At 38.8% G+C, this 282,896-nt stretch overlaps 5 protein-coding genes and 1 pseudogene across 7 annotated transcripts; 3 read left to right on the top strand and 3 right to left on the bottom strand.

Annotated features, from left to right (window-relative positions):
* The first annotated feature begins 61,585 nt into the window (after positions 1-61,585).
* RARRES1 (retinoic acid receptor responder 1) lies at positions 61,586-119,110 on the top strand. Its single transcript, XM_030328437.1, has 6 exons — positions 61,586-61,864; positions 79,548-79,610; positions 82,334-82,517; positions 86,771-86,907; positions 117,718-117,780; positions 118,344-119,110. The coding sequence occupies exons 1-6, from the start codon at positions 61,586-61,588 to the stop codon at positions 118,491-118,493; spliced, it is 876 nt and encodes a 291-aa protein (XP_030184297.1). The 3' UTR covers positions 118,494-119,110.
* Positions 119,111-131,894: 12,784 nt separating this feature from the next.
* Positions 131,895-178,311, bottom strand: GFM1 (G elongation factor mitochondrial 1). The gene is made up of 18 exons (XM_030329220.1): positions 178,101-178,311; positions 176,715-176,867; positions 175,027-175,159; positions 174,385-174,589; positions 171,848-171,964; positions 168,221-168,371; positions 164,067-164,224; positions 163,401-163,485; positions 160,168-160,305; positions 158,022-158,123; positions 156,344-156,400; positions 153,301-153,438; positions 152,338-152,420; positions 141,238-141,400; positions 139,455-139,599; positions 134,121-134,281; positions 133,086-133,139; positions 131,895-132,930 (listed from the first exon to the last, which is right to left on the bottom strand). The coding sequence occupies exons 1-18, from the start codon at positions 178,188-178,190 to the stop codon at positions 132,799-132,801; spliced, it is 2,265 nt and encodes a 754-aa protein (XP_030185080.1). The 5' UTR covers positions 178,191-178,311; the 3' UTR covers positions 131,895-132,798.
* Positions 146,286-152,314, top strand: LXN (latexin). The gene is made up of 6 exons (XM_030329221.1): positions 146,286-146,548; positions 147,922-147,984; positions 149,051-149,228; positions 149,522-149,658; positions 151,659-151,721; positions 151,983-152,314. The coding sequence occupies exons 1-6, from the start codon at positions 146,420-146,422 to the stop codon at positions 152,079-152,081; spliced, it is 669 nt and encodes a 222-aa protein (XP_030185081.1). The 5' UTR covers positions 146,286-146,419; the 3' UTR covers positions 152,082-152,314.
* A 6,762-nt stretch (positions 178,312-185,073) lies between the features above and the next one.
* On the bottom strand, positions 185,074-222,874 carry MLF1 (myeloid leukemia factor 1). Of its 3 annotated transcripts, XM_030330225.1 has the most exons (8): positions 222,713-222,874; positions 201,330-201,477; positions 197,142-197,183; positions 193,508-193,591; positions 192,064-192,192; positions 190,204-190,363; positions 188,277-188,415; positions 185,074-186,298 (listed from the first exon to the last, which is right to left on the bottom strand). In XM_030330225.1, exons 1-8 carry the CDS (start codon positions 222,757-222,759, stop codon positions 186,193-186,195), a joined length of 855 nt encoding a protein of 284 aa, XP_030186085.1. In that variant the 5' UTR covers positions 222,760-222,874; the 3' UTR covers positions 185,074-186,192. The 3 variants fall into 3 exon arrangements, with proteins under 3 accessions (XP_030186085.1, XP_030186086.1, XP_035920186.1); XM_030330226.1 differs by lacking the exon at positions 197,142-197,183; XM_036064293.1 differs by lacking the exon at positions 197,142-197,183 and having other exon boundaries at positions 186,210-186,294.
* Positions 222,875-246,637: 23,763 nt separating this feature from the next.
* On the bottom strand, positions 246,638-255,743 carry LOC115522834 (serine/Arginine-related protein 53-like; the record flags this gene model as incomplete). The annotated part of the gene is made up of 3 exons (XM_030328436.1): positions 246,638-246,975; positions 247,653-247,805; positions 255,510-255,743. Coding segments are annotated over 3 exons (480 nt in total), but the record flags the coding sequence as incomplete, so codon positions are not given.
* A 20,604-nt stretch (positions 255,744-276,347) lies between these two features.
* LOC115522833 lies at positions 276,348-276,781 on the top strand (annotated as a pseudogene).
* Positions 276,782-282,896: the final 6,115 nt, after the last annotated feature.

Genomic DNA, 282,896 nt, shown 5'->3' with positions numbered 1-282,896 from the left:
GTCTGTTTTATAGACTAATTGCAAAAGTTAACTCACCATATTTTTCCTCATAACAGGTGAAAGGACTCATGAAAGAATATGTAATATTAAATTTTATCATGGGAAAAACTCAAAAGAACTGGGGAAAATATACATGCATACATACTAAGCAACAAAAACTTTGCACATAATTATGAATTACATATTGGAGAAGAGAAAGACAAAGAATGAGAAAATATTTTAAAAATTAAACTATTGGAGGAATAGCCATAGGAAATGTATAAGGACCTTCCTTACACAGGTTGTGGATTTACTGTCTTCACCTAGTCTGTGATAATTTAAAGGTTTCCATTGCAGAGGTGCCTGGGTGGCTAAGTTGGTTAAGCATCTGACTTTGGCTCAGGTCATGATCTTGCATCGTGTTGGGTTCGAGCCACGCGTCAGGCTCTGTGCTGACAGCTCAGAGCCTGGAGCCTGCTTCGGATTCTGTGTCTCCCTCTCTCTCTGCCCCTCCCCCACTTACAATATGTGTCTCTCTCTCTCTCAAGAATAAATAAACATTAAAAAAAAGTTTTTTTTTTAAAGAAAAATGTTTCCATTTCAACTCGCACAATGTGAAGTTTTGCCGGTAGATGGCGCAGGAGAGACATCTCAAGCTGGAAGGATTTAGCCAGCAGTCGGCATGTGCTTGTTTCAGGGCTTGGTGTGTGCATAGCCTCTCCAGCACCTGGCTCCTGCAGCGCAGGTAAAAATATCCAGGAACCTACAGCTTAATAGAACAAATCTATAAAATTATTACTGTAACAAAAGTATACAACAAAGATACCTCTGAAATTTAAAGAGGAAAAAGAAAAAAAGGATGAGTAAAAATTAACCAGCCTGTTAGAAGAACAATAAGGACATATGAGCATACCAGTACAGAAGCAGGGAAGACTTTATAATTTGGGAGGTAATAAGGTCTTCTCTACTCTAGGGTTGAAATTTAAATCAACACACACCTATGTCAAAGAGATCATTATAAAATCTAGAATGAACAAACTTACTAGACACTGGGCCATCTGCTGTCATCTATTCAAGTGTGATTTGTCTGTGAATACTGCAACATTGGCAGAGTCCATGTGTGGTTCAATTCACACATCTAAGCCTAAACACACTTTTATTATCTGTTTCAGATCCCTATGTATGTGTGTATGTGTGTGTATGTATGTATCTCTTTTTTGAGAGAAGCGATCTCCATCAAAAAGAATGAAATCGTCCCATTTGCAGTGACATGGATGGAGCTACAGTGTATTATGCTAAGCAAAATAAGTCAGTCAGAGAAAGACAAATACCTTATCATTCCTCTCATGTGGAATTTAAGAAACAAAACAGATGAACAAATGGGAAGGAAAAAAGGGAAGAAAACCATAAGAGACTCAACTATAGAGAACACAAATTGAGGGTTGATGGGAGGGGATGGGCTAAATGAGCAATGGATATTAAGGAGGGCACTTGTGATAATGAACAGTAGGTGTTATGCATAAGTGATGAATCACTAAATTCTACTCCTGAAACCAATATTATACTGTACATTAACTAACTAGAACTTAAATAAAAATATGGGGGGAAATCACAATAAGAGAGAGAGAGAGAAAGAGAGAGCAAGAAAGTGACCTGCCACATATAGAGTACATTAGTGAATATGTCAGGAGGGCTGGCCCATGGAAGGCAAAGACAGTTCTACCTGTCTTAAAATGCCTTCCTCATCCATCTCTACCATTCCTGATTCACCACAAATTTCTACTACTAAAAATTTAAATTATACCTGGGTTCGGTCAAAAAACAGCATTGATACTGACGTCAATTGGTAAAAGTTGTTCCTGTCTAACCACATGTCCTGAAAAGTCCTCCATATCAGTTCTTATAAGATCTTACTTATTCTTTTTTTATAGCTGCATAACACTGTATTGTATATACGTACTGTAGTTTATTCAACCACTATTCTGTATTTGTTATTTATTAAGCTTTCCATGTTTTGCAATTACAAATCATGTTACAATGAATAATCTTGTGCGTATGTGTTTTCATATTGTTGGAAGTGTGTGTGGGAAGTCTGTGTTCAGGCTAACATGCAATTGTTGATCAAAGGATAAGTGTATATATAGTTTTGTTATATTCCAAATTTCCCTTTAGAGGGGTTGTAACATTTTGTGTTGTAAATATGTGTTTTCCCACAGCCTAACCAAGGGAGTATACTGTCAAGCTTTTGAATTTTTGCCTATCTGGTTCAGTGTGTGCAACATAAGACTTATAAAAATAACATGAATAAATGTATACAGTAGTAGATATAAATTCTTAAAGGCAGAAATCATTTGCTTTTGGATTGGCATATTCAGCTATTTAGAGCATCTGTCTCCCAATGTTCTTTCTTTGTTGCTCATCAGAGGTAAGCTGTCTCTCACAGCCACTAATGCTGTTTGGCCAGTGGGGGTCACTGTAGTGCTATTTTAAAGGATAGATTCTGGTACAGCCCTCTCAGTTCAGGTATCTTAGGACAGTAACTCTAAAACTCCACTGCATGTATTCACTACATAAACTAGGCAAGAGTTTCCAAGAGATAAGTCTTTTTTAAAAAAACCCAAGACTAATATGCTTAGCAGGAAAAAGCTTTCTGAAGAGCTAAAGAAAAATAATTTAGCATGTTCTGATTAAACTGTGTGGTAAGTTTTGATCTAATAACTAAAATTAGCTAAATTAAAAACAAAATTCATGGTCAATGAGAACTAAACCATGATCATGTGGCTCATTAATACATATAAATATTAACAGATTTGAGGGTTTTGTCCTTGATGAAATGGCCTCTACAGGTCCAGAAAAACTAGAGGGGGCCTTACCTTCACTCAGCAGACTCCTCTCCAGCCGAACACAACGGGTTTTTCACTTAGAACAGTCTCCAAACATGAAATGCAAATTTCTTAGCTCTTGCACTCCCTCTGCTAACACTGCCTTCATAAAATTGATCTTGTCAATTCCTAAAGCATTTATGCATTAAGAAAATTGGCAAGGATGATCTTAAGGACCGGAGAACCCTTGCATTACTTGGTGGACTAAGAGAAGAGAGAAATCTTAGCAAATCTAGAATGTTAAACTATAGATTTTGAATATTCATTACTTCAAAAAGCAGTTAATTTTCAAACCAAAAAGAAAAGATATAAGTTCACAGATTAGAGCTGCTTTCAGGCATATTTGTTATCAAAATTAATCACATGTCATATAGATTGTATTTTTAAATAGATACTTTATCAGCAGAGTCCCACCAGAAAAATGAGAGCATAGGACTAGAGGATATATCAAAAAAAGGTTCTAAGAGTCTTAATAAAGATCGCCAAAGATGAGTTGAGAATAGCCAAACTCCCCATCCTAAAATAAGCACAATATTCAGTAAACAGAACCATGATCAATAAAACTGGCAACATGATACACACTGAGTTCTAATACCAACAGTTAAATCTCTTATAACCTTCAGCCAAGCATGCCTAAGAAATCATCTCCATTCCGAATTTCTCTGCACTGTGGAAGTTCTGCCAAACGCTGTCACCTGCTGGCTTAGTACCATTTGGGTGTTACAGCCTGTGTTCCAGTTGCCACACAGTCCTGAGTTCCTGCTTATGCTCTTATTCCAAGGTCACCTGAAGTGCAGTTTTCGAAAAGGAATTCCCAGGAGTGTCCTCTTCCTTCCACTGTGCTTGCTGAATGTCTGTTGCTCATCATACGTGACCACAGGAGTGGCTCATCTCCTTGTCTGTGTGTGGCCCTGTGGCCTCTGTGTGTGTCTAATTTGAGAATTCTAAGTTTTCTGGCCATGGCCTCTATGTTCTCCCCACAAGCAGTTATAGAAGGAGGAGTTTCTGCTCTGTAAATGTTAAGCTATTTTTTTAAAGGGAAGATTAAATTGTATAGGTGGTAGAAGATGACAGTGAGCTTAGAAGAGTTACCATTTTATTACCTTCCATTTCTTGAACAAGAATTTCACTAAGTCTACCTAGCAACCTTGAATTTAGGAGTTGAACTGCTAAATCATTCACAACTGTTTGAGAGGAATAGTATTTTACATAGAACTCTTGAAATTTTTCAGAAGCTGAAATTGAAAATCAGCTGAGTTCCTGAAGAATCTATTGCCTTTCTAGTCTGCGAATGCATTTCAATGAGCAGGTTGAAGCAATCTAGGCATTCCAGTTTTTCTAATAAATACGCATATGCCAACTATTTATACATACATAATAATATTAGGTGCTTACTGTGTTCCAGGAAGTTTTAAGCACTTTACTGGTATTATCTGACATAATCCTCACAACAACCCTATGAGATAGGTACTTTTAATATCTTCATATTATAAATGATGAATTTCTAGTAATCATAAGGAAAATGCAAATTAAACTCATCATGAGATAACATTTTACACCTGTCAGAATGACTAAAACCAAAACCCCAAGAAATAACAAATGTTGCTGAAGATGTGGGGGGGCAGAAAGGAAGCCTCATGCACTGTTGGTGGGGATGCAAACTGGTGTAGCCACTGTGGAAAACAGTATGGAATTTCCTCAAAAAATTAAAAATAGAATTACCAGGGGAGCCTGGGTGGCTCAGTTGGTCAAAAGTCTGATTCTGGATTTCAGCTCAGGTCATGATCTCATGGTTCATGAGATTGAACCCCATATCGGGCTCTGCACTGAGAGTACAGAGCCTGCTTGGGATTCTCTCCTGCCCTCTCTCACTCACTCTACTCTTCCCACTCGTGCTTGTGGTCTCGCTAAATTAAACAAACTTTTTAAAAAATTAAAAATAAATAAAAATAGAATTATCATATGATCCATTAATTCCTCTATTTACCCAAAGAAAATGAAAACACTAATTTGAAAAGATATATGCACCCCTATGTTTATTGCAGCATTATTTACAATAGCCAGAATAGGAAAGCAACCCAAGTGTCCATCCACAGATAGACGGATGAAGAAGTAGTACATATATTATATACTACTATATATAATACTATATATAGTATATGCTACTATATATACTACTATATATAATATATATACACAAGGAATATTATTCATCCATCAAAAAGAATGAAATCTTGCCATTTGCAACAACGTGGTTGGACCAAGAGAGTATAATGCTAAATGAAATAAGTCAGAGAAAGACAAATACCATATGATTTCATTCAATTTAAGAAACAAAACAAATGAACAAAGTTTTCAAAAGAGGCCAAAAAAAAAAAAAAAACAGACTCTTAAATGCAGAGAAGCTGGTGGTTGCCAGAGGGGAGGTGAGTGGAGGGATGGATGAAATAGATAAAGGGGTACACTTTAAATAGATTAAGAATGCACTTATCTTGATGAGCCCTGAGCAATATATTGAATTGTTGAATCATTATATTGTACACCTGAAACTAATATAACATTGTGTTAATTATACTCAAAAAAAGAATTTAAATAAATGATGTATTTCTGGCTATGTAAGTAATAAAAGGTAGAATGAGGAAACTAAGTAATCCAGAGGTTCTGGGAAATGTAGGGACTCTACCAAGAGCAGGCAAGATGGATCAGCCCAGTGGACCTACACAATACCCAGATAAAAGAGTATCCCTGAGTATGTGGCCTAATGGTGGAGCCTATGTTCTGAGGATAGAAAGCCAGAGGTTCATGCTAGGTGCCCCTTCTATGGGAGAAGAAGCCTCCTATTGACCCTACTAATTAGCCTGGGCTAGTAAAGAGGTAAAACAAAAGAAACAGGAAACCCTAGCAGGACTTCCTATGACCAGGACTTGAAAGCAGAGAGGGGAGAATAGAGACCTTATTTCTGTCTTCTATGGATAAGGCAAACTCTCCCTTATGTTCTCACTATACTGGGCCAGATTGCAGCTTCTAAAGGACTCTCCTGGGAGGCAAAGCCTCCCTCATGGGAATAAGGTACAAGAAACTCATCCTAGGGAAAGCAATGGGCCACATGTCAAATAACTGGGCAGTAGTCTTACATTCATCTTTGATTTCATGACTTTTAGGGGCTGTGGGAGAAGTGTCCCATCATATTCTCCACAAGAGTATACAGTTTCCATACATGCAAATCCAACCTCCAGCTGCAGCTCTTTGCTTCAGGGCTGGTTATGGACACCAGAGCCCACTGGGCCTATGCAAAGGGTGGACTGGAAATTCCAGACAATTAATACCAGTTCTTTAGTTGGGTGATAAATATCACATCCTTCTTGCCACTTGAGTGGATAACTCTGAAGTACATCTTCTACACTTGTTCCAAAATTCCCCAGAAGAATTTTGCTCTGATTGCCCATTCTAGTAATATATGATAATATATCCTTTTAAGGGCCATCATTTCTTCCCTTCTTAGTGTCTTCTGGGATCACCTCCTGTGTTGAGGGTCTCCAAGACCACCCTTCTCAGGTTCAGTAATTCTCTAGGAGGATTCACACAGCTCAGTATATGGTCGTACTTATGGTTACGATTTAACGCAGCTAAAGGACAAAAAGCAAAAAGAAAAGGTGCATGAAATAAAGCCCAGAGGAAACAAGCTTCCAAAATGTCTCCTCCAGTAAATCACACAGGATGTGCTTTATTCCCACAGCAACAAATTGTGACAGTGTGTTTGAAAAGCTGTCTACCAGGGAAGCTCATTAGAGACTCCATGCCCAAAGTCTTTAACAGAAGTTGATCATATAGACACCCTCTGCTTGCTATGTGCCCAAATCCCAGACTCCCAGAAGGAAAGGTGTTTAGCACAAATCACATTGTTTGCATGCAACTTAGGCACAGTGAGCCACTTACCAGGGGTTTGGGAACCGTCTCAAAATCCAAGTTCCCTGATGCCAGCCAAGGGCCAACTTTGCAAGCAGAATAGCAGTCTTAGGCCTGGTGTGTTAATGCTTTTATCCACATAAAGTGAACCCTGATACAAAGATCTGAGGACAAGAGATATCCCAAGTAAATTTCTTGTCTTCAGATCTTTGTGTCAGGGTTCACTTAATCCATACTAATCCTGGAGTATGCTCCTCCTCTGAGATTACTGGGCAGTAATCATGTCATAAACTCAATATATTTGATTTTTGAAAGTTACTAATGTGTCACTCTTTTTAAAAATTCTTTGGATTCATATATAATAATAATATACAAACCAAAAAGAACTGAAAATGTAGTATAATGGATAGATCTCTATTCTGGGAGTAGGGATCTTGACTTTAGTCCTTTCATACCTCACATAAGGATTGGCTAACATCAATGGATTTCAGTTTGTTGCCACCAAAGACCCCTTGTTAATTCCTGTTTTTATTAATTTGGGCTGCTATAACAAAATGCCGTAGATGAAGTAGCTAAAAATTATGTAAATTTATTTCTTACAATTCTGGAAGCTGGCAAATCCAAGATCAAGGTGCCAGCAGATTTGGTGTTGGGTTAGAGTCCACCTCATGGTTCTTTTCACTGCGGCCTTACATGGCAGAAGGGGCAAGCGAGCCCTCATGGTTATCTTTTGTAAAGATACTACTCCCATTCGTGGGGGTTCTGCCTTCCTGATTTGAGCACCTCCCAAAGGCTCTCCCTCCTGATATCGTCACATTAGGGACTAGATTTCAACATAAGAATTTTAGAGGGAAAGCAAACAATCTACAGAAATCCTCTCCCACAATAAACCTCATATTTCTTTGATTTTTTTCTAAAAAATTGTAATTACCTTTATTGAGGTATAATTTACGTTCGATAAAATTTATCCCTTGTCAATGTGCAAATCAATGATTCATGATAAATTTATACAATTATGTGATCACCATCCCAGTCAAGACAAAATAGACATCTCCCCAAAAAGTTTCTTCATGATCCTTTACAGTCAATCTTTTCCTCTACCCGCAGCCCAAATACTAGACATTGACTGATCTGGTTTCCTTCTTTATAGTTTACCTCTTCTAAATTTTCATGTAAATGGTATCATAAAATATGTAGTCTTTTTTGTCTATCTTCTTTCACTTGGCATAAGTCATTTAAGATTCACCCATATTGTTGTGAGCACCAGTTGTTTATTCCTTTTTATTGCCGAGCAGTATTCCACTGAATGAATATAGAATGGTCTGTTTATCCATTCACCTGTTGATGAACACTTGAGTTCATTCCACTTTGGGCTGTTGTGAATAAAATTGCTAAGAACATTCTTGGAAAAAACTTAGTAAAAACATATGTTTTTATTTTTCTTGAGTAAATCCCATGAGTAGGATTGCTGAGTTGTGTGGTAAGTATATATGTAATTTTTTAAGAAGTGCAGGACTACTATGCAAAATAGCTGTGTCTTTTGCATTTCCAACAGAAATGTATGAGAAATCCACATCCTCTTGGACACTGTATATTGTCAGGTGTTTTTCTTTTAGTTTCAGCCATTCTAATAGATGTGTAGTAATAGCTCATGGTGATTTTACTATATATTTTCTTGATGATCATTGATATTAATTAAACAACTTTTCATGTGTTTATTTGACATGCATGTAACTTCTTTGGTGAAGTATCTGTTCAAATCTTTTCCCCATTTTTAAAAATTGAGTTGTTAGTGTTCCCAATATTTAGTTGTAAGAGTTCTTTACTTATTTAGGATATAAGTCCTTTAATCAGATTATATTTTGTAAATGTTTCCCAGTCTGTAGCTTGCATTTTCATTTTCTTAATGAAGTCCTTTAAAATAGCTTTATTAAAATATAACTCACATATCCTACAATTTACTATTTAAAGTATATAAATCAGTGGATTTTAGTGTATTCACAAAGTTGTGCAACCATCAGCACAATCCAATTTTAGAATATTTCAACACTCCAAAAAAATACCTAGTACTCATTAGCATTCACTCTCCCATTTCCCCTTACTGATCCCACATTACCCCCACCCCAGGTCTCTGTAATCCCTAGTCTATTTTCTGTATCTCTGGATTTGCCCATTTGGAACATTGCATACAAGTGGAATCATGTAATATGTAATATGTTGTGATTAGCTCCTTTCATTTTGTAAAATGTTTTCAAGTTTCATCCATGTTGTAGCATGTATCAGTACTTCATTCCTTAGAATTGCCAATAATAATCCATTGCGTGAACATATTACATTTTCTTTATCCACTCATCAGTTTATGGACATTGGGTTGTTTCCGCTTTTGGACTATTATGAATAAGCCTGCTATGAGCATTCTTATACAAGTTTTTGTGGACATATGTTTTCACTTATCACTAGTAATATATAAGGGTTCTAATTTCTCCACATCCTTGCCAATACTTGTTATTATCTTGTCTTTTTTATTTTAAGTCATCTTAGTGGGCATGAAGTCATACTACTTTGCTTTACATTTCCTAATGGCAAATGAAATTGAGCACCTTTTCATGTGCTAATTAGACCTCATACATCTTCTTTGGAGAAATGTCTTTTCAGAGCCTTTTCCCATTTTTAATTGGTTTATCTTTTTATTATGGAGCTGTAAAATTTCTTTATATATTCTGGATATAAAACCCTTATCAGATATATGCTCTGCAAATATTTCCTCTCATTCTGTAGGTTTTACTCATACTTTTTGCAGAACAAAAGTTTTAAATTTTGATGAAATTCAATTTATAAACTTTTTCTCTTTTCTCTTAAAGTTTTGGTGTCATATCTAAGAAACCATTACCTAACACAAGGTGACAGAGATTTGCTTTCTTCTATGAGTTATAATTTTACTCCTTACATTTATGTGTTTGATCTATTTTGAATTAATTTTTGTGTGTGATACAAGGAAGGATCATAACTTAATTTTTTTTTGCATTTTTATATGTAGCTTATCTAGCACCATTTGTTGAAGATCATTTTCCCCCCATTGAATTGTCAAAAATCAATTGATCATAAATGTAAGGGTTTATTTTTGGACTATAAATTCTATTTCAATGATATGCATTTCTATCTTTCTGCCAATACTATACTCTTTGTAGTAAATTTTGAAATCAGGAAGTGTGACTCCTCTAGTTTGGTTCTTTTTCAACATTGTATTAGCTGTTCTGGGTCTATTGTATCTCTGTATGAATTTTAGTATCAACTTGTCAGTGTCTGTAAAGCAAACAAACAAACCAAAAAAGCCATCTGGGATTTTTAGTAGTGGTTGCACTGAATCTGTAGATCAATTTGAGGAATACTGCCATCTTAACAATATTGTCTTCTGATCCATGATTATGGGATATCTTTCTATTTATTTTGATTGTATTTAATTTTTTCCACGTTTTATACTTTTGAGTGTACAAATCTTGTACTCTTGTTAAATGTATTTCTTACTATTATTTTTGATGATATTAGAATTGTTTTCTTCATTTCATTTTCAGATTGTTTCTGATGTATATAAGTATAATTGATTTTTATATATAGAACCGATATTTTATCCTGCAGCCTTGCTGAACTCATTTGCTAGTTCTAGTGTGTATTACTGGATTACTTAAGATTTACTATACACAAGATCATGTCATCTGCAAATAGAGATCATTTTACTTCTTCCTTCCTGATCTGAATGCCTGTTATTTTTCATGCCTAATTGTCCTGGCTATAACCTCCAGTAAAATGTTGAATAGAAGTGGGAAGAGCAGACATCCTTGTCTTGTTTTACCATTAAGTATAATGTTGGCTGTAGGATTTTTTTGGTAGATGTCCTTTATCATGTGAAGAAATTTACTTCTTTTCCTGGTTGTTGTGTTTTTATCATGTTTTATCATGTTTTGTCATGAAAGGATACTAATTTTGTCAAATTTTTCTGTGTCTATTGAGAGAATCATGTGATTTTTACCCTTCATCCAATTGATAGAGTATATTACATTAATCAAATTTCATAAATTAAACTAACCTTGAATTCTTAGAATAAATCCCATATGTACATGATTTATAATTATTTCTATATGTTCGTGGATTCAGGTTACTAGTGTTTTTTTGAAGATTTTTGCCTCTGTATTCACAAAAGATATAGGTCTATAGTTATCTAGTGATGTCTTTGTCTGTTTTTGGTATCAGGGTAATCTTGACCTCATAGAATGAATTGGAAAATATTCCATCCTTTTTTATTTGAAAGTTTGTGAAGGATAGTTATTAACTCTTTAAATGTTTGGTAGAATTCACCATTGAAGCCATTTGGGCCTAGGCTTTCCTTTGTGAAAAGTTTATTTATTTACTCAATGTTTATTTATTTTGAGAGAGGGAGAGAGACAGAGTGTGAGCAGGAGAGAGGCAGAGAGAGAGGGAGACACAGAATCCAAAGCAGGCTCCAGGCCCTGAGCTGTCAGTACAGAACCCGATGCAAGTCTTGAACTCACAAGCCATGAGATCATGACCTGAGCCAAAATGGGACACTTAACTGACTGAGCCACCAAGGCACCCCTGTGGAAAGTTTTAAAATTACTAAGCTTTGGGGCGCCTGGGTGGCTCAGTCAGTTAAGTGTCTGACTTCTGCTCAGGTCATGATCTCACCGTTCATGGGTTTGAGCCCCGCGTCGGGCTCTGTGCTGACAGCTCAGAGCCTGGAGCCTGCTTTGGATTCTGTGCCTCCCTTTCTCTCTGCCCCTCCCCTGCTTGTGCTCTGTCTCTCTCTCTCTCTCTCTCTTTCTCTCAAAAATAAATAAACAGGGGCGCCTGGGTGGCGCAGTCGGTTAAGCGTCCGACTTCAGCCAGGTCACGATCTCGCGGTCCGGGAGTTCGAGCCCCGCGTCGGGCTCTGTGCAGACGGCTCAGAGCCTGGAGACTGTTTCCGATTCTGTGTCTCCCTCTCTCTCTGCCCCTCCCCCGTTCATGCTGTCTCTCTCTGTCCCAAAAATAAATAAACGTTGAAAAAAAAATTTCAAAAATAAATAAACATTAAAAATTTTTTTTAATTACTAAGCTTTTATTTATTGTTAGTCTATTCAGATTTTCTCTGTTGAGTTAGTTTCAGTAGTTTGGGTCTTTCTAGGAATTTTTCCATTTTATCTCTCTAATTTGTTGGCATGCAGTTTTTTAAGGTATCCTCTTATATTTCTTCCTATTTCTTCTGCATGTAGCTGTCCACTTTTCCCAACACCATTTGTTGAAGAGGCTGTCTTTTTACTATTGGATATTCTTTCCTACTTAGTTAAAGATTAATTGCCCATATAATAATTTATTTCTGGGCTCTCTATTCTGCTGTGTTGATGTTATGCCAGTACCATACTGTTTTGATTACTATAGCTTTGAGTTTTTTTAATGCTTGGAAAGTTGTAATAGTTTAATCTATCAGCAAATGCCATCATTCCCAAAAACAAAAACCAGACTCTTTAATTATTAATGTTAAAGCAGTTCATATTTAAAATCACATATTTACAGAATTCAGTCTTTTGTGACTGATCATTGTGTCATGTAGATGAGGTATGCCCTTGATAATTTGCTACAGTACATAATGAAATACATTTTTCTATTAAAAAGATATCATTTCAATCTTTTTGGTTCACATTGCCTTTTTAAATCAAGATATAGTTATTATTGATAAAACAATGTTAACTTATTAACAAAAAAGTATTTTCATTGATTGAGTGAAGAAAACTATATGCACCATGATAGTCTGAAAACCTGGAGGGTCTACTTAAAGCACTCAAAGCCTATGAAGCTGAAGAACTTATATTGAAAAAAAAAAAAAGTCACACTTGGGATTTGTGTTTCTTTGGACAGCAAGTAGTTGAGTCTTCTTTTTTTGTTGTTGTTCCATTTAAATATATACCAATATATTTTAGTATGTAATTTACATATGAACACAATGTAATAACTATTTTGTTAATGGCGATGATCACTGCAGCTTTGTAATATAACTTGAAGTCTGGAATTATGATACCACCAGTTTTGTTTTTCTTTTTCAAGATTTCTTTGGCTGTTCGGGATCTTTTGTGGTTACATACAAATTTTAGGATTGTTTATTCTACTTCTGTGAAAAATTCCGTTGGTATTTTGATAGATTGTATTATATGTGTAGATTGCTTTGGGTAATGGAGACATTTTAACAACATTTGTTCTTCCAACCCATGGGCATGAAATGTCTTTCCATTTCTTTGTGTCCTCTTGAATTTCTTTCATCAGTGATTTATAGTTTTCAGAGTACAAGTCTTTCACCTCTGGTTAGGTTTATTCCCAGGTATTTTATTATTTTTGGTACAATTGTAAATGGGATTATTTTCTTAATTTCACTTTCTGCTGCTTCATTATCAATGTGTAGGAATGCAACAGATTTCTGTACATTGATTTTTGTATCCTGCAGCTGAATTCATTTATTAGTTCTAGCAGATTTTTGGTGGAGTCTTTAGGATTTTCTGTATATAGTACCATGTCATCTGCAAATAATGAAAGTTTTGGGGCGCCTGGGTGGCGCAGTCGGTTAAGCGTCCGACTTCAGCCAGGTCACGATCTCGCGGTCTGTGAGTTCGAGCCCCGCGTCAGGCTCTGGGCTGATGGCTCGGAGCCTGGAGCCTGTTTCCGATTCTGTGTCTCCCTCTCTCTCTGCCCCTCCCCCGTTCATGCTCTGTCTCTCTCTGTCCCAAAAATAAATAAACGTTGAAAAAAAATTTAAAAAAAAAATAATGAAAGTTTTACTTCTTCCTTACTGATTTAGATGCCTTTTATTTCTTTTTGTTGTCTAATTGTTGTGGCCAGGACATACAGTACTACATTGAGTAAAAGTGGTGAGAATGGACATCCATGTGTTGTTCCTGACCTTAGAGGAAAAACTCTCAGTTTTCCCCCACTGAGTATGATATTAACTGTGGGCTTTTCATATAAGGACTTTATTATGTTGAGGTCCATTCCCTCTAAACCTACTTTTTTGGGGAGTTTTATCATGAATGGATGTTGTACTTTGTCAAATGCTTTTTCTGCATTTACTGAAATAATCATATGTTTTAATCCTTTCTCTTATTGACGTGTTGTATCACATTGACTGATTTCATATAAGCTTTTACATATTGTATTATGTTTTTTATTTATTTCAAAGGACTTTCTAATTTCCCTTGTGATTTCTTCTTTGACCTGTTAGTTATTTAGGAATATGTTGTTTAACTTACACATATTTGTGAATTTCCCAACTCTCCTTCTGTTATTGATTTCTAATTTTATTCCATTGTGCTTAGAAAACATGCTAGGTATGACCTAAATCTTTTTAAATTTACTGACACTTTCTTCGTGGCCTACTATATAATATATCTTGGGGAATGCACCATATGCACTTGAGAAGAAAGTGTATTCTGCTGTTGTTGGGGGGAGTGTTCTAGAGATACCGAGATCTAGTTGATTTACATTATTGTTCAAGTCTTTTATGTCATTCTTGATTTTCTGCCTAATTCTTCTATCCATTATTGAAAGAAGGGTATTAAAGTCTCCAACTATAATTATTGAATTGTTTATTTCTCCCCTCCTCACATGGCCTTTCCAGAAGTCTCATCGTCTATATTCTATGATTATATATATTTTTAATTTTGATGAATCCCAGTTAATCTATTTTTTTTCTTTTATGCTTTCTGCTTTTCTGTATCTTATCTAAGACATCTTGCCCTTACTCAGGATCACAAAACTTTTCTCCTCTTATTTCTTTTCATAAGTTTTACCATCTTAGCCTCTATATTTAGATCTATCTGGGTTATTTCTAGTTAACTTTTATATGTGGAGTGAGGTAAGGGCCAAGGTTCTTTTTTTTTTCCTTTTTATACATCCAATTGTTCCAGTATTATTTATTGGAAATATAATCCTTTCCCCATTGGATTACCCTAGTACATTTGTAAACAATTAATTGGACATATATACATGGGTCTACATCTGGACTATCTATTGTATTCCATTTATCTGTAAGTCTATCCTTATTCTAAAACCATTCCATCTTGACTAATGAAGCTTTTTTGTACATCCTAGAATTAGGAGCATAAATTCTACAGATTTATTCTCCTTTTTCAAAATGTTTTGGCTATTCTGTATCCTTTGATATTCCACATATATTTTAGAATCAGCTCATTAAATTATACAAAGGATGCCTATGTTATAAGAATACCATAAAATTCAAACTAAAATTACAGGAAGGAGGGATATAAAATCATTTACCTGGAATCAGTCCTTCACCCTTTTTGTAAGAGTCTGTGTAAAGACTGACTAATACTGCAGAATCATAGAAGTATTGTAGTGTAGTGGTGGGGTGGAATCTGAAGCCCTTGTTTGGGACTCAGTTCTGCTACATTCATCATCTAAAATCCCTGAATCTTGGGGCACCTAGATGGCTCAGTCAGTTAAGTGTCCGACTCTTGATTTCGGCTAACATCATGATCTCACGGTTGTGAGATAGAGCCCCACATCAGGCTCCATGCTGGGCATGGAACTTGCTTAAGATTCTCTCTCTCCCTCCCTGTCTGTGCCTCCCCAGCTTGTACACACACTCTGTGAAAGAAAGAAACAAAGAAAAAGAAAAAGAAAAAAAATTTTTTTAACAAAATCTCTGAGTCTTGATTTCTCCTGGACAGAATCAATAATTTTATCCATTCTTTTTTTTTTTCTTTATGAAAGAGAGAGGAAGAAAGAGAATCCCAAGCAGACTCCATGCTGTCAGTGCAGAACCCAACACTGGGCTCCTTCCCACAAACCATGAGATCATGATCTGAGCTGAAATCAAGAGCAGGATGCCCAACCAACTGCCACCCAGGCACCCTCCATTCTTTTCTGATTATGCAAACTATACCAAAATCCAGTAGTTTAAGCAATAACCAATTTATACTATAGAGAGAAATACTTTGTAACTGGGGAAGACTTGTGAAAACATAAGAGATTATTACTACTGATATTTTTTTTAATCCAGGGCACCTGGGTGGCTTAATCAGTTAAGCATCCAACTTCAGCTCAGGTCATGATCTCATGGTTCGTGGGCTTGAGCCCTGCATCAGGCTCTGTGCTGACAGCTCAGAGCCTGGAGCCTGCTCCAAATATGTATCTCCCTCTCTCTCTGCCTACCCGCCCCCCCCCCCCGCTTGCACTCTGTCTCTCTCTCTCTGTCAAAAATAAATAAAACATTAAAAAGAATTTTAATCCAGACGAATTTAATTTTTTCTAACTCTAGCCTATTAACTTGGAAAGGAGTAAAATAACATCTAACACAATGCAGTATGAAACGTTCTGAGCTAACATATTCCTGACCATTGTCTAACCAGCAATATCCCATGTACACTCACCAGAGAAAAAAGGGGGCATAAATCCCCCTGTCCCCTCTCTCCAGAAAAGACAAACTGTGACAGATCAGTACCCCTGGGAGGAAGAATATAAAAAAAGAAGATGTCAACTCAAGATGACACAAGAAAATAGAGATAAGGAGAAATGTAGCTCATTCATTCTTTTCCCCAAAAGAACTGTGGCTGTCATGCTTCCCACACCTTGTCAAATACTCCTGTGTGGCTCAAGGATGATCCAGGTTCTAGCCTGTCCCTACAACTAACTTCTACATCACCTTGGACAAGTCAACTTCACCTCTTTAGGCTTCAATTTCCTTATTTTTTTCCAAGCTTAATTATGGTTTGGCTAACTATATATATTTAGGTATACAATGTGATGTTTTGAATTTGGTGTATATTGTGAACGTATTAATACAATTGATCTAATTAACATATCTGTCACTTCACGTAGTTTTCATTTTGTGTGTGTGTGGTGAGAACATTTGAAATCTACTCTTTTAGCAAATGTCAAGTATACAGTACATTATTGTTAACTATAGTCACCATGCTGTACGTTAGGTCTTCAGAACTTACTCATCTTAGAACTGAAAGTTTGTACCCTTTAGTCAATATCTCCCATTTTCTCCCACCCCCACCCCAGCCTCTAATAACCACACTTCTACTCTGTTATTGTAAGTTCCACTTTTTTTTTAATTCCACATATAAGTGAGATCACGCTTATCTAGCTTATTTAGCTTAGCATAATGTCATCCAGGCTTATCCATCTAGTTGCAAATGACAGGATTTTCTTCTTTTGTAAGGCTGAATGGTATTTCATAGGTACTATGGTATCTCATAGTAATAAACAAACACATAAGAAAAAGTCTAAAGGATGAGTGGCTCAGTCAGTTAAGCGTCTGAGTCTTGGTTTCAGCTCGGGTCATGATCTCACAGCTTTGGGTGTTCAAGCCCTGCATCAGGCTCTGCACCAGCAGAGGGATTCTCTCTCTCCCTCTCTCTCTGCCCCTCCCCCCTCATGCTGTGTCTCTTTCAAAATAAATAATAAAAAAAGAAAATTTTAAAGGATGAGATTTTAAAATGAAAACAATATTTTAAATGTCTGATTAGCTGGATACCTCCTGTATCATTATCAGTATCTCAAGTCACAGTGTAGACTTTGTCAATAAGGATAGTAAATGTCAATCCATTTTTCAGATAGTATTCTTAATCTAAAAGTTTTGTGTGTCGGTTTTTGTTGCCGGGTTTTCTTTTTTCTCTCACTGGGAGAAAGAGGCATGTCTGCCTAGCCATTTCCATGTTCATTTGTCCCTGCTATGCAGTTTAGCTGAGAGTCAACAGATAACCTTTGTCTCTTACCCCCTGTGTTCTAAGATACAGCAGTTAGACATATGGAGATCAGAATGATAAGTAGTATGTACAGAAAAGAGTTAACATGGCAGGCCTAAGCTACTATCCTTGAAAAACTCCAACTTGCAAGGTTGCTCCTTCTCTGGCATCTAGAACTTAGATTTCAGGAGGGTTCCCACCCATTAACTGATAAATGTGCCTCACTGAACCCAACTGTGCAAATAATGTAGCTTATGCTGAACATCTGCTTTCCTTCTGGTAGTCTGGAATTTGAATATATGCTAGGTAAAGAATACTGTGTGACCAGCCCTCAAGAAAAGCTCCAAGCATTGACTTCTAATGGACTTCCCTCATTGGCAACATTATATATGTATTGTCACAACCTGATGCTGAGAGCATTCAGAGTGTCCTGTGTGACTATACTGGAAGAGGACTTTTAGAAGCTTGTGCCTGGTTTCCTCCAGACTTCACCCAATGCACCTTTTCCCTTTGCTAATTGTGCTGTCTATCCTTTCTCTGTGATAAATCAAACCCATGTCTCTGACTTATGCTGAGTCCTATGGGTCGTCCTAGAGAATAACTGAACGTGGTTGGTCTTGGGGACCTCATGGCATGGCCTGCTAACAATTCTTGACATAAGCTTACCTCAAATTGCAGCCTTCCCTTTGTTGGGTTATTTGAAAAGAAAGAGCCAAAGAGCTCACCAAACTCCACACCCGAAAAACAAATAACCCAGTGAAGAAATGGGCAGAAAACATGAATAGACACTTCTCTAAAGAAGACATCCAGATGGCCAACAGGCACATGAAAAGATGTTCAGCATCGCTCCTTATCAGGGAAATACAAATCAAAACCACACTCAGGTATCACCTCACGCCAGTCAGAGTGGCCAAAATGAACAAATCAGGAGACTATAGATGCTGGAGAGGATGTGGAGAAACGGGAACCCTCTTGCACTGTTGGTGGGAATGCAAATTGGTGCAGCCGCTCTGGAAAGCAGTGTGGAGGTTCCTCAGAAAATTAAAAATAGACCTACCCTATGACCCAGCAATAGCACTGCTAGGAATTTACCCAAGGGATACAGGAGTACTGATGCATAGGGGCACTTGTACCCCAATGTTCATAGCAGCACTCTCAACAATAGCCAAATTATGGAAAGAGCCTAAATGTCCATCAACTGATGAATGGATAAAGAAATTGTGGTATATATACACAATGGAATACTATGTGGCAATGAGAAAAAATGAAATATGGCCTTTTGTAGCAACGTGGATGGAACTGGAGAGTGTAATGCTAAGTGAAATAAGCCATACAGAGAAAGACAGATACCATATGGTTTCACTCTTATGTGGATCCTGAGAAACTTAACAGGAACCCATGGGGGAGGGCAAGGAAAAAAAAAAAAAAAAAAGATGTTAGAGTGGGAGAGAGCCAAAGCATAAGAGACTGTTAAAAACTGAGAACAAACTGAGGATTGATGGGGGGTGGGAGGGAGGGGAGGGTGGGTGATGGGTATTGAGGAGGGCACCTTTTGGGATGAGCACTGGGTGTTGTATGGAAACCAATTTGTCAATAAATTTCATATATATATATAAAAAAAAAAAAGAAAAGAAAGAGCCTTTGTCAAACTTTCAATTTGTGTGTGAAAACAAAAATAACCCTCCCCCCCAAAATAAAATAAACCCACATACTGTATCTTAAGAACAATATTCAAAGAAGGCAATACAGGGCACCTGGGTGGCTCAGTTGGTTAAGCACCTGACTCTTTATTTTGGCTCAGGTCAAAGTTTGAGCCCCACATCAGGCTCTGCGCTGACAGTGCAGAGCGTGCTTGAGATTCTCTTTCCTTCTCTCTCTGCCCCTCCCTCACTTGCTTGGTCTCTCTCTCTCTCTCTCTCTCTCTCTCTCTCAGAATAAATAAATAAACTTAAAAAAATAGAAGGCAATACAAATCTGTGCAAGTTTTGTTTTTCCATGACTGTTGGGCTTACTCTGTATACACAGGATGAACTCAATAAATGCTTACAAACTGAATAACATACATTCTGCAAATGTAAAGTGAAAATGGAATCGTTTCATAAATTTTTCCAAATGTGTAACTAAAGCAGCTCTTAAATTCACATTAGGGAAATTGTGTGTTTTTTAATTATGCTGCCAACTGTCCTTTAGATGAACCAGTTGCACTTTGTCCAGACCTGCTCTGACACTGCCTAAAAGTAAACATCTCTCACTCTTTAATGTGGACTCAACTATAATGTTCCCTGTTATGAAGTTACTTTGAATTTAGACTCTTCTACTTTGGTATATATTGAAATAGTTCTTAAATTAATTGAATTATGCCACCCTAGTTGTAACCATGATGCTGAAATAAGAATGAGACAGTCCACATAAAATTGAACAGAACTCACAGGAATTGTGTTGAATTAAAAAAGAAAAAGCCAGTATCAAAAGGTTACAGACTGTATAATTCCATTTATACAGCATTCTTGAAATAACAAAATTACAGAGATGAAGAAAAGATTAGTGGTTGCCAGAGCTGGGGTATGGGGGAAGGAGGTGGGTATAAAAAAATAAAATAAACAGAATATGATTATTAATCAGGAATGTAGAAAGATGAAATCCTATATGTCACTTATTTTTAAAATATTTATCATTACCCATTTGATCTTTTTCATTTCCAACCATATATAGTTTTCACCTTGGTGATGACCTTGCTGGGTGGAAAACATAATATCTTTAATACATGAGTTAAATCTAAGATGATGTTCAAATGGACTGCAGGTAACTGTTTATGTCAATAATAAATACAGTAGATTACTTTTAAAACCCATACTTTGGACTTTTTATTACAGATGCAATTGCTGGCTTACCATAAATCAATGTGCTTAAAGTGCCATATGATATCAAATGTTTAGCTTAACAGCATAAAATTGAGCCGAAACTGTAAAACATGTTTTATAGGTGCTATAAAATCTTGAGGCTGGAGGTCCCGATTTTTGCATTACTCTGATCCATCAAGTCCACTGAAAATTCCAGATAGCCAATATACTTGGGAATTGCAAATTGGCTTTCAGAGTTTTGCTCACTTTGGTTATTATGACCTCCAGAGACAGTATCTTCTGTTTCCTAACATGAAGAGAGGAGCACAGGCTAGCATAGGACCCACAGATTTAAAACCTTGAATGCTTTACAATGCTCTTCTGTTACTCCATCTTGCTGAATCTGGCCTCTCCCCCACCCCCACACCCCTCAGCCCCAGTCCCTTGTGGGCGCCTCTTTAGCATCTGAAAAAAGGCCAATTGATATAGCTAGAAGGTATTCATTGTTTATCTTAAAATGTTTGTTTTCTGCCAGTAGTGGACGTGGACAGTGGACGCTCCTTCATTTAGCAAATGGAGTTACCGCTCCACTTCACGGCATTCTGTGGTTAAGCAACAGAGAAGAGGTGGGGTCAGTGAGGAAGTGAAGATGGAGAGATGTGAGTAACTGTGAGGAACCTTTAAGATACAGAAGGAATCAGAGTTGGTGGTGAAAATGGGTGAGTAAGAGAGAGAAGTCAGATATGATGCCCGGGTTCTTGGTGGATGGTGGTGCTGTTGCCTGAGAGAAGAGGAGAGAGAGAGGGAGCTGGGGCAGTGAGTAAGGGAGGATACGTTGCATTGGAGATGCTCATAGGTAATCTGGTGGCAATTTCCAATAGCAATTGGTAGTATGGATCAAGACCAAAATACAAATTAAAGGAATCAACTGTAGTAAGCACCATTGATAGTGTTTTCTGTTGTTGCAAATGCAGTCCCCTCCATTATAAAACCGTGTATCTCACGGATCCCTTCAAAGAATTACCAGATTCAGCCCTCCATCTTTATTTATCCATCCAGCCATTAATTTCTAAGCTTAAACCATCTACTGCTCACCTTTTAGAACTGGGAAAGTCTGCTACTTTTCCTCTTTAATCTGTGGAATCCAGAACATGGATTCTAACTAATGCCTTAATATGTTGTCAGACATCAGCACTGACGAAATGAAAATAGTCAGTAAAGAGGACTATCACAAGTTAGTAAAGGGGCAAAATGGAATAATAAAAAAACGTACTAATCCAAAAAAATGAAAGGAAAAAAATGTAATACAAAGCGGGTGGGTTAATTAGAAAACAATATAAGTCACTATAAACTCAACTAAGTCAATAATTAATATAAATTCTCTAAATCCAAGTAAAAAGCTAAAACTGCAACACTGGATACAAAAAGCAATAGACACTCTTTTTATTGAAGTAGAGTCGACACACAATGTTACATTAGTTTCAGTTGTACAACATAGTGATTGGACACCTCTATATGTTATGCTACGCTCACCACAAGTATAGCTACTATCTGTCACCATAAAACATTATTACAGCACCACTGACTATATTCCCTATGCTGGCCTTTCATCCCCATGACTTACTCATTCTGTAACTGGAAGCTTGTACCTCCCACTACCCTTCACCCATTTTGCCCACCCTTCTAAGGCCCTCCCTATGGCAGGCACCAGTTTGCTTTCTGTATTCATCGATCTGTTTCTGCTTTGTTTGTTCATTTGTCTTGTTTTCTGGATTCCACATATAACTGAAATTATATGGTATTTGTCTTTCTCTGTTTGACTTATTTCACTTAGTGTGACACCCTCTAGGTCCATTTATGTTTTCACAAATGACAAGATCTCATTCTTTTTAATGGCTATCAGTGGACACTTAGGTTGCTTCCATATCTTAGCTATTGTAGATAATGCTGCAATGAACAGAGGGAGGCATATATCTTCTCCAATTAATGTTCTCTTTTTCTTTAGGTAAATATCCAGTAGTGGACTTACTGGATCTTATGATATTTCTATTTTTAATTTTGAGAAGGAACCTCCATACTGTTCTCCAGGTTACACTGCCACCAACAATGCACCGGAGTTCCTTTTTTTTCCACATCCTTACCAACACTTGTTATAGCTTCTCTTTTGGATTCTAACCATTCTGACAGGTGTAAGGTGATATCTCACAGTGGTTTTGATTTGCATTTCCTGATGATGAGTGATGTTGACCATCTTTTAATGTGCCTGTTTGCCATCTGTGTATGTCTTCTTTGGAAAAATGTCTATTCAGGTGTTCTGCCCATTTTTAATTGGATTATTTGGGTTTGTTTGCTTCTTTGTTTTTTTGATGTTGAGTTGTATAAGTTCTTTATATATTTTGATATTAACCCCTTATTGGATATCTCATTTACAAATATCTTCTCCCAATCAGTAGGTTGCCTTTTGCTTTGTTGATGGCTTTATTCTCTGGGCAAAAGCTTTTCAGTTTGATTTAGTCCCATTTGTTTATTTTAGCTTTTGTTTCCCCTGCCTGAGGAGATAAGCCAGGGTCAAAGAGATTACTATGTTTTCTTCTAGAAGTTGTATGGTTTCTGGCCTCATATGTAGGCCCTTAAACCATTTTATTTGCATTTTTTTATGTTTATTTATTTTGAGAGAGAGAGACAGATTGTAAGTGGGAGAGGGGCAGAGAGAGGGAGACACAGAATCTGAAGCAGGTTCCAGGCTGTGAGCTGTCAGCACAGAGCCCGACAAGGGCCGGAACCCACATACTGCAAGATCATGACCTGAGCCTAAGTGGACGCTCAACCGACTGAGCCACCCAGGCACCTCTGTTTGCATTTATTTTTAGATATGGTGTAAGAAAGTGGTCCAGCTTCATTCTTTTGCATGTAGCTGTCCAGTTTTCTCAACACCATTTATTGAAGAGATTGTCTTTCCCCCGTTGTGTATTCTTGTCTCCTTTGTCGTAGATTAATTGACCGTGTAAGCGTGAGTTTATGACTGGACTATACATCATGTTCCACTGATCTGCTTGTCTCTTTTTATGGCAGTACCATACAGTTTTGATAACTAAAACTTTGTAGTATATCTTCAAATCTGGGATTATAATACCTCCAGTTTTGTTCTTCTTTCTCAAGATTGCTTCAGCTCTTTGAGGTCTTCTGTGGTTCCATACAAATTTTAGGATTGTTTTTTCTAGTTCTGTGAAAAATGCTGTTTGGTATTTTGATAGGGATTGCATCAAATGTGTAGATTTCTTTGGGTCTACTTGCTCTTTTAAACCATGGCTTTTTTTTTTTTTTTCCTGTGCCCCAGAGCAACCCGGGCTAGTATAGACTGTGGATCTAGGGGCTGCTGAGGTGACAGACTGACTTTGGCACCTGGACCCTGTTCCCATCTGTACTGTTAAGGTGGAGAAGGAACACAAACTGGTGTTTGCCAGCCCCTCTGAGCCTGAAGAGAGTTCCAGCACCTCCCCTGCCATTTGGCAAGGTTCTAGGGCTGGTTCTTTTATACTGTAGTTACTCTTTTAAACTGCTCTTTTTTCCTGTACTATAGGGCAGATGAATCTACTCAAGGTTCCTAGGTACTGTCCCTCACCCCTGCAGTTCATAGCATCAGGGGTGGGGGTTCCCTTCATTACTGTGTCTCCATCTCTCTTGCCATTGTCTATGTGGTCTCTCTACCTTTTGTTGTGCACAATCTATTCAGTCAGACCTCAGTTCTTTTTCAGGAGGAATTGCTTTAGAAATAGGAGTTGCTTTAGAATAGCAATAGAATTGCTTTAGAATTGATGTGTCAGTGAGAGGTGAGTTCAGGGTCTTTATACATCCCTGTGTTGGACCCTCTCATTCAACTATACACACATTTTTAAGTTTATTTATTTATTTATTTGTTTGTTTATTTTGAGAGCAACTAAAAGAGAGAATGGGCAGGGGAGGGGCGGAGAGAGAAGGGGACAGAGGATCCAAAGCCAGCTCTGTGCTGACAGCAGATAGCCCAATGCGGGGCTTGAACTCACAAACTGCAAGATCATGACCTGAGCCAAAATTGGATGCTTAACCAACTGAGCCACCCCTAGACACATTTTAAATATAATAACACAGAAATATTGAAACTGAGATATTGGAAAAAGAGTCATCATGCAGACATTCACCCTAAGGAGCTAGTATAGCTATCCTAATATCAGACAAAGTAAACTGTGAGGCAAGAAGCCACACCCCAAAGAAAGAGGGACACTTTATAATGATCAGGGAGTGAATCCAGTAGAATATAACACAATCCCAAATCCTTGAACATCCAATAACTTAGCTTCAAAATACAAAAAGTGAAAAATTGAAAAATTGACAGATCTGAAATCCACTGAGGGAAATCACTGATTAAGTTCAAAACTGATCTGAGTGAATTACTACTAATTCTGAACTCTTTATCACAAAACACATGACTTGCCTAAGCACCAGTCGGCCATGAAGTTGCCTCAGGGACAGTTGGATAGGGGCAGCAGCTGGACAGTGAGCTGTATCCATCCTGCTAGATCTCTTGCTTAGTGAGATCTCTAGAAAACATCTCCAGCACTTCAGTTGAAACACTGTGCAGCATTTTGTAGCAACGTGGATGGAACTGGAGAGTGTGATGCTAAGTGAAATAAGCCATACAGGGGCGCCTGGGTGGCGCAGTCGGTTAAGCGTCCGACTTCAGCCAGGTCACGATCTCGCGGTCCGTGAGTTCGAGCCCCGCGTCGGGCTCTGGGCTGATGGCTCAGAGCCTGGAGCCTGTTTCCGATTCTGTGTCTCCCTCTCTCTCTGCCCCTCCCCCGTTCATGCTCTGTCTCTCTCTGTCCCAAAAATAAATAAACGTTGAAAAAAAAATTTAAAAAAAAAGAAATAAGCCATACAGAGAAAGACAGATACCATATTTTTTCACTCTTATGTGGATCCTGAGAAACTTAACAGAAACCCATGGGGGAGGGGAAGAAAAAAAAAAAAAGAGGTTAGAGTGGGAGAGAGCCAAAGCATAAGAGACTCTTAAAAACTGAGAACAGGGTGCCTGGGTGGCGCAGTCGGTTAAGCGTCCGACTTCAGCCAGGTCACGATCTCGCGGTCCGTGAGTTCGAGCCCCGCGTCAGGCTCTGGGCTGATGGCTCGGAGCCTGGAGCCTGTTTCCGATTCTGTGTCTCCCTCTCTCTCTGCCCCTCCCCCGTTCATGCTCTGTCTCTCTCTGTCAAAAAAAAAAAAAAATTAAAAAAATTAAAAAAAAAAAAACTGAGAACAAACTGAGGGTTGATGGGGGGTGGGAGGAAGGGGAGGGTGGGTGATGGGTATTGAGGAGGGCACCTTTTGGGATGAGCACTGGGTGTTGTATGGAAACCAACTTGACAATAAATTTCATATATTGAAAAAAAATAAATAAATAATAAAAATAAAAAACATATACAGAGAGAAAAAAAATAAAAAATAAAATAAAAACATCAAAAAATAAATAAATAAATAATTTACATTCCTCAAAAAAATGAAATTTGAACACAAAATTTGTTCAAAGAGATCCTCTGAAATTTAACAAATGAAAGATTAAGTTATTTGAAGATGAAGGAAGAAAAAAAATAAAACAATAAAACACTATGCAAATATTACATCCTTACCAAGACTGTTACATTCCATCTGCAATTTTCTAAGTGAATTCTATTCAATGTCAGCAGATCACCAGGCCAGGTCCCAGCCTTAGGATTCTCCAGTCTTGGTCTTATTGTCAAAAGATAAACATAATGTGCAGTTGCATCTTGGTACCTGGCCCGTCAGGAGTCCTCATCAGAGACTCATAACAGTGAAGAGCTCCAGGATTATGGTCCAAAGGATCATAAATATGTAGAGGATTTTAAAATGTGGGTCTCTTCCCCAGTAAGGAGCACATTACTCAGTTCCCTGTGTCATCACTAATTTCTGCCCCAAGAGCTGTTTTTCATGAGGATCCCTTGACTTCTCGATCCTGTCTGTTGTCACCCCACACATATGACCCTAATATACATTGCCCACTTGGGCAAACTCTCAAGTGATTGGTCATAATCTCTGCATCAAAACTTTTTTCCCCAGGAGGAGTAAATTACTCTGCTACATTTGCCTAACTTTAATCTTCAAAGATGGGGACCATTCTTTTGGGGTATCCCTTCTCCCACTGCCTCTCTGAGATGGGGCTTTGATCCTGGAGTTCACCTACTTCCTTTCACCCAAGGAAAAAAAGCCTCCTCCCCTTACTTTTCTTTAGTCCCTGGGACCTCCCTTGGGTTCTAGCCACTCCCCTATCCCCAGAATTCTTTGTATTTCTGCCATCTCTGTAGGATCCTGCATAATCTGCCTCTAGTGGTTCAGGGAGTAAGCTCAGCTTCTCTTGCTGAGGGTAGGTCTGGGGGGTGGGTGCAACAGTGGGCAGGCTGTTATTAACAAACATGGCTAGATATTATCTTGAGATATTCATCTGTGGAGTTTTTTCCCCATTTCCTTGTACAGTGAGCAAGTGACCCCATGGAAGAGTAAAGTTCATAGAGAGGAACTGAGAAGAGCTGAGAATGGTTAATGCTGAGCTTTGTGACTCTGAAATAGCTTTTGAGAATCAAAAGGTGGGGCTTGGGTCATGAAGCACATAAAGAAACATGGAACAAGGAGAGAGGCTAGAGGAATTGTCAGACAACCACATCCCGGTGTCTCTAGGGGCACTAGTGTAGGTCTCCTGGATGGGTAAGGGGAGGGACAGGGAGGAGCACACAGGAAGGAGTAGGTCAGCACTGAAAACCTGGGGAGCATCTTGGAGCATTTCCCATTACCACCCCTTCCCCCAGGAGGCCCTCAGCTGGCTGCATATCCCTGGAGAAGTTTGCTCTCATACTCCCCTGAATGGTCACCCTTTCCACTTAAGTGTTTTGAGATTCTCATGAGCCCCATGTACACTAAAACCTTGGATTGCAAGTAACTTGTTCTGTGAGTGTTCCGCAAGATGAACAAGCATTTCTAATAAATTTTAACTTGTTAAATGAGTGATGTCTTGCAATATGAGTAATACTTGATGCTGAATGTCACATGATCACAACTAAGCCAATGTTTCTTGAAATTCACTTTGATATACAAGTGTTTTGAATTACAAGCATGTTTCTGAAATGAATTACACTCACAAACCAAGGTTTTACTCTATATGTTAGGAATACTCTCAGCTCTAAGCAACAAAAAAAATGTGATCAACAGTACCTTAAACATCAGAGGTTTGTTTTTTCATGTAACAGAAAGGCTAGAGGTGGGCAGTTGCTTCATAAAAATTCAGATTCCCCAAGAACCAGTCCCTGAGAACAGGATTCAGTTAGTTCTGGAATGATCTCCAGGGATTTGTAATTCTAGAATCTTCCCAAGCAATCCTAATTTGCAACCAAATGTGGAAGCCACTGTTCCATAGTTTACTGCACCTGCTATACTCTCCCCTATTCTGAGTGTTCAGAGCCCTTTAGCTTCCCCAGGAGCTGGCAGCACCATCAGTGATAACCTGATATTATTCATTCAAATGAATTCATTCAAAGTAATTGCTCACCTTTTAAATGGCAGACACCAGCTCTATGAGGGTTGTGAACTGGGCACTAGAAACATGAAGGTTTAATAACATTCTCAAAGTGGGTAGAATTTCCATAGAATCTATTTTAAGTACTTTTTTTTTCCATTGAGGAAGGATGGGGTAACCATCCAAGTAAACATGGTGCATTAAACACACTTTTTTGCCTCTATTTCCTCTCAAAACCTCATTACAATATAAAGATTTTGTTAAAGGCAACAAGAATGGAAAGAGAGATGTGAACACAGTGTTGGCAACTGGAAAACAGATAGCCAATGATGAATGACTCAGAGACTGGGCATGGGGTGCAGAGAGGAGGCAGAAAGCTAACAGATCAGCCTCATAGAGCCCCTGAAAGGCATAGGATCAGAGGCACCAGGAACTGCTCAGGAAGTGGGGTCCTGGTTCAAAGCCTGTACTAAATGCAAGGAGATCCCTAGATCACTTCTTCACCCCACCAACCAGGCATCTCCCTCATCCAACAGAAAACATACTGGAGAAGGAGACTGAGGGCAAGGTGGCATGCTGAATGAATGGTGACAATCACTAGTAACTCTTCCCCATTGCTTCTGAGAGTCTTGGTGGCCCAGCTTGGACACCTGAGGCAGCAGCCTCAAAGTTTCCTTCTTAGGGAAACTGAGTTCCTCAAAGAAAAAACTTACAGACAATGATTACTGGGAATCCTAATCAAATATAGAAATTCAGAGGAAACCAAGACAGCACAAAGAGCAGAATAAACTGTCAGGAAAATCACAGTATCTTCAGAAAGGTAATAAAAGATAATTGTATCAACAAAAAAAGAATAGACAGGCTTGTAGAAAAAATGTTTCTTGGTTTTAAAAAAATAAAAAAACAAGAAAAATTTTTTCAATAGAATCCAAGCATGCTTTAAAAGAAACTACCTGAGAATGTACTCCACCAAAATGAGGGAATAAACCAGGAAAAAAGAAGACACAGGATTCAAGAATAAGAGATCCAACACAGGGAAGTTGGATGATACATCAGAACAGGCCAGTGGGCTCCAGAGGGATTATGATAAAAATTTAAAAATAACCAGATTATTTGACATATTTGAACTATTACGAGATTAATGGTTTTGACAAAGAGTTGGAAGAGCATTAGGGACAGGTATTAACCAAGACATAAGATAATTTTAAAATCCAGGGATTTCCTTTGTATAATAATGTTTTGTTATTAGTTGCTGCATGCCGTAACTGGGGAAGATACTTAAAGTAATCACAACAGTGTTAACTGAAGAGTGATTTAACCAAATATTATGATATATTTATATTGGAAGAAGGAGGAGAACAAGGGTGCTAAATCCTCATCTTTCATAGGAGGAAGTCAAGAGTTTATATCTAAATCTTAAAAATCAATAGGGAAGCATATTATTTAGACACATGGAAGAAAGATCCAGAAGAAACAGCTTAGCTAGTTGAAAGTGACACTTCCGTGTCTCTGATGAGAAGGGCCATGTGGGAAATGGTAGTCTGTCAGACCACAGGGGATTTTTCTGGTCAAAAAATCCCAGACTTTAGTGATTCTTTCTCTCTAGTTCACTGAGTTCAGCCAAAGTACTCCCTTGAGATTTGCCAAGTAGAAGCCCTAAGGAACACACAAACACACACAATGAACTTCATCTGAACTTTGTTCATCCTTTTTTTCTAAGCCAAAAGTGTCATAACAAATAGGGAAAGAGCCAGAGCCCACACAGAGAGTTGGGGTGTTAGCACAGCAGGTCTATTCCCTGAGCCTCTCACATCTGTGTTTCCCATCAACATGAAGAACTACGAGTGGCTTCAATAGCCACCCACCATAGCGGGCACTCAGTACATGTTTGAATGAATAAAAGAAAGAATGAATGAACAAGAAAACTCATTATTTTTCATGCATTGTGAATGACTAACAAACTAGGACCAACACTATTTTGCCTCTGTGCTTCTTTCTGATTCACTCAGAGTTAATGGCCTGTTGTGTGCTTTGTTATATATGAAGTGGGCACCCCTAATGTGCAAAGAACACTCCTGCTTTCAAAGATATTACAATCTGTTTGGGAAGGCAAAATGTACATAGATGAGTTTAAATAATTAGCCACAGACAGTGGGTGCAAGAGGAGATGTTACTATGGGATTTGAACTCATAACCTGAATGAGGGTCTGATGCAAGGAGGCATGAATTTCCCAATACTAGCTGAAAAGAGTCATTTCCAAGTATTTTGCTCACACTGAAGATGGGAAATGGGAAGATGGGAAGAGAGTGTCACAAAAGTCAACAAAGTTGACAAAAGTCAACAAAGCACATTGGGGCGCCTGGGAGGCTCAGTCAGTTAAGTGAAGTGTCGACTCTTGATTTCAGCTCAGGTCATGATCTCAGGGATCCTGAGTTTGAGCCTGCATAGGGCTCTGCACTGATGGTGCTGAGCCTGCTTTGGATTCTCTCTCTCTCTCTCTCTCTCTCTCTCTCTCTCTCTCTCACCTTTCAGTGCTCTCTCTTTCTCAAAATAAATACCAAAAAAAAGTCAACAAAGCACAGATTTGGCTGGCGCCCTACAATCATTCTCATATTTGCCTTAGTGCTTTCTCTTTAAAGCAGGAAAATAACAGTTCCTCTGGTGATGAAATCTCACCAGTCTTGCTGCCAGGAGGGCAATGACAGAGGTGTTGCTGTTTTCCAGCTCTGCTTACTCCATGGCTGCAGATGCCAATTGATTTCCCCCTTTGGGGTATTTCTTCCCTAAGAAACATTGGAACAATGATCAAACCATTATACATGAGTAACTAAGAGAACTTTCACTGCTTTGAGCTCATTTTGGTCTTTTCTAAATTCTGGAACTATGCCTCAACTCCTGTGTCCTCCCATGGCACCACATCCACTGCCAGCCCTACCAGGTCCCACGAGAGTGCCCCTTCCATGTCCTAGGAGGAATAACCTAATAAAGGAGAATTCTTTGTCTCACTCTGCACTTCAGCTTTAGAGGCTTAGAACTTGAGGTTCAGACCTCAAAACATAAAGTCTTCATTTCCTTAGCTCTGGCTACTTTACTATTATTTACTTTTGCAGAAATATCCAGAGATGCAGTACTCTTTAAGTTTTATAAATATTTCATTTTAACAAAATGCATACCCTTGGCATTTAAATGTCCCTGCCTTTGGGAAATAAGATCATTACAAGAGGAGCTGAACCTTTAAAAGGCCTTTGAACTCTATAGGATGGTTATTGATGGTTATTTCTGAGGATCTGGTTGCTTTTGTGTGTGTAGAGTGCTCATTTCTGTGTGCATCCACAACAGAGCCTGGCATAAAAAAGTCCCTGGATAAGTATTTTTAGATGAATGAGAAATAAAAACCTTTCACCTGATTGCCATAAGCTTATCCTACCACAATATGAAAACATTGGAGAGTTCTATTTTGTGTTCTCTTCAAATATACTTGGCCGTCCTGCAAGCTTACATAGACTCTACCTATTTTGTTTGAGGCTACCTTGGGAACCAGCTTACGCTGATTAATCTAGTGCCTGTATGTCTCAAGTGTAAGGAAAAAACCCTGTCTCCTGCCTCTTCCAAATAATCTCCTCTGTGAGGCCAGCTCCAGGAGGATGGGGCTCCAGCTACCATTTTCTGTGAACTGCACAGGCTCGTTAGCATGGTTTGTGGTGTAGGAAAATCTCTGTGTGGGAGAAAGCAGCTGGATTTCTCCCCTTAGATTTCATTGGAAGAAGGTCTGCCACCACCACGCTCCATTTAAGGATTCTGCTCTGGGGGCTGAGCACCTACTATGTGTCAGTGAGAAACAAGACAGACACAATCTCTGCTTTTAAGGAACTTGTAGTCTCGTGGAAGAGGCTAGAAGTTAGAGTCCTATGGGGCACCCAGAGGGACACTTGGCCCAGACAAGCATGGACAGTGTCCTCTAAGAACTAAAACCTGGCCAAAGCAGGTGGGCCAGGAGAGAGCTCCAGCAGGGGAACAGCATGTGTTAAGGCTCATAGGTAAGAGATGCTGTCACGTATTGGGGTTAAGTCTGGAACAGAGAAAGCAAAAGGAGGAAGAAGAGATGAGAGAGGGTGAGAGACACATCACAGAGGGGGCACATCACAGAGGAAGCATGTTAGGAGGTTTGGGCTTCATGTTGAGAGAAATGGGAAGTCACTGAAGTATTTTAAGCAGGTTAGGAACATAATTACATTTGCATTTTAGAAATATCAAACCAACAGAGCAGCTGTGGCGATGAAGAAAAACAGCAGAATTTAAGTCTTTTAGGAGACAGAATATATAGATGTGAGGAGAATGGATATGGTGGATGAGAGGTCGGGGGATTCATGATGAAGCTACAGGCTCCTAGAATTAACAGCTGGATAAACAGACATGCCATTCCCTGAGCTAGAGCTCACAGAGGAAAAGCAGATTTGAAGAAGGTAGGAAGATGATAGATTCAGTTTGAACCTGTTGAATTTGAGTTACCTGTAGAACAGCCAAGAAGAGACAAATAAATGTCCGTTAGATGGCTGTGTGTTTAGGTGTAGAGTTCATCAGAGAATCTGGGCTGAAGACATGGACTTGGACAGCATCAGCACAAAGAAGGTAACAAAAACCATGGAAGTAGATGTAAAAGGAGAAGAGAATTCAAGGACAAACCCCCGAGGAGCACCAATATTTAAAAGCAAGATGAAAGGGGCGCCTGGGTGGCGCAGTCGGTTAAGCGTCCGACTTCAGCCAGGTCACGATCTCGCGGTCCGGGAGTTCGAGCCCCGTGTCAGGCTCTGGGCTGATGGCTCAGAGCCTGGAGCCTGTTTCCAATTCTGTGTCTCCCTCTCTCTCTGCCCCTCCCCCGTTCATGCTCTGTCTCTCTCTGTCCCAAAAATAAATAAACGTTGAAAAAAAATTAAAATAAAAATAAAAAAATAAAAGCAAGATTAAAAAAGAGATGGGGAGAGCAGAGGAGGCTCAGTCAGTTAAGCATCTGACTCTTGATTTCGGCTCAGGTCATGATCTCATGGTTCATTGGATGGAGCCCATTCAGGCTCTGTGCTGACAGCATGGAGCCTACTTGGGATTCTCTCTCCCTCTGCGCCTCCCCTGCTCACATTTTCTCTCTCTCTCAAAATAAATAAATAAGCAGAGAGAGAGAGAGTGAGAGAGAGAGGAATCTATAGCATAGATTAAGAGGAAACAGCCAGAGAGGTGGGGGAAAAAAACCAGGAGTCACAGAAACAAGGGAGCTAGACTTGTAGGTGTGGGTGGACAACATTGTCTAGTGATGCTGAGAGATTAAGCAACATAAGGGTGGAAAAGTATATGTTGGACTTAGCACCAAAGCAGTTGTTTTGAGTTGAATTGTGTCCCCAAAATTCATATGTTGAAGTCTTAATCCCTAGTACCTCAGAATGTGACTGTATTTGGAAATAGGATCTTTGAAGAGTTAATTAAGTTAAAATGAGGTCATATGGATGCACTTTATCTGATATGACTGCTGTCATTATAAAAAGAAGATATTAGGACATAGATAAACAGAGAAGGATGACCATGTGAAGACACAAGAAGGCAGCTATCTGCAAGCCAAAGAAAGAGGTCTCAGAAGAAACTGGCCCCACCAACACCTTGATCTCAGACTTCCAACCTCCAGAACAATGAGAAACTAAATTTCTGTTGTGTAAGCCACACAGTCTATGGTACTTTGTGGTGGCAGCTCTTGAAAATGAACACAGCAGTTGTGGTGACTTTGATGAGAGGAGCTGCTTTGAGAGGAGCGTCATGGGAGGTCAGGTGGCAGGGACTGAGGAGTGAGCAAGAATGAGGAAATGTCCAACAGTTATAGAAAATGATTTTAAAATTCTGGGGCACACAGGGTGGCTCAGTTGGTTGAGCATCCAACTCTTGATTTTTGGCTCAGGTCGTGATCCCAGAGTCATGGGATTGAGCCCCATGTGGGGCTCCATGCTGAGCATGGAGCCTGCCTGAGATTCTCTCTCTCCCTCTGCCCCTCTCCCCCATTCACACACACTGTCTCTCTTAAATAAAAAAAATAAATAAAATAAATTTAAAAATTTTTTAATGATTTTAAAATTCTGTCTGTGAAGGGAAAGAGAAAACATGATGATACCTGGAGGAAGCTGTGGGTTAATGAAAGGGTGTTGTTGACTAGTTAGTTGCTAGACTAGTTAGTTGATTTAAAAGTAATACAGGGTGCCTGGGTGGCTCAGTCAGTTGGGTGTCCGACTCTTGATTTTGGCTTAGGTCATGATCCCAGGGTCATGGGATCAAGTCCTGTGTCAGGCTCCATGCTGAGCATGGAGCTTGCTTGAGATTCTCACTCTGTCTCCCTCTGCCCCTCTCCCCAGCTTGCATGCATGCATGCACTCACTCTCTAAAATAAAAAATAATAAATAAAAAATTTGTAAGTGATACAACTAGTCATTAATAGCTCTCCGACTGAAGAATCAGAGCATATTTCAAGAAGGTCAGTTTAACATTCCAAGGATAGAGTTTAACCAAGCTAACACATCCATTCTGGTCAGGCCCCTAGAGCAGCACTCTCCAGTAAAGTAGGCACTGGCTGCATGTACTTATTAAAATATAAATTAATTATAGTTGAGTAAAATTTAAAATTCAGTTCCTCACTCACGCTTGCCTGTTTTCAGGTGCTCAATGGCCACAAATGGCTAGTGGCTACCATATTAGGCAGGACAGATTATAGAATATTTCCATCATCACAGGAAGGTCAATTGGACAATCCTGCCCCAGAGTTATTTAAGTTGTTGTCAAGTGAAGAGCTGCTACAAACCCCACAGTGTCACACGGTACAGTTTCAATGAATAGGGGAAGGTCAGCAAGAGAATGCATGTCATTCCCAAGTCACATGTCATTTGAGAAAGATGCTTTAGGCCAGACACAGCTGGACACAGCCTGGTTTATGCTCCAGAGAGAGAACCCCATGGCCCTCCCTTTTGCCATGGACTTTGAGATTGAGAGCAGGTGGTAGAACCTGACTAAAGGTGTAACTGGAGGTTTTTATGGCCAGGAAGCCTAGTAGTGGAGATAAATTCCTACCAGCTGACTAGGGGTCCCTGTCCTGGGGGCCAGGAAGGAAGCTGAGTCATGAAAGTCCTGGGAGAGACTCCTGCACCCTGTGGCTTGTTGCCAGGAACCGAAAGGGACCCAAAAGGGTCATCCAAAGGACAATCCTACTTATGTCTCTTCAGTAAGTCTCCTTAAGTTAGACAAGGACTAGCCTCTCTGGAATTTCCACACACTAGAAAGGATGAAATGGTTTACTTTTCTTTAACCATTGTATTGGAAGCTTTTGTTATTGTCGTTAAAATTGATTTATTTGTTCCTTTTCATTTTTTAAGACATAGTCATGTCTGACTGTATTTTTTTCTTTTGTTATTGTATTGAAATATACATAACATAAACTTTACCATCTCAGTCATTTTTAAATTTTTTTAAGGCTTATTTTATTTTTGAGAGCGAGACAGACAGACAGAGCATGAGTGGGGGGAGGGACAGAGAGAGAGGGAGACACAGAATCTGAAGCAGGCTCCAGGCTCTGAGCTGTCGGCACAGAGCCCGATGCAGGGCACGAACCCACAGACTGTGACATCATGACCTGAGCCGAAGTCGGACATTTAACCGACTGAACCACCCAGGCACCCCTACTATCTCAACCATTTTTAAGTGCACACACAGTTCAGTGGTATTAAATACCTTCACATTGTGCAGCTGTCATCACCATCCATCCCCATAGCTATTGTCATCTTGTGAAACTGAAACTCTATACTCATTAATCAATAACTACCCATCTCTCCTTTCCCCAGCCCCTGCCAACCATCATTATACTTTCTGTCTTAATAATTTTGACACTCTACATACCTCATGGAAGTGAATCATACAATATTTGTCTTTTTGTGAATGGCTTGTTTCACTTAGCATATCATCGAGGTTCATCCATGTTGTAGCATGTTACAGAATTTCCTTCCATTTTGAGACGGAATAATATTCCGCTGCATGTATATACCAAATTTTGCTTATCCAGTCATTTATTGGTGGGCACTTGGTTTGCTTCCATGTTTTAGCTATTGTGAATAATACTTCTATAAACATGGGTGTATAAATATCCCTTTGATACTCTGCTTTCAATTATTTTAAGTATATACCCAAAATGGAATTGCTAGGCCATATGGTAATTTTATTTTTAACTTCTTGAGGAACATCTATATTGTTTTCCACAGCAGCTTATCATTTTACATTCCCACCAACAGGGGTTCCAATTTCTCCACATCCGTGCCATCTTTTCTTTTGTGTTTGTTTGTTTGTTTGTTTTTGTTTAGAGCAGCCATCCTAGTGAGTGTGGGGTGGCCTTACTGGCAGTTTTTTGAATACTCTAGTTGAAATATGTCCATCCAAAACTGCCCACAGAGCTGACCAAACCAAGGTCTGTAACCTCAGCTCACACTATCAGCATGGTTTGCTGCAGCCCATCATGCTAAAGGGGCCTATTACAAACAAACAACATGCACAAACACACACAAACTTTAAAGAAGTTTTCATTTTTAAAAATGTGATTGTGGTTAAAAAGTTCTAACAGTATAGAAGTATGTAAAATGAAAAGTAAAATCTCTTCCCACTGCTCCTGACCTCCAGCTTTCTGCCTCCCAGCGAGAACCACAGTCGACAACTTCCTGTGTATCCTTATGGAAATTTTCTATTCATTCCCACACACACCTTGTTTTATACAAACTGGCATAACTGATCAGGATGACACTGCTGATCTCATAAGTTTTGTCTTTTGCAAATATATCCTTGTGTAGGGGTGTCTGAGTGACTCAGTTGGTTAAGCGTCCAGCTTGATTTTGGCTCAGGTCATGATCTCACAGTTGTCAGATTGGGCCGGGCATTGAGCTCTGAGTGGGGCTCTGTGCTGGGTGTGGAGGCTGCTTTAGATTCTCTTTCTCTCTCTCTCTCTCTCTTTCTCTCTCTCTCTCTCTCTCCCTCTCCCCCCCTCCTCAAAAAAATATATCTGTGTGTATGTATACCTACACACAATCCACTCCCATGTCATGGTATCCCCCCCATATCACTCAAGGGCTCTCACCTAAGAAGAACTAATGCAGTCACCTGTGGGTCATGTCTATATGAACCCACGTATGTATTTCACACAAATGAAATCTTACCTCTATATACTTTCTGTAACTTACTTTTTTCTTTAACCTTAAAAATATCAGAGTGTGATAATTTATGTGCCAATTTGACTGAGCCATGGGGTACCCAGATATTTGGTCAGACATCATTCCTGGGTGTGTCTGTGAAGGTGTTTCTGGGTGAGATTAACATGTGAATCAGTAGACTGAGTGAAGCATATTACCTTTCTCAGTACAAGTGGGCCTCATCCCATCCTTTGGACGTCTCTATAGAACAAAGGGTGAAGTAAGGGAGAATTTGCTCGCTCCCTCTGGCTGTTTTCCAGCTGGAACATCGGTCCACTCGGGCACTTGAACTAGAACTACACTACCAGCTCGCCTGGATCTCCAGTTTGTGGATGGCAGCTCTTTTAATGATTCTCCATAGAATTCATGACCTACTCTCGCTGTCCTGACTTCAAGTTGCTCAACATTTTCATCTGATTAGCTTTTTCTCCGAGAATGGGTCTCACCTCTACCAGTATCATCGCATTAGAAAGGACTCTCCTGGGCCCCCATAAAAGGCCCCTTGGGGACAGCAGAGCAGCCTATCAGTGACCCACTGGGGAAATGGAGCAGATGGCAAGTGGAAGGACATTCCAGACAGACTGCCTTCGTGACATAAACGGCAGGTCAGAAGGAAAGACCCTAAAGTGTCTCCTTCACCTTAAAGCTCCATATTCTATTGTTTGTCCTTCCCAACACATCAGAATTTGATCTTTTGTTTTTTCAAGAGGAAAATGCACAGTTTTATTTACTTTTCAATAAGCTTAAATCCTTCAGGGGTACAACATGGCAAGGAATCTATGTGCAATGGCCTTAGCAGGAAGGCTGCTTTACAGTTTGGCAAAAACCATGCCACTGTTTCCACGGCATGAGTTGTCTTTCGCCAGATTCCTCCTGGTTTCCTGCCAAGAGTCACTGAGTTGTACTTTATGCTCATACACACATTTCTTGCCCAAATAGAATTCAGCTTCATGTCAGGCATAAACAAACAACTTCAGTTTTAAAAAGAGTTGTGTATTCTATCTGGTTCTGGAGACATTGCCAGCAAAAATAGCCCTGGACCACAGCCTCCCTGACATAGTTACTGCTTTAGAAGTCCTATTCCCGGCAACCTTCCACGGGTTCCAAGATGATGGACAGAGTAAATTTGATCTCTTTTGATAAGATAAGAATCTCTCTAATTGGAGAGGAACAAAGTACTTTTTCAATACCATTTGTCCCAAAATAAACTATGTTGATTGCTGAATAGAAGGTTGGTACAATATTATCTTGTTGTTACTATTTATTATTTTGTGATGAGAAATTAGCACTACAAAGAAAGTAATAGCTCCACTAATAATTACACCAGAGAAAAATAACTTCACTTCTCCCTGTTATGGTTTAAAAGAGCATATCAGTTTACATGGACATTGCCTCCAAATTCATAATTAATCCCCAAATGATGTAAGTAAAAGTTCTGTGGGTCAGTAAAGAGGAAAAGAGAAATTAATTTCATGAAGTATTAAGATTGCTTAAGGTAGGGCCCATAGCCATGCCCCCTCGGGCTTTGTAGGATCATTTTCTCAAGCAAAGTGGAGTTAGGGTTGGAGAGAATTCAAACAGGACAAAAAGCACATGGGGTAGAGCAGGACATGGTAGTTATTATTTAGGAGGCTTCATGCCCCTTGAGTCAGTAATAACAATATTTAGCACTCCTGGGGTGCTGTTGAAACCTTGGACGCCCCTCAAAGCCCTACCATAAGCCCAGGGCACCGAGTTGCTGAGAAAGGTTATTGCTACAAGTATCATGTAACCCGATGTTCTTCTCGCTGATGAATAAATTGGGGAGAGGAAGAAACCAATCCTGAGTGCCACATGTTGTAGTAACACCCTCCTCACTGAGCTCCTGGGTGCCTTTTCCTATATGTTCCTAGCAGGGCAGCAAGACTGACTCTCTCCAGACACATTCTGATTGTGTCACACCTTTGCTAAACACTCAGGCCTCCTGTCAATCTTAGAACAAAGACCAAATCCTAAGAGGGTGTTCAGGACTTGGTATAGACTCCTGCCCACTTCACCATCATCTTCTACTTTTCCTCCTGCACACTGGTCTTCTGTAAACTCCTCAGGCATCCCCTGAGGGCACTTCCTGTCACAGAGCTCTGTACGGGCTGTTCCCAACCTTCCAGCCCCACCCACCCTTTGCCTTGGCTCATGGCTCACGCTAGTACTTGAGATCAAAACTGAAAGGTCTGTTCCTTAATGAACTTCCTGCCCCAGATTAGTTTACCTCTCCCAGAACCAAGTATCTTTTCCTCAAGAATTTATCACATATGCAATTATGCAGTCATGTGCGTGATTATTTGATTAACATCTTCCTCTTCCATTCAAATGTGATCTCCATGAGGGCAAGGCTCACGTATGTTTTGCTTACCATGTTTTTTCCTAATGCCTGGCACAGGTTCATCACAGACTCAATAACTGCTTGATGCCTTAATAAATGGTAGAGTGCTGTTCCATCCCTTATAAATGTAATATTTGGGTTCACTACCCACCATTGCAGCACAAGCTATAATCAACATACAGATTTTTGTCTGTATTTTTATACTGTAAAGGTTGACTTATATACCTTGTTCTCTGGAATTTAATAGTATATTGATTACTTCAATTCATGCATCTCCATCCTTCAAAAAGAAAGAAAATGATCATAGGCTCATGGTACTAAAAGGGACTCAGTTATTTTCACTGGACATTTTTTTCCATTTTATTTATTTATTTATATATTTTTAAATTTTTATTTTTATTTAAATCCAAGTTAGTTAACATATAGTGGAATAATGATTTCAGCAGTAAAATTTAGTGATTCATCACTTACATATAACACCCCAGTACCCATTCCAACAAGTCCCCTCCTTAATACCCACCACCCATTTAGCCCATCCCCCCACCCAATACCTCTCCAGCAACCGTCAGTTTGTTTTCTGTATTGAAGAGTCTCTTTAGGGCCCTTGGGTGGCTCAGTCAGTTGAGCATCTGATTTCAGCTCAGGTCATGGTCTTGTGGTTCGTGGGTTCGAGTCCTGTGTTGGGCTCTGTGCTGACAGCTCGGAGCTTGGAGCCTGTTTCAATTTCTGTGTGTGTGTGTGTGTGTGTCTGTGTGTGTGTGTGTGTCTACGCCCTACCCCACTGGTGCTCTGTCTCTCTCTCTCTCTCTCTCTCTAGAAAATAAATAACACATTAAAAAAAATTTCAAGAGTCTCTTATGGTTTGCCTCCCTTTCTGTTTTTATCATATGTTTCCTTCCTTTCCCCTCTGTTCATCTGTTTTGTTTCTTAAATTCTACATATGAGTGAAATCATATGATATTCATCTTTCTCTGACTTACTTATTTCACTTAGCATAATACCCTTTAGCTCCATCCACATTGTTGCAAATGGCAAGATTTCATTCTTTTTGATCACTGAGTAGTAGTATTCCATTGTATATGTATACCATATCTCTATCCATTCACCAGTCGGTGGACATTTGGGCTTTTTCCATAATTTGTCTATTGTTGATAGCACTGCTATAAACATCAAGGTATATGTGCCCCTTCGAATCAGCATTTTTGTATTCTTTGGATAAATACCTAGTAGCACAATTGCTGGGTGTTAAGGTAGTTCTATTTTTAATTTTTTGAAAAACCTCCATACTGTTTTCCAGAGTAGCTGCACCAGTTTGTGTTCCCACCAACAGTGCAAGAGGGTTCCCCTTTTTCCACATCCTCACCAACATCTGTTGTTTCCTGGGTTGTTAATTTTAGCCATTCTGACAGGTGTGCCTGGACATTTTAAACATCAAGCAAATGTTGAGCAGTCTAGTCAACATAACTGAGCTTCCTATTTTTTTCTACCATTAGAGACCCTCTCACTGCCCCAGAAGTCTAGTGAAATGACACTTGAATCTGTATTCAGTCTATTAGACAAAGAAATTTCTCCTTGCTTTTCATGTACTATCCCTTTGACTGATCGGGAAATGAAAATCAACCAGTGTACCTGATCATTCTTCAGAGCTCTCTGTGCAGCCGATGGGTTCCAGACCTCTTTCCTCTGAAATAAGCCACTCCAATTTCCAGCTTAATTCCTTTATCTAAAGTGGTTTTTCTTCTCAACTTCTGTGGAGCTGTCAAAGACAATGTTGTCTGAAAAGAATAGCAGGGATAAGCCAGCTCTGCCAAGTATTAGATACATTATAAGGCTGTGATACTGTTGTGACTGGTCCCAAGACTTCTGTTTCAGTAGCCAAGATCCGCTGGGCACCAGAGAACTAACAATAATTGGAGACTCATGATGTAAATCCTGCACACTGCCTGGTCAAGGCAGTGATCCACTGTGGCTCCTAGGAAGTAGTTCTTCACTTGACCCACTTGAGGCTGCCTCTAGGCCAAGGCCCCTATTTAAGAAGCACAGTTGCCTGGTTTCCCATAACTTCTGAACCTCTCTCATCTTCTGGCCATTATCCCTTTTATCCTCTGAGCCAAAGGCTTCGTCTCTTCTCTTCCCTCACAATATCTGTGGTTGGCCTATTGTTGGGAAGACTACTTATTGCCCAGTCAGATTAGTGAGGAACCCCAGTTGTTAATGACTGACCTCACCACTTCAGCTCTCAAGGGCAGATGGTGCTCATTCTTCATCAAACCCAACAGTCTAATCTTCACTCCAAAGAGAGAAGAGAATGTTGCCTCTCAGCCCTGGGGAAAGTTATCTTCACATCCAGAATGGACTGAATAACTCTTTACCATCCGGAAAGAAAAAGACAATAAAATTTGAGTATTTGTTTAAAGAGAAAATTTATATCCTGCTTTTCAGACCATGATCCATTTAATACCCATAAATATCTCTAACACACCCACAAAAAAGGTGATCACATTCATTATTTTTAAGAATTCCCCACAGAAAGACACTCATTTTTTGTATTTCGTTTAATGCTCAATTTATTAAAACCTACAAGCTTAATAATCAAAACTTTGAAAATCAAATTTTCCTTTACATTCAAGCATTGGTTATTTACTTAAATTACCTGAAGTTATTTAAGCTACAATGACATTTTAGCATAACTAATTTCTGAACAGTTCAAACATAAACATGATGACCACAAAACCCTTAAAACTATTCTAAAATATAACCCAACTTATTTCCTAAGAATTGTTTAGAGAGAGAGAGAGAGAGAGAGAGAGAGAGCGAGCATGTGAAAGCAGGGGAGGGGCAGAGAGAGAGGGACAAAGAGAATTCCAAGCAGGTTCCACCCTCCCAGCACAGAGCCAATGCGGGGCTCCATCTCATGAACCATGAGATCATGACCTGAGCCCAAATCAACAGTTGGATTCTTAACTGACTGAGTCGTCCAAGCACCCCATCTCTTAAGTACTTTTTATACTTCTTATGCCTTCTCAGGTTTGTACAAAATGCAGTGTTACTTATTTAAATACGTTCCAAGGACCATTCAATATCCCAGGTCGAAAGAAAGGGTTGGCGTATCACTCAGTGTCCAGTTGGGAAAACCAAACCCACTTCGGGTATGTCAGACATAGGAAGTTTAACACAGACATTGGCAGTAGCAGGACACCATCACCCTCCAGCTACCAGAAGAGCAAAAAGAAAGTGGTGTTACCAGGGTGCACAACCACTGAGTGTCCAGGGCTCCGGAGCACCCCTGCTGCCACCACCGCCTTGCAGGAAACCCGAAGCCCCCCCTCCCACCAACACACAGAGCCCACCCCGTCAGTACCAGAGCTGAACTCAATGGTGCCCTTCACTTTCTCTCTTCACAGTCAGTAACAAGCACACATCCATACTCAGTGTTGGTAAGGAAATGTAGCCAAGTGAAGAAATAAAAGCCTGCATGTATTACTGTTCTCCTACTCATTACTATCAACACAAAATTAAACATGCATGATTGCATTCACTCTTTTACTATAACTTCCTTTTGTTCACTTTATATTAACCTTTTAAATATCTTTTTTAATACCTTTACCAAGATAGCTGAGGCTAGGAGAGCTTATGTAATGTGTCCAGGATGACATCAGTAAGCAGCAGATTTCAAACCTGATCTATTTCTAAAGCTCATATTCTCTCCATTACACAGCACTTTGTGAAACAGAAGCTCTGGTTCTGGTCATTTATTAATTTACTCTATGAACCAGTCCTCCCTTACAGCTTAGGACTTGTCTTTCCTTCTTTATCCTCTGTCATGTGGTTATATGGTGACTTAAGTATGTTCTGTCTGTTCTGGACATGCTGCTAAATGATCAAGGGAAGAAAAATTCCTGTAATTGCATCAAAGTGGGAAGTAATTATTTTAAACATTATTTTTATACCTTCAAGAACCATTCTCTCAAGGCATCAAGTTACCTTACATTTCAAGGTCAAGGTCAGCATAAAGAGTAGAGTACAACAAGAGAAATTATCTGAACAATGCAAGCCAGCACAGCTACAGTAAATGAGGATTCAAATCTTGCCAAGCTGTAAATTTCAGAATAAAGGATCTGCTCTTTCTTCACAGAATTGGCATGAGGATCAAATAAGAGCCCATTTAGAGTATCTGTCATAGAGCAAATACTCAAAAATGTTGGGGATCATTAGTAGTATTACTTCTGTCTGAACCAGCCATTTCTATGGATCACCTATAATGTGTACAGTATTTTGATGCAAACTGGGGGTTAGTGTAAATCAACAATCCTGTTTTTCAAATAATAAAAATAATTATTTCGAAGATAAACTTTATTGATAAAAATGTTGATTAAAGTCACAAGGTGCTGTTTTGAGTTAGAGGAAGAAGATGGGCTGGCAGAGGGTGGGGTGAGTCAGCTCAGAGAGACAGGGTACATGTGATGTGCTTCAGTGGAGAGATTCCACCCCCACACAACAGCCTGAGAAAACCAAATGAGTCAAATAGTCACTGAGTTCAGAACTATGACAGGGTAAAGTAAATTAAATGTACACCCTTATTAAGTAGTAAGTCAAATGGTCTAAAGCATTTAAAATGAACTTGTCCTCATCAAGAGCCCAAAGGGCCATCTTGTTTTTACCACACGAAGACTTTACCTCACCCCAATCCTACGTCTTCCAAATATAGCACACTTTAATTACTGTGGTTTCTTCATTCAGAGGGATTATATTCCCAAACTGAGGTCTGCTGAAGTCTTCAATGGCCTCCCATCTGTGGGGATGGCAGATCCAATAAATTGCAATCAGCCCAGTAGGATGTAGTAATGCCATAGTAAAGAAAATTGGACAGTCCCTGTTCCACATATTAAAAAACCTTTAAAAAAAAAAACAGGAGGAAAATTCTCAAGCTGCTGGTACACAGCCAATCTGTCTTAGTCAAAGCTGATCTCAGTTTCTGTAGACAGTGGCACAAATTGACAATAAATAATTCCTTTCGGTTCCTAATTCCTCAAGTAGAGAATAAATTAGCTAGGATAGCTCAGTGTGACCTAACTGGTAACTGCAGCCAATTGGATAGAACTTTTTAAAGATAATTTTAAAATATTATATATAATTGAAGTCTTTCTATGAAGCTTAAAAGCAGTGTTGCAAATAGGTGTTAGGTTAAATGCTAAAGTGAAAACCTAAATATATTGTGTTATAAGTATTACACCTACTATATAATTATATGTATTATATAACTGGCACATCTATATCATCCAAGTGTTTATTGAGAGATTAGGCTCTCAGATTTATTAAATAAGTCTTTCTTCCTGCATTCTTTTTTAAAATGTTTATTTATTTATTTTGAGAGAGAGAGCAGGGGAGGGGCAGAGAGAGAGAGAGAGAGAGGGAGAGAGAGAATCCCAAGCAGACTCCCCACTGTCAGCACAGAGTCTGACTCAGGGCTTGAGCTCGGGAACTGTGAGTTCATGACCTGAGCCAAAATCAAGAGTCAGAAGCTTAATGGACTGAGCCACTCCAGAGCTCCAGAGGAGCATGAGACTCTTGATCTCACGGTTGTAAGTTCAAGCCCTACATTGGGTGTAGAGATTACTTAAAATTTTTCTTTTAAATCTTAAAAAAGAGAGAGAGAAACAGTTTTCTAAATATTTCATGAATTAAAGAATAAATCGCTTAAAAATGATAAAATATTTAGAAGTGGATGCCCCCAAATTCTATATCCCATATGGAATGAAACTAATGCAAAACTTAGAAGAAATTAGATATATTAGAAAAGAATAAACATTTAAAACTTTAATTTTTTAATGTTTATTTATTGTAGAGAGAGAGAGTTAGAGAGAGACAGAGCATGAGTGGGCAGGGGTAGAGAGAGAGGGAGACACAATTCAAAACAGGCTCCATGCTCTGAGTTGTCAGCACAGATCCCGATGCAGGGCTTGGCCTCACGAACTATGAGATCATGACCTGAGCCAAGGTCAGACGCTTAACTGAACTACCCCTAAAAACTTTAAAATGTAAGCATTCAGTTCAAGAAACTATTGAAATAATAATAAAATAAAATACAACAGAACTAATAAATATAAGAGCACAAATGAATGAAATTAAAAAACAAAGATAACTAAGGGCACCTGGGTGACTCAGCTGGTTAAGCCTCTGACTCTTGATTTCAGCTCAGGTCATGATCTCACAGTTAATTGTGAGATTGAGCCCCGAGCTGGGCTCTGTCCTGGATGTGGAGCCTGCTAAAGACTCTCTCTCTCCCTCTCTCTCTGCCTCTCTCTCTCTCTCTCTCAAAAAATAAAAAAAAAAAAAATTTCAGTTAGAAATTCAAAAAAAAGATAGCTAAATAGGTTTAATAAAATCAAAAGCTGACTCTACAATGTCTTGTAAAATGGATAAACTCACAAAACTGGTCAATTACAATGAGAAAAGGCATAGATCAACATACAATATGGAAAGTAAATATAAATACTGGCATAGGAACCTTTTTAATGTCATGAAAGAATACTATGAACAATATGACAATAATAATTAGATATACTAGATAATTTTCTAGAAAAATATAAAAAATCAAGGAGAATAAAAAACCTGAAAATATCTGTAAAAACAAATTGAATCATGGGGTGCCTGGGTAGCACAGTCAGTTAAGTATCTGACTTCAGCTCAGGTCGTGATCTCACAGTTCATGGGTTTAAGCCCCATATTGGCTCTGTGCTAAGAGCTCAGAGCCTGGAGCCTGCTTCAGATTCTGTGTCTCTCTCTCTCTCTGCTCACCACCCCCCTCCCTGCCATGCTTATGCTCTCTCTCTCTCTCTCAAAAAATAAATAAACATTCAAAAATTTTTAATAAATCAAAATAAAAATAAGTTGAATCAGTAATTTAAAAAAAAGTCAACCCCTGAAAAAAGCAACAATCCTTCAAATGGTACAGCTACTTTGGATGATAGTCTGGAGGTTTCTTACAAAACTATAAACATAATCTTATCATATGATCCAGCATTCATGCTTCTTGGTATTTACCCAAAGGAGCTGAAAACTTAGCCACACAAAAATGTGTACATAAGTGTTTATAGCAACTTTATTTATTTATTATTACCCAAACTTGGAAGCAATTACCAAAACTTGGTAGGCAAATGAATAAACAAACTGGTGCATCTAGACAATGGAATATTATTCAGTGTTATCAAGCCATCAGCTATATAAAGCCATGAAAAGACATGGAAAAAAGTTAAATGCATATTACTAATGAAAGAAGCCAATCACGGGGCGCCTGGGTGGCGCAGTCGGTTAAGCGTCCGACTTCAGCCAGGTCACCATCTCGCGGTCCGTGAGTTCAAGCCCCGCGTCGGGCTCTGGGCTGATGGCTCAGAGCCTGGAGCCTGTTTCCGATTCTGTGTCTCCCTCTCTCTCTGCCCCTCCCCGGTTCATGCTCTGTCTCTCTCTGTCCCAAAATAAATAAACGTTGAAAAAAAAATTAAAAAAAAAAAAAAAGAAGCCAATCTGAAAAGGCTGCATACTGTACGATTCCAACTATCTGACATTTGGAAAAGGCAAAACTAAGGAGACAGTAAAAATATCAGCGATTACCAGGGGCTAGGGATTGGAAGGGATGAACAGGCAGATCACAGAGGATTTTTAGAGCAATGAAAGTATTCTGTATAATATGATAATGGTGCATACATGTCATCATACATTTATCAAAACCCATAGAGAATGTATGACACCAAGAATGAATCCTAATATAAATTATGGACTTTGGGTGATAATGATGTGTCAGTGTAGGTTTATCACTTTATAATAAACTTACCACTCTGGGTTGTGGGATGTTGATAGTTGGGGAGGCTGGAGCTTTGATGGGAAAGAAAGGGAGTAGAAAGAACTGTCTGTTCTTTCTGCTCAATTTTGCCATGAACCTAACACTGCTGTTTAAAAACAAGGAAAGTCTACTTAGAAGAAAGCAACAATCTTTGATGGTTTCACAATTGTTTTACCAAACATTTGAAGAAAGATAACAAAAATTTTAATAAAATATTAGCAAACTTGGGTGTCTGGGTGGCTCAGTCAGTTAAGCATCTGACTCTTGATTTTGGCTCAGGTCATGATCTCACGGTACATGAGCTCAAACCCCGTGTTGTAACCTGAGCCGAAATCAAGAGTTGGATGCTTAACTGACTGAGCCACTCAAGTGCCCTTGAAAACCCACTTATGACAGAGGTGGTATTACAATTTAGACTAAAAAAATGTTCTGGGGCAACTGACTGTGGATTTGGGAAGAAAATCACTTTCACACACATATTCAAAATTATGTATGATAAAGACTCACGTGTGGAAAACAACATCTTAATATCTTTAGAAGAAAATAAGAGGTTATTTTTATGACATCGAAGTGGGAAAGAAATTTCCTAAATAAGATATAAAAGCAAAAACCATGAAAGAAAAATTTGATTACATTAAAATGTAAAACATATGTAGAACAAAAGTCAATACACATAAAATGAAAAAAAAAAACAATGCATAGACTGAGAGAAGATATTTTCAAGGCATGTAACTGACTACATCAAGAGCCCCATCCCACCCCCACTTTCTTGCTTCCATAGGGTTTATCAATGAAGAGCCCAATAGACTGGAGGCAGGCAGATGTTATAAAGTCAGAGCATCTATTCTCTCAGTATCCATGGGTGTTCCCATAACTGGCTATGACTTTCAACCAAAGTCCACAGCTCCTGAAGGAGCCCTCTCCACATAGCCTCACTGTCCCCAGGTTCCTTCTGTGTCCTATCAGCCTAGGGGTACAATGGCACCCATATTAGGAGTTTGGTTTCCCTAAGCCCTGCCCACACCTTTTTTACACTTGCTCCTAACTGCTCAATTTGTTTGCCATCTGCTCTCTTCTGGGACACTGACTGGTGTACGTGGTACAAATTCTGCTTTTAACCTATTAGGCATGTTACTTAACCTGTCTGACCCCAATTACTTCATCTATAAATGGTGCCACCATGGGAATTAATTTAAATGATCTACATAAGCTCCTCAGTGCAGTATTCAGCATGATGACCAGTCAGTAAATTGTTACTATTATTATTGTGGTGGTGGTGGCTATATTGTTGTTTCTAATATTTCTTCATTGCTACTCAGTGATCTAAATGTCACCTAACCATAGCTGGGCAAAAACACCAAAGCTGAACCTAAACAGGATAGCTAAAACATAATTTGCTATCAGGCTTAAAGAACTTCTCAGGGTTTTCCTAAGCTCACTGTCATACTAATCAATGTGAAACCTTCTTCATCATGTGGAATTACATAATGTTGTTGTCTTCTGTCTACCTATGATGAATGGGCCAGTCCGGTTCATCTCCTGCAACAAAAGAAGCCTTCATTATTTGCAAGATGAGGCCGCACCAATCATTCACATTCCACAGACACCTGCAGGTATGTCAGCCACAGCAGTCAATGATGCTCTTACACATGCAGGTCTCCATAAATAGCAGCCAACACAAACCAGGGGTGGAGGCTGGCCAGCACCCACCCCTACACCTGTGTGCAACTCTCCCAGTTGTAGACCTCATGGGTCAGTTCTGCCAGTCAGTCACCATGATGTGGGTCCTTACATACCTAATGACATTCATGATCAGGAAGATTGTCTCCATTTCAATTCAATTTTATATACATATTTGAAAAATACTACATGTTACAACATGAAATAAATGCTTTAATTGGTATGACATACTGAACTATTTAAGGAAAATTACGCAATGTGGTAAAACAACATAGTAAACACCTGTGTCATGAAAGGGGGTGGCAAATTTTAAACTGTATGTATTTATAAATCACATATATCTGTCTCATTTTATTTTTAGGGGATATTTATTCTCCTCCCGTTACAGTTGCATAGTGTCTAAGATCTGTTAGAGTGTTAGACCATAGAATTTGTGAGGAATGGGGAAGGGGACCATTCTAGGGTGATAGACATGATCTGTATTCTGATCAGAATGCTGGCTACATGGATCTATGCATTTTTCAAAACTCATAGAACTGCGCACTTACTATCTGGGCATTTCCCTATAGGTATTAACTCAATTTTAATTGAGTTTACAGGAACATGTAGAGGAATAAAAAAGTTAAAAAACAAATTCTAAAAGGTTACACTGGAAGGTATATCCCATTGTACCAGTCTCTTTATCATGGAATACAATCTTGAAACACTAAGAAAATCAATCTCATCCCCCCAGAAGTTTGGTAAATAATGGAAGGTAAGAGGAGGTGAGTCAGAGACCTCAGAGTAGCAGTGGGAGTCAACTGAAGATTAGGCCTCTGCTGGGAGTGTACCGCCTACATAATTACAGGGTCAACGCCTCAATTATCTGTGCTCATTCAGAGTGGGGTTGACCCAATGACACCCTAGGCTTTCTGGAAAAGGCTTTGGCCCCTAAGGGATCCCAATTTTTTTTATGAGCATGTGCGCAAAAGCCTCTAGGGTTACCCCTGAGGGCCCAAACACAATTAGATCTATTCCGAGGTGGCTGAATGGGAAAACTATAAGTTATTGACTGACAGACCCTCAAGGTTCTTAAACATTTTAATCAACAATTTGGATGAGGGCATAGAAGATTCATTTACCAAATGTTCAGAAGCCACACACAGGGGTGAGACCACCGGTAAGAGGGGCCAGAGGCTCATAATTCACATCCCCTAAACAGGAACAATGACGGGGCCCAAGCCAAAAACTTAAACTAGAATAAATTAAAAACAAACTACCATCAGGTGCAAAAGCCAATTGCCAAATCCAGGGTGGGAGTGGGGACACCTGACTTGGCAGAAAAGAAACCCAATGGTTTTCACTGATCACACATGCAGTTGTGCATCAATGGTGTAGTACAGTTGGTTAAAAACTGAACACATTGACAGACAGGTCTGCTAAACTCAACACTGATGCTCTCCTTTTGTCACAGGTGCTACATCTTAAGAGTGACATTGACAAAGTGGAGTGTCTGCCAGAGAGGGGGATCAGGTGGAAGTAGATATCTGCTCTCCCAGAAACATTTTAGGAAATTCATTATTTAAGCTGAAAAAGAGTAAAGAGGTACAGGTTAGGTGACCGACCATCTTGGTTTGCCTGGGACTGAGGGGAGTTTCCAGACATAGAACTTCCAGGTTTAAAACCTGTGCGGTCTCTCTCCCTGGCTTGCAGGTGGTCACCTTCTCACCGTGTCCTCACATGGTGGAGAGAAGGAGCATGCTCTGGTCTGTCTTTTGCTAATAAGGACACTATCCCTTCATGGAGAATAGTGTTGCCCTCATAACCTCATCTAAACCCGATTATCTCTCAAAGGTTCCACCTCCAAATTTGTAACAGTGGGGGCTAGGGCTTCAACATATGAATTTGGAGGGTGAGGAACACAAACATTCAGTCCATAACAGAGAGATACCAAGCTATGGGTGCCAGAGCCATGAACCTCAATACCCACCTCCAGACACTGAAGGCAGAAGCCTAGGAACCAGAGTTAGAGGGGTCAAGAGTCATGATGAAGGGTGGAGTGGTCAGACAGACTCAGGCCAGAATCCCACCTTCACCACTTCCTGGCTGTGTGATTTGGGCTTATTATTAAATTAAATACCCTCTGAGCCTTAGGTTTGTCATGTATAAAATGACCAATCTAAGACATGGCATTGTACCCGACCTAGAGTAAGTCCTCAGGAAAAGGTGGTTAACAATTGTCATCACCATCGTCGTCAGTATCAGGGAGCATGCTCACATACATCCCAAAGACTTCTCTTCTTTCCCGTACTTCATGCTCCTTGAGGCAGGCAGAGCCCTCACAAGTACCAAAAACCTGACGGAAAGAGGCCCTGTCCAGTCAGGGGTTAGTTTTCTCACATAAGAGAGTCTGGAATCCTGCAGCTGCTTGCGGATACCACTAGAGAGGCAAGGTCTTTCTCTCTCCTGCTCCACCTCCCTCGGTGCATAGCTTCTGTGGTGGCAGAGTGGCTGCTGTATCTCCAAGCCTACCATCTGCATTCCAGGAAGGAAAAAAGAAAGGGGTGAAGGGCAAAGGTCCATAACAACACCCCAGCTAAGCCAAACCTCTTTATTTAAAAAAATTTTTTTGATGTTTATTCACTTTTGAGACAGAGAGAGAGAGAGAGCACGAGTGGGGGAGGAGTAGAGAGAGAGGGAGACACAGAATCCAAAGCAAGCTCCAGGCTCTGAGCTGTCAACACAGAGCCCAATGCGGAGCTTGAACCCATAGACCGAGAGATCATGACCTGAGTCAAAGTCGGACACTTAACCTACTGAGCCACCCAGGTGCCCCTAAGCCAAACCCCTTTTAAAAGCCATCCTGGAAGCATTGTGTGGAAACCCCTTGGATGTCATTGGACAGGATCAGGTCACACAGCTATCCCAGCTGCAAGGGCCCTGGTGCAGTATTCAATGGACACATAGCAATCCTGAACAATGCTGGGGTTGTTACTAGTTACAATGCTAGTAAGGAAGAAAAGGAGAATGGATATTGGGTAGGCAGAGAGCAGTGTCCCCCCCCCCCCAGCTACCTCTTCTGCACTATACATTCGTCACCTCCCCACCTCACTTCTCAGGGAACAAAAAAAACCACTAGTCCTAATGGCACAGCCTGAGGATGCAGCCCTAAACAGGAGGGCACACGGACATCAAGAAGAGGATGAGTGCAGGCTGTAGTGCTGTGTCTTGGCAAGGAGCTCTGTGACTCCCAAAGCAGAGGTGGTCACAGTTAACATTGAGCCCAGGAGATTTTCCTTTAAGAAAAGCAGCACAGTTGGACATGGAAAAAGGATTGGGTAAGTCTTTTTTTTTCTCAAGACTTTGGTGGAATTGGCATAACTATTAAAAAGAATGTTCTTTAGCGCAGGATCCTGTGTTCTAAAAACAAAAACAAAATGATTGAAGAGTGGGCTAAGAGGAAGCAGCCTTGTGCAGAGTGGGTAATATATGGCTTATGTCGCGATGAAGAAATACAAAACAGCTAGTCCTGGTTAGATGATTGACAGTTCTGACTGTCTTGCTCAGCCCATGTCAGCCCATGCCTGGAAGGTGCCAACGAGTGTACCTACACTAACCAGGTTGCCTCCGGGCATCCCCCACACAGGCACTCAGAGATGAGATGTATACGAAGGTACTTCTCCACCATGTCAACTGCAACTTCCTGAACCAGTGGTGTTTGAAGTCTGATCCCTGGGGTGGTACCAGCAGCATCAGCATCCCCTGGGAACTGGTCAGAAGTGCAAAGCCTCAGGCCCATCCTGGACCTACTGGGATTCTGATGCACATACAGGTTTGAGAACCACTAGCCTAAGTCATTGTCCAATAGCAGGGATGTATTCAATAAGAGCAATAGTTCTATGGCTTTCTAACACATTTCACAAGAGACCCATTAAAGCCAATAAAAAGAAGGGGCGCCTGGGTGGCTCAGTCGGTTAAGCATCTGGCTTCAGCTCAGGTCATGATTTCACAGTTTGTGGGTTCCAGCCCTGCTGACAGCTCAGAGCCTGGAGCCTGTTTCAGGTTCTATGACTCCCTCTCTCTCTCTGCCCCTCCCCTGCTCATGCTTAGTCTCTTTCTCTCTCAAAAATAAATAAACATTAAAAAAATTTTTTTTAAGCCAGTAAAAAGTTAAATCAGGACTCTGAACTATGTAATAAATTCAGAGAGTTTAGGGTAGGAGATGAATCAGGGAAACCCTCCACAGACCTGTAATTAAATTTGTAGTTCTTAATGTTATTTTTTTTATTATTCTAATCACAACATGTCTTTTTATCTGTCTTGAAAGTTATAGCAAAAAATGATTTATTTACAAAAATTGATCTCATTAGAGTTTTGGCCCCAAGTATAGGGGTAAAATGCACTGAAAAGTTTTGCATATTCCCATCATTGTTATAGCCTTACTTAGTGAGACAGGCCCCAGTTTTAATATCATATCTATTCTGGGCTGAATTGTGTCCCCACCAAATTCATGTTGAAGTCCTAACCCCGAGTACTTCAGACTATATTTGGAGATAGGACCTTTAAATAGGTAATTCAGGTAAAATGAAGTCATTAGGGCAGGCCTTAATCCACTATGACTGGTGTCCCTATAAAAAGAGGAGATTAAGACAGACACACACAGTGGGAAGACCACGTGAAGAGACAGCAAAAGTGGCTATCTGCAAACCAAGGAGAGAGGCCTCACATGAAACCAACTCTGCCAGGACCTTAATTTCAGACTTCTAGCCCGAGAGTTGTGAGAAAATTAATTTCTGCTGTTCAGTCCACCCAGTCTGTGGTGCTTTGTTATGGCAGCCCTAGCAGACTAAGATGACATACAAAAAGACTTATGAGTAAGTAGGGCCTTGCCTAATAATTACTGTTGTGGCAGACCTTTGTGCTGTTCCAAATATTTCCAGCTTGCCACTTCCTGGGAAACGTAATGATATTGTACCTTCCCACCCCCTGAAGAACTTAGGCATGGCCACATGACATGCTTTGGCCAGTAAAATGTGACAGGAATTTTAAGAGCCTGAGCACGATTCCCCCTGCTCCTTTTCCCCTCCACCACAGCAAGGAGCAATGCTCCCAAAGAGGCTGTACCTTCACCTGCTCCCTGGAACAAGTGATCCAGGCCAGCCCCCAGCCAACCTGTGATGGAGTGGTAGTGAGAGCAACACAATACACCTTTGCTGTTTTAAGTCCTGAGACTGACGCATTGTTCACTATTGCAGCATACCCTGGCCTATCCTGACTGCCACATTGCTTTACTCACAATCTAAAACATGAGCCATCTCATTTATCAAATTTCAAACATTTGATTGTCTCATTTAATTCAGAAAATAGGCATAAAAATTAAACTATCAGTCTTTTTTTGTTTGGATTTTTTAAAACCCCAAAAAAGCTGAAAAATAAATAAAATGTAGAGTAAATAAAAAGGAACTACTGAAGTATAAAATAATAATAAAATAAAATAGGTAATAAGTCCGTGTATGATACCTGCATGCTGGGGAGAGAGCACAGGGCTTCTTGTAGAGGGTGGGAAGATGTCACTGAGATTAGTCCAAAGGAAGGACAATCCAGCAAGCCTCTCCGCAATGGGGAGGCACAGCTAAAGGAGAGTATAATCACAGTGTTCCATACTGGTTCTTCCTTCTGATTATCATCTAATTTACCCCCAAATCAGCATCTTATACAGAAGAGGCTGAGGCCAGTTAGGGTGGCTGAGCTGGGCTAGAAGTCTTTCCTCCTGCCTCTCAGACCAGAACCCTCTGCACGCTTCTGTACTTTAAGTCCTTTAAGAATCAAAAGGTAGAGGGGTGCCTGGGTGGCTCTGTTGGTGGAGCATCCCTTGATTTCAGCTCAGGTCATGATCTCCTGGTTCATGAGATAGAGCCCCACATCAGGCTCTGCACTGACAGCATGGAGCCTGTTTGGGATTCTCTCTCTCTCTCTCTCTCTCTCTCTCTCTGCCCCTCCCCTGCTCATGCTCTCTCTCTCTCTCTCAAAATAATAGTCTATAGTCCATAATAGTGTCTGCTTATCCTAAAGTCTGATCATTTCTGTTATTTACCAGTGAAAACCATTTTTGAACTAGTTCTTTATTTCCAAAAAAATAATGTTCATATAATCTAACTCACTTTGTGCACTGTGAATTCTTTTATTTGTAATTTTTAAAAATTTTCTTTTAATGTTTATTTATTTTGAGAGAGAGAGAGAGAGAGAGAGAGAGAGAGAGAGAGAAAGCTTGTGAGGGAGAGACTGTGGGAGAGCGGGGGAGGGGCATAGAGAGAGAACCCCGAGCAGGCTCCACACTGCCAGCACAGAGCCCTACTCAGGGCTCAACTCACAAATACGAGATCATGACCTGAGCAGAAATCAAGAGTTGGACCCTTAACTGACTGAGCCACCCAGGCACCCCTGTGTACTGTGCATTCTTCTCAGCCTAGGCATGTGGAAACTTCTGGGGGAACCTCTAAGAACAAAATGCCCTCTTTCTGGGCTTCAGGGTCTTCTGCCTTTTTCCTTTACCTCAGGTAGCTGCTGGCACCATCCCAGTCAGCGTCACTGCTGTCCTGAGCTTGGGCTTCCCTACAATTCATTCAGGCCACCCCTTCTGCCTGGAACAGTCCCCCAACTTGATGTTCTCACAGCTTGCTGACTCTTCTAAACCCACTACAAATGCAACTTTTCTGGAAGAACTTCCCAACTTGAAGCTACCCCTACTGCGTCATTACATTGCAAGGAACTTGCCTGACGTCTGCTTATAAGCAGCTTATAAGCAACTGCTTATAAGTTGTCTAGGCGATTGTGTCATCTATTTATCAGTCAGGTGATTTACTGTATCAGTATTCTGTTCTTACTATTAGACACATGCCCTGTCATGTACTCTGTGGAAAGAATGGTGAGAAGGGAAAAAAATACAATGTGGGTTTTCTAACACATTGTCCTGTTATCTAGGCTGCCATATGTGGGCAGATGCAGTCCTCTGCGGTATGCAGAATTGGTTTTAGTTGGCCCTGATAACATACTCTATGAAGTTTAGTGGTGAGCACTAGCATCATAAACAGAGTTTCAAAAATCGATCACTCCAGAGAGTTCATGGTATACAAATATGAACAATTACTAGGGATTTTTCTTTGAAAAACATAAAATCCTAAGTAGTACCGCCAGGGGAAAAAAAAAAAAACTTTAAAATTCTTTATTTCACTCTGTAATGAATACAGCATCTTCTCAAGAAAGAATAAACTTTACAATTTCAAGCTTTACTTAAATATCTTTTGCTTGGAAAAGTAAAACAGTCCCAACTTGTCATTTATTTTACATCACAGTTTATAAATCAAGTAGAATGTTAATTCATTCTTGGAACGGCAAATATCCTGTCCTAAGTGATTGATGGAAGGACAAAATGCCAAGCAAAATTCATTAGAAAATGTATAATTGATGGGGTGCCTGGGTGGCTCAGTCAGTTAAGCGGCTGACTTCGGCTCAGGTCATGATCTCGCGTTCCGTGAGTTCGAGCCCCGCGTTGGGCTCTGTGCTGACAGCTCAAAGCTTGGAACCTGTTTCAGATTCTGTGTCTCCCTCTCTCTGACCCTCCCCTGTTCATGCTCTGTCTCTCTCTGTCTCAAAAATAAATAAACGTTAAAAAAAAATTTTTTTTAAAAGAAAATGTATAATTGATCTATAAAGATGTTGCATTCCTAACTAGCATTACATGCAAAAATGAGGACTTATTTGGAAAATTGCAAAATCCAATACCTTGGGTACTGACCACGTTTGTGTCATTACATTTTTAAAAACATCTGTTGGCAATTTTGTGTCAAAATGGGCTTGTCAAATCTTTTCAAAAGAAGAAATTTTTCTCAAAGCCACACCATCTAAATTACTTTCAGTTTTAACTGTGAACACATGGTGGATTTTAAAAGAATTGTTTCATACTCACGGTAAGTGGAACAGAGAACGGCCTAACAGTTCTATTAATCTGCTCAAATGCTGCAGTGATGCCGAATCAAGAGTGGTCAGGCAAATAGGTTGTCCCCACTCACTATGTACCTTAGCTAACAACCAGTGTTGCAATCACCAAATAATTTGAATATAGGAAGCTTGATGCTTTTTATTTTCCTTAGATGCCACCAGTTTCTGGCCATCCCAAATGCTCCTCATACAACATCCTAAGGCCCAAGCTGTTGAGTTCCTCCTGGGGGCCTGAAGTCTAGCCAGGCTCATTGAGATATAAGAGAAATGCCCACACATCACAACCAAGAAAAACCAGAATAAAAGGAAGCTTTCACTAGTGGTAACAGAGACAACCCACTACTCCCCTTTAAAAAAATGATCTTTGAATTTCACACTGAAGATTGAGTGGCTCCTTCAGTATTCTTCTCTCAAAACAAAATAATCCCAACTCCTCTGACCACAAAGTCACATTTTCCCATCATTCTTTAGGCTTTTTGTTTTGTTTATGTAATCCAAACCCCTCCACCTTGAGTCTCTGGTTGTGGAATGTACAAAATAGTGCTTGGAGAAACAATGGGCCACACCTGAGTGTGGACCCCTTTCCTAACCCTTGCTGGTAATGAGACCTTGGGCAAATCGTGTAACCTCTCTCTGGCTTCTGGTTTATTCCTCTAAACTGTGGAGATTGAAGGAGGTAATTCTGTTACAGAAAGCATGTAGCATCATATCTGAAACACAACTCCCCAAAATATTATTTTCCCTCTTTCCCCAAATCAACCCTGTAGTGAAGTCAGTTGTCTATAACTGTGCTGTCTAGTACGGTAATCAGCCACAAGGGGCTATATATATTTAAATCAATTAAAATTACATAAAATTAAAAATTCATTCTTCAGTTGCACTAACCACATTTCAAACACGTGGTAACTACACGTAACTAATGGCTCCCATATTAGACAATGCAAATAGAGGAACCTTTTCACTCTAAAGTTATTTTGGATGGTGCTGGTTACCTTACCCACTTGGATTTGGAGGCTTCCAGACATATCAATTTCAGTCTTTAACTAAACTATGTCATGTGAAATCTTTCCTTGGTGACAGTAATAAATGCAACTACTCTATTTTATATCACATCTCTTTTATTTTTTTTTTAGTTTTTAAAGTTTATTTATTTATTTTGAGAGAGAGAGAGAGCAAGCAAGGGAGGGGCAAATAGAGAGGGAGGGAGAGAATCCCAAGCAGGTTCCACACCTGTCAGTGCAGAGCCCAGTGCAGGGCTTGAACTCACAAACTGTGAGATCAGGACCTGAGCTAAAATCAAGAGTCAGACACTCAACCAACTAAGCCACACAGGCACCACCTTTTTATTTATTTTATTTTATTTTTTCTCCAGCTAAGACAGCAGAAGAGTGGATTTTATTGTACGTGGGTCACATTCAACCACAAATGAAAACAGAATTGGTCCCAAAGGTCACAGGTCCAAAGCAAAGGATCAAAAGGGACTGTTTTGGTATGAGCAAGGCAAGTCTCTCAAAGGTGGTGGTTGCAATTAGATGGCAATGGGTGTTCTAGATCCACCGAATCAAGTTCTAGAAAGTAGGCGTGTAGTCCAACAATTGGTACCAGCGTCCCTGGCCTCTGGCTTTCCTTATTTCTGCTCCTGTGGCTCCATGGGTGTACAAGCTAGCGGTTTACTCAGAATTCTACCTCATCTTTCTTCTTTTACACTTCAGCCTGCGCATTTACTTCTTCCTCCACTTGGCTCTCATGGTGCAGAGGTTTCCAAGAAGATGGCGCTAAGGCTGAGAAAGCGCCAGAGGCCCCTCACATCTTTTATAGAAAGAACCTTATCTCCAGTTCTGCATCTCAAAGAATTCATTCTTACTAGTTCAAGCTAGAAAGGCTCTCTCCTTAATCTCAGATTCAGACACCTATCACAGCCATCCCAACCCAGACCTGCATTCTAGAGCCCTTGGCACTGCGGGTGCCCTCTGCCTGGCTACCGAGGATCTGGTGGGGTGTAGGTGTGATGCTTCAAGCCCTGGGTCTTGTTCCCATCTCTGGAAACTTGCTGCAGCCGGTGTGAGCATCAGGTAGCTTATGGGCCCATGCTGAGGACAATGAATTTCTCCCTGAGTCCTAGGTATCTTCAAGGGACAGATCAGAAAGCCAAATGTTGTATGCAAACAGCTCACTGTCGAGCAGGGCTTCTTTTCTTTCCTTGACCAGCAAAGTGCTTTCCTCCAGGGGTTTTAGGACAATTATTACATTACAGGCCTGGGGACATAGCATGGGAAATGTAAAGATCTATAGGGCTTAACTGAAACAAAAACTAACGTCACCTTGGAGCATGCAAGATGCAGACCCAGGGAACCAGGTGACCCACACTTTCTTCACAAGTGTCCCTGGTTCCAAGGCTCAGAGAAAAGGATCATCTCAGTCACACCTGAGCTTTGGTTAAACAGCTTTCAGTAGTCAAGGATTGATTATCCATATACTCCTCCCAATCCCACCTCCCTTCACTTTCACCTGCTGAAGAGAACAGAAAAGGGATATAGAATCACATTTTCTGGCTTGCTAATATCTCTAATAATAGGTTAACAAGGCTAAAGAGTACAATCACGCACATAGCCATAACTGTGTGCCTAGCACCGTTGGAAGCGCTTTATGTATGTACAGATATTAGCAGATGCAAACCATTAGGAGGCACCGCAAAAGTGCAGAGCAGTTGAGTCACGCCTCAGCTCACACTAGTGAAGCTGGGGGTCTGGCTCCAAGTCCAAGCTCCCCACTGTTGCGCTACCAGCAAGAGATGATGGCAAAGAACCAAAGACTTGCAGTTAGAGTAAACCCCTCCCACCCCCAGCTCCCTCTTGCAGAGGCAACCACTGTTAGCAGTTTCCAATTGTCCTTCTAGACGTTCTGCGCAAATGTCCAGAAAGGAGTTGTGGTGTTACATTCTGTGGCCTCACTCATGTATGAATAGGAAATGTTTTCATCATTTTCCTAATAATTGATATCATCTGTGCTTTCTAATCATTGATTTCATCTGTGTGGGGATGCTTGCAACTGGTGATATCAGGGGTGAGGGACGGGGAGGAAACTAAGTTGTCAATAAAGAGTACTGAGGCCTTTACAAAACAGTCCATCCATCCCAGTGCTTCTGGATGGGACTTTTCGCCATGGTCCAGGTTCAAGTCTCTAGCGGATTCCTTCTCCTCCTGCAGGGTCTTTTCCCCCTCCCACTCCTCCTGATCTGCTCTTCTTAGAGAAGAGCCTGAGAGACTGGAGCTGACCGTTTTCCAGCCTGGGAGCTGTCACTCCTTAAGGACCAGCCTTGCCTTAACCAGTTTAACCTTCACCAGCTGGCTCAGCCCAAAGTTGGTGGGATCTGCCAATAGGGTCTTCTCAAGGTAAGGAGTAGCTGAGGTAGTCCCAGACTGTCCTCCAGTGCTGGCACAAGCAGACCCCTTACACACACACTTTGGTTCCTGCTAGTAGTATCTGCCTTAGCAGAAAAATTAGGAATTCTTCAACTGTTATAACAAAATCATGCTCAAGTTGGCTTAAACAATACATTTGGTTTATTGGTTCTTAAAACTCTAAAGTCTAGAGCTAGGACAGGCTTCAGGTGGGTCTTGAGTCAGCAGGACTTCATTTCACCTTGAAATAATCTCCAAGGACTTGATTTCTTTCCATGTCTCATCCCTGCCTTCCACCCCCCCCCCCCCCCGTTGTCTTCACCCTGATGCCTACTTTCCTGAGGGTGGCAAGATGGCACCAGCACCTTCTGGGGCTACAGGCTTCCTCTCAAAGGCGCAGCAAGGGGAGGCTCGCTCTCTAGAGGAGCAGCTTCCCTCCAAGACCTCACCAACAATTCATGACTCACTCACCCAAATAGGGGCCTGAGTCTACACCTGAACCACCCCCACCTCCGCAATGACCAGGGGGTGAAGGTCCTGCTGACCACTTACAGCCTCCTCTCCAGCCCCAGCTTTCTGAAGACCTATCCCAGTTCCAACGTCACTGTGCCACATGGACCCCCCATCAATGCTGGCTGCATCTCTCCCACTTCTCTCCACGGTCCCCAATTTCACTGTGTGCGAAACCGAAGTTCCAAGCCTTGGAGAACTGAAGCAGGTTCTCTCTAAAACCCGAAGGGTTTCGAAATCGCAGCAACTGCAGAGGAGAGAAGCCGGCTCACGGACTGGGCTGGGGGCGCGGCGCAGGATGGCGGCGGGCAAGTCGTGCTCCCTCGGGGAAGGAGTCTCCATTGCCCCCCTCGTCCCCTGCCAGCGCAGCCAGGGCTGGACATCCCCGGCCCCGCGCCGCGGAGGCGCCGCCGCGTCCCGGCATCTAGCCGGAAAGCTGGGGCCCGGGCGGAGTGGGAGTGGGGCGGGGCGGAGGGGCCCAGGGGCTGGAAGCAGCGCCGAGAGGGCGCGGCCGGGCACGGACCCGGGCTCCGGGCAGCGGGCCGCCCCGAGGGCGGAGGGGAGTGGCCCGCCGCGGCCTTATTTCCTCGAGCGCCGGCGCAGCTCACTTGGAGCCTGTCCGTCGAACGCCGCGCCCGCCCGCGTCCATGCCGCCCCGCCTGCAACCGCCGCCCGCCTCTGGGACCCGGCGCCCGCGCGCCGCGGTTCTGCCGCTCGCGCTGCTGCTGTCGCTCGCCCTGCAAGGGGTGGCGGCGGCACCCGCGGGGGCCGGGGAGCCCGAGGACTCCCTTCGGCGCCGGGACCCGGAGCTCCCGCGCGGACTCCTGGAGCAGGCGGCGCGCGCGGCGCTGCACTTCGTCAACTTCCGCGCGGGCTCGCCCAGCACCCTGCGCGTGCTGGCCGACGTGCTGGAGGGCCGCGCCAGGGTGAGTGCTGGCGCCACGCGGCGGCGCACCGTGGGGGCAGTGACACTTCTGTGCGCGCCTGCCCGCCCAGCGGCGGATCCGAGAGTGGGTCTGTGAGGAGTACGGCGTTGGGGGAGATCGGCGGCCGCGAAGCGTTCAGGCCGTGGAGCGGTCCGTGGTTGTGCGCATTTCGCAGAAAGCTGGGTGGCCCTTTCGGCATGTATGAGACCATAGATTTTTTTTTACAGGGCAGCTCCCATTCCTGGGAAAGAGGTGCATGGGGAAACTGAAGAACAGGCCCCAAAGGCAAGGCTGGATCTTGTCTGGGAGTACCCAGAGGTGGTTGTGAAGGGGGTGGGGTGGTCGCTGCGCGGCCCACCACGGCCCTAGCAGAAGTCCTGGGCGGGATTTCCAAAAACTATGCCAGTTCCCCTGCGGACCGTGGACGGAGTGCCTTTTAATTGCAGACGACCCTGCAAGGGCTTCAGGATAATGTGGTTGGAATTTACGCGTTGGCCTGGGCAGAAACCTTGGTAATACTGGCGTCTGCTTTAAGGGGAGTGAATGCACCAGAGCTGTTTTCCCTGTGAATGCAATGAATGAGAATTTGGCAGCTAATTATTTGGTTGCTAATTTCCAGGCTCTGGCTGTAGGAACCATGAGATCATGATGTGAGCTGAAACCAAGAGCATGACCCTTAACGACTTAACCGACTGAGCCACCCGGGAGTTCCTATAAATTAGTTCTAAAGAGTGGCAGTAGGATTTTTGTTCTAGATTGCTCTAGACTTGGTGTCAGATACAGAGGTGGAGAGGACATTTTGGAAACTCAGCCTTGGTTCGTCAAAGACTTAATCTTGTACCTGAGGTTGTTAAATTTATTGACCGCTGAAATAAAATTTTTCCTAGAAAAAGGCAACCTACTCTCCTCACCTGTTTTGACAATCCTTACTGGCTCAGGGAGAAAGTTGTTCAGTTTTACTAGTCCAACAGAGAAGTGCAGAAACAGAGCTTGAGAACTTTCTATCCAAGTAGCCACCTCCCAGAGCCCAAAAAGACTGTCCCTGAAGATTTGCTCCCTGGTTTTCATTGAGGAGGGTTCCTTACAGAAAACCAAGCTCGGTTTTCAAATTCAGGAATTATTTTCTTCCTTCCAAAACCATAAAAGCTAAATAATAACACTTTGCTTTTTTATGCATTTAGTCATCCCCTTGAAGGAAAGATTAAATACTTGGCATCTTTCACAAAATAAACTAAGCTCTCAAAACACAAGTGAGTTAAGTAAAAATTCCTCTTCTCTTCCACAAAGAACTCAGTGTTTTTCATCAGTAATAGTATAACGTTCCTGAATTTTAAGGAGATTCTCCTTTTGACGAAAACAAACAAACAAAAAACCGGTGGGGGAGTAAATCACATTAGAGGCAGATATACATGAGATGGGGGAGGAAGAGTTAATAAGTAGGGGAATCCAGGGCATTGACCCTAAGAAAGGATAACTTCCTATTGTCATTTGGTTTACCTTTACATTTCTTCTGAAAATGGTTATACATGTTTAAAAAAATTTTTTTTAATCTTTATTTTTGAGAGAGAGAAAGAGTGCAAGTGGGAGAGGAACAGAGAGAGAGGGAGACACAGAATCAACCCAAAGGAGGCTCCAGGCTCTGAGTTGTCAGCACAGAGCCTAATGCAGGGCTCGAACTCACGAACCACCAGTTCATGACCTGAGCCTATCTGATGCTTAACCGACTGAGCCACCCAGGAGCCCCACAAGTGTTTTTAGATCAAGGAGCCAGGAAAGCGAGCTCAGTGACTTTCAGGGCCAAGAATTTCCAGAGGCTAAAGTGTTTTCAGTTTTTCCCAGCAATTTGGTGAAATTTTCCCTCCATTCCTCTGCCACCTCGAAACATCACCACTAAGTGAAGACAGGACCCCGCCCCCCTTCAAGGGTGATCAAGGCAGCCAGGGGCAAAGTGTGTCTTAATTTGTGGCAGTGGCCTGCCAGAATCCTGCGGGGTAGCAGAAGCAGAGCAGGGGGCGGCTTGAGTGTGTGTGCTGTTTCTACTGGGGAGCTGCCATGGATTGCCTTTCCAGAATGTGGGTGACCAGTTGGTGTGGTGTTGTAGGGAACCCGTATTCTAGCCCCTGTTTTACCTCCAGTGAGCCACACAACCTAGAGAAGAAAGATCATGTCTTCTCTGGTTATACCCTCATTTGGAGTGGAAATAATCCATGTTCTGCCGACCATGCTAGGCAATTTTTAAGAGTTCTTTCTATAAGATGATACAAGTACCAGTGGTAAAGTATAAAAATGTGAGTTGCCATTATACTGTCTGAGGGTTATCCATTTATCTATGAGTTATTTGTTGAGCACTTACTGTGCGCCAGACACTGGGCTACACATTATGGCCCCAATTCAGATTGGGCTGGGATCATCGGGGAAACCCTCTTTGAGATTCACTCAGTTTTGAAGCAGTGTCTCAGCTACCTGAATGAGGAGCACAGACACCAACCACCTGCATGGAACTTTCAGCATAGTGGCTTAAGGAATTTCTGCTTTAATTACAAGAACAGTCATAGTATGGACAAGAAGTAAAAAATAGTAGATCCCCAAAACGGGTCTGCATTCTTGATTCAATCAGTGCATTTCCAGAGTGAGTGCTCACTTGCTACACAATGTCCCTCATCCATGACTGAGCCCAGGGTGAGCAGGTGGCTGGGTATGTGTGAGAAGTGTAGCCAGTAGGGAGCCCTCTCCATCCATGAGGTCCCTGCACCCCTTTGTAAGTTGAGAAGCAGGGACCAAGTCAGGAGTTTTCAAAATAATGGCCCCCATAGTGGGTTAAGAAATCAGTTTAGGGGCGCCTGGGTGGCGCAGTCGGTTAAGTGTCCGACTTCAGCCAGGTCACGATCTCGCGGTCCGTGAGTTCGAGCCCCGCGTCAGGCTCTGGGCTGATGGCTCAGAGCCTGGAGCCTGTTTCCGATTCTGTGTCTCCCTCTCTCTCTGCCCCTCCCCCGTTCATGCTCTGTCTCTCTCTGTCCCAAAAATAAATAAACGTTGAAAAAGAAATCAGTTTAGTAGGTTGTAGATGTTTTGACAAAATTGTTTAGAATACAGACTACCGGAGTGTGTTGTGAAAGTAAGAGTAAATAGTATCTAAAATGTGTTTCAAATATACATGTATGAACTAGGTCATTATGGAGAATGAAATTCTTGATTTTGGTTTCAGCTAAGAAGATTTTGAAAGCCAGTAAACCATATGATTTTTAAGATCTCTTCTAGCCTGGAAATTTCCTGGATTCTAAGTGATTTCTTAGTTCTGCAAAAATCCCTCATTTTAGAAACACTGTTGCCCTCTCGTGGTGAAATGCAGTGATAGCTGTGGTAGGAAATGTAGCCAAGTTTTGAAAAGAAATCAATGCTAGCTGCTGAAAGAGGCATTCTGGTTTGTTTACGAATTGTAGGGAGAGATCACACACCACAGCTTGTGTTCCTTCACTGCCCTACCTGGTGGCATCTCTTTTCTGGCTTTACACTACCCTCCACCACCAAAGGAACTTCTGTTTTTCTGATACCATGTAGCACAGCCTCATTACCCACAGTGCAGAGTGGTGGGAGAGTTTGGGGTTGATAACCAGGATATCCTGGATCAGCCCCACTCCTGACTCCTCCCTCCCCTTAAGAGGCTGCCCCTTACACTGAGACAAGTCTCAGCAAGTACTGAGACCACTTCCCCTAGCAGTTGATGAGAGGCCAGCCAGCCCTTCCCTGACATTTAAAGATCTTTGTGTGCGCATACTTCATGAGAAAGGCACCCATTCAGGAATCAGCCATTGTTTGAGGATCGGTCACTTAGGGTGAATGCCCTCTTACATTTCTTGGTTCATTTGTTTGGGGGAGGGAGGTTAGGCCCATACCCCAAATGTTTCTATTTAAATTAAAATCAATAAATATAAATGAATCACCTATTTTTTGGTACAGGGCAAGGGCCTTTTAACTGTCACCCCTTGCAGTTTCTGTAGCAAGAAAACTCAGCCATTATGGATCACCCATGTCTTTCATTTTGGTTTACTTACAGTGCAGGGGAGCACTTGCAAAGGATACAGCGCATAATCCTCTCCTTTTACCCTTTTTTCTTCTTTCTTGCTCAGTCTTGACTCACCCACACCCAATTCAACAGCAAGAGTTTTAGAGACTTCATCAATTCCTTCTACAAATTTACCTTGGATTTTGTGGACATGACACTTCTATTTCACACCCACGCTTCACCAGTTTACCTGACACTTAATTTTCAATTAGGTAATAGCCACACCTGGCAGGAGCAAGTTTGGGAGCAAAACAATGGACTTTTGGTAAGTCTCGGGCCACCAGTGGGACAGACAGACTGGGCTACTGTGGGTACCCACCCACAGAGCCTGTCTGCTGAGCCACAGGCATTTAGGAGAGCACTTGCTCTACTAAGAAAAGCCTTCCTTTATTACTTTCCAATCTATACTTTCACTTAAGGAAGTCTCCTAACTGCTTTTACAGCCATCAGGAAAGAACCCGGGTGGGATTTGCAAGATGAGCATAGTGTTCCTCACTGCCCTCACCCTGCTCTGGGAAATGAAACATAATGATCCTGAGACCACAAAACAGAGATACACTCTCTCCTTCTTTCCCAGGCATCCCTTGTGCTGAAAAGGCACAGGTGCACCCAAGGTCTCTACCCAACCTCTCACTACAGCACCCATCTGGTCTGCAGGCTCTGACTGCAGAGTCTGGGTTTAGCATGGGATGGGAAAGGCCATCTGGCCTAGATGATAAACTTAGGCCTTGGCCTCTTTGGCACTTAGCCCCACTCACCCAAGCCAACTGCACCCTGATGAGCTAGTAAGTAGGAATGCTTTTGACCAGCCTGTAATGAATTGTTTTTGAACCATAAACATTTTTTTACCATCCCACAACACTTTCCACTTGTCTCGCCACATGTGGTGTCATAGCCAGGGATGTGTGTGATCACAGATTATGAGCAGCAGCCCCATTTAAAGATCACTGGCGGTGGGTCATGAACCTAACCACCAGGAGTCTGGCTTGGTTGCACATCCTTCCTTGAACAGCCTAGGCTGTTCTGCTGGAGATAGAATATAAATTCTCAACACTAAAATGACTGATTAATGAGGCACAGAATGTTAAATACACACACACACACACACACAGTGTCCCAAATCCAACCTGATCTTTGACCTCAGTGTATGGACAATGAGTCACCCTAGAGATTTATCCTCTCACATGCACCCTTGGCATTTAGTTGCCTTTGCAGTGGTGCCTCAATTGAAGGAGTTTTTACAGAGCTGGTCCCACAGGAGTGGTTGAGAACAGTAGCCATAGCAAGTCTGCACTCTAAGTGACTTCTTTTGGTTATTCAGGATGTTTCTAACCAGTAAAGTCAAGTTATCAAGGGGTCTTGTAACTGTGTGCAAGGGGTATGTAAAACCATGATGGTCACAAAAGGACCTGCTCATGCAGAACACATAAAGAATCACTAATATTAGTGGGTGGCTCAGTCAGTTAAGCGTCAGACTTTGGCCCAGGTCTTGATCTCCCAGTTCATGGGTTTGAGCCCCGCGTCGGGCTCTGTGCTCACAGCTCAGAGCCTGGAGCCTGCTTTGGATTCTGTGTCTCCCTCTCTTTCTGCCCCTTCCCTGTTCACTCGCTCGCTCTCTCTCTCAAAAATAAACATTACAAAAAAATCTTAAAAAGAATCCCTAACATCTATATCTAGTTTCATTGCTGTAACAAATACCCACAAACTTTGTAGGTTAAAAAACTCCACACGTTTATTCTCTTACAATTCTGGGGGTCAGAAGTCCAAGTGAGTCTCCCTGGGCTAGATCAAGGTGTTGGAAGGGCTGTGTTCCTTCTGGAGACTCTAGGGGAGAATTTGTGTCCTTGCCTTGTCCAGTTTCTTGGCTCATGCTTCTATCTTCCAAGCCAGCAGCAAAGCATCTCCTGAATACAACACTACCATCTGCTTCTTTTCATTTTCTTAATGTTTATTTATTTTTTTTTTTAATTTTTTTTCAACGTTTTTTATTTATTTTTGGGACAGAGAGAGACAGAGCATGAACGGGGGAGGGGCAGAGAGAGAGGGAGACACAGAATCGGAAACAGGCTCCAGGCTCCGAGCCATCAGCCCAGAGCCTGACGCGGGGCTCGAACTCCCGGACCGCGAGATCGTGACCTGGCTGAAGTCGGACGCTTAACCGACTGCGCCACCCAGGCGCCCCACTTAATGTTTATTTTTGATAGAGAGAGAGACAGAACGTGAGCAGAGGAGGGTCAGAGAGAGAGGAAGACACAGGTGCCTCATTTCTGTCTGCTTCTAATAACTCTTGCAAATATTCCACCTGGGTAATCCAGGATGTCTGCCCGTCTTAAGATCCTTAACTGGAGGATCCTCAAGCCTCAGGTTGGTGAAGTCCCCTTTGCTATGTTAAGTAATATATTTACAGGTTCCAGGAATTAGGAGGTGGGCATCTTTGGGGGCCATTATTCGGCCTACCTCACCCAGTTTCTGGGGTAGCTGTGGGCTCATGCAAATACTTACCACACTGCTGGACATGGGACTGTCCCCAAGAAATGGCAGCTCTTGCTCACACCTCTTGTCTGGCTGATCTCTGCAGCCTTGGTGATCTCCTCGCCTCCAAACATGTCTGCCCTTTACACACAGTCTTGGTACTTGACCGTAGGCAGCTTTGTTCTCGCTCCTCAACAGGAGTATGTCTGTTTCTATGCTATGGAAGACAACCTCTCTGTTTCCTCCATTCTTCTGACAGAGGGTCCTGTAAGAGACAAATTATTATGTATTTGTTCAATGAAATTAAAGGTAACTGGAAGGGTGATGGGACCATTGGCCCTCTGGAACACAAGCTAGGCCAGGCCCTGTCCTATTCCAGCCCTTCTAGAGGAATGAGGGGGACGCAACACTTAGTATCCCTCTTACAACCTCCTTTTCTAATCAGCCACACCCTGAGCTAGAGGGGAAACCAAGGGTAACACTGTCTCTGGCCACTTCCACTTTAACTTCTTTAGAAGGGTCAAGAACTTGTAACCAGAGTTGGCTAAACAGCATTCTGTGTCTTTCTATCCACTGCTACTTAACCTAATAAAGCAAAGTGTCCACGTGCAAAGGTCTCCTTGGACCCCATGGGATGGGGCGTGATCTGAAGGTCACTGACTTTTGCTCCATATACTATTTGCTTTATCTGGCATTGCCTAAGAGACAGAAAATGCAGTAATTCCAGAGTATAATGTAATACACTGAAGCTCTTTCTGTCCAGAACATAAGAACAGCACAGCAATTTTTATCCACAAATGATTTGTTTGCTTGTCTCCAACTAAGCCTGACTCATAAAACTAACCTTACAAAATGAAGAAGTTTGCTTTTACTGAAATGACATGGCATTTATATTTTCTTACCAAATGTGAAGGATGGAGGGGACATTTAGAAGTGGAGTCTGTCAGGCCAGCAAGGCCCAGTGTGTGTGGGAAGGGATATTAGAATCACCTGGGAACTGGTTGACAGCTAGAGGCGTCCCCACCACCCACTCCCTTGACCTGAAAGCATGACGCTTAAAGTTGTCACCACTGCCTCTAAAGCAACATGAAGGGACTGTGGTTAGCAACCAACTGCAAAGAGAGGAAGAACAAGGACAGCGTTTCTCCAAAGCACAGGGTTTTGTTTTCTAAGGATTAGCTTTTGGCAGAATCGTGTCTTTAAAAACCCCCAGAGTCCCAGAATTTTCATGGCCTCCCCATGGCAGGTGACAGCAAAGCTTCTTGGGGATGCCATCCCTGCTCTTTACTTGGCTCCAAGTTTTGAGTGAGTTTAAAGGCAGTCTTAGGTTTCTAAAATGGAATAAATAAATATTCTCTATCCCTCATTAAGTTCCTCAGGTTTATTTCTAATATCCACATCAATATTTCAGTGACTTGACTTTAAACAAACAAACATGGGGTAGTATCTAATACAAAGATAGTCCAGATACACGCTGGAAGAAAAATCTTTGATCCATTGACGTGAAAACAAACCTTTGTGTTTTATATTAAGCAGCTTTTTTACTGAAAATAAGCCATGACTTCGTAGAGTATTAGAATGGATAGTTTTAACTTCTTGATGCGTATGTAAATGTCTTTACATGTCAAAGTAGCTCTCCATGTAATAGGAGGCAGGGAATGAACTTTCTTCAATGTTTTGTTAATTGGAACTATTTCTGTCCAGAGTGCCTTCTTAGAATGCTCCTGCTTGCAAAAGAGCACATCCTGTGTTGGCATAGAGCTTACCGATTACACTCCCTGAAACGAGGGCTAGACCCGCCATCTTCACTTTCTTTTTTTTTTTTTCCTAGAGTATTTTTTTAAATTTATTTATTTAAATCCAAGTTAGTTAACATATAGTATACTGATGGTTTCAGGAGTAGAATTTAGTGATTTATTACTTACATATAACACCCATTACTCATCCCAACAAGTGTCCTCCTTAATGCCCATCACCCATTTAACCCATCCCCACTCCCCACCTTCCAGCAACCCTGTTTGTTCTCTATATTTAAGAGTCTCTTATAGTTTTCTTCCTCTGTTTTTATCTTATTTTTCCTTCCCTTCCCCTATGTTCATCTCTTGTGTTTCTTCAGTTTCACATATGTGTGAAATCATATATTTGTCTTCCTCTGACTGCTTTTGCTTACCATAATGCCCTGTATAGTTCCATCCACATTGTTGCAAATGGCAAGATTTCATTCTTTTTGATGGCTGAGTAATATTCCAAGTAATATTCCATTCTGTGTGTGTGTGTGTGTGTATATATATATATATATATGTATATATATGTATATATATACACATACCACATCTTGTTTATTCATTCATCAGTTGATGGACATTTGGGCTCTTTCCATAACTTTGCTATTGTTGATAGTGCTGCTATAAACATGGGGGGGGGTGCATGTGTCCCTTCAAATCAGCATTTTTGTAGCCTTATCCTTTGAATAAGGCCCCATGACCTAATTGCCAGAAGCACTACATCAACCAAACCTTGAGTTCACATTCCTCCGTTGCATTTGGTCCTCATGATAGCCTCTGGCCCTCAGAATTGTCCTGTGCTCAGTAACCCATTCGGCTGTATTCTAGTGACTGTCACATGGAGAGGTACTTGTCACTTCTACCCCTCCCTCAGAGCCCCAGTGATTTCACTCTGCGCCTAGAGAGAAGGCCTCAAATGGTCGTCCCCAGAGCAGCAGCAGCAGAATCCCCTGGAACTCATTGATGTGCACATTCTCAGGGCTCATCTCACGTTTGCTGAATCAGAATTCTGGAGGTGAGGCCCAGCATGCTGTGCTTTAACAGTTCTTCTTTTTTTCAACGTTTATTTATTTTGGGGACAGAGAGAGACAGAGCATGAACGGGGGAGGGGCAGAGAGAGAGGGAGACACAGAATCGGAAACAGGCTCCAGGCTCTGAGCCATCAGCCCAGAGCCTGACGCGGGGCTCGAACTCCCGGACCGCGAGATCGTGACCTGGCTGAAGTCGGACGCTTAACCGACTGCGCCACCCAGGCGCCCCGCTGTGCTTTAGCAGGCCTTCTAAGAGTCTCTGTTGCAGCTTGTTTTAGAGCCATCACTCCAGAACAAAGTCTCCGTAAGAGGCCTTCTCTAAGCTGGCCCCAATCTACCCTCTTAACCTTGACTCCAAGTATATCCCTCAATGAACTTGCCAATTTCCCAACCTGGCTGCTCACCTCCATGCCAGGGCTCACACTCCCTTCCTTGTACTGGGTGCCTGCTCCCTTTCTCTCGGTCTCTCTCCTCCCTGGAGAATTCCCCACCTGCACTGGCTCGTGCGCCCCTTTATACCTTACCTGCCACAGTGTATCCAGGGCTGCTTGCAAAATCTCAGATCATCTTCACTTCCATGCTGTTGTGGGTTGTGGTGTCCTCAAAAAAAAATATATTGAAGTCCTAAGCTGCCTACCTGTGATCATGACCCTCCCTGGAAATAGAGGCTCTGCAGATGCAGTCGGGTTAAGATGAGGCCATACCGGATTAGTGTGGGCTCTACATCTGATGATTGACGTCCATAGGGGATGACCACATGAAGACACAGAGAGGAAAATGCCATTTAAAGACAGAGCAGAGACTGAAATGTTGCAGCTGCAGCCAAGGGATGTTGGGGATTGACGGCCACCACCAGAAGCTAGCTGGGGAGAGGCATGGAGGGATTCCACCCAGTGTCTCCAAGGGAGCATGGCCCTGACAACAGCTTGATTTGGGACTTGTAGCCTTCAGAACTGTGAGAGGATCAGTTTCTGTTAAGGCACCCAATTTGTGGTTCTTTGTTACAGCAACCCTGGGAGACTGATACACATGCCGGGTCTGGCTGTCTCCCTTCCAGGCTTGGTGGTCTTGTCTGTGGGAACCAGTCAGTCTCCCTCCTCCTGCCCCCTCCCCTCCCCCCACCCCATGCACACATTACAGAGCTTTCTTTCCACCCTCTCTTGGAGGATGCTGGTTCTGTTAGTACAACCTCCGAGCCATATAAGGGAGAAGCAGCAATCAGGAGCCAGACTTTATTATTTACTAGCTCTGTGACTTTGGGTGGTTGACTCCATTTCTTCATCTTTAAAACGGGCAACGGTAGTATCTACCCCAAAGGGCTCTTGTGATGTGATCATACAAGGCACTGTGTAGAACCACAAGAAGCATGTAGTGAGAGCTTATTGTATATATTATAGCTTTATCGTTGTCCTTTCCTGGTGGCTTAGCAGGGTGCTTCACATGCGAGTACTTGATACTGATTGGGTAAGGATTCGAGGAGCATTTCTCTTACCCTGCCCCCAAAAGCCTAGTGTGCTGAGTTCAGTCATCCTTTGTATACTTTCCTTTGTATGCTTTCTCAAACAGGACTTTAAAAGCAGCCTGTTTCCCTCCCTACTGAAAGGGAAGCCCAAAATCAAAGTGCTAATCATTCCCCTAAAGAGCCCTTGTGAGGCTCAGCATGTGGAAAGTACACATGGGAGGTGGCTGCCTTTCCTCGTGGCCAGAGGGGACAAAACCAAGAAACCTAGGAAATAACACACACACACACACACACACACACACACACACACCAGATTAGATATAATCCATGTCATTAGTCCCTGATTATAAAGCATTTTGTTCCAGGCTATAGCCCATAAATCCTACTTTATACATAATTTAAAAATCTGTAGCAAAGAGCTGCTAATTCATTCAGGTTATACAGTCACATGGTCATTTGCTTTGTTTGCTGACTTTTCATGAAAGAAAGAATATTCCAGAAAATATTAGAACAATGTGTTGTACCTCTTGCTGTGCTTTAAGAAACAGATATAAAACTTCCTAATGTGTCTCCTATTTGGACACGTGGGCAATGTGGGGACATAAGGGTATGAACACTGTGACCTGCTATTCCAGGAACACTTCTTCCCTCAGAAAAGCCAGAACTGTTGTCCCAGTTTTAGGTTGGGCTCTTTCAAAAAATGTCTATTTAGCTTTTTCTTTTTTTTTTTTTAATAGCTGTGAATGAATGGATTAGCTTTGCACCATGTGGCTGTAGCAACCCTCGTGCCAGCTGCAGAGGGAGGACCACCCAACCTGAAGAGGTTGGGTTCATGCCGGAAACAGAACTTCTAAATTCGAAACCACGTATAGTGAGTTTACCAAACTCCTCAAATCTAATCCCACTAACTGTGAAAAACAAAGACCTAAGTTTCAGATATGGGGTGAGGATATCCATACTGTGTTACTTTGGACTCAACATTTTTATTTATTTTTTAATGTTTTTATTTATTTTTGAGAGAATGAGAGAGACAGAACCTGAGTGGGGAAGGTGGAGAGAGAGAGAGAGGGAAACACGGAATCCAAAGCAGGCTCCAGGCTCTGAGCTGTCAGCACAGAGACCGACACGGGGCTTGAACTCAGGAACCGCAAGATCATGACCTGAGCCAAAGTTGGAGGCTCAACCGACTGAGCCACCCAGGTGCCCCTCGACTTAACATTTTTTATTTTTATCTTTTTTTAATGTTTGTTTATTTTTGAGACAGAGGGAGACAGAGCGTGAGTGTGGGAGGGACAGAGAGAGAGGGAGACACAGAATCTGAAGCAGGCTCCAGGCTCTGAGCTGTCAGCACAGAGTCTGACGTGGGGCTCGAACCCACGAACCGTGAGATCATGACCTGAGCCAAAGTCGGATGCTCAACTGACAGAGCTACCCAGGCACCCCTGGACTTAACATTTTTAAATGACTTTCAGTCTTTTTAAAAGCCATTTCATGTGCTCTTGGTCCCAGGTACAAAGCTGAGGGAGGATCATGCCTCAGATCAGGGTCTGTTTTTTTCTTTGGTCTGTGGAGGCTCCCCTCTGGAATTTATTCTTCTATCTCCATTCCCATTCACACCACCCTCCCACGGGCATCCACTCAAAAAAGTCTGGTTGTATATTCATCTGTTTGTAAGTATTCTTATAAAAGATACTGTTGGTTTGGGTGCAAATTTTTATTTAAAATTTATTTGCAAATGGTATCCTGCCATACATGTTTTTGTTTCTGTTTTCACTCACAGCATTTAGAATCTACGTACATTGCTGTATGGGCTAGTGTGCTTCCTGTCCCCGCCCCCCCCCCCATCCCGCTGAACATCACTCTGTGGCGGGCACTCCCATTTTACCTGCCCACCCCCCAGGGATAGACACCAGGTCGCTTCCCAACTCCTACCCCTTGAAGCAGTGCCTCGAGGAGCCTCCTCCTGAGTCCCCTGGAACCAGTATCACCGTTTCTCTGGGATGCATACCCAGAAGTGGGGTATTAGCTTGTAGAGTATATGGAAGCTTCATCTGGCCAAGTGAGCCAGACTGCCTCCTAGCCAGGCTGCGCCGGGCTACTCTGCCACCAGCCGAATGGCAAGCCCCCCACCCTGGCCAGCAGCTAGCCTGACCCACTTTCTAACTTATTGTCAGTCTAATAGTTGTACAGTGATACCTCATTGATTCTTTAATTTGCATTTCTGATTACTCATGAGTTTGAACCAGCCTTCAGAGCTGTTAGCATAGTTAAGACATGTGAAGTGCTTAGAACAGTACTCAGCACAGACCTAACAGGGTGTCTGTTGTTGTTCTGTAAATACAAGCATCATTTAAATGACGGTTTAATAATGTTGTCCTATTATGAAGCTTATATTTTAGTGGCTATTTCTGGCCTTGAATTCATTCATGGTGTACCTTCTAGTGTAGCACTCCTTTCTGTCCACTGTCCACTTCTCTCCATGTCCACTGTCCCCACCTTGTTTCATCCACCCCCTCCGCCAGCCTTCGACAGTCACTCTGGACAACTCCGCACTCCAGCACCAACTCTCCACACCACAGCTAGAGGGATCTTTTAGAAATCTCTCCTTTCTGTCCGTGGTTTCCCATTTCTCTTATGATGAAGTCCTCAGCATAGCTTGCCAAGAAGGCGGCCCCTCCTGGTCCCAGCTCGGGTCTCTCTGCCCTCTGGCCCCACTCGCCGTCCCTCAGGGCCTTCCTCCTCACTGTTCCTTCCATGTGGAATGATTTGCCTGCACCGCCCCCCACCCCACCAAGTCCCTTCCTTCTCAATCTTCACAGTTCAGCTTAGATTTCATTTCCCTGATTCTTAGACTGGAGCAGCCCTCCAGTTCTCCTGTCACAGCTCTTCCGTCCTCTTTAATCAAATCACCAGCTCTACAGTGATCCACTTGAAGCCCTTCTCCCCTGCTGATTGCCCTGAGGGCATGGGCTACCACTGTTCTGCCTCCGTGTTCCAGCACCCAGCACAGTGCTATGAATCCTGCACTGGGTGTTGAACAACCAAGGCCAGGTTACCACAGAACAGTTTTAATCAAAGACAGCCAGAGTAGGGATGCCTGGCTGGCTCAGTCAGAGCATGCAACTTTTGATCTTGGGGTTGCGAGTTTGAGCCCCATGTTTGGTGTAGAGATTACTTTAAAACATAAGACATATAAAAATTTTTTTTTAATATTTTTATTTATTTCTGAGAGAGAGAGAGAGAGAGAAAGCCAGCAGAGGAGGGGCAGAGAGAGAGGGAGACACAGAATGTGAAACAGGCTCCAGGCTCTGAGCTGTCAGCACAGAGCCCGACATGGGGATCAAACCCATGAACCATGAGATCATGACCTGAGTCAAAGTTGGATGCTTAACCAACTGAACCACCCAGGTGCCCCTAAAACATAAGATATTTTAAAAAATAAAAGGGTATCTGGGTGGCTCAGTTATTAAGCATCTGACTTTAGCTCAGGTCATGATCTCACGGTTCATGAGTTTGAGTCCTGCAGGTAATGCAGAAGCCCCACTTTGGGTAAGCACCAATTCTTTCTCTCTCTCTCTCTCTCTCTCTCTCTCTCTCTCTCTCTCTCTCTCTGCCCCTCACTCACTTGTGCCCTCTCTCTCAAAAAAATAAATACAGCCAGAGTGAAACACAGTCCTGCAGCAGGCAGGCCAGATGAGCACGAGACACTGTCCCAGATAGAGAAGGCACTGGCTCCTGCTGCTGGTGCCCATAGGCCTTATCTCACGAGGACTGGCAAAGCTACCTCAGAGGAGCTCGTGACTCATCAAGGGAGGAGGGAGAGGCCTTTTTGGGAGATAAAAGCACTGTGTCTTGATAAATGATAAAGTCCAACCCAAAATATAAAAATCTTATTTTGGACAAATAGATGCTTTTAAGAGTGCCTCATTAAAACAAACTAAGGAAATCAAATCAGCAAGGAAAATAACTCTTCAAATGGACAGGCTCCATTCTGACTCAGCTCGCAGCCTTTGTTAATCAAGTTGTTTCTTTCCCTACAAAGAGTATGTACCTCACTTTGCCCCCATGTGTTTTCAAAAAAAAAATTGTTTTCAAATACTATCTTGGGTAGGTTATTTAAAATCTGCACAGTTGTGTCAAGGATAAGAAAGACCTTTGTGAATCCTTGTGTATGGTGAATAAGCATGCCCTAATGTATTATTGATCTGAAGGTTGGTGGTCCTCAGGATTCTTCTCTATGTACACGTATGTCTCCCCTGGGGGTTTGCATCCAATTCCCTGGCTTCACCCACTCCACCTCCACTGAATCTACCTCTGTAACATTCAGCTGCCCTCGGACTCCTCTCCCATGTTCCTGGGCACCAAAGGTTGTACCTGTCAACTCTGCCTCCTCCTGCTTTTCTCATGAATGGTCTCACTGCCCATCCCACCCATCCCCCCACTAGCAGCCTGAGGGGGTCCCTGACTCCTGTGCAGGAGGGCTGCACTCAGGGGGCCTCTGTGCAGATGAAAGGTTCCCCATGTAGCTGGGGAGAGGGCCCCAGGGCTGGTGCAACAAATGATTCAAGGCATAGAACCTGCTGGCAAGCAGAGGTGCTGCCTTCTGAGAGGACTGGTCCTTTGTGGGTGCCGGTGTGGTGTGGGAGTCACAGGCAGCAAGCCCACAGTTCCCTGTGTTTCTTTAACTTGGGCAGCAAAGACCCCAGACTTCTGGAGTTTTGGAGACAGGGAGCTCCAGGCAGGAGTAAACCAAAGTAAAAGCAACCTTGAGACTGTGTTGACATTCTTCCGTAGCCTGGAACGTGGCCAGACTCTAGTTTCTAGCACAGATTTTTTTCTCTCCTTCATGTCTATAGATTTTACTAACGATAAGTGAACATACACTAAACTTTTACCCTGACCCAGGCACTAAGCCCTTTTAATACCCTATCTTAGGCTTCCCAACACTCTAACTACTGTAGTTATGTTTACTGGGACACCCCCAAGTTCAGGATGAAGTTCCAAATTCTCTTCATTTAAAAAAAAATAAAAAAGAAGTGAGGGGTGCCTGGGTGGCTCAATCAGCTAGGCATCCAACTCTTGGAGTTTGACTCAGGTCATGACCTCACGATTCATGGGTTGGAGCCCTGCATCAGGCTCTGTGCTGATAGCACGGAGCCTGCTTGGGATTCTCTCTCTCTCCTTCTCTCTCTGCCCCTCCTCTGCTTGCATGCTCTCTGTCTGTCTCTCTCTCAAAAAAAAAAAAAAAAAAAAAAAGCTTTCCATGACCTTGTGCCAACCTCCCACACAGCCTTTTTTCTAGCTTCATTGCCTCCCCTGGAATGCCAGCCCCTATATTCTGTTCCCACACCCTTGCCTGGTCAGTACCTCAAAGAACTGGTTCAGGCCCTACTCTCCATAGAAAGCCTTCCGCACTTAGCACCCTGCACCTGTGCAGCTGTCAGCCACACTGATGAGCACTCTATGTCTCTCTTGACTTGCCTGTTCCCACACAAGAAGTAGGTCTCTGGTAAGGCTGGACTGGATGTTGTATTTCTTTGTATCCCATTCCCCACTCCACCCCCACCCTGTGATTGGCATGGTCTGCGGCAAACAGTGAAAGAGAGTGAAGATAAATTTGTGTGTATGAATTCTGTAAACTGAAATCACTATTTCAACTTACACCAGAACTTTTTCAAGGTTGAAAATGAGCCCTAAGAAAACTGCCCCTGTGTGCCTCTTGGGGCTCCCTCTGCCCCAGGAACATCTATACATTCACATGTTTAAATATTCTTTACACAAACAGTTGCCAGAGAATCCTATCCCTCCATTCTCCAGCTTTCTAGAATTTTTTAAGGATCTGAACTAGGAGTGGATGATATCTGCCTATTTAAAATCACAGTCCTGTTTGGTTGTTGTGTTCCTGGGCTAAGATTCAAAGGAAATCAATGTTTCCAAAGTCTACCTTAAGACTATATGAAATAACTTCAGCTCCATGCAGCAGAAATATCCTCTAGAAAATATTCCTTGTACTGAATGATCATTTTTCTCTGAAAAAAAAAAAAAAAAAAGGTTAATGGCAAATAGCATAAAGCTCTTCTAAACCGTTTACATTGCCTCAGTGATATGGCTTTGTATACTCTAAAAATAGGCATTTGAAGTGATTACAAAGTCTAAAAGGCTAAACAGGCATTCCCAAAGTTTAGAGGTGTGCCTGCTGGTGAAAGCTGCTGGGGGAAGGAAAGGGCATAAAGCTGAGGACTTCTTCAGCGTCAGGGTCGGTACTCCATCCTGTCCCAGACTTCCTGACTCACTGGCAGGTCCTGTCTGCCTGCTGGGTCTGGGGGCGGCTGCTTCCCTGCTGTCCTTTCCAGCTCAGCTGAGGCCCCCTTCAGGGCAGCTCCTCAGCCGCCTTAGAGAAAGTAGCCACTCCTGCCCCACATCTCTGTCTTCACTTCTCGCCATCAGAAAACCCCTTATTTATTACCGGGTACACCCTTGTTCCTGGCTCCCCTGTTGACCACCCCTGCCGCCCCCGCCTGCCTCACAGCTGCAGCCCTGCGCCCAGGGAAGGCCGTGGAGAGGTGCTCACCCCCAACCCACATGCACGTGTCTGTTTCTCATCTAGTTGCTCTCACAAAGTCACCTGGCTGCCTCAGTACAACCATTTCCCTTTCTCAACCCCCCTTTGTAGGTGTCAAACTACCAAGCAGAGTGTCATGATGAGACCAAAATTTGAGATATTCTCTCCTTCTAAAAAGCCATTGATTTTATTCCAGTATAAATGCTATAGCTGCCGTTTGCATGCCATGGTATCCCAAGAGAGTGATTCTTGGATAGGAAGATGTTAACAGAACTTCTAACAGGCTAAGATTCGGTTTCTATGTTTCAGGTTAATCCAAAGAAGGAATGTCAGGTTGACCTGGTGTTTACCACAGATCGCTATAACCCAGAGGTAAGCTGCCATAATTGGTGAAGTATCCAATTAGCAACTCCTATGGATTTATTTTTTTAAAGGGGGAAAATCTGGGGGTGCCTGGGTGGCTCAGTCGGTTGACCATCTGACTTTGGCTCAGGCCATGATCTCACAGCTCCTGAGTTTGAGCCCCATGTCGGGCTCTGTGCTGACAACTCAGAGCCTGGAGCCGGCTTTGGATTCCATATCTCCCTCTCTCTCTGCCCCTCCCCCAGCTCACTCTGTCCCTCTCTCAAAAATAAATGTTAAAAAAATTTTTAAAAAACAGAAGGTGAAAATCTGAATATATAGTGACCCAGAGGTTTGCATTTGTTTTGTTCTGCTTCGTTTTCTATTCTCCAGAACTGGAGAACGGAGCTGGGCAGGAACTCAGTATTTAAGGCCTTCGACGTCATGGCCTTATGCAGGGCTACTTTTAAAACAGCCCACAGAGCCACCATCACCTCCTTCCTTTGCCCCTGGGAGGAAATTTCACAGTCCCCTTGGTGTCTCTTCTAGCAGCTCTGAATGCTTAGAATGACACACTCTCAAATGTCAACCTGCCTTCCTCCTGTCAGCTGGTGACATTTCTTGTTAGCGGGCCGACTTAGCACGAGGCCAACCCAGGAGCTTCCATACAGAAGTCTTCTGTAAAACACAGAGCAGTACCAACGTATGCCATAGGCATTATTAGTCCCTACAATCCTGACTGAGCGGGCCATGGTTTGCCAAGTTTCCTTTACCCGTCCATTCTTGGGAAGGGAGTAACCAGAAGACTCACACAGAAATTAGAGCCAGATGAACTTCCATGTGCTGGGCCAAACTGGGCGTCAGCAGCTGGAACATGGGTGGAGAGAAGACCAGCCCAGATGCTCTCTGTGTGGTGCTGAGTCAGAGCAGGCAGCATCACATTCAAGTGTCTCAGAGGGGCAGAGCTTCCTTCCTGGGGGGTGAGGGGGGCAGGACCCCCACCTCGCAACCCAGACTGAGTCTTCTCTAGGAATGCTTACCAGTCTACAAGTTGTAACAAAATAACAATGTATTCTGACTTTGCTACTTCACCTAAGAATTAAGCATTTTCTTAAAGCTTAAAGAAGACCCCTTTAATTCTAGCGTTGCAAACTGCAAGTGTTAGATTAAAGCTAAAGGGAAAACATTTCCTAGATCATTTTGACCGGCAATAGGTTTCTGTAAAGAGCATAGCTAGCTAATTGAAATGTTCCATTTCAGAGGATGAGAGTGCTTTGCTTTGATTCTGTGGAGCTGTTTTGAGGGGACAAAAAGGAAAGTAAAAAGAAAACAAAACTGGTTCCTTTTCTCTTCCCTGGAAACGGCTTAGACATCAAAGGAGATTGTGTGCCAGCCCTCTCTTCTGCCTTCCATAAGCCTCTTCCAGATGCCCCCTTCACCTTTTTTCTATGTTGTGCCGATAATTCAGATTTTAATGTACCACCAAAGCTCCTTCTCATTCAAACTAGCACTCATGGGATTCGGGGTGGGGGAGAGGGGAGTCAACCACTGGAAAGCACACCTCAGTTTTTTTGAGTTAACACTGTGCTAGAAATGGGCTTATTAAGCAGATCCAATTTTGATTGAAATTTGTATGTGCTTTTTTGTTTCTTTTTTGGTTGAAACCAAAATAGTTTTGGGCGTTTCTTTTTTGGTTGTTACCATCCAGGTTAAACGACCATCCAGTGTAAACAACTGTAAAAGTACAAAGACGTGAACTGCTCAACCAAGCACTCTGTAACAGGAGTTCTTAACTAGGGGCCCATGGATGGGTCTGGGTGGGGCCATGACGAGTGGCCACAAACTTCCTCAAATTCTAGGCCCAGTGTTGATGCTCTGAGCATACATGCAATTTTCTGGGAATAGGTTCCTGGCTTTTTTGTTGTTGGGGTAAGGAATCTGTGACCTGTAAGGATGGAGAAGGACTGTCTGACAGTTGAGTCCTACATTTGATGTTTACTTACAGCACCCAGTTGTCCAGATCCAGATGTCTCTGGATTGGAAACCAAGTGAGGATGATCCCAGAATACCCAAATGTCTGCATTTAAATGTGAATGCAAAAAACATCCCTTGAATTAGTCCCGTTTGGGTGGCATCTGCCTACATTCCTTTCAGATGAGATCCTGGAGTAGAGAGATGGAATTAGTATAGAGGCAGGGCTCTGGCATCAGACAGACAGGAGCTCAATTCCTGGCTTACCGTTTACTAGCTGTGAGACATGGAGTAAATTCCTCTTTAGATTCAGTGTCTCGCTCTGTAAAATTGGAATAGGAGGACCGACTTCATAAAGCAGTATGAGGCTGTTGTCATTTTTGTTAATGGGGACAGCGTCATCTTTTCGTTTGAGTTAGCAAGCTTGAGGTCCAGCTAAGCATTTTGTTGGTCCACGGTAGAGAATGAAGTACTCACTATCCTTGAGGTTTGAACCAAGTAGTACTCAATAGACATCAATGATATTTCTTTGGAGTAAGCCCAGCATGATTATATAAGGGGGTTGTCAGAAGCACTTTAAATAACAGCAAATAGTGAAGGACTGTTGTATTCAGTTGTGAGCACACAAATCACTTTCTACAAAACCAAGACTCCTGCATCTATTAATGCCAATGCATCCTGCCACATATAGGGAATTTCTCAGTCTTCTGTGTATCTGTGTATTGGAGTGGGTGGGGAGGGATTAGTAGCCATTGTGTTTAATTCCAAAATCTTTATTTCAGGAAGGTGAGGAACGTTTGGGGAAATGTTCCGCTCGAGTGTTTTTCAGGAATCAGAAACCCAGACCGGCCATTAATGTGACTTGTACACGACTCATTGAGAAGAACAAAAGACAACAGGAGGATTACCTGCTTTACAAGCACATGAAGCAACTCAAAACCCCCTTGGATGTAGTCAGCATACCTGGTATGAATCAGTGTCTGGAATTTCTATATTAAGGAATGTATATAATTGCTAAATCTTAAAAAGAATGATTATTTATGGGGCACCTGGGTGGCTCAGTCGGTTCGGCGTCCAACTTCGGCTCAGGTCATGATCTCACAGTCTGTGAGTTCGAGCCCTGTGTCGGGCTCTGTGCTGACAGCTCAGAGCCTGGAGCCTGTTTCGGATTCTGTGTCTCCCTCTCTCTCTCTGCCCCTCCCCTGCTCATGCTCTGTCTCTCTCTGTCTCAAAAATAAATAAAAACATAAAAAAAAATTAAAAAGAAAAAGAATGATCATTTAAATTTTTATCCCCATAGTGGCACTTGAACTCAGAATGTGGTAGACCTTGTTACTGAAACAAAATGCAGAGGTATCCTTTTCCTATTCTTTATCTCCAGGAAGCTATAGTAACGCCCTCAAGAGCTATCAGTACCCCTTTAATCTCCCCACTTCCCATCCTAGACAAGGTTCAGCAAGAGCTGAACCTTCAAAGAAAAGGTAGAGGTCTTTGTAATAGGATATGCACGTAGGGGTGCAGTTTTCCAAGTTGAGCCCAGAGCCTGAGGCAACGTTTCTAAAGATTTTTGGTAGCGGCTTTGGAAACTTTAAGTGATTAGACACCATTCCAGATCCCCACTGTGCCCATCACAGACTTCCACACCAGGGCTGGGAGAGCCAACCTGTCTCAGGGCCTTGCTTGGAGGCTGCAGTGGAATCAAGTTTATCTCCTTTTAGGTCAAGAGCTAATGGGCAGTGGAGCCGTCTTTAATAAGAAATAAGCCCTGCCCTCTGAAGTGACTCAGCTGAAGCACAGCACAGCTCGTTTGTTCTGGCGCTCAGGAGAGCATGTGGGCGGCCGTTGAGACTGCACTTACTGGAAAATCCAATTTTCCAAACCACAAAAGTCATCTCTGGACTTGTGCTTGGGTATTGAGCTCGACATATGACCGCTCTAGCACCGCGGCTCCCCCCGCCCCATCCCACACTCTCTCGCAGCTCACTCGTTTGCCCAGCAACAACAGACCCGTGTCAACGTGGAAGGACCGTAGGTCTTCACTCCTGAGTGCGTCCGTGCTCTGTCCAGTGTTCTTAAAAACCTGCAGGCAGGGGCGCCTGGGTGGCTCAGTCAGTTAAACCTCCAACGCTGGCTCAGGTCATGATCTCACAGTCCGTGGGTTTGAGCCCCGCATCCGGGTTTGTGCTGACAGCTCAGAGCCTGGAGCCTGCTTTAGATTCTGTGTCTCCCTCTCTCTCTGCCCTTCCCCTGCTCATGCTCTATCTCTGTCTCTCAAAAATGAATAAACATTTAAAAAAAAAAAAACCTGCAGGCAGAATACTGCTCCTTGCCTTTCTAAAATTCAGAAGCTTTAGGATGTTTCTCATAGTAATTCTCTGACAACTCCGCTTGAATTCTGTTCCAAAGAATTGTGAGGACCAATTCAAATCTTATATTGTGGTAGAATTTTGTGTGTATTTATTTATTTTTTTAATTTTTTTTTTACAACATTTATTTTTTATTTTTGGGACAGAGAGAGACAGAGCATGAACGGGCGAGGGGCAGAGAGAGAGGGAGACACAGAATCGGAAACAGGCTCCAGGCTCTGAGCCATCAGCCCAGAGCCTGACGCGGGGCTCGAACTCCCGGACCGCGAGATCGTGACCTGGCTGAAGTCGGACGCTTAACCGACTGCGCCACCCAGGCGCCCCGAATTTGTGTGTATTTAGTAGTGTCTGAAATAAATGGGCTAATGACTAATGCTTAAAATCTACAGTTATTTAGGGATTTTTTTTCTCTTTTAGCATTGGCTGGGGAAATAAGATTTTATATATTTTCCTTAGAACACAAATTTTAGAAATTGTATAGGACCTTTTATTTGAATATTTGCTATAGGATCACTAGGTTTTGGACACTTTTTATTTTTTGGAACTATTTATTTTTGTGAGGGAGAGAAAGTGCACTCACAGGCACACATGTGCAACTAGGGGAGGGGCAGAGAGAGAGAGAGACAGAGACAGAGACAGAGGCTCTGAAGCAGCAGCAAGCCTGACTCGGGGCTGAAACTCACAAACCGTGAGATCATGACCTGAGCCAAAGTCGGATGCCTAACCAACTGAGCCACCCAGGCGCCCCTGGACACTTTATGATAGTGCAGATAAACTGCATTATGTTCAGTTAATAAGTCCTATGTGCCCACAAGAATCATTCTGTAACAATGTAACTTAATGTGGCTTGAAGCTCCAAAAATTTTTTTAATAGAGGGCACCTTTTTATTAACAGAATTTACAAGTTCTGTTAGCATTTTTAAAATTATTTTTAATGTTTACTTTTGAGAGACAGACAGAGCATGAGCAAGCAGGGGGAGGAGCAGAGAGAGAGGGAGACACAGAATCTGAAGCAGGCTCCAGGCTCTGAGCTGTCTGCACAGAGCCCAACATGGGGCTTGAACCTATGAACTGCGAGATCATGACCTGAAGTCAAACACTCAACCGACTGAGCCACCCACACGCCCCTCTGTTGTCATTTTAAATTCAGCGGAAGCATATGATGGCACTATTTATAGCTTGTCTGTAAAACTATTAAAATGGAAAGGGCTCGGTTTTAGACAAAAGTCAGTCAAAACTGTGGCAGTCTCCTCGGATTAACCAGTTCAAATCCCAGCAGCTTCTATTCAGCATTTACTCCTCCAGGACGTTGGGGTTTTGTAGTCCAGCTTGCTCTACAGTTGCTAGGTGAGGCTATCTAAATCCATTTCAGGATATCCTTGCTCCAAACTATTTTTCCCCAAAAAAGGTATTTGTGGTTTTTTTTTTTTTAATGAGTACAGTTTTCACTTTTTCTGATGAATTTACAAACTTCCTATACATGAGCCCAAGTACTCTACAGAGGAAAAGACTGAAGACCTGGGACAACCAGCCAGATTCCTGTCACCTGAGTGATTCTATAGCAGCACTGCCAGCATTTATACTTTCAATTGTCCACGCTGTTCACAGTGTTTGGGGTAACCGACTTGCTTTCTAGTAACGGGTTTTGTTGAACTCACAATGGCACTGGAAGATGAATCGTGATGGGGAGCTGGATGAAGGAAGCTTTCACTGTCTCCCTCCCATCCCTACATACACAACAGGAATCCAGGGCTCAGCTCAAATCTCATCCCTGTGAAGTTTGCCCCAAATGTCTCCAGCCCAAAGGTCCCTCTCCCTTCCGTGTGCTCTATCAGATCTTTGATCCTCCTTCTCTTGCGGAAGGTATCAGCTGTGTTTCTGCACTGTCGACAAGTAGAGGGTAGGGACCCATCTTCGTGTCCCTCGCATCACCCCTGCAGTCTGTGAATGATCTTTGAATTGATTACCATTACAAACCAGCCAAGTTCCACAGTACAGAGAAGAATTTATGCTAATGATTATTTTACCAAGAAGGATTAGTTTCCTAGTAAGTTTGTTCTTATTCCTTACATATTATACTATTATTGGGCTTATATTTAAGCCAAGAATATCTCCACCATTTTTCATGAAATGTTGGTCCATGAACAGTTATCTCATAAATTAATCACTTGCTAAAATTTGAGTTCCTAAAAGTCACAAAGAGTATGTGTTAATGTAATGTACTAACCCCACCTCAAGCAGTGTAGTTAAGTAGGTTTTTATAAGTGTTTGCTGAAATAAAAAGATTGCAATTCCAAAAACAATACCACAGAAAAAACCCTCTTGATTTCTGCATGTGTTCAAAATCACTGACAGAAATACTACCAATTCATTGATTAGCTTTAAAGCCAATGATCAGATAAAGATATTTGGAGATTGGCAAAGACCATCGCATTGACTGTAGACCCAGACAGAAGGTAAGGTAGCAAAAATAATTGATAGACTTTTCCATCTAATTTAAAGATGCTTCTCAACTAACAAGACTTCAACTTTGAGTATCTTTATAGCTCTTACTTTGCCTTAATATCATACATTTGTACTAGTGTACTATACTGGTGCACTAATATAGTACATTGATATAGTACAGCAAATAAGATTTTTATAGTGGCTTTACTCAGTAGGACAAATTGAAGCACATAAATCTTCATATGATGTAGAAACAGGTAAGAACAAGTCATGTGTCCAGCTCAAGGTCTTGCTGTAAGAGATGACGGATGTGACTTAAGGTTACGCCCCTATTTCAGTATTGAAACATTTGAAATTTTGTCCCCAAAATATCATAACACAAATGTGTTTTCGTTTTCTTTCTCTCAGATAGCCATGGACATATTGATCCCTCTCTGAGACCCATTTGGGATTTGGCTTTTCTTGGTGGCTCTTATGTGATGTGGGAAAAGACAACCCAGTTTTTACATTACTACATGGCACAGCTCAGCAGTGTTAACCAATGGGTAAGAAAAAAAACTGAAAGTCATTTTTATGTCACAAGAGATACAACCAATGCAGTTTTCTAAAACTAAATTAACGTGAATTTCTAATTTTATGCCAACAGTTTCATGCATTCAATAAATATTTCTGTGCCTGCAATGGGCCAGGTATAGTTTTAGAGACTGTGGACATAGCAGTGAAGAAAAAACACAGTGTAGCTGCGGTCATTGAAACTCTAGTGAGAGAAGACAAAGACGGTGAACTAATAAATAATTAATATGTATCAAAAGGTGGTAGTAATTGCTATAGAAAAAAAGTAAGGGAGAAGGGAATGCAAGGTGTTGTTAGAATTACTACTTATATTGTCTAAAATAAGGCCCCTCTAATTTGAGCAGGGTGACAGTGGGGCAGAGGCCTGGGAGAAGTGAGTGAGCCAAGCCTCCACAAGGGAAGATTTTTTTCAGGCAGAGGGAACTGAAGCATCAATGTGGCTGATGGGTTGGAGAAATAGCAGTGAGGTTACTGTGGCTGGAACAGAGTCAGCAAGGGGAGGGTACTGGGAAATGAAATCAAATGGAGAGGACCAGTTCCTGTAAGGCTTCGCAGGCCAGTGGAAGGACCTTGTATTTTACTCTTCAGAGGTTTTTAGCTCAGGAGTGATATGATCTGACTTACAATACCATCATTGTGGCTGCTATGTTGATACCAGACCACACAGAGACAAGAGTGGAGTCAGGGAGACCAGCAAAGTATTGCAAAAATCTAGGCAAGGTCTGGGGGTGCCTTGGACCAGGTGGTAGCCACGGAGGTGGTGAAAAGTGTTTGGATTCTTATATATTTTGAAGTTAGACCAACCCTATTTGTTGATGTGGGTATATCTGAGAATGATAAAAGTCACGGAGAAAAGAGTCACGGAGAAAAGAGTCATGGAGAATGAGAAAAGTCTTACAACTTTGGCCTGAGTAACTGGAAGGACAGAGTCTTCATTTACTGACTGGGGAAGACTGCAGGAGGAACAGATCTGGGAAGAAATTAGCTTGATTTGGGGCATTCTAAATTCTACTAAACTACCACATGTGTAGTATTTAAAGCCACAAAAGTGGATGACATCACAGAGAATGTGTAGATAGAGAAAAGAAGGTCTGTATTGAGAGAGTCCTGCTACACTTGTAACTTTAGAGGTTGAAGATATAAGAAAAGAAGGTGTTTTAAGGATGAGGCTTGGCTGTATCCAGTGCTGCTGGAGAATTGTGTGTGAAGAGGCCTGAGACTGACCATTTTGATTTAGGCTGTCAGAAGTCATTGGAGAGCTTGTCAAGAGCTATCTCACTGGCACATTGCAGGCAAAAGCCTGAGCGGAATATGTTGGGAGAGACTGGGAAAAGAGAAATAGACATTCCATCTCTTTCAAGAAATTTAGCTGTAAAGGGGAGTATAGGAAAGCAAGGGGCGGAGGAGCCAAGATGGCAGAACAGCATGGAAGTTTTTTTGTGTGTCTCACATCCATGAAATACAGCCAGATCAACACTAAACCATCCTGCACACGAGGATCAACAGAAAACAAGGGGCTATAGCTACAGGATGGGTGAGCATAGGGTTGAAAGAGAGTTTGTTTTCTGTTGTATTTTTAGGCTGGGAGATTTAACAGCATATTTATGTGGTGCTGAGAAAAATCCAGTCGAGAGGGGCAAAGTAGGACTTACAGGAAAGCAAAGGAAGAATTGTTGGAGTTCCTATCTTTGAGTAGGCAAGAGAATAGGATCAATCTAGGAGCTGTTTTTAGACAGGAATGTGAGGAGTTCACCTGGAGGGAGGGCAGACAAGCAATGGCATAGTTGCTGATAGGGGGCTGGATATCCTGGCGGGAGCCCCTGGAAATTCTCCCTGCTTCTGTGCTCTCAGTGAAAGAGACAAAGTCATCAGGTCGGAGAAGGATAAGAGCGGAGGTGTTGGAAGTGTGGGGGATGCACGGACCTGGCATTGTGCGCCGCTGCAGGCCCCTTGAAGATCTGGGCTCGTGAATTTCAAGGAGGACCAGTCATGCCGAGCTGTCTGGGTGTGGGCATGGAGTAGGCCAGAGGTGGATGTAGCCCAATATGGGGTTCCTGTCAGGCAAGTGTGATGTAGAGAGAGAGAGGGGCATTTGCACAGTAAACAAAGTCAACTACTCCAAGAGAGGCAAGCTCAGATAACCTTAAGTACAAATTTCTAAAATCCATTTTCTTCATGGATGCATGAAGCCATAGATTCACCTATGGATGGATCGTCAGTGAATATCTTCTGAGCACAAAGATTTGCCCATCATCGAATAAGCATTTAAAAAAAAATTTATTATTTCAGTATAGTTGATAATATTATATTAGTTTCAGATGCACAACATAGTGATTGGACAATTATACACATTAGTTAATGCTTACCACAAAAACTGTTGTTAGCACATCTATAACCATTCAACTTTATTACAGTATTATTGACTGTACCCCATGTGCTGTACTTTTCATCTCCACAATTTATTTATTTTATGACGAGAAGTTTATACCTCTTAATCCCCTTCACCTAATTCACCCATTTGCCCATTCCCCACCTCTGAAAACCACCAGTTCTCTGGATTTCTGAGTCTGTTTTCTTTGTTTTGTTTTTCTACATTCACATATAAGTGTATGTGTCTTTCTCTGCCTTACTTATTTTATTTACTATAGTACCCTTTAGGTCCATCCATGTTGTTGCAAATGGCAAGATCTTCTTCTTTTTTATAGCTCAGTAATATTCCATTCCATTCCATACCACACCACATCTTTCTTATATATTCATCTATTGATGGACACTTAGATTGCTTCCATATGTTAGTTAATTGCTGCAGTGAACAAAAGGTGTGTATATCTTCTCCACTTAGTATTTTCATTTTCTTTGGGTAAGTACCAAATAGAATTATTGGATTATGTGGTATTTCTATTTTGAAATTTTTTGAAGAGCCTCCATACTGTTTTCCATAGTATGTTGCACCAATTTACATTCACACCAGCAGTGTGTGAGGGTTCTCTTCTCTCCACCTCCTCGCCGACACTTGTTATTTCCTGTCTTTTTATTTTAGCCATTTTGACAGGTATAAGGTGATATTTCATTGTTGTTTCGATTTGCATTTCCCTGATAATGAGTGATGTTGAGTATCTTTTCATGTGTCTGTTTGCCACCTATTTATTTTCTTTGGATAAATGTCCATTCAGGCCTCTGCCCAATTTTAATCAGATTGAATTTTTTTGTGTGTTGAGTTGAAAGAGTCCTTTATATATTTTGGATATTTATTCCTTATCTGAGAAATCATTTTTAAATATCTTCTCCCATTCAGTAGGTTGCCTTTTTGTCTTGTTGATGTTTTTCTTTGCTGTGTAAAATCTTTTTATATTGGTGTAGTCCCAAAAGTTTATTTTTGCTTTTGTTTCCCTTGCCTCAGGAGATATATTCATAAATATGTTGCTAAAAGCAGTGTCTAAAACATATTGCCTGTGCTTTCTTTTAGGAGTTTTATGGTTTCGGGTGTCACATTTAGGTCTTCAGTCCATTTTGAGTTTATTTTTGTGTATGGTGTAAGAAAGTGGTCCAGTTTCCTTCTTGTATGTAACTGTCCAGCTTTCATTTGTTGAAGAAACTGCCTTTCCTCATTGTCAAGTTTTGACTTTGTCATAGATTAATTGACCATTTAGGTGTGGGTTTATTTCTGGGTTCTCTGTTCTGTTCCAATGATCTATGTGTCTATTTCTGTGCAAGTACCATGCTGTTTTGATTACTGTGGCTTTATAGTATATCTTGAAACCTGGAATTGTGATACTTCTAGTTTTGTTTTTCTTTGTCAAAATTGCTTTGGCTCTTTGTGGTTCCATACAAATTTAGGGTTGTTTGTTCTAGTTTTGTGAAAAATACTATTGGTATTTTGATAGAGATTACATTAAATCTGTAGATTGCTTTGGGCAGTATGAACATTTTAACAATATTAATTCTTCCAGTTCCTAAACATGGTATACCTTTCCATTTGTTTGTGTTGTCTTCAATTTCTTTCATCAGCAGTATCTTATAGATTTCAGAGTTTAAGTATTTCACCTCCTTGGTGAAATCTATTCCTAGGTATTTTATTCTTTTTGGCATAATTGTCAGTGGGATTGTTTTCTTAACTTCTCATTCTGCTACTTCATTATAAGTGTATAGAAATGCAACAGATTTCTGTAATTAGTTTTGTATCCTGCAGGTTTACTGAATTCACTTACTTTGATCATTTTTTTGGTAAAATCTTAATGGTTTTCTACATACAGTATCATGTCATCTGCTAATAGTGAAAGTTTTACTTCTTCCTTATCAATTTGGATGATTTTATTTCCTGTCTAATTGACGCAAGTAGGACTTCAGTACTATGTTGAATAACAGTGGTAAGAGTGGACATCCTTGTCTACTTTTTGATCTTAAAGACAATCTTTCAGTTTTTTACCATTGAGTATGATGTTAGCTGTGGGCTTTTCATATGTTGAGGGATGTTTCCTACTTTGTTGAGAGTTTTTAATCATGAATGGATGTTATATTTTGTCAGATGTTTTTCCTACATCTACAGAGATGATCATATGGTTTTTATCCTTTCCCTTGTATCATGTTGATGTGATGTATCATGTTGCTTGATTTGCGAATTTTGAACCACTGTTGCATACCTGGAATAAATCCCACTCGATTGTTGAATGATCTTTTTAATGTATTGTTGATATCAGTTTACTAATAGTGTTAAGTATTTTTGCATCTATATTCACTAGAAACATTGGCCTGTTAGTTTTCTTTGTAGTGTCTTTATGTGGTTTTGGTATCAGGGTAATGCCGGCCTGGTTCTGACTTTTGTTGGGAGTTTTTATTATTACTGATTGAATTTTATTACTAGTAATTGGTCTGTTCAGATTTTCTATTTCTTCCTGGTTCAGTTTTGGAGAATTGTATTTCTAGAAATTTATCCATTTCTTCTAGGTTGTCTAATTTTTGGCACACACTTTTTCATAATATTCTCTTCTAATCCTTTGTATTTTTGTAGTGTCATTAGTTATTCTGCTTCATTTCTGATTTTATTTGAGATCATTATTTTTTTTATTGATGATTCTGGCTAAAGAGTTATAAATTTTGCTTATTTTTTCAAAGAAGCAGCCCTTGGCTTCATTGATCTTTTCTGGTTTTTGTTTTTTTGTGTTTTTTTAGTCTCTATTTCATTTCTTTCTGCTCTAATATTTCTTTCTTTCTTCTATTAGCTTTGGCTTTGTTTGTTCTTCTTTTTTTTAGTTCCTGTAGGTATAAGCTTGTTGTTTGAGATTTGTATTTCTTTTTATCATTGGTTCCTTTAAAAAGTTATTTTCCATATGAAGTTCCTCTTTTTTTTCATCATTGGTTTTGATGTCTGTTATTTTATTATCAGTATTAAATTGATTAATAAAATTTGACAAAACTTTTTAAAGAATATGTGACATTCCTTTTGTACAGTCATTTTGTTAGTTCCTTCATGCCATTTGATAACACTAAACAAACTTGACTTTATTAACCCCCAAAATAAATCCCTTCTTTCAGGAAAAGTTATTCAAGAGATACCAATTGGGGGCACCTGCGTGACTTAGTCAGTTAAGCATCCATCTCTTGATTTTGGCTCAGGTCATGATCTCACGGTTTGTGAGTTCAAGCCCCGCATCAAGCTCTGTGCTGTCAGCTGCTTGGGATTCTCTCTTTCTTCTCTCTCTCCTCCTCCTCCCCCACCTCTCTCTGTGTCTCTCTCTCTCTGTCTCTCTCTCTCAAAATAAATGAATAAATGTAAATTCAATTGGTATCTCTTTTTTTTTTAATCTCAGATGTTTGTTTATGCAGGCATTCTTTGTAGTCCGCTTACTTTGAAATATCTTTGTGTGTTTTAAATAATAATTCCAGTATAGCTGGAGCATCTGGGTGGCTCAGTTGGTTAAGTGTCCAACTTTGGCTCAGGTCATGATCTCATAGTCCATGAGTTCAAGCCCTGCATAGGGCTGTGTGCTGACAGCTCAGAGCCTGGAGCCTGCTTCGGGTTCTGTGTCTCCATCTCTCTCTGCCCCTCCCCCACTCATGCTCTCTCTTTCTCTCTCTCTCAAAAATACACATTAAAAAAATAAATAATAAGGGGCGCCTGGGTGGCGCAGTTGGTTAAGCGTCCGACTTCAGCCAGGTCACGATCTCGCGGTCCGTGAGTTCGAGCCCCGCGTCAGGCTCTGGGCTGATGGCTCAGAGCCTGGAGCCTGTTTCCAATTCTGTGTCTCCCTCTCTCTCTGCCCCTCCCCCCGTTCATGCTCTGTCTCTCTCTGTCTCAAAAATAAATAAACGTTAAAAAAAAAATTAAAAAAATAAAAAAATAAATAATAAATAATAAATAAATTATAATTCCAGTATAGTTAACAGTGTTATATTAGTTTCAGGTGTACAATATAGTGATTCAACATTTCTGTACGTTACCTCATCGTGATAAGTACATGCTTGAATCCCCATCACCTATTTCACCCATCCTCCCACCCTTCTCCCCTCTGGTAATCATCTGTTTGTTTTCTATAGTTAAGAGTCTTTTTATTTTTGGTCTCTTTTATTCTTTATTCATTTGTTTTCTTAAACTATACAAATGAGTGAAATCATATGATATTTGTCTTTCTCTGACTGACTTATTTCACTTAGCATTATACTCTCTAGCTCCATCCATGTTGTTGCAAATGGCAAGATTTTATTGCTATTATTCAACTATATGTATATATACCACATTTTTTTATCCATTTATCTATCAATGGACACTTGGGCTGCTTCCATAGTTTGGCTATTGTAAATAATGTTGCAGTAAACATAGGAGTGTATATATCTTTTCAAATTAGTGTTTTTATATTTTTGGGTAAATACCCAGTAGTGGAATTACCAGATCGTATAGTAATTCTATTTTTAATTTTTTTAAGGAACCTCCATACTGTTTTCCACAGTGGCTGACCTGTATGTCTTTCTTTCTCTCTGTCTTTTTTTTTTTTTTTTTTTTTTTTTTGAGAGAGAGCATGAGCAGGGGAGAGGGGCAGGAGAGAGAGAGAGAGAGAGAGAGAGAAAGAGAGAGAGCAAGCCAGCAGGCAGGCTCTGCGCTCAGTGCAGAGCCTGAAACAGGGCTCCATCCCATGACCCTGGGACCATGAACTGAGCCAAAATCAAGAGTTGGATGCTCCACTGACTGAGCCACCCAGGCACACACCCTGTGTGTCTTTTCTATAGAAATGTCTGCTCATGTTTTCTGCCCATTTTTAATTGGATTATTCAGTTTTTTGTGTGTGTGTTGAGTGGTATCAGTCCTTTTTATTTTTGGATACTAGCCCTTTATCTGACACGTCATTTGCAAATATCTTCTCCCATTCCATAGGTTGCCTTTTAGTTTTGTTGATTGTTTCCTTCATTGTGCAGAAGCTTTTTATTTTGATGTAGTCCCAATAGTTTATTTTTGCTTTTGTGTAAATTTAAAAGAGAGACAAGCTTGACATGGGGCTCAAACTCACAGACCGTGAGATCATGACCTGATCCTGTTGGATGTTCAACTGACTGAGCCACCCAGGCACCCCTATTTTTGTTTTTGTTTCCCTTGCCTCAGGAGTCATATCTAGACAAATACTGCTATGGCCAATATCAAAGAATTTAATGCCTGTGTTCTCTTCTAAGATTTTTATGTTTTCAGGTCTCACATTTAGGTCTTTAATCTGTTTTTAGTTTACTTTTGTGTATAGTGTCCTGATTCTTTCTTAAATATAGATGTCCAGTTTTCTTACCACATTTGTTGAAGAAACTGACTTTTTCCCATTGTATATTCTTGCCTCCTTTGTTGAAGGTTAATTGACCGTATAATTATGGGTTTATTTCTGGGCTTTCTATTCTGTTCCATTGTCTGTTTTTGTGCCAGTACCATACTGCTTTGATAACTACAGCTTTGTAATATATCTTGATACCTGGGATTGTGATACCTCCAGTTTTGTTCTTCTTTTTCAAGATTGCTTTGGCTATTCAGGGTCTTTTGTTGTTGTTTTTGTTGTTGTTGTTTTTCCATACAAATTTTAGGATTATTTGTTCTAGTTTTATGAAAAAAGCTGTTGGTATTTTGATAGGGATTGCAATAAATGTATAGATAGCTTTGGGTGGTATAGAAATTTTCACAATATTGTTCCTTCCAATTCATGAGCACGGACTGTCTTTACTTTTTTATCTGTAATCTTCGATTTCATTAATCAATTCTTTATAGTTTTCAGAGAATAGGACTTTTACCTCCTTGATTAAGTTTATTCTTAGGTATTTTATACTTTTTGGTGCAATTGTAAATGGAATTGTTTTCTTAATTTCTCTTTCTGCTGCTTCGTTATTAGTGTATAAAAATGTAACAGATTTCTGTGCATTGATTTTTGTACCCTACAATCTTACTGAATTCATTTATCAATTCTAGTAGGGTTTTTTGGTGGAGTCTTGAGGATTTTCTATATGTAGTATCATGTCATTTATAAATAGTGAAAGTTTGGAGTGGCTGGGTGGCTCCATCAGTTGAGCATCTAACTCTTGATTTCAGCTCAGGTCATGATCCCAAGTTTGTGGGATCAAACCCCATGGTGGGCTTTGTGCTGAGCATGGAGCTTAACATTCTCTATTTCTCTCCCTCTGCCCTTCTCCTCAACTCATGCTCTTTCTCTAAAATTAAAAAAAAAAAAAACAACAACAAACTACAAATAGTGAAAGTTTTACTTCTTCCTTACCAGTTTGGATGCCTTTTATTTCTTTTTCTTGTCTGGCTGCTGTGTACACCCTCCAGTACTGTGTTGAATAAAAGTGGGAAGTGTGGACATCCTTGTCTTATTCCTGATCTTAGGGGAAAAGCTCTGTATTTAATCACTGAGTATGATGTTTGCTGTGGGTTTTTCATACATGGCCTTTATTATCTTGAGGTATGTTCCCTCTAAGCCTATTTTAGTGAGACTTTTTATCATGAATGTATGTTGTGCTTTGTCAAATGCTTCTTCTGCATCTATTGAAATGATCATATGGTTTTTATCCTTTCTCTTTTGATGGGATGAATCACCGTAATTGATTTGCAAATATTGAACTACCTTGCAACCCAGGAATAAATCCCACTTGATTGTGATGGATGCTTTTTAAAATGTATTGTTGGATTCAGTTCCATAATTTTTGTTGAGGATATTTGCATCTTTGTTCATCAGAGATATTCACCTGTAGTTCTTTTAGTGTCTTTATCTGGTGTTGGTATTAGGGTAATGCTCATTAAATGAATTTGTAAGCTTTCTTTCTTGGTAATATTTTGTTGAGGGTGTTTGTGTCTATGTTCATCAGAGATACTGGCCTCTAGTTCTTTCTTTGTAGCATCTTTGTCTGGTTTTGGTATCAAGGTAATGCTCATAAAATGAATTTGGAAGCTTTCTTTCCTCTCCTGTTTTTTTGAAATAGCTTTGAGAAGAATAGGTATAAATTCTTTTTTTAAATGTTTAGTAGAATTCACCTGTGAAGGCTTCTGGTCCTAGACTTTTGTTTGTTGGAAGTTTTTTGATTACTGATTCAATGTTATTGCTAGTGATCAGTTTGTTCAAATTTTCTATTTTCTTCCTGATTCAGTTTTGGGAAGTTACGTGTTTCTAGGAATTTATCTATTTCTTTTAGGTTGACCAGTTTGTTGGCATATAATGTTTCATAATATTATAATCTTTTATATTTCTGTGGTGTCAGTTGTTATTCCTCCTCTTTTAATTCTCATTCTTTTTGAGTCTTCTTTCTCTTTATTTTAATGAGTCTGACTAAAGGTTTATCAATTTTGTTGATTTTTTTCAAAGAACCAGCTCCTGGTTTCATTGATCTATTGTTTTTTGTAGTGTCTATTTTGTAGTGTTTATTTCTGCTCTAATCTTCATTATTTTCTTCCTTATACTGGCTTGAGTTTTGTTTTTTTCCTCACTCCTTTAGGTGTAAGGTTAGGTTGTTTGAGATTTTTATTGCGTCTTGAGGTAGGCCTGTATAGCTATCAACTTCTCCCTTAGAACAGCTTTTGCTGCATCCCAAAGATATTGGACTGTTGTATTTTTATTTGTCTTCGTGTATTTTTTATTCCTCTTTGATTTCTTGGTTGATCCATTCATTGTTTAGTAGCATATTTAACCTTCATGTGTATGTGGTCTTTCCAGATTTTTTCTTCTGGTTGCTTTCTAGTTTCATAGCATTGTGGTAAGAAAAGATGCATGGTATGACTTTGATCTTTTTGAATTTGTTGAGACTGATTTTGTAGCCTAAAATGTGATCTATTTTGGATAATGTTTCATGTATACATGAAAAGAATGTGTATTCTGCTGTTTTGGGATGGAATACTCTGAATGTATACGTTAGATCCATCTGGTCCAATGTTTGATTCAAAGCCACTGTTTCTTTGTTGATTATCTGTTTGGATGGTCTATCCATTTATGTAAGTTAGGTGTTAAAGTACCTTACTCTTACTGCATTACTAGCAGTTACTTACTTTATGTTTGTCATTAGCTGGTGTATATATGTTTGGTGCATAAATATTTACAACTTTTATAACTTCCTATTGGATTGTTCCCTTTATGAGTGATTGCATACTGTCCTTCTTTGTCTCATTAAAGTCTTTGTTTTCAAAAGTATTTGTCTGATATAAGTATTGCTATCCTTTATTATTCTCTCAATTTGCATGATAAATGCTTTTTCTATATCTTCACCTTCAGTCTGCATGTGTCTAGGACTGAAATGAGTCCCTTGTGGGCAGCATAGAGATGGGTCTTGCTTTTTTATTCATTCCATCACCCTTTGTCTTTTTTTTTTTTTTTTCTTTAGGTTTATTTATTTTGAGAGAGAAAGAGAACAGGGGAGGGGCAGAGAGAGAGAGGGAGAGAGAATCCCAAGCAGGCTCCGCACCAGCAGCATATTTTTTGTTGAGAGGTTTCTCTGAGGCCACCACAGGCACACTGACGGATGGGACCAGTAGTCAGACCAGGTGTCTTCAGTCTGCCTCTCTGTCACGGCTGCAGGCATACCCAACATGACAAGACTTGATCCATGGGCAGCTAGCAAAGAGGACTAGCTGCAGGAACTGTAGGCTTTCCAGTGTGTGGGGTTGTCTCCCCACCTCTCCAAGGGCAGGAGTCACTTTGGAGTGGTGGTACCCGTCCCAGCTGAGAGTTGCTTGCAGGGTGTGGTAGGGCAGGACCTGCTTTGGAGGGACACCTGCTGCTGGTGGTGAGTTGCTTGGGGCAGGACCTATCATGTTAGCAAGATAGATGGAGAGTATTAGCACTGGCTCCTGCTATCTAGCCTGGGGGAGGGGAAGAGAAATGGCAGTACCAGCACTTTTGTTCCTGGAAAAATCTCCTGAAGATCCCTATTCCTCCAGGGCATGTTCTTAGATTAGTAAATACATGTTTTTCATGTAGCCCCCAGGTACTTTTCAAACTGAAGATTATGTATTGTGTTTCAGGCCAACCATATTACTGTATTTCTACCTTTATATCTTAATATTTGTGAGTTTCTACCTTTATATCTGTTAATGTTTGTTGAATGTATTTAGGTGCTCCTATATTGGTTGCATAGGTATTTATAATTGTTACCTCGTCTTGTAGGATTTGTCCCTTTATCTTTATGTAGTATCCTTCTTTGTCTCTTGCTGTATAGTCTTTGTTTTAAAGTGTATTTTTGTCTGATGAAAGTATTGCTACCATGGCTTTTTTGTTGCTTCCATTTGCATGGAAGGAATATCTTTTTTTTGATCATCCCTGAATGATGGGAATATTTTTTTCAGTATGCTTGTGTCTTTAGGTCTGAAGTGAGTCTCTTGTAGGTAGCATAGAGATGGGTTTTTTTAAAATCTGGATTTAAAAATACATTTTTATTGGAGCAATTAGGCCATTTACATCTGAAGTTATTAATTGGTATGTACTTAGTGCAGTTTTGTTCATTGTTATGGTTGTTTTGTATTTCTTCTCTATTCCTCTTGTTCTCTTTCTTTGTGATGACTTAAAAAAAAATTTTTTTTTAATGTTTATTTTTTGAGAGAAATAGAGTGTGAGCAGGGGAGGGGCAGAGAGGGAGACACAGAATCTGAAGCAGGCTCCAGGCTCTGAGCTGTCAGCATAGAGCCCAAGGCGGGGCTGGAACCCATGGACCCTGAGATCATGACCTGAGCTGAAATCGGATGCTTAACTGACTGAGCCACCCAGGTGCCCCTGTGATGACTTTCTTTAGTGTTATGCTTGGATTCCTTTCTCTTTATTTTTTTGCTATCTAGTACAGGTTTTTCACATATGTTTACTATGTGATTCACATATAATCTAAATATATTGTAGTCTCTATTAATTGATGGTCTTGACGAAGTTTTGAGGTGATAGGGGCAATCCGGAGCTGACTGCCAAGAAAGAATTCTTGAAGACGTCTTTGGTGCAAAACGGTGATTTTATTAAAGGACAGAGACAGGACCTCTGGGCAGGAAGAGCTGTACTGTGGGGGACAATCTGTTTTATGGAGTCCGGATCAAGAGGGAGTTTCCAAAGATACTTTCACTTGCTAAAGATTTACTGGAGGTCTAGCTATTGTTAAGCTAAAGTTGTTTTCCCCTCCAGCAAGACATTAACATTAAGACAGTAGGGAGTTCCTGGACTTTAAGCTATGATGATACTGCCTTTTTCTTGTAAACTGGTAGAGACTGTTAGCAGTTTGACCTTTTTTTTTTTTTTGTCCTTTCCCATTTTTGGGTAGCTGGGAGTGTCCAAGGAATATCACACATATCCCATCTGTGGGGGTGGGGTGTGTGCTAAGCTTATGCTTTGTTCTCGGCCTACCTCCTGCTCCCTCATCAGTCACTCAAGTTCACACACATTCTAAAAGCACTATAGTCTTATTCCCCCATTTTATGTATATATTGCCATAATTTACATCTTTTTATTTTACGAGTCCCTAAACTAATTTTTTTGATATAATTGATTTTATTACTTTTGTCTTTTAACCTTTTTTTTTTTTTTAACGTTTATTTATTTTTTTGGGGACAGAGAGAGACAGAGCATGAACGGGGGAGGGGCAGAGAGAGAGGGAGACACAGAATCGGAAACAGGCTCCAGGCTCTGAGCCATCAGCCCAGAGCCTGACGCGGGGCTCGAACTCACGGACCGCGAGATCGTGACCTGGCTGAAGTCGGACGCTTAACCGACTGCGCCACCCAGGCGCCCCTGTCTTTTAACCTTTGTACTAGTGTTACCTGTGATTGGTCTACAAACTTTATTGTAAGCTTCCTTTTGCTCATGAATATTTTCCTTTTACATTTTTCTTCTACTTAGGACCTTTTTTTTTTTTTTTTTTTTTCCATTTAAGGAAGTCCCTTTAACATTTCTTATAAGGTCAGTTTAGCAGTGGTAAACTCCTTTAACCTTTGTTTGGGAAACAGTTTATTTCTCCTTTTATTCTGAATGATGACCTTGTCACATATAGTATTCTTGGTTGTAGGGGTTTTTTTTTCCAGGATTTTGAATGACCCACTTCTGGCCTGCACATTTTCTGCTGAAGTATCAGCTGGTAACTATGGGATTTCCTTTGGACATAACTAGTCCCTTTTCTCCTGCTGCTTTTAAGATTCTCTTTATCTTTAATCTTTGACATTTTAATTATTTGTTTTGGTGTACTTCCTTGTGTTCATCTTGTTTGGGTCTTTCTGTACTTCCTGGAACTGTATGTATGTTTTCTTCCCCAAATTAGCCAAATTTTCACCTGTTTTTTCTTCCCATAAGTTTTCTGCCCCTTTCTCTCTTCTTTTTCTGGAATCCCTATAATGCTAATGTTAGTATACTTGATGTTGTCTCAGAGATCCCTTAATCTGTCCTGATTTTATTTTCATTCTTTTTTTTTCTTTTGCAGTTTTGCTTGGTTGCTTTCCATTTCCGTGTCTTCCAGATCACTGACCCATTCTTCTGCATCTGCCAATCTGATGTTGATTCTCCCCAGTGTGTTTTTTCACTTCAGTTATTGTATTCTTCAACTATGATTAGTTCTATTTTTATATTTTCTATTTGTTGAAGATCTCACTAAGTTCATCCACTCTTCTCTACAGTCTGGAGAGAACTGTCTTTGAACTCTTTATCTGTGGCTTTTTTTTTTTTTTTTTTCCTGTGGCCCGGGGCAGATGAATTTGTTCCCAGTCCATCAGTATTATCCCTTCTCACTGCACTTTGCAGCCTTGGGGCTGGGGTTCCCAAGGTTACTGTGTCTCCTGCGATTTTCTCTGTGGTCCCTTTATCTTTTGTTGTATATAAGTTGTTCAGTCACCCCTCAAGCTCCTTAAGAGGAATTGTTCTCTATATGGGTGTTGACTCCGTGTATCCATGGAGGAGGTGAGTTCAGGGTCTTCCCACATTGCCATACTGGACCCTCACACAAGGTCAAGTAAGCATTATTAACGATGGTAAGTTTGGTGTGTTGTTCAAGGGCCACTTGTAAAACAGACAATGAGAAATACATTTTTTTATTAATTATTAAAATTGGGTCAATATATAACAAAATCCTGGTGCCAGGCAGATGGTTGTTAATGGCAGACATGCGGCCATGTGGCACCTCATCTGTTTATCTTAGCTAGCCTAGGGGATAAGACAGAGCATGCTACCTCAGGGTCAGCAAGGCACCTTTCTTTTGCTAATTAGCTCTGCTCTGGGCAGCTTCACCCTTCAGCAGTCTATAGCCCTATTTACCTGTTTACCTAATTTGGTTCTTCCTTCCTGTGAAAGCAGCTTTCTGCTATAGTACTAAATTGGGGAGGGGGGGTGGGTATCTGCCCTGAATACCTAATCTTATTTACCTCATATACCTTTGTATTGGGGCCTTTGCCCCTCCCTCTCTATACTTATTTACCTAATGTTGTTTACCCAAACTTGGGTGTGAGCATCCTATGGCTTTGTAATTCTTTATGCCTTATTAACCCATCAGTGCAGGCTCAGGGAATTCCTAATATATAACCTCACAATGGTTATATATACAAGAGACTTTTACCTTAACTGGAAGTTTAGGGGAAACTTTTTGGTTTGCAGTGTAGAAAATTATGCCAAGATAATTTAGAATAAATTTTAATGAATGTGAGACAAAAACACAATAAGAATACAGCAATATAGACACAACAGAGGGAAAAAATGAATTTTTTTCAAACACTTTTTATTTTATTGAAGTGATTTATTTACTTATTCAAGTATAGTTGACGTACAGTGTTCATTAGTTTCAGGTAAACAATATAATGATTCAACAGGGCTATACATTACTGCTTGTCACTATAAGAATAGTAACCATTTGTCAAAATACAGAATTTAATATTGACTATATTGACTATGCTATACTTTCCATCTGTGACTTATTTATTTTACAACTGGAAGTTTGTACCTCTTAATGGTCTTCACCTATTTCCCTACTGCCCCCACCTCCCTCTCCTCTAGCAATGAGCAGTGTGTGTTCTCTGTATTTATGTATCTGTTTCATTATTTTTTACATTCCGTATATAAGTGAAATCATATGGTGTATGTGTCCTTCTCTGCCTGACTTAATTCATTTACAATAGTACTCTCTAGATTTATCCATGTTATTACAAATGGCAATTTCATTCTTTTTTATGGCTGAGTAAAGTTCCCTGTTCTATTATCCATTCATCTATAGATGGATACATAGGTTGTAGCCATATCTTTGCTACTATAAATAATGCTGTAATTAACATAGGGGTGCATTTATCTTTTCAAATTAACGTTTTCATATTGTTTGGATAAATATCTAGGAGTGGAATTATTGGATCGTATGGTATTTCTATTTTAAATTTTTGAGGAACTTCCATACTGTTTTCACAGTGGTTGCACTAACTTACATTCCCACCAACAGTGCGTGATGGTTGCCTTTTCTCCACATCCTCACCAACATTTTGATACTAGCCATTCTGACAGGTGTGAGGTGGTATCTCATTGTGGTTTTGATTTGAATTTCCCTGTTGATCGGTGATGTAGAGCATCTTTTCATGTGTCCATTGGCCATCTGTAGGTCTATTTGTGAAATGTCTATTCATGTCCTCTACCCAGTTTTAAAAAATGTTTGGGGGAGGTGGGGTGCTATCAGCACAGAGCCCAACATGGGGCTTGAAGTCACAAACTGAGATCATGACCTGAGCTGAAATGAAAAGTCCAGCACTTAACAGACTGAGCCACCCAGATGCCCCTCTTCTGCCCATTTTTTCATTGGAATGTTGGAGGTGTTTGTTTTGTTTTGTATTTTGTGGGTTTTTTTGGTGTTGAGTTGAATGAGTCCCCTTATTGGATAAATCATGTAGAAATATTCTCCCATTCAGTAGGTTGCCTTTTTGTTTTGTTAATTGTTATGTTTTCTTTTAGGAGTTTTATGGTTTCGGTCTCACATTTTTGGGTCTTTAATCCATTTTGAATATATTTTTGTTTATGGTGTAGAAAAGCTCAAGTTTCATTCTTTTGCATGTAGTTATCTCATTTTCCCAGCTTCATTTTTTGAAAAGACTGTCTTTTTCCCATTGTATATTCTTGCTTTCTTTGTTGTAGATTAACTGACCATATAAGTGTGGGTTTATTTCTGGGCATTTTATCATGTTCCATTGATCTATGTGTCTATATTTGTGCTAATACCATACTGTTCTGAATATTGTGGCTGTGTAGCATATCTTGAAATCTGGAGTTGAGATATTTAAATCTTTGTTCTTTTTCAAGATTGCTTTGGCTATTTGGGGTCCTTTGTGGTTTCAAATAAAATTTAAGGTTATTCTAGTTCTGTGAAAAATACTGTTGGTATTTTGATAGGGATTGCACTGAATTTGTAGATTGCTTTGGGTATTAGGGACATTTTAATGATACTCATGCTTCCAATTCATGAAGATATATATCTTTCCATTTGTTACATCTTCAATTTCTTTCATCAATGTCTTGTAGATTTCAGAGTATATCTGAAATCTTGTTTAAATCAATTCCTATGTACTTTATTCTTTTGGTGCAATCATCAGTGGAATTATTTTCTTAATTTTGCTTTCTACTAATTTCTTATTAGTGTAGACAAATGCAACAGATTTCTGTATATTCATTTTGTATCCTACAAATTTACTTCAGTTGTTTCTAAGTTCTCATAGTTTTTTGGTGGAGTCTGTAAGGTCTTTTTATATAGAGTATCAGGTTATCTTAAAATATCAAAAGTTTTACTTCTTCCTTACCAAGCTGGATGCTTTCTATTTCTTTTTCTTGCCTGATTGCTGCAGCTAGGACTTCATGTGACTTTATGCTGAATAAAAGTGGTGAGACTGCACATCCTTCTCTTCTTCCTGATCTATTATGATGTTAGCTGTGGGTTTTTCACATGTGACCTTTATTATGTTGAGGTATGTTCTCTCTAAGCCTACTTTGTTGAGGTTTTTTATCATGACCAGATGTTGAATTTGCCAGATATCTTCTCTGCATTTTTTGGAGTGATAATATATGGTTTTTATCCTTCCTCTTGTTAACGTGTTAACATTGATTTAAAAATACTGAACCACCCTTGCATCTCTGGAATAAATCCCACTTGATTGTGATGAATGATCTTTTTTAAAAAAAAATATTTATTGTTTAATTTACATCCAAGTTCATTAGCATATGGTGCAACAATGATTTTAGGAGTAGATTCCTTAATGCCCCTTACCCATTTAGCCAATCCCCCTCCCACCACCCCTCTAGTAACCTTCTGTTCTCCATATTTAAGTCTCTAATGTTTTGTCCCCCTCCCTGTTTTTATATTATTTTTGCTTCCCTTCCCTTATGTTCATCTGTTTTGTCTCTTACAGTCCTCATATGAGTGAAGTCATATGATATTTGTCTTTCTCTGACTAATTTTGCTTAGCATAATAACCTCCAGTTCCATCCATGTAGTTGCAGATGGAAAGATTTCATTCTTTTTGATTGCTGAGTAATATTCCATTGTATATATACACCACATTTTCTTTATCCATTCATCTATCAATCGACATTTGGGCTCTTTCCGTACTTTGATAGAGCTGCTATAAACATGTGCCCCATTCAAAACAGCACACCAGTATCCTTTAGATAAATACCTAGTGTATGATTGTTGGGTCATAGAGTAGTTCTATTTTTATTTTTTTGAGAACCTCCGTACTGCTTTCCAGAGTGGCTGCACCAATTTGCATTCCCACCAGCAGCGCAAAAGAGATCCTCTCTCTCTGCATCCTCACCAACATCTGTTGTTTCCTGAGTTAATGTTGCCATTCTGACTGGTGTGAGGTGGTATCTCATTGTCGTTTTGATTTGTATTTCCCTGATGATGATTAATGTTGAGGATATTTTTCATGTGTCTGTTGGCCATCTGGATGTCTTCTTTGGAGAATTGTCTGCTCACATCTTTTGCACTTCACTGGATAATTTGTTTTTTTGGGTGTTGAGTTTGTCAAGTTCTTTATAGATTTTGGATACTAACCCTTTATCTGATATGTCGTTTGCAAATATCTTCTCCCATTCTGTCAGTTGCTAACTTTTAGTTTTGCTGATTGTTTCCCTCACTGGGCAGAAGCTTTTTATTTTGATGAGATCTCAATAGTTAATTTTTACTTTTGTTTCCCTTGCCTCCGGAGACATGTTGATTAAGAAGTTGCTGTGGCTGAGGTCAAAGGTTTTTGCCTGATTTCTCCTAGAGGATTTTCATGGCTTCCTGTCTTACGTTTAGGTCGTTCATCCATTTTGAGTTTATTTTTGTGTATCGTGTTAAGAAAGTGGTCCAGTTTTCCCAGCATCACTTGCTGAAGAGACTGTCTTTATTCCACTGGATATTGTTTACTGCTTTGTCAAAGATTAGTTAGCCATATGTTTGTGGGTCCATTTCTGGGTTCTCTATTCTGTTCCATTGATCTGAGTGTCTGTTTTTGTGCCAGTATCTTATGTCTTCATGATTACAGCTTTGTAATATGTCTTGAAGTCTGGGAATGTGATGCATCCAGGTTTGGTTTTCTTTTTCAAGATTGCTTTGGCTATTCGTGGTCTTTTCTGGTTCCATACAAATTTTAGGATTGGGGCACCTGGGTGGCTCAGTCGGTTAAGTGTCCGACTTTGGCTCAGGTCATGATCTCACAGTTCATGAGTTCAAACCCTGCATTGGGCTCTGTGCTGACAGCTTAGAACCTGGAGCCTGCTTCGAATTCTGTGTCTCCCTCTTTCTCTCTCTGCTCCTACCCAACTCATGCTCTGTCTCTCTTTCTCCTTCAAAAATAAATAAAAACATTTTTTAAATTTAGGATTGTTTGTTCTAGCTCTGTGAAGAATGCTGGTGTTATTTTGATAGGGATTGCATTGAATATGTAGATTACTTTGGGTAGTATCTACATTTTAACAGTGTTTGTTCTTCCAATCCAGGAACATGGAATATTTTTCCATTTTTTTGTGTTTTCTTCAGTTTCTTTTATAAGCTTTCTATAGTTTTCAGTATACAGATTTTTCACCTCTCTGGGTAGGTTTATTCCTAGGTATTTTATGGTTTTTGGTGCAGTTGTAAATGGAATTGATTCCTTGATTTCTCTTTCTGTTGCTTCATTATTAGTGTATAGAAATGCAACAGATTTCTGTGCATTGATTTTATATCTTGCAACTTTACTGAATTCATGGATCAGTTCTAACAGTTTTTGGAGGAATCTTTTGGATTTTCCATGTAGAGTATCATGTCATTTGCAAAGAGTGAAAGTTTGACCTCCTTCAGGCTGATTTGGATGCCTTTTATTCCTTTGTGTTGTCTGATTGCTGAGGCTAGGACTTCCAACACTATGTTGAATAACAGTTGTAAGAGTGGACACCCCTGTTGTGCTCCTGTCCTTAGGGGGAAAGCTCTCAGTTTTTCCCCACTGAGGATGATATTAGCAGTGGGTCTTTCATATATGGCTTGAATGATCTCGAGGTATGACCCTTCTATCCCTACTTTCTTGAGGGTTTTTATCAAGAAAAGATGCTGTATTTTGTCAAATGCTTTCTCTGCATCTATTGAGAGGATCATGTGGTTCTTGTCCTTTCTTTTATTGATGTGATGTATCACATTGATTGTTTTGAGGAAATTGAACCATCCTGCATCCCAGGTATAAATCCCACTTGGTCATGGTAAACAATTCTTTTAATGTATTGTTGGATTGGTTGACTAGTATCTTGTTGAGGATTTTTTGCATCCATGTTGATCAGGGAAATTGGTCTATAGTTCTCCTTTCTAGTGAGGTCTTTGGTTTCGGAATCAAGGTAATGCTGGCTTCATAGAAAGAGTTTGAAAGTTTTCCTTCCATGTCTATATTTTGGAACAGCTTCAAGAGAATAGGTATTAACTCTTCTTTAAATGTTTGATAGAATTATGCTGTAAAGCCATCCAGCTCTGGACTCGTTTTTTGGGAGATTTTTGATTACTAATTCAATTTCTTTACTGGTTATGTGTCTGTTCAAATTTTCTGTTTCTTCCTATTTCAGTTTTGGTAGTATATATGTTTCTAGGAATTTGTCCATTTCTTCCAGATTGCCCATTTTATTGGCCTGTAATTGCTCACAATATTCTTATTATTGTTTGTATTTCTGCAGTGTTGGTTGTGACCTCTACTCTTTCATTCTTTATTTGTTTGGGTCCTTTTCTTTTTCTTTTTGATCAAACTGGCTAGGGGTTTACCAATTTTGTTAATTCTTTCAAAGAACCAGCTCCTAGTTTCACTGATGTGTTCTACTGTTTTTTGTTTTTTGTTTTTTTTGGTTTCGATAGCAGTGATTTCTACTCTAATCTTTATTATTTCCTGTCTTCTGCTGGTTTGGGGTTTTATTTGCTATTCTTTTTCCAGCTCTTTGAGGTGTAAGGTTCGGTTGTGTATCTGAGACCTTCCTTCTTTAGGAAGGCCTGGATTGCTATATACTTCTCTTATGACTGCCTTTGCTGTGTGCCAGAGGTTTTGGGCTGTGGTGTTATCATTTTCATTGGCTTCCATGTACTTTTTAATTTCCTCTTTAATTTCTTGGTTAGCCCATTCATTCTTTAGTAGGATGTTCTTTAGTCTTGAAGTATTTATTTTTACAAATTTTTTCTTGTGGTTGATTTCAAGTTTCATAGCATTGTGGTCTGAAAATATGCATGGTATATATAATCTTGATCTTTTTGTACTTGTTGAGGGCTGATTTGTGTACCAGTATGTGATCTATTCTGGAGAACGTTCCATGTGCACTGGAGAAAAATGTGTATTCCGATGCTTTAGGATGAAATGTTTTGAATGTATTTGTTAAGTCCATCTGGCCCAGTATGTCATTCAAATCCATTGTTTCCTTGCTGATTTTCTGTTTAGATCATCTGTCCATTGCTGTAAGTGGGGTGTTGAAGTCCCTTACTATTATGGTATTATTATCAATGAGTTTCTTTATGTTTGTGATTGATTTATATATTTGGGTGCCTCCATGTTTGGAGGATACATGTTTACAACTGTTAGGTCTTTTTGGTGGATAGACCCCTTAATTATGATACAATGACATTCTTTATCCCTTGTTAGTGTCTTTATATTAAAATCTGGATCATCTGATATTAAGGATGGCTACTCCAACTTTCTTTTGGCGACCATTAGCATGATAGATGGTTCTCCATCCCCTTACTTTCAATCTGAAGGTATCTTCAGGTCTAAAGTAGGTCTCTTGTAAACAGCATATAGGTGGGTCTTGTTTTCTTATCCATTCTGTTACCCTGTGTCTTTTGATTGGAGCATTTAGTCCATTGATGTTTAGAGTAAGTACTGAAAGATACGAATTTATTGCCATTATGTTGCTTGTAGAGTTGGAGTTTATGGTGTATCCTCTGGTCCTTTCCAGTCTTTGTTGCTTTTGGTCTTTTTTTTTTTTTTTTTTTTTTCCATCTTTTCTCCTCTCAGAGAGTCCCCCTTAAAATTTCTTGCAGTGCTGGTTTAGTGGTCACAAACTCCTTTAATTTTTGTCTGGGAAGCTCTTTATCTCTCCTTTTGTTTTGACTGACAGCCTTGCTGGATAAGAATTCTTGGCAGCATATTTTTCCAATTCAGCATATTGAATATATCCTGCCACTCCTTTCTGGCCTGCCAAGTTTCTGTGGATAAGTCTGCTGCGAACCTGATCTGTCTTCCCTTGTAGGTTAAGGACTGTTTTTCCCTTGCTGCTTTCATGATTCTTTCCTTGCCTGAGTATTTTGTGAATTTGACTATGATATGCCTTGTTGATGGTTGATTTTTGTTAAATCTAATGGGATTCCTCTGTGCTTTCTGGATTTTGATGTCTGTGTCTCCCCAGGTTAGGAACATTTTCTGCTATGATTTGCTCACATAAATATTTTCTACCCCTTTTTCTCTCTCTTCATCTTCTGGGACCCCTATGATTCTGATGTTACTCCTTTTTAATGAGTCACTGAGTTCTCTAATTTTTATTTCATGCTCTTTTGCCTTAGTCTCCTTTCTTTCTGCTTCATTATTCTCCATAAGTTTGTCCTCTATATTGCTGATACACTGCTCTGCCTCATCCATCCTTGCCGCTGTGGCATCCATTAGAGATTGCAGCTCAGTTATAGCATTTTTTATTTCATCCTGACTAGCTTTTATGTCTTTTACCTCCACAAAAAGGGATTCTAATCTATTTTCAACCCCAGCTAGTATTCTTTTTATCATGAGTCTAAATTCTGGTTCAGACATCTTGCTTGTATCTGTGTTAAGTCCCTGGGTGTCATTTCTTCCTGTTCTTTCTTATGGATGAATTCCTTTGTTTCATCATTTTGGAGGAAGAAAAGGAATTAATAAAGTAAAAAAATTAAAAATTAAAAACAACGGAAAGAAATCAAATGAAGGATGCTAGATCCTAGGTGTGTTTTGGTCAGGTTGTTGAAAGAAGCTTGATAGATTAAAGGGAAAGATGAGAAAAAAAAAGAAAAAAGGAAAACATTTGAAAAATTTTAAAAATGACTACAATAAAATATATAAAATGAAATGATGAAAGCAAAGTAGAATTTAAAAATTTACAAAAGTAAAACATATAGTAGAAAAAATTAAAGAAATATCTTAATAAAAATGGAAAATAAAAATATATATTTTTTCTTTCTGTATTCAAGAATAAGAAAAAATGTTGAATAAAAGGACCAGCAAACAATGAAATACAATTGAAATTACAGCAGGTTTCCCGTACAAGTCAAGCTATGAAGCACTTTATAGTCCATAAACTAAGCAGGCAGAGAGACTTGTGTTTGTCAGGAGTGCTGTTGGCCAAGTTGGATGGGGTTTAGTGTAATGACTCCATTATCCACTAGATGGCACTGCTCAGCTTACTGGGGTGGATTGCTGTGGCGGTGTAGGCGTGTATGCGCATGTGCGGGAGGAGTGAAAATGGCGTCACCCAGCTACCCAGCCTCTAGTATTGGAACTCTGTGCTCTCCACGACTGGCAATTGGGCATCCCTCCTTTGTCTCCAGCTTCCGTCCACTCCCCACTTCTATACTGTCTGTGACCAAGCAGTCAGCCTGCCACGAAGCACCTCTCTCCTGAGTTTTATCTCAAATGGGCTGTTTCCCAAACCCTCACTTCCAAGGGACTGCGGCTTTGACCTGCTCAGACCTTTGGGGGATGGTCTCACTGAGCAATGGCCAGGTGCTGGCCCACCCCCAGGAACAGACGAGACTGCACTGCTGCCAATGCCCAGAGACTGCGGCTGGGTGCCAGTCTGCCCCAGAAAAAGTTAGTGTGGTCTTGTAGCAGCAGCGTTTCAGGGTTTATGGAAAAATCACAACACATGTCTGGCACCAGGCTTTCCCCTTAACATCCTTCTTCTAGCACCAATGAATATGGTGGTTCTCTGGGGTCCGCTGGGACCTTTGCCTCTGGGGTAGCCACACAGCCTTTACCAAATGTCCTCCCAGCAGGGGAACTGCCTCTCCCCTGTGTGGCCCGAAGACCCCTTGGACCTCACTCTCTGGTGGGAAGGGTGAATCCGCAGGAGCAGAGCACCACCAGGTATCAAGCTGTGGAGTTTCAGACTCTGTGCTCCCCCTGTTTGTAGAGTCTTAATGGAATTTAGACCCTTTCCTTTCTCCTTTTTTTGTTCAGTCCCAGCAGCTATTTCCACTTTTCCACTTTCTGTCCAGCTGCTTTTGGGTGTGTGTGGGCAGAGCTTTTCCCATACTCTCCCCGTCTCCGTCCTCTCTCCACAAGCAAAAACAGCTCCCTGCCCTCCGTGGCTTCTCTCTCAACTAGTTCACCTCTCCATGCTGTGTACCTGCCAAGTTCTGTGGTTCAGGTTGGGCAGATTGTTGTGTTAATCCTCAAATTAGTTTTCTAGGTGTGCAAGATGGTTAGTGTTGATCGGGCTGCATTTCAGGGACGACAGACATAAAAAAAAAAAAAAAAAACTTCCATGCTGTTCCTTCATCTTGGCCCCTCCCCCTGAATGATCCTTGTAATGTATTGTTGAATTCAGTTTGCTGATATTTTGTTATTTTTCTATCTATATTCATCAGGAATATTGACCTATAGTTTTCTTTTCTTGTAGTGTCTGGTTTTGGCATCAGGATAATTCTAGACTCAGATTAACTTGCTAGTTGTCCCTCCCCTTCTATTTTTTATAACAGTTTGAGGAGAATTCGTATGAATTCTTCAAGTGTTTGGTAGAATTCACCTATGAAGGCTTCTGGTCCTGGACTTTTGCTTGTGGGGTGATTCTTTTTTTTAACTGATTCAATTTTGTTACTAGTTATCAGTCTGTTCTGACTTCTATTTCTTCCTGATTCAGTTTTGGAAGATTGTATTTTTCTAGGAATTTACGCATTTTTTTAGGTTGTTCAATTTGTTGGCATTTAATTTTTCTTAGTATTTTTTTAATAAACTTTTGTATTTATGTGGTGTCACTTATTATTTCTTTCATTTCTAATTTATTTGAGTCTTCTCTACTTGTTAATGAGCTTGGCTAAAGGTTTATGAATTGTGTTTATCTTTCCAAAGAACCAGGTCTTGGCTTCATTGATCTTTTCTATTTTTTTTTTCTTATTTCCGTCTAGTCTTTATTTCCTTCTAATGACTTTTAGCTTTGTTCTGTGTACACAGAATATTACATCCAAAAACATAATTTGGATATACACAAATCGTTTTCTAGTATAGACCACATTTTAGGCCACAAAACAAATCTCAACAATTTAAATCCATCTGGTCTAATATGTTGATCAAAACCTGTTTCCTTATTGATTTTCTGTCTGGATGATACATTTAGTGATGTAAGTGGGGTGTGAAAGTTCCCTACTATTATTGTGTTTTCCCTTTATGTCTGCTAATACTTGCTTCATGTATTTACATGCTCCTATATTCGTTGCATAGATGTTTACTAATGCTATATGCTCTTGTGGAATTGATTATGTAATGTCCTTCTTTGTCTCTTGCTACAGTCTTCGTTTTAAAGTCTATTTTGTCTAAGTATTGCTGCCCTGGTTTTTTGGTTGCTTCCATTTGCATTTAATACTATTTTTCATCTCTTCACTTTCAGTCTGCTTGTGTGTTTAGGTCTGAAGTGAGTCTCTTGTACGTGGAGTATAGATGGGTCTTGCTTTTTTATCCACTTAGTCACTCTCTATCTTTTGACTGGAGCCTTTAGAGCATTTATATTTAAAGTAATTATTGATGGACATGTACTTATTGCTATTTTGTTTATTGTTTTCTGGTTGTTTTTGTAGTTCTCTGTGTTCCTGCTCTTGCTCTCTTCCCCTGTGGTTTAATGGTTTTCTTTAGTATTATGCTTGAATTGCTTTCTCTTTCATTCTGTGTATGTATTACAAGTTTCTGATTTGTGGTTACCGTGGCATTAATGTATATTACATATATATGTATATTATATATATATAACACATACATATATATGTATAATATATACATTATACATACATTATATATAGCTGTATTAAGTTGATGGTCACTTAAGTTTCTGTGATTTTTGTCTTACAGTTAGGATATATTCCTCTGTCTCCTCATTTTGTCTAGGTCTTTTGGGGCTTGAACGTAGTAGCCTTGTATAGAAGCAGTCCTGTGATATCCTGTAGCACAATCCCCCCAACCCATCTTCAGAATCACATGCTCCAGGGATGTCCTCCTGTGTGGGCTGTGTGCACACCTGTTTTTTTGCCAAGATGTGATTGCTGTAGGCATGCCAGTGATCCGGGCTGGCCCTCAGCCCAGCTGGTGCAGTGACCTGTTTTGCCTATTGCGGGCACACTGGGCAAGGTTTGCTCTTCATGCTGTTGAGAGTCCTGTCTATAGTGGCTGTGGGATCACTAGTGGGCAGGGCTGGCCCTCAGCATGGCTGTATGCAATTAGCCATTGCACAAACTGTAGGCACACAAAGTGCGAGGGGGCTTTCTCCCTGCACAGATGAGAGGCCCAGCCCCAGGAAGTGTGGGTATGCTGGTTTGTAGGGTTATCTCTGCCTCCCCTCCCCAGGGTAGGAATCACTTTGAGGGGGCACTGGTCCTTACCAGCATTGCCTGCTGGGTGGGTCTACAAAAGAACTCCAGGTTGGGCACATGGTCCTGGCGAAGTAGATGGAAAGTATCAGAACTGGCTCCCACAAGCATCTGACTGTCTAGGCTGAGGAGGACAAGAAAATGACACCCACCACTTTTGTTCCTGGAGAAATCTTCTGTAGATCCCTGTCCCTTTGGCCCATGTCCTAAAATCAGTCAATAAATCCCCTTCACATATATGCCAGGTGCTTTGCAAAGTGCTCCTTTTGTGCTATGTCTTGGCCTTATTATTTAGCATCTTGGCTCTTGAAGGGCAGAGACTTTATTTCCTGTGGCCCCTCCATCTTTCCCAGAGTTAAGCCCCACTTATTTCATAGGTAAATGTTATGGAGACTCTTTCCAGGGTGGATGCCCAGGGCCAGGGGTGCCTGGTGTGGGGTCTGATCCTTTCACTCTTCTGTGCTTGTGATATCCCTGTCATTTGTGCTTAGTCATGTCAGGTCTGCTTCCCAACTGTGTCTCCACCTCTGCTTTTTTTTTTTTTTTTTTAACATTTTTTAATAAATGTTTATTTATTCATCTTTGAGAAAGACAGCACAAGCAGGGGAGGGGTCAAGAGAGAGGGAAACACAGAATCCGAAGCAGGCTCCAGGCTCTGCACTGACAGCAGCAAGCTCGACGTGGGGCTCGAAATCACGAACTGTGAGATCATGACCTGAGCCAAAATCAGATGCTTAACCGACTGAGTCTCCCAGGCGTCCCTCTGCTGGCCTTTTTGATGTGGCCTCCTCTCTACAACCAGCTGTGGAAGCTCTATTCTGCAGGCTTCAGGTTGTTTTCAGAGTGAGCTGTAACATATGTGGTTGTTGCTTGGGTGTGTCCATGACATTAGGGAGCTCAGGGTCCTCCCACTCTGGCATCTTCCCCGCTCCTTAGGATCTTCTAATGTCAGTGCTTTCTTTTCATTTGCCATTCTACATAACACACTACCAAACTAACAACCACTGGGACACAGTATGGCCAGATACAGCAGCTCCATTTCTGTCTTGTAGCTGGCCTTTGATGTCTATCATGTGTCCATTAATATCACTCACCCAAATTGGGACCAATGTAATTGTAGAGTTAAGGAAACAGAAATGCAGGGGGCGCCTGGGTGGCTCAGTCAGTTGGGCGTCCATCTTCGGCTCAGGTCACGATCTCACAGTTTGTGAGTTCGAGCCCCACGTCGGGCTCTGTGCTGACAGTTTAGAGCCTGGAGCCTGCTTCGAATTCTGTGTCTCCCTCTCTCTCTGCTCCTCCCCCGCTCATGCTCTGTCTCTGTCTCTCCTTCAAAAATAAATTAAAAACATTAAAAAAAAATTTTTTTTAAATGCAGAGGGAGAACCATCACTTAGGAAATTTAGTTTTTTTTTTTTTTCCCCTGTGGGATTTTGGTTTTAGACAACTAATAATTGAGTAATGTTACTGGCTTGCTGTGCCACCAAGGCAGATGACTTCATCTCTTAGGACCTATTAAGTGAGGATGAACAAATTTACTGAAGTCTTTGAAATTAACAAAAATCTCAATCACTGAATCACTTGGTAAATTTGATTTCAAAGTTGATACACATTTAGATATGTCATTTGCAAATATTTTCCCATTCCATCGGTTATCTTTTAGTTTTATTGATTGTTTTCCTTTGCTGTGCAGAAGCCCTTTATCCTGATGAGGTCCCAATAGTTCATTTTTGCTTTTAATTCCCTTGCCTTTGGAGGTGTGTCGAGCAAGAAATTGCTGTGGCTGAGGTCAAAGAGGTTGTTGCCTGCTTTCTCCTCTAGAGTTTTGATGGTTTCCTGTCTCATAGGTCTTTCATCCATTTTGAGTTTAGTATGGTGTAAGAAAGTGGTCTAGTTTCATTCTTCTGCATGTTGCTGTCCAGTTCTCCCAGAACCATGTGCTGAAGACACTTTCTTTTTTCCACTGGATACTCTTTCCTGTTTTGTCAGTTTCCTTAAAGAAAAGTATGCACATATCCACATAGGTTTTCGGATTTTGCTATTTGGTAGCCACTAAGGATTCTCATGATCTCTCAGCAAAAGAAGCAATGCACAAAAGAAGCAACGCAGCAACAAGCACAACAAGAAACAGTGTTTAAAAAGTCACTGAGATCAGATCTATATACTGTTCTAGGAGACGAGCTACAGGAAGGTGGTGGGGCTGATAAAGCCAAGACAACACAGAGGCAGGAAGTGACTGCAGGTGCCCTGTGGCTTAGCAAAGTATAGAGATTATAGTTTTTCAAAAGCTTTTTAAAGGGTGGGAATTATTACCTTTACACTCAGGGTTAAAGTCTCCTTTTAATGCAACAGTGTAAGGAAGTGCAGGCTTACAAACTCAGTTCCAAATGAACAAGGCCTGAAAGAAGAGGGGGTAACGACTAAAATACAGATACAAAGTAAGACCCATCTGACTGGCACAGTTACTACTTTGGAAATCAAGAGCGGGTGTTATTCCTAATGCCATAAGGACCGTGCCAAGGGCAAGGGAGGTATTTGGTGGCTAGGAAAACAAAACAAAACAGATGAGGACTTTCCCTACACGCTTAACCTTTAAGTATGAATTGAGAAAAGGAAAAGTGAGCATTGTTGTAACTCTTATCTGTCCATACCAATCACTATCAGCACCCCAAACTATTCCGCGCACTAGCAGTCAGCCCAAGGCCTTCCCCTACCTAGAGGCCCCTGCTAGCCAAGGGTGCATTATAGAAACCTTGTTATCTACCTTATTTGTTCGACTAAGAAGTCTACTTTGGATAGCATATACTAATAATATAAGCCTACTGACTCAACTAAAACCACACTGGTTGTGGTGGAGATCACGAGTAAGGAAGAGGGAACAGACAAAACACTTCCAGTCTGCCTCTAGGAAGATGAAAGTGCTGAATTACTGGAAAATGTGACAGGAAATCATCAATTTGGATTATAAGGCTTTGGCATTTGTGATAATTTGAATAGAAGCCAAGGAGATTATATCTGAATAACATTAAAAATAACTACTTCTCGGCAGAGCTTGCCTTGGTGGGGGCAGCCCAACCCGGGAATACTTTGCCAGGCTGGGATGTGCAGCGTCCCGTTCTCTGGGTTTTTTAATAAGCTCTGCTTTTGGGCTTGAGGTAAGAGTGCTTCCTCCTGGAGGAGGCAGAATCTCTAAAACCAAAACTGTAAAGGTTTAATAATGTTATTGAGGAAGGTCTTAATTAAATGGTACAGGGTTTAAAAGCATTATAATAATCCAAACTTTTGTATTAAAAAATATGTAACACTGTGTATTTAGCAATAGAGTTTATAAAATTAAGTTGGAAACTCATCGTTTCAGGATTTGCCTAAACTCTAGACACTGCTAGGATTTTCTTCAGGATTACTATTTTCCAAAACAGAATAAAAAGGTATTGGCTTGAGAAAATACTTCAAGTTTATAAGTAAAACCAATTTTTAAACTATACAAATACATAGTCTGCCTGCCTACCTATAAATACCCAGCATACAGCTTTTAGAAGCAGTGCGTAAGGAATGTGGGTTGCTGGAAGGTAAAGGGGGTGGGGTGGGATGAATGGGTGATGGGCATTCAGAAGGGGACCTGTTGGGATGAGCACTGGGTGTTTTATGTAAGTGATGAGTCACTCAACTCTACTCCTGAAACCATTATTACACTATATGTTAACTAACCTGAATTTAAATTAAAAGGAAAATTGTAAATCAGGGTTCAAATCCCCATTTTTCACTTACCAGCTGTAACCTCAAGTTACTTCCCCTGTAAAGCCAGGCTCGTAGTACATATTCTTACAAGGCAGAGAATTACATGACGAATGTATAAAGTTTTTAGCACAGAACTTGGTCCATGGTGGCATTTTAGAATGCCACCTGCCCTGCCCCTTGTCCAGGTGTCTGGCATATTGGTGTTAACATACAAATGCAGGTGCATCTACAGTATTTAGACTCCAAAGGCTGTCCAAAGATTCTCCCTACTCCCATAGGACTTAGCCATACATATTAGAACAAGTGATAGTAAGACAGTCAACTAGATTTGCATCTAACTTGGTGACAAAACAGTAAGGAACCCTGGCTTTCATTTTTGCCTGCAGGCTACTACTAAAGGAGCTGAGGCTAGGATTGAAGAGGCAGCAGGAGATTCAAGGCACTCGTCCAAACAAGAATTTATAATGATAGAAGCCCTCCAAACTCTGAGCTAATATAAATCTATCCCGTTTATTACACTAATTCTCTTTTTCTTTCTCTAGAAAACAAATGATGATGCAATTGATTTTGATTATACCGTTCTACTCCATGAATTCTCAACACAGGTAAAACATAGAATTGTATGTAGGTTAGAAGGTAGAGGAGGGAAACAGTAAAGTATCGTACAAACTGAGAAGGCACTTGGAGACCAAAAAACACAGCAGGCAGCTGCACCCAGTTTACACGGAGTTTTAGTCAGGGTGACTTACTGACGGGAGGATCGGCAGGTGATGACCGAGGCGCTGCGCAGCTGTTCTCTGCAAAGTCTGGACTGTTAGTGCACAGATTTTATAGAGCAAGGGGATGTGCAGAGGTCACTGTGGTGAGGTCAGCGGTCTAATATTTTCACAGACCTCGTGGTACCATCAGGGTTGGGGGCATGGGCACTAGGCAAGCTCTGCTAGTTACCAAAACATTAGGGGAGATCAAGGCAAGCCTTCCTGCACTTGGGGCAGGGCATATTACCTCCAAGGGGCCTGGAACATGTTCCTGAGGGAGGTCAGTGCACAGACATGAGCAAGACGGAGGGTCAAAGACGGAGTCAGTATTGTCAGCACTCCTATGATACAGAAATGCTTTTGCCAGAAATTTTTGCAGATCATAGTACTTTAGAACTCTTATTTTCCAGGAAATCATTCCTTGTCGTATTCACTTGGTCTGGTACCCTGGCAAACCACTTAAAGTGAAGTACCACTGTCAAGAGCTACAGACACCAGAAGAAGCCTCTGGAACTGAAGAAGGTTCAGCTGTGGCACCAACAGAGCTCAATAATTTCTGAAAAGAAAAAAGGTCTGCTTATACCAAATTCTAAACAAAATGACTCTATTAAATAGTGTAAATCATTATTCTGGCAAAATAGGTAAGGTATAAAGTATTGTAATATTTTTTAGAAAGCCTACAATTATAATACTAACAATTAAAAGATGCTGGGGTTTTTGTTTTTCGATTGGTTTGGTTTATTTTGTTAATTCTGGGAACACAGGCATACTGAACTCTGCTCAGTGCTAAACAGTTTACTCCACAAGTTTCTCAGGGTTTCAGCCCTAAAATGTAAAAGAACAATCAATTGGTATATACTGTAATTGGATCAATAAGTATTTAGCAAAACAAAAATTGATGGTCTTACCTTTAAAGCTGTATTTCTCATTACTTTGAACATAGCAAAGCCAACTATTTTCTGTTGCTAAATTCCTTCTACTTAGTATATAAAAAATATAGTTCAATGAAAGCAAATTGCAGGGAAAAATAATACCAGTTTAGAAAAAACTTTAATTTTTTTTTATCATTTCAAGCAAGTATTCTTTTTTTGATATCTACTTTTCTATATAAAATGTGTTCAGTGTGTGTTTATAGAGATTTGTATCCATAAGCAAAATTTGTGCTAAACTGAATTAAATGAACTCTTAATATTGCTTAATTCAAATTTTATAAATAAAGTGTTTCATGGATAAAGCGGAGTGTCTGCAAATGTATTAAATGGAATAGTGATGTAACTGAAATTCTATCAAATATGTACAATTTTCATCTATAATGACAATTTGCACCCCAGTGTTGGCCTAAATTAATTTATAAAAGTAAATATAATATGTACCGTAATCAAATTCAGTGGAGTACCTCCCCAAGGCAGGAAGAAGTGATCCAGGAAACGTAGCCATCATTTGCCTCTCAAAATTCCTATCCTTTGTAGGGGGAGAATTTAAATTTGCTTCTACCCATCAAGGTTCTTCCAGCTGGTCTAAGAATTAAAGGGGAAGATAAACAGGAGGAAAATAAAACAGTTTTACTACATGTGCAGAGAGGCTCAATAATGCACTTGAGACCTAAAGAAATGAAGGCAGTCAATTTTTATACTTTGAAGACAGAGTATAAATCTATAAGGACTTGACAGGACAAAGAAAACTTTGGGAGTTTCAATTGCTAAGGAATTCTTTTTTTTTTTTTTTTTTTTTTTTTTTACTGTTAGAGTGTGAGCAGGGGAGGGGCAGAGAGAGAGGGAGACACAGAATCTGAAGCAGGCTCCAGGCTCCGAGTGGTCAATACAGAGTCAGATGCAGGGCTTGAACTCACGAACCGTGAGATCATGACCTAAGCTGAAGTAGGACACTTAACCGACTGAGTCACCCAGGCACCCCAATTAATAAGGAATTCTAAACAATTTGGGTTCAGGTAGTCAGTAACAAGTAACAAACGTTTTCTGTACAGACTTCTTTGCTCTAAATTTCCTATCTCTGATAAGGATGTCTCTTTACCTTGTGATACAGGAAGGGTATTTATTTCCTTTTCACATGGGGGGGGGGGGGTTATTTCCTGCTTTGAGGAAGACAGAAGGGAATCCCAGTGTCTCTCCTGCATGGTCTTAAGTAATTTTTACTTAAAATAATATACCACAGTAGGACATTTTGGGGCGGCCTGCCCTTGGCTCCTACAGTTCCTTCCACCGAAGCTTCCCTGGAAGTTTCACACATTACAAGTTGAGCTGGTAGACTATTCCTTCTTGTTGAATCAGTGTCTTAATACTGACAATAGGTCAACCAACTTAAACTCATTTCAGAACACAGGTGTCTTCTCAACGTTAAGCCTATGGTTCAAAAAATCATGTAATAAGAGGCACTTTTATGGAAATAAAAGAAAAACAATGGTTAACGATTGAACCAAATTGTGAACCCATTTCTGAGTTCTGAGGGTAGCTAGTCAAGAGGATTTCTAGATGCAGGCTTAAAGCATCTTCAGATAGATGCTTTTAGGGCAGGTCTGGCAATGTGACAGATTTTCTTTGTAGTTTGCACGTTTCTGGTGATGGTTTTGAGTGGCCCATAGAACAACAGGCATGAAGATTATATATGAGCTGTTATGGTGATCTGCTATTCAGTTGGCAGGGCTTCAAGAAAAAGAAGTTTTAATTCTCAAATGATTCCAAGTCAAAAGGATGGGAAAAAAATAGAAGACATTCATTCGCTCATTTGAAGGGCGGTAGCCAGGCACTAGAGGAAACTAAAAGGAATCAGGATCTAGTCCAGTTTATAATGAACTGTATTACAACCTAATGTACACAAAGGTGTGTTAGTGAAATAAAATTCTTCCCTCTATATTCACCCTTATTTTTACCAGAGTAAGGCTAATTTATTTGCAGAATAAATGTAGTTTCAATAAACTTGGCTTGATTATTTACAGAAGTACAGCAAGAATAGTGATGGATCATACAGGCTCTTTTAAATCTGCTTTGCTTAAACTTTTTGTAAGGAATCTCTGACTGGACTTTTAACAGCCTTTGAAGGCCCAGAAGCCAAGCCAAATATTTGCCATCAGACCTCGCCTGTAATACCTATCGTTTGGGGTTAAGTCCTCTCTTCTTGAGGTCCCCAAAGAATCCTGAGGTTCTTGCACCTGCAACGAAGTGACTTTCTTTACTCACTTAGACTGCTTGGGACACCTGTATCCAGCTTTTTCTAAGGAGCTTTATTCCATACAGTCAACCTTAAAGCTGTTCTGGTCATGTCTGAGTCTATGCATGTCTCCCTCAAATATGACATTTCAGTGAAAACCTTGGTAATACAACCAATGTTTCCAATTGTGTCCTGTTACAAGGAGAACAGATTTTTACTGAACTTATGGAAATAAAAATTATTATGAAAATGTAAGAATACTCACTGAGAGTTTAGGAACTCTGGAACAATCAGGTAGGGGGAAAAAAGATAAAATATACCTTTGTGAACAAATTGAAACATTTATCAAATTGCTGTAAGTCATAGTGTAAGAGAAAAGCTTCCCTTAAATTTGAAAAAAAAAAACCCAAAACATTAAAAAAAATCACTAATTGTTCTAATAAAAATGTCATAGAAATTATAATCTTCCTCTTCAGTTCATTCAGGCTCATGTTATTATTTCTTCTGCTGCTTGAATCCAATTTTTCCACTAGTTCCAGAAATTCTTACCCAGTTCAGTTTTATAATCTTAAGGTCATCAGAAACCTGTACTCAGAATTGTTTCCACAAGTCTCACTGAAGATGAAACCCATCTGCAGGAAGCTTTTGTAAAAGCATCTAACTAAAAGTAGAATTGTTTGTATATGAGAAAAGATTTAAACATGGCCACGATGAGGGGCGCCTGGGTGGCTCAGTCTGGTAAGTGTCTGACTTCAGCTCAGGTCGTGATCTCATGGTTTGTGAGTTTGAGCCCCACATCAGGCTCTGTGCTGTCAGTGCAGATCCTGCTTTGGATCCACTGTCTCCCTCCCTCTCCACCTCTCCCCTTCTCATTCTCTCTCAAAAAATAAAAACATTTAAAAAAATGTTGAAAAAAAATGGCCATGGTAAAATATCTGATTAGAATGACTTGTAATGCATTTGACGAATAAATTTGGTTATTGCTGTGACAACTAACACATCAAGATAATAACATACTAGCACATATAAGATTTCATTCAACTTTGAAAACATTTTAAGAACATATCTACACAAATATAATCTAAGAGGGTTTAGTATCACTTCTTTGACAATTCTTCCAATGTAACTGAACATGATAAATAAGCCCAATTAGCTTAATACTTACTTTTTTATATGGAGAACAGATCTTCTGAAATGTTCCGTGGGCCCTCTGGAATATTTCAGTTAGATTGTGGTCAAAAGAGGGGCACCTACCTGGTTCAGTCGGTTAAGTGTCAGGCTCAGGTCATGATCTCACAGTTCGTGGGTTCGAGCCACAGCTTAGAGCCTGAAGCCTGCTTCGGATTCTCCCTCTCTCTGCCCCTCCCCTCGCTCATGCTCATGCTCTCTCAAAACTAAATAAATGTTAAGGAAAAAAAAAAAAAGGTTGTGGTCAAAAGACTTCATTTTAGACTTTAATCCTGGCAAGTTTCTCAAAAAATAGCAGAAGGTTTGAACATTTGATTAAATAGGCTCACAGAACATTCTGAAACCATACTTGTCTGTTTAACCAAAGGGATAAAAGATTTCAAAGGCAAGTGCAGAAGGTTATATAGTTGTGAGTAAAGCTTAGCTCTTTTAATAGTAAGACGAGATAATCAAAGACCCAACAGAGACAAAACATAGAATCTTTGTTTTTCTAGGCAGATTACATTAAAAGTAAAGGAAAACTGGGGCGCCTGGGTGGCGCAGTCGGTTAAGCGTCCGACTTCAGCCAGGTCACGATCTCGCGGTCCGTGAGTTCGAGCCCCGCGTCGGGCTCTGGGCTGATGGCTCGGAGCCTGGAGCCTGTTTCCGATTCTGTGTCTCCCTCTCTCTCTGCCCCTCCCCCGTTCATGCTCTGTCTCTCTCTGTCCCAAAAATAAATAAACGTTGAAAAAAAAAATTAAAAAAAAAAAAAAAAAAAATAAAGGAAAACTTTGTATACAAATTTTATAAAAAGCAAATCAGTAACTTAAGAAAAGATTTTCCTTTTTAAATTTTTTTTATTTTTAATGTTTATTTTTGAGAGAGAGAGAGTGCAAGGAGGGGGAGGGTTAGAGAGAAAGGGAGACACAGAAGCTGAAGCAGTCTCCAGGCTCAGAGCTGTCAGCACAGAGACTGACACCAGGCTCAAACTCATGAACCACAAGATCATGACCTGAGCCAAACTTACTGAGCCACCCACGCGCCCCCGTTTTCAACAGAGAAAAACCAAATTCTAATTTTGCAACAGTGTACTTTTGATAAAACACATCCTTAAGGAAATTTATTTTAATCTTAGCCAGTACTGGACACAAGTAAAATTCCTTTCCAAAGCTTCTTTTGCTATAAACCTTTCACAACATTTAAAAAAATAATTTTATTTATTTATGAGAGAGAGCCAGAGAACATGAGCAAGCAGGGGAGGCGCATAGAGAGAATCCTAAGCACGTTCGGAGCTGCCAGCGCAGAGCCAGACGCGGGCTCTATCTCACCAACTGCGAGATCAGGACCTGAGCAGAAATCAAGAGTTGGACGCTTAACCGACGGAGCCACCTAGGCACCCTGAGATATACTGGCTTCTTATCACAGGTGCCAGAGTCTCAGCATAACAGCCTTTTTAGCAGTTTTTATTTCAAAAAAGCCTCTTTTCCCTTTTTAAAATTCTATCTCCAGTGAAATAAAAGCAAAAATAAACTATTGGGACTACATCAAAATAAAAAGATTCTGCACAGCAAAGGAAATAAGCAACAAGACTAAAAGACAAACTGTTGAATGGGAAAAGATATTTGCAAATGACATATCTGATAAAGGGTTAGTATCCAAAATATATAAAGAATCGATACAACTCAACACCCCAAAAACAAATAATCCAATTAAAACCAGGCAGAAGACATGAACAGACATTTCTCCAAAAAGATATACAGATGGCCAGCAGAAGGCCATCTCATCATCAACATCACTCATCATCAGGGAAATACAAATCAAAACTACAATGAGATATCACCTCACACCTGTCAGAATGGCTAAAATAAAAAACACAAGAAACAACAAGTGTTGGAGAGGTTGTGGAGGAAAAAAAAAAAACCCTTGTGCACCGTTAGTGGGAATGCAAACTGGTATACCCACTTTAGAAAACACTATGGTATTTCTCCAGCAAGTTAAAAATAGAACTACTCTATGATCCAGTAATTGCACTGCTGGGTATTTACCCCATAAATATAAAAACACTAATTCAAAAGAGTACACGCACCCCTATGTTTATAGCAGCATTATTTACAATAGCCAACACATGGAAGATGAATGGATAAAGAAGAGGTAGTACACACACATAGCAATATCATTTAGTAATAAAGGATGAATTCTTGCCATTTGCAATGACATGGATGGAGCTAGAGGGTATAATGCTAAGAGAAATCAGAGAAAGACAAATACCATATGATTTCACTCATATATGGAATTCAGGAAATAAACAGATGAGCAAAGAAGAAAAAAAAGAGACAAACCAAGAAACAGACACTTAACTATAGAGAACTGAGAACAATAATGGTTACCAGAGGGAAGGTGGGTTGGCAGATGGGTGAAATAGGTGAAGGGGATCAGAGTTCACTTACCATGATGAGCACTGAGTAATGTGTAGAATTGTTGAGTCACTATATTGTACACCTGAAACTGATATAATACTATATTCTAACTATACTAGAATTAAAATTTAAAACCTAAAAAAAAAACCCAGGGTGGGCCTGAATGGTTTCTAGAGTTCCATTTCTGGTTTTGTAGCAATGTGTAAGACAAAGACTGTTGTTTCCAAGTCCCTCAAAGAAATGAATTATAGCCTAAATATCTATGGGTTGACCTGCCTTTTCCTTTTTAAAAGTTTTTATTTTCTTATTTATTTGGAGATAAAGTGGGGGAGGGGCAGAGAGAGAGGGAGACAGAGAATCCCAAGCAGGCTCTGTGCTGTCAGAGGGGGGTTGGATCCCATGAACCGTGAGATCATGACCTGAACCAAAATCAAGAGTCAGACGCTTAACCGACTGAGCCACCCAGGCACCCTGATCTGCCTTTTTAATTAAAGTTTTAGTTTTTTATAGCAGGAAGATTTTCAACTAAAAAGGGAATCAAAAGATTTATTATGCCTTTGTAAAATCTGTATCAAGCATTTTAACAAAAGCCTTTTTTCTGAGTATAGAATTTAACCTTGGCTTCTATTAGTGCCTGAAAATTGGTCTTCCCCAATTCATTCGTAGGAGGGCCATGAGAAATTTTGGTCTTCTGTTTCCTCTCTGAAGGGAGGGTTTCTCCAGGGGCCTGCCTGGACTAATAACCATAGTATAATCATGGGGTGGTAGAACTCACCTTAGAAGCCAGTCAAGGTCTCTGTGAGTGGGGTTGTAAATAACCATTAATCTAATTCTTCTCTGAATTTGGTAGGATCTTCTGAAAGTGGAGGAAAAAAGGCTTTTTAACTCACAGGATCTGCTGCTGTTCAGGAGACATGCAGTTTTTATAATGGCAGGGTCTAGGATACATCTGTGAAGGTCACTGCGCAGAAATGCCTAAAGCTGAAAGAGCCTGATTGCAGCAAAGCGAGCCCTATGGCCTGTCCCAGGTGCTTCTGCTGAATTCCCTTTCTAGCTTTCAGCGTTTGCACGACTAGCCTGAGTAGCCTGTCTACTTTAAAACTAGAGATTAGACCAGAGTGTTCTCTGTAAATCTTCTAGGGAAAGTTAACACAGGCAGATGGGGCTGGATTTTAAAAAAGGGAATTTATGTTGGATTTGGACATTAATGTCTTTTTTTTTTTTTTTTGAGAGAGAGAGGTTGGGGAGAGAGAGAGAGAGAGAGAGAGAATACACAAGTAAGGTGGGAGGTGGTGCAGAGAGAGAGAGAGACCCAGAATCCAAAGCATGCTCCAGGGTCTGAGCTGTCAGCACTGAGCCCGATGCGGGGCCTGAACTGGTGAACTGGGGGCTCATGACCTGAGCTGAAGTTGGACACTCAACCGAGTCACCCAGGTGCCCCTGGACATTAATGTCTTAAGTCTAATTTTTTTTTTTCGTTTCATCCAGGGAGTCCCTCAGGTTAGTCATTACACTAATCAGATAATCAAGAACTCTCCATAAATAATTTTTTTCTTTCAAATTCAGCCAATTCAAAGGATCTCTCTTCTGGACACTGACAAGTAGCATCTTATTAATTTCAGTAGCAACTCAAAACAATAAGACCTTTTATGGCTTAATCAAAGGTGCAAGATGTGTCCCTAGACAGGGCATAGATGATGCAACCCCTGTCATACAAAAGTTTACTCCCCAAAATTATCTAATTAAGCAAAGGACTTTGTTGCACAGGCAGTAAGGATGCTGTAGTGAAAATGGTGTTGCCGGTCTCCCACAAAAATGAATAGATCTGCTAATCTGTGACACCAGGCAGGCACAACTACAATGGAATTTTCCAACACTAACAAGCAACGAAGGACAAGACGACAAAGGCTCAGGACCTTATGGACCAGGACGTTTTATGAGAAACTCCCCTTGAGAACTGGCACAGCCAAAGTTCTTATAAAAAGTACAAAGTGCTGCTTGTAACTGCACATATCAGAACCCAGGTCTATTTGGCCACCAAGGTGCCCCCAAGTAAGTACCACCCAGGCAGCGAAGACCAGAGAGAATATTCTTACTGACCACAAAGTCAAGCTCTTAGGACATATGACAGGATAAAAGGAAAAATCTCGTCTGGTCTTTCTAAGCTTTAGCTTAGTGTTGGGTCTCTCAGAGCCAAATACCCAGGAGGGATGTGCCGTGCGGTTGTGGATTGTGTGGTGTTTGGCAGATGACTTACTGTCAATCTAACCTGTTCTGTGACCAACTTTCCTAACATAGGGGAGTCCCTGAGTTCGGTGGTGAGCACTCTAACAGCTTTTAAGTGCTCAACCCATTTTGCCCACCCATTTTGAAGCTTTGGCTTCCAAGATTTCCTCTGGCAACAGCCTTTCCCTCATGTGCACATTAACCCACAGCAAAGTTTATCTAAACAGACAGCAGTCTGATAAGAACCATTAATTCATCATTCTGTGAGGTTGGCTCAAACAGCAGGCTTCTAGAACCTATGCCTGCTTTCTGCCCTATGATTTGTTTTCATAACAAATGACACAAAAGACACAAAAGAGACAAAGGAAAACCAAGACCATCTCTGGGAGGAGATGTACTCACCCACATTTTTACCAAGACTTGCTAAGCCCAATGACTTAGTTCCACATTATTTTTTCCTGATAATCTAAGGGAAAAAAAAAAGATTCTCATTACTCTCACTCCACTAGATTCTGCAGATTCTGGGAGGCTAACATGGTAAAAAATCTTACCTTCTGCTGGTTGTAGATCAGATGTCCCAATATTTCAAAACTGCAGAATCTTCACAGCAATTCTCCAGTGGAAGTTGATCCTGCCAAATATGCCAACTGTAGGGGAGGAATTTAAATTTTATTCTATCCATCAAGGTTCTTCCAGCTAGTCTAAGAATTTAATTGGTATGAGACAGATTAACAAGAGGGGGAAAAAAAGGTTTTTTTACATGTGCAGAGAGGCCCAATAATGCAACTGAGACCTAAAAAATGGGCAGGTTTGTTTTTGTTTTTTTTTTTTACTTTATAGACAATCTGTGAGGAATTAACAGGATAAAGAAAACTTTGGGAGCTTCAGTTAGTAAAGAATTCTAACCTGAATTTGGGCTGGGGTAGTAAATTAGTAACAAGTAACAAGGGTTGTTTGTATAACTTTCTTGGCTTTGGCTCTAAATTTCCTATCTCTGGTGATAGGCTGTGTCTTTACCTTGTGTTATAGAGAGGGTGCCTTTTTGCATGATTTATTTCCTGCTTTCAGGGGCATAGATGGTGTGGTCCAAGTGTCCTTGTGCCTAGTCTCTTAAGCAACTTTTATTCAAAACAATCAATATACCAAAGCGGGACATTGTGGGGTGGCCTGCCCTTGGCCATTTAATGGAATGCTTATATCAGTCTCAAAACTTGTTAGCCAGGTTCCTTGGCCAGTAACTAAGAGGCATCAGCTTTAAAATATACCAAAATATTACTTTTAAGTCTACACTGTTAGAAAATTAGAAGAGTTTATACTGAAGCAAAAAATTTTATAGACATGGACTATTACAAAATAAAAACTAGGATGATACGGTTACTTTTTAGATCTAGTTTATATATTTTTACTTTTTAGATCTAGTTTATATGTTTTTTTATTTAAACCCCAATCCTTTGTATTCACCTTCCCAAAATCTGCCTGATTTAAAGAACCATTAAGTATTCTGAAGCACAGGAAACAATCATTTAAATGAAACACCAGATCTCCCACCTATATAATAATGCAAAGAAAAGACCTTTTCTAAAATACCAGTCTAGGGGCGCCTGGGTGGCGCAGTAGGTTAAGCGTCCGACTTCAGCCAGGTCACGATCTCGCGGTCCGTGAGCTTGAGCCCCGCGTCAGGCTCTGGGCTGATGGCTCGGAGCCTGGAGCCTGTTTCCGATTCTGTGTCTCCCTCTGTCTCTCTGATCCACCCCTGTTCATGCTCTGTCTCTGTCTCAAAAATCAATAAACGTTAAAAAGAATTAAAAAAAATAAAATAAAATGTCAGTCTACAACGATTAAATCATGACAAGACCAAGTCAAAACCAAAACCTCTACCTGAAGTTCCCTAAGTAATCTTCAAAAAAGGTCTGGAGAGCATTATAGTACTAGCATATTCAATGTCCTGTGATCTTTAATCAACTTTTTAGTATCACATTAAGGGCCAGAAAGGGCTTTCAGCTTTCTAGTCTCCCTTATCTCAAAGTCCTCTTCCTCATAAAAGCATTTTTTACATTAGTGAGATTAAGCTCACAAATATGACCATTATTCAATCAGATATTAACCCTTTTACAGATTTCAGTATAACAGATTATGAAGAGGAATTCCACACAGACAACACACAAACACAACTAATTGTCTAAATTTATAAAACATCCAAAATTTAAACCAACTAAATATTCCTAATATCACTACTAGAACATCTTAAATTGCTGACCAAATTTTACTAGTATTGATTTTGTCAGCTAACTGCAGAGAAAAATTACTTCATCTGCCTTGACATAAAATGAAAAACTCTTAAAATCCCTAAGTCTTCTTTTCATTAAGAGTCTAAATTCTTCCAGGGCACCTGGATGGTGCAAGTTGGTTAAGGGTCCGACTCTTGATCTCAGCTCAGGTCATGGTCTCACGGTTCGTTAGTTCAAGCCCCGTATCAGGCTCTGCACTGATGTTGCAAAGCCTGCTTGGGATTCTGTCTCTACTTCTCTGACCCTCCCCCACTTGTGCTCTTTCTCAAAAGAAATAAACTTAAATTAAAAAAAGAAAAAGTCTAAATTCTTCCGAGTCACTGAGCCAGTAACAGGTATATACAGCATCACATTTATTTTCCTTATCTCTAGAACTTTCAAAATTTTAAGACACACAAAATAATACCAGGATTTTGTCTGCATTCCATTGCCTTCTACTTTCATTTTTCTTACCTGGATTATTAATTGTTAGAAATGAAACACATTCTGAAAGTCAGTTGGAAGTTGCTATATTTGCTCCTGAATGACAGTTCTTCATGACGTAAGAGTTTATTCTAGTTTCCCTCAGGTTAGAAAATTCTATGACCTGTTCTGTGACCTTTCCTAGCTTTCAAAGTCATACTTTCACCTAACTTGCTTCCTGGCACTTATTTGAATGGATAAATGAATGAATGAATGCTCACAATAAATTGTAAATACAACAGACTATTTCAAGGATGCACTCCAGTGTTAGTTATTTGAAGACACTTTAAAAGCAACAATTAAAGCTCTCATTCAACAATTTATAGTGTTAGCAATGCAAATAGGTGTCTTCTATAAAGGGATATACTTCTTCATGTCACAATTTACTACTACCTTGTGGATGTCTAGTTCCATTTGCATCAATTTAAAAACTCATCTGGATTTTAAAAATATTAAAGATGAAAAAGTCTAACACTTCAGAATTGATAAAATTTTAGTGATTTAAAACTAAACAAGTGAGCAAGGAGGAAAGAAATGGCAGAAAAGTGACCATATTTCTTGAAAGGTAAAGTTATCAAACTGAGAACCTATATCCCAAACTCTAACATCATACAAAAGAACATGAATAATACAACACATCTAAACAAATCTTCCATTTCATGTCTTGGAGGTGCAAGAAATACTGGTCTTTAAACTTTCCTGTATATTCGAATCAAGTGGAAAACTTTTAATGATTTGTTTAACTTTTAATGTTTATTTTTGAGAGACAGAGAAAGAGAGAGAGAGAGAGAGAGAGAGTTGGGTGCTGAGCTGTCAGCACAGGGCATGACACGGGGCTCGAACCCCTGAGCCATGAGATCATGACTTGAGCTGAAGTTGGAGGCTTGACTGACTGACCCACCCATGCGCCTCTCAGGTGGAAAACTTTAGATCTTGAATCCAAAGGATCCAAGTATCTAGGGGCTGGAAATGGGAGTTTCTTCTTAAACTCCCCATGTGACTTTTAAAGTGCAGTCAGAATTAGTGGGTTGGGAATCACTGCAATACTGACTACCTAGAGCTGTTACTTGTCTCCAACACAAGTAATACGGTCTTTCTTGCAGCGCCCTCTTCGGATCCTCTGTCCCCTTCTCTCTCTGCCCCTCCCGGCTTGCACTCTCTCTCAAAAAAACAAATAAAACATTAAAAAAATATTAGCCAACAATTATCCTTCATTAGAGTAATAGATAAAAACCCTCATTTATGAATATTCTCTTTTTTTTTTTGGCTACAGACTTTGGTTCGGATGTGGTCTCTTCCAATTTTAACCAAACTAATTAGCAAGAGATGGCAAGAGATGCAGGTTCTGTTCCTACATCTGTCCCTACGTGATCCCACTCTTGTTACTCCCATCAGCCAGGCCTGTGTTTTTGCCTATGAAATGCTGGTGTTAGATTAAATATCTAGGTTCTTTTCTGACGGTCTATCTTTATAAGCAGAATGTTTACCAAGTTAAAAACACATCAAAATTTATCCATCACAGTTCCGATATTCCTAACTAATGGCAATAGCCAGAGAAACTGAGCTAAATTCTAGGAAGGTATTTCCTCATCGGGAACAATTTTCGAAGTCATCATTAATAGTACAAGAGGCTGATGAAATGCCAAAGCAACAGTATTATTCAGGCTTGATGCTACTATACAGCAACACACATATTCATAGGGAAAATGAACTTGGTTTGATGAATACAGCTATTTATCAACTTGAAAATTTAACAAGCTGTGTGGTTTTAGATGAGTTATTTACCTTCTCTGTGCTTTTGCTTCCTCTATTACAAAACAGACACAGTAATAGTACTAACTTTCATAGGGTTGTGAAAACTAAATTAGATAGTGCATTTAAAGCATTTAGCAGATGCCTTGAAAACATGCTCAATACTTGAAAAAATCTTTTTCTAGAAACCTTAAGTTATAAAGCCAAACCTATAAGTCAAGAATAAAAAGGAATTTAAAATAATTATTTTATCTCTATTATCCACTAAGGGAAAGGACCAGGATATGTCTGTCACATCAGATGATTTGGGGATGAAGTAATTCTAAACAACATGGTAGAACTGTCTGGGAAAGTCCCACCTATTCTAGAAACAAAAACTTAACATTTGTTCTTTCACCATGTCAGTGAATACAATATATGATAAATTCCAACAGACCCCCAATTCAACTACCATTTACCAAGTGAATGAAACTGACAAGGCAGCAACTATGTAAATTATATTTTATTATTCAGAGCTTGGGAGAGATTAAAATAGGTAAGAATAAAATATGCAAGCACCTGCTTTTCATTTCAAAGGTCCATAAGAAACTAACATAAAAACAGGCAGTTACAAATTTGCAGAAGCCACAAGTTGAAGCAATCACCTATATATAAAACAGCTAGAAATTTACTAGCCATTTTAATATCCCCATGAAGAATCTGAGAAATGTTCTCTATTAAGAACATATGAAATCTACTCTTAAACAAAAAAAGTTTGTTCAAGTGTGCGTTGGTGGTACAGTGGTGAGCACAGCTGCCTTCCACAAAAAAGCCTGCTCATTAAAAGAGGACACCCCAAGAAGTGTCATGATACATGCAATTCACTTTCAAATTATTGTTCAGAGCAAAACGATAATTTAAAAAATTTTAAATATAAAGGTATGAGATATAAACAGATAAAGCAAATATGACAAAATAATTACTTGATGAACAAACTGTTAACAAGGTTGTTCATTATTATAAGGTCTAGATGGATTGTACAGGCCTGTTCTTTGTACTGTCTGTTTTAGCTCTTCTAGATGCTGAAAATTCTTAGGACAAAAAATCCAGAAAGGAAGTTGACATACCGTTCTAAGTTTAGAAGTATAACTGAAATCAGTCTCTTCCCTTAAATATTAAATATATTTCAGTAATAATCATATTTTATTTGAGGTGTTTCAATGAACTATAAAACCAATCAACAGAGTTGAGATATACATAGAATTGTCTTTGAATATAATAGAAGTTCCTGAATATAATAGGAAGGGCTTCTAAAATTTGTTTCAGCGTGAGTTCTTTCCACTGGAATCCATTAAAGTATCTAAATCTTGCAGATTCAGTTACAGCTAGTAAGCTTAAAGTGAGGGAAGTTAGTTCTTGGCTTTTCCTTTTTTTACAGAAAGTTGACCTGTAGCTTCTAAATACTTATTGATGAGGTCTTCTTGTGTGGCCGGTGAACATGGCTGATATCTGCAGTACTCCATTGTGTATTCTCCCTTTCCCTAAGAAATTAAAACAACAACAAAAGAGATTTTGTTTGTTTGTTGTGGTACAACTACCAAGGAAAAGTCATGCAAAGACAAGATTTCACATATTTGAGTGCTGTGTAGGGTGGTTTCTTAAAGAACACTAAAGTAAAGTTTAAACACCTGCTTACCTCTGTGCATGACCTAAGTTCAGTGGAATAACCAAACATATCATTTAGAGGGACCTGAAAACAAACACAGTAGATATTTTAGTATTGTTTATTGAAAAATATTTTAGAAAAGACTTGTAATTCCTTTAGACTTGGGTTTCTACTAACCACTCTTGATTTAAAAGAATTAAAAGAGAAATCTATTTTTGTTTTACTGCAAGTAAAAGCCTTATTTAAAAATAATTTCATTTGAGGGGTGCCTGGGTGGCTCAGTCAGTTAAGCAAATAACTCTTGATTTTGGCTCAGGTCATGATCTCATGGTTTATGGGTCAGAGTCCCATGTAGGGCTCTGCACTGACAGCGTGGAGCCTGCTTGGGATTCTCTCTCTCCTTCTCTCCCTGCCCCTCCCCAGCCCAGGCGTACTCCCTCTCTTCCTCTTTCTCCCTCCCGCCCTGTCTCAAAATAAATAACACACACACACACACACACACACACACACACACACACACACACACACTCATTTGACAGTCACAACTAGAAACCAAATCTTTCTGTTTCACAGGGTGGACACTACTGACGGCCTTCCCTCCTCAGAACCTCCACACTCTGGCTGCAGCTCAAGCAGTGAGAAGTGTTTCTCCCATGAAAACGTCAATACAGCTTCCCTCTAGACACCTCAATATGCTGATAGTAGTGTCTTCTAGGCGGCCTTATGTAATGTGATATGCAGGCAATGGACTTCAATATGATCCCAGCAAATCAGGGAGAAAATGATAAAACAGCTATACAAATAAAGCTTATAATGAGAAAGACAGATAACTATGTAAGAAAATGACATATTCATAAAGGCACACATAAATCTTATTTTTAGCTTAGCAACTTAAGAGTTGCTCTAATAGCAAATTATAAAAATTGCCACACATATCTAAGCCACAAGTACAACACTCAAGTAACCAGGATAATGTGTCAAGTTGCTCTACACTGTCCAAAAACAAACTGTAATTTCCTTCTGTGGTTACTAAAAGCAAGATTGTCAGTGACCAATAGTACTTACCTCTGCATACAGCGTGAAATAGTCCTCAATCCCATCTTGTCCTGTGATTACCCCATGGCGCTTGTTAATTCCCGCAATCACTGGTCCCTGAAATTCATTTGGGGCTATGACTTCCACAGACATAATAGGTTCAAGAATACATAATGTTGCATTTGCCAAAGCTGGATTAAAAAAAATTTACAAATTAATTTATTAATCTTTAGACAAATGGTAACTCTTTTCCACTAGATATACAAAAAGGAAATAGAGGGTGTCCCCCAAAGGTATACACATGAGTGACGAGGTTAAAATATTTGACCTGGACTTTTTTCTAGTAGCAGTAATAGTCCCTCTCCTAAACAGAAATTCCAATAAGATAATACATAATTATAGTACTAATATTTCTATTACTTTATTTTAATCCTTAAACATTACTAAGCTGCAGAGAGTAATATAAAAGAGGGCTTCACACACATTCAATCAAGTCCTTTACCATCTAAACTATCCAGTTGAGGGTTACTTATTTTCTCCCTCTGAATACTTTCAGGAATAAAGACAACTAACTGTTAAGTCTTTGACCAGATAAACTGATTCTTTATGGTTGGTCCCTAGAAGATGATTATTTTTATCATCAAATAACTTTTATCATATATTTGGAGAAAATTATCAAGTCACACCTGAGATCTGTCTTTCCTTTTCTAAACAATTTCAACATGTTATTGAGAATCAGAAGACCAGGGTTCTAGTTTCTGCCCTGCCCCTAATAAGTTATATGCCCCTAATAAGTTATATGCCCCTCATAAGTTTCTGCCCTGCCCCTAATAAGAAACCAGGCCTCAAGTTTCTTCACCTGCAAAATAAAGACCCTAGATGCTAAGAGACATTGAAGCATTAAAATGTGTATGTCCAATGTGTGTGTCCAGGCTGCTTTTTTATCCCCCTTAATATGTAACCAGAATACCTCTTACTGTGACAAATGCTGACTGAGGCTTAACTGTAACAATGTGAAGAGAATAGAATAAAATTTCAAACATTCATATTTAAATTTAATGTTATGATAGTATGGAGTATTACTTCAGCCTTAGACTGGATGAATTATCTCTAAATAAAAACTTTAAGCAAAACACAGAAAAGATGTCAAAATATTTTAAGATAATCATAGTTTTCCCAGCATTAATTTGTTTATAATTAATTAGCAATCATTCTTGTATATTAATTAAAGCACTTCTCCTAAAGACACTCTTAGCTTAAGTGCAATAACTATAAGGAAGGCAATTTAATATACTTGGATCTCTTTGAAATATTTTCTAATTCAAATCAAAGCTCAGACCTACCTTTGACTAATTAGTCCTAATTAGTGAATTTTGTTCTAAAAAAGAGAAATAACTGAACTTTGCAGACTCCTAAGCTCCATCATCTAAGCCTCGGAGAACCCTATACAGACATCTAAAACAGCAGATTAACAATTCTATGCAGTAGAAACAGCTCTATTTCTCATGACGTCTTGGGTTCTCACAACAGCAGAGCTTCCTTGGCTCTAAATAAATGCAATTAATGCAGAAAAAGGCACCCAGGAAGATGTGTGCAGACAAGATTTAGTACACACTATCTAGTATTTTCCATAGGTGAGTAACATAAGAGCTAGATTGTGAAAGGGTCAGTTTTAAAGGGAAGGAAGGGCTAAGTACACAGTGCCCATACTTAATTGTTGAGGATGTCCTGTCCAGTTCTCAGTTTCATATTCTCACATCCTGCTTTTTTCCTTTTACACCCTTCTTCCTCCCTCAATTCACCGGCTGACTCACTTCCAAAGAATCTTGTCCTTACTCACGCCTTCTTCTAACCCCCTGTGACAACACTCCGGAGCTAATTCACCCTGCTATATTCAATAGCCACATGGCATCCAACTCCTAAAAGCATTTTTTTCTTCAAGCAGATCCATGTATGTGGTCTACGGCTTTTTACAATAACAAGTAAAGACACCAGTATCAGCATGGGAACTTTTAAGCCTGAAGTGGTGGGCAGGGGGGATATTATTTTTATTTCAGCCCACCAGGAATAACACCAGGATATTATTTTTATTTCAGCCCACCAGGAATAACACTGATAACACCAGGCCAGATTCTGAAGAAGCCATATGAGGCGGTAGTCAAAGGCTAGGACTTTTGCCTGGGATTTAACTCTCAGCTCTGCCACTATCATGTAACCTTGAGCCATTCAATTAACTGCTCTGAGTCCCAGGTTTTCTCAACTGTAAGGTCATTGTGAACATTAAGATATGCTCAGCATAATACATAGCACATAAGTGATCGATACATGTTATTATGACCACTTGAGGCAAGAAGCTGGGGAATGGGTGGCATGTCACAGTACTAAGTCAAAGGTAACATGAAGGAAAGAGTGATTAGCATTCACTGCCCAAGTCTGCATGCTCAAGTGTTTTCAAATACATTCTTATATTTAATTTTACATTCTTTCGTTTAATACTGTGGAATTACTATCTCCAAGCAGCCTGGGGGAAGTTCCAATGACTTGCACATCTCCACACAGTAAATGTGGAGCAGAGCTGGGATTTAAACTCAAAGCCCATCAAATAATGGGGCAGGAGATCAAAGAAAGGGGACTGTCAAGTTAAATGAGCTAACCCTTATTTCCAGGCTTTTATTTCTCTTGTAGATTGCCACAAGTGTGATGTTTCTGGGGAGACCAAGCATAGTTCTTTTTCTAAAACCTGGCCACAGAAAATGATGGCAATGGTCACACCTGTGGCCAAGCAGAACCTCCAATTTTATATTTCAGTTTTAGTTACATCACTGATTAATCTCCGGGACAAAGTTTAAACTGTGACTCAACACAGTTCCAATTTTCATTTTTTTTAATGAAAACATACCTGAGAATTTGAATTATTTTTCTTCCAATTTTGATAATAGAGAATAGCTCATAAGCCTCAGCTACCCTGATACGGGGCTCATTTATTAACGTTTTCACCCCCAAACTCTCATATGGCATTCAACAGAGGAATATGAATGAAAAGTTGATTTTCTTACTGAACTAAGAACTTCCTTTTACCCTCATACACTTTTGTATTTTAGTCATGGGTGATTAAGTAACAGATGGGGAAACAGCAAAGTAATTAATTTTCATGCCAGTATCCTGCTTATTTACACGTTTACCTGGCAAAAAACAAAATTCCCAATTACCATCTAGTGCACACCCACCAGCAGTTAATCACACTTAAATAATTAAAAAAGCAAATGGCACATATTCAACTGTTTAGTTAATATTCACATACAGACTGTTTTCATGGATATGTATGTGTATATAATGGGCATATATATCTACATTTAATTATATTTCATACAGGAGCAATTAAAAAAGATGATAAGGCTAGTTGTTAACTGACAACCATACCAATTATCTGGCTTTGGGTAAATTCTATCTTCAGGAAAGCTACCAATTTCCAGTCAAGAACCAGCATAGAACAATTGGTGATTTCTAACTTAACTGTAGTTGTAGAATGTATCACAATATATATGTATATCAAATCATCATGTGTACACTTAAAATGTCTTACAATTTTGTCAGTTATACTGCAACAAAGCTGAAAAAAGTAAAGTGATTATAACTAATTTTTCTATCTTAATATATATTAAAGTGATAAACATCCTAGAGGGGAAGAGATAGGTGTTTTAATGTGAATCATGCCTAACAAAATCTTATTTTCTTTGTGACTTAATTTCCCATTTTCCTATCAACACAATCTTTAGATTATGACAAGATTTCCAAACCACAGATTTTGACTGCATTTTTTAATAAAGAAAATGAAGGATTTTCTCTCCTATTCACAAGTGAAAAACTAAAACACAAATTATGAATGGCTTCCACTGGTTTAAGTAATATAAGGAATTAGAGCCTGGTCAAGAAATGAGCGACCTTCTCCAACCAATGCCCCACACCTGATCATAGATGCAAATGGAAGAACAACATGAAATCGAACTCCAAAATTCATACAGAATCAATAAAACTGTGATTTATAGAATGCTTAAAAAATGTGCTATGATTTACCTGATTTTCCACTGTCCATTTTGATACTCTTTGATAAAAATATTTCTGAGATGTTTTGTGAATCATAATATAATTGCCCTGTGTTAAGACACTTATGGACATTATTAATAATGAATACAGAAGAGATGACAAAGAGAATAAACTTTCTGGGTTCAAGATACAAGTTTCAAGTTCCTTTGTTGAATAACCCTGATGTGAAATTGCTGTGTTACTTGCTTTTCTCTTTTATTTTTTTTTTTTTAATTTTTTTTTTCAACGTTTATTTATTTTTGGGACAGAGAGAGACAGAGCATGAACGGGGGAGGGGCAGAGAGAGAGGGAGACACAGAATCGGAAACAGGCTCCAGGCTCCGAGCCATCAGCCCAGAGCCTGATGCGGGGCTCGAACTCACGGACTGCGAGATCGTGACCTGGCTGAAGTCGGACGCTTAACCGACTGCGCCACCCAGGCGCCCCGTTTTTCTCTTTTAAAAGCAATGGATCAGGGGCGCCTGGGTGGCTCAGTCAGTTGAGTGTCTGACTTTGGTTTAGGTCATGATCTCATGGTTTGTGAGTTCGAGCCCCGTGTCAGGCGCTATGCTGAGTGCTCAGAGCCTGGAGCCTGCTTCCAATTCTGAATCTCCCTCTCTCTCTACCCCTTACCCGCTTGCACTCTCTCTCTCTCAAAAATAAACAAACATGAAAAAAAAAAAGCAATGGATCAGATATATTTGCCATTGTTTAGGTTTCTGGTTCATCAGGGTTTTAATACACCTTTATTCTGTGCGAGAAAGGGTCACAATGTTAGCAGTTTTGCACAAGGTCTGCACTGTAAATAAAGTTTACCGAGTTCTTTCAAAATACTTTGCCATCCTCAAAATACCTAAAAGCTTACAATATCATACATAAGAAAATTACTTATAAATTATGGAATTCCTGACATTTAAATAAGTCACTAAAAATAGCATGACTGTAATGTTTCTATAAAATATTTCTTAGAATTCTGATCATTTCTATTTTCCCTATTAAAAACAGAACTTACAGATTATCTATAAATTTTAAGCAGACAAAAATTACTAGATAATTTATGAGAACAAGGTAGGCTTTTAATTTTGTAAGAAAGAGAACACAGCAACCTGTCCTCACTTCGATTCTATAAATATATGCCCAGAACCTGCCATGTTCCCTGGTGGGTTGCCTAGTGCTCTGGGGGGACAAGACTGAAACAAGGCAGGGCTGCCCTCTGAGGCTCTGATGGTCTATCAGGGAAAACAGACACAGTGTTGGAACAAGTGCCAGGACTCAGAATACCTTGTTTGAGAGCACCTTCTCCTGCGCGGATGAAAGAGATTTCATTGGAATCAACCATGTGATGTGCCCCATCTTGCAGAACAAACCGGAGCCCAGAGAGCTTGTGACCAGAAAGGGGGCCTTTCTCACAGGCATCCAAAAACCCCTGTTAATGAATGAACACAACCTCTGGAGTGAATGGATTTCACTTGCAGATGAATTACCAAGAATACCCAAACATTTTATTGTTTAGAAGTTAAGCATTTTTATGAATACTACATTTCATCCCTCAAGAAAAAAAGAAAAGTTTTAAAAAGTTCAACACCTTAACTAAGTTTTATCACTGTGGCATCTAGATGAACAATACCTTGGAAAAGCAGATCATTTAAAGGTGTGAGCTGTTTTAAAAATGATGCTGGGTGCTAACCCTTACCATCTTCAGGAATTGCATACCTGTCATAACCCATTATACAGACAGCCTGCTCTTAATCTTAAAAGGAGGAAACAGAGGAAAGGCAAGTAAGAGTACCTCCATCAAAACTGGCATTGGCTCAACAGCTATGACCTGAGCTCCGACCATACACCCATCCCTGTTGCGCCTCATTGGCAGATCATACATTATAGCTTTAGCATTATATACGTCAGTAAGAACCAGAATTCAAAAGTAATTTTATTTTTCCTAATGCAGTTCTTTTTTTTAAAATAAACAGCCTCATTGAGGTATGACTGATAAATAATAAACTAAACATATTTTAAAGGTATAATTTGATAAGCTTGCAATTCTTTTTCAGTCATTTCACTTAAATATTTGTAGAGCTCCCCCAATTCAAGTTAGTTTTTCTTGGCAAACAATCACATGGCTGCACATGCAATACAATGTATTTACGACACTGCAAGACTGTACACTCTGTATGTTGAAAAAATATAAGCTCTCCTTCACCTACATTTATCTTGGAGAATAGAAGACAACTTAAAAGTATGAGATTGACGAAATATTGTCTTGAAATTAAGTATAATGAATGAAATACACTAATCCCCCCAAAAAATGCTTCCTCCACTAAAGCCAAAATTAAAATCTATTAGTAAATATTTCTAAGTTAAAAGGGTAAATGAAAACCTAAAAATCTCAATCTATGAGAACAGACAGTTGCTGAAGGTTTACAACAGTCTTAAAGCCTGTGACCTGGTAAGCCAACAAAGCACTAACCCCTTGTATGTGCAAAGCACTTGGCAATTTACAAAGAGATGTCATAGAGTATTATCTGGTCCTTAAGTTTGTGAGGGATTGAGGTTTAAGTATTTTATTTACTCTCAGTTGAAGAAACTGCCTCTGAACACCATGATTTACCAAAGATGACATTAATAAGTAGCAGAGATGACAGGAGAACTGAGATGTTGGGAATCTTAATTATTGATTACAATTAATGAGGTAGGTTCAATTTATCAAAAGAAATAACTATGATTAAGAAACAATGACTTCCCCCACATTGTCATAGCTATATTTATAGCTCTTGAACTTAATGAATTGAAGATTCTAAATCAGATGGAAAGCTTAACAATCAGATAAAGAAGCAGGACTGTAACTAAAATGAACTATGGGAGACAATGTGATAGAAATATGATTTGAGGGGTGCCTGGCTGGCTCAGTCTGAAGAGAATGCAACTCTTGATCTCGGGGTTGTGAGTTCAAGCCCCACGGTGGGTGCAGAGATTACATAAATAAAACTTTTAAAAAATATATGATTTCATACCTTTATTAATAAGCTTGTTGAAAAAAATGTAAGAAAGTTGTTTTTGTTTTTACCTTTTCTACTGCAGGCACAAACTGCTTTGGAATGTTTGCCCCAAATGTTTCATCTGAAAATTCCAACTTAGTGTAGTTCTCTGGGTCCAGAGGCTCCAGTACACCTATCACTTTTCCAAACTGGCCTGCACCACCAGATTGTTTTTTATGTGTAAATTCAAACCTGAAAGTGATTTAGGAGGAAAAAAAAATTTAAGACAGCATTATGTAATTGCCAAAACGAAATAACTCCTACTGGTTTAAATGAAAAACCGCATTTCACCATTTTTACTTCTTCCTTTGAACATAATGACCTTGCCATAAAACTTCATTACAAAATTTATTTAAAAAGTCATTCTTTCCTGGGGTGCCTGGGCGGCTCAGTCGGTTGGGTGTCCGACTTCACCTCAGGTCATGATCTCACGGTTTATGAGTTTGAGCCCCTCGTTGGGCTCTGTGCTGACAGCTCAGAGCCTGAAGCCTGCTTTGGATTCTGTGTCTCACTTTCTCTCTGCCCCTCCTCCACTCACACTGTGTCTCTCTGTCTCTCTCAAAAATAAAATAAATTGGAAGAAAAGTTCTCTCTTTCCTGTTTTTACCTGGAGTAAGTATGGTGGCATACAACACCAAAGTAATTCATGGGTTTAATTATGCCAATTCTTTACTTCATAAGTAGGAAAGTAAAAGTATTAAAAGTCCATCTAAGGTTCTTGTTCTTGTAACCTACATTCCAAAGAACTCACCCTCTTCTTTTGGAATGCCTCCCTTCCCTGGGACACAGTGTTTTCTTCTTAAATCTCCACAACTGAAAACAGTCACTTGAAAATAGGAGCTCTGCAGTTAATTTAATCAGATGGTTTCTATTTGTGTTTACTACTTGGAAGTTATGGAGCGACAGAACACCAGAGAAGAGAGTTGCAGATGGATTAACACCCAAAAAGAATAATGGCAAAATAATGACCAACATTAAGTAAGTCATTTAAAGAGACACATACATAGACAGCTCAGTGTTTACTTCAAACCACTAATGATGACGTAAAAAGAATATGCACTTTATATGCATATTAAACATTTGTAAACATACACTATTTCACGGGAAAAAAAAAATGTCATGAGTATCTACTGTCTGCAGGGCATTTCTTCCTTTAAAATGAAACCTTCCTAGGGGCACCCGGGTGGCTCAGTCGGCTGGGCGGTCGACTTCGGCTCAGGTCATGATCTCACGGTTCATGGGTTTGAGCCCCCCATCAGGCTCTGTGCTGCTGGCTGGGAGCCTGGAGCCTGCTTCGGATTCTCGTGTGTGTCTCTCTCTCTGCCCCTCCCCTGCTTGCTCTCTCTCAAAAAAATGAATAAACGTTAAAAAAAAATTTTTTTTTAAATGAAACCTTCCTCAAGACCCTAAGATGGAGGAGGCCAGCCGCTATCAAAATTATCTCAGATAACTGCAGGTAAATGGACATTAATGAGTGTATTACATACAGATCTGTGAGTGGTTTGGGAGAAGTAAATGTTAATTTTGGTAGGAGATGCCAGCTTGGAATACGCAGATTTCATTAAAAGCCTAAGTGTGAATGTGCCTGATAAACTGCCTTTATATAATATTCCAGCTGCCAAGAGCTTCAGGATGGGCTGTGAAAAACAAAATGCTGAAAGGTTAATTTTCCTGGGAGGGAAAAAACCATTTTTCAGAACTAAGAGAACAGAAGCAGAAGAGAAACAGCTTCAAAGCACCACAGAATTACTGAAGGGATTCCAAAACCATGGTCCACTGACAAATTCTTGGGTATGCACAAGTTCTCTCAGACATTTAAAATTTTGTTTTCAACTTGACATAATAATATAACCTCTGTACAAATATATTCTCGACCTGTGCTATCTATAGGTTAATCACTAACCAGGGATGCTTACATTTAAATTAAAATTTTTTAAAAATTAAAAATCCAGTTCCTCAGTTGTACTAGTCACATTTTAAGTGGTCAACAGTCAAATGTGGGAAGTGGCTACTGTCCAGGGCTGCACAGACAGAACATTTCCATCACTGCATGAAGTTCTATTGGACGGCACTGCTCTGAAGGACCAGTTCACAAACAAGTAATCTATGCAGTTGCAGGGACTGTGTCTGAATCGTAACTAAGCAGATACCAAATAATGGAACATGTAGGTACCAGGCTGTGCTAAGCAGTTTTTATGGACTGTTTTATTGACTCTTCACCACAAACTATGACGTGTGTACAATTTCTATCACCATTTTACAGATGAAAAGCCTGTGGTCAGAGAAGCTAAACAACTTGCCCAACAGGATACGGCTATTAAGCAGCAGAGCCAGGATTTGCACCAAAACCAATACTCTTAATCAAACATTTTCCTAGAAGGCTAACAAGAATATAAACTTATGTAACCTGCAAATGATGCATTCACTTCAAAAGGTATTAGAGGCTGGTACACTAAGACAGACTTTATAATAGCTCAAAAAAGAAGTGAGAGAACTAAGACATCACTTGGTAGGCAGCTAATAGGCCTGCTGAAGGTAAAAGAACCCATACCTGCCATCAGACCACTAGCATGCTGTGAAAGGCAATTTAGTTTTGGCAAAACGTCATCTCTCACAATAAAATTAATGTTAATTAGAACTGTGTTGGTTTTATCTCTGTTTTGTAGATTTATTTTGATTTTATTGTTGTACTAAGGTTGCAAGCCATAGACATTTTTACTTAGTTTTATGTTCATGTAGTTATATAAAATTATAATAATTTACCTGATCCCGGAGGGCCACAATGATTGTTACTTTAAAGGTAGCCCATACATTATTCAAATCTGAGGATAACAGACTTTTGACTAACCATTCATAAAGCTTTAGTAAATAAGATTTGAAGGACTCAAATATAGGAATGAGAGTCTCTTAATGCAGTTTATTTAACATCCAGGTAAATAAATGTTTTATTTAAATGATTTTAGTAATGTTAAAACATTTTAAAGTGATAGTTTAAAGTTAAGTTTTAAAGTAATAATTATACTTACAAAAGAACATAAATTAGCATGTGTGCTGTTAGTAAATGTCTAATATGTCACAACTTACATAATTAGCTTTGACCTGCAGAGATGGTAACCATACTCATGAAGCTTCAAATGGTGACTTTATCTAGGAAACTCACATATTGTATTTCTCACAACTCTAACAGGTAATAGCCAGGAGATGTTAACTAGCAATTGTGAAACTAAAAATGTTATCAGCAACAAGCTCTTTCAGTATCATCAGAATGTACTCAGCCTTTCTTTCCTGGACATTATCATAGAAACACATGATTCAAACAATTCACACACACACACACCCCACCCCCACACACATAATGAAAACCTAAGACGTTGACTGATAGATGAATGACTCACCTCCTCACCCCCCAAAAAGTAAAACAACCTTCAATTTTTTTGAGGAAAAGCCTTAAGAGGAGAAACTAACCCTTCATCCCCTACTTACTTGACAGCTATTGGCTAATATAACTAGAAAAGACAGAAATGCCTCACTCCTTACGTTTTTAAAAATATATACTTACTCCAAATAAGGACTTTGTTAGTAAATTAAAGAGGGTATTTGAGGAAGACAATACATTACAAATACATTTTTAAACTTATTTTTAAAAGTGCCACAACACATATGATTACCCAAAGAATCTTCAAAAATCTATTTTGAGGAAAAAAGCAAAGAATCTTTATTTCCAAGCCAACAAGCTAAAGTGAAGGTTTGGCCATACAGATAAAAAGGAACCTTAACTTCTTGATCTAGAGCAAATCCAAACAACAGCCAGGCTCTTGAAAACTAAAACAAGAAGGTAATTAAGAAAACTGGAGAATGAAAATGCACTGTCTACTGAAAGTTTGTGCTTGCTTAAGCAGCTTTAAAAACTCTTGCCTTTGTTAGAAATTACTTCAGTGCAGTGCTTTAAGTATGTTTTAATTCTTTTTTTTTTTTCAACGTTTATTTATTTATTTATTTTTTTGGGACAGAGAGAGACAGAGCATGAACGGGGGAGGGGCAGAGAGAGAGGGAGACACAGAATCGGAAACAGGCTCCAGGCTCTGAGCCATCAGCCCAGAGCCCGACGCGGGGCTCGAACTCACGGACCGTGAGATCGTGACCTGGCTGAAGTCGGACGCTTAACCGACTGTGCCACCCAGGCGCCCCGAGTATGTTTTAATTCTTAAAAAAAATTTTTTTTTTGAGAGAGCAAGCAAGCGAACAGGGGAGGGGCAGAAAGGGAGAGAAAGAATCCAAAGCAGGCTCTGCACTGTTAGCACAGAGCCCTATGAGGACTCAAACTCACAAATGGTGAGGTGAGATCATGACCTGACCAGAAACCAGGAGTCTGACTTAACCGACTGAGCCACCCAGACGCCCCTATGCTTTAATTCTTAAAGTAAAATTTTCAAAGTGATTCATAAAGTAAGAAGCATGATTTATAGCAAAACCTCATTTTTCTAAGATTAGTAAGGGAGAGAGGGGTGCGGGTGTATTTTTTATTTCTCCTGATCCCCATTAATACTACGGTTTGCAGTTTCTCATACCCTGATTGGGCAGCATTGGTGCAAACCCCACAGAAAGGGGGGATTAAACAGAGCCGGCTCCTGGACTCTCAGAATGGTAAGGAGAAAGTAATGAACTCACTACCTAGAGCTCCTTTGCACTTTGTCCCTTTGCACACAAGGAAGGTGTGCTCCAGGCTGTGAAGCAACCATACTTCTTCCATGGAGAGGAAAACGGAATCCCCAGAGGCGCTCCATAAAGGAAAAGGATAGAAAAGCCCTCCCGGAACTTCAGTAAAGGTCAATGAAAGGAAGACGTCCCTGCCAACCTAACCCACCTCCCCACACCTCCACCCCCTCCAGCCGGAAAGAAGGCCAGGACCCTCGCCCTGGCAGGAACCAGCGAGTAAACGTAGGCAGCAAAAGGGCGGTGCCGCAGGAGCCAGCGCCCCGCGGCGCTTCCCGAATCGGAAGGAGGGAAGGAGGGAAGGGGGGGGGTTGGGGGGGGGGCGGTAGGAGCTAGCGAGCCTGCCCACGCCCAGCCCGAACCAGGCGTGCCGACTCTTCCGCCTCAGCTACCCAGCAGGAGCCTGGACCAGCGAAGCACTGTACACGGGTTGGGTCCCGTCCCTTAAGCTAGAGCCTCAGAGCCTCGGTGCATTCACCCACCCGCCGCTCACCAAGAATGGAAATCCCCCCGACCCACTTCCCGGCATCCAGGGCGGCCTCGGTGGCAGAGAATTGCATCAACTACCAGCAGGGGACCCCCCACAAGGTGTTTATGGTGCAGACTATCAAACAAGCCTGCATGGAGGTGAGTCCAGCAGACGGCAGCGGGCGGGGGCCCGCACCTACTCGCTTTCCCTCCACTCCGGAGGGTCTCAGCCTCGTTCTTCGTGCGACTTCCCTTCCACTCCACCCTTGCCCGTTTGGGGACTAGGCAAGTCTAGGGAAGTTAACAGTTCTGGAGATAGTTGCCACTCCAGGGCAGTGAGGGCGGTTTGTTTTTTTCTTGGAAAGGCAGAGGCCGTTTTTTAGTGGGCACTATTACAAAGAAATGGGAAAATGTTCTAAATGTGGGGCGGCATTTTACCTTTTACAGAGTGAAACCTGTAGGAACCATTCAAAAGAACCTTAAAACTGCTACTGTGTTTCTCATCTACTACGCTAATCTGAACAAAAACTCCCCGTCTTCCAAACGATTCTTCTTTGCCTAAAATTTAAGAACAATCCTTACCAGATCCTTTGACCGAAATGAAGGGGAAGCAAAAGCAAGAGAAACCAACAACCAAAGTCAGAGAAAAGCATTCTGGGCTGAAGCGTTTCTTTAACTACCCAAACACCACTGCCACTGACTGCTGTAAAAGATGTGCTCCCTCTGGCAAAGGGTTAAATTAAATGCTTACGGCCAAAGTTACCACTAACCAGCCTTGCTTCCATTTTACTAAAAGCTTAGTTATCTGATATAAAATACAACTAATAGGCTATAAGAGCTGACAGGGAGTAGATGTTACTTCAAAACTGCACCAGATAATGAGGTATAAACTCTTAATTGTATCTTTGATTCAAGAGTGAAATACCTAAACATTTGTCTTACTTGCTAAAGTTTCATTTTGTAGGTCCACTAATGTGTAAGTAAAAATAATACTTAACATATCTAGCCACTGTGCAGTAATCTGCCCCAAAATGGAATTCACCTTCATTGAACACGATTTGGAAGGTACACAGGGCTTTCTGAAAACCTTTTCTTTGGTATATCCTGTTTTTCGTCTTAGAATCAAAAGATGTTTCACAATTTCTTTTGTAGAGAATTTAGGATCACAGATCCAGAGGCTGAAGTCCTCTGATGATTGAAAGTGAATTATAACCTGTCATATATATATATATATATATATATATATATATATATATATATATATATATATATATATATGTGTGTGTGTGTGTGTGTGTGTGTGTGTGTGTGTGTGTTTAATCCCCTCTCTGTTCTCATCCAAAATAAACCTGATAGAGGACTTCCTGAATCTGAAGTTCTATACATGGTGACATGCCTTTTTCAAGGTCTAAGGCTTTGATCATTTACCCCCGCCAGTCAGCCCTCTGCCCCCAACCAAATGAGAGTGTATTCTTCCAACAATACAAAGAACTGAGTTACTGTTGTAATAACTCATCACGTTTTCTTAATAGGATATTCCAGGAAGAGGACATAAGTATTGCCTTAAATTTTCTGTGGAAGAAATTATCCAAAAAGTAAGTGAAATGTCCTTTATTATTAAATAAAATTTGATTCTAGAAATATTTTAGATCACTTTTGCTGATAAAATCGTATTAAGTTGTTGTGAAATCCCTGCCTTGAAAAAAATAATGACTATGCATAGGTCAGATTTTATGCTTTTTAAAATATATTGAGATACATGAGGTAATTCTATTGAGCTAGTTAGCAAAGACTCTACACATTTCAGTTCAAATAAATTCCCTTAAAAAATGTTATATACTCATAGGACAGTCTGAACTTATGCCTAATATGAACAAGTGAAGTAATTTACTCTCCAGTCATCATCACTTTCTTAAATGTCTGCCCTTCTCATTCTGTTTTTGATTTATTTTAAAGATATTTATGAGCAATAAAATGACCAAATGATACCACCATGTCAGATAAGAATCTTTCAGTAATGGGGCAAGGAAATTTTTAAAAAATACATTCCTGCCAAATAATTAGTGAGACAAACTTAAAAGAAAGGAACTGCAATTTGTAACACAACCATCTTGAAATTTTATAAAAAGCTTGCCCTCTTATTGGACATAATTCAGAAGAGATACAGGCTAACATGAGATTTATTAAAAGACATCTAAGCTGCTAGACAGCCATCTTTCAAAGCAGAACCAATGCTACATTTTCTAATTTTATATGTAGATAAGATTACTATATCTGGGTTTGAGAATATTTCTGTTATTTCAGAAGCAGAGAGTGGAGCAACAGAAAGACTTAAAAAGTAACCAAAGGCTAGAGGTAGTATATAAAATCAGACTAAAATCTAGCCTTACAAGTGGACACCCCATTAATACTGAAATAGTTAAAGTTTTAAGAAGAACTTGTAAGATTATGAAACCCTGTAAGTTACAAAATAAGTTATCTATTTTAGATTATCTTTAAGAAAACTGTAGGCCACACCCAATCAGATACCTCTGTAATAGACACTCTGAAGTTTCAAACACCATTAGAAGGCCAACACTTTTAATGTTGTACCTCAAGAATGACAGCTAGTGATGGATGGCCTTCTACATGTAAAGATATTTTGCAAAATGTTTCAAACAGCAAGTTACACTGAACTGTACAGCTGAAGTACTTTACCCTCTAACGGGACAAGATACTGCACCAGAAGTCAACTTCACATTTGAAGGAGAAATTGGAAAGAACCCAGATAAAGAAGATAACACATTTTATCAAAGACTCAAGTCTATGAAGGAACCACTTGAAGCACAAAATATTCCAGGTATATAAATATGGCATGGAAAATTTCCTTTCAACTTTAAGATCAGTATTAATTATCCTCAAAACTGTTAGATGTTAACATTATGTTGGAAATAGACTGGCTTTTGCAAAAATATTCATTACCAATCTAATTCAACAAAAAAGGGCCTTGCAACTTTGTAGATCCAGGTCTTAAATTATATTCTGTACACATTTGAAGGAAACAAAGACATGACTTAGATTTAGATTTTCTTAAAGGTTAATACTGCATATATAAAGTAACTCCATTTATCATATAAATGTTTCCCTCCCCAGACAGTTTTGGAAATGTATCTCCAGAAATGAAGCCAGTTCGACATTTAGCCTGGGTTGCCTGTGGTTATATAATATGGCAGAATTCTACTGAAAACACATGGTATAAAATGGTAAAAATACAAACCGTCAAGCAAGTGGTAAGTGATTTGTATAACATATACTATTAACAAAGTTCATTTTACAGAAAGTGTGATGATTTATAATTGGATAAACAGTGTTCCTTTAGTCATTTTATATTAAAAATAGTGAGCCTGTTATTTTGAAGGAGTGAGACTTACAACCAAGGCTAAAAACAGTGAAGCTGCAGTTTCCAAGAGAGTGAAATATTGAGTTATAGGCAGTACAGCATTCAGTTCTTGTGCTCAGCTTAAAACATTATATCCTTTGGCAATCTAAATTTTGTGTTCAAATTTCTATAGGTATGCAATACTGAAACTACCTCTGTTTTCCTCCTCTATTGAAATGGTGGTGCCAGTGTTACTCAGAGACATGCTGGCATTTTTTTGCCCCAGGGATCAGCCGGAACAAAAATATTACAATCTTAATCTTTGTGAAGCTTGCTGTATATAAGTTTCTCCTATAACCCCTTTAGCCATAATCTACAACCTCCGTTTCTTGTTGATAGCCTGGTGTTTCAAGTCTGATAGGACTATTTAGAACTGCCTCTTTCTAGACTTTAAGGAGATAAAGTCAGCTTTACATTTTAGCCTTATGAAAAAGTTAAAAAGTCAACTGTTGGTATGTAAAAGATATAAAGAAAAACAGTACAGAGAAACCACAACAAACAGTCTGAGCTCTGTAAGTGAAAAGGACTTTCCACATGACTTGTTTTGGCTTGCTGGTAACAAACTGCAAGGCAACTGGAGCACCTTTGCTCCACAGGCTTTTGTAACATGATACCTACGGGCACTGGGGGGCAGGACACCCTATCACAGTTGTCACAACACGATGCCAAATCCCTAACAAATCTACAACAACATTTTCAGAAACAGCCTTTTTCTAATGCATTTCTGTAGATATCAACTTTGGTTACAACACTCCTGTAGGGGTACTGAGGCCTCAAATAATTGAGTAACAGGTCCAGGTTACAGAAATTATACAGTCATAATCATGGTTTTCAAGGCATGTTTTTGTAGCAAAATATACACAAGACAGTACTAGTAGTTTTATGAAAGAAAACTCCTGTAACTGTTCATCAAAGTTTTAAAGCATTAATTAAAATTTCAGCAGAAAGGTTTACTGCACATTTATAATCCCTGTTAACCAACTGAGCCACAGCAGCTCGTGCTGTCCCTCGGAGGCTAGGGTTTGTTTCAATACATTGATTATAAGCCAAGAACCTTGTACAGCAAATCTCTGGTGAATGTAGTTTAAAGTCTGTGGATGCAGTATTTCTGTGTATATGGTGTAGATGGTATAAATACTTTGTATGTCCAAAGCAATAAGCAGCACACAGCTTTAATTATAAAACCAGATAACTACATTCATTAAGTTTCACTATTCTCAATTTTTAAAAAGAAAATTTCCTATTATAAAATTGGTTTCCTTTAATGTAAACACTCATTCCAGTAGTTTATCCCTTAAATAATGCTTTTCTGCATAATGGAAACATTAAGGAATCTTAAATGACACTCTTTAATCATAATACTCTAAAGCAGCTATCGCAGCCCAGAACCTAAAAAGGGTACACGAAATTCATTTATTTATTCTGTGAGAGAGTGTGTGTGAGTGAGGGAGGAGCAGAGAGACAGGGAGCAAAAGAATCCCAAGCAGGCTTCACACTGCCAGGGCGGAGCCCGACATGGGGCTTGAACTCACGAACCATGAGATCATGAACCGAACCATCAAGCGTCGTCTGCTGAAAAGACTGAGCCACCCAGGCACCCCAAGGGTACACACCTTTTAGAGTACCAGGTGGAAAATCATGATTTTAAAATGTAGGTTGAAAGAAAACTTACTTTATAAGAACACAGTTTATCTGATCAGGCTAAGTAAATAACATTCAATTTTTTAATTTTTACTTATTAAATGCAAGTATTATAATCATCTAGTAATGAAAGCTCAATTTTAAAATGAACATATCATTTCTGCCAAAGATATGAAGTTTCAAACACCAGGTTTTTATTTTTTATGATAGCAAAGAAATGATGACTTCATTGAATTCGACTACACCATCCTACTTCATGACATTGCATCTCAGGTAAAGTACTTATTACCTTTATCTGATGGGACTTTGAAAATGGAGACTTGTAGCCACAGCATATGCCTAAGTCATAATTCTGACTCTAAGTAAGAATTCATGTAAATTAAAATAGATACCAGGCTGAAGTATATTATACTGGTAGCCATTTAACTTCTTTTATGCTGCTCTTTGTAAGGACTATTTTGTCCTATAAACCCAACACTGTTTTCTTAAATGTTTTCTGAATTTTATCACAGCATTAGTTTCCTTTGCTTGCAGGAGATTATTCCTTGGCAAATGCAAGTTCTCTGGCATCCACAATACGGTACTAAAGTAAAGCATAACAGCCGTCTGCCAAAGGAAGCACAACTGGAATAAATGAAGATCCTAACGCTGGATGAAGTGTCAACATGCTTATAAGTGCTGTGTATTCCAGATCTTCATGGATCCCTAGCTTATGGGGCCAAATTGCAAAGTGTCACTCTGTATAAATGTCTTCATTACAGTATAGAACTATACAGATTCTGTAACAGTGTCATGATGTAAAAGTGTCCCAATACTAATAGTGGTATGTATATCCCATAATAAAAAGCTTCAGTCCCAGTCTCCTAGTACGTTTGTATTGCATACTTACGGGACGGGGGCAGTAATGGTCTCCCTGAAAGCAACCTTTGGCTTTCCTGTGACACAAGGACAGCCATATTCTCTTTCCATCCTCTAAAAAGAACAGGGGAGATAATATTTTGGTATGTTTAAAAAAATAAACTGAAAAAAGAACAATCTTAAGAATCTTAACTACCTCTGAAGCACTTGTCTAAACATAATAGATAAAAAAAAAAAAAAGACAAACTTTAAATCACGTAAGTATCTTAGAAAGGTTAGAGACATGATATTAAGTAATACAAACTGCTTTTAAAGATTTTATGTAAATGAATTCTACTTAAGACTCATGAACTTACACTTACCTCTAATCTATCCACTAAAACTTCACACCTTTTTTCTATACTATTACATATTCACTGGAATGTTGTCAGTTTTCTACTGTCTTAACTTCTAAAATGTGATCACAACCAGAATTTTTAATCGTAAGTCATATAGCTTTTGTTTTCATTCACAGACACAGAAGAACTTTCCTAGGAAAATATGGCCCATCTACTCTATTATCTATATTCTAATGATCTTCAAGCACTAACTTGAAAAGAAAACAGGCAAGAAATGGCCTGAAGAGTGGGTACTGATGGGCCAACTTCCTCAGCAGGTCTGTCCCAACAGGCGGTCTCCCTAAGGCTTGGTCCAGGATTTACTTGACCCAACTAACAATGACGTAGGGAATGGATGGATGGTCTTATCGCAAATACTGAGCCTTAATTCTAGCAGTCTGCAATATTTTACAAATAAAAGGATTCAGAAATCAAAAAGAATTAACTTGTAACACATAATAACATTTGTAACACAGTATGCCACATCTGGATAGAAACCAGAATGAAGTCTGAAGAACTACTATTAGTTTACAGTCATTAGACTGAGAACTATTGACTTGTAACAAAACAGAAACATAAATACAATGAATTTAAATTAATTTTTTGTTATTCATTACCTGAGCATAGATTTCCAGGTGTAATTCCCCCATTCCAGATACGATTGTCTCTTTGCTCTCAGTGTCGAAGTGGACTTTAAATGTAGGGTCTTCTCTTGTAAACCTGCCAATACCTTTTGAAAATTTTTCCAGATCATTCTTTAAAAACAGAAAGTCATTACACATTTTACTAAGCATGATAAGCAATAGGACTGTTGAAAGAACTTTACTGAACGAAATCAAATACATTAACAGCTAGGAAATAACAATGATCCCCACCTAGCTCCTAGGCCATACCCTTCCCATATTTATTTGAGCTTGGACACCACACAGTCAAGACAACAGTGAATGGCTGGCTGACAGAATTCTTTCTATAACAAGAAAGAAAACAAGAGTCCAAGACTTACCTATGCCCTTTCCTATTCTCAGATATACAGAAACTATCCACTTGTGGGGAAAACTGCCCATGAAGGGGAAAGAAGAACCTATGTTACTGTTACGTTTTAGAAATCCTATACACAATCAAAGGAATCAGTATATTTACCAAGACTTGACTGTAGCTTCAAGCAGAACAGTTAAGACCAAGAATAAGGCAAATGCCACAGTGGGACTTCCCCCTTTCAAAACAACCTGCTTGGATGTGGCTGGATGTGCCTTTATTCTTCTTAGACGTAATTCCATACATGGTAAGCAGAATAATGGTCCTCTAAGGATATGCCCTAATCCTCCCAAACCTGTGAATTTACTGTATGAGGTGAAGGGGACTTTACAGATATGATTAAGGTTACAGACACTGAGATGGGGAAATTACCATGAAGAATCTGAAGAATCTTTAAAAAGGAAGAGGAGTACAGAAGGTTAAGTCAGGGAGATAGAATGAGGGAAGAAGAGGCAGAAGACATTTGAAGCACAAAAGGGACTCATTTCATGGTTGACAGCATTGAAGACAAGACATAAGCCCAGGAAGATGGGCAGCCTCTAGTGACCGTCATCTGGGAAATGGGGACCCCAGTTCTAACAGCCACAAAGAGCTGGATTTTGCCAACAATCTGAGTTAGCTAAAAATAAAATGTCCCCTGGAGCCTCCAGAAAGGAAAACAGCTCTGTCAATGCCTTGATTTTAGCCAATTAAGAACTACCTCAGATTTCTAACACTGTAAAAGAATATACTTGTGTTATTTTAAGCCACCAAGTTTGTGGTACTTTCTTATGGCAGCAATACGAAACTAACACACCCTGGATCACCAGTATTTAACAGCTATCACATGTGCATGGAATCATTCTATATGTGTATGCTCCTCAAATTCTGACTACAATGCTGCAAGACAGAATTATCCACATTTCACAGGTGAGGAAACTAGGTGTAGAAAGGTGAAGTGACTTGCTCAAGGCCACAGAGCTAGTGCATGGCAAAGCTGGGACTGAATCCTGGGTCAGTCGATCTCTGAAGTCTCTTGCCTTTTCGCTACACTATGTATTTTCAACTTATTAGAAAATCATCCCTGCCCCACTATCGAGATTCACAGCTTTATGCAGTGACTTCATTATTTGAATTAAATTTGACTTTACTCCAGCAAGCAGATGGCCCTAAGACACCAAAAAACCTTTTAGATAGTGATGCCTTTGATTTCCCTCCACTGTTGTGAACTATCAACAGTTAAATACCTTACATAGACTCTAAATTAGGAATGAAGAAGCATAGTATCATTAACTTCTGTCCCTGAACGTTCTGAAGGGAAAAGCAAACAATTTTGCAAAGCGCATTTCACTGTGTGGTAAGATGCAAGGTTTGCCTTTTCTCAAATTTCTGATATGGAAGGATTTAACGTTTCTTACTCCCTCAACATCCTCTTTTCTGTATCGAGAAGGTCTGGAAAATCTCATTTCCTCAAAAATGAGGAAGTAGTACCTGTTAATGTATTCACAAGACAATAAACCAGAGTATGTTCTGTAAACAATAGCTCCCAGATGACAAGAGGTCATAAAATGTTCACTCAATGCATGAATGAGTTCACTTCAATTTACGATATTAACATGACTATTATGATTGTCAAAGCAACTTTAAGAACTCAGTTATGACAGCAATGCAAATTAAACCTATTCAAGCAATTCTGGTTTCATAAAAAGCAAATGACATCAAGTCCAATCATAGAAAGAAAAACAGTCTTGTTTTAGGCTTTCCACATTATAACCAGACATGTACTTCCTGACTACCACAAATCCAGAGATGTATTATAATCCATGAGGCAATTAATCTATACAGTAATCTAATGTACTTCAGTGGGGTTTTACTACAACTTAAGACAAATGTCCCTGTTTCCCCTTTTCATTCCTTTATGATGTGAATCTAGGAAAATATTCTTATTACTTTGGAGCTAGTGATATTGTAAAGAGTTGGAAAGCACAGTCTCGTACCAATTTTAATACCACCAATTTTTTCAGATATAGTGTGAAAAGTAATTACTACCAACAGACTGGTTTTTTTTTTTTTTAAGTTTATTTATTTATTTTCAGAGAGAGAGAGAGAGAGAGAGAGAGAGTGAGCGAGCAAGTGGGAAAGGGGCAGAAAGAGGGGGGGAAAGAATCTCAAGCAGATTCCACACTTCCAGTATAGAGCCTGATGCGGGGCTCAAACCCACGAAGCCACAAGATCATGCATGACCTGAGCCGAAACCAAGAGTCAGACCCTTAAGCAACTGAGCCACCCATATGCCCCCAGACTGGTAGTTTTAAAAGGTGATCTCGGGGCGCCTGGGTGGCTCAGTCGGTTAAGCGTCCAGCTCTTGATTTCAGCTTAGGTCATGATCGTGTGGGTTCCTGGGATTAAGCCCTGAGTCGGGCTTTGCTAAGTGTGGAGGCTGCTTGGAGTTCTCTCTCTCTGCCCGTCCCCTGCTTGTGCATGCATGCTCTCTCTCAAAATAAATAAACATTAAAAAAAAAAAGGTAATCTCAATACCAAAAGAAGAAATAGAGACCATGAGATTGCTGGTTATCATAAGATACTATATGCATTGTGAGCTCAAGTTTTTACTGTGATATACTGAGTTTGACACCCATCTCCTACCTTGTTAGAAGGCTTCATTGCTATTGAAATGACAGGATCAGGAACATGAATTGACTCCTAAAATATTTTTTAAAAGAACAGAGAAGAATTCAAATACAGTACTGTTTGGTCCAGGAATGAATTAATTTTAATGTGCTACTTACAAAAGTATAAATACTAGTCAATGTGTTTAGGCTAGACGATATATAGTGTGATATATAGTGTGGTCTGTTTCATATTAAATGTATCAATATAATACATTAATAAATGCACACATTTACATTATCTCCTCCCTCCCCAAATAACAAAAATAAATTATTTATTAACTGTTTAAGACCTCTAAGTTTACTGACACATTCAGTTTAAACATAATCATAATGAACCCAATGCCAAGATGTGGAATTTCTTATTGGCTAGTGGCTACATGTACTGTTGCCATCTTTTGATAAGTTACTTTATTTAATCAAAGTATACCATGACCATTGATAAAACAGAGAAAGGGCACTAGATTCTTTATACGTATGATACCTCATTCAATCAATCACAACTCTGACAAGCAGATGTTATTATCCCCATTTTACAAATTAAATTATTAAGGGCTTGGAAAGAAGACAAAATAACTTGGCCAAGGGTCAGTAAGGAGTATAGGGCAAAGGTGAGACTCTAATCAAGGTCTATTTGCTTCAAAGCCTAAGCACTTCCCACAACCTCCAGTCCCTCATATTATTAGTGACAAATATTTAGAGAAGGCCTTATCAATAATATTTGTTTACAAAACATGCCCCTTCTCTAGATCCCCCCCAAAACCTGTACAGATTTTGATTTTTTTGTAGTGTCTTAAGTCAAAATGTAAAACCATAGATATTAGAGAATATTTTATACAGAAAAACTAAATTATAAAATTATGACTGCGTCACATAATACAGGAACTATTATAGTGCTCATCTATTAGGGATAGACCAGTTCTTATGTAAAGAACCCACTATAAATTCCTTCACTGCCAATTCCTATCCCCCTGTGTATTCCTATTCTTTCTTTACTGAATTCAGCTTGAACAGATGATTTTACTGTCAGAGAGCCTGCTCTCCTACAGGCGCAAAAAAGGGAAATGAGTGAAGGGGATTCACAGGCAGGAACTGCTCAAGCATGCTCTTTCCTTTGGGATCCTTCAGCGACGAAAAGCCATTGAGTTCCACAGGGCAGCCTGTCTGCAGTAAGACTGTTTAGTTGCACCTCGCCTTCAAGCAGGGTTCCACTCTGTTATCCCCTAGTCTACATGTTCCAGTTCTCTGGGGGACTGAGGCAAGGGTCCACTCTGGCTGCTAGATTAGTAAGTAAGGGGCACTCCACTGGGACCAGCCTGATTATGGCAACAGGAATTAGAAGGGAATCCCCTATGGGGAGGCAGATCTCAAGAGTAGAGGAATCAGCACTACACAGTCCCAGTGTATCTAGTGAAGAGTTCTCCCTCCATGCTAAACCTAACAGGACCGTGGAATTATTTTACTAAGAAAAACCAGATAACTTACATAGAGCATTTGTCTGACATCCAAAGAGCCACCCACAACAAATCTACTGATGCCTGTGGCAATAAATAAAAACTTCTGTGATTGTTTTTTCTGAAGTACTAAATGTACTATATAAAAACAAAGACTTTTAAAACTCAAATGACAAACAGCTTTGAAATGAAATGACATACCATAGAAAGGCCACTATTATTTTTGTTTGTGAATGTGTCTCCGCTAGCACAGTCGATGCCAAACAATGCACAGATGTCTCCAGCATACACTTCCTCAACATCCTAAATAAAGGAATAACACAAAATAATGCTTGCAAGTAACACAAATCAGGACATAGTAACTAAAAAGTAATTACACAATAAACACATTGTACAGAAACAAGTATGGTAGCATCTCACCATGGATTCTACAGAGAATGAATTATAGAACCAGTGCGATACCAACAATCAACCACAGCAAGATATAGCTTGAATAGGGCCTTTATTTAAACCGTATCTTGATTGACAAGATTTTACTTTAAATGGACATTTAGAGCTATGGCATCATTATTTGGAGGATATGTAGTAGTGACAGTACACAGAGCCTCACACTTCTAAAGTGATTTCTATGGATTAAAAAGGATGTATTACACTTGGGTGGCACCTGGGTGGCTCAGTAGGTTAAGTGTCCGACTCTGGATTTTGGCTCAGGACATGATCTCATGGTCGTGAGATCGAGCCTCGCATCAGGCTCTGCGCTGACAGCATAGAGCCTACTTCTCTCTCTTCTCTCCTCTCTCTCTCTCCCCCCCCCTCCCTACCCCTCCACTGCACTTGTGTGCGTGCACGCTCTCTCTCTCAAGATAAGTAAAAAAACAAACAAAAAAGGATGTATATTATACGTGTTGCCACAGTCCAACAATGACATATGTATGACAAAGACGTAAGAGGAAAAACTGCAAAGGAAGTTTTGAAAACAAAGGCAGGGGAATTCAGCTCATGTACTTAAAATAATTTTAATTTCTCACAGATGCAAGCAGTCAAGTAAACACAGGAAATCAAGAACAAAGCACTGGTGCCTCTTAAGTTTCCTAGTTTTTGTCCACTTATATTGACAGTTCATTCATAACAGCTGTGGCTGTGAATGAGCAAGTGTGCCTGAGTCTAACATTTACACAGATAAACACATCTCCTAGCCTCTGGCTGGCCCATAAAAACAAACGGCTGTGACAATCACCAATCCCTCTATAATGCCCCCTGCTGCCTATCTCACAAAACAGCAATTGCATCCAATTTTGAAAGACTGCTCACTCACCTTCCAGGAGAGACAAAGTTATGGTTACCACAAATTTCTGAATGTCATAAGCTTTTGCTGACAAATAAACCTCTCTAGGAATAGAAGTGACTTGGGAAAGAGCGGGAGGAGGAGACAACTTCACACACTTAGCATTTCTACCAAGACTTAATCCTAAAAGACCACAGAAGGCATGGATAGATTCAGAACCAATTCAAAAATTCAAGCCATAAACCAAAGTTTATTTCCCAGATAAGATCTTGAGAGGCTCTAAATCTTCAGATGGATTTCAGCACCAATAAGGTACTTCTGGGGGGCTGGTTCTATAATAGGAATAAAAAGCTCTAGGGTTAAATAGGGCTTTCACACAGGCCATACTTGTGAAAGTTAATTCCCTGAACAATGTTGGACACTGTGTATGAACTAATTACTCTCAATTGCCTCTGAAAACCACTTACATTGTCCTACCACCTATTACATACTCTTTGTGATGGCAGTTCTTGAGAAAGGTGCTGAATCTTGTGTTCTGAGTCTTAGGGAACTAATTGTCCTTTCTCCTTAACCTTGGCCATTGAGGAAATACAGCTAATCACAAACAGTGGCATAAAATGTGTCCTTAACATCTAGTAATTTAGCCCATACCAAAGTGCGACATCAGAATTATAGCAGGGGCACCTGAGTGACTCAGTCGGTTAAGCATCTGACTTCGGCTCAGGTCATGATCTCACAGTTCATGAGTTCAAGCCCCAGGGTGGACTCTCTGCTGATAGCTCGGAGCCTGGAGCCTGCTTCAGATTCTGTGTCTCCCTCTATCTCTGCCCCTCCCCTGCTCACACTCTCTCTCTCAAAAATAAATAAATGTTAAAAAAAATTAAAAAAAAAAAGAATTATAGCATATCTAAGTAAAAAGGAAGAAGTTAGGAAAACACATTCAAGTAGAAGTGATTTTCTTGTGGGGCTCAGCATACCAAGAAGGAAGATCTATTTCATGTGAATTGCATGGGAATTCTATTTCATGGGAATTCTGATCTCCCAACATGGACCTCTACTTGCCTCCATCATGTCGGCATGCATGCGAACCAGCCGTTGCACCCGCACTTTCTTTCCCGTCCGCGTGTTACAGATGGTGTCACCCTTCTTCAGTTCTCCTTGATAATTGCGGACATATGTTAACTGTCCAAATCGCCCAGCCTAGAAGTCAAGATTGGGTAAGGGCAGAAAGAAGAAAAAAGAGATGTAAGAATCAAAATTAGGAGAAAAACTTCACAACAACCTCCAATTATTCCCTATCAATTTTAGTAGTATACTTTATATATGTGTTTTGGTTTATTGCCATAAAATACTTAAAAATATCAGCTTTGAATATACATGAGTTAAATGGTTGTTGCTGGTCTTTTTGGTATCACAATCCAAGATATTACTTCTGATTCTCCTGAAATAAAAATTAGAAAATAATTTTAAATTGTATATGTAATAAGGAAATATCCTTTTGCCTTCTAATATTATTTCATAAGTTCAGTTTAATACAATTAAGATGTAAACACAAATCAGTTATAATTATTGGAAAGACAATATATATTGGAAAGAACAAAAATATTATCAGAAATGGTAAAGCTGTACTATACACCTAGAAAACCTTTGATAAGCACCTGGAAAGCTATACAAATAAGCATTTTTTTTTTTTTTTAAGAGAGAGAGAGAGGGCACAATTGAGCAAGGGACAGAAAGAGAGAGAGAGAAAGGGTGAGAGGAAAGCAGAGAGAGAAGTGGGGGTCACCCAAAGCAGGGCTTGAACTCACGAACCGTGAGATTACAACCTGAGCCAAAGTCAGATGCTTAACCAACTGAGGCACCCAGGTGCCCACAAAGAAGCATTCTTTAAAATAACTGAATATAAAATAATCAAGGATCAATTCCTCCTCAATATTAACACTAACCAATTAGAGATGCTTTAAAAGTTGCCAATTCTTCCCATGCTAATTTACAGGTTTAACACAATAGCAAAAAACTTCCCAAGAGGAATTTTTAAACATTTGATTAATGATTTTAAAATTCATTTAGAAGAATAAATGGATAAAAATAGAAATTTCTGAAGAATTAAGGCAATAAGAAGCTAACCCTGACTGATATAAAAATATATTAAATGTTCCAAACTTAAAAAGTACGGAAGTACTATTAAAATGCCACTAACATTCTTTGCACAGCTAGAACAAACAATTCTAAAATTTGTATGGAACCACAAAAGACCCTGAATAGCCAAGGCAATTCTGAAATTTTAACAAAAACAAAACAGGAGGCATGATGATTCTGGATTTCAAGCTACATTAAAATGCTATGATGCTAGATGATATGGTCCTGGCAAAAAAACACACACATAGATCAATGGAACAGAACAGAGAACCCAGAAATGGACCCAAAACTATAAGGTCAACTAATCTTCGACAAGGCAAGAAAGGAATAACCACTGGAGAAAAGACAGTCTCTTCAACAGATGGTGTTGGGAAAACCGGACAGCAACATGCAGAAGAATGAAACTGGACCACTTGCTCATACCACACACAAAAATAAATTCAAAACGGATGAAAGACCTAGATGTGAGACAGGAGGCCATCAAAATCCTAAAGAACACAGGCAGCAACTTTTCGACGTTGGCTATAGCAACTTCTTACCAGACATGTCTCCGGAGACAAGGGAAACAAAAGCAAACATGAACCACTGAGACCTCATCAAAATAAAAAGCTTCTGCACAGCCAAGGAAACAATCAGCAAAACTAAAAGGCAACCAACAGAATGGGAGAAGATATTTGCAATGACATATCTGATAAAGGCTTAGTATCCAAAATCTATAATGAACTTATCAAACACAACACCCAAAAAACAAACAACCCAGTTAAGAAATGGGCAAAAGACATGAAAAGACACTTTTTGAAAGAAGACATCCAGATGGCTGACACAAGAAAAGATGCTCAACATCATTCATCATCAAGGAAATACAAATCAAAACCACAGTGAGATATCACCTCATACCAGTCAGAATGGCTGAAATTTATTAATAAGACAAGAAACAACAGGTGGTGGTAAGGGTGCAGAGTGGAACCCTTTTGTGCTATTGGTGGGAATGCAAACTGGTGTATCCACTCTGGAGAACAGTATGGAGGTGCCTCAAAAAGTTAAAAATAGAACTACCCTACGATCCAGCAATTGCACTATTTGGTATTTACCCAAAGAATACAAAAGTACAGAGTCAAAGGGGTACCTGCACCCCAATGTTTACAGCAGCATTAACTACAATAGCCAAACTCTCTCTCTCTCAAAAATAAACATTTAAAAAAATTCTTAAAATAAATAAATAACACTCAATGCTGATAAAGATGCACTGAAATAATACATTACTCTGAGAGTATGACAGGAATCTGGCAAGAAAGCATTCATTCCTTTAATTCAGTAATCACCATTCTAGGAATCCTAAGAAGACATTCTTACATATATATTTTTAAAAGCTTTACACATAAAAATTGTCACTGCAATGTTACTTGTACTTTTTAATTTAAAATTATCTTTTTCTTTTACAAGAAGTGTATTGTAAAAATTTTTAAATGAAAACTAAGAAAACGCCTCCAAAATATAATCCCATTACAGAAATAACCACTCTTAACACTTCGAACTTATCTACCTTTTTTCTCCACTTACAACATATGAATAGAAGCAACGACACCCTAACAAAAAGTACACCCCCGTACTCCAATCTTGGTTTCTAATATCATTCTTGATTAAAAAGAACCAAAGCACCTAGAGAAATGGTTGATTCTAGAGCTGGGACAGGGAGTACACATGATAAGCATGGAGGATCCTATAGTGCCACAAAGTCAGGAAGTATTCGAAAGAACACAGGAGCAACCGAAAGAGCTCCAATGGCCAACCCTGGGCAACAAAATAAATAACGTACTATTCACTGTATCTCACAATAAATATCCATGAGGCCATACTGATATAAAGGAATGACTGAATAAAAATATAAATGGGGGAAAGAAGACAACACCCACATAACTGACAGTGGATACTGTTCCCTCAAGGGGTTAGAGCATAATTCCTCCCCCCTTAAGCATGGGCTGTGTACAGTAACTTCCTTTTAAAGAGGCTGTATGGAAGGCGGGGGGGGGGGGGGGGGCGCGGCTTTTAGCAGAGCAATCTGTAACCAAATCTTTCATAGTCATTTTGTAATAGGAAGAAAACCTTAAAAGAATATTTCTACATATAGCAATTAAATACATTAGAAAGCCACTTACCTCCAGTTTAAAAGCCAGGCCTACAAACGGGTGGGAACTGTTTCTTTCAGAGTTCATTAAGATTTTGTTTTTCTCTTTTGAGTCACTTAAAAGAAATGTAAATCTGTGAGATGCAGTATTTGATATTTCTTGTATATCAATTTGTTTGTTTCATCAGAGTATTACCTGGGCAAAAGCACATGCATGCTAAACATTTGTACCTCCCATAACTGAAATTTCACTGAAAGAGATGAGTAAGAATAACTTCTCAGGGCTTAATTACTACATTGTGACAGGACCAGAGTAGACTAAAAACACAGAAGTGCCAGTTTAAGAAAAGAAAAATAATCAATGAGACCTTTAAAAAGTTTGTTTCGCAAAGCTTTTTTTGGGGGGTATGACCAAAACCAGCTGGTCCCAAATGAAAAAATTTACTAATGATGCAAACCTTGGTAGATAATAAACCATACTTCTTTCTAACTCACAAACAGAATATGATATGGAAAGTGGTATAATATTTTTCTAGATGTCAAAAGTGTTATCCAAATAGAAATGGGCGATTGATTTTAGTAAATTACAGGGAAAAAAACACAAACACAACTTAATCAAAAGAATCACTCTTAAATTCTTTCATAGTACGTGTTAAAATATTTGTGTATAAACTAAGATTCAATTTCCAAGACTTACTCGTCCTGATTGAGAATAGCATAATTTTGGACTTCAGATGGATTTGGGAGGTATTCTAAAACAGCATCTAGAAGGGGCTGAACTCCCTTGTTCTTCAAAGCGCTTCCCAAAAAGACAGGAGTAAATGACCTATTTAGAGTAGCTCTTCGGATTGCACGCTATAAAAGAAAAAAAAATTAATAATTATTAACCTTAAAAAAAGTTTTGTATTTCAAATTAATTACAAACCAACAAGTGAATAAAATGAACTGGTACTCATTGGAGTACAGGCTATTGTGCAGACTAGAATCAGGTCCTCTATAACTTAAGGCCAAAATACAAGAAAAAAAAATCAGTTCCTTTTTCAGGGCTAGGAAGCGATTCACTGTATAACCACTTTTGACACTCTTGCAGTGTCACTAATTTTCAATATGACCCAAAATACATACATACACATAAAAAAAGAGGCACACACACACAGAATTGTGTAAACAGTATGCTAACAATTATGTAAAACATAAGGAAAAGTAAAACACACAATCTCTGGAAAGATACACCACAATCTATTAACTGGTAACCTGTTATCAGGAAAAGGCAGAGAACTAGGCAAATGGGAATCACATGCGAGATTTTTTCTTTACTGTATACTTTTGTATGTTTGTAAATGTTTAAAACAATGAAAAATAGCATCTATTAAAAAACATTTAATTAACAGATTTGTTTTCTTTTTTAAAAAATAACATACATACGGGAAGCCAAGGAGTACAAATCACTCACAAACTAAGGACCATGATTGTAACAGGCTCTAAAATAACAACCTCCAGGTCATACCCCACTCTATTGGAAGCACTATTAATGTGTCCCAGCTGTATGCCCCAGGTGGCCCTCCCAGCTAAGCAGGCCTCTGAGGAGCTGTAGGTCTTAGCAGCCGGAAGAGGTCAACAGCAGTGCTGTAGCCACAAGCCGCCACAGCAGAAATACGGAGCCAGTGTACAAGTCTTTCTCAGTCCTCATGAAAAAATAGAAAACTAGCTACTCCAAGAAACATGTACAATCACAATTTCCAAACAGCACCACAGTGAACAGTAGCATAACAGCTGCATTACGATAAAGGGAGTATAAAATAGGGGAAAATATGCATAACAAGAAAGAAATTGCTATATGAAATGATCACAAAAGCTTGTTTTTGCTGTTGCTAGGATCCACAAATGGCTACCTTACTAACGGCTTAGATTATCCCTATGCCACATGATCACAACTCAGACTTTCTGCCCCTCTCTCATATGCAAGTAGGGACGTAAAAGAATCTTACCACGTTTAGTTTAACTGAATAGAGAAAAACTTGAGGGTGGTAGATTTAACAAGAGGTTTATTTTTCCAAAAATTTCCCTTGTTTTCATAAGAATCACGTGCACACTTGAAAGTTATTGCCTTTCCACTGTCCCTAATAATATATCCAATAATACAGAAAGTAAAGTATACCCATGTATCCTATGCAGAAAACAGTAAACCGAGCAGCCCTGAAACGACTAGGCTTAGAAAAGCCTGTTTGCAAGGCTGGCCCCCTGGAAGGTGTCTGGGAACCTGGATTTTAGGAGGGTTCCCAGCATTCTAAGAACCACGAATGGTTTGCTGGGCCTACACTGTTTGCACAGTGTGGTGTAATGCTGAACACCTGCTTTCCTTCTGGGAGTCTGGAATATGGGTACACACTAGGCAGAGGATGTCTGTGACCAGCCCTTCATAACACCCAGGGCACTGAGTTTCCAGTAGCTGGGATTTCACAGGTGAGGTCACCACTCACTGCTGGAGGAATGAGGCCTGCCCCGCCATGACTCCACTGGGAAAGGACTCTTGGAAGCTTACACGTGGTTTCTTCTGGACTTTACCTCATGTGCCTTTACCCTTTGCCGATTCTGCCTTGTATCCTTTCACTGTATTAAATCGTAGTCACGAGTATGATAATGTGTTGAGAACCCTGGGTGATCCTCATGAATCACTGAACCAGGGAATGGTCTTGGGGATCTCTGACACAACCCCAGTAACAGATAAAATCCTAACTCTGCGCTGTGGTTCCCAGGACACAATGCTTGACCTATACCTTCCTACATAGTTTGTGAATGCTAAAGGACTCAAGTTATGAGATATATTAAAGCATCCTCAGCTTCAATAGGGTTCTTCCCTTGTGCATCTGATCTACTATAACCCCCATGAGTACAAGGTCTTACACACAATAATTATTTACCTGATCTCTGCTAAGTGTACCATGTGGTTTGGTAAAATGAATGTTTTTTTAATGGTAAAATAAACATAGAATTTATCATTTTAATCATTTTTCAGTATACAGCTCAGTGGCATTAAGTACATTTACACTGCTATGCTATGCCACCTCCACCTCTATCCATCTCCAGAACTTTTTCATCATCTCAAATTGAAACTCTGACCCATTAAACTCTCCATTCCTTAATGCACCCCTCTACCACTGCCCCTGGTAACCACTACTTCTGTCTTTAGGAATTATGACTATTCTGGGTACCTCATGTAAGTGGAATCATACAATATTTGTCTTTTTGTGTCTAGTTTGTATCATTTGGCATGTCTTCATAGTTCATCCATGCTATAATGTGTATCAGAATCTCATTCCTTTTTAAGGCTGAATAATATTCCATTGCATGTACATACTCATTTTGTTTATCCATTCATCCACTGCTAAGCATTTGGATTGTTTCCCGGTTTTTGCTATTGTGAATAGTGCTGTTATCAACACAGGTGTACAAATACCTGTTTGAGTCCCTGCTTTCAATTATTTTGGATATTACCCAGAAGTGGAATTCCTGGATCATATGGTAGTTCTAGGTTTAATTTTTTTTTTTTCAACGTTTATTTATTTTTGGGACAGAGAGAGACAGAGCATGAACGGGGGAGGGGCAGAGAGAGAGGGAGACACAGAATCGGAAACAGGCTCCAGGCTCTGAGCCATCAGCCCAGAGCCCGACACGGGGCTCGAACTCACGGACCGGGAGATCGTGACCTGGCTGAAGTCGGACGCTTAACCGACTGCGCCACCCAGGCGCCCCTAGGTTTAATTTTTTTTTAAACAATGGCTATACTTTCTCTACAGTGACTGCATCACCTTACATTCCCACTAGCAATGCACAAGAGTTTCAATTTCTCCACATCCCTGCCAATACTGGTCATTTTACAGAAAATAACTAGGGATGCCTGAAAATATTTTATTTACCAGAAAATAACAGGGATGCCTGAAAATATTTTATTTACCAGAAAATAACAGGAATGCCTGGGTGGCTCAGTGGATTAAGTGTCCGACTTTGGCTCAGGTGAAGATCTCGCCGTTTGTGAGTTTGAGCCCCGCATCAGACCCTGTGCTGACAGCTCAAAGCCTGGAGCCTGCTTTGGATTCTGTCTCCCTCTCTCTCTGCCCCTCCCCCACTCGCACTCTCTTTCTCTCAAAAATAAAAACATTAAAAAAAAAAAAAAGAAAGAAAAGAACATTAACAGAAAAAAATTGATTCTGAGTTTTTCGTTTTTTTTTTTTTAAATAGCCATCCTCATAGATAAAGTGAAATATCATTATGGTTCTGATTTGCTTTCCCTAATGATTACTGATGCTGAGCATCTTTTTGGTTGCTTATTGACCATGTGTACGTCTCCTGTGGAAAAACTGTCTATTCAAAAAATAAATACCAGTCTCAGACAGATATCTTATTTTTATAGAACTAATTGATCAAGCGAAGAAATCTATACAGCCCTTCTAAATAGTACAATACTACACGTATCAACATTTAGTCTGCAAACATTTAACAGCCTTGTCTCTTAATCTGTCTTTATTGCTATAACGCTTCTATATTTATCTTCCTCTTTCTTAAGGTATACCCAAGAGGTTGGATGTTTAAATATCTTTTTTTTTCCTAGAACAAACTGTAACTGCTTTCCCATTTTAAGATGTTACAGAACTACTTACTTTAAAAAAAAGAGTTATATGTCACAGCCAAGTATTTTTCGAAAAAAAATCAACAATGTTAAATAAATTTGCTCAGATTTCATTAATAAAAGCCATGCATAAAAGCATCATGTCTTTTTCCCACAAAAAACAAACAACAAAAAACCCCACCGCTTTTTCTGGTTGATGTAAGACTTATTTTGAGAGCACTTGCCTTTAAATCAGAAATTGAGGGGATTTTTTCTTCCAGGAACATCTCACCAAGCTGCTCATCTGAATTGGCAACACATTCAATCAGCTCTTGCCGGTGGTCAGCTGCTGCCGCCCTGAATTCTGCTGGAATTTCCTCATATCGAACAATTTGACTAAGAAAAGAAATGCTTTGTGTTGCTATTTTAAGGATATTCAATTAAAAATAAAAAGCACCAGAAAAATGAAACTAGACCACTTTCTTACACCATTCACAAAAACAAACTCAAAATGGATAAAGGACCTGAATGTGAGACAGGAAACCATCAAAACACTAGAGGAGAAAGGAGGAAAAAACCTCTCTGACCTCAGCCGCAGCAATTTCTTACTTGACACATCCCCAAGGGCAAGGGAATTAAAAGCAAAAAATGAACTACTGGGACCTCATGAAGATAAAAAGCTTCTGCACAGCAAAGGAAACAATCAACAAAACTAAAAGGCAACCAACGGAATGGGAAAAGATATTTGCAAATGACATATTGGACAAAGGGCTAGTATCCAAAATCTATAAAGAGCTCACCAAACTCCACACCCGAAAAACAAATAATCCAATGAAGAAATGGGCAGAAAACATGAATAGACACTTTTCTAAAGAAGACATCCAGATGGCCAACAGGCACATGAAAAGATGCTCAACATCGCTCCTCATCAGGGAAATACAAATCAAAACCACACTCAAGATATCACCTCACGCCAGTCAGAGTGGCCAAAATGAACAAATCAGGAGACTATAGATGCTGGAGAGCATGTGGAGAAATGGGAACCCTCTTGCACTGTTGGTGGGAATGCAAACTGGCGCAGCCACTCTGGAAAACAGTGTGGAGGTTCCTCAAAAAATTAAAAATAGATCTACCCTGTGACCCAGCAATAGCACTGCTAGGAATTTACCCAAGAGATACAGGAGTGCTGATGCATAGGGGCACTTGTACCCCAATGTTTACAGCAGCACTCTCAACAATAGCTAAATTATGGAAAGAGCCTAAATGTCCATCAACTGATGAATGGATAAAGAAATTGTGGTTTATATACACAATGGAATACTACGTGGCCATGAGAAAGAATGAAATATGGCCCTTTGTAGCAATGTGGATGGAACTGGAGAGTGTGATGCTAAGTGAAATAAGTCATACAGAGAAAGACAGATACCATATGTTTTCACTCTTATGTGGATCCTGAGAAACTTAACAGAAGTGTATGGGGGAGGGGAAGGAAAAAAAAAAAGAGGTTAGAGTGGGAGAGAGCCAAAGCATAAGGGACTCTTAAAAACTGAGAACAGGGGCGCCTGGGTGGCGCAGTCGGTTAAGCGTCCGACTTCGGCCAGGTCACGATCTCGCGGTCAGTGAGTTCGAGCCCCGCGTCGGGCTCTGGGCTGATGGCTCGGAGCCTGGAGCCTGTTTCCGGTTCTGTGTCTCCCTCTCTCTCTGCCCCTCCCCCGTTCATGCTCTGTCTCTCTCTGTCCCAAAAATAAATAAAAACGTTGAAAAAAAAAAAAAACAAAACTGAGAACAAACTGAGGGTTGATGGGGGTGGAAGGGTGGGGGGTGGGTGGGTATTGAGAAGGGCACCTTTTGGGATGAGCACTGGGTGTTGTATGGAAACCAATTTGACAATAAATTTCATATTAAAAAAAATAAAATTAAATTAAAAAAATAAAAAGCACCAATGAAAAAGATGAACCCTAATGGCTAAATTTTTTTTAGATGAGAAAGAACTCTGATATATTTGCATTAAAATGAAATGTAAAGACTAACTTTAAAATTTACACAAAGGTTGTACTACTAGTAAATGTAGAGCCAAGATTCAAAGCCAATCTGACTCCAAAGCTCATATGACTCTTGAAAATTCTATTAACCAAATTAACCAGAACATTATAGTCACTGACAAGCAGGAATAGAGACCTCTCTTTCTATTATTAACAAACCCAATTACAGAATATTAACACAGAATACATTAATTTACAGTAAAAAAAGGTTAGTAAATATGACAAACTCTTCAACCTTTACCCCAGGTTCTCCACTCCTCTAGGGGATGAATAGGTAAGACTCACAAATAAAATATACACAACTGAGAAATGGATATATTTGATGTTTAAAAACGTCAGTCTCAAAGACTTTCAAAGTATTTCTTTAAAAATGGAAACTAATTTCAAAAAAGTAAGCTTTTCAGAAAACATGTTCCTAAAAAAAATAAAAGAAGTCAACTGCAAATAGTCAGAATATAATTCTTACTATCCTAAAGAATGGTCTTCACAGCCTTCAGATCGTAATTTCATCTTTCCTGTCAAGCTCCCTGGTTCTTACTCTTTCAGGTCAGAATCATCTGTGGAGGGTTTTCAAAATTTACATACCCAGTGGTCTAGGGCTGGGAGAGGGTTCAGGTATGTTAAGAAATTTCATCTGTGGTGGGAGCATACAACAAAGTTTAAGAGCCTCTACTTTAGAAGACAAATGTGTGCCCTGGTAATTCTGGGAAAGTGGATTTATTCATTCATTTACAAATATTTTTTGAATACTTCTGTACTAGGAAGTTCTAGGGCTGGGGACACAGCACTGAATAAACTTTATTAAAATATCTCTGTTCTCTTGACCTCACATCCTAAGAAATAGATGGTCACACAAAAAGTGAGAGAACCGCCTATATTCTTTCTCTGCCTACAAGACAGCTGATGAGGACAAATGATAGTTAACTGATCACAACACCCTTCACCCACCTGCCAGCCTAGCAATCCCAGTTTCACAGCAGAGAAGGAAAACCTCTCAGGAATTATGTTTGGAGAAACTGCCAGGCTACGGGGGGCCACTCCTCATAAGGAAGGGTAGTTTATGATTTCCCACATTGTCCAAAACAGTGCCACTCAAAGTGTGGTCTGTAGATCTACAATGGCAGCAGCACCTGGGAGCTTTCTAGAAATGCAAATTCCAGGCTCCACCCTAGATCTACTGAATAAGAATCTTCTGGAGGTGGATCGAGGAATGTGCTTTAACAACTTTCAGGTGATTTTTCTGAATGTCAAAGTTTGATAGCCACTGGGAAATTACAGTGTTTTGTATGCAGAGGCCACTCAAAAGGTGACTGATGGACCAAGTACCAGGTCAAAAAATTACCAATTTGCTTCTTATACTACCCAAACCACATTTGTACTATTTTTAACTGCTTTTACATATTATCCTTTTATCTTTATAATCTCATAAAGTAGGTAGAGCACTTATGATCCATGTATTCTTCCCAGATTTTATCACAATACCCAGGACATAGCAGCTGCTCCATAAAACTCTGCAGAATGAATGAACAAAAATGAACGAGTAGAAAAAGAGATCTATTACTAGCTGGAGCTGAATGCCTCCTTTTATCATACCATGCATGTCACAACATGATCAAATTACCCAAAAAGTAACATACTCTCCCTTGGAATAAATACTAAGCAAAATGGGAAGCAACTAGGATTAAAGGCATTAAAAAAAAGTCATTTTGAAGAATAGTCCTCCAGCCACATTTTAAAAAGATGTTTTCTCTATGTTTAAAGAACTCATCCTTTTCCTTTTCTTTGATGCTTTTTAAAATGTAAGATTTTAGTAACATATTTCTAACTTACCCAAAGTCTCCATCAAAGTAAATGGCTCGTTCCTCAATAAGATCTATTACACCTTTAAAATCACCCTCCAAACCAATGGGTATCTGCACAAATGCTGCATTATGACTCAGTTTAGACCTGAAAAATAAAAATACATAGTTTACTTCATTTTTTTCTCCCTAAATCCCTTTGAAACAACAAAAATACATCAATGGCAGATGTTGTGGAACTGGGAGGGAAGATATAAAACAGTTGGGAACAGCCAAACTCATCAAGCTCAGAAAGCCAAAACCCTATTTAGGCAACAAAAGAACTCTAAAATAAGTGTTTTCCCATCAGACCCCCAGAATACTCTGGATTAAAAACAGAAGGGGGAAGAACAAGTCAATGGTGGTTGGTCAGAAAATTAAAGCACAGTGGGAAGTGGGATCACCTTGCCCAACTCTCATTCTTAGACCAGCTGACTTTAGCAAGCAGACTATAGCTAGCTGAAGAGGAAATTCTTACAGGAGACCTCTGAGCGTGTGTGTTAAAAATCAGACACTCACCGTTAGGTTGTACCCTTTTTTTTTTATTTTTAAAAAAAAAATTTTTTTTTTTAACGTTTATTTTTGAGACAGAGAGAGACACAGCATGAACGGGGGAGTAGCAGACAGAGAGGGAGACACAGAATCGGAAGCAGGCTCCAGGCTCTGAGCCATCAGCCCAGAGCCCGACGCGGGGCTCGAACTCGCGGACCACGAGATCGTGACCTGAGCTGAAGTCGGACGCTTAACCGACTGAGCCACCCAGGCACCCCTAGGTTGTACCCTTTATCAGACACGATCACTGAAGGGATTCAGTAGCAGGAATTCTCACTCAAGAAGAAATACGCTCTAGCTACCATTGTTAAGTCTACACTCTAGGCTCCCATGTATAGCTATGGATAGGTAACTAAGAATCACCAAATATTTGAAGGTTACCAATAACTTAAAAGAGAGGTGTGAGCTCAAAAACCAGTACTAAATTCCAAGGAGAGAGTTACTAAAAGAAAAGAAAATGTAAAGACCTGAGAAGTAATCATCCCTATTAATAAAGATGTTGCGATAAAAGAGAAGGATTATGGAAATTAATTACACAATTGCAGAAAAAGAAAAACAACAGGCTAAATAACAGAAGGGACACACATGACTATCAGATTTATGATCTGGAAGACTGACCTCAAGAATTCTCTCATAACCCAATCCAAAAGGAGAAGAGAAAAAGATGTAGGAGAATGTACGGTAGAAAAGTTAATACATGGACACCGGAACCAGAAGAACAGATGTTAGAATTTCTAACATCTGTTTAATGAGAGATACAGAATGCAGATAAAAGGGAGTAGAGCAGAAAAAGAACCGCAGTAGTCAAATGCTAAAAGAGAATTTTCCTGGAATTCAGACAAAGACTCGGTGGAAACAGTCCATCTCTTGCCAAGCACAAGTAAAATAGAAGTAATAAGGACAAAACTGAAAACACTTTGTTTTGCCAGGAAAATATTACAAATACCCAATAAAGAAGAATTTCATGTTCATATTCCCAAATACAATCACTTCCATCAGGCACACACAGCAATGCTGTCACTTGGAAGTTCCTCAATACTGATCTTGTCACCAGACACATCATTCTTTGTCTCTCTACTACTACAAACTTGACTGTCTATTTTCATCAGCTCTGCCATATGAATTGTAGCTAGGAACTTGGCAGCTACATTTACACGTCTACAAAAAGTGCAAAGTGAAACTTCAACTCTTTTCAAAGGCTATGTGAAAAATATACAGTATTGGGCAAAAGGTTCAATGCTACAACTACTACTAAGTTACATCTGCTACAGAAAGGAAGTGTTACTCTTAGCAAATATGTTACCATATGAACCCAAGGGACTATATACCATACTATTTATGGATGTTAATTAAAATTCCTCATGTAAAGGTTAAAATAGGTGATGATTCTCTAGGTTTGTCTAAATATATAAAGTACTTTCAAAATCTACTCTAGATTACTTCTCTAATCACAGCAAAACAGTGAATTGCCAGATTGTTTTCTGAACTCACTTTAAACCTCCCTACAGTTTAAGTCATATTTTCCCCGTTTTACAGAGAAGGCAGTTGATGAGATTACAACCACAAAACAAACTATTGACATCAATCTTTCTTTCTTTAAGTTTTTAAAAAATGTTTTATTTATTTTTGAGAAAGACAGAGACAGAGTATAAGTGGGGGAGGGTCAGAGAGGAAGACACAGAATCTGAAGCAGGCTCCAGGCTTTGAGCCAGCACAGAGCCCAACACAGGGCTTGAACTCCTGAACCATGACCTGAGCTGAAGATCATGACCTGAGCTGAAGTCAGATGCTTAACTGACTGAGCCACCCAGGCACCCCTGACTTCAGTGTTTCTTTTACTAAGTGACTCACATAAATATATTTTTTAGAGAAAAAAAAATTAGGAATAAAGCTTAATGACACTGAATTAATTGTCCTTCTGGACGTAAACTTTCTTATCCAGATCATCCCAGCCCCTCCTGTTCTAAGGCTCAGTACCTCATTTGCTGCAGGGCCCTGGCTGGGTTGGAGCCCGTTCGGTCCAATTTGTTAATGAAAGTTAGAAATGGAACATTATAGCGCTTCATCTGACGATTAACAGTCATGGTCTGGCACTGCACCCCTCCAACAGCACAGAGAACAAGGACTGCACCATCCAACACTCTCAGGGCCCTTTCAACTTCTATTGTGAAGTCCACGTGTCCTAAATGAGACAAAGTGTGTGAGGTCTTAAAGAGCAGTATGAATTTTTATAACATGCACAATTATACGTTTTTATATCTCTGCTCAGGACATAAGCCTTCTAATTAAAATGTGGATTTTTTCAACCACCATACCATTTACTAACCATAAGGTCCAGGGATCCAACTCTTCAAAAAACTACTAGGGCACGGGGCACCTTTAAATCAGCTACAGCTTGTAACAAGCAAGAACCTTCCTGTTCACAGTTTATTTGTACTATTTTTCAAGGGAACCACATAAGGATGAAGTGCTCTAGGTCCCAAGTCAGATTTCTCTAACAGGAATTCACAGTCACACTTTTGAGTATTATTTGACACTCAAAAATGAGCTGGGTCATAATAAAGAACTAAATGTGCTTTTGTCAAAACAAGCTGCAATAAAACCAAGAATTCAACTCACCAGGAGTATCTATAATGTTGATATTGACATCTTTCCACATGGTATAGGTGGCTGCTGACTGAATAGTGATTCCTCTTTGTCTCTCTAGTTCCATGGAATCCATGACAGCACCAACTCCATCCTTACCTTTCACCTAAACACAAACACAGCAACTCAGATTTTCCTGTCCCTGCATCCCAAGGAGGAGAGAAATCTTTACTGAGAAGGAACTAGAACACACACAGTTAACTGATGCAATTTTCCAAGAAGGCTATCACCAAACCATGTCTTGTGAAATAGAAGAGGGATTCCAGGTTTTGCCCTCTATTTACTGCCTCTCTTTTCATTGTTATTCTCAGCACTACTAACGTAGAGCAATCACCTCAGTCTTAGAACCAACCTTGTTTCCTTCACACTGTTCCTGCCCACCAGGCTTGTGGTAGTCCATGAGCAGAAGTTCAGAGAACAGATTTTTCCCTGCTCTACTACATGTGGATTTTGAGTCCTAGGTGGGAAGGATTGAGCTTTCCACGTACTTGTGATTTAACAAGATGAGATTCCTCTGAAGAAATGGAAAGTTATTCAATGTTACGGTCATTTCTTCAGGAGACTTTAAAGTTACAAAAAATCATTTTCTTTTCTTTTCTTTTCCCCTCTCTCTCAGTAATGTATCTGTCTCCCCACCATCAGGTCACAGCTGAGGTGGGGCCTGACCACGCCTCCAGATCCAAATGTGGACTCTATGCCCAAGGCAGCAGGTGAGCCTGGGCACACCAGGGGAAGTGCTGTTGGGCTGACAGCACTTTGAGAAGTCCCAAGGGCCACCCTCCCCCCACCAAGCCCCAAGCCCCACTCGTTGGCAGGTGGGAGGGGAGCTGCATCCCAAGTGTGGGGGCACAGGCCTCATCCTCACAGCAGGCAGGCAGAAAGCACAAGGGGGCCCCTGCCTCACAAAGGGCATTTATGGAAACGAGGGGGGTGGGGGCTGCTGCAGAGTCTTCCCGCTGCAGCTGTGAGTTGCAGGGCTCGGACACAGTGTTCCAGGAGTCCATGTGGTGGCAATGCACTTCTGCTCCCAACTGTCCAGGGAGCCCCTGGCTTCGAGATGCACTTCCGGAAGCACTTGTCCTGCATCCTCCACAGCGGCTCCTGGGCCACAGCCACAGCAACCTGCACCTTCACCTGCTCCATGCTGAGCCCCGGGTCCAGTTTGCCACCGCTGGACTCCCTAAATCTGAGCCCAAAGCACTCACCACTGCTCCACAAAATCCAAAAAAAATTTTTTTTGACACGTGTATTTTGTAACTATAAACATCATACTACATACAGTTTTAAAGTGTTTTTCCACTTTATAAACATCTCTCCATAACATTAAAAATTATGTAAATACTACTTTAACAGCGGCTTAATACATCACATGACTTTTTAATTGAAGTATAATTAACGATGTTACATTAGTTGCAGGTGTAGACTTAACATTCCTAAAAGACAATTTACTGAGAATCTACACAGTGATGGTCTCTAGGAGGATTCCGCACAACCACACTGCAAGCCAGTATGAACTATCCCGTTTGTGGCAGGTCTCTGACTAAAGGTCCACTGTTACCATTCATTTAATCTTTCAGGTTTTGTAATGTTTATTAAATCGTAACGACCAAACAATTAAAACCAAGCTCTCGCTAACCTGGAATCAACCATGAACCACATACCTCATGCATCTTTGCAATTCTGCCAGTGTAGTAAAGCACTCGTTCTGTTAATGTAGTTTTCCCCGAATCAATGTGAGCTGAGATTCCAATATTTCGTATCTTTTCATTAGGAATCACCCCTGATGAACACCATCGGCAGACTTTCCAATTAACCTGAAAAAATAAGAGAGCTTGTATCAACGCACTTTCTGTAAGAGATAACAATGGGCAATTAGAATTTGGTTGGTTGGTATCTTTCTACCAATGTATCTCAATGGACACCAAACATCATTTGAGATAGCTTGGAAAGGCAAGAGAAGGAATGAATGCCTCAACCTATGACTCTTGTAACCAAAGGAGAAACTACAAGAGAAGACAGAAAGAATACACACATTCTTAACAATAAATAAATCTGAAAAGATATACAGGTATCAAAGAAGCTAATTAATTAAATAAAAGGGGACAGATACTTTTCCAAATGTTACAGGTTTGAAATTATACGCTGGGGCTGATAAAACCAGAAAGACAATTTCCAACAAGTACTTTAATAAGAAATAGTTTTTAGTTTAAATTTTACTTTCATTTTTTCCTCCTTCTCCCTTACTGTAGTGTAGTCCACAGCTAGCAAGGATGTTTGCAGTCTCCAAGGTAGCCTACGAAAAAATTTCAAATTCCTTCTGTACAAAAACAATCACTCTTTAAAAACTTTATTCTGGTGGGGGTGAGGGTAAGGGAGAATCCTGCATTTTATGGAATCAGGACACAATATAAGCCTCTATCTATAGGACTGCATATCCAAAATGTACTGCAGCACTTCTGAGGAAAGGAAAACAGGAGACCTTAGAAAAGGTGGGCAAATACTAAATGGTTTCTGGTGGACACTTAGACAAAATTCCATGAATATCAGCAAGGAAAGCAAACGATGTTTGCATAGTAGTAAAGGCTCAGGTCCTACCCAATCCTACTCCATTCTGCAACCTCTGCAAAAGACAGAAATGCAAAGAAAAGTACCGGGAAGTTTGAACGCCAAATTAAATAACCCAGCCCAAGGACACTGTGCAGTGAAAAGAGCACTAGATGATCAGTCAGAAGCCCGGAGTTCGAACCCTGAGCACACTAATTTTTCAGCTGGTCTGACCTTCACTCCAGTCACCTCTCTTTAAGGTATACCAAAAAGAGGCTTAACCATAATCGGTGGCCTTGTCCACTCTCCCAAGGTACTGAGACGCAGCTCACGAACGAGAACATGTGCCGGTACCGAAAGGCTTTTCAGCACTGAGGCACGACAGCTCCTTTCCGGAGCTGTCAAGAGGTTCCAGGGAAGAAATCACTGTTCCCTAGCCCTGAAGAACAGCAAAGTCCCGTCCGCAGTCCCTGGTTCGGTCTCGCCTCGCCGGGCTCTAGTACCTGCTTCCCCTGCCATCCCAGGCTGGCGGGGACCCGCGGGAGCGGCCCACGCCCCAGAGCCGCGGCGACGGCTGCTCCCAGCAACCTCATTGAGGCGAGCGCAGAACTGGTGTAAAGGTCCGGTGGCTCTGGGTCTGCTCAGCAACCAGCTCCACAACTGGAAGCGTTCAAAGTCACGCCGGCAATCAGCGCCGGCAGAGCGCATCCGGGGCGAAGGACGCTAGGGAGGCGAGAGGAAGGGAAAGAGAGGCTTCCGGACTTCAGAGCCGAACAGCGCCTTCCAACACCTGGGCGCCCTCTGTAGACTTGGAAGAGAAAGTGTCGTCGCTTTGACCAGCTAACCAAACATTTGCATGCTCCCGGAAGGATAAAACCTTTTAAACATGGTTGTTTTGCGTATTCATTGTTGCTGTCATGTCTCTTGTGTAGGTTTGAAATTTTTCATAACTTCAAAAAAATCTGAAATAGATTCCCCTCCATCAAAGTGCCTAGAAGGTCCTGCTTGAACAGCCCCACCAAGATAGCAATGTGGAGAAATGTTTGTAACAATTTTAAGTGGAAAAAAATGCAAAATTATTATCTATGTCATTACAAATACAAAAAAAAAAAAAATGACCTGTAAGACATGACCTGAAAAGAACGTGGAAAAATTAACTATCAATTACAGGTTTGTTTTTTTTTTTTTTCTCATTTCAAGAAGTTCATTGTTTGATGTTAAATGTTACATGTTCAGTACTTATGGAAGACCGCATCTTTGACGATTCCACTTGGATGTCTTAGGAGTATCTCGCACTCTGTATGTCTAAAACAGAGCTTCTGCTCTTCCTCCCAAAATCTTCTGCAGTCTTTATCTCGTGAATGGAAACTCCATTCGAGTTGCCCTGACCAAAAATGTTAGTCACTTCGACACCACTGACAGCTCTGGTGTAATCTGTCAGTTTATTCTATAGGCACCACCTTCAAAACTAGGTCTAGAACCTGACCTTGTCTCCCCACCTCTCAACACTGCCCTCTCTCAACCGAATTGCTGTATAACAGATTTCCTAAAGGATCTCACTGCTTCTGCCCCGAGGCAGTTCGATCTATTCTCAACACTGACTAGAGGGCTCCTTTTAAGCCAGACCATGTCATTTCTCTGATGAAAATACTCCAGTGAGTTCATTGTTCCTGTTATCTCTACTTGTAGGTTCAAAATTTTTCATAATTAAAAACAAAAATCTGCAATGGTTTCCCCTTCCCCTCAGAGAAAGTGCTGCCAAGGGCCCTGCTTGAGCAGCCAGGCTAACATGGCGGTATTTCCCTTGCTGGTTTTGCTCCAGCCACATTGGCCTCCTTGCTGGTCCTCATGTGACCAGACTTTGCTCTTCCCTAAATAGTGTAGTAGCTTTTTCCTTTATTTTCTTCTCTCTGTTCAAATAGCCTTATCAATGAGGTGTTCCGTAAGGAACTCTTCTAAAACAGAGGGCTCCTCCCTTACTATCTTCCGATGCTGTTTCATTTTCCTTCCTTCCTATACCTGTTTATTGTCTGACTCTCCCAATGGGAATAAGTTCCATAAGCAGAGTGATTTGGTTTTGTTAATTGCTGTATCCCTTAGCATGTGTTAGGTGCTCCACAAGTATTTGTTAAATGAATGTGTGAATGAGAACAAATAAACAGAAATCAAATTACAAGAGCCAAGAAAAGAAAAAACAAAATCTCAATGATGAATTTCAAATTTACTTTTTGTAAATCATCCATGTATTAATTTGCAATAAATGATTTGTAAGCTGATTTGAGGAATAAATCCATTAACGTTGAACATAACTTTAAAACATTTTTTATGGACTTTCAAAAATTTAGTCTTTATAAACCTTTATATGTATTTGTTTAATATATAAATTAAATACATAATTATGAAAATTATAATCAAATTAAACTTTAATAGTTTCTTTAAGTAAAAATTCATACTCATTATCTTGTGTGTATACATATATATTCATTTTTCTGTAATTATTATACCAAATATACTTAATTAAGCATTTTTAACCAAAGTAATCAACTTTTCTCTACTCCAAAGAGAAAACTGAAAGGCAGAAAACCAAGAGCTGTCTAGCTAAATTTTTATGAGTACATATTATAGATTAAGTTTTAAAGTTGCAAAATACACATATACAGTATCATCCAAAGCATTTCCGCACTGTTAATTCATAGTTATTTTATAATGTATAATAAAATTGAAACTATCTCTAGTGACCAAAACCTTGTATCCATTTTTACTTAGAAATTGTCCAAGTTTCATCCAAGAATTAATTTAATTTTTTCTTAGGTCTGGAAAAGTTAACTGGGGATCTGAAAATTACATTTTTAACTAACACATTCAGTCCTTATAATTGATAGTATTATCATAATCTTATAAGATTAAACCCCCCCTCCCCTTAGAAGACATCTGTGTTACAATTTTGTTTAAACATCATTTTATATTTTGTAATCTTAATGGAGTCAATGGTAACTTATACTTGACCCATAAGACCAATACAGGAAATTTGTAAAGTTGTTTTGGTTTTTTTTTTTGAGAGACACACACAGAGTATGAGTGGGGGGGGGCGGGGTGGGGGGCAGCGAAAGAGGGAGACTCAGAATCTGGAACAGGCTCTAGGCTCTGAGCTGTCAGCAAAGAGCCTGACCTGGGGCTTGAACTCAGGAACCGTGAGATCACGACCTGAGCTGAAGTTGGAACCTTAACCAACTGAGCCACCCAGGTGCCCCAGAAATTTGTAAACTTTTTTTTTTTTTCAACGTTTATTTATTTTTGGGACAGAGAGAGACAGAGCATGAACGGGGGAGGGGCAGAGAGAGAAGGAGACACAGAATCGGAAACAGGCTCCAGGCTCTGAGCCATCAGCCCAGAGCCTGACGCGGGGCTCGAACCCACAGACCGCGAGATCGTGACCTGGCTGAAGTCGGACGCTTAACCGACTGCGCCACCCAGGCGCCCCAGAAATTTGTAAACTTTAAATGAGAAGTTCAACCTTAGTTTTATATAAACTAGGAGATTTTATTAGCATTAATTTTATATAATAGAAACTGGAAGAAGACATATAGTTGATTTTAAGTAGGCATTCATTCACCCAGATCCATCCACTTATCAGAAATATTTCATAAAGCTTTTTAAAAAAACATTTTATAAACTTTATATTCATAATCATTAAATCATATTTAAATCTTTCTCAATGTTTAGTTAGTTTTGAGACAGAGATAGAACATGAATGGGGGAGGGTCAGAGAGAGAGGGAATCTGAAACAGGCTCCAGGCTCCAAGCTGTCAGCACAGAGCCCAACGTGGGGATCAAACTCACGGACAGTGAGATCATGACATGAGCTGACGTCGGAGGCTTAACCAACTGAGCTACCAAGGCACCCCTCATTAAATCATATTTAAAAGCTCCTCTTTTATCTTTAATCATACTAACAAAATATATTTAACAAAAGCTATTACTTACACTGTCCATATTTTTATGCAAAAGCAGCACAAATAGTTTATTAGCTTTTTTCTCTTAGACATTTTAGATTGTTTATTTGGAGTAGATATTCCTAGATTGCACATATGACAGAATGACTTTTTTTTTAATTCATCTTTAAAAATTTTCAAGTGGGAGGAAAAAATAGGGAGAGAAGCAGAAAAAATGGTGAGCCAGATGGCATATTAAAAATTTTGAGTTTGAGGGGCACCTGGCTGACTCAGCGGTAGAGCAAGCAACTCTTGAGCTTGGGGTTGTAGGTTTGAGCCCTACATTGGGTGTAGAGATTACTTTAAAAAATTAAAAATCTTTAAAAAAATGTGAGGTTTGATGAGGTTTTTTGGGGGTGACAGACGGATTCGTGGGGTCCAGAGCTGACAACCAAGAAAGAATTCTTGAAGACATCTTTGGTGCAAAAAGATGATTTTATTTAAAGCATGGGGACAGGTCCCTTGGGCAGAAAGAGCTGCCCTGGGACCATGAAGAGAGACTGGTTTTATACTATGGAGTTGGGGGGAGGTAAAGTCCAGGGGAAGTTTCCAGTGAGATTTTCATCTGCTAAAGAAAACTCACAGGATACTGGAGGCCTAGCTATTGTCAAGCTAAGGTTGTTTTCCCTCTAGCAAAGCAGTATCACACATATCCCACCTGGGGATGGGGGTGGGGTGTTTGCGGACTGTCAGCTTGCCTTATGCTCCCTCATCAAGGTTGAACAATAATCTATTGGTATTAGGCAGTGGCCAAACAGGAAGTGGTTAGAAGGTCTCCACTAATTAGAGCTAAGGGAGACTTATAGAGAAGAGGCAAATTATTTATATTATTTATATATTATTTATTCATATTTATATTATTTATTATTATTTATTTATATTTATTATTTATAAAGCAATTATTTGTTTGGCTGTAGTTTAACTGGTTGCCTTATATGGGAAAGCCTAGTTGGCTATGATTAGATGTCTTTAGGTTTCAATTTCTTAACTTTGAGGCATTATAGGTTTGTTTTGGTTTGCTTACATGTACTACTAAAGCATTAAAGCCTCAGTCTAATAGTTTCCTTGTTTAATTAATAATATAAATATGAAAGTATTCCTGTAAAAGCTAATTACTTTCCCTCTTCAATACAGGATAAAGTTTAAATATAAGCCATACAAAGCTCTGAAGTATGGAAATAAAAGATGGCCAGTCTCCTACATAGACAAAGTGGTCTCCTTTAGACAAATAACACAAAGGCTCTCCTGAGGTTTTGTTTCTTTGTTGTTTCTTTGATATTGTTCTTCAAGGTGCCTCTCAAGTGCAAGTCTTGTTTATTTCCAAGTTCCCCAGAATGGCCATTACAATTCTCTCCTAAATTATGCCAGGAGGTAGTACAAGTCTATTAGGTGACAAACCCATGAAAAACTGCCTGGTGTTCTATCAAATGTAAAACACTGCTATGTTTGTCTCAGGCTTTAACCCTAATGTTAAACCACATGACTACTGACCTGAGAAACATGGTTAGAAGGCAACATGGGTAGATAGAAGGTCTCTCCCAAAGCAAACTTCTCATGCAACTGACAAGACTGAGGAAAGTTTTCACAGACAAATAATATAAGATGGTGGGCAAGTAGAAGATAGGAGATGGTGTTTAAAGTCAAATTCACGAGAGGACACCAAAGTCTGATCAGAATCCCCAAACCCCAAGAGACAATAAGCATAACACTGGGGACTAAGAGATCATCAGAACGCGAATTTACTGCAAGATCCACGTAATCAGGGACAGAGGGTTCTCAAGAGGTCTCAGATATGAACATTATTACCAAATTGAAAGTCCTAATACACTGCAGTCAGGGTCTTGGTCACACTTCAGTAGAATTTCCAATTTGCCCTAGCCCAATCAGCCTAAGACCACTGTCTTGGTCCATTCAGGCTGCTACGATAAAAATACCATAAACAGTCGGGGTGCCCAGGTGGCTCGGTTCGTTGAGTGTCTGACTTCAGCTCAGGTCATGATCTCTTGCAGTTCACAAGTTCGAGCCCCATGTCAGGATCTGTGCTGACAGCACAGACAGAGCCCGGAGCCTGCTTCCAATTCTGTGTCTCCCTCTCTCTGCCCCTCTCCTGATGGCACTCGGTCTCTCTCTCTCTCAAAAACAAATAAACATTAAAAGAATACCATAAACAATATATTGGCTTATAGAAACAGAAATTAATAGAAAGGGAAAGGGAGCTCTCTGTAGTCTCTGTTTTAAAAGCACTAATCCTATTCATGAGTCTGTACCCTCATGACTTAGTCACCTCCCCAAAGCAAGATCTCCAAATACCATCATATTGCCACATTTAGGGCACCATCTGATTCCAGTGTGCTCCTGCCCTGCCCTGCAATAAAGGATAATGGAGTCATGAAGGCAGAGTAATGAAAACCTATTACTGAGACTGCCAGGTACCAGGAAAAACTCTAATGTGGCAAGGAGCCTAAGTAAGCAACTTGGCCTTATTGTCAAGGCCACATTCACCGAATAGTTACTATCTTTCCATTCCCAAAAGATCCAGGGTTCCAGAAAGATCAATTGTCATCCCCAAAGAAAAAATAATATGAACTACAAGCTACAGAGAGCCTTCCTTCCTATACTGGTTGGCCTCAGCAGTATATGGTAAAAATAATTCTGAAAAGAAGCGATTTCAGCATCATGTGAACATAAAGAATTGACATTTAATCTCTATATGTCACATATTTTTACAAGTGGCCCCTTATGAAGCACTGTGGCATAAGAAGAAATATATAATTTAATTTTTATTTACTCTCTATGGTAAACAAATTGGGAGGAAAAAAATAGCTATGGATGCTCTAATTGCTATATGATGTATAAAAGTTATACTGTTTTAATGTATTTATTAAAATGTGTTTTCATACTTGAATATAATGATTAAAGTTATCACCAATGTAAGATTTAGGCAGAAGGAGAATAATTACAGTGTCGATTCTATTGGGATTTTGCTCTATCAACTGAATTTACGCAAAAGTGTTATTTCAAATTTATGCCTTATGACAACTTCCCAATATGTTATATTATTAGTACACTAAATTACGCATAACAGGAGAATGTTAACATCTTTAATACACACTCACTTTTTGTTATAAAAATGAATTGACATGTATGCATCTTATTTTGGTAACTAATTAAAAGTATGAAACACCCTGACTGATATAATACAATCAGGAGAGCATAAGCACAATCACATAGGTCTACTTCCAAAGTTAATTTTTTAATTTTTTTAATTTTTTTTTTCAACGTTTATTTATTTTTGGGACAGAGAGAGACAGAGCATGAATGGGGGAGGAGCAGAGAGAGAGAGAGACACAGAATCGGAAACAGGCTCCAGGCTCTGAGCCATCAGCCCAGAGCCCGACGCGGGGCTCGAACTCACGGACCGTGAGATCGTGACCTGGCTGAAGTCAGATGCTTAACCGACTGCGCCACCCAGGCGCCCCTACTTCCAAAGTTAAAAAAAACAAGATGTTAAGATTATGAAGTGATAGTGGATTTTCTGTTCTTTTTTCCCCCCTTGAAACAGAACTTAAGAGTTAAGATTTTATATTCTCATAAACTTCAAATCTAACTTCTATAAAAACAGATTAATGTTTGAATTCTAGAATAAAAGAGCTAAAGCTGAATTTTTAAATGGTATAAAAGAGAACAACTGATTTACTAAGTACCTTGCTCAAACACACAATCTCCTGTCTAAGAAATTTTGAGACAATCAATCATTCAAGTTTACAGAATACCAAATGCATTTTTCTAAATGTCACAGAAGGCTGAGTAGAGTTTCTCCAAGGACACTCCAACTTTAGAATGTTAACTGTGGAGACAGATTAAGCTGTTTGTAGGAAAGAAGAGCAGAAATATGCTACCTTAATAAGTTAAAGAGAAAGGTCAATATAAAGTCTGATGAATGTTAAAAATGTAATCTAGAACAAAAAAGAATATACTATAAAAGAAATTATAAGCCTAAAACTCATATATATTAGCAATTTTAAATCTCTTGAAATTCAGAATTGATTATTTTTCATGTAATTTATCAAAATAATAACTAATTTCTCATAAAACAGTAGTAGGGTGCTTTGCTTTATTTTTTTTTTAAATCTTTAAGCTAGCTGGCTACATAACACATAAAATTTGATTTAAATAATTTTATCTTTATTAACATCACTGTAGTATTGTTAGTGAAAACCAAGACTATTTTTTTTACCATTTTACTTTCTTATAATTAATACATATGACAAAACTAGTTCCAAATTCAATCTTGAACATATAAAAGAACACATAGCCAATAGGAAGATAACTGAGAAAGCAAAATCAGCTTTAAAAATCAGTATGTTTTAAAATAAAGAGTTTAATAAAAGTTTAGCAACTTACTTAAATTGTTGAAAATCAAAGTTTTATTCCTAAAGTAGGGACAATATAAAGCTAGCACTTCCAAGATCATTCAGATATCAGAAGAAAGTTGTTAAGTACAGTACTGATTTAACAAGGGATTGGTCTTATGTGTATTACCCAGCACCATTACTTTCTCTGTTAAAACAATCAAAACTAAACAAATCAACTGCAAGCCTATTTATTTTTTGTTGATTTTCACAGGTGATCCTTTGATGTTGAGTTTGTCCACAAAAACATTTGATCTTCTTCCATGTTCAATGGCTGGACTTTGATGAGGTTTCTCCCTGAGAAATATAATATGAACATTAATACCATTTTTTAAATGGCCAATGGTTTACAATTCAATACAAATATGATAAAACCACTGTAATTTATAGAGAGTTTTATCTAAAAATTCAATAATAGCTTTCAAAAACACATGGGAGGGGTGCCTGGGTGGCTCAGTTGGTTGAGCGTCCGACTTCAGCTCAGGTAATGATCTCACAGTCTGTGAGTTCGAGCCCTGTGTCAGCCTCTGTGCTGACAGCTCAGACCCTGGAGCCTGCTTCGAATTCTGGGTCTCCCTCTCTCTCTGCCCCACCCCCACCCATGCTCTGTCTCTCATTCTCTCTGTCAAAAATAAATAAATATTAAAAAAATTTTTTTTAAAAAGCAGAACACATGGGAGACTATTTCATTAACATTTAAGAAAGCAACAGCTACTTTCCTGAGATGTTATCCGACATGCTAGCCACTAGCCACGTTATTTAAATTTAAATTAATTAAAATAAAATAAAGTTTAAAATTCAGTTCCTCAGTTGCCTCAGCCATATTTCAAGTGTGGTTTAATAGCCACATGTGGCTAGAGGCTACCATATTGGATGATATAGATACATAACATTTTTGTCATCGCAGGAAATCATTTCAGAAAGTTCTATTAGACAATACTAGTTTACAAAAAATGCCACTGATGGGGCCACAGATGTAAGATCATCTATAAAGAACATGTTTTCGGGGTGCCTGGGTGGCTCAGTCGGTTAAGCATCCGACTTCGGCTCAGGTCATGATCGCACAGTCCGTGAGTTTGAGCCCCGCGTCGGGCTCTGTGCTGATAGCTCGGAGCCTGGAGCCTGCTTCAGATTCTGTGTCTCCCTCTCTCTCTGACCCTTCCCTGTTCATGCTCTGTCTCTCTCTGTGTCAAAAATAAATAAACATTAAAAAAAATTAAAAAAAAAAAAAGAACATGTTTTCTCTCACAGGGACCTGGATTTCATAATCATAATTAGCACTGTGAAGTTTTTATCAACAAACTTTTCAAAGTGAGACAAATATTGTCTAAAAGTAACATGGGAGCAAATTTTCTATAGAAAATATTAGGGCTCTAAGTTCCTAAATAAGTAATTTAAAATAAAAGATGCTGGCACATGACACTCTGCACAAGGCTTCTGATTTACTTGGTACCCACTTGTCAATCGCTGGTTCTGTGAAGCCCTCCACCTTCTGCAGCAATCCTCCACTCTCTTATGGCCTAGAATAGATTTCTGTTTTAAGGCCTGGTGAAGCCTCTCTCTCTCTCTCTCAAGTGTAATTTTAATAGGAATTAGGTATTGTTTTCCATTTTTTCCCCAGAGAACCAAATTAAATTCTAACTCTACCATACACATTAAGTGTACAAAAATCTCTAATCTTTAAGGTATGGCTTCAGCATATTTATATTTCACAGCTATTCCAAAAGGTAATCCCAAAGAAGGCTAAAGTTTTTGAAAAATTCTTCCAAAATATCTAATATCTAATACCTAATATAGGTGCAGATATTGTTTATTATACAAGTGTCTAAAAATGCATTTGCCATTGACTTGTTAGGGAAGTTTGTTAAGCCTTTCCAATAGAGCCCCTCTCCCCTTATCATACCTCTAGACACCAATATGTTCACCTGGCATGAAATATATGACTCCTACTCTATCTAGACTAAAAACTGTTTTACAAAAATAACTATAATATATCACACTTCCTTAGAAGGATTTTAGCCCCTATCTTCTGAGGCATAATTTTCTAGTGAGTTACTAGTGATACAATATTAAAATATTATTGGTTTTTAGATACAAATTCAAATTTGTGTGGCATACTCAGATATAATGTAAAATTATTATATTCTTCACAAAATATACTGTTGATATAAACAACAGATGTTAATCAAAACTTCCTGATACAGAGGTAAAATTTCATAACTTTTCTTCTAATTCTTCTTTAAAAAGCACAATTTATTTTAGAAATAACTTTTACCTTCTTTTAAGTTCTCGGGAGCCTGAATTCTCATGACCAACACTTCGCATCTTAGGGTTTTCCACATGGCGCCACTGTCCCGCTGGTCTGTACTTCAAAATCTCATTCTGCCATTCATCATCAAAAGCGTGAGCATCACCTGCATTAAATATCAAAATAAAGGGGCAAGTATTAAGATATCAACTGTCAGTAAATGCTTTGTTTCCACATACTTGATTCTGGCTTTGTGCTTCTATCATCTAACCTCAAGATAGATGCAGGGAAGTGCTCCAAATATAAAGGTCTTTGACTCAGGGTAATACTTCCTTTTTTGTTTGTCCCTCTTTTATTCCTATTGACAATTTGGTTATTGACGATCTGGTCTTTCATGCATCTGCCTGGATATCATATTATTCCACCCAATGGACCCTTTGACCAAATCATACTGATTCACAGTCTTTTCTGGGGGGTCATCTCCTGGTGAACATGCTTTTCCTCTGTACTTGGAAACTCCTTCAATAACAAGCACTTCCTATTAACCTCACCATTTTCCTACATAACTTGGCCTAACACACAAGCTTCTGTTGTCAGTTTCCTGATAGGTTGCACATCTTGACTGTCAATTTATGTTGTTATGAAGTAGGTAATCTGACTTTGATAATAACAGCTGTTAAATGGTAATACTGTTCTTCCAGATGGCCTTTATAATGTATGTGTTCTTTCACTAAACTTTTCCTCAACATGTTAATTATTGTGAAGTACTCTTCATATGTTTAACTATGACAAAACTACAAAGGTTAAAATTAAAGAAAGGTTAAGATGTAACTTCCATCTCATCGCCGAAGAATAATTTTATCAACCCAACCTTAAGAGAATTTCTTTTACTAAAATGGTAATTTAAACCCTTTATTAAGACAAAACACTTTTTGAAAATGAGAGATGAATATAACCCAAAAACTACAATGACAAGAGTTAGGACACTGAAAGGACTTAAATGCATTGAAGAATGAATATAAATCTAGAAAATGTAAAGACCTATTTGACATATACATGATATACTATCTAACAGTACAAGGAATTAAAATCTTATCTATACAAAACTTCAAGTGTCTGCCAGTAAAGAATGGTTTAAATAAAATATGGCCTATTCAGGATAAAACTTTTAGGTAACCATTTAGAATATTTTTGAAAGACAACATCATAGGTAATTGCTTTCACAATTATAATGGTGAATTAAAATAAGCACAATATAAACTAGACAATAAAATACTAATTAAAAAAAGTTTATGTGTTTATATATACATAAAACTATTAAGAAGAAATATAGTAAAACAGTAATAATGGTTATTTGAGGTTGTGATTATAGATAATTTTAATTTTCTTCTTTCTTCATTTTTTTTTTTAAATTTTTTTTTTCAACGTTTTTATTTATTTTTGGGACAGAGAGAGACAGAGCATGAACGGGGGAGGGGCAGAGAGAGAGGGAGACACAGAATCGGAAACAGGCTCCAGGCTCTGAGCCATCAGCCCAGAGCCTGACGCGGGGCTCGAACTCACAGACCGCGAGATCGTGACCTGGCTGAAGTCGGATGCTTAACCGACTGCGCCACCCAGGCGCCCCCTTTCTTCATTTTTTAAATATACCCCCAGAAATATTAAAAAACTCATTTTGCCTACTGACAGTCTTACCAAGTGACAATTCAAAAGATTCCATTTCCAAGTATAAAACAAAAAATAAGTAACATTACCAAAACCACTATAAAAAACAGATCTACCATTAAACAATGAATACACAATTTTATTACTTTGATAAGGTAGTCCATACATGTACTATTCATAACCTACCTCAAAAGGACATCTTATGAAATGTTTCTACAGAAAACATTCAAGTTCTACCAGTATAGCTGCTGTTTTAAGAGGAAGAATGCTACTTTCTGTGACAACTTACTTTCATTCATATTGATGAACTCTTGATTGACCTCTTCGTCTCCAGTTTTGTTGTTCTTTGACTTTTTAATGACATGAGCTCTGTCGTGAAGATGATGACCAACAGCCATTTTTTCTAGTCCACTGTCAGAATCTCTCAATGCTCTCCTAGTTTCCTTTATCTATAAAAGTGAGTTATTATTTAAATATATATAGAATATTTATAATTCTAAATTTCTCAGGACCTCTTTACCTATAGAGGTAAGACCATAAATCTACAGCTGCAAAAATACTGGGTACTCAGTTCCCCTGCTAAGTTGCAGTGAAACTGTGATAATAGTTCTCTGATATTTCCTGGACTGCTCAAAATTAAAATGTCTAGGGCAAATAGAACCAATATAATCTAACCTTTTTTTCTAAATTGTAATGAAATATTAAAACAAATAACTTAATTATATAAAACTTAGTGCCTTCAACACTGTCCTTAACAAAGTAATAGGAGTACATGCTAGCATTCCTACAAATAAAGGCAACTAATTATTCAGTAGTCATGTTGATGGGCTTGAAATCTCATGGCTCCTACATATCAACTCTATGGGTCATTAGAATATTAGTGATAGCCAAAGACTATTAATAGTAGTATGGTTTGCTGTAGGATGTCTATAAATAAATTGCTTACATTTAAGATGCATGTCACTTATAGCAAGTTAAAATGAAAATGTCTGCCCTATGGCAAGAGCATCATTAAAAGGTATGTCTTCATATGTAAGAACTAAAAAATGAACTACTCACACCTATTAAATAGGCAAACCTAATTTTTTTTTTTACTGTAAGTACTAACAAGGAAGTGTAGGAATGGGAACTCATTATCAGACTTTCTGGGAGCCAACTGTTTCAATCGCTGTGTGATAGTAACTTAGTAATTTCTAGGTAAAGATGAAAGCACTCACCTCCTACAAACCAACAATAACATTCCTAGACCTTTTGCACAAGGAGACATGTATAAAGATAAGTAAGTGAGAAATTAGAAATATCTATCAACAGAAAAATAGATTCAAAACTGTGGTATATTCATATTTTAGATAATATATAGAAGTCAAAATAAAGAAACAGCTGCACGTATCAACTCGAATAAATCTCAGAAGCATATTACTGAGCAAAGTCAAGTTGCAGAGGACACACGCAGCATGAACCCATTTATATAAAGTTTAGAAACCCGTAAAATAATTCATTATATTGTTTTTGAAGCATATGTAAGTAATAAAATTGTAAAAATATACATCAGAAAAAGTTCCAGATATAGGAAAATGGTTCTTTTTGGGGGAGAAAGTAAAAGGGAAAAGGAACCAGGGAGGGATGAGTGCATGGAAACTTAAAACTGCATCTGTAACATTTTTGCTTAAAAAGAAAACAAAGCAAGAGACAACGTAAAGCAAATAGAGAAAAACTTTATAATTTAACTAAACTGAGTGGAAGGAATATGGGTATTTATTATATTATTTTCTATATATTTTCTGTACACTTGTATTTTATGAGTTAAAAAATTCATTTACTTCAGATATAAATTAAAAATTGACACTTATTTCACAAAACAAAGACTTTTTTCAGGTCTACTTACCTGGTCAAGATGTAAAGGTAATAACAAACATCAATAATAGAAATTTACATGAAAAAGTCACCTGAGGTGGGGTTGGGGAGACAAAAAATTGCCGTAAACTAAGGAAAGGCAGCTAGCATTACTGTTTTTCACAGTGATATGTGTCTTCTCCCCTTCATCACTACTCCCAAAGAACTGTATCAAGCTTTAATAATTAAAATATGATATAGGTGATGTATCATTCCAAATTTTATAAAGCTCCAAGAATGCTCAGAAAATACTTACTCCTCCTGGAGCCCTACGGGTTTGAGTTGAGGCCTGGAAAACCTTTGGTGGTTCATCTCCTACTTTGGAATAAGTCATAATTGAGGAAGAACTAAATGAATGTCCATTTGGATCCACTGAAAGGTGACCCTAGAGGTAAGTATAAAATGTAAATCCAGAGAGTTTAGTCAAATATGAAGACTTATGTCAGAGGATTCAGGTAAGTAACAATACTAGCTAGACATTCTACTAAGGCTATGGTGTATCCAAATGGCACCTCCAGGAAGGTCCTAAACTCCTTCCATTGTAGGTACCAATTTTCACTCTTCTTGTGAGGAATAATAACAAGTGATTCACTCATAGATCCCGAAATCTTTGAGATCACAGACTTGCAGCTTAGATTTAAATATAAATGTTGTGCCCTGAGGCCTATGATGCTATTATAGTTAGTGGTTGACGCTTGTGTGTAATTTTGCCAACAGTGAACCAACTAGCCATATACCAAGAAGTTTTACACCTCCTGTGGGTACCAGATCGCTAGATTACTAATGTCATTAATAATGCCCTAGATTTGGACATTCTGAAATGATCCTTAGATTCTTAACTGGATGACTAAAATAATATGAGTCTTCTTCATCAATATGAAGTTATTATTTTTTTTTGATGTTAATAGTACAAGTAGAAAAGTAAGAGTATTAGTACTAGCTTGTAACTATTTGGATTGCATGGATCTAATCCAGTGCTTAACATCACTCCTAAAATGTCTGTTTTCAGTTTTTTAAAAAACAATACAAAACACTAAAAATTTCCTAGGTGCTACAAATCTTTTTAAGTAGACAAGTTACAAATAATTAAAAAATCTAAATTCATATAAAATGTCCATTTACAATAGTGACCTTCAGCAGAACAAATGTTTTTGAGGTTGTTTAATTTCGAAAGTTAATTAATGCTATTTTTCAAACTCATAGTTTGTAAAATCAATTTGGTCGGTTGTGACCAGGATTTTTAAAATATGAACTAAAACAGAAAATATTGGCACACTCTGTAAATAGTACGATCATTTTCTCGCAAAACTTTTATTTCAGGTATATTTTTATAGTACACGAGTATTGTGTACTGGGTCATACTGTAAGATACATTTTTCAACCACTGTGGACCATGATTAAAAAAAAGTTGAGGGGCGCCTGGGTGGCTCAGTCGATTCAGCATCCAACTTCGGCTTAGGTCATGATCTCATGGTTTGTGAGTTCGAGCCCCATGTCGGGCTCTGTGCTGACAGCTCGGAGCCTGGGGCCTGCTTCAGATTCTGTGTCTCCCTCTCTCTCTGTCCATCCCCCACTCATGCTCTGTCTCTCTGTCTTTCAAAAATAAATAAACATTAAAAAATTAAAAAAAAATTGAAAGCCACTATAATATGGGTACCAATAACTGAAAATAATGTTCTCATCAATTTTTTAGTACTTACAAAGTTTCTTTGTAATTCCTGCATACTGTTTCGCATATTTAACATCATTCGGTCCATTGCCTGAAAAGGGTTGACATCTGTACGCTACAGGATATTAGGAAGTATGTTATTAACTATATGTACAACACAAAAGAAGCAAATCAACCTTCCCAAAACAGCTGAAAATTTTTTTTCTTGATTTTTGCAGTGGGATCTCATGCAGTAATCGACCAGGCAAAGATAATTTAAGGACTATACAAAAAAGTGATTTGTTAAGGAAAAAATGGAAGCATATATACAGAATCCCAAACAACCAACATATAAATAATTAGGGAGTTGCAACACTATAAATTCATGCATACATACATGTATATATACATATACACACACATATATAAATGCATGAACATATACAGATAAACACACATTCATCAACTTTCTCAAAACACAATTTAGTTAATATTTAAATGCCGAGCAGTGTCTGGGCTGGGACAGCTCTAGAATATAATAGTTTTCAAGTTTTTCCTTTCTCCCTCTCAATACATCAACATGCAAATAAATAAAACTTGGGTATAAGATACCAATGTCACTTCCACTAGTACAACACAGGTGACAGAAACTGCCTGAGGGTGCAGGCTGTCCTTACATCATAAGAGGATCCAAGGGACAGAGGTTAATTCACTCTACTAGTAGGTCTGGAATTTGCCACCTACCATGGAAGGCTCAGTAGGGCATTCCCTTGAAGCATGACATATGCCTTCTTTAGAATAATTAAGAATTGCTCTAGAATAGTGGTTTCTCAGCCAAGACTGACTTTGACTCTCTGGGACATTTGTCAATAATTATACTCATTTTTGTGTGTCACAACCAAAGAGGTGTATGACTGTCATCTACTGAGTAAAGGCCAGGGACACTGCTAAAATCCTACAAAGCATAGGACAGTCCCCTACTCCCTAGAAAAAGAATTATCTGGCTTCAAATATCAATGGTGTCGGGTTGAGAAGCTCTGCTCTACAAAAATCAGTCACTGATTTTAGTTTTTATCACTAGAACACTCACCAGAACTTAAAAAATGAAGCACACATTTTAGTGTATCACCCAATGCATTATTTACTATTATAAAACAGAAGTGTTTGATTCAAGGAACTTCTCCACTTAGTCTTCTGAATCCTGTAAGGGACTATAGTTTAAAGCTAGTATTTCAGTCCCTCTGGAGATTCTTTTGCTGTATGCCAAGCTGGGACTCAATAAAGAATTATCAAAGGCCTGTCTCTATCTCTGCCTTCCATTGGGTTTTTATTACTTGTAACAATGGGAAATAGGAAAACTAAATTCTTCTTTAGAACTTGCACTTATCACATCAGGGAACAAAGACACATTTGTGAGATACTGATACATATATCTTTGGGTACACAATGCACAATCTCCGTTTCAGGGATTCAACATAATTCAGGAAACATTCTGAATATTTTGTTTCAACACCAGGTTGAGAAATCAGGGCTGTATAAAAGACAAAATTCATGAGCGTTAGAAGGACTAGCCCAAGTAAGAAGACGAGAAGGAAGAAAAGATCAGATGTTTGGGTACATTCTGCCGTTTTCTCAATTCACTGTCACATCAGCCAATTAAAAATTTATCTGTACTTGCTGTGGGGTGGCCCAACACCTTGGAGTGACAAAAAGTAGGGGGTACAAATTAGAGCTAAGATTCCAGTGAGCTCCTAAGGCCTTTGGGAACTTTGAACACATGCTCTTCTCTCTGCCTGTAATGTTTTTATACTGGCTCTCAGCATATCCTCTCATGATTCAAGCATTACCTCCTCAGAAAGGCGACTGGTCTAAAGTAATCTCTGCTTCACCTTCCATCTGTCACTATATCACTACCCTGCTTCATCTCCTTTAGTGTACTTCAAAGTACTTTATCTGAAATTATTTTGTTATTTATTGCCTGTCTTCCTTCTATAGAAATAATTTCTGTGAAGGTAGGGTTATCTTCTCTGTTTTATTCACTACTATATTCTCAATACTTTCAAAATAATTCCTAGCACACAGGAGGACTCCCTAAACATTTGATGAATAAATGAACAAACTATCTCTAACTCAGCTCAAACTCATATATTCAATTGATACCAGATAAATTGTAAACCAGATAAACTATTGCCTCAAATGCAAAATATCCCAAACAGAAATGATCCTTTGACCACCCCTGTTCTCTTATCTGTTCATATGAGTATGAATGCTCTGTTCCTTAGCTCAATGGCATTCCCATCTAGCTAATTTCTCATGTCAAAAAATGGGCATAATACTTTCCTTTTCTCTCTTTACTGTTCCTTCAACACAAGAAATCCCCAAGTTCTACCCATTCACCTCTTTAACTCTCTTTCAACGAGATTATTTCTCTTTATCACCACGGCCAATACCCAAGTAGAAGCCATTAGTAATATTTCCCAGAACACTTTAACAGCTTCCTGGACTCTCTGTCTCCACTGTGGTCCCTTCTAGTCTTTCTTTCCCCTATAGGCACAATAATCTTTCAAAAATGAGAACCTGACTCTATTGCCATTTTGGTGAAAATTCATCAACTGCTTCCTTATTCTTCAGATAATATCCCCAGTTCTTACCAGCACAAAAAGAAGTCCCTGATTACCTCCGTATCTTTATCTGTATCTACTCTCCAACTCATGCTCCAGGGCCAAGTGATCCTAAACATCTTCGAGCTTCCTAGCTAACAGGTCTTTGCACATGTGTTTTCTTCTGTGTTGAACACCCTTGTTCTCCCCCTCTCCCTGCTTTTCCTGGCTGACTCCTAATAATCCTTAAGGTTCTGGAAATCTCTGATTAACTTCCACCCCAACACCACAAAAGGTCTAGGTACCAGGCTTTTTTCTATCTGTGCTTCCACAGCACGCTGAACTTCTTGATCATTTTACTGATAAGTGAGCAGTTACAGCACAGAGTTAATTTGTTTGTCCCACTAATAACTCTGGTGAGGAAGGACAAATATGGTATGTCAAACTGTAAGGAGACAAAGGGCTAAAGTCTAAAAAAGAAAATAAACAAACTTTTGCATAAGAGCATAGATGCGTCCAAAGGAAATGTTCTAAGGTCATGCTATTCTCTGCTACTCCTTAGACTGCCTTTAAGTATGTTAGAAACTAGCATCACAGAAAACAAAGAAATAGCAGGAGAAAAGCTGGTTGCAGAGTAGCCATACTTGGACATGGGAAAGGAAAAGCAGCATGAGTAAGTTAACAACAGAGTGCTAGAAAAAGCAGCCAATCTGAGCTTCTGCAAATGTGCTCTTCTAGCTACAGTTTGGTACTTTTTTATCTTTTGGAAAGTCACCACAGCATATGGAAGTGTCCAAACTTTCAAACACAACCATGGGGATCCCTTTTGTAAATCAAATGAATATTCATCTATTAAAATGCATTTTTTCTCTTTGAAGACTGATTTTATTTATGTTGATATGACTTAATTCAGAAAAAAACATGCCTGAACACTCTAAGATCAACACATGAAACAGATTTCAGTACAAATTCTAAAAAGCCATTTTGAAATTAAGTGAAACTGCATGCCAATTCACTTTGCTTGAGTTAATGAAAAATACTTGTCAGAAAATACTGCTAAAATGGTTTGTGTCTCATGATACGAACCATACCACCAAAACTGCCAAAAGGCATAAGAGAATTCATTACCTAGGAAAAAAATCCAATTAATTTTGGTTATGATATATATAATGATAATCCCTGAAAAAGAAAGAAATATACTACATAATCACATAGTTCTGAGCTGATAAAAATTTTAAACCATTTAATAAAAAATCCTCAACATAGATTTTAAAAATTACCTGCTTATTATTGTTATTCAAAACCATATACCACTCTTAAATATGACTGCTGTATCCTATTTACCAAAAACAGTTGAAAGAAAAAGTCTTTGTTATAGATTAAGACAAACATTTCTCAAAGGAAATGCAAATTCACACCAAAGGTATAATGATTAAAGTATCATCTTTCCTTTCCTCAACTATTCCATATTTTTAAAAGACGAGTTGGGGCGCCTGGGTGGCTCAGTCGGTTAAGCGTCCGACTTCAGCTCAGGTCATGATCTCACAGTTCATGGGTTCGAGCCCTGTGTCAGGCTCTGTGCTGACAGCTCAGAGCCTGGAACCTGCTTCAGATTCTGTGTCTCCCTCTCTTTCTGCCCCTCCCTGGCTTGCACTCTGTCTCTCTCTCTCTCTGAAAAATAAATAAATATTAAAAAAAAAAAAGAGTTAACCTACCTATAACTGATTAAAAATAAGCAATTACCTACATTAATAACATTTCAAAAGATAAGTAGAGACATTGGGCAAAAAAATTAATGAGAATCTCCCAAGAACTAATATATAGAATAAAAAATATAGACTTCAGAAAGGATCACAAACACAGATTTAAAAATATATAGGGTCTTTGATAAAAAAATGTTAAGTATAATAAATGGAATTATCAAAATTAATAGTTCACAAATTGTATTCCTCAGTAGGTACAGATAAGTAAAAATAATATTTAGGCAGATAAATATAAAAATTAAAAATTTTCATTACTTGGAGGTTTCAAATATTGAAAGTAAAATTTGAATTTTTGGGTAAATGGTATATGTAAGGTTTTACCATCATTCAGTGATAATTTTCTCCCTATGTAAGTTATGGTGAAAAATAGAGAAAATGTGTATTTATGTTAAATTGTATAATAAATTATATCAGATGATATATATATATGTATACTATATATTTAGAAGAGTAATCTCCAAAGTGCACTGAATGCACAAATAAAATTTCTCTATTTCTTTTTGCTTCAAAGAAAAATATTAAATTTTTTTTATGTTTATTCATTTTTGAGAGACAGAGACAGAGTGAGAGCAGAGGAAGGAAAGACAGAGAGGGAGACATAGAATCAGCAGGCTCCAGGGTATGAGCTGTCAGCACAGTAGCCCTATGCAGGGCTCAAACCCACAAACCATGAGATCATGACCTGAGCTGAAGTCAGATGCTTAACCGACTGAGCCACCCAGGTGCCCCTAAAAGAAAAACATTTTAGATTGACTCTGGTGCCATCACTCAATCTAAATGTCTGATGGTCACATGTCATACCTTGAATTATAAATTGCTTAATTAAATATATTTACAGATTAAATTATCTAGTTTTAAACAAAACTAATCCTCCCAAAATGGACAACTGGCTTAAAAATATCCCCATAGGAGCACCTGGGTGGCTCAGTTGGTTAAGTGTCCGACTCTTGGTTTCAGCTCAGGTCATGATCTCAAGGTTCCTGAGTTTGAGCCCAGCATAGGACTTCATGCTGACAGTGCGGAGCTCGCTTGGGATTCTCTCTCTCCCTCTCTCTTTGCCCCTCCCCCATTTGCTCATGTGCTCTCTCTCTCTCAAAAATAAACTTTAAAAAAAATAAAAAATCCCCATAAAATTATCATGAACTGAAGAAAATGCTAATAATATAAATAAGAAAACAGCATAGTTAGCTTCGTCTACTTTTGTAGGAGTCTCTGCTTTCTTCATAAAATGGCTGATAGAGATGACAAATGTCAAGAAATGGGCCAAAAATTTTAAAAAAATATCAAGATGTCTAGCTGAAATGTAGATTTTCATCCACCATGCTTAAAAGCAACAACTAATGGCTCACTGCTTAATCAAAAAATTTATAATTTCATGAGAAGAGAGAGAAGCTTTATATGAATTTTGATGAAAGTTCAAATGGACTAGGATAGCTAGCATGCTCAAAAAGCCTACTGTTTTCTTGGCTGTGCTCTTTTCAGATAGTAGCAGTCTTTTCCATCTTCTGCAGTCAATTTCTATTTGTTCCTACCTTCACATCTAGTTATAAAACACTGACTTAGAAAAGTTCAAGCTGGCAGAGAGGTCTTTTGTTGCTACTGTTTGTTTGGTTTTGCTTTAATTAATTTATTTTTGCTATTACATTTAGTCTTTCACACTTAGACATACATGTGTCAAATATATACACCCTACAGGATATAAGGAGAGCCAAGCCTCACCAATATAAGTTATAAAGGCACACACACAAAAAAATGAGTCTTGGCTAAATTTATAATTATATAAATTTATAATTATATTACAACTTATAAATTGTAATATTTTAAAAATTATTACTTCCCTAGGAAAATACTCAGTACTCTTGGCTAGCAAAGGATTTCTATACAGTTTGAACAACAAAAAGTGGATTGGTGTTAGCATTCTAAGATAGTTGATAGGATATAATGTCATTCTCCACTGGGAATAAAATTGCCACTTCTTCCTTCTTCTATAAAAGCTACAAATAGCTCATTTATGCACATAAATACAAAGTACTATATACAGCCCTATTCTTGTCTTGCTATGGTTATAGCAGATATACAAAATATTTCAATGCTCATATGAAAGATAAAATTTCAGAATGTGTTAATTGATTTTCTCTGCACTCCTTGATAATTTTTCCTTTGATCTTAATTTTAGACTTTCATAGAAACTGATAACCCTAAAAGTAAAGTATATATACATATATTTAAAATGTATATGTTAAATGTATATATTATTTATATATTTAAAATATATTTGTATATTTTAAATGTATATATATTTATATGTTTTTAAAATATATATATATTCACTAAATGAAAAAAAGAAAATTGGAATAGAAGTAATATATATTGGAATAAGATGAAAAAGAATGTGAAATTTTCATTTAAATGGTAAATGTAGGAGTAGCTGGGTGGCTCTGTCAGTTAAGCTCACTCTTGGTTTCAGCTTAGGTCATGGTATCTCATGGTTTCGTGGGTTTGAGCCTGCACTGGGCTCTGTGCTGATGGTGCAGAGCCTGCTGGGAATTCTCACTTTCCTTCTCTCTGCCTCTCCCCTGCTCACACTGTCTCTGTCTCTCTCAAAATAAATAAATAAACTTAAAAAATTAAAAAAAAAATGGCAAATGTAATTTTATCCTTCAAACCCCTTGAAATATTCAGCCTCTCTTTTAGCCAAAACTTATTCTTTACTACATATTTATAATTTATACTGGTGAGATATGGCTCACTTTTTTCCCCTAGGTTGTGACACATATGATATGTTTATATCTAAGTATGAAAGACTTATGTAATAGCAAAACTTAATTAATAGAAAACAAAAACAAACTGCTGTGGACTTTTATTCTAGAACTGCCATTCTGAAGGAAAAAGCAAGAGAAATGAAATTAACAGGGAAGAAAGTAGTTAAGGTATGTAAACATCCTAGATTTTTTAGTTGAGTACGTTTGTAACCTCCTAGCTTTGCTCTCAGATAAGACTTATGAAAATATACTGCAGTTATGCAAGATTTTTAGATACAGTTAAAAGTTAATCTAAGTTTTGAAGGTCCAAGGAAGCCATGCAGAAGTCTGTTTTTTCCTGGTCCTATAAAGTATTACACTATAGCTTTCGCTGCTTTTTTAAAGTGGGAAAAAAAAGTGTTGCATAGGTTAGGAAGGATAGTCCCCTCACCTGTTCTAACTTAAGACATGGGAGGAAATTCTAAGATGACAACAAACTATATGCACATATGAAAAATAATGCTTTAAGTTTGGCTTATAATATATAACCCTATGGTCTTAAAGTTTTGGTAGCACAGTGGAATTCTATAGAGTTAACAATTCATTGTTAAAAAATTTAGCTTTCCAACAGGTTCCCCCTTTTATATATAACAATTATCTCTATAACACAAACATTATTAATAGCTTAACATCATAGATATATTCTTCTGTAATAATTTTCCTCAAATTCCCATAGGACTTTCTCGCTAAGTTTAAAATAAAGAACTTACAGTCAAAGAATTTTCACCATCATCATGTCTCATGTGATTATGAGCTCTTCCTCTGCCATCAGAGATGCTGAGCAAATCTCTTCCAAAAGGTTCAGAAAAACTTCTCATCATCTGTCGCATACTTTCTCGGTGTGCAATAAAAGAATCGCTGTTGAAAATACATATAATCATTCAAGAGTAAGTGTTGGAATTTAAATAATTAATACGTAGGCAGCTAAATACTACAAAGAATTATTTTGGTCTAATATTCTTGTTGAAGAGACAAAAGAAGAGTTTAGGCAAGTAGAATTATCTTGCTAAGACCCACTAACTCATAAATACAGAAACTGTTCCATTTGCTATCTACTATAATTCATCTATATATAAATACACTTTTATTTATCCTTTATTGTATAAAAATGACAAACACAAAGTGACACATCTTGGGTAGCTTAAGCCAGCAATAAGAAAAATGGCAAAAAAAAAAAAAAAAAGGACTGGAAAATTTTGCTACCAGGTAGAGGTCATTCTAGGTAGCCACCAATATAACTTCTACTGAGAACTAATAAAGAATGCTGGCTTGGGGCACCTGGGTGGCTCAGTCGGTTAAGCATCTGACTTCAGTTCAGGTCATGATCTCATGATTTGTGGGTTCGAGCCCGGTGACGGGCTCTGTGCTGACAGCTCAGAGCCTGGAGCCTGCGTCAGATTGTGTCTCTCGGTTTCTCTGCCCCTCACCCACTCACACTCTGTCTCCCTCTCTCCCTCTTTCTCAAAAATAAACATAAAAAAAATTATGCTGGCTTATTTTTTAACTCTTATTTATGAAATATGAGCATTGAGAACTATAGCTATGTTACAACACTGTAAATATACATTATCTTAATAGTCAAAGCTACAGATCACCTTTATGAGGCTAACTTTTGTTTCTAAGAACTCTTAAGTTCTTAGAACTCTTTTTTTTTTTTTTAGTTTTAGAGAGTGAGACCATTCATGAGAGGGGGAGAGGAGCAAAGGGAGAGACAGACAGAATCCCAAGCAGGCTCCACACTCAGCGTGGAGCCCGATGCAGGGCTGAATCCCACGACCCTGGATCATGACCTAAACCAAAATTAAGGGTCGGACGCTCAACTGAATAAGCCACCCAGGCGCTCCTGCTAAGAACTCTTAATCAGAAATCACCGCATAGTAAAAATATTTTCTAGTCTTAAGATAGCTGTTCTCAAACTTTGAAATTACCAAGCAGGTAATGAGGTTTGAAATGCAGATTTCTGTCCTCCCAACCCCCCCCCCCCCCAACAACATTCCAATCACATTTATTAGTTCTGGGTGTGATTTGTGGACATGCATCCCTGGTGATCTTAACTCAAGCAGTCCTTTCACCAACCTTTGAGGAATAGTATCCTTTCTGTGTACACAGTACCCAAATTATTAGAACCCAAGCCTGCTTTCTGAACCTGTTTCCATAGCTGTAAAATGAGGATAATATTGCACATCCCTGTTGCTGAGATTAAAGCATGTAATCTGAAGGCACAAAGTACAGTATCTAGCCCATATAATATGTTAAATGTTAATCTCCCTTACCTTCTCCTCTTCTTAGCCCATGTATGAATGCTACTTCCTATTATTCTATTATTAATATTAAATACCTCTCATTGAGAAAAGATACGTATTTTATTTAAAAATACATAGAGCAATAACCATGTTCCAGGCTGTGTTCTATTTGTATAAATATCAGTGTTCTTAATCTGATGTTATCCCAATCACCCCAAGTCCCATTCAAGAATGTAAAATTTTAGGGGCACCTGGGAGGCTCAGTCGGTTAAGTGTCTGACTTCGGCTCACAGTTTGTGATCTCAGTTTGTGAGTTCGAGCCCTGTGTCGGGCTCTGGGCTGACAGCTTGGAGCGTGGAGCCTGCTTTGGATTCTGTGTCTCCCTCTCTCTCTGCTCCTCCCATGTTCATGCTCTCTCTCTCTCTCTCTCTCTCTCTCTCTCTCTCTCTCAAAAATAAACATTAAAACATTGTTTTTAAAAAGAATGTAAAATTTTATTGCCTTATTATAGTGGTTTCTTAACTTCATTTCAGTTTGAAAATCACTGACCCACTGGTCACTTCCTTACTGCTCACTCTAGAAGTTAAGGCACATCACCACTGGAGTGCACTTTACCAAGGCAATCTTACTCTTGCCTGTAGTCTGTTGGAGCCCCCTAATAGTTTGTCCCCCTTTCAGACTTCCCCACCTTAGTTTCATCCTCCTGGGGTTACCCTTCCCACTTCTCATTCTAAACTCCAACCTTCTAATGTCATCATGAGGAAGCTCAAAAATTCTGTCTTCCTTCAGTAGCCTCAGGCAGAAAGAGCTTTCCTTTGAATTGTGCAGTATTTGTATACATAACCCTATCTCAAAGGAGCTCAGATTGAGTCATATTGTCACCTTGGAGGTTAAAAAAATAATAATAAAAACTTCAAGTGCAAATGATTAGTAAACCACTCAACTGGATTATGCTTATGTTATAAAAGAGGTTTTCATTTTAATTCAGCTTTGTTTAGGTTTAATTTAAATATGAAATTTATCCATTTTAGTCATACTGTTTGATGAATTTTGAAAAATGCATATAGTAACCACCACCACCACAAAGGTGTAGAACATTTCTACCCTCAATGTTCCATCCTGCCTCTTTGCAGATAATTAGCTCCCTCTAACCCTAGTTACCACTGACAAACTTAAAAAAAAAAAGAAAAGATAAAGAAAGCCTATTTATTTATTTTGAAAGAGAGCAAGTGGAGTAGAGACAGAGAGAGAGAGAGAGACAGGAGAGAATCCCAAGCAGGTTCCTCATGGCCAGCGCAGAGCCCGATGTGGGGCTCGAACTCACAGACCGTGACATCATGACCTGAGTTGAAATCAAGAGTTGGATGCTTAACCTACTGAGTCACCCAAGCGCCCCACCACTGACAGGCTTTCTGTCACTATAGTTTCACCTTTTCCAGAATTTCATATAATGGAATCATACATTATGTTGTCTTTTGTGCCTCGCTTCTTTTACTTAGCATAATGCTCCTGTGATTCATCCACGTTGTTCCATTTATTCAGTTTTATTGCTAGGTACATTGTATGTATATGATTATGTCACAATGTAATAATAAACAGTTTCTAGTTTTTTGCTATTACAAATAAAGCTTCTACGAACATTCATGTACTGTTTTTTATGTATATATGGTTTCATTTCTCTTGTGTAAAATAACTAGCAATAGGATTTCAGGGTTGTGCGCAGATTGTTTAATTTTATAAAAAACGTGAACTTAAGAGTTCTAGTTGTGCTACATTCTTGCTTGATAATTGGTATTATCAGTCTTTTTGATTTTATTCATTTGAATGGTGGTGTAATAGTATCTCATTGGGGTTTTATTTTGTGTGTCATTCATATATCTTATTTGATAAAATGTGTTCAAATTTTTTCTCTATTTAAAAAAAACCAGATTGTTTGTCTTATTGTTGTAGACTTGTAACAGTTCTTTATATATTGTAGACATAAGACTTTTATCAGATGTTTGTCTTGTAAGTATTGCTTCCTAGTCTTGGACTTGCCTTTTCATTCTCTTAACATCAACTTATTTAGCCACATGGATCTTTGTTAGGTCTTCAGTTTCACCAGACCTTTGCGTAGTAGTTTTATTTCTGACTTAGTTTTCTATCTGTGTCATCATCTTTGCATAACTAATTTCCATTCTCAAAACATTTTATATATTTCTATAAGCTGCTTTCAATTATTTTTAGAAGATGAGGCATAAGTACAATTTTTAAAATGAAGGGAAGAATTGAAACAGGAAGTTAGATAGAAGTAGGCAATCTGAGGGAAGTATAGTTAAAAAAAGTAAACTGTGTTGATTATTTTAATGTACCTTCTGAATTTCCTGTCTAAAAGTTAAAAGGCTTATTTGTATTTTATATCTTCTAATATGAGAAATTTATTTTAGGTTTTCTTTCAAAAATTTTTGACATTATTGAACTTAATTTCAGTTAGGAATATTATAAACTTGATTATCTAGTCTCTGGTACACTAATGAACTCACTAATTTACATGTGTGGTAGGCAGCTTCTAAGATGGCCCCCAATGATCCCCTTCCTTTAAGTATGGGCTGGATTTACTGACTTGCCCCTAATAGAATGTGGATTCTGCTTGGGCACTGTATTAGCATGATGACTCATTCTGGGGCAAGCAGCTGCTATGCTGTGAGACAGCCCTGTGGACAGGCCTACCTGCATGAGCTTAGAAGCAGATTTTTAAGACGTCAACAACCACGTTTAAGAACTTGGAAGTAAATTCTCTATCGGTCAAGCCTTGAAATGATGGCAGCCTTGACTCACAACTTGATGCAGCCTCCTAAGAAGCCCTGAGTCAGAACCACCCAGCCCAGAACAGCCCAGAAAGCTGTTTCTGGATTTCTAACCAACAGAAATGATATAATAAATGTTTGTTGTTTTAAGCTACTAAATTATAGCAGCAATAAATAATACCTATTACATCCCAAAGCACAGCATATAACACATCTAAAACTATCCTCATTCTAATTCTTCAATTTTGTTGGTTTTATCTAAAGACTAGGAGCAAAATGAATGCAAATCTATAAAAATAGTTTGTCTGTAGGTCTGTTTGGTATCATGAAAAATTTTTTTTGATTTTCACCAAATTTTGAGACTATGTTTGGGATGGTATGAATTAAAATATAAGCTTCCACAAACCTCAGGAGGATGGGGTTTCTCGGACAGGTGGTCTTACTCTAGAGCAGTTGAAACAGACACAAGAAGCCCTTGAAACTGTTGATTAGAAGACACAAGTCTCATGTATTAAAGCACTTGAGCCAGAGAAAACCAACTCTGGTTTAAATGAATACCCTTTCTCCAATCAAAAGTCACTAAGGAAAAGCTTCAGAACTGCAGATATTGATTGCAATACAGATGCTTCTCTATGTAGCATGCACCCAGGTGAGTGGAGAATGGTAAACAACTCTCCCCCAAAATGGCACAGACCATCTGATATACAGAATGGTTCAAATTCAATAAACATTTATCATGTATACTGAGTGTCAAGGACAGAGGATGATTACTGGTCTAGAGGAACATATAGTCTGACACAAAAATGAGACTTACATGTTTTAAAATTATAAAAGTTGGATATTATATTAGTTTAGTCAATGTAAGAAATTACCATACGTTTAGTGATTTAAAACAAAAAATTTACTTTCTGACAGTTCTGGAGATCAGAAGCCCAGAATGGGTACCACTGGGCCAGAATCAAGGTGTTGACAGGGCTGCATTCTTTCTGCAGGCTCTAGGGGAAAATCTGTTTCTTTCCTTCTCTTCAATCTTCTAGAAACTACCCATGTTCTCTGGCTTGTGGCCCTTCCTTCCATTTTCAAAGCCAGCAACAAGCATCTTTAAATCTCTCTAACTCTTCTACATTCAAAGAACGCTTGTGATTAAACTGAGCCCACCTGGGTAATAAAGGTTACTCTCTTAAGGTTACTGTAAGGTGATTAATAACCTTAATTTCATCTGTAATCTTAATTCCCCTTGTCACGTAAAATAACATATTTACAAATTCTGGGGACTAGGACATGGACGTCTTTGGAAGGAAGGGACATATTCTAAATACTTCAGATATAGTCCAGATATAGTCCTAAAATCACAGTATTTAAAGCAATTTCCAACTGTTCCTCCTAGTCTGCATAAAATAGTCTCAGAAGATTAAAATGCTAGAAAATACAGCCTGTGATTAACCTGGCACTAGAATGCTGAATGGGATTTCTATGACTGATGATTAAGATAGTAATACAAAATATAAACCTAAATTATGACAAGTCAATAGAGATCTTGAAAGCATTAGCTCCTGAAGTACACTCCAATGGCAGCATTCTCTCGGCACTAAATGACCTAATTTGTAATTATTATTTCCTCTTATAATTCAAGGTGACTTTTGATGTCCTTTCTTAAGACTACTAAATGATCACATGGGGCACCTGGGTGGCTCAGTTGGTTAAGCATCCATTCAGCTCAGGTCATGATCTCGCAGTTCGGGAGTTCGAGCCCTGTGTCGGGCTCTGTGCTGACAGCTCAGAGTCTGGAACCTGCTTGGGATTCTGTGTCTCCATCTCTCTCTGTCCCTTCCCCACTTGTGCTCTGTCTCTCTCAAAAACAAATAAACATTAAAAAAGATTTTAATAAAAGACTACTAAATGATCACAAAGTTAAAAAAAAAAAAGTAAATAAGAACAAAATCCATACTGATGAAAACTACTTTCTGTTCTTAACGTAGCAAAGTAAGTCATCTACTATACTTCCCCTCCCTACCCAACCCAACTCCTGATACTCTTTGAGCTACTATCTTCTTCCCTTTAGCACTTAAAATCTTCCAATAGTCATCTATACTTGTATCCTTTACTTCCTTGTAGCTTTATTTTTTTACAAATGCCTCTTTCCTTCCCTTCACTTTCACATTAAAACGCCAAGGATTCCCTCAACCTTCCTTCCAATTACTGAAACCCAAAGGTCATTCCGGTTCCTTGAATACTCAGCAGCATATCTAACTTTGGAGACTTGTTTGACAAATGTCTCCTTTAAATTCTCCTTTGATTGAACATTTTCCTTCTCACCCTTGACAGAGCTTCCAGAGAGTCAAACGTAACTAGCATGTCAAGATGTTGACACGCTCAGCCTTGAAGCAGCTGGGTGGGACCCAAGCCTGCCAAAGCCACTGGTGCGGGTTACTTCCGGCTTCCATCAGTCTTTCCTTCTTCTACCCCAAGGTGCTTTGTAAATATTTTCTAATTGTATATGACATTAAAATGTTGAAAAGTACCGTCTCCTAAAGACATATAGTCCCCGACTTATGATGGCTGGACTGACGATTTTTGGAATCACAATGGTGTGAGAATGCTATGCATTCAGTAGAAGCTGCCCTTCGAATTTTGATCCTTTCCCGGACTAGCAACACGTGGTACCATACTCTCTAGTGACGCTGAGCAGCAGCAGCAGCTTCAGCTCCCAGTCAGCCTTACAATCACGAAGGCAAACAACCTGTACACTGAGAACCATCATGTACCCATACAACCATTCCATTTTTCATTTTCAGTACAGGATTCAATAAATTACATGAGATATTCAACAGTTTATTGTAAAATAGGCTTTATATTAGTTGATTTTGCCCAACTGTAGGCTAATGCAAGTGTTCGGAGCACATTAAAATAGGGGAAGCTAAACTATGGTGTTCAGTGGGTTAGGTGTAGGAAATGTATTTTCAAATTACACTATTTTCAATTTACAGTGGGTTTATGAGGATGTAATTCCACTGTAAATTGAGGGAGAGCTGTACTTTCTCTAGGCTTTACCCTTTATCCATTCTTGTTTTTTTCTGGCTTCTGTGGGACTATTCCTTTTAACTTGAACATTCTTAAAAATCACGGGAGGTACTTATCAAAATGCAGAGTCCTGAAACATACACCCAAGGATTTTTGATTTATTGTATCTGGGGCATGGCCCAATAACCTGCATTTAAGCAAGGATTTCTATTAACTCTAATTCAGACATTCCAAGAACCTCACATGAATAAACACTAATCTATCCTCTTCAACCATTTCATCAGGAACTTCTTTTGTTTTTATTTAAAAAAAATTTTTTTTCAATGTTTATTTATTTTTGGGACAGAGAGAGACAGAGCATGAACGGGGGAGGGGCAGAGAGAGAGGGAGACACAGAATCGGAAACAGGCTCCAGGCTCTGAGCCATCAGCCCAGAGCCTGACGCGGGGCTCGAACTCCCGGACCGCGAGATCGTGACCTGGCTGAAGTCGGACGCTTAACCGACTGCGCCACCCAGGTGCCCCTCATCAGGAACTTCTAAGTTCAATTTCTGCTTGTTTTGATACAAATGGTCTCCATTTATTTTACAAATATTTACTGAATACCTATGTAAAAGGCACTGTGCCAGGCAGTGGGGATAGAGAGCTGATCTTTGTAGGGCTAAAGCCAATTTTCAACTTCATATTGGCCAAGACATTGTAATACTTTCCAAAATACTCAGGAGTATAAATTACAAATAATGATAAAGTAATTATTGGACATTTGTCTATTTCTATCCTGGTAAGTCTTTAACCTAACATTTCCAACACTTTTTCCTTAGCCTTTCCCCCCCAACTTTTTCCTTTCTTCCTCTTTACGTCCCTGTTTCTATTAAAGGCACAGTCATTATTCTCCAAGTCGTCCAAACTCAAAACTTCAGGAATGGGCTGGATATTAGTTGGGTTTTTTATCTGTCCTGTGCGAGCTTCAAGAGACGAAAAGGGTGAACTCTGGTTCCATAGGAAGAATAAAGAAGATGGCAAGTGCCATCAATCTCCCTCTACCAAGAAAAGCTGAGGTTGGTTTGCTTCTTAATTATCATTACTTCTTGAATTTTACTATTTCTTTCTGGATTCTAACATCTATTAATTTGACCACAGTAAATTTTTAGTAGTCATGTCTAGTTTTCTTTCACACTCAAACAATGGGCATCTGGGCACACAAATCTGACCATTTCTCATCACTAGTTTGAGGATGTTACTTCATTATCTTCCTTACTTAATGTTAAGAGAAGTCTGATGACAATCTGGTTCTCATTCTTTCTAAGGGAGCTATACTCTCTGGAAGGTCTATGATTCTTTATATATTTTTTAATGTATCAAAATTACATTATTATTGGTCCAGGTATAGAATTTAAAAAATATATCCTGTCAACCCTCAAATTTCCCTTTTCAATATGTGTTCTAAGGATTTCAGTATTTTGTTAGTTTCAGAAATTGCTCTCAACATATTTCTTTGCATATTTGCCATTCTATCCATTCCTTCCTTGTAGAACCTTGAACCCTCTATGATTTTGTCCTGCATATTGGAAGAAATCCCTTGGCTCAGTTTCCCAGGTTACTAGTCTTTGTGAAAATTCTCCTTATCTCATTTTTTTTCATTTTAAGATCAAAAATTTAATTTCTGGTATCTCTGGTTATTTTTAAATGACTGCACTATCCTCTGACATATCTAAAGTTTTTCACATTCAATACATTTCAACCTCTTATCAACTGCCCTTCCATACTTCAGACACTAGAAAGGTTAAGACTTGGGGTACCTAGGCGGCTCAGTTGGTTAAGTGTCCAACTCTTGGTTTTGGCTCAGGTCATGATTTCATGGTTTGTGAGTTTGAGCCCTGCATCGGGTTCTGTACTGACAGTGTGAAGCCTGCTTGGAATTCTCTCTCCCTCTCTCTCTGACCCCACCTTGCTCTCTCCTCTCTCTCAAAATAAATAAATAAAACATATATATATATATATATATATATATATATATATATATATGAAAGCTTAAGACAATTTTGTGGACTCTACACCAAAGTTTCTGGATTTAGGTTCTGCCACTTACGGGCCATTATCTGAGAATTGGAAGGTAGAAGTGCAAAAGAGTCTGTATGTACTATTCTCTTTTTTGGTAATCATGATCACAGAAGTACACAGTCTTTCCGTAGCAGTGTTAGCAGAACTCCAAGTGTGTGATCACTAGAGTTTATGAGTATTGGGGAACAGGAAAGGGAAATCCATTTTGCTAGTATGGGTCCTAGCAGGGACACCATGGCTTTGCAGCCAGCAGCAGTAGCAGCAGCCTTCCAATTCAATAATTCCTAATGGGAGAATTGGCTATTACGCCCTTGGTGGTCTAGATCTGTGACTTGGATTTAGGAGTCATTCTTGAAAGTTTAATCTAGAGTCTGTTTCTTAAGCCATCACAACGATTCTCTAAGCTGTTTAATGTCCTGTAATAAATTCTTCCTAAAGTTTCTTCCTAAAGTCACCAGAGTAAATTTGTTTTCTGCAACTGAACTAATGTAGGTAGGAAGGTTTACTTTCGTCAGCTTTAATCCCATTCCAGCACTTCTAAGTAGTATTGACTATTCAAACTATTTTATCATTTTTCTTTTAAGTACTCTTCACTATCTTCTTTTCTACTTTCTTTCCCTCAAAAAGAAGGCATAGGTTACCATTATTGAGAGTCAAAGGAGACATTTTTTAAAAATTCGTGCTAAAAAGTCTTGTTATTTGTGAAAGCCTTCTTTATAAGTAGACTATTGGAAACAAAATAACATACAGAAAATATTGCTTGTCTTTTCCACTAGATTAAAAGTTTCTTGAGGAAAAGGAACAGATCTCTCTTGTTCACTCCATGTCCAAAATTACCTAGCCCACAGAGGTTTCTTTACTGATGGAACAATAATGAAAAACGGATAGGAAAAAAGTCATTAAAAAACTTTTCAGCACTTCTAAAAAGAATTTAAATGGAATATTATGCTACCTTTAAAAGAGCAAGGCAGATGTTTATGTGCTGACATGGAAGGATTAGCAAGATATACAGTATACCTCCATTAGCAAGATATGTAGTATACCTCCATTTATACAAGAAGTTTGTGTATATATGCTTATAAATATATAGCATATATCCCTGGGAAGCAATGCAGCCAACTGGTTACAGTGGTTGCATGCAGGGAGGGTAACAAAGGACCAGAGGTGAGAGGGAGTCCTTTTTTTTCCTGGTCTCAATAAGCCATGTTATTGAAGGACAGCACATACGGAAAAGTGCACATATCATAAGCATAAAATTTACTGAGCTTTTTCCCCATCTTAACCATTTTTAAACACACAGTTTAGTGTTAAGTATATTCACATCATTGTGAGGAGGGAGTCTTTTGTCCATGTATTCTATACATTTTGAGTTTTTGCCATAAGCATGTATTATATATTCCAAAAACACCTTTTTGAAAATGTAAAGCACCTAGATACTTTATAAAATAAGGTATTAATTACCAAATGTTGGATGTTACTGAATTTTAAGATTTAAAAAGTTTTAAAAAGTTTTAAAAAGTCTTATAGTGCATACGTAAATATGGAAAATTGATATGAGAAAAGACTTCTGTAATTCCAAATCAAATGAAAATGTTCACTCCAGGCTGTATAAATGCGTTTTTCTTTCTTAATAGTACTAAAGCTTATCTCTTGGCAAATCCCACTAAAATGCTGTAAAATAAAGTATGCCAATTTATCTTATTCTGTGAAAACCCTAAAGTTATTAACTTGTCAAAGTTATTAACTTGTCAAAGTTTATGGTGAGATGCTGTTAAATTTTGTTTAATAAATTAATATTTCCCAGATGTTATTAATTAGGCATTAGTTTTAAAAATATGCTAAGGCAGAAACTGTACTCCAAAACAATACGTAGTTGTGAGGCCTTTTTGCTTTAATTAAACTTGGGACATAATTCCCGAAAATGAATGTAGAAATTTATTACACAGAATGTTGTGAATGATTGATTCTACCATATACGGTGCAAAGGTGAGTGCTTTTAACTTATCTAAAGGATTTTTTTTACTGTGCTTAAGTAAATTAGATCACTGCTTTGCAGTTCAGAAACACATCTAAGCAGTGAAGTTTTACTAAAAATAAAGAACAAGGTGCCAATAATCCCATCAATCACAATTTAATCTTCTCAGAAAGCAGTGCCATTGCCCAGGTACACTTGATAATATTACAAAATATTAAAAAATAAAAAGATGAGGAGTGCCTGGTTGGCTCAGTCAGTAGAGTGTGTGGCTCTTGATCTTGGGGTTAAGTTTGAGCCCCATGCTGGGTATGGGTAGAAATTACTTAAAAATAAAATCTTAAAAATAATAAGTAATAAATATTGTCTACATGAACCTACAGGGAGGCTATATATGAGAGTATTTCCAGACTGTTTTATTCTACAGATCTGTTTATTCTTGCCCAATATCAAATGAGTAAAGAGACGGTTAAACAGAAAAATATAGCAGAAAAATAGCAGATCCTCTACATACCTTACCAACATGATAATTTCCAACCATCTCTGCATTAGGACCACTGCTGGTCTAGATGATTGATAACACTTTACAAAACATGTTTCACAAATCCATATTCTAAAAAATTGTAACATGTTAGTACTCTTACTTCTCCATTTACTCTCCTGCCATAACTCTCTTATCCTTTACATACTGATCCACTTGGTAACACTGCTCTATTTTCCAGCCTCTTCCTTCCTCACTGACAAATTTTATGCAAAGTCCTAAAAGAAAGTGTTTTTTCCAGTGTGTGCAGGTTAAGGATACTCTTAATGAAACAGAATACAAAAAATTTTTACAGGAAAATTAAACTATTCTTAACCAAATTAGTAAATGAATCGCTCAGGATGAATAGTCATTTTAGATAAATGATAGGTAGTAACTTAAAAAACACAGTTGTACCAAATTCACTCAGAAAGTAAAATAAAATGAAGACCCCAGACATTAGCTTTATTTAGATAGTATACATATTTCATCCTTTCCAACTAAAAACACACTAACATAATAAGAAACAAAGAAGTAAAGATATCATACATACAATGCAGAAAAATATCATAAATAAGGTCATTTTTCCACGAATTCTTGTGGCATTTTTAGTTTGGGATTTCTGTCTTATTGATAAAAGTGATAGGCACAGAAAATTAAAGAGACTACTATTCCTAGATTTTCCACCTGTTAAGGATTTCAGAATCACTATTTTAACAGTATAGGCAACTAGCATTATAAGGAAGTTGTAACAATTTAAAAATTAAATAGATCAATTGTACACAATGAGCACCTTAGGTTTTAACACAATGGAGAGCAGAAAGGGAGTTGTTTTATGCTTCAAAAAAACAAGATATGAAGATCAAATTAAGTTCATAATTAAGGAATCAGAATTTGGTGTCTGGATCTTCCACTTTTTACTTAAAAGAACAGAGTTTCAAGTAGTTTTTTTTTTTTAAACATTTATTTATTTTTGAGAGACACAGAGAGCAAGTGGGGGAGGGGCAGAGAAAGAGGGAGACACAGAATCGGAAGCAGGCTCCAGGCTCCCAGCTGCCAGCACATAGCCCAACACGGGGCTCGAACTCATGAGCCGTGAGATCATGACCTGAGTCAAAGTCAGCCGCTTAACAGACTGAGCCACCCAGGTGCCCCAAGTTTCAAGTAGTTCTAAGACCCAAAAATGAGTTGTCTAAGAAACGATTTTCTAATTCTTAGCTCAAAAACTAGGTTATTCCAAAATATTTCATATCTAGATGATACTTAATGTCAAATGATACCAAGTAATTGAAATTCTTTTAATTTTATTACATGTGATATGGTACTGTGTTTATGTTAGATGATCATATTTTTCAGAAATGTATTTGGAAATACATAGGGGTTAGATGACAAGAAATCTGAATTTGCTTTACAATACATTAGAGACACCAGCAGCAATAGAGACAGATAAAGCAGGTATAAATTTTGAAATTCTGGGTGACAAATACACAGAATTGCTTTTTAAGTTTTTTTAAGTTTATTTATTTTAAGAGAGAGGGTGAGCAGGAGAGGGGCAGAGAGAGACAGAGAGAGAGAGAGAGAGAGAGGGCGAGAGAGAGAGGGAGGGAGGGAGGGAGAATCCCAAGCAGGCTCCACACTGTCAGCACAAAGCCCATCTCGGGGCTCAATCCCATGAACTGTGCATAATCATGACCTGAGCAGAAAATCAAGAGTCAGATGCTTAACCGACTGAGTCACCCAGGTGCCCCAATACACAGTATTGTTATACTTCTGTAGTATGTGTTTGAAAATTTTCATTAAAAAAAATCTTAGAAGAACAAAAAGAAAAAGAACTATGTGGAGTTAAAGGATTTCACACTACCTGATATTTTAAAGTGGATGATCCAAAAGACAGTCCTTTTGCTTAGAGCTCTATATTCACTGGATATTTACAGCTTAGAACATGGGTACAAGTGTAGATATTAAAATATTCATTCTTATTAATATGCAGTCACTTGAGAAAACCAGTCAACTTTCCCTTTAGATATGTGGATGAACTTGAACTGCAATGAAGAAAAATACTTCAGGGGTGCCTGGCTGACTCAGTTGGTTAAGAGTCCAACTCTTGATTTTGGCTCAGGTCATGAGCTTGTGGTTCGCGGGACTGAGCCCGCCGTGGGGCTTTTTGAAGACAGCACGGAGCTCTTTGCAGACAGCACGGAGCCTGCTTGGGATTCTCTCTCCCTCTCTGCCCCTCTCCCACTCACGTGAGCACACACTCTCTCAAAATAACCTTAAAAAAAAGAAAAATACTTCAGAGAATACTAGATTTTGTTCTATGAATAAGTGAGTATTTAACAGCTATTATTTTCCTATAGAAACATAAAATTTAGTAAGATTTATTATTCTGATTGCATTATAATTGGGCTACAAATTCAATAACTAAATGTGGCTCATTTAATATGTTGTCCATATCTCTTTATTTAAATAAAGTAGATATATTTATATATAGAACAACTGTTAAAAACGTCTTTGTTTTTTGAGTGACATGAACAAAAGGCTGCCTGTTGGAAAAAGCATTAAGACAAAATTGGGCTCACAGTCTGGCTTTTGCACCTGTCCGAACCATTCAGGAAGAAATCTGGATGGGCCCTCCCTGAAGTGAGTTCAATTCTTGTCTACCCAGAACAGCAGCTGCTCAGAGATAAAACTAAAAGTTCTCTTGTTCAACCTTAAATTCTTTTTTATTAAAGCCAAAATCTCTTGTGGTAGCAAGGAGCTATTTTATGATTTTAAAAATTAACCTAATGCAGAGTTTGTTTTCTCAGGTGAGAAGTCAATTGCTTTTATATTTTTCTACCTATTCATATTATTCTCTTGGAAACTGATGTTTCATTCTAGGAAAATAAATTGGAAATATGATGAAGCCTTATAAAGTTCATATATCACAAACCGGTCATTTCATACACATAAACTAGTTTAAAGTAATAATTTGAAACGTGGTCAAAGATTTATATGAAGGGGCACCTGGGTGGCTCAGTCAGTTGAGCATCCAACTCTTGATTTCAGCTCAGGTCATGATCCCAGAGTCATGGGATCGAGCCCCATGTCAGGCTCCATGTTGAGTGCAGAGCATGCTTGAAATTCTCTCTGTTTCTTTCTCTTTCTCTCTCTCCCTCCACCCCCTCCCCAACTTGCACTCTCTCTAAAATAAAATTTTAAAAATATTCTTTGTCCATCCACAGGATGCAATACTTGCAGACACTAAATTCACGCTTTAAAGAATATCTAAAGACTAGGAAAATGATTGTGGTATATGTTGAGGAAAAGAGTGTATTTATGACCATAAAGCTTTGTTCTAATATTGGAAAATATTTTTTCACATATGGAAAATGGAAATGAAATGCACCAAAATGATAGTAGCTAAAATCTTGGTTGCATGATTTCCTTTACCAAACTTCCTATAGTTTTCAGATTTTCCCTGAGGATGCATTTTCATTTAAATAAGAAAAAATTTACTTATGCTATTATGATGGCCATACTACCTCTTTTAAGATTGCTAACACAAACCACAACCAAACAGGATGATGTTTGGCACCAAATGTACTTTTTCTACTTCATATTATTTATCTATCACAAGCTAGGAAAAATAAATTTTTGCCCCCTGACCAAAATTAACTTAAGTCAGACTGGGAATAATTTCTTTTTTTTTTAGATTGGGAATAATTTCAACATAAAAGGCTTTTTTTTTAATGTTTATTTATTTTTGACAGAGAGAGAGAGAGAGAGAGAGAGACAGAGCATGAGCAGGGGAGGGGCAGAGAGAGAGGGAGACACAGAATCTGAAGCAGGCTCCAGGCTCCGAGCTGTCAGCACAGAGCCTGATGTGGGGCTTGAACTCACAGACCGCAAGATCATGACCTGAGCCGAAGTTGGAAGCTCGACCGACTGGGCCACCCAGGCGCCCCAAAAGGCTTTTTTTTTTAATGGATAATATGTTTTACTTCAAAATAAGTTCCTGTTTTTAAGACTCTCTGTCTCTGTCTGTCTGTCTCTCTCTCTCTCTCTCTCAGGAATATCTATATCTATATAGATATGTATATGTATATGTACATATCTATATATATATGTATATGTATATGTATATGTATATGTATATGTATATGTATATATATATGGCCAGTTACAATTTCATTTGGCCCATACAATAATATAGTAAAAAGGAATATATTTTTCTTTAAACATATGGGTCTCAGATAATTGACATGGCAGTTCCATTCATCAAGGGAATGCCTTCCTTCCACTATACACAGTGATGGTAAAAAAGTTATTATAAGATTGTTACTGCTCTCTTGATAACAAAGAAATGTTCCCTAGTTCCAATGAGGTATACAGGTCCATAAAGAAAATCCAAAAGTGATCCAAGTTTTAACACTAGAAATAATGCATATTACACTCAAAAGAGAATCTTGAGGGTATGGGCCATGACTTCTACAAATTTATAATACAGTCCACAGCATTAGGCATATAATAGAAACCTAAGAAATATTTGAAGAATGAGTTACATTTCCATAGGCAAGTCTTTATTTCCCCACTGTTTAGAAGCACAGTTTAAAATGGTGATGTGGCAAAAGCCTTTGATGTTAAAAGGGTTGTAGGAATGACTATGGCCTCTCCCATCCTTTAAGTACTCCCCTACTTCTGTGTGGATTTTTACAATGTTTACTGATAAAACTAAGCATTATGATATGATTAGATGCTACCAAATGCCATTTCTTGACCCAGCAACTATGTTATATCATGTTATGCTCCTTAGCTCCTAATTCGATGGTTTGTACCTAATGAACCACAGAATGCCCCAAAAGTCTACTTTAGAAATTCTTTCAGTTCAAGGCTCATAGTGTCTCATTCCATCAAATATGATCTTAAAATCTGTGAAGTTCATTTATAATATCTATATTAAATATCTATATTAAAACATTTCTGAGAACAAACTTTTAGGTGCTAAAAATCACAATAGCTGTTAGGTCTTAACATAAAATGGGATCCTGAAAATCCAAACCTTAACCCAAACATTCATTGTTCACAAAAGCTTATTTAGAAAGGTGCTTTTGTTTTACTGCCTGTTTTATGACAATATTCTTATTCAAGAGAATATCAGTCAATGAAATGTCCATGGAATGTATTCACTTTCAACTCAGTGACTAAGTCAAAGCCAGGGTTGGGCTGCCTGGGTGGCTCAGTTGGTTAAGCAGCCAACTCTTGATTTCAGCTTAGGTAATGATCTCACAGTTCGTGATTTTGAGCACCATGTCAGACTCCATGCTGACAGTATGGAACCTGCTTAGGATTCTCTCTCTCCCTCCCTCTCTGCCCCTCCCTTGCTCATGCATGCTTACTCTCTCTCAAAAATAAATAAACATTTAAAAAAAAAAAAGTCAAAGCCTTCAACTTCCTTCAACTACCTCCAAAGAGCAAAATATTTTTTTTTTATTTAAAGAGATTATAGATATGTAAGTTTTAGCTCTTACTGAGAGCAAAGAGATGGGAAAAAGTAACATCCTGTGAAAATATGTAGGGGTTCTTTGACCAAAGACTGGTCATAACACATATGGTGCCCTAAAGGAAAGGCTAAGTATTTATTTATTATTATTATTTATGTTTATTATTTTTGAGAGACAGACAGAGAGAGACAGAGCATGATTGGGGGGGGAGCAGAGAAAGAGGGAGACACAGAATCCGAAGCAGGCTCCAGGCTCCAAGCTGCCAGCACAGAGCACGACGTGGGGCTCGAACTCATGAACCGTAAGATCATGACATGAGCCAAAGTCGGATGCTCAATCGACTGGGCCACCAAGGAGCCCCGAAAGGCTAACATTTACAATTAAAACTAAGGCCAATAGATTTGCCAACTTGTTTCTGAGCCTTTAATATCTAATGGCTGATATGTGGTAACATAGCTGTTCTTTGTAGACTTGCATGATGAGAATTTCCTTCTGTAGTTCAGAAGATTCAAAGTTCATGTTTCTGCACAAAGTAGACCTATATACCAGATATATGTAAACTTCTGTACTAAATAATCAATGCTTTTAGGATACAGTATAGATGCTAGAACCCTTTTAACCTCAAATTAATTTTCATGTCCATACATATGCATTTCTATTTCTTATTAAGCAAACATAAGTGAGAAGGGAAAGTGATATTCTTGAAAGCAAACTGCATGCCAGAAATGCCAGTTTTCAGCTTTTATGTTCTGACCCAAATTACAAGTATTATTCAGTTAAGAAGGAACAGCAATTTTCACTGAATTTCAGTTTTGCAACATCAGATATTCCCCCCCAAAAGGTTCCAAACATATAATAAAACACTAACCTTCAACATATCACTTTTAAAGTTTCCTTCTAATTTTCTCATGAAACATTTAAGACACACCATTTATAGTAAACATTGAAAATGAACATATTTGGAGGCACCTGGGTGGCTCAGTCAGTTAAGCATCTGACTCTTGATTTCAGCTCAGGCCATGATCTTAAGATCATGAGATCAAGCCCTGAGTCAGGCTCCACGCTGGGCATGGAGCCTGCTTAAGATTCTCTCTCTATCCCCACTCTCTCTTGCACTCTCTCTAAAAAATTAAAAAATTAAAAAAATTAAAATGAACATATTTGAATCAAGACTATAGATTTTAATTGTTTTTTAACCCAAATCTTTTAAACATTTGACAATTTGATTACAGTATTTTACCAGTCTCAAATTATTTAATAATTCTAATTTTATATCCAAAAAGTATTTTTTGTTTGCCCACTTTTGAATAATTAGTAAATTAGACTGTGTGCTTATATTGGTATCCTTGAACTGAACTAATGGTTATTTAGACAATGGTAGTGTTCAAAGTAGGGAGTGTCAACATCAACAACAGCATATGTTGAATGCAAATACTTTCAGCAATCAACTAAATACCAGATTAACTTTAAAACAGTGTAAAAGGGGCGCCTGGGTGGCGCAGTCGGTTAAGCGTCCGACTTCAGCCAGGTCACGATCTCGCGGTCCGTGAGTTCGAGCCCCGCGTCAGGCTCTGGGCTGATGGCTCAGAGCCTGGAGCCTGTTTCCGATTCTGTGTCTCCCTCTCTCTCTGCCCCTCCCCCATTCATGCTCTGTCTCTCTCTGTCCCAAAAATAAATAAACGTTGAAAAAAAAAATTAAAAAAAAAAAACCCAAACAGTGTAAAAGGACACCAGATTATAATTAAACAATATTTACTGAATACTTTCTACATGTCAGACATTAAATTAGCAACAAAGGACCCCAATGACACATAATGTTAGTAATAGGGCTAATATTTGTACAAAAGATGGTGGGCATAGAACCTTTCTGTGTTCTTTAAGGTCAGTGGATGATTTGATAAGGAGTCTGCCATCTTTATGAATTCCTTATGTTTGACTTATATTGAGTAATGGATATTCATTTTGTTTGGGGTTGGGGTCAAGGGGATGTGTCAAATGACAGATTACTGGAAATAAATAGGAACTCACATTCTCTTTCTTCTTTACTCCCCTACCCACCCAATTATGTTTACTCTTTATATAGTTAAATGTAGAGCAACGAAATTATAAGCATGCATCTATTTTATAAAGTTAATTACAATAGTTTTATCCTCAATTTATATGAAACGGCTGCCTGCATTTGAAAAAGTCTATGGAGAGCTATAACTGATGGTCCTTTGCATCCTAAGCATGGAGAAGAGTGTTCTTTGATGTATGCCTACTATTTGTGATCTGTTACTATTTCTGACCCTGACTCTTGGGTTCATTGCTTTTGCTCAGACAGTTACCCAAGAGTTTAAATTACACTTTTGCGAGACGTTTTAAAGAAGGTACTAATTATACACTCATGGTTTAGTTAAGGCCATTGCTCTTTTTGATATAATCAAGGACATAATACAACTCAAAAGTTGTCTACCATAATCTTCTTAACTGTTACCCATTGTACTGCTGTCACAATTACTTAGGAACCATTTCAACAGCTCAACTAATCTATGGATATATTTAGTCCCTATTCTCAGAGGCTTTTACAAGAGCAAATCATAATATAGCACAAAATTTAAAATTTGTTAAAATGACATTAATTGTAGATGTCCCAACAGCTCCCAAACAAGTTAACTACAACAGCACAATAAATTTGCCTGAATCCATACACTCCTTAATTTTAATGAATAATCTTTAGAATAAAATATTAATCATTACATTTTTCTATGTTAATCATTTCATCTTTTTTACCATTAATTATCCTTTCAATTATTATTTTTATGTTATTTGGTTTAAAATATTACTAACACATTTAAGCCACCATGATATTTTTTTTAAAAAACAATGAAACAATCTATGTGGTAAACTGTCAACATTTTAAACTTCTTAAAAAATGTCTCCAAGTTGCATAAAGAATTTAATTGATTAAAATAAATTAGGACACCAAGTCAAAATTCAAACTGGCAAAACATTTGGGCAAAAAAGTATCACAAATCATCCTGTCTTGGGAATTCAACTAGATTGTACTACTTTTATATAATCGCCAAAGGAAGAACTAAAAAAACCCACAGGCAACCTACCCACCCCCAAGAAAACTACATTATAATGAAGTAACTAAGTTCTGGATGCCTTCTTCCTAAGGCATCACATTAATTCACTTGGGACTGTCCACAGGGCTGATGCTTGTTTACCTGCGGTGTTAAATGCACCCTCTGCTTCCCTGTCCTATTTGCACTTTGACAGAAAAAGGAGTCCCTTTACAAACAAGGCTAGCTTTGTGACAAAGCAAGCACAAACAAACCAAACAGTGAACATGGCAACTTCCACCCACTCCGTGGTGAGGGACAGCATAACTCTCCAACTTTCTTGTGCTCTCATAAGCACATACTATGAAAAATGCTATTTTAAAAATGTTTCCCTTTACAAACAATTGTCATCTTGTAAGACATTCCCTGCCCCTCATTTGGGATCGAAACAGGTGTGAAAAGGGTCCTCTAAGCATAATTCCCACCAGAAATTCCACCTAAACGGCAGTTACCGTCACCTGCAAAGCTCTGCGGCTGCCAAGGCGGACCTCTGAACGCGGGAACTCGCTTGGGCACCCGAAGTCCAGTGCCAGGGGCCGGCTCGCACCTCTCCCCACCTCACGCCCCCAAATCCTTGTCTCTCCTCCCTCGCACGTCCCCAAGTCCTCTCCCTCCCCACGGCCCCCCAATCTTCTCCCCACACACACCCCCAAGTCTTCCTCTCTCCCCCCCAAGCCCCCCCAATTCTTCTCTCCCCAATCTCCCACACCCCTAAATTCTCTTCTCCCTTCACTCTCACGGCCTCGAGTCCTTTTCTTCTCCAGACAGCCTCCCGGAGTTACTTAAATTCCCTCTCGTCCTCTTCAGAGTTTTAACTCGCTCTTGTCCCTTAAAATAGTTCCCTTCAAGATCCCTGAATTCCCGCGCAACCGTGGGCTCCCGCCCCTCCCTCCCCACTCACGAGAAGAAGGGATCATCCTCAAAGCTGCTGCTCAGCATCCCGAACATCCTGGCTCCGTCACGGGCGGCGGCGGACGCGGACAGATTGGAAAAGGATGTAACTCGCCGCGGCCGCGACCCGAGCCAGCCTTCCCCACACAGTCAACGCTTCTCTCCCGGCTGCGAAGGCGGTGCCCGCCGGGAAAGGCGGTGCATGACGCCGAGCTGCTTTCCCATTGGATGCTGTTATCTTGACGTCACCAAGACGAGGCGTGGAACAATGCGCCGTTGCCATGGCAACTGTAGTCAACACAGTGGAGGTGAGAGGTTTGGCTTCCCTCCAGTCAGGCAGCCCTTCATGAAGACTCCTGAGGGACGAGATAGCTTGTTCCTTGGAACAAGGAACACAAAAATTAGACCACTCTCTGTGTGACCTTGGGCAAATCGTCCTCGGCATTTGGGCTGGATGGCTTCCAAAGATCCATTCACTTGCTGCATTTTGTGATCCACAGGAGTCATATGCAAAAACACTGTGGTAGTTGGTCAAAAGCTGGGCACAAATAATGAGAAAAAATGTGCAACAAGTTTTTGAGTACAGTTAATAAATAATGTACTCAGTGCTTGAAAGAAATGAGACTTATCAAGTTTCACAAACTTATTTGCCTTTTGTGAGTCTAAAATTCAACAAAGCAATATTTCCCAAAGTGGGAATGCTTGTTATATGTAGATATGGCATTTCAAAAGAAGATGAGAGAGTTGCTCTCGTTTTGGTCTTCTTTCTAGTCTCCATTTCAAGGCACAAGTCTCACTCTGCTACTAATATGTCTTTAATATGACTCCAGAATTCCTTAACCTAACAGAGTAGACCCAGTCATAAGGCCTGAAGCAAGCCCCCATATCCAACTAAAATTCCAGTACTATATAGTTTTGTTTTAATTGTATCTACATGTGAGCCTTCTGTTTATGGCAAATGAAAATGGTTTTAAATTTAAAACAGTGCAATACATTAATAGCTAGTGTCTACAAATGTAAGTGAAAAAGTGAGCTAACTTAAAGAAATAATACAGGTGGGATTAGGACATGGTGCAGGGGAAGGATATAGGACAGTGGTACTCACATTACTGAGTTTTGGAAAACACTGTCCTGAGAACTTCCACTAGTCTAAAGGCAGGTGGAAGAGAAGGTAGAAGAAAAAGAAGACATTAAAGAAAGTGAAGAATGATAAGAGTATAAGAAGAGATGCACCTTGTATGTCTACCTTAAGTACAGTGCGCACCCCAGACTCTTTAGGGGGCTGTTCTGTGGAGACAGAGGGCCATCCAGGGCTCCACAGGGCTTCCTGGGACCAGGCCAGAGAGGTGGCACTCTTCCAGCATGAAGAAGCATGCAGGACCTGATTTGGAGGTGGCAGGAGTGCTCAGAGGTTATTTTGGGAGCTGGAAATTTAATCCTTTGGACCTCTTACCTCCCCACCTTTAGCCAAGTTCGCTGGCAGCCTCCTTTTCCTGAGACTGGTGGTGTGAGGTAGGGCAGATTTTACGCTGTCCAAGTTAAGATAGCGTAGCCCTTCCAGGAAGAGGATATTTTCTTCTCCCCTGGCCTCAGAATGAAGTTCAAAGAGCATATACATGTTAGGGATTTTATAAATTAGTTTCACGGTAAAAAAAAAATGTTTTAGAAGACTTGAAATTATTTTCTCTTTAAAATAGTACAACCCAAGATGTTAAGGAGGGACAGGGTTTTTAAAAATCTAAAAACAAAAACCCCCTTAAATGAAATGGGGTAGATTATTGGTGATAAATGATAGTAAGTATTAAAATAGCTTTGGATTAAAGTCGAATAAAGCTACTTGGAGGAAAAATTTCCCCCTTGTTTCCACTGGGGTTTTCCTTAGGCTCACATCGTCAAAACATGAAAGCTTTATTCCAGGCACAGGTTAGTGACAGAGTTACCTGGAGATCCAAAAAGCAATTTGGGCCTAATAGCAAATGCTTTAAAAAAACATAATAATAATGGAGAAGAGTTGAAGCTGAAGAGATCTCATAGTTTCAGACCTGATGTGTGAGATATGGGAAATGAAAGAAGTACGAGAGGATGAATTTCCCAACAGGGAGCAGTAGAGGCTCGAGCAGGATTACAGGGGAGAGGGGCCTAGATGTGACTATAAATAGAATCACAATAGCTAATTGTAAGCACTTCATGTGCATTAACTCATTGAATCCTCACAAGATTTTTGTAGAGTAGAGATGGTTTTTATATTCAGTTATAAGTGAGGCAACCAAGAAACAGGCTAAGTAAATCGCCAAGATTCACACAGCTAGTTATTGAACAGGGATGGATTCCTGGCACTTTCCCTCGTGTGGCTGGTCGCATGAAATGTGGGTGATTGGTCACACTGAAAGATGCAGGATGAAAGCAGGTAATAATTTCTCAGGATCATACTGACAAACTAAATAGTGGGTCCAAACTAAAAAGCATAAGATTCAGTGGAAATATATTTAAACCAACAATTCAATTTTTATAAATATTTATTGAGGGCCTACCTTGTGTTAGGCACTGATCTAGACACTAAGGTATTGGAGAACAAAACAGACAAAAATCTGTCCTGGAATTTATATTCTTGTAAGAGCGGAATAAAAATAAATGGCATAGAAAGTAGTATGTTAAAAGGTGATAGGTGTAAGGGGATGGACTTGTGAATTATGAATGGAAATTCTGTGTAGGACTCATCGAGAAGGTAAATCTGAGAAGACTCAGTGGAAGAAAATGGACATCTATCAGAAAAACACTCCAGGCCAACGCAAAGGTCCTGAGGTAGCATGTGTATGTAACATGAGGTAGTCTGGTATATATAACATACGATCTATTCATATGTCCTGAAATTTACCTTCAGAGGAATGAGATGAGCTAAGTAAAGTGAAAATTATGTTTTGGGATAATAGCTCCTATCTATACGTCCTATGTTCCAGGCACTTCATTAAGTTCTTTACATACATTTTCTCATTTAAGCCCTACAGCAATCCTATATGCTAAGATGTTTATACCCATATTACATGCGAAAAAGCTGAGACCCATAGAAATCTGGTGAATGTCCAGTCAGTTCAAATCCAGATTAGTCCAACCCCAAAGCTTATATCCTTGCCACCACCCTACTTTGCCTCCCTATAAAAAATCAATCATTTGCTGAGCACTTCTATGTACATACATAATCTTTAACCACACCTCAACTTATGTTTCATTAGGAAGATCACTAACTGAATTGAGAAAATACAGAGAAAAGCGTAAGACCAACACTAACCTTACAACGCTATTAAAAACACCAAGAGTCAAAATGTCAATGAGTCCTCTTTTCTTTTATCCATTAATTCATCAACTATTTATTAAGGACCAATTATATACCAGGCACTGTTCTAGGCATTGAGGATGCAAAACTCCCTGGTCTCTTGGAGCTTACATTCTAGTAGACAGCTCTTTCAGCAGCTAATTCTGCAATTACCATTGTTACAGCACTTCAGAATTTTTAAAACACTTTCAAAGACATTATCTCAAGTGCCCAAGAAGAAATAAACAGGCTCTTGAGTGCTGGACTTTCAGACTTAATCATAGATCACCAGAGCCATCGGTGGTAGGCCATTATAAACACCTTTACCGCAGTTACTTTCAATGTATCTAGGATTTCATTGTCCTAATCCATTTGTCTTCAGCTGTGTTCCAGGAATGAGATGTTACAGCAAATTCACAGGGGGCATCATGAGACACTTTAAATTTTGAGAAACTTGACATCTTTTGGACATTGCACAAACTAGTACTTGAAATAGTTCACATTTCAATATTAGATTGTGCTATATTCCTTTAGATGATGCGTATCTTTGGAAAGCTAGGTTTTTAAAAATTGCTATGATAAAAAGGAGGTACCCCATGGAAATCCATGTGGAACAGGAATTGCCGGTGGCAGAGTTTACTCTGCTTCCAAAGTTTGAGAAGGCGAGTTGTGCTAGAGTAGAACACATCTGTTAGTAAGTATGATTACTAAAAAATGACATAAAATTATTTTTCTTTCAATTTATGTGCATTATTTTTTTTTTAATTTTTAATGTTTATTTATTTTTGAGAAAGACAGATAGAGGGCAAGTGGGGAGGGGTGGAGAGAGAGGGAGACACAGAACCTGAAGCAGGCTCCAGGCTTTGAGCTGTCAGCCCAGACCACGACACAGGGCTCCAACCGACACAAGCTGTGAGATCATGACCCGAGCCGAAGTCAGATGCTCAACGAACTGAGCCACTCAGACGTCCCTATGTGCATTATTTTTAAAAATGCTCCTGAGTTTTTAGGACTTAAGTTGTTTGGACCTTACTACATAGTAAACAGAATTGTTTGGTATTTCCAAACAGCTCTGAGGCACTAAGGGCTCATGGACTGAGATAGTTTGGAAACCTCTGTCCTAACCCCTGGATTTTTATTTTTCCAAATTTCTGTTTTTAAATTGAAAATTGTGTCATGAATACGTTTTCTCTAAAAGATGGGATTAATTTTGTTCTTAGCGTTTCTCTTCTTTTCAGTTAGCTGTCTTACCAGCCTCTGATAGGTTTACATTGTCCTCTTATGGTAGATGGGGGAATGGTGCATAGCAATGACGTGACATCTAATAAGAGCATAGATCCCAAGGTCTTCAAACTCCCTGTCAGGGCCAACTCTAGTCAGTATGGCATCATTGTCCAAATTGGGAACAGCTGCCTCTCTCTCAAGGTACCTTTACTGACGGTAACATTGTTTAATAAATACACAAATCTGCAGTGCGTGTGATATGCTTGGTGTCCCCTTAGGTGTTACACATTTGCCCATGGCAGCCCCACACCCAAGCCTGAATTCCTTCCACCAGACAGGAGTTAATGAGTACCAAGCTCCATCCACAAACTTATGGGCTCTCCCCCCCCCCCCACTGCTCCCCCCCACCTTCTGTGCGCTGTCCCTCTCAAACAAAAAAAATTATGTATTTTCCTGCAACTAAACTTACTTTACATTCTGAGTTCCCATTTCATTGGCAGTAACATCCCCCACCCCCAGGGAGACAATGCCAAGCTGTAGTTGGTTTTCAACCATGCTGCCTCCCTGAAGGCGTCTTTATTCCCCTCACTGGCTGGAGCCAAGGCCACTGAGCACCTCACCATGTGCCGCGCAATACAGTACAGGGAAGAATTGTCTTGCCCTAAATGCCAATAGGACCATCTCTGTGAGAAATAACACTCACATTTATCCTCCAGTGCCATAAAAATCCAAAGCAAGTTTGAGTTTACAGAAAGAATTTTCCAATGTTCACTTCTTTTTGGTGCCTGCTACTGAGCCTAGGGCTGGAGTTTTATTCACACTGAACTATAAACAAGCAGCAGACTTTTTCAGTTACATTTATTTTCCATTTCTGTGGACGTGTACATTCATTCATGGCTGGCTGTTTATTTTTCACAAACTGTAATTGAGTTATTTTATTGGAAAAAAATGTAAAGAAGATGTCACTTTCTGGAGTATTGGTAACTACTATCTGCCTTGGTGGAGACATGCTTCAGGCAGCCTCTTGGGGGCAGAAGCAGAGGCTCCGGGCCCTGGAGTTGGACTAACATTCAGGTGGTAGACAGGAAGCTCCTAGGAGAGAAGCAAAGGAATGTTTTGTTTTAGTAATGGAAGGCCAGAGAGGAAGGAGATATTAGAAAAGGCTGTGGAGGAAGTGAAGACCCACTGTAGGCTCAGGGCTGAGCCAGAGATTATACTATTGTTAATATATGTGGGCAAAAGTTTTGGCTTTTCCTACATTTCTCGGAGGTAAATCTTTGAGGCTTGGCTACTTGGGACTGTGTGTCGTGATCTTTTTAAAACAAAGAGATAAATGCTCTCTTTCATTTAGCAGTAGTTTCCATTTAAAAAGTGTGTACCAAGAGTTTTACAAACTTTCTCTCGATGGACTCTTTCAATAACCCTATGAGGGAGGCATCGTCTCCATTTTGCAGGTAAGAACACAGAAATTCAGAAAGGAGGAGTGATTTGCTTCCCCCCTAAGGATTCCAGTACTGATCTAACAATTTCAAGGTCATTTTCTTCTCACTACCCCCATAGCCAGCTCTCAAACAAAAAAGGACTCAATAGTATGGAAGTACATAAACATGAGGCTTCCAAGATCGTTCAAACTTTGATGTAGATTGTTTGGTTTAAGTACATGAAGAGGTTTTCCTGAAAAACAAACAACAAAAATATTATTTAATGAATAAAACCAAGACTATTACTCCAAGGACAATTTTAATGACAATGTAAAATACAAATATGTTATATTAATTTTTATTTGTAGTGACAAAACTCCAACTTTCTACAGAGCCCTTAATGGATCCATATGTAGTTGATAAACATCCACATCCAAAACCTGATTCATTTTTTAAGTTTACTTTTAATTGAGGTATAATTTAAATGTGATAAAGCACACTAATCTTTTAAAAATTTTTAATGTTTATAATTTATTTTTGAGAGAGAGAGACAGACAAAGTGTGAGAGGGGGAGAGGCAGAGAGAGATGGAGAGGCCTTTTGTGAAGCAGGCTCCAGGCTCTGACCTGTCAGCCCAGAGCCCCATGCAGGGCTCCAACTCACGGAATGTGAGATCATGACCTGAGCCGAAGTCGGACACTTAACTGACTGAGCCACCCAGGTGCCCCAAAGTTCACTAATCTTAAGTATACAGCTCAATAAATTTTTACATACAAATAAAACAATGAAAACACAGCTCAGTTGAGGATATAAGACATTTCCAATACCCCAGAAATTCCCTCATGATCCCTCCCAGTCAATCTCTCTCAAAGGTAACCAGTATTCTGAGATTTGTTTCTTTTGCTTAACATCATGTCTGCAAGTCATTCATGTCGTTACATATAGCAGTACTTTATTCTTTTTCATTGCTGTGAAGTATTTTATTGTACGCATTTACAAGTTACTCATCTACTGTTGATCAAGTTTTGTTCCTTTTCTTTCTTCCTTCCTTCATTTCTTTCTTCCTTTTCCTTCCTTCCTTACTACCTTCCTTCCTTCCTTTCATTTTTTGGCTTTTAAGAATAAAGCTGATATGATCATTTTTGTGCATGTCTTGATTCATTTTAAAAATCAGTTTAACATTCAGCTCTTTTTAATCTTATCATCATTGAGATTTGGGAAACTTTTCTCTACAGGAAATAATTTTATAAGGATTTTTCTATTGAGTCAACACTTTGATGTTTGTGACTGTCTCTATTTCTTTTGTGTGTAGAAGAAACACATTGCTGCTTTTTCTAAAAAATGAAAAATTTTAGAATCATAGAGCCTAAAACAAGTTGAATAGTAGAAAGTATTCTTTAAGAAATACTGTTGAGGTCATCTGTTCTCAGGAACTGTTTAATGTGACTGTCTAAAGTGCTATTTTAAAAGTTATTTTTAAATCTTTGATAAGATTTGGAGAGAATTCAAGCTGTGGGTGGATGTCTCACTATGAAGGCAATGATTTGAGAAGTCTGTCCAGGGGTTAAGGGAATTACTTTGGAAAACATCAAGAACTTGAAATGCCTTCATCCGTTTGTCTTATGCTTAGATACTTCTACTATTTGAAATGGTAGGGGAAAAAATGTGCTTCCATCTTAGAAGAGTTGTTTTTAATTTCAAGGCCATGCAAGTTTTAATACTATCCCCTGCGTATATTTTGGGATAATAAGATAAAGTGGCGTCAGGGGGTTAATAAGTGCCTCCAAGTCATACCTAGTTTCCCCTTCATTCATATCTCCCATTGCTATTTTTCTAGAAGTAAGTAAACACAGGCTTTAGAGAGCTAAGTAATCTGTCTAAGGACATATTGCTAGGAAGTAGAGCTGGGATTGAAAGCCAGCTTGTCTGACTGTAGACTCTGGGCTCTTATTAATACACCACGCAAATCTTTGCTGGCACATGGTAGACTGTCTCCTTTCCCTCCAGATGATGGCAAGGCTATGACCTGGAACTGGAGTCAAGAACACAACAATAAAGGCCAGGCAAGGAATAAAAATGAGGGAAGTGGGATAGGTAAGATGGTAAGAATTAATAATCAAAGTAACAACAAACACTATTGTGTCAGGCACACTCAAAGTGCTTTACGTGTTTTAACTCCCTCAGTCCCCTGAACCATCTAATGGGATGGACACTGTTATTACACCCACTTGACATGAGAGGAAGCTGAGGGTCACAGAGTAGAAATCACTTGCTCAAGGTCACACATCCAGGAGTCTGGACCGAGAACCCGCACTCTTAACCCTGTGCTGTAGGGCCACGGGCTCCTGGAGGGGTGCACAGTGGGGCACTGGGGGGCTTGCCCCCCAACCAAGGGGGAAATTGCTATTCAGCTCCAGATGATTGCCTTGCAGAAATTCATGCCCACTGGTGATATGGAATTTCATATGGAATCTCCCAATTTTTAAAAGCTAGCCATTAATTAAAAACAAAATACCTGAGCAAGACAAACAGAACAAGCCTGTGGACTGGATCTGGCCCGCAGGCTTTGAGTCTGTGATCTAGTTACGGAGAGTGTGAGTTTTCATGGCATGAAAGGATACCCAGCCCGGTAACATCCACATATCGTCTTCTGAACGTAACTCAGAACTGTGTTGACAGCAAGTCTTGTGCTGTGAGAGCTAAGTGTCCTGACTCCTCACAAAAGGCCTTTGTGAGTGGACACCAGTCACCACCACATCGCTGGCTATCCATATCTTAAAATACCAGGGCCATGAGGCAGTAGTTTCATTTCTGCAGGATCTTTAGATTACAAACTAATATTTTCGTCTGGTTTGCAAAAGTCCAGCATAAAGTTATCAGGTTCTGGGTATTATATTAACTTTCTAATTCTGTGCAGTCTTTTTAAATTTTTTTTTTCAACATTTATTTATTTTTTGGGACAGAGAGAGACAGAGCATGAACGGGGGAGGGGCAGAGAGAGAGGGAGACACAGAATCGGAAACAGGCTCCAGGCTCTGAGCCATCAGCCCAGAGCCTGACGCGGGGCTCGAACTCCCGGACCGCGAGATCGTGACCTGGCTGAAGTCGGACGCTTAACCGACTGCGCCACCCAGGCGCCCCCTGTGCAGTCTTTTTAAAAATTTTTTTTAATTTTTTATTTTTTTAAATATATTTTTTTAAGTTTTTATTTATTTTTGAGACAGAGAGAGACAGAGCGTGAGCAGGGAAGGGGCAGAGAGAGAGGGAGACACAGAATGTGAAGCAGGCTCCAGGCTCTGAGCCATCAGCCCAGAGCCCGACGCGGGGCTCGAACTCACAGACTGAGAGATCATGACCTGAGCCGAAGTCGGACGCTCAACTGACTGAGCCACCCAGGTGCCCCTCTAATTCTGTGCAGTCTTAAAGTGGTCCTGAAATCATCTTGCCTGTGCACTATTTACTTGTATTCCAATTTTCCCTTTTTTGAAGTCTATCCTCCCTGGATGGCTTTGGAAAAATTAGAATCTAACAATGTAGGTATTACAATTTCAAAAGCCCATTTATCCACATAAAAAGAATCTGTTAAACTAAATGGGATTGGAGGCTTCCAAGATCTCTTTTCCCTCTTAGTATTTGTCACTTGTTTACTTACATTTGTTCTGTCGCTAGCCAGGGTGTATAGGAGAGCCATAGGTTTTAAACAAAAAGCTTACTAGGCAGCATGGTTAGAATTTTGTTTCTTTTACTTCATTTTTTTTTTCCTTTCAGGCCTTAATATTCACACTGGGCATGTATCCTAGGTTCTTAGGGGAAAAATATTTAAGCACTGTTACTAGTTTCTTAGGGCTCTCATAACAGACTAACAGCAAACTGGTTGGCTTAAACAATAGAAATGTATTCTCTTACGGTTCTGGAGGTTAGAAGTCAAGCTGTCAGCAGGGCCATGTTCCATCTAAAGGCTCTAGGGAAGAGTCCTTCCTTGCCTCTTTCCTCCTGGTTGACAGTGCTCAGTGTTCCTTGGCTTATCCCTGTATTGCATCGATTTCTGCCTCTGCCATTACATGGCCTTCTCCCCTGTATCTGGATCCAAATCTCTCTCTCCTTACAAGGACACCAGTCACTGGATTTAGGATCGAAACTAAGCCAGAATGACCTCATTTTAACTTGATTACATCTGCAAGGAGCCTATTTCCCAAAAGGGCACCACAGGTTTGAAGTGGACGCGCATTTCGGGGAAACACTGTGCAACCCAGTGCATACGTCTATTAGTAATTTCTACAAAAATAATCAGAATAGGTACAACACAAAATTCTTAAAATTAATCATTAAACACGACTTGAAATAAAAGCCAACAATGAGCTGGCAGCTTGAAAGTGCATACCTTCATAAAACTTTATGGTAGGCATTTTGGATATTAACGTGATTTCTTCCAACTTCTTCCTACCTTTTCCACTCTCATTATCTCTTTTGCTCTATTTTCTTCATTGAATTGTTAAAATTTCTCTTTTATCTTGCTGTATTTTATGAATTTTCATAGAACACCTGATGCTTTTCTGGAAGCAAGAATGGTAACAGTAAATAAAATAATAAAATAACCACTGTTAATTTGATGGTAGTGTTGAGATATTGGCTTCCATTTGAAAACAAACTCATTATGAGATGCTTTCTAACGTGATAAAATGCCAGTGTGGATCTCAGAGTGATGTCTCTAATTGCCTAGACCTTTTTGCATTAGGTATCTGCATGAGTTATAACTCCTTTGTGAAGATAAAAAGGCTGCTGCAAGAAATTGCCCCAGTGCTGTAAGAGCTGTCCGACTGGAGGGCATCTCAAATGAGATTAATGATGTCTGCCTTAATATAAGAAGATTTAGCATAACCAAGATTGTGGATTCTGCAGAAACCTGTCAGCACTCATTTATTTGGAATAAATATTATTTTTAATTAAAGTCCTAAGGTAGGTTATCCCTGAACTAATGAGATCTACAGTGATTTCCTTTGGGAATTAATTTTCTTTCTTAATTCTCAGTCGTTTTGATGATTATGGTTCATTCACTCTTCCACATGGCAGTTTTATATGACATGCTGATTTCTAGCTAAAGGCACTAAATAACCCTGTATTTGTTTTCACATGGCACTCTCATTTTCTAATTATATTTATCATTTAACCCAAACCTTCTTTATAGGTTTGTCTGTCCAACTTAGCTGTGTATGGTGAGTTGGCTTTATAAAATAAGATCACTCACAAGAGAATAAAGCTTCATTCTAAGTGAAATGACAGGAAACATAAAAACATAAAATAGTATTGCTATTTTAAACTTTTTTTTTTAATCGATTCTGGGTCTTTGCTAGGCACTGTGCTGAATGTTTTATACACATCAACTCTAATCCGCATAGGAACTCTGCAAGATAGGAATTACCATTTCTGTTTAATAGATCGTGAAACAGAGATTTAGGAAGCAGAGCGGAGATTTAACTCGATAGCTCATGTTCATAGCACCATGCCATGCAGCCTCAATGGTGGCAACCACCCAGCTTTCGGCAGACCCGCATATAAACATCAGTGCTTTACCAGTATGTGGTTCAACCAGATTTTCAGTGATTCAATAGCATTGGTGTTCTGACTACTATTGCTAGGCAAAAACCACCCCAAAACTGTGTGCTATAGAAGAGCCATTCTATGACACTCATAGATTCCATGGGTAAGGAATTTAGACGGGGAAATGATGATGGCTAATCTCTGGACCCCAGTTAGGGTGATTCAGATGTTGGAGTTCACTTACAGGCGGGTTATTGACTGGTTGGGACTATGAACCAGAACACCAACCTGTGGACTCTCCATATTGCCCGGCTTTTCCCACAACAGGGCAGCTCCTGGGTAGTTGGTCATCTTATATGGCAGCTCAGGGCTCCAAGGGTGAGTATCCTGAGAATTAGGCATGGGCCTTTCCTAAACTAGACTTGGAAGTTATGCCATGATACTTCTGATGCATTCTTTTAGTTAAAAGCAAGTCCCTAAGACTGACCCAGATTCAAGGAAGGGGACTTAGTCCCTCACTCCTCAATAGGAAATGTATCAAAGAATTTGCAGACATGTTTTTTTTTTTCTTTAAATTTTTTTTTCAACGTTTATTTTATTTTATTTTTGGGACAGAGAGACAGAGCATGAACGGGGGAGGGGCAGAGAGAGAGGGAGACACAGAATCGGAAACAGGCTCCAGGCTCTGAGCCATCAGCCCAGAGCCCGACGCGGGGCTCGAACTCACGGACCGCGAGATCGTGACCTGACTGAAGTCGGACGCTTAACCGACTGCGCCACCCAGGCACCCCTGCAGACATGTTTTAAAGCCATCACAGTGGAAACAAATACTCTACTACATGCTGCTATTTCTGGTTTACATGTTGGAGTTGGGGTTCTCATCTATTTCCCTTGTTGGACCCCATCCCCTTCTGTCAATTCACTTGGTTTCCAGACCTATAAGCAAGGGCATGCTTCAGGCAAATGGGCCTCTATTACTAGTTGGGGCTTCTGCCCCTAATTTCTAAACGATCTGCTACCCTGACACATTGACTGGGAAAGGGTAGAAGCATTAGTAGACCTGTTTTCAACCATTTCTTCTAAGGACAGAAAGAGGCAGACTGTGCCTCTCATTTACCTTAGATGGTTTCTCTTGGTTTCTCAGGAGCAAGAGAAGTATAAAAAATTCAAATTTATTGCTTCACTCACATGCAATCATGCAACTGGTTAATTCAATCTTTAGCAAATTAAAATACTTGTTGACAGGACTCTGCTGGTGAAGACAGAAATCACCGATAGAAGGTTGCTTGATAAATGTAGAATTAGAATTGAATTCAGCGTTTTCCATGTGCTTACAATATAAGATGAATGAAAGGGCTTTTCTTCCCCCCTCTAGAGGAGAAAAAGTTGAATAAAGACATGGAAACTACTTAAATGTAAAAGGAGGCGGTTGGGCACCAGAGTTAAATTGATGATTTGGTGCCTCCTTTCCCTGGACCCTCACCCAAGAGATCATACCATTATGACATAAAGTCAAGCTGAAACATGCATGCCAGATCTCTCTTAAGGTGATACATTCAGGCTCAGAGAACTACTCTTAACTGATTAGTATTGGTCTGGAAGAAAGCTAAGGAGCAGTAGTGATTAGGAATTCTTGGGCTCTAAATGCCACTTACTTCATATTTGAGATGTTTGCACATAAAGCTATTGCTGTTACTGCTTAATATAACTTCATGAAAAGGTATCTAGCCTTTGGAGAGCTGGGAAAGGGAACATGCCCCTCCCCGCCCCCAGCTGTGTTCCTTAAAATTGTTTTCTAAATTAATGGGAATTTGAATGTGTAGATGGTCTATGTAGCTGAGTTTTTTCAGGATTTTACTATATTTATATTATTTTCAGGTGTACAATACAGTGATTAACCAATTCTATACATTACTCAGTGCTCATCAGGACAAGCACCCTCCTTAATTCCCATCACCCATTTCATCCATCCTCCCACCCACCTCTCCTCTGGTAACCATCAGTTTGTTCTCTATAGTTAAGAGTCCATTTTAGGATCTTACTATATTTTTAAGGGAAATATTATCTTATGATTCATAATTATCAGAGTATTTTCTACTATGATGAGCTAACACACTACATTTCCTAATCTTTCTTGCACTAGGAAAGTAGTCATTTGATTAAGTTTTAGTTGGTATGGTATAAATTTTGAAGTTCTTTTAAGTTTTTAATTTAAATTTTAGTTAATACACAGTGCAATATTGGTTTCAGGAGTAGAATTCAGTGATTCATCATTTACAACACCCAGTGCTCATCACAACGAGTCCCCTCCTTAATATCCGTCACCTATCTAGCCCATCTTCCACCCACCTCCCTCCATCAACCCTCAGTTTGTTCTCTGTCATTAACAGTATCTTGTGGTGGGGCATCTGGGAGGCTCAGTTGGTTAAGCGTCCGGCCCTTGGTTTCAGCTCACGTCATGATCTCACGGTTTGTGAGTTCGAGACACGCATTAAGCCTGCTTGGGATTCTCTCTGCCTCTCCCTCTCTCTCTTCTCCTCCCCTGTACATGCTCTCCCTCTCTCTCAAAATAAATAAATAAACGTTAAAAAAAGAGTCTCTTGTGGTTTGTTTCTGTCTCTCCTCTTACCCCCTTATGTTCATCTATTTTGTTTCTTAAGTAATCCATGTGAGTGAAATCATATGGTATTTGTCTTTCTCTGACTGACTTATTTTGCTTAGCATATACAGCCTCTTCTGTATCCATTTATAATTCATTGACCATTTGGGTTCTCTCCACAGTTTGGCTATTATTGATAATGCTGCTATAAAAATTGGGGTACATGTACCCCTCGAATCTGTATTTTTGTGTCCTTTGGGTAAATACCTAAGAGTGCAAATGCTGGATTATAGGGTAGTTCTGTTTTTAGTTTTTTTTGAGGATCCTCCGTACTGTCCTCCAGAGTGGCTGTACCAATTTGCATTCCCACCAGCAGTGCAAGAAGGGTCCCCCTTTCTCCACATCCTCGCCGACACCTGGTGTTTCCTGTGTTGTTCATTTTAGCCATTCTGACTGGTGTGAGGTGGTATCTCGTTGTGGTTTTGATTTGTATTTCCCTGATGATGAGTGATGTTCAGCATTTTTTCATGTGTCGGTTGGCCATCTGGATGTCTTCTTTGGAAAAGTGTCTATTCATGTCTTCCGCCCATTTCTTAAATGGGTTATTTGTTTTTTGGGTGCTGAGATTGATAAATTCTTTATAGATTTTTGGATATCATTTGCAAATATCTTCTCACGTTCTGTAGGCTGCCTTTTAGTTTTGTTAATTGTTTCCTTCGCTGTGCAGAAGCTTTTTATCTTGATGAGGTCCCAATGGTTCATGTTTGCTTTTGTTTTCCTTGCCTTTGGCGACCTGTCTAGTAAGAAGTTGCTCCAGCTGAAGGCAAAGAGGTTATTGCCTGTATTCTTCTCTAGGATTTTGATATTTTCCTGTCTCACATTTAGGCCTTTCATCCATTTTGAATTTATTTTTGTGTATGGTGTAAGAAAGTGGTCCAGTTTCATTCTTTTGCATGTCGCCATCCAGTTTTCCCAACACCATTTGTTGAAGAGACTTTTTTTTCACTGGATATTCTTTCCTGCTTTGTCGAAGATTAGTTGACTCTACGGTTGTGGGCCAAGTCTCTTTTAACTTTAACTTCTTGGTCTTTTTTTTTTTTTTTTTTTAATTTTTTTTTTTCAACGTTTATTTATTTTTGGGACAGAGAGAGACAGAGCATGAACGGGGGAGGGGCAGAGAGAGAGGGAGACACAGAATCGGAAACAGGCTCCAGGCTCTGAGCCATCAGCCCAGAGCCCGACGCGGGGCTCGAACTCACGGACCGCGAGATCGTGACCTGGCTGAAGTCGGACACTCAACCGACTGCGCCACCCAGGCGCCCCAAACTTCTTGGTCTTTTTAAAAGGGAGAGCGTATATCCTTTATGCTGCCTGGAATGTGGGCATGTGGAATGTGAGAATGTTGGATACAGCTTCAGCCATGTTTGAAGCATGTGGTGGAAGCCATCTACTGAAGACGGTGGAACAAGAGCCCAAGTCCCTGACATATGAGTCCATCACAGCTGCCTTTAAATGTCCTTTACTTGAGAGAGAAACATTTTTCTTATTTGAGCCGGTTTGTTGTTGCTATTGCTGTTATGCTATTGTTATGAAACTGATATACTTAATTAGTCCTAATTGATACACTGCCCTTGAAGATAACTTTATCAGCTTTGGTCCCAGCAGGAAACAGATGACATACTAAAAAGAGTTTAATGAAGGTATTAAATACAGGGATGTGGGATGTGGGCAGGGTTAAGGGCCCCAATCAGGCAGTAGTAGCTACAGGAAACTGTTTCAGCCCCTGGGTCTGAAGGGATGAGAGGAAGGAGCTGTTAGTGTAACACAGTGAGAGATGCACCTTTGGGAAAGGGGCTAGCCTACAAGAGCTGTGGCCTTAGGAAACCAGCCACAACTGAAACATGGCCCAGCAAAGGTATAGATTTTCTCTCCTCCTTCTTCTGAAGTCCTGCTGGTGCTTCCTATTGGCTGAACCCAACCAGAAGCTGGAGGGCAAGGGAAACTGGGTGATGCAGTCTGTAAAGTTCAGCCTCCTGGGACACTGTGAAGAATTATTTTGAAGAGAATATGGAAGGAACTAGCTACATAAAATGTATTCTGATTATAAAATTATTTTTAGTTCTTAAATTATTTGAAGAGAGTGATACAATCTTAATTTGCATAAAATCATCTAATTTGTTTACTTACTGCTGCTGTTTTAGTTGAAATGCAAAATGTGCATATTCTGTGACAGCAATTTCACTTTTAGGAAATCTATGCAGCCATTAAAAAAGAATGAGGCACATCGGGACGACTGGGTGGCTCAGTCGGTTAAGCATCTGACTACGGCTCAGGTCATGATCTCTTGGTCTGTGAGTTCGAGCCCCACGTCGGGCACTGTGCTGACAGCTCGGAGCCTGGAGCCTGTTTTGGATTCTGTGTCTCCCTCTCTCTCTGCCCCTCCCCTGTTCATGGTCTGTCTTTCTCTGTCTCTCAATAATAAATAAACGTTAAAAAAATTCAAAAAAAAAAGAATGAGGCATGTAGATGTATTGCTTCAAAAAAGTTATTGATGGCATATCAGGGAAAAAAGTTCATTACAGACCAATCTGTTTTCATGGTCTGAAAAGAGAGCCCATGCACCAATATCTCCACAGAGATATATATTTTTAAACATAGGGCAAGGTTGGGAAGGACTGTTAACAATGGTCACTTTGCAGGGAAAGACAAGGCAGCGGCATAACAGGAGGGGCAGACATTTCTTTACATTAAAAAACTGGTTGCATACGGATGGCTTGACTTTCCTTTTGTGTTTTTAAAAATTTTTTTAATGAAAAAAACTCAAAAATCACAAAAATGTTGAACATATCACTTAAGAAAAATGTTAATTCTTTTTATTTACTTATTTATCTTGAGAGAGAGAATGTGAGCAGGGGAGGGGCAGAGAGAGGGAGAGAGAGAATCCCAAGCAGGCTCCACACTGTCAGCACAGAGCCTGAGGTGGGGCTCGAACTCACAAACTGTGAGATCATGACCTGAGCTGAAATCAAGAGTTGGATGCTTAACTGACTGAGCCATCCAGGTGCCCTGTAAAAGGTTAATTCTTGATATAACTTTCACTATCTATATTCTTTTGTCAAGCTGTTGCTTGTATTTATGCAAGGCTAGCAAATGACCAGATTTAATAAATTGTATGAGACCATTTGCTAGCAGGGTATATTAAATTATATAATTTATAGAAAACATATACATGAAACTTGAGAAAATTTTTAAGTACTTAGAAACAGAATTAGTTTAGTAAAATAGTGGCCATTCATTTAATGTACACATTCCACATTTGAACTAGAATCCAATATTCAAATCCCCCAATAACATTTAAATATTATATCATTTTTTTTGACTCCCAAAGTAAAAATACATTTTAATATCATGCTGTCTTTGCTGGTAAGAGGACAGACCTTTTTTCCAGAGATTGTGAGAATTTTAAGGTAGCTTCTCAAAAAAAAAATAAAAAGAGATAAAAACATATTTTTATAACTCTTTTAAAGCTAAGCTGTAAATGCCTTTCGAAGGGATTTATAAATTAATTGAATAACGTCTCTTTGGAATTACATTGCACAGGTATTATCGCAAGATGAAAATGCTTTGAAATTGGAATTTCAAGTGAAGGACAACAAATAAAAATGGAGTCTCTGGTATTTTCTAGGCTGTGGTGAATGCTAACACATTTATTCTTATTAATTATAAAGAAGGGAAGTTAAAAGTCTCTGAGCATCTTTTCTGAAAGTAGCCCACATGACCTTAAAACATAAGCTTGGTTGTAAGGAGAACAGTGTGAATGTGAATAGGGTTTCCCCTTGAATTGTTTTTGTGGAATAGCTATTAAGTAACACAGGACAGGCTGATTATGCTCTATGGTAGGTATACAAATTTTACTTTTAATTTTTTAATGTTTATTTATTTTTGAGGGGGGGGGGAGGGGCAGAGAGGGAGACACAGAACCTGAAGCAGGCTCCAGGCTGAGCTGTCAGCACAGAGCCCAACGTGGGGCTCAAACTCACGAACCCTGAGATCATGACCTGACCTGAAGTCGGATGCTTAACTGACTGAGCCACCAGGCGTCCCTACAATTTCTTTTTAATGAAATAAACATGGACAAAAGCATATTTATGGGAGATCATCATTTTAGATGCCTCTCCATTTTCACCTCACACACTGAGATTCCAGGTGATTCATATACACAGCATTTTGAGCAGAGTCATGCAGTGGAAGTGTGCTGGGCCCATATACACAGCATTTTGAAAAAGGTATTTTTCAAACTATGAATAAATTAGTTGCCATAGGAGTTATCTTCTCCAGGTCAGTTAGACTTACTACAGCAGAAAGAGAAAAGAGAAAAGCTACAGTGCTGCTAAATAAACAATCCAGTGACAGAATTTGTTTAAAAAAATCTACCTAATCTTTAACAATAGTCATTCAGTCATTGTGCTGGCACTTGGAAAACATTTATTTATTTCTCAATTATTTAAAATTTCAATTTCATTTTTCATTTTATGTCACAATTTTTGTGGAATAAGCACAGGCAGATAGACTGTAGTTATGGAGTTTATGGAAGACAAGGGATTTTAGCAGTTAATTTTTAAAAAAGACCAAGAAGGGAGCCTGCACTCTACTATGTCTTTTACACTGTGGGATTTAAGCCCAAGTACCATGCTGCAAGATGCTAAGAGAGGGTTAGGGTCAGTTCAGTTCATCATTCTGTCTGAGAGCTGTAGCAGGATCATTTTGCCATTCCTTCTCAAGATCTAAAAATAAAACGGTACATTGTTGAGTTTACGGTGTGTATTACTATATTGGTAGCCTTTATTTCTTGAACACTGGCCTTGCAAGGACAGCAATCAGAGGAGCCAGTGGGTGGACCCTGAATGACCACATCCACATCATTTGCAGTATCATTTAAGCGATAAAAAAATTAGACCAGAAAGTCTGGTGTAGGGTAGAACTAGTAAGATCCTTGCTTAAACTCTGCTCCATTTGTCAGAGTCCCAAATGCAACAGAAAGCACTTTCTACTTACTGATGACATTTTATTTTAGAAATTTTTTTACTGTGGTATAATAAACGTAACAATTACCGTCTTAACCATTTTTACTTTTTTTAAAAAATTTTTTTCTTTTTTTTTAATGTTTATTCATTTGTGAGAGAGAGAGAGAGAGAGAGAGAGAACAGGGGAGGAGCAGAGAGAGAGGGAGACAGAATCAGAGGCAGGCTGCAGGCTCTGAGCTGTCAGCACAGGGCCCGACGCGGGGCTCGAACTCATGGAATGTGAGATCATGACCTGAGCTGAAGTCGGACGCTCAACCGACTGAGCCACCAAGGCGCCCCCATCTTAACCATTTTTAAATGTACAGTTCAGTGGTACTAATACATTCACATTACTGTGAAACTATCACTACCATCCATCCCCATAATTCTTTTCCTCTTTTTAATTTTTTAAGATTTTTTTTAAAAAAAGTAATCCTTCCACCCAACGTGGGACTCAAACTTACAACCGGAGATGAAGAGTTGCATGCTGTACTGACTGAGCCAGTCAGGCACCCCTCTTTTCACCTTGTGAAACTGAAATTCTTTACCCATTAAATAATAGCTCATTTCCCCCTCCCTCAGCCTGGGCAACTACCATTATGCCTTCTGTCTTTATGATCTTAACTACTCTGAGTATCTCATAAAAGTGGAACCATACAGTGTTTGTCTTTTTGTGATTGGGTTATTTTACTTAACATAATGTCCTCAAGGGTCATCCATGTTGTAGCATATTGTGGAATTTCCTTCCTCCTTTTAAGTTAGTTACCATATAGTGTTATATTATTTTCAAGCATACAATATACTGATTCAACAGTTCTATACATTTCAGTGCTCATCACAACAAGGGCACTCCTTAGTCCCCATCACCTATTTCACCCATCTGGTAACCATCAGCTTGTTCTCTGTAATTAAGAGTCTATTTCCTGGTTTGTCTCTTTTTTTCCCCCTTTGCCCATTGTTTTTTTTTTTTCCCTTTTTTAAGCTTATTTATTCATTTTGTGTGTGAGAGAGAAATAGAGAGCACGGTGTGAGTGAGGGAGGGGCAGAGAGAGGGAGAATCCCAAGTAGACTCAGGGCTGTCAGTACAGAACTCGATGTGGGGTTCTAACTCATGAACCATGAGATCATGACCTGAGCTGAAATCAAGAGTTGGGCTGCCACCCAGATGCCTCTCCATTGTTTTGTTTCTTAAATCCCACGTATGAGTGAGATCATATGGTATTTGTCTTTCTCTGACTTATTTCACTCAGAATTTCCTTCCTCTTTAAGGCCAAATAACATTCCATTGTATATATAGGCCACATTTTACTTATCCATTCATCTATCCATGGACATTTGGGTTTCTTTCATGTTTTAGCTATTGTGAATAATGCCATTATGAACATGGGTGTGCAAGCATCTCTTTGAGACCCTACTTTCAATTCTTTTGGTATAGAACTTTTTTTGATTAATTGTACTGGCTCCAAATAGCTGGAGTCATTTAATGTTTGTTTATTTTTGAGAGAGCGGGCGAGCGAGCAGGGGAGGGACCAAGAGAGAAGGAGACACAGAATCCAAAGCAGTCTCCAGGCTCAGAGCTGTCAACACAGGGCCTGACACGGGGCTTGAACTCATGAACGGTGAGATCATGACCTGAGCCGAAGTTGGATACTTAACCAACTGAGCCACCCAGGTGCCTCAATAGCCTGATTCATTTAAATAGCCAGACTATTAAATACACTGCTCATTCAACATGGACAAATCTATTCTTCCTTCATTGGAAAGTATTTATTGAAAGACTTCTTTGTGTCAGGAATGGGCTAGATGCTGGGATCCAATGATAGTAAAAATAACTTGGAAATATAGATGATAGAGCATTTTCTTTGATTTAGAAAAAAACCCCCATGAATTAAATATATTGATCAACATCTATCCCTATGATAAAAGGTGAAGATGATTAGAGAATTCACAAAGTGTTCTTTCTTACCTCCATTTTTACTCCTGTTCTGCTGTAAAGACTCAAATATTTTCTTTTTTAAGTTTATTCATTTATTTTTGAGAGAGAGAGAGAGAGAGAGAGAGAGAGAGAGAGAGAAACCCAAGCAGGCCCTGTGCTGTCAGAGCAGAGCCCAGCATGGGGCTCAATCTCGTGATGGTGAGAGCATGACATGAGCTGAAACCAAGAGGCAGTTGCTTAACTGAGTCACCCAGGCACCCCTCAAATATTTTCTTGAGAGGCAGGGCCACTTGGGTCTTTCGTGAGAGAGATTCTTCCCTGCATTAGCACTGTGATGGTTCCCAGCCTTCTAGATCAACTATTAGGAAGATGGAGGGGGGTGGCTGTGAGTTCTTGTGGCTCCAGGAGCTATCTTGTTTTTCAAGTCTTTGTCAGTTGGGATTTCTTCCATTAAGTCTTCTTTAATTTTCTAACTTGGAGTAATTTCTCTTTCGACTACAACCATGCCCTCTCCTCTGCCACTAAGTAGTCTATTAGTTATATCATATTACATGTCTGGGCTTCATAACTAAGCCTTGAGGAGGCAGGATCCCCACTAGATTCACGTGTGTATACCCAACTGCACGCACTGTGCCCAGCGCAAACTAGGTATTCAAAAAAAGATTAATGAATAAGTGGGTAAATTTGACTGAAGAAGACCTGAGGTCCCTCCAGTAAGTAGATGGCACGTCGTTAACTGCAGAGCAAGTAGGATTTCCTGTGTTCTTGGCAGGGAGGGAGGGGATGGAATCCATTGGCTGTGGCATTTCAAGGGCATACATGTGGAGTACATGGATGTTGAGGTGTAGCTTTTGCACCATAACATGCAACTATTTGTTCCATATTTCATGAAGATGGCTACCATGCCAAAGTGTTATTTTGACAAAATAGTATACTTTTTCTATAAAGGGCATTCTTTTATGTTATTTTACTGAAAACCCAAAGAAAGCAGGTCCACTATTAGCATCCTCATTTTAATGTGAGGATGCTGAAGTGAAGCAGGTGAGTGACTTAGTGTTCTTATTCCATTTTCCCTGAGGATGCAGTCAGAAATGAAAAACCAACTTATATTACTAGCACTCATCATTTTGTATGAAATTAACGCTTCAAGAAACACTGAGGTCTCATGTTAAGTCCAAATTGTTATCATTAGTCAAGTGACATGAAAGGGATTATTCTGTTTTATAGACTCATTATATTAGGATATTAAAGAAAGCCAGGATGCATCACCTAGCTTGAGTATGGTGATATATTTGATAGTAGTCTCTGAGGTCTTTCTCATTAAATTTGATTTGGCTTGTGTGGTAATATTGTAGGCTTCAACAGGAATGTAAGTAAATGAAGTTAATAATATATTAAAATGAATCATACTGGCAATCAGGAAAGAGGGGAATAGTCATTGAATTTCTGCAGGGACTAAAGTTTAGTTAATTAAAAAAAAACTTGATTCTTTATCTCTGTATTTAGCTTTAAAATACAAATCAATTGTAATTTAAACTTCTGTATTTGGGCTACTTGCCACAAAGGTACACTGGTGTTAAACACAATTAAAGTATATAATAATATTTTCACTATATTATAGGTAAGGAACATTAGGCATACTGAGAAAAAAATGCCTAGTCCAGGCTCTCTGGAGAATAACTAGTGGCCCAAATGACAACCCAGAGTCTTGCCTAGACCACTAAGGTATACTTTCCAAAAGGGTGTACTTTTACTGTTTACAAGTTATGCAAAGAATGAAATACAAAATATTTCAAAAATTGTAAGCTCTTTTTTAGTCACTAAAAACGTGCCTATCTATATTAAAAACCACACAAACCTTAGTTTATGCTGGGCACTTTTACTGAGAACTAAAAAAAAAAAAAACAACCCCAGGCATCTATTTTAGAATGTGAACCATTCTTGTATGAAAACAAGTATTTTGTCATCAGTCTATTTTCCAGACCTTTTGCACCTGGAATCTTAATATTTAAAAAAAAATTTTAACAGGAATTAGAATTGTAGTAGTCTCAGAAATATAACAAAGATGGCTTTAAACTGTCCTAAATATTGGTAATCTTCTCCCAAACACTTTGCGTGTGTATCTTGTATTCTGAGGTATAGCCTCCAGAAAGACTAAATTAGAGTGAGACCAGACAACAGAACAAAATAGAAAGGAAATATTCATGGCAGTTGTTGAAAACTAGTTTTGTAAGGCAAGTACTAGAGAATCTTATCTCTGGTATGTTTAGCACGGACTGCATAGTTGATTTTCATTCAGCTACTAGAGAAAGGTATTCTACAATGACAGACAGCCTTATCAAAGTTACAATTCGCTGGCTTCCTCTGCAGGGAACAGCAGTTGGTTAAGTAAGGCCGAAATGAGAGCTCTTTTTCAGTTTCCTCAGAAATGATTTCCCCATCTTGGGTATTTGGTCAACTGAGGAGGTCTAGCATGAACATATGATTTCTAGAAGAATGAGCTGGGATCCGCTAACATGTTTAAAAAGGAATACTTCATAAATGCTGATCTCTAAGCAAAAATCATTATTTGTCAAGAATTTTAAAAAAATGTTTTTCTTTTAAGATTAAAATGCTCATTCTGCTTAGATTGGTTAGAGTGCTTTTTATTCTGCCTAAATTTTTATAATAAGGTGAAATAAAAGATTCAAAAATGGTTTCATAATACAAGGAAGATGAAATCTCATATGTATAGGATATAGTTTGATTCTTACATATGCTAAATTGTGTTCTTACATGACGACTGGTATCTTCCAAATTGTACTCAGAAACACTACTATGTACCATTTATTTTTATTATCACTGATATTTTTAAGATTAGCTTTATTAACAGTATGACATTTTCATGCATTGTTAAATTTCACACTAGTTTTAATATTCACAATGTTTAAGTTCAAATCAACAAATATTCAACCCTATGTGAGAAAAAAATGAAATGGTATTACCTTTTAATATAATCAGCTAACTGCTTTTTAAGAGTAAAACGTTAATACTGGGATTTTAAAACCTAAATTTCCAATGTTACTGTCAATTCAACCATATGTATTTCACTTAGGCCACAGGACTGCCCATTAGCCTTTCTTGTCGGAGAGCAATTAATCTCTTGAACCACTTTTCCTCAGCATCAGCTTTCTCAATAAATAGCTAAAAAAGGAAAAGAAAAAGGAAAAATGTTATAGTTTGCCAATAACTTGGATTTGACCTTACATAACATGAATCATAGAAAACATCTTTATAGAATACATCTTTTAGCGCAAGTTTTGGCTACTTCTCAATTTAACAATTGCCTTCTCAATTGAAGATATTCTATCTGGAGTTAATGTTCAGAAAGTCTTGGAGTAAAAGGACTAATATCAGCATCATGTGTTAACAATTTTACACCTTATTTTGTGAAGTGTATTTCCTATACCCTTTATCAGAGACACGGTGGAATGATACCACTTCAGAGAAGACAGAAAAATATGTGTGTGTCAGTGACATGTTCACAGTCAATGAACCAACTGGAGCTGAACCAGAATTAGATCTTTTAGTGCCAGATTAAAAAGAAAACAAAAATCTTTTTTTTTTTTTTTTTTTTTTTTTTTTTTTTTGTTAAGCATAGAAAGAATACTTCTAAAAGTCAGACAACATGATTTGGACCACACCAGATTCAATGTCACTGCTCTAAGGGATGGGGGTTAGCTGTTTATTTGTAACGAATAGGAACATATGAATCCTTTTCTTCCAATGGTCTTCTTGTCATCAGCAAAAAAGGACAACAGTTTGAATTAATTTCAGTCAACTAGACTTCAACTGACATTCTTACGATTTAAGGCTCTTACATTTGGATGGGCCAGAGAATTGTCATCTTGGTACTTGATGGTAGTGGGGATGCTGCTAGGGTCTATTTCTTTTTCAGTACTGGGTGGACCAGCAACTACTGATGCTGGTCCTGATGCTGCAGTTGTGTGCTTCACGTCACCAGGTTCCACCGACTGAAACATAAAGTATGTTATTAATTAGATCACAACACACAATTAAAATTTTGCTTTAATAATATCTCAGATTTTGAATTGTATTGTTCGTTTAGTCTCCTTTGAGATAAAGCACGAAAAGACCCTAGGTTATTGAATAAGAAACAATTAGTCATAAAGTAAGCAGATACAAAAACACTGAGAGAATGTTTATCATTTTTTATGGTCAGCATACTTTTCTTAAGAAATTGGTACTTTGAGTCCATACTATGGAAAAATATATTTCATAAAACTAAATGCTATTAGTTAAAACAAGCTTGTGACAAATCTCCAGCATTTAGTTGGCCTCTTCAGATATAAAAAGGAAATTCAAAGGTTATTTTGTTTTTGCTTTTTAAATAACAGCCTCAGTGAGATATATTTCACATATCACTATTCATATAGCTCTTAGCATATCCACAGGGTTTTGTAACCAACACCACAAGCAACTTCAGAATATTTTCATCATTCTCCCAAAAAACCACATACCCATTAGCAGTCACTGCTCCCCACTTCTCCCAGCCTTCCCATCCCTATGCAAACACTAATCTACTTTCTGTCACTATGGATTTGCCTATTCTGGATACCTCATATAAAAGAAGTCACAAAATATGTGGTTTTGTTTTCTGTGACCAGCTTCTTTCATTTATTATTATTTTTTAAATTTATTTTTGAGAGAGAGGGAGAGAGAGAGCGAGAGAGCAAGCACAAGCAGGGGAGGAGGCAGAGAGAAAGAGGGAGACACAGAATCTGAAGCAGGCTCCAAGCTCTAAGCACAGAGTCTGATGCGGGGCTTGAACTCACAAACCATGAGATTATGACCCGAGCCAAAGTCTGACGTTTAACCGACTGAGCCACCCAGACACCCCAGCTTCTTTTACTCAGCATGTTTTCAAGATTCATCCGTGTAAGGTTCAGTATATGTCAGGACGTCATTCCTTTTTATTGCTGAATGATATTCCATTATGGAATATTAGGTGCCAGGCATTGTGCTCAATGCTGGGCACGTGAAGACTAATAAATCGTTGCTGCTGCCTAGAAGGAGCCAGCAGTGTTATGCTTTCTCAGGTTAATTCCAGCACACCCCTCCCTGAGAAAGAAGGACAGGGAAGTGGCTGATTAGCAGCAAGTCTGCAGGGATAACATGAAATAGACTAGATGAGAAGTTGGAATTGAAGTTAAAGTACTGGTTCCATATGTGTAGTTTTAGAACTTCCATTTTCTTTATTTTAGCTACTACTGAACATCCACTTTTCTAAAAAAAATTTTTTTTAACATTTATTTATTTTTGAGACACAGAGAGACAGAGCATGAACGGGGGAGGGTCAGAGAGAGAGGGAGACACAGAATCCGAAACAGGCTCCAGGCTCTGAGCTGTCAGCACAGAGCCCGACGCGGGGATTGAACTCACGGACCGCGAGATCATGACCTGAGCTGAAGTCGGACGCTTAACCGACTGAGCCACCCAGGCGCCCCTGAACATCCACTTTTTTAAATGAAGGGTAAAACAAACGTCACCAGGAAAGACATCTAGAAAATGAAATCTACATGGATTAGTTAATCCTTTCTTAGGATGATTTATCTTAGAACTGGTTATCCATCTATTTAGTACTTATTGAGTGCTAATAATTGTTAAGCACTGGGTACCAAGGGACAGTAAAATAGATATGGTCCCTGCCCCAACTAGAGATTATATTTTGTGAATGGGACCGGCCAACAGATTACTAACAAATCAAAATAAAAATCAATACATAATCACAAATTTTAACAAGGGACATAGAGATACTTAGACAAATAACTGTTAAATTTGACTTGGAAGTTGTCTTCTTATACTATGAGGCCAATATTCCACCCCCCCCCCACCCAGGTGTCAAACATTTCTACGTCTCCAACATACCAGGCCTATGAGGCCTTGTGGTATTATACTCACCCTTTATAAAACTGAGGACATATAACAGTAAAGCCCAACATTCTGTATAGGGCAAAGTGGGAAGAATGCTAATCCAATGAGGTCCAGATATCATTTTTTGGTAGTCTATGCTGCCATGCAGAGAATAGAAGAGCATGCAATTCTGTATATCTTAGTCATGCTTCTATTTAGCCAGGAGGCTGGCAGTGTTGAACTGCCTTGAAAATAGTGAAGTGCTGTTACTTTAGTTGTCAAAGATGTGGATTGCACATATTCAGGTGGCAGAGATAACATCCTATTTATAAAAGTGAAATAATTTCTCATTCTGTATTTACCTATAGAACATTAAGGTTTTCTTTTGAGAAGTGCTTATACACATTTAAGGTACAGTTTTCAGAGGTTAGGATGAGAGCATGGAAGTTATTATTATTTAATAATTAGTAATTAAAAATGTATGACAAGGATCATTAATTGCTTCTTTATTTGAGGAAAACTGAGAAAAATGCGACTTAAAAAAAATCCACAACACGGTCACTATCAATATCCGGCTTTGAGTAGCACTGCCACCTGGTGGTTCAGCTTGGAAAACTTGGCTTAAAATGCACCTCAAGTAAAAGAATAAATGACCCAGCTGCTTAGGGTTATTCACCCTCTTTCTGAACATAGGTGAATATCTGTTAGCTACAAAAATTTTAGGGTTGAATAACTGGCAATAGGCTTATTTGGGACACAAACTGCATCTTGGTTCCAGAAGTTGATCATATAGTGGGAGCTATCAGATTATCTACTCACACAAGAGATACATGATTGCAGAGAGTTAAACTAGTTAAATCGATATGTGTTGACGGAGACACAATGTCTAGCATGTTATTGTAATAGCCACTTTTATAGTAACAGCTCCCTAGATTAATCAGTACAATTAACACAGCTAAGAGACTCTATCAACTGAAGGGGGTTTTAGTATAGAGAAACCTTTTTTTTCAGACATACAAACTTTATACCAATATGTGTAGAACTGTCCAGGAGAGAAAGATGTTGAAACTTGGGTCATGAGTAATTTAGTCCTCAGGAGAGTTAGTCTTTGCTATGCATCAGGGATAGCCCGTATCTCCCCATGATTTGGATAAAATAGTCCTCCTGATAATTTACCTCCCTTTGCTAAGTAATCTCCTGATAAATAATTCAGCTTCTTGGGCATCCTGCATCCCTACCTTATATTGCAGACACAGATATTTTAGAAACTGGAAAGGGATATCATTTTCTAAACTAATAAATTGGCTCTCTGTTTTATATTACAGTTGAGTGTAAATTTATTCATTGTTGGCCCATCAATTCTTTTCTGATCATTTTGAAATGCAGTGACTAATAAAAATCTGGTGTTGGATACAGTCTAATACTTTAGACTGTACATTCATCAAGGTAAATGCCATCTTGTTTTTTTAGCATATGTTCCAGTTAGTGAATGCACGCTTTCTTTATACTTCAATAGAGAAAATGCACTGAATTCATAATTATGAGAGACACTGGATTAGTAAAAACAAACACAGGCTCTGGAGCTGAATAAATATTGTTTGGATGCTCCTTCTTGTCATTTATTAGCACTTTGACTGTGGGTTATAAAGTTTGCTGAGCCTCAGCTTACTCAGCTGTAAATAAAGGTTACTGGTATATTAGACAAATCGCATATGGTAAATGTCTAGCATTAAAGATAGCCATTATTATTTTAGTTACTTTAAATTATTTAAATATAAAAAACAAAGTGGGGCTACAATACACCATTGTTTTCCATCATTTTCTTATTAGTGCTTTAATGTTTCCCAATGCTGTGCTGAAACAAATTGGCCCAAAGCTGATGTGTGTATACTAAACCAGTAAGTTTAGTAAACTGTAAAGCTGCGAAGTAATTTTTTAACCAGTTGCTTAGTAATACAATAGGTCACCAAGCCTCAAATGAGAATTTTAGGATCTATAGACCATAAAAAAAATTATGTAAAACAATCTGTGACTGAACCAAAATGAGAACCCTTGCATCTCCAATTTCTTTTGAGGAAGCCACAGACAAATGCAGCCCTCAGCATTCAGTAAGGGGAAGAGGTGGAAGCAGGAGCAGGGAGAAGAGCAGTAACACTTCCATTTCTGGAATGCTTCCTATGTGCCAGGCGCTTGGTTGTTTTATGGAAAGTATCTTGCTTATCCTTATAAAAACTTCTGGCAGGGGTATTAACTTTCTTTCAAGATCTTTTTTTTTAGTCAATTACACATCCAGCTCTTGATCTTGGCTCAGGTCCATGATCTCATGGTTTGTGGGATCGAGCCCCACATTGGGATCTGCGCTGACAGCATGGAGCCTGCTTGGGACTTTCTTTCTCCTTCACTCTCTGCCCCTCCCCCACACGTTCTCTATCTCTCAAAATAAATTTAAAATTAAAAAAAAAAAGATATGAGAGTCATGAGTTTATCATATGGTTTAAGGACACAGCCAGTAAATGGCAGAATCAGACCTGACCCTACATCTGTCTGACCTTATATTGCATGCTTTTGACCACTGCTTCCTAATTGCTAAACCTGAGAATTATTATAATTTGGTTTTAATTTTAGAGGAAAGAAAGAAAATATTTTAACTGAATATATTTTTAAGTGGCACAACTCACAGTGCTGGATCAATAATAATTTCTAGGCTGCTTTTGCTTCTCTGTCATACTTATCCAATCTAGAACTATTCAGTTCTAGGCTTTCCAGAATTGATTTTATTTCTTTGTGTGAATTACTGTTAAGGGCCACCTCTTCTAAAAGCCAGTTGGAACCATAGATGGATTTATTCCATACAAATTCATGAATGGTCCTTATGTTCCTTATGAGAGGCCTCTATTTCATCTGAATCCTCTCTAACAGTGGCATCTGAATTAGAAGTACAAGAAAAGCTGTATTAAAGGTGAGAGAAAATTCCAGCTCATCACTAAAAACTAAAGCAACAGAAATTAATTATTAAAATAATTAATAATGGTGGTCCCTTTGATCAGAGATGTAGGTGAAATTCCTTTCTATTGGTCCCATGGAAAGCCATTTAGCTATATAGGGTTTTGTTGGAGATTTAGGAAGAAGAGCTTTTCTCTTGGATTTAGCCAGTTATCTTAACATTAATAACCTTAAGATGTTAAGGGAAATAATCTTTTAAAACTTTTCTAGGGGAGGGGCGCCTGGGTGGCTCAGTTGGTTAAGTGTCTGACTTCGGCTCAGGTCATGACTTTGTGGTTCATGGGTTTGAGCCCCGTGTAGGGTTCTGTGCTGACAGCTCAGAGTCTGAAGCCTGCTTCAGATTCTGTGTCTCCTTCTCTGCCCCTCCCTTGCTCACACTCTGTCTTTCTCTGTCTCTCAAAAATAAATAAATGTAAAAAAAAAAAAAAAGTTTTAAAACTTTCTTAGCGGATACAGTGAGGTGAAAGCATTACAGATTCTGGAATTGAAATATACAGATATTAATACATTTATACCTTTCAAAAGACTTTAAAGGTAAAGCCAGATGTCTAAAGATTTTCTGTGTTTCTCAGCAAGAGGTCTGCCTTACTGGTGAGCATGGATACTTGGAGAAAATCAGGGGCATATTAAGAAATGTAATTGGGGTAAGATGTTTATACTTAAAAAAGACTGAGCAACTACAGAAGTTTTTAAGCACTATGCTTAGTTTACAGAATGTACTTAAATATCAAGTAATTTAGATGTTATAAAATGTTATTTAAAAATAAGCACTTATTGGATCAAGAACCATGTTAAGTATTTGATAATCATCATATTTACTCCTCAACAAATCCAACAGGTAGGTATTATTAGTTCTATTTTATGAATTTGGAAATTGAGGCCCAAAGAGGTTGAGAAGCTCACTGAAGATCATGGCAAGAAGTGTGGAAGTTAAGATTCAAACTTAGATCTCTTGGAGTTCAAAGCTCACCCTCTTTATACTACATCAGGTATACTTCTTCTTCTTTTTCTTCTTCTTTTTTTAATCTTTATTTTTTTGAGAGGCAGAGAGACAGAGTGCAAGTGGGGGAGGAACAAAGGGGGAGGGAGACACAGAATCTGAAGCAGGCTCCAGGCTCTGACCTGTCTGCACAGAGCCTGACGTGGGGCTCAAACTCATGAACCACAAGTTCATGACCTGAGCTGAAGTCTGATGCTCAACTGACTGAGCCACCCAGACGCCCTTATCAGGTATACTTCTGATCAATATCCTTGCTCATTGCTGATTTTGCTTGTTATTGGAAGAGCTACTAGTATCTTGGAGGAAAAAAATGGAAGTAAAAATGTTTATTATATTAATAATTAGTACCAAAGAGAAAAAGTTGTTTAGAGGAAAACTTGGTGTATTAACTAGAGAGGAATGAGTATTTCCACAGAAAGAAAATGCTAGGTTATCTTGAGTCCAGTCAGAGCTGGGAAGTCAGGATGAACTTCAGAAAGCAAATACTAGGAAACAAAATAAATTACAATTCTATAGGACATATGAATGACCTTTATATGTAAGATATTAGAGTAAGATAGTAAATAAAATGAGCAACTATATTTATGGATGTCCATTGTAGAGTTCCACCATTTTTTAGGAGTTATGGTGGCAAATTATAAAAAGTTCAAATAAAATTCAGGAAACAGCAAGGCAAGGACCACGGATTAACCAGGGCTGTCTACTGCTATGCACCAGGCCCCAGTGCTCAAGTCACTTCTCCAGGATGAATTATTTTAAAAAGTATACGGTAATTGAAAAGATGTCCATGTCACCAGCAACAGGGGAAATGCTAATAGAAAAACAAAAGGTCAATTCTACCTGACCACGTATCAGGTCAGTAAATGTAAAAATATCTGATAAGGATTTGGTGTTAACCAGGGTGTGAGAGGCAGACATCTTGCACTTGTGGGCAGAATCTGAATTGGTACAATGTTTTTGGAGGATGACTTTGGGAACATATATGAAGATAAACAATATTAACCTTAAGCAAATATCTCCAACTTGAAAAATTTATTTTACGAGGGTAATAATGGATATTTACAAATATGTATGTAATACTTTCAAGCTTACAACTACTTAAATATCTAATATCAAGGAAAAAATCAATGAATTATGGTAAATTCATCAGCAGGATACTGTATAGTCACTAATGTATTTACAGATGTAGAATATTTTTGAATAACATTCATGACTTTATTACATGTATGTTATTAAAGAATACATGTATTTCACAGTAGAATGCCTTTTCTGACTCAAGGAACAGATTCCTAAAGACAGCCTTGATACTAACTGAAAGAATACATGCAATATTCAACAGAAATAAAATGCCAATCAGAACTCCTTTTACTAGAGTTGAATAAGTGATACCCATCTGGGCAAAGGGTGTAGATATATGTTACTATTTGGGTAAAAATCTGATTGTTAAAGCTCTCCTCTAACTTTTGTCCAGAAATGTCAATTCAAAAGTAGATGCAGGCATTTGAAAAGAAAACTATACGTTCATAAAATGCATATTACTGCTTTAGAACTGTTGACATTTTACTTTGTCTTCTCAGTGAATTTTAAAATAAAAATGGCATCAGATATATTTTTACAAGTGAAACTTGAACTGATTCTCACTGATTCGTTCTCTCTCTCTCTCAATAACATGCTGACACTCGCTCACCCTACTTCATCTATCTGTTAGAAGAAGCACTTACATTTAAGTAAAATCCATTAATAAAGCACCTCCTCAGAGGGGATCTAAAGGCTTATTCATAATGTCTGGATGAAAACTTACCTTTTTGACTTCTTTACTTGATCTGAATGTCTGCTGAACAAAAGAATCACTTTCAATGGCTTCAATTTCTTTTACTCTTTTTACTTGTTCTACCAGGGTGGCTTGGTCTAAAAAAAGGGGGGGGGGTATAATGTCAGTGTGTTTTGTGTGTAAGCTTGTTAACAACACTATTCTAAGCAAGGTTCTTTCTTTCTGTGAAGTAATTTTATGACTTCTGGAATTTACCTGGATGAAAAGATGTTATAGTTAAGCTGTAACAAAAAACTATTTCCCCCCGGAGATCCACAAATATAATATTCTTACACACTAAGGCTCTCATCTAAAACCTAAAACATTGCTGAGAAGTCACTGCTATAATGATATAAGCTAATCTGGGCTAATCTAGTGGGAGGGCTTTGAAAATTAAAAAAATATTTTGGAAATACATACAAAAGGAATAACAGCACAATGAATCCATTTGCACCCATCACTCAGCTTCTATAGTCATGAACTTTGTTACTTCTTATTTACTTTATTGATCCTCACTTCATCTTTTTAGGTAGACATGGAGTACTCAAAAGTAGCTCCCAGACACTGTACCATGTTACCCCGAAGTATTTAGTAGGTATTTCAGGTAAGGGCTTTAAAAAAAAAACCCCAAACAACAGTAACCCAACTACAATACCATCTTTACATCCAACAATATTACCAATAATGCCTTAATATCATCTTATACAGTCCATGTTTAATTTTCACTGTCTGAAAAAAAAAAACGTCTTTTTTACAGGTAGTTTGCTTAAAACAGGATCCATACAAGGTCCACACATTAGACTTGTTTGATAAGTATGTTAAACGCTTTTAATCACTGACAGTCTTCAGTCCCTCCCTTTCATTGCCATTTGTTTGTTGGAGAAAATGGATCATTTATACTTAAAATTTTTCTAGATCTGGCTGATTTTATTCTCATGATGTCATTTAACATGTTCCTCTATCCTTTGTATTTTGTGTAAGCCAGTAGTTAGATCTAGTGACTGGATAAGATTCAAGTTCAATTTCTTTTAGTCAAGAACACGTCATAGGTGATGCTTTGTAATTCCTATCACACCATACGAGGATGTGCTTCTCCCAATTTTAAAGATGTTAAGATTGATCAGTGGGTCTAAGTTGATGTCAGCCTGACCCTCTTATAAAGTTCTTCATCAACTTTTCCCTTAATGTTTTTAGCAGACATTAATGTTTGTTGATTAGACCCATTATTTCATGAGATGTTGTAAAATGGTGATTTTCTAATTCTATTGTTCTTCCTGCATTTTTTAGCTCTGATTTCTATGTAATGAAGAACTTCCCTCACTGGCTGTGAAGTATATAGTCTGTACAGGAAAGGGAGAATAAATGTTTAATTTTTTTCCCTTTACTTGTCAATTTTGATCCAAAGATGAATGAGTTCCTGAATATTTATATACTTAACATATTTTACTCCATGTAATCATTTTAATATATTGTTGCTCAGATTATTCTACCTTTGGGTAGTGGGAATCTCTTGGTTGGTCCTGTATCCTTTTGATATAGTTAAGGGGTGACTCAGATGTTCCAGGTTCATTTTGTATAGTCCCTGTCCAAGACCTGAAATTAGCTGTTTCTTCAAAGGGCTCAGACTCCTGTTAGTGGGGAATGATATTCTGAAACAGTAACTGGGACACCAGGGTCTTTATTGTTATTAGTCTGTCACTGCTTCTCAGCTTTTTCAGTGGGTGGGATAGGAAATACATATTTTAAGAAGAGAAAACAATATGAGTTCTTGCTGATACTATCAATCAAATTAAAGATTAGAGGACTTTTAAAGTCTTTGATTTTTTATTTGTATGTCTTTTCTTTCACTTTAAAAATTTTAAGTCTTAATGATATGGTCAAAAGTACTTAGCTGTTTCTCCTAATATGAAAGTTGAGTATGTATTTGTTTCATAATAACAAGATAAATATCACTATTAACAACAAGATAAATTAACACAGTTTAACATTTCTTTATGGTTCTTTTAGATCTTAGGAATCACTCCACTGATCAACTGTCAAAACACTATACTCTAAGGTTACTTAAAATAATTTTCCATGTGATTATGCTACCAACTTGATATATAGCTAGGTTTAGTTTGTTTGGATTCATTTTTGATTTTTAGGTCTTGCTTTTTGGTCTTTGGTCTTTGAGGTCTTGCTGTCCTTGTGAATGATATTAATATTTTTTATTTGATATAGTTGACACACGATGTTACATTAGTTTCAGGTGTACAACACAATAATTCAACAACTCTATATGTTATGCTATACTCACAAGTATAGCTACTATCACCATAAAATGCTATTATAATACCAATGACTATATTCCCCTAAACTATACCTTTTTGTTCCAATGATGTATTCATTCCATTACTAGAAGACTATATCTTCCACTTCTCTTCACCCATTTTGTCCATCTCCCAACCCCCCCTCTTCTGGCAACCATCAGTTTGTTCTCTGTATTTGCATATGATTCTGCTTTTTGTTATTCACTTGTTTTGTTTTTTAGATTCCACATATAAGTGAAATCATAGGGTGTTTTCTTTTGTCTGTCTGACTTATTTCACTTAGCATAATAGCCTCTAGGTCCATCCATGTTGTTGCAAATGGCAAGGTGTCATCTTTTTTTATGGCTGTGTAATATTCCTCCGTGTGTGTGTGTGTGTGTGTGTGTGTGTGTACGCACGTGTACATCTTCTTTATCCATTCACTTATCGTTGGACACTTGGGTTGCTTCCATATCTTGGTTGTTGTAAATAATGCTATAATAAACATAGGGGTGCAGATACCTTTTTGAATTGTTTTCATTTTCTTTGGGTAAATATCCATTAGTGGAATTCCTGGATCATATGGTATGTCTATTTTTAATTTTTTGAGGAACCAAAAAACACTTTTTATTTCTTGTCTTTAATATTTTTTAGTTGCATAAAACACATGATTCTGAAGTCAAAACAAAACATCATTCAGAGAAGTCTAGGTTTCCTTTCCCATCCCATTCTCTCAGTTCTTTCCCCAATCCATAGGTAACCATTTTTATGAGATTTTGGTTTTTTATCCTTCCTTTGTTTCTTTCTGAAAATGTTAAGTATACATATTCTCTTCTTTCTTACACAAAATTAACATACTACACAATATGTCTTCAGTATCATTTCACCCCAGTATAAAGACTTCCCCATTCTATTTTATAGCTATACAGTTACCTATTTTATGGTTTTATGATAGTTTTTTTCCTCACCAATGCCCTATTGGTGGTCATTTGAGGTGTTTTCAGTCTTTTGTTTTTATAATTAGTGCTTTCCTAAATAGCCATGTGCATGTGTTGTTTCATATTTTAGGTGTTTCTTTTTCCTTAAAAAAAAGGTTTTCTTTCTTTTTTTTTTTTCTTTCTCCCTAGGCTGGAAAAATGCAACCTTATGGTTCACACACTCACGATTTAAACTCTTGCTCTAGGCTGACAGGAATACATGGCTGAATTAGGAGTCACTGTATATTCAACTAGGGCATCTAAAAAATTTTGGGGTTTTAGACTTTATGGACAATAACTGGATTTACATGCTAAGAAACAACTGTAATAAGTGGTGTGGCAATAAGGTAGTTGTTTGCACCAAAGGACTTTTCACATCCCAGCAGATCTAAGCTTAAAAGGCTAAGTGTTACAGAGAGTATGAAAAGAAATTTGGTTTAATAATTTCAATAAAAATTAACGACTTATGAAAAATATTTGCTTCAACTTTTGGCCAATCACAAATTATACTTTTTTTAATGTTTATTTATTTTGGAGAGAGAGTGTGTGAGTGGGGGAAGGGCAGACAGAGAGGGAGACACAGAATCTGAAGCAGGCTCGGGCTCTAAGGCATCAGCACAGAGCCTGAAGCAGGGCTCGAACTCATGAACCACAAGATCACGACCTGACCCAAAGTCAGATGCTTAACTGAGCCACCCAGGCACCCCCACAAATTATAATTACATAGTCTTATGCAAGCTCCAGTTTATTTAAGGGAAAAATACGCTTCTGGGGATGTGTCCCTGACAGATGTAACCAGTCCTTTCTCATGTGAAAAATAATGAATGGAATGTCTGGAAGCAATAGCCACCAGAGCCAACACTCCCATCTTTGAAAGAATATATTTTACAACATAAAAGCAAGCACTGCTAGAGTGTCATGGATGAGCAAACAGTTCCACATGCTTTAGAATAAAAGCTCCTGTGGATTTTAATTATGCAACGTACTAATTGAGCATAAAAAATGAGAGAAAATTCTTTGCCCAGCTAATTTATTAATGTGAACATATCTCATACCTGTGGATGGTATTTTTATTAGTTACATGTATAACAGTGTTAATATGGCAGAGAAAAGTCACAATGGATACCATTCCATGTGATCCAACTTTAATTTGTCAATATGAAAATACATCTGTTTGGGTAGGTCTTAATTAGTTTCACTATTATTTCACCATAATTAATTCCCAACCAAAAGAGAATATTTCTGACTTCAGGATGATGTCTCATGTATATCAACTATTTGAAGTCTTGGATTTTTTTCTCTAACATATTCTCTTATTTGGATTTACAAAGCACATCATTAGTACCAAAAGTCAGAGGTGAGCTCACAAATAGTACTTGATGCGTAAAGTTTATAGTGTTTACAGCTTTAAATATGGACAAACAACCAGCTCCTAAAACAAATAAAAGTGTTATCATGGAAGCTGGCCAAAGGGCCAGTATGTTTAACAAAACACCACTGGAGAAATAATAAAGGAAGGAAGGAAAAAGATTAGAGAAAACCAGAACGTTGTCTTTGTGTTTCTTTAAAGATCACTTCAGGACTAACAAAGTGACAGGGCAGATAAGGGAAAGCTAGTTTGCCTCACTTACAATATGAAAATAAACCAACAGAGCTTGTATGTTTCAATGCAAGAACCATTTTACCATACTTAAAGAGTATGATATTTAAAGAGTAAGAGAGAGATATCTAAGTCAAAATTTGAAAAACTCATGGGAGATTTACATTTTTCGTTTTAAAATAGCTCAGCTTCATGCTGTCTAAAAACAGGCATCGAATGGCTTCATAGTCAAAATTCGAGTATCAATGTCATACAAATGTATGTGTTCAATATAATCCTGTCATTTTGGGAAATGGAATAAAACACATCAATAATATACAGTAAATTGTTTTAAATTCAGGTTCTTTAAGGTTTACATATCAATTTGTCATTTAAAAATTCTTTACCAATTTTGACTGGGAAAAATGTGAATTAAAACTCCTTATCATTTACATGATTGGCATGAATGCCTAGCATACAAGGTTATCTTGTATTTATCAGTCATGAGGTAAAAATAAAGACCAAGGGACACATGATTGGGAGAATCAAAGTTATGGGATGTTTTTAAATATCAACATGGCAAACACGAAGGAAACGTATCTATTAGCCCTTGATCCTATCTGATAAACACATTATTGGTAAATAAAATGACACCCATAGGTAGTTTGTAAAATTTCAGTGGAAGGGATACATATTATAGTAAAATAAAAAATAATTAAGTCAGAAATCTAAGTCACCACAGATTAAAAAAAATCAATACTAATTCACCACATGGAAAGTCATTTTGTTTCCTATGTGATAAAAAGTTATAGTCAAACATTTTATTAGTCACTATTGATGTTGCATTATACAAATTAGGCTCACCTACCACTTCAAGGTATATTTGATAATTTCACATGACATAGCTTTTGAAGAATTTTCTTTAAAAATATTATCAAGTGAAACACAAAGTTAATATTAAGATATGTTAGTAAAGATGATAAGGTCTGATATAAGCCTTTTATTTGAAAAGACAAAATTTTAATCTATATACCATTTGTGGATTACACAAACCAATCTCTCTAAACTGGAAGCAATACAAGGCTGAAAACAGCAGATGGCACTATTACCCAAGATGTAATCATGGAATAACTGCCAATGTTTCATGAAAGGTATCTTACACATGAAAATCTCATCTTCAATTGACTCCTTTTGAATATTAATATTTTATGAATTTCCCCAAAGTTAAAATGCATTTTATGTTACAAAGAGTTTGGGTCAATTGCCCTCATAGTTATTGAGGTACTCATGCTACTCTTCCAGGAAAAAAATATTTATATACTAATAGTATTGCTATAAGTACATGAATAATACAAAAGAATATCTTATTTTCTGTTTAAATGGACTCAAATTTTAGTCAAGAATGGAAATATTCATGAAATTCCTATTTATGGTAAAATATAGATACTGAAAACAAACCAGTCTGAAACGTAAAGCATTTTCAACTGCTATTACAATTAAAAAAAAAAAAAAAAAAAAAAGCAAACAAATTGGCCAGTAAACAAAGATAGTTATTCAATAGACTATAAACAAATAAAGCTTACCAGGAAAAAGCCACAAAGCTTACTTGAAATTCTAAGTAAGGTGATAATAATCTAAGGTGATTATAACAGTTTCTCATGAACACAAATTTTAACGAGACACAGAATTGCTTTCCCTTCAAAACAGTATATTTTAAATAAGTTTCTTTCATAAAGCAAATATTAGAAATCCAACCTCAATATTTTAAGACTGTTCATAAGACCCAGATCCCTGGGCACAAATTCCCAGAAATGATATCCACAAATAACTTGAAAGATGAGAAAACTTAAGTAGAATGTGGCTGGTCTATTAGTCTTCTGGAAGCTGATAATACAGTACCAGGTTATATATGTCAATGAGGCTCCTGAAGGCTTCTAGTAACAACCCTCTTTGGATAAGGTCCAAGACAGACTAATCTTATATTAAACTGCTTTCTGTATCAAATTAAGTAATAGGAGTAACTTTAATGTGACTGTACCAGTGAAGAGTTTCTGATAAACATTTTAATAAGTGGGTATCAGGCTAGGTTTTATTAAAAAACAAAATACACACTGAATACCTCATTTAGCTCCTCTCACCTAGAATACTTTCACCTTTTCTTAATCTTCCCTATTACCTTCACTTGCCACCTGTGAGAAAAGGGCCTTTTCCATAATTCATTTGGCTCTTAGCATATGTTGCCTTGCACTGATATTAATCTCTTCATTAGTGAAAGCTTCATTTCCTCAGCTAGAGGGAACATAACTTTTTCTGTCAACCCCAGGACTTATTGTAGTATGCTCTATTATTTAGTAAGCCGTCAATAAACTTTTGTTGAAAAACTAAAAATTAAAAGGCATGAAGGTAACCATTAAAAAAAAAAAAAACACCTTCTTGCGGGGAGAGAGGGAATGTCAAATTACAAGAAGTTTTTGTAACTTAAAAAATTAGGTGTCTTTAAGTAGTTAGTTTAAGAGCTCTGGGTTCAGACTATCTGGATTACACTTTATCTCTGCTAATAACCAGTTGTGTGACCTTGGGCAAGCAGTTCAAGCTGTAATGGTCTCAGTTTTCTCCTCTGTGTCATGGGAATAACAACCTAAACATCACAGAATGGCTGAGAGGTGACTCTTTTTCCCTGCTCTCCTTTCCTCGTTTCAAATATTTGAGCACATTCAATGTACCAGGCATTGTTCCAAATACAAGGGTTTAGAAACAAATAAGTTTCTTTCCTCATGAGGCTTATATTTGTCATGGGAGAGACCAATAATGAACATGTACATAAACAATATAATATCAAGAAAAATAGAGGAGGGTGGAAGGCTAGAAAGGAGAACAGGAGCTATTTCAAATGGGATGATCAGGGGAAAACTCTCTGACATGCAGAATCCAGCAGACAGAAGAATCATGTGAAGGATCAAGCCAAGAAAATTTAGGAGATGATACATGTGCTAGAACAGGGTAAGGAAGCACTAAAAGCACTTAATAAATGACAGACTTCATAAATGACAGACTTAGTACTAGAGTGTTAATTTAGTAGTAGTAGTAGTAGTAGTAGTAGTAGTAGTAGAGATGTGGAAGTTGGCTAAAACGTTTGGATATAACCTCAATTTCTGGCCATATCATTTAAGGCTGGCAACCTTTTATGAGTTCAGCCACACAGTAACTAGCTTTAGCTCACACCTTTTGGGGCATCACCTGTGGTGTGGCAGGGCTGTGGGAATGACTGGAAGAGGGGACAGGACTACGCACATCTTTGAGAAGGCACAAAAGGTCCAGCTGACTTTTATCACCTCCAAGACACTGGACTCCACCCTGGCTCACTGAATGCTGCAGGCTGAGTGGGGAAGTCGTGTTTCATGGCCTCCCATCCTCCAGTGACTCAAGAGATGGGAGGTCCTGCCACTTCCTAATGGGTGCCTTGTAACGCAAACTCCCCAAAATAGTAGTTGTGTGGTAAAAATCATGTTATAAAGCAAACGCATTTTAGTTTAGTGTCTGTAAATCTACAGACACTTTGTTTTGATCATCAGTATCTGGAATGACCTTGTGAGGAAGGTCACAAAGGCTAATTTTTTATTTAAATGGTTGTTGAAAAGGCCAGAGGAGCTGTTCTGGTGGAAGAAGTAGTAATCACAGCAGTAACAGAAGCTTACATTTATGGCACCCTGTGCTAAGCACTTCACATGGGTTACCTCATTGAACTATCATAACTATAAGAAACAGTACTATTGGGGCGCCTGGGTGGCTCAGTCGGTTAAGCGTCCGACTTCGGCTCAGGTCATGATCTCACGGTTCGTGAGTTCAAGCCCCGAGTCAGGCTCTGTGCTGATGGCTCAGAGCCTGGAGCCTGTTTCCGATTCTGTGTCTCCCTCTCTCCCTGACCCTCCCCCGTTCATGCTGTCTCTCTCTGTCTCAAAAATAAATAAACATTAAAAAAAAAATTAAAAAAAAAAAAAGAAACAGTACTATTATTCTCATTGTACAGTTGAGAAACTAAGGCTAAATAATTTGATCAAGGTCACATAACTAGTTGGTGGTAGAAATGGGATGCAGTTCACGAACTGTGAGCTAGTCATTATCTCCTAGTCAAATAAATTCTTTACCCACACCTGCCAAATAAAAGATTATTTTTTTCCTCCTTCCCATCCATTTACTAGAAATAATAAATGTTCTTGGTATTGTTCTTATTCTGCATTTTAATGCTTATTCATTCAATACAATGTGGCTTTTTTTTTTTTGGTAGAGAAGATGCCATAAATATTATCTCGGTCTTCTGGCATTATCTTGAGCTAGATTACAAATGATATTTTCAGAAGCTTACACATTTGAAAAAGTTTTTAAAGAATTATAAATGTCATATCCTGAAAACTTTTATCAATGAATTAAAAAATATAAAGTTTTTAGAAAACCTGGCTATTCTTTCATTTAAGCCTGAGAACAACCTGAGTAGTAAATTACCATTTTAGAACTGTTCTTTATTAATTGTGTAGCAATTGTTGTTGCAAAGAACTAAAATGGTTTCTGCAAATTTGGCTAAACCCTAACTACTATGTAATCTACTACATAGACTATTGCCTTATGCTCGCTTCAAGTGTAACAAACGTGGGTAGTCAAACCTACTTTAAACGAGTGGCAAGAAATAATAACTCCAACAAAGCTAAAGCTACTGGAAGCTTTCTTATTTTAACAGGACTGAGAAAGGACTATAATTCGAAGTATAACAGATTAATAGGGCGGAATACAGACTCTGAAGTCACTGTTTGCTGTCCATTTTAATTCTAGAATTCTTATTGACTCTAATTAAAATTCTGTAGATGGAAGAGTTGTATGTTTCTAAGGAACTTGCAGCGAATGCTGTCTGCCAGCCATCTCCAAACACCCCATAACCACACACAACTTGCCTGTCAGGAGAGCTAATGCAGACATCGCAGGGCACACCACATTTGTCACTGTGGCTAATATCAGAGATACGCAGCTCTTTTTTCTTAGCACACAAAAGCAAGATATGTAATTCAATGCTCAATTTACCCTTGTCTCGCAGGAGATTTTTCCCCGCTAATTGATAGAAATTAAGCCATTAATCAAGCCACTAGCCATCATTCAAACCAGAGAAGATGAATACAAACTTTCATCATAACCACCTTCCCCATTTTAGTGTTCATTAGCATTAATTTTTAATGCAATTATGCTATTCTTTTACGCTGAGCTCATAAATTACTGCTCTTTTGTTGCTGGCTGGCCTTGTAAAATCCAAACTAATGCTTTGTGCTCTGATCTTAAAGGCAATTACTAGGTTCTTCTTTTATATCTTTGCATCCCCAGTAACCTTTATATATAACGAATACCCATGGCTGCCTATGCCTGTTTGTTTTTTTAATGTCTCTATATAAACCTTTGTGAACATATAAATGTAGTCAAATGTATCTACAATAAACATAGGTATGTATACACACACACCACATACATTATAAAATACAGATGTTAATATAAAAATAAGATGTCACAAATCATATTATAGTTCAGGTTCAAATATAATGATATTATTATGGTTTCTCATGATTAAAATGTAATGCATCATTGTACTAAAGTTATAATTTGGTAACAAATTAGAGAAAGAAAATAGGAATATTAATAACGGTTGGCTAGTATACACATATGTAAAAGTCTAACAACTACTAGAAATAGAATGAATAACTATGGCATATAAAAATCCCTTAGTTCTTTACCTCGGGTTAATGTTTTATATTTAAATCCTTATTTAAAAAAATTGTGTCAAAACCTGAAAAGTAGTGAGATGAAAATGAAATGAAAATGAAAATGAAGAGTACTGAAAATGAAGATCAAAAGAACCGTTTATCCAAAAGTGTGTTTACAAGTACATATAAGGACTCCACAGTCTTATACTGTGCGGAAGCAGCAGTTTATATGAAGATGACTGTAGTAAAAAGACAGATTTTCCAGAAATAAATACTGAACCCAAAGGCAGCAATCCACTCCTTCCTCCAACCCAGAGAAAGTCAAAAGATGTACTCTCTTTATAGTCCCCCAATAAGCATTGGTTATGTTCACTCCTAGGTGCAGAGGAGATAAAAAACAAACAAACAAACAAACAACCCTGCAACTCTCTTCCTCTATCAACCCAGTAATGCCTTTGCCTTTGTTTGTAAGTTGTTATGCTCTGGCCACCCACTAGCTAGACAAAGGGTACCTATGTGGCATTAAGATATGAAATAAAACTGGGGAAAAGGAAACTTATTGGGAAAATGTCAGTAACACTGGTGTTGGGGCCAGCCCCGTCACCTCTGGCAGTTGCACAGCTGCTGCCTACCCTTAACACCATGATACTGGGGAAGGGAGTACAGGGTATATTCAGGAATCTTCTAACAACAACAACAAAAAAGCTTTGAATCATTAACATAAGATATCTTCTGTTTCCTCTCACGGTTCATTCTCTATTAGATTTCATCTTAAAAAAATTTTTTTTAACATTTATTTATTTTGAGACAGAGAGAGAGAGTGAGAGCATGAACAGGGGAGGGTCAGAGAAAGAGGGAGACACAGAATCTGAAACAGGCTCCAGGCTCTGAGCTGTCAGCACAGAGTCCGACGCGGGGCTCGAACCCAAGGACTGTGAGATCATGACCTGAGCCGGTCGGACGCTTAACCGACGGAGCCACCCAGGCGCCCCAAGAATTCTTATTTATAAGGAATTATGAGCTGACTGTGGGTAGGCACAGGGATTTATTTTGTTTACAAAGTGCAATTGTTATTTTATTTGATTCTCAAAGAGACATAATTTTTGGTAATAAATAATATCCCCATTTTTCAAATATAGTATCTGATACTCTCAAAGTTTAAGAGGACCCAAAAGAGGCAGAGTTGGAATATGAAACAGGTCGTTGCACATCAAATTCTGTATATTTCTCACTGTAACAGGTGTCTCCTAAGCTTTTGAATCTGATAACTACATGGCTGTTTAAGATTATTTCATATGCTTATCAAATTTATATAAAATTTTGATCTTTTAAACAGAGATGGGGTAGGGAGGATGTTAGAAGACATTAATTTCTTTTTCTTAAAAGCAGAGTATTTTGCTATATTAATGAAGTGCAGCATATAAAACTATAACATTTAAAGAAACCCAGTATGGGTTAGTCTGCATTTTCTAGAATTTCATACAAATGGTATACTCTTTCATGTCTGATGTCTTTCACTCAACATGTTTTTGTAATAGCTCCTTGTTGTTGGGTAGATCTATTTTTCCTTTTATTATTGGTAGAATTCTGTTACATGAATATCCACAATTTGTTTATCCATTCACCTGCTGATAGACATTTGGGTTGTTTCTAATTTCTGACTTAAAAAAAAGTTTTTTAAAATGTTTACTTATTTTTGAGAGACAGAGAGACAGATTGCAAGCAGGGGAGGAGGCAGAGAGAGAGAGAGGGAGACACAGAATCTGAAGGAGGCTCCAGGCTCTGAGCTCTCAGCACAGAGCCGGAAGCAGGCCTGGAACTCATGAACCACAAGATCATGACCTGAGCTGAAGTCGTACACTTAACTGACAGCCACCCAGGCACCCCTCCAGTTTCTGGCTTTTGAGAATAAAGTTACTATAACATTTATGTAACGTCTTTGTGTATTTCCCTTCTCTTGGGTACATATGTAATATTGGATTGGCTGGATTATACAGTAAGTTTGTATTTCTCTGATGACTAATGATATTGAGCATTTTTAGTGCTCTATTAACCATTCACTTCTTTTTTAAATTGTGTCTCAAATCTTTTGGTCATTATTTAATTAGGTTGTCTGTATTCTTCTCACTGAGTTTCAAAAACTTTATATCTGTTCTGGATATATCCTTTGTCAATATGTATTGCCAGTATTTTCTCCCATTCTGTGACTTGCCTTTTCTTTAACACATTTTTTTGATGTTTATTTACTTTTGAGAGAGAGAGAGAAAGAACGAGCCAGTGGGGGAGGGGATGATAGAGGGGGCCTGAAGATCCAAAGAGGGCTCAGTGCTGATAGCAGGGAGCCCAGTTTGGGGCTTGAACTCATGAACTGTGAGACCATGACCTGAGCTGAGGCAGACGATCAACCAACCGAGTCACCCAGGTGCCCCACTCTGCCTTTCTGTTCTTTATGGTGTCTTTCAAAGAGCAAAACTTTTTAATTAAAAAAAGTCCAATTTATTATTTTTAAAATTTTGTGCTTTTTTGTGTCTATCAAAAAAATATTTGCCTACCTCAAGGCTGCAAATATTTTCTTCTAGCTCTATAATACATTTCAAGCTAATTTTTATGTATTGTGTGAAATAAGTGTCATTACTTATTTTCCCCATAAGGATATTCAGTTTTTTCAGCATTATTTATTAAAAAGACTTTCCTTTTCCCACTGTATTGTTTGGTAGTTTTGTTGAAAATTAATTGGCCATATATGTGAAAGTTAATTTCTAGTCTCTCTAGTCTGTTCCATTTATCTATATGTTTATCTTTATAGTACACAGTCTTAATTACTGTAATTTTATAGTGAATCTCAAAATTAGGGAGTATAAATCATCTTTGTTCTTTTAATATTTTAAAAGTTTATTTATTTATTTTGAAAGAGAGAGACAGAGAGAGAGCACTGGAGGGGCAGAGAAAGAGGGAGAGAGAGAGAATCCCAAGCAGGCTCCACACTGTCAGAGCAGAGCCCGATGTAGGGCTCAAACCCACAAACTGTGAGATCATGACCTGAGCTGAAATCAAGAGTCAGACACTTAACTGGCTGAGCCACCCAGGTGCCCGCCCCTAAAACTGATTCTTAGTAGAAACTTTGTTCCTAACACTTAAGTTGAATTTTAGCATTAGGATGCAAAGTATAATATATAATGAAATTCACTTTCAGGAATAAGTTGAAATACAAATGATTAATAAAATTAGACCCTCTCCAAATATTAACTTGTTAGGTACAGCACTTAAAAAAAAAAAACAACAACAACGATCAATTACTTAAATCAACTTTAAAAATAGTTTTTGTGGAGGCACCTGGGTGGCTCAATTGGTTAAGCATCCGACTCTTTTTTTTTAAAAAAAAATTTTTTTTTTCAACGTTTATTTATTTTTGGGACAGAGAGAGACAGAGCATGAACGGGGGAGGGGCAGAGAGAGAGGGAGACACAGAATCAGAAACAGGCTCCAGGCTCTGAGCCATCAGCCCAGAGCCCGACGCGGGGCTCGAACTCACGGACCGCGAGATCGTGACCTGGCTGAAGTCGGACGCTTAACCGACTGCGCCACCCAGGCGCCCCAAGCATCCGACTCTTGATGACTGTTGATACCGGCTCAGGTTATGATCTCACAGTTCGAGAGACGGAGCCCCTGTTGGGCTCTGTGCTGAGCATGGAGCCTGCTTGGGATTCCCTCTCTCCCTCTCCCTCTGTTCTTCCTCTCCCTCTCCCTCTCCCCCTGACCCTACTTGCATACACTCTTTCCCTCTAAAAAAAAAAAAAAAAAAAAAAAAAAAGTTAAAAAATAAAAAAAAATAAATAAAAGAGTTCGGGGGAACTGGTCAAGTTGTAAACATGTTATTTATCACCAAGAGATAATGTTATGTTAAATTTTTATTTCTTCTGATTTTAGAGTAAAAAATTGAGCCACATTCATATTACTTTATAAAGGAGTTGCCACATAAGAAGATAATGGTTTAAATGACTAAATATTGATGGCAGGTTTTTTTTTTCTTTAGTTTAAGAATGTAGCCTGGAAAATGTATTCAGGCATAACTGATGAAAGAAAATCAGAAAGGAGAATAAGGGATGACAGATTAATAGAAAGGGCAAATTTCCAGGGACTTATAAAGAAACAAGAACCAAGGGTGAGTACATATGTTTAAGAATCTGAACTATTTGGAGAAATTCTACCTGTTCAGGGAAGAGAACTGGGTCATCTACATCCAAATCAAATGAATGAATAATCTCTTACTCCTCAAACTATCATTTAAGAAGCAATATATATATATACACATCCTAAACTGAATTCTGATGTCTGTAATTATAATCTCCTTTCTGTTTGTTCCACCATTTTGTCAACACTTGCTTCTCATTACAGTCTTTCTCTTCAAATAAATGCAAATAAGATTCTTGTCTTTTAATCAAGAAAAGCCCTAAATGGCACATTATTATATTATTAAAGTATAGGTAATAATAAATCTTTATTACTAAACTCTCTCTGTTTCTGTATGTTCCAATACAGTTGGTTAAGCTGCTCATAATGAAATACATATGATTCTTATTTGGTTTAAATTATTGCTAAATTTGGACAGGTTTAAAATCTTCACAATGTTATGATAATTACATGATAGTAAGTCAGAGCTATGAATTATATGCACAGCTGTGTATTTTTTTTCAATTAAAATATTCTGGTGAGATAGCCTAATGATTTGGTGTTCTAAATTGTATTTTAAGAAAAATATTTAAGTTGAAAATCTCACATGAGTAACAATCATAACCTTTATAAAAATGGAGAAAAGTTTCCACATTTTAACTGGTTTCCAGTACATTATGATTTCAATAAAGCATATCATACCTAATTCCCACATTCGCCACATTGAGCATAAATGCAGCCATTAAGATAAGATGAAAAGCAGAGGATAGACAAAGCAATAAAGGAATCAACAAATGGGAAATGCGACATATATTTTAGCCCATTCCTCTGTGACTTTGACAGAAATCCGCTACAGGAACAAAGTAATATTAATGCTAAACATTCAGGGCTGCCTGGGTGGCTCAGTTGGTTAGTCAGTCATCTGACTCTTGATCTCGGCTCAGGTTATGATCTCACAGTTTGTGGGATTGAGCCCTGCGTCCAGATCTGTGCTGATGGTGTGGAGCATGCTTGGGATTCTCTCTCTTCCTCTCTCTTTCTAGCCCTCCTCTGCTCATAGCCTCTCTCTCTCAAAATAAATAAACTTAAAAAATATTAACCATTCATTTGCTTTTAATAGTGTTTTTTCATGACAAGCACAATGTTTTAAGTTATAAAGTTGCAAAATAATAGGCAAGTCCAGCTCTACTTATAGGTGAAGTGACTATTAAAATTAGCACTCCAAGTTCTAGCTTCACAACTATATTATCTTAGTCAAGCCTTCCCATTACATTTCTATCTTCTCTTCCAAATTAAGATATGGTACCTATTAAAATACAAATATGATCTCTGGATGGAAGAAACACTTTAGGAGAGACAAGTTTATTGTTCTATAGAAGAGAACAGTGCCCTGCAGGGTTGATAAATTTGGAGAAAGGAAAAATCCAGGAGATGAGGAATTGATGGGAAGATCATGATTGTTTGGGAGCTAAACCTTGGGAATAAGGTAAGACAGGAGGTCCTGAAGATGGGTGCAAAGGTTGCAGGACAAGAAAGTGAGATGGTGACAGAACATTTATAATAGTTCTGAGCTTCACATACAAATCTTCCAATTACAGCCCAGCATGGAAGGACAGGGGCTCTAGGACAGATCTCTAACCACAGGAATATGATTTTTGAGTTATTTATTCCTTATACATTTTAATTCTTATGGATCCATACCAACTACCAATGTGTGATGAGTGTTCCAAAGATCTCTGATCTTTGGGAGAGGGGAGATGGCAGTGTTAGTGACAATCATTGTGTAGTATCTCAAGATATGGGAAGAAAAATCTCTAATGGGTCCACACAAGTAAGGAAATTTATAAACCTCTTAAGGTATATTTGCCAGTCTGTAGCATCTGTAACTGGAATAGCCAGGGCATATTTCTTATGTTGGATATAAGTAAACTTTAAGTAAAATGCTTAAGAATAAAATTCGATGTTTCCGATTCTGTGTCTCCCTCTCTCTCTGCCCCTCCCCTGTTCATGCTCTGTCTCTCTCTGTCCCAAAAATAAATAAAAAACGTTGAAAAAAAAATTAAAAAAAAAAATGGGGTGCCTGGGTGGCGCAGTCAGTTAAGCGTCTGACTTCAGCCAGGTCACGATCTCGCGGTCCGTGAGTTCGAGCCCCGCGTCAGGCTCTGGGCTGATGGATTGGAGCCTGGAGCCTGTTTCCGATTCTGTGTCTCCCTCTCTCTCTGCCCCTCCCCTGTTCATGCTCTGTCTCTCTCTGTCCCAAAAATAAATAAAAAACGTTGAAAAAAAAATTTAAAAAAAAAATTTGAACTCATGAACACTAAGATTGAGTAAAAATATAAACTTTATATGCATAAACACTTCCAGGCCTACTGAAACTCATTTAATAATCACAAAACTAATACTGTGTTAAGACTAAATAACAATATTAGAGCTAAAATGAACCTTGAAAATGAAACCATTACAAATCCACAATTAATTTAAAACATTTCAAGAAGAGTTTTTACGGGCTGACTCAGGGCTTGATCCTGGCAGCCAGATGGATGTAGGAGGTCAATAATCCAGAAACAATGAGACAGTGATTAGTCAGTAAAACAAATCCCTGGAAGCAATTACTGTTCAACACGTCAGAAAGCCATTTGACCAAAATAATCAGAATATGGATTGCAAAGTTTCAGTGTCTCCCTGCTATCCCCTTTCTAAAACTCTTCTTTAGTAAACATACTATAAAGCCAGTTACTACTTCAAACAACAATTACTCACTGCTAAAAGTCTTTGTTCAAAAATGATGACTGAAGAAAGGACCCTCTACACAAGCCAAGTTTACATGTTCCTACATTCTTTATGTCTATCCAGTCAGACATACTGCAAAGGTGTAAGCTCTAAGAAAATCTCATCTGGTCCAAAAGATTATCAATCATCCTTAAGTTTTTCTACAAAACAGCAATGGGACAAACATGCATGAGCAAGGAACCAAATGTTACGTTTGGTCTACAAATACGGTATTTGGATCACACTAAGCATTCACAAGGAATCTAGTAGGTACCTGTTGAATGGTCTGCTGAGCTCAGGCCACTGTTGCTATAGAATGTGGTATTCCTGTATTAGGGAAGGAAGCTCCTTAAAGATTTTTTCTTCTCTTTTTTTTAATTTGGGAAAATGTCAGAGACTTGTTTATTGCCCTCAAGAATTTCTAGGTAGTACTTAAAAGATACTTTCCATTGTCCTTGAAAATACTAACTGAAAGGACGTGTCCTTGAAGCTCCTTCGTAGGAGCAGGATTACACTTCCATTTCTACTCCTGCCCATCATTCAATAAAGTGATCACTTCCTCAATCCTGAAACTTTCTTCATTTGGCTTTAATGACACCATATACTCCTCGTTGGGCACAATTCTTCATTTTCCTACACTGGCCCCTCTAACTGTTAGGGTGCCCCAATGTTCAGATTGGACCCCTTCCTTTTTTCTATCTTGATTTTTTCTCTAGATGACCCATCTACATGCTAACGACCTTCAAATCTTTAGGTCTAGTCTTGACATCTTTACCAAACTCCAGACCTTGATTTTTCTCTCTTATCCCCTAAATTGAAACTATCACTTTTCATTGGCTTCCTATCACATTTAAAATAAAATTCAAACTCCATACGTTTACTTAAAAACCCTACATAATCTGGCTCCTACTAAGTTTTTCAATCAAATTCTAACCCTTGCCCTAGCTGCACATGGCCTTCTTTGTGGTTCTTAAGCATTCTAAACTTGCTTCCCCCTTAGGATATTTATGGAAGCTGTTCCTTCCCCCTAGAATGCTCTTTTTGTACCAAGTCCCTTTTTGTTCAGATTTAATTTAGATGCCAGCTGCTCAGGGAGGCCTTTCCAGAGCACTCAGTCAAAAGCAGTCACTAGTCACTCTCTAGCACATCAAGAGAGACTAGAGAAATGAGTTAATTGTGAGGTTATTATGGGAATTTAGGCACAAGATGATGACTATCCTGATCAGGTGGGAACTGAGAGTCAAGTTTTAAACACAATGACTTTGACATGCTTGTATGTTAAAAAAAAAAAGTCATCTCCAAGTCTGGAGTTCAGAAGAGAAAGTCTGGGATATAAATTTGGAAGTAATAAGCATACACAAAGCATTTACTCCAGTTGAAAGTGACAAATTCACCTAAGAAGTTATAGAGAGAAAAGAAGTGAATTCCAGTGAATGCCAATACTTGCAGATTGGGTAGGAAGAAGAGAAAGGGCTAGCCAGCACTGGCAGGAAAATCAGTATTATGTCATATAAAGTGAAAAGGAATTTCAAGAAGACTAGTATGGTGAGTTGTGCTGAATGCTGCTGCAAGGTTAAATATGATGAGAAAAATTCCACTAGATTTGGCAAATTAGAAAGTATTGGTGATTTTGAAAAAAAAAAAGGAGTTATAAGAAAGTAATGTGGTAAATCACAATTGGAAAAGATGATGGTTAAATAAAAACTCCTATTTCCTAGACAATGGAGGATCAGATTATTTATTTTTAAATTTTTTTTTCAACGTTTATTTATTTTTGGGACAGAGAGAGACAGAGCATGAACGGGGGAAGGGCAGAGAGAGAGGGAGACACAGAATCGGAAAGAGGCTCCAGGCTCTGAGCCATCAGCCCAGAGCCTGACGCGGGGCTCGAACTCACGGACCGCGAGATCGCGACCTGGCTGAAGTCGGACGCTTAACCGACTGCGCCACCCAGGCGCCCCAGGATCAGATTATTTAAATGAGACTTCTGCTGAGCACAACAAATTATACAGGACAGAATATTAAAAAAAATCAAATTACATATATTGTTGAGATCATATGAGGTAAGGAATCCACAAAGACCAAACATGAAGTGAACAGTTCTAGCAGTCCTCTAACTCATAAGGAAATTGAATCATTTGCAAAAAACTTTTCTATAAACACTAGGTTCATAGAGTTGTACAGCAAAATTCTACCAAACTTTCAAGAACAAGATAATTGTGTTCCTAACTCATTTCCTTACTTTCTAACTCATTCATTCTCTTCCTAACTTCCCAACTCAAACTGACTTCCTAACTCATTTTATTAGGCTAGCACAAATCTACTTTCAAAACTAGTCAAGAACAGTACTAAAAGGGAAACATTATAGAAATAAATCATGAATGCAGATGCAAAAAGGGTAAAAAAGTAAACACACACACACACAGTACACAAACACATACATACCCACATATAACTCATATACAAACAAATGAAATCCAGGAGTGTAAAAAAAGATAATACATCATAATTAAGTTGGAGTAATTCTAGGACCGCAGGTTTGGTTCAGCATTAGAAGATATGTTAGTGTAATTCATAAAATTGTCTGATTAAAGGAGAAAAACTAAACTAAAAAACTAAAGTCTTCAACAAAATTCAACATTTATTTGAGATTAGAAACAAACTTAGGGAAGGAAGGAAACATCTCTAACCTGAAAAAGGGATGTACTCCTCCTTCCCCAAAACTAAACCAAATTGAAAATGGTAAGGCAAATATCATACTGAATGGTACAATGTTAAAAAATAATCTTTATGCCCACAAACAGGGTAATTATGCTAGCTAGCTATCATCATTTCTATTAGGTCCTGGTGGTCCTAATCAGTGCCATAACATTAAAGAAAGGAAACAAATGACATAACAATTAGGAAGAAACATAAAGGTGACTATTAATAGATAAAACGTAGAGAAAACCCAAAAGTATCTATAGATAATTTATTTGTTATATACAAAACCAATATTTAAGAGTCAGCTGCATTTGTGTATATCAGCCATGAGCAGAAAATATAATTTAAAACAAGATACCATTTTAGTGGCATAAAAATATAAAGTACCTCAGCATAAATCCAACAAGTGATATGCTAGTCCAGTAGGGAGAATATCGTGAAAGTTTAGAAGACCTAAGTAAGCATGCAGAGTTATACACTGCATAACTGCGTAAGATAAGAAGATACAGTGCATGCCTGCCCTGGGCTCCTGGGAGTGTGTGGAAGGCACTGCCTGGAAGGCCAAAGTGTGGAGGCTTCCAGACAGCGTGGTCTGTGTGCGGTCTCTGAGTTTTTGAATTTCCCGTTTTCCAGGTAAAATATGGCTAAAAGCCTACGGAGTAAATGGAAAAGGAAGATGCGTGCTGAAAGGAAGTAAATGGAAAAAAAAAGAATGCCCCAAAGGAACTCATCAGACTTAAAAGTATTCTTAAAATAGATAGTGGTATTTTAATGACAGATGTTCCAGAGATATCAACTGTGGTGGTACCCAAATATTGTCAAAACTCAATGCATGGTGCCAGATGAAAAAGATAACATGAAAAGGGAGACTGATATTAACAGAAACCAAAAGAGTCTTCTAGACCAGCATGGACAGTAGTGCCCCATACGGATGAACCGGAGACGAAGGAAAAGGACAAGGCTGAAGGCAAAGTGAGAAAAATGGAAGGGGAAATGCAAAACAAAGGCAGCAAAGGCAATGAAGGGTTTGGCCTGTTAGACTCTTAAAAACTGGAAAAATCGTACATGGGACAGGTCTTTGATTAGAATGTATACATGGGTTTCAACTTCCACCAAATGAAAACTTTGTTTCCAGAATTAATTTGGCCTCTTTCTTCAATTCAAACCCAACTTCACTCCTAAAATTTGTTTTGGGAGCTTGATAAAATATTTTCTTTTCTTTTTTTTTTTTTAATATTTTCTTTGATAAATGAAAGTTACACTGATATTTTAATTGGATGGTGTCCAATGTGCAGGGATTCTCAGACATCAAAGCTCTATCAAGTGTTATTTGGTTGTAATTGCTTGGTCTTAGTAAAGATAAAAAAAGATATTATACTGACACATTCGAGCTAATTCAGGTTTAAGGAAAACTTTTACACAATTTAAAATATAATGTCAGTGGATCTTATAAGCACCACTTGTTTGGAGTTTTGATTTTGTTTAATTCAGAATAAAAGATATTTTGTCTAGATCTTGAAAAAAAAAGATAAGAAGATACAATATCATAAAGATACCATTTCTTACCAAATCTATAGATTCAACGTAATTTCAGTAAAAATCCCAGCGTAACAATTGATCAGTCTATTCACTTATCAATTTAGTAAATCTCAAAAAATTCATTCTTAAATGTATACGGAAAAGCAAAGCTTAAACATAACCAAAATGTTCATATAGAGAAAAATGAGGTGGGTGACTTATCTTACCAGATATCAAGACTTATTATACGGCTAGTAATACATACACTATTAGTGTAGGGATAATTAAGTTGACTAAGCAGGACATACAGCAGGACAGAGAGGCCAGAAATATTCTACACATATTGAGAAGCCTGGTTGATGAAGGCGCTGGCATTGCAGTTCAATAAAAAGAGACAGTTTTCAATAAATGATGTTGGAATAAACAGTTCTCCAAACGAAAAAAAATTAGACCCCTACAGTGCACCATATACAAAAATCAATTCCTGGTGGATTAAAGCTCTGTGAAAGGCAAAATTTTTAGAAGACAATGTAGGAGAATATGCTTATGACCTTGAATTAGGGAAGAATTTATAAAACAGGACCAAAAAAAGTATAAGACATAAAAGGATTGATAAATTCATATACATAAAACGTTAAGACCTACTGAGAAGGTATCTATAATAACACATTAGATGACAAAAAAAATTGAAAATGCTAAAACCAGTAGAAAAATACATTAAAAACTTGAATAGGCATGTCACAGATGAAGAAATACCAGTGACCAATACATACGTTAGAAGAAACTCAACTTCATTAATAATCTTGGAAATGCCCATTCAAACCAAGATCAGATACCATTTTACAGTCAGCACATTGTGGCAATAACACCACAAACTGGCAAAAGTGAAGAATTGTGGAAATGCCAAGTATAGCAAGGATGTAAAGCAACCAGAAATGCCATACAATACTTTTGTGAGTAAAGACTGGCACCGACCACTTTGGAAACAATTGGGCACCATTTGGTAGAATTGAAGATGTGTCTCCCTTATATCTCAGCAATTCTAATAGACATATAGGCCCTAGAAAAACTCTTGTATATGTGCACCCGAAGAGAGAAACTATGTATATTTCAGCAATGTTTCTGACTGCAAAAAATCTGAAACAATCCAAATGTCTGTCAATAGGAGAATGAATAAATTTGGGTATATTCAGAAAACAGAATAGTTTCTAACAGTTAAAATGAATTAACTACATCTATAAGGATTATGATAGAAGTATACCATAATGTTGAACAGAAAAAGAAAGCAAGTGATAAAAAAAAAAAATCACACACTATTTTTTCATTTATAAAAGGTTAAAAAGTGGGGCGCCTGGGTGGCGCAGTCGGTTAAGCGTCCGACTTCAGCCAGGTCACGATCTCGCGGTCCGGGAGTTCGAGCCCCGCGTCAGGCTCTGGGCTGATGGCTCAGAGCCTGGAGCCTGTTTCCGATTCTGTGTCTCCCTCTCTCTCTCCCCTCCCCCGTTCATGCTCTGTCTCTCTCTGTCCCAAAAATAAATAAACGTTGAAAAAAAATTAAAAAAAAAAAAAAAAGGTTAAAAAGTATCGAAACATAAGTGTTATATTATTGGGGGTATACACAAATACAGTGAAACACACAGAGCGGCATGAGAATAACAGGAACAAAATTCAGGATATCTTAGATAAGATTGGAGAACACTGCAAGAAAGGGTTTCACTGTTCCATATCGCAAGTTGGGAGATGTGTGCAGGTGTCTGTATTACTGCTATTTTTATACCTTTCTTTTTTATTTAAAATCTTTATTTATTTTTGAGAGACAGCGACAGACAGTGAGAGAAAGAGTGTGAGCAGGGGAGGAATAGAGAGAGAGAGGGAGACACAGAATCCGAAGCAGGTTCCAGGGTCTGAGCTGTCAGAACACAGCCTGATGTGGGGGGCTCGAACTCACAGACCATGAGTTCATGACCTAAGCCAAAGTCTGACGCTCAACTGACTGAGCCACCCAGGCGCCCCCGAAATATAGTCTTCTTAACCTATTATGAAAATTAAGTCAGTGTGGTGTACAGGTGAGAACAGGGTGACCAAATGAACATGAGGTGAATGTTACCTCACACATGATGTTTGTGCCTAGAAAAAGTTAGAGTTAAAAATCAGGTAGAATGGTGTCACCATAGTTACTTACTCCAAGAAGCCTTCCTAGATCCTTTTAGTAATAATATCTTCTATGCTACATGGACTCTAGGAAAAGAGTCTAACCCAACCTTTGCTAAAAGCATCCGCAGGCACTGATAGCAATTAAAGATGACCCCTACCAGCTTCTTCCTAGCCTGTGGTGTACAGTCAATGAGAAAAGATTGATCTTTTTTCAGTTAAATGTCACTGACCCATAGTGGGGGGAAAAAAAAGATAAACATTATAAGTGAGCAAACCATATGTTTACAGATATGGAAAAGTGAATATATCTGGAGAGAAATGTAAAATATTCCACTTATATGTATTTTAAAAGAAGAGGGAAACAACATGACATTTAACTATAACAAACATAACAGACCTCAGATACATATATTGTGGCCAGTTGAGGAAGAAAAATGGGAGTTAGGGGAGAAATAGATACAAAGACAGAGTGGGAACAAATGTGACATAAAGAGACTCACACAAAAGGCATGAAAAAACAGGAAGGAGAAACAAAAAGAAAAGGATGAGAAAGACAAGAAAAACAAATCAGATGGGGAGAGATAGGGAAGATCTTACGCTCTGTGACAGGGTATCAGAGAGTCCCCATGGGACAGTAGTGTCAGGGGACCCAACACTCCCCACCCCCCTCCTGCTTTCTCTCTTCTCATCCCTATTTTGGCACTCTCCTTTGTTGAAGATGGGGATAGCCTAGTGATAGCCTTGAGGTTGGCTACAGCTCTCAGAAACAAACAGCAAACTTTATTTGAAGCAAAGAATATTTAAAAAAGAAGAAACCAAAGAAAACAAAATAAAAAACAAGAAACAAACCAACACAAAAATCCTAATGACTCAGATTAAAAATTGATTAAAAGAATTCTTATAAAAAGGTTTTGCTTAAAATTTGGAAACTAGCATTCTTGAAATCCTTACCCTGCTCCCTCTTCTTTCTGAATAGAGAACAATCCTAATCCTGCTACAAAGCAAGAACTGTCACATTTTATTTCATATGCAAGAAAAGCCATTAGTCTTATCAAGCAACATTACTCTTTTGTGGACTTTCAAGGTCTGCTACTACAGCAAGATGCTTTATTTAGAACAGACATTCTTAGTATTACCTGTAAAAATCTGCTCTGTATGTAAATCTCTAGCCCTAACAAATTTCTGGAGGGCTTTTCTTTGTTAAGGAAGGGTTTGTAAATCTGCATGATAAAGCCTCTTACATCAGTCACTTGATTTCAGCCATACTAAACTTCACTGAGTTCTCAATTACTTGAGGAGCCCAGTTCTTTTCTCAAGGTTTCACAAATGTTGTGCTCTCTACCTAGAACAATCCTATCCTTTCCCACTTTCATCTAGAGAACTCTTTTTTGTTCCTTAACATGTAACCCTTAACCTCTTAGAATTTATCTTCTCCAGAAATCTTCCCTTGACCTGTAAGTCTGATGCTGACCCTTCTATGAACTTCTATAGCACACAATACTTTTCAAGTTCTTTCCTCATGCTGGAATGTCTATCATCTAGTCTTCACAAAGTGAATTATACTTCTGCAAAATTCCGCTCAAATGCCACACCCTATGAAGACTTCCCAAATCCCTATTGATTAGAGTTAATTGTTTCTTGAACCCCAGCATGGCATTTATTTTATCCTCCTTATAGTATACGTTTAAACATTCCTCCCCTGCTAGCTGATATACTACAAAAAAGCCCAGAGATACATACTCCCATAGTAATTAGCACACAGGAGGAATTCATTAAGTACAAGCTCACTGAGTTAATGGACTAGATGGAATTAATCCTAGGATAGAAGCTGACCTGAGAGCTACAGCACTACTTCTACCAACAGAGGGCTAATCTAGGAATGATAACTCCTAGATGGTAGGTGCTTCCAACTGGTTGAAAAGACCACGGATTATAAGCAATGTGAATCTTGTAAGACAAAAGACTGCTTCATAAAAAAGTGCTGCTGTAGCTATATAAAGTCATAAATAAAACAGTATATTATAAAAAATTTCTGGCAGTGATCTGGTAATAGATTTTGACTGAATTGATTACTCACTGACAGTACTCAACATAGTCCTGCAAATGCATCAACTATGTAATGAACAGCTATTAAGTTTATTGATTTTCTGATTTCCATTGATAGCTAACAGGCCAAAGCTACACATCAATATTTGTGTTAGTAATACCCATGAGCTAACAATTTTGACAAATGAAAACCTCAAAAGTCTAAACAGCCCAAATTAATGGAAATTTGAAGGCCAAACCTCAGAATTTAAATGAAATACATAACAAATGAATCTAATAAACGTAATAACTCAGTGAAGTCAGTGTTGATCACTGTCTTCCTCTAACAAACTTTAAAGTTTTTTTTTATTCTAATGATGGGATCATTTCCTAATAGATATGCTCTTTATTTTCTTCCATGATCAAGATTTTGAAGTTATGTACCCTCCAGCTCACACTTGCATAAACTTTATGAAGTGCTCTCACATAGTCAGTCCTTACAAAATTCCAGTGAGATAGGCATTGTTTTCTTCATGTGCACACAAAGAACTGAAGTTCAGTGTGATTAAGTGATATGGCCAAGGTCACTCAAACAGTAAGCAGAAAGGCCAGTATGTGCATGTAGGTCTTTCAATCGAAAAATAATATAAAGCAGTCCTTCCATTCTTAACACAACTTTTTTTTTTTTACTGCATGTTACCTTACATTTGTTGACTATACCAAAACTAATTTCTATAGTACATATTCTATTTTGTACTTTGCTTTTTCATCCCTTCTTAACAAATCCTTTTAATGCCACAGACCCTCTCTTGGGAAAGTATGGTATTTTTCAGAAGACTCAGGCTATCTCAGTGAATACTTTCAGGGGTTCTTGCTACCCTTTTACCATCTTCAAGGTCTATTCCAGTGGTTCTCAAAGTGCGGTTCCCAGACCAAAGCATCACCATCAGCTGGAAATCTGTTAGAAATTCATTTAAGAATCCCCATCTTAGACCTACTGAATCAGACACTCTGGGAATGGTGCTATCAATTTCCAGGTGATTTTGAGGCATACTAGAGTTTGAGGACTACAGGACTATCCAATTCAAATAGAGACCTGAGGGGCGCCTGGGTGGCGCAGTCGGTTAAGCATCCGACTTCAGCCAGGTCACGATCTCGCGGTCCGTGAGTTCGAGCCCCGCGTCGGGCTCTGGGCTGATGGCTCAGAGCCTGGAGCCTGTTTCCGATTCTGTGTCTCCCTCTCTCTCTGCCCCTCCCCCGTTCATGCTCTGTCTCTCTCTGTCCCAAAAATAAATAAACGTTGAAAAAAAAAAAATTAAAAAAAAAACAAATAGAGACCTGAATTCTCAAGTATGCAAAAATGTGGCAAATACATAAAATCAAACTTATGTTCTTATTCATAGGAAGAATAAGTATTCATAAAACAAATTTAAAGTCTCAATTGTACCTCCTAGATA

The sequence above is a fragment of the Lynx canadensis genome, chromosome C2 (assembly GCF_007474595.2).
Source record: "Lynx canadensis isolate LIC74 chromosome C2, mLynCan4.pri.v2, whole genome shotgun sequence".
Taxonomy (NCBI): Eukaryota; Metazoa; Chordata; class Mammalia; order Carnivora; family Felidae; genus Lynx; species Lynx canadensis.
This window is presented reverse-complemented; position numbering and strand designations above follow the sequence as displayed.

Coding starts and splice junctions, on each gene's coding strand:
- RARRES1 (XM_030328437.1), top strand. CDS start 61,586: ATGCCGCCCCGCCTGCAACCGCCGCCCGCCTCTGGGACCCGGCGCCCG. Junction 82,518..86,770: donor GGATGTAGTCAGCATACCTG/GTATGAATCAGT, acceptor TCTTTCTCTCAG/ATAGCCATGGACATATTGAT. Junction 86,908..117,717: donor TCAGCAGTGTTAACCAATGG/GTAAGAAAAAAA, acceptor TTCTTTCTCTAG/AAAACAAATGATGATGCAAT.
- LXN (XM_030329221.1), top strand. CDS start 146,420: ATGGAAATCCCCCCGACCCACTTCCCGGCATCCAGGGCGGCCTCGGTG. Junction 146,549..147,921: donor TCAAACAAGCCTGCATGGAG/GTGAGTCCAGCA, acceptor TTTTCTTAATAG/GATATTCCAGGAAGAGGACA. Junction 149,229..149,521: donor TGAAGCACAAAATATTCCAG/GTATATAAATAT, acceptor TTCCCTCCCCAG/ACAGTTTTGGAAATGTATCT.
- GFM1 (XM_030329220.1), bottom strand. CDS start 178,190: ATGAGGTTGCTGGGAGCAGCCGTCGCCGCGGCTCTGGGGCGTGGGCCG. Junction 139,600..141,237: donor TTGTGCCTGCAGTAGAAAAG/GTAAAAACAAAA, acceptor ATTCATTAACAG/GGGTTTTTGGATGCCTGTGA. Junction 133,140..134,120: donor ATTTCACGCTGTATGCAGAG/GTAAGTACTATT, acceptor GTTTGTTTTCAG/GTCCCTCTAAATGATATGTT.
- MLF1 (XM_030330225.1), bottom strand. CDS start 222,759: ATGTTCGGGATGCTGAGCAGCAGCTTTGAGGATGATCCCTTCTTCTC. Junction 201,478..222,712: donor GAGGATGATCCCTTCTTCTC/GTGAGTGGGGAG, acceptor TATTTTCAACAG/CGATTCTTTTATTGCACACC. Junction 190,364..192,063: donor CCCGTAGGGCTCCAGGAGGA/GTAAGTATTTTC, acceptor TCACTTTTATAG/ATAAAGGAAACTAGGAGAGC.